The sequence below is a fragment of the Podarcis liolepis genome (genome assembly GCF_965112155.1).
Source record: "Podarcis liolepis genome assembly, chromosome: 16".
In the NCBI taxonomy this organism is placed as follows: Eukaryota; Metazoa; Chordata; class Lepidosauria; order Squamata; family Lacertidae; genus Podarcis; species Podarcis liolepis.
In genome coordinates this window covers 29434374-29659117 of record NC_139567.1, presented here as the reverse complement: position 1 = coordinate 29659117, position 224744 = coordinate 29434374, and the positions used below count along the sequence as shown (strand labels likewise).

The 224744-nt window shown below is 49.2% G+C and overlaps 8 protein-coding genes across 16 annotated transcripts; 5 read left to right on the top strand and 3 right to left on the bottom strand.

The window, feature by feature from the left end:
- Positions 1 to 2349: 2349 nt before the first annotated feature.
- Positions 2350 to 46709, bottom strand: MLXIPL (MLX interacting protein like). The gene is made up of 17 exons (XM_083479228.1): positions 45931 to 46709; positions 36027 to 36133; positions 35401 to 35483; positions 33730 to 33819; positions 32372 to 32416; positions 31990 to 32185; positions 30445 to 30525; positions 14524 to 14705; positions 12880 to 13444; positions 12001 to 12074; positions 11426 to 11591; positions 9203 to 9309; positions 7914 to 8033; positions 6846 to 6973; positions 6150 to 6273; positions 4715 to 4844; positions 2350 to 3993 (listed from the first exon to the last, which is right to left on the bottom strand). The coding sequence occupies exons 1-17, from the start codon at positions 46218 to 46220 to the stop codon at positions 3872 to 3874; spliced, it is 2610 nt and encodes an 869-aa protein (XP_083335354.1). The 5' UTR covers positions 46221 to 46709; the 3' UTR covers positions 2350 to 3871.
- A 7312-nt stretch (positions 46710 to 54021) lies between these two features.
- Positions 54022 to 93639, top strand: STX1A (syntaxin 1A). Of its 3 annotated transcripts, none has more exons than XR_014519995.1 (10): positions 54022 to 54161; positions 64266 to 64343; positions 65436 to 65535; positions 74750 to 74824; positions 75655 to 75728; positions 79607 to 79715; positions 84369 to 84442; positions 85836 to 85973; positions 87923 to 88058; positions 89167 to 89336. XR_014519995.1 is itself a non-coding variant. In XM_083479418.1 (10 exons), the coding sequence occupies exons 1-10, from the start codon at positions 54054 to 54056 to the stop codon at positions 90884 to 90886; spliced, it is 945 nt and encodes a 314-aa protein (XP_083335544.1). In that variant the 5' UTR covers positions 54024 to 54053; the 3' UTR covers positions 90887 to 93639. The 3 variants fall into 3 exon arrangements, 1 of the variants encoding a protein (XP_083335544.1); XR_014519994.1 differs by lacking the exon at positions 87923 to 88058 and adding an exon at positions 90809 to 93639 and having other exon boundaries at positions 54023 to 54161; positions 89167 to 89443; XM_083479418.1 differs by lacking the exon at positions 87923 to 88058 and adding an exon at positions 90809 to 93639 and having other exon boundaries at positions 54024 to 54161; positions 89333 to 89443.
- Positions 93640 to 94366: 727 nt separating this feature from the next.
- BUD23 (BUD23 rRNA methyltransferase and ribosome maturation factor) lies at positions 94367 to 103502 on the bottom strand. Its single transcript, XM_083479403.1, has 12 exons — positions 103387 to 103502; positions 102482 to 102519; positions 101823 to 101918; positions 100724 to 100806; positions 100041 to 100137; positions 99823 to 99919; positions 99176 to 99226; positions 98408 to 98493; positions 97513 to 97558; positions 97291 to 97349; positions 96210 to 96299; positions 94367 to 94917 (listed from the first exon to the last, which is right to left on the bottom strand). Exons 1-12 carry the CDS (start codon positions 103432 to 103434, stop codon positions 94863 to 94865), a joined length of 846 nt encoding a protein of 281 aa, XP_083335529.1. The 5' UTR covers positions 103435 to 103502; the 3' UTR covers positions 94367 to 94862.
- A 2-nt stretch (positions 103503 to 103504) lies between these two features.
- Positions 103505 to 113059, top strand: TBL2 (transducin beta like 2). Its single transcript, XM_083479345.1, has 7 exons — positions 103505 to 105035; positions 105624 to 105754; positions 106503 to 106687; positions 107701 to 107852; positions 108593 to 108719; positions 111390 to 111542; positions 112500 to 113059. Exons 1-7 carry the CDS (start codon positions 104882 to 104884, stop codon positions 112954 to 112956), a joined length of 1359 nt encoding a protein of 452 aa, XP_083335471.1. The 5' UTR covers positions 103505 to 104881; the 3' UTR covers positions 112957 to 113059.
- A 2624-nt stretch (positions 113060 to 115683) lies between these two features.
- Positions 115684 to 123258, top strand: BCL7B (BAF chromatin remodeling complex subunit BCL7B). The gene is made up of 6 exons (XM_083479475.1): positions 115684 to 115816; positions 117810 to 117885; positions 118759 to 118858; positions 120461 to 120631; positions 121167 to 121246; positions 122310 to 123258. The coding sequence occupies exons 1-6, from the start codon at positions 115725 to 115727 to the stop codon at positions 122400 to 122402; spliced, it is 612 nt and encodes a 203-aa protein (XP_083335601.1). The 5' UTR covers positions 115684 to 115724; the 3' UTR covers positions 122403 to 123258.
- A 1841-nt stretch (positions 123259 to 125099) lies between these two features.
- On the top strand, positions 125100 to 139400 carry MKS1 (MKS transition zone complex subunit 1). Its single transcript, XM_083479313.1, has 18 exons — positions 125100 to 125318; positions 126363 to 126481; positions 127113 to 127180; positions 127577 to 127732; positions 128039 to 128136; positions 128266 to 128394; positions 128745 to 128849; positions 129536 to 129644; positions 129946 to 130002; positions 130146 to 130188; positions 131425 to 131487; positions 132046 to 132116; positions 133508 to 133577; positions 134209 to 134316; positions 135316 to 135449; positions 136206 to 136288; positions 137424 to 137521; positions 138106 to 139400. Exons 1-18 carry the CDS (start codon positions 125185 to 125187, stop codon positions 138198 to 138200), a joined length of 1740 nt encoding a protein of 579 aa, XP_083335439.1. The 5' UTR covers positions 125100 to 125184; the 3' UTR covers positions 138201 to 139400.
- Positions 139401 to 139490: 90 nt separating this feature from the next.
- Positions 139491 to 182531, top strand: MROH2A (maestro heat like repeat family member 2A). Of its 6 annotated transcripts, none has more exons than XM_083479143.1 (43): positions 139491 to 139762; positions 141679 to 141776; positions 142840 to 142982; positions 143346 to 143471; positions 143938 to 144100; positions 144737 to 144835; positions 146442 to 146593; positions 147622 to 147765; positions 148674 to 148766; positions 149083 to 149167; positions 149640 to 149753; positions 151281 to 151354; positions 151541 to 151660; positions 151764 to 151874; positions 152909 to 153047; positions 154031 to 154071; positions 155223 to 155364; positions 156672 to 156724; positions 156813 to 156920; positions 157947 to 158066; positions 160070 to 160192; positions 160427 to 160597; positions 161194 to 161223; positions 162511 to 162642; positions 163069 to 163148; positions 163647 to 163755; positions 163939 to 164085; positions 165373 to 165477; positions 165978 to 166101; positions 166732 to 166847; positions 168298 to 168450; positions 170120 to 170274; positions 171184 to 171301; positions 172288 to 172475; positions 173607 to 173744; positions 176252 to 176366; positions 176484 to 176630; positions 177163 to 177345; positions 177620 to 177775; positions 178336 to 178476; positions 179267 to 179369; positions 179573 to 179638; positions 180676 to 182531. In XM_083479143.1, exons 2-43 carry the CDS (start codon positions 141746 to 141748, stop codon positions 180873 to 180875), a joined length of 5058 nt encoding a protein of 1685 aa, XP_083335269.1. In that variant the 5' UTR covers positions 139491 to 139762; positions 141679 to 141745; the 3' UTR covers positions 180876 to 182531. The 6 variants fall into 6 exon arrangements, with proteins under 6 accessions (XP_083335269.1, XP_083335268.1, XP_083335271.1 ...); XM_083479142.1 differs by having other exon boundaries at positions 143935 to 144100; XM_083479145.1 differs by lacking the exon at positions 151764 to 151874 and having other exon boundaries at positions 143935 to 144100.
- Positions 181795 to 222621, bottom strand: FSIP2 (fibrous sheath interacting protein 2). 2 transcript variants are annotated; one of them, XM_083479131.1, is made up of 25 exons: positions 222453 to 222621; positions 221754 to 221879; positions 220691 to 220852; positions 219663 to 219752; positions 218640 to 218779; positions 217964 to 218108; positions 217690 to 217800; positions 216235 to 216379; positions 215305 to 215409; positions 214986 to 215131; positions 214365 to 214422; positions 212155 to 212754; positions 211170 to 211291; positions 210473 to 210596; positions 208780 to 208861; positions 208095 to 208131; positions 200882 to 207698; positions 191306 to 199884; positions 190371 to 190625; positions 186819 to 187010; positions 185285 to 185406; positions 184532 to 184557; positions 184042 to 184097; positions 183294 to 183345; positions 181795 to 182076 (listed from the first exon to the last, which is right to left on the bottom strand). In XM_083479131.1, exons 1-25 carry the CDS (start codon positions 222558 to 222560, stop codon positions 181865 to 181867), a joined length of 18612 nt encoding a protein of 6203 aa, XP_083335257.1. In that variant the 5' UTR covers positions 222561 to 222621; the 3' UTR covers positions 181795 to 181864. The 2 variants fall into 2 exon arrangements, with proteins under 2 accessions (XP_083335257.1, XP_083335258.1); XM_083479132.1 differs by having other exon boundaries at positions 210518 to 210596.
- Positions 222622 to 224744: the final 2123 nt, after the last annotated feature.

Genomic DNA, 224744 nt, shown 5'->3' with positions numbered 1-224744 from the left:
GGCTGACCTTACCCATAGATCAAGCCCCTCCTCTGGTAGGCCTCCCTTCTCTGAGCAAGACAACGTTGGAATTGTAAGAATCCGCCACAGGATTGATTTTATATGAATTTCTAAACGTACATGCTTAGAAAAAGTCTAAAAGCTAAACTAGACACACTAATAACCAGCAGGGGTTCTCTGCAACCCCAGCTGAGCCCTTGTTAGGGGGTGCTATTGTATAAGCATATCAAAGTTGCTGTCAAAATGGACTCTTCTGATTGGTTGCCGATTTGACAGCTATTTGATCGTTCTTGATTGGCTAGGCATCTTGTGGATTGTTCTTGATTGGCTAGGCATCTTGCGGATTATTCCCCAATGAATGAGTATGGCAACTGGTCTAGCCTTATGTATGAACACACCCTGGATGTGAAGGGTAAGGAAATGAAGGGAGCAGACCAGTCAAAGTCTGGTGACCCCTGCCATGGGAACAGGTCTGTGCCTCCCCCATTCTGATTCCGGTAACATTACCATCACAAAAAAATGGCCAAGCTACCCAGGTAATGGAATCAGTGACCACCATCAGGTATCCTGGCAGACAGGATTTCTGCTGTAGACTGCCTCCTATGATGTATGTGTGATGCTTTTAGGGTGGTCTTTGGCTAAGGGGTTGGGCAATGTCAAAAGTCTTTAAAGGTTCCTGCACACTTTGTTCTGGGTCTCTCCCTCCTTGCATGGAGGGAAGAGAACTCTGTTGCAACAGAAAATAAAGATATGCCTTGATTTCCACTGGGTCCTGCCACCATCCATTCTTCTCTGACCAATCATGGACTTAGGGGACTCAGAGTCCCATGGGAGTTGGTCAGCAAAAGCCAAACCCCAATGTTTACATCAACGTATACTGCATGGCTGTCGCAAGCTACTCTCCCTCTACCTCAGTCTCACCTCCCACCCTGCACCATTAACCACAGACTGGGGGTGCTTCCAGACACCAGCTTGACACTGCAACCAAGTCATTGGAAACAACTATTTTACGTTTACTTGCTGGATTTCCCCTGGAAATGATAAATCCAGATTAAATGGGGATGCATGTGATCTATCCAGGCTGACATTTTGATGCTGATAATCTTGTGTCTGTGAGGAGCACCCATACCACTGTAAAGCCCCATCTGGAAGCACCCTACTTTGCAGGGCTGTTGTCAGTCGCCATGCACTGCCACAAAATGGCATAATAACAGCAGTCTGCACTGCAGGGATGTTGTAAATGGGTCCCTGCCAGAACACCCTGCGATATCCATATAATATAGAGCACCGGTTCCAAAAGTGGACAGTACTGCCCCCCCCGGGGGGGGGAGGGAACATAATTACCTGGGAGGGGTGCCAAGAGGAAAGAGGGAAGCTAGAAATGAAAATTACTTTGAAAAGTTGTTATCACTGGATCCAGTTCATCAATTTTGTTGAATTAATTAAACTAAATGCTTTTAATTTGATGTGCAATTAATTGTTACTCATTTGAATTTTACTGTGTTATTACCTTCCTTAGTAGGCCATGCAAACTGCTATTCTGAATAATGCTTTTTATAGGGTAGGGGGCCCTGGGAATGAGTTTTTGGAACAATGGGGGCGGTAACCCCCCCAAAAAAGTTTGGGAACCACTGATATAGAGACTGGATTAAACTGCAGGATTGATGCAGGTTACTCTCCCCCTTTAGCCTTACCTACAGAACTATCCATGGGCCACAGTACAGTGTTGTCATAGCTTGACTCTCTCACTCATGAAAAATGTGGGGACAAACCACTGACTATATTATAGGGCCATCGTAAGCCACTCCCAGAAATACACACATTCTTGCAATGCCAGGCACACAGAAGCAAAGGCTTCTTTCACTCTAAGAGGCAATCTCCAAAACTCTACAGGAGATGCAAGGCAGGGAGAGAACAAATTAGCCAGGAGTTTGGGAATGCAGCCTGCTGAAATAAAAACCTTTTAGACATGAAGCCTAAAATTTGGGGGTTTGCTTAAATGAACGTGTTGTGAGATTGTTAGTTACACTAGCCTGCAGAAGGAGTCGTCAGGGAACTGCCTTGATATATCAAGTCAGACTATTAGGCCCATCTAACTCAGTACTGCCTACACTGATTGGCAGCAGCTCCCCAGGGTTTCAGGAAGGAGTTTCTCTCAACCCTGCCTGGAGATGCTCTTGCGGATTGAAGTTGGGACCTTCTGGTTCTAAGGCAGACACTCTACCACTGAGCTATGGCTCTTTCCCTAAAGAATGCGGGAGTTCAAAGAAGCTCTTTTCAATCCCAATTGTAAAGGGGGGGGGCAATTACAGAAAATATAAGCAAATAGATCACATTACAGAATAAACGTAAGCTTTTGCAGAAGTTTTATTGCTGCACTGGGAGGCAGTGTTTCCGCTACGCAGGTGCAAACATGTCCTTGTTACAATTGAGGCTGCTTGTTTCGGATTTGGCACAGCCTGGCACAAGATGGTTCTGATGGTTTCACTTTGAAAGAAGCAGGAGCAGCTGGGATTTATTCCCCTTGGGTGGAGGGTGGAGGAAATTTTTCGCAGTTTAAACATGGGCTGGAAAAGAGATGCAGGCATGAGCTTAAGAAAAGGTCACCAGGGGAGTTTGCTGGCTAGCGGAAGGCAGTTGCTGCACTGTTTAGCAGGTGGGTTGATGCTGGGGCAACTAAATGTGACAGCTAAGTGAGACCTCCACATTCAGGGGCAGTCTACATTAGAGTTCCAGATTCTGGAGATAAAACACTGTGAGAGGGTTTGTGCCTAGTCTGCAGGTTTCTGAGAGGCATCTGAGAAAAGAGGGCCCTGAAAATACCTTTCACTCAGAAATTAGTGAATGCAAAAATGTAACAGCAGCGGTTTGGCTAAGTTTCCCCACAAATGAAGAACGAGACCATGTACCCTCTCTGAAAATGTAGGTTTTTCTTCATTCGGGAAAAGCGACCGTGTGTGTTCTACCAATATAAGTGGGGTGCCATTGGGATTCTCTTTGGAAAAAAAGTCTCCTAAAATGATTGAAATGTGGGCTAAGGCACAAGCAGGGGGTTGTCCAGTTGCAACATGGGCGCATCTCAGAGGCCTGGGTGGCACTGATGGAGGCAGGCGAGATTTGACAGAGGAAAAAGGGCATCTTCCAGAACCCACAGTGACTGGGAAAGTGGCACAGTGCCACTGCAGAAGCTGAAGAGTGTCCACTATGTGTGCAGAGAGAAAGCAGGCATCAGAAGATCAGAATAGTCCCGCTATATCAAGCCAAAGGGGGCCCATCTAGTTCAGCATCCTGTTCTCGCAGTGGCCACCCAGATGCCTCTCCTGGGAAACCCACAAGCAGGAGCAGGAGCCCTCTCCTCTCTTGCCATTTCCAGCAACTGGTATTCAACTGTGGAGGCAGAGCATAGCCATCATGGCTAGTAGCCATCAATAGCTCTCCCCTCCCAAATTAGTCTAATCCTCTTTAGAGCCGTCTAGCTTGGTGGCCATCACTGCTCCCTGCAGGAGCGAGTTCCACAGTTGAACTATGCGCTGTGTGAAGAAGTACACAGCCTACTTGAGGTCTGGTGGCAAGTCCACTTCCTACATAGGCCAGGATGTGGAGAGTGCTGCGGTTGTGGCTTGCGCCGGGTGGTTTTTGAGCTGTGGTCGCTAGTAAATTCAGGAGGAAATGGGCACAGAATAGTCTGCCAGGGTGAAGGAGGCTTCCCTTCCAGGAAAGGGGGCTGGCCAGCCTGGGGTGTGGGCAATTTCTTCCAGGCTGCTTCTCTCCTCCAAGCCGCTCTGGACAAGCAGTTCCTCAGCTGGGATGAGAGATCTTGCTGGTGCTGCTCTAGCCAGTGGCCATGCTGGAGTCTCATCATCCTCTGGGGCTACGAAGAACCATTGCTGGCTCCTGCCCTTGTCACAGCCTGGGTGGCCTGCTCAGGGATGGCTGCCGGGTTGGTCAGGATCGAGGTGGAAACGCTCAGCTGACGGAGGGAGCTCAGGACGGCTGAAGGAAGAAAAGCAAGCATTAGACCATCAGCAAAGTCATGTAGCTGGATCAAGCCATGTGAGGGTTCACCCAGTTCCTCACAGTGGCCAACCAGATGCCTCTTCTGGGAAGAGACAGTGCTTCAGAAGGCAATTAATAAATCAAGTGTAATAATAATAATAATAATAATAATAATAATAAGTGCAATGACAACAAAAACTTTGCCTCGTCCTCTTTTAAAAACATCAGTGAGCACTTAGGAAGAATGCTGTAGCTGGATCAGGTCTAGCCCAGTAGCCTGTTCTCAGAGCTGCCCACCTGATGCCCAATAGGAAACCCACAAGCACAACCGAACTCTCCCCTCCTGCGGTTTCCTGGGATTTCGGGAGCATCACTTGCTCCACTTGAGAAAGAGTCACTTCCCGACAGAAGCCATTCACACTTTTGGCCTCGCAAGGCAGCACGGAGATAGCTTTCAGAATGTACACACCATTTCCTAGTTTGCTCAACTGCTCTTTCCTGTGCAATTATTATTATTATTATTATTATTATTATTATTATTATTATTATTATTAACTTCTTTGTGTATATTTTCTACATGGTGCCTCGCTTTGTCCAAGAAGCCTTCTTATCCAGGACCCCTTTGCTGTACTAGGAAGAAGATGGCGACAGTGTTGAAAGACCCAACTGCCATCACCCTCCTGGAGGGAAGGAAGTGGGGGTCACAGAAACTACTCACTGGGCCGCAGCGCTGGGAGAGAGCAGTACTGATCCAGCCAGGCCAGGGACGTCTGGCCGAGGGTCTCCATGCTGCTTGTGGAGACCATCCCGTTGAAGGACTCAAAGAGTGGCCTCATGATGATGCTGAACTGAGAGAGGAGGTGCTGTTAAGGACCAGAAGGGAGTGTGATGAGCTGCCCCACCATCGCCACCTTCTCTTATTTGCGCTGTCTCAAAATCAGACCTGTCCACGGTCTGTTCCTGAATTTGGGGGCTCTGAGCCACATGACATTTCTACTGCCTAGGTAGCATTTTCCCTGGAGCTAAAACCCACTTTCACCTAACCAACAGCAGAACGGAATTCTAAAATGATTACATTTTACTGTCGCCTGCAACATGCATTTGACATACCATGTTTATGGGGTTATAGCAGCTCCTTGCTTTCACACCCCACCTCCTGGGTGGTGTCCACAACCATGTAAGGATATAAGAATATAGTTATACTCTGCTGGATCCGGCCAATGCCCATCTAGTCCAGCATCCTCTTCTCGCAGTGGCCCAAAGGGAAATCCGCAAGCAGGACACAACCACAAGGGCACTCTCCTCCCCTGCAGTTTCCAGGAATTAGTATTCAGAAGCATTGCTGCCTCTGAATGTGGAGGCAGAACAGAGCCACCATCGCTAGTAGCCATCGATAGCCCTCTCCTCCTCCATGAATTTGTCCAATCCTCTTTTATAGCCATCCAAGTTGTTGGCCATCACTGCCTCCGGTGGGAGGGAGTTCCACAGTTTAACGATGCATTATGTGAGAACGTACTTTCTTTTATCTGACCTGAACCTTCCAACATGCAGCTTCGTTGAAAGTCCGGCAGTTCTGGTGTTTGAGAGAGGGAGAAGAACTTTTCTCTATCCACTTTCTCCATGGATAAGAAGAGACTGGAAGAAGGTATGATAGTCAACTTCAAATATCTAAAAAGCTGTCACATGGAAGAAGGAGAAAGCTTCCCCCTCCCCCCCCCCCCCCCGCTCTGGAGCGTTGGACCCAAGCCACTGAATTCAAGTTGCAAGAAAGAAGATTCAGACTAAATCTTAGGAAGAACTTTCTGATGGTAGGAGCTGTTCAGCAGTGGAGCAGACTTCCTTGGAGGTTTTTAAGCAGAGATTGAATGACCATCTGTCACGCATGCTTTTGTTGAAATTGCTGCATTGCAGGGGGTTGGACTGGATGACCCTCAGGTCCCTTCCAACTCCACAATCCCATGATTCTATGCCATGCATCATTTTATAAATGATGCCTGCTACTCGACTTTTATCTCAATTATTGCTTGCCCCTCCACTGCTGCCTATTTCCAATTAATCCTTACCAAGTACTGTGAAAGTAGTTGTGATCACAGACACACACACACACACACACACACACACACACACTCTCTCTCTCCTCCCAAAAAGGATACAACCCAGAACTTCCAGTTCTGCAAGGTGCAAGAACGGACGTAGTCATCAAACATGTCCCGCATCTGGTCGAAGCGCTGGCGGGTGATGGGCACCCCCGTGGCAGGCAGCTGCTGCTGGCACAAGCTGCAAAAGGAACCACAAGGAGACAGTTTTACTTTCAGGGAAACGATCTCTGAGATCATCTGCAGGGGCGTCGCTAGTCTTTCCTAAATTGGCAAGGCTTGTTTAACAACAAGGAACAGAGCCTTTCTTGTCGTCAGCCCAGTCCTGTGGAACTCTCTGCCACTAGATTCAGCAGGCACCTTCTGTGCTAACTCTTGAAATGCCTGCTGTAAACTTTTCTAAGTCTGCCTGGCCTACGCAGGCAATTAAGAACACATCTTTTCACAATGGTTAACTGATGTCTGTTTTTAACTTTTCAGTGGTTTCCTTGTATGGTTTTATGCCTTTATTGCTGTAAAGGGCTTGGTTATATGTTTTTACGGCAAGCAGTATACAAGTATATAAACAAACAAATAAATCACCAGTGCTCACAAAGCGCTGTGGCTTTTCCTGCATGGTTTGATGTGAACCAGCAAACGGGGCAAAACGGGGCTCACATGAAACAGGGAAGGTCAGGAACTGGCCTGTTGGCCAGATTGAGATCCCCGCCCCTGAGATGTGCCTCCCCCCCCCAAAACCACATAGAGTCCTACTTGATGGCAGCGTTCAGCTCATCGATCTGATCCCGCAGGTGTTGTGCCTCGTCCTGCAGGGCAGCTCGCTCTTGCTGCAGCTTGCCAATGTACTCAGCCGTCTTCTGCAAGGTGGTGGCTTTGCTGACCTGCACAGCATCGTCAGGTGTGGGGAGGCAGGAGGGAGAAAGCGGGGTAGGCTTAGAGAGGCCGGGCTCATCAAGAGGCCAGAGAGAGCTTCAAGACCCCCAGCCATTCAATGTCACATCTGCTGCACCATTGCAGGTGTCACATAACACCAGTTCTGCATTTGTAAGAAATCGATCTTGTAGTGCAGCTGCACCTACACTATGGAACTCCCTGCCTCTTGACGGCAGGCAGGCACCTTCGCTGTACTCTTTTTGGTGCCCGCTAAAGACATTTTTGTTTAAGCAAGAATGTGGCTTAATCTGTTTTGAGTTTGCTGTTGGTTTTATCTCTTGAAAGTTGTCTTCCTTGATAATTTCATTGTTTTATCTGTAAACTGTAAACTGCTTTGGGATGGTTTCTCTTGCAACCAAGCGGTGTAAAAATCTCATGAAATACAGTGGTACCTCGGGTTAAGAACTTAATTCGTTCCGGAGGTCCGTTCTTAACCTGAAACTGTTCTTAACCTGAAGCACCACTTTAGCTAATGGAGCCTCCTACTGCTGCCGCTGCGCCGCCAGAGCACGATTTCTGTTCTCATCCTGAAGCAAAGTTCTTAACCCAAGGTACTATTTCTGGGTTAGCGGAGTCTGTAACCTGAAGCATATGTAACCTGAAGCATCTGTAACCCGAGGTACCACTGTAAGTAAGTAAGTAAGTAAAATACAGAGAATGACTCCATTCCAATGCTGGGCATCTGATTGGCTTGCAGAAATTCTCTGGTTCAGTGCCCGGCACTTCGAGGATAAATTCCCTGCCTGAAACCTCGGAGAGCTGCTGCCAGTCAGCCAGATGAGCCAATGGCCTGACTCTGTATAAGACAGCTTCCTGTGGTCTTGCAAGCCTCAGGGTGCCCCTCCCTGTCCTGTTTGTCTGTTCCCACCCCAACCCCTTGCCGCTCACCTTGAGGCTGGGCTGGGAGCTCAGGGTGCTGACCAAACTGTGAAGGGTGTCGAAGCCCAGCTTGATGTTGAAACGGCGCTTCTGCTCAGCCGAGATGTGGGTGATCCGGCGGCTCTCGGTCTGTGGAAGAAGGAAGGGCAGTTGCTAGACGGGGGTGGGGTGCAGAAAGCCACTCCTGTTGGACGGTCTTGGAAGGTGATGGACTGTCCCTCCTCAGATGTTTTTAAGCAGAGGTTGGATGGCCACCTGCCAGGGATGCTTTTGCTGCGATTCCTGCATTGCAGGAGCTTGTAGTAGATGGCCCATGGGGTCCCTTCCAACTCTATGGTTCAGATTTTGGTATGCCACGTAAATATCTAAGAGGAGCATTGGACAGAATGCACACCTGCATTGCCAATGTGCATTGGCAAAGGCCCCAGGTTCAATCCGTGATGGTATCTCCAGGGAGGGCTGGGAAATATTATTATTATTATTATTATTATTATTATTATTATTATTATTATTATTATTAATTTCCCTTTATGTACCACCCTTGATCACAAGATCCCAGGGCGGTGTACAACATTAGGAACAGAGCATGAAAATTAAAAGATAATAAAAAGCAGAATAATGGGCAGAGTAATAACAATAACAACTCCATTTCTTTCTCCCTCTTTTTCTTGGAGTAACTTCTGCAAGGTTTTCAGGATCACAATGCAATATGAAAAAGGAAATGGATACAAAAGAAGACACACAAAAAACAAGCAAAGGACGGCCAGAGGATTAAGTGCATATACCGAAGGCAATTGACCCACCTGGAAAATATATATATCATTGAATGAGAGGATTGGGAATGTGAATGAGGGAGCCAGGAAGTATGTCTTATAGCTCCCATACTTCCCACGAGGCTGGTGAGAGGAATTAATTCAGGTGACCAACGTTGGAACACGAAACAGAGTCCAAACTCCCACCAAAGAGTACATTTGTATTATTGTTGTTTATTTTTTGGACTTATGTCCCACCTATTTCTCCAAGAAGCTCAAGCTCTCCTCCTCCTCATTTAATCCCCACAACAACCTTGTGAGGTAGGTTAGGCTGAGAGGCAGTGGCTGGCCCCCAAAGTCACCCAGTGAATTTCACAGCCGAGTGGGGATTTGAACCCAGACCCTAGTCCAACATTGCACCACAATGACTCTCTTTTCATTGGGAGGTGACTTGTCACGTTTTCTGCTTTGATCACTACCTGTCCAACGGGATGCAAGCGCTCTTCATCAAATGCATGCACAGACCCCTCTGTTTCGCCCCCTTACCTTGCTTGGCTCCGTCTTGTTCCGACTGCACGAGTAGGGGCTGGGTGAAATCATCCCCTCCACCAGCAGCACTGGGGATCCTTGCCCCGACATCCTCCGGTTACTGCCTGAGGAGGGAGGAGAAAGAGACTCTGCTGTTCTTAATCACATCTGAGCATGCACAGAGTGTTTCCCCTTCACCACTGACCCACAGCATAATGGAGGAGGGCAGCGTAGCTCCGGGATATGGGGCTTGTGTTTCGTTTTGTTGAGAGCAGGAAGGATGGCATTGTCCCCTGAGCATCAGAGGAACTGATGAATGAGGAAGCAAGATGTGATGGTGCATAAGTGCTGCCAAGCCTTCCATCCCGTGCTCAGGTCATATATAAAGGTAAAGGGACCCCTGACCATTAGGTCCAGTCGTGGCCGACTCTGGGGTTGCAGCGCTCATCTCGCTTTACTGGCCGAGGGAGCTGACGTTTGTCTGCAGACAGTTTTTCTGGGTCATGTGGCCAGCATGACTAAGCCGCTTCTGGCGAACCAGAGCAGCGCACAGAAACGCCGTTTACCTTCCCGCCAGAGCGGTACCTATTTATCTACTTGCACTTTGACGTGCTTTCAAACTGCTAGGTTGGCAGGAGCAGGGACCGAGCAACGGGAGCTCACCCTGTCACGAGGATTCGAACCGCCAACCTTCTGATCAGTAAGTCCTAGGCTCTGTGGATTAACCTACAGCGCCACCCGTGTCCCCAGGTCATATATACGTGGTCAATAAAACCCTATGTTTTGGTCATTTCCCAAGGGAGCAATGGGATTACCTGGGGGGAGGGAGCGCTGGATCTGGGCCCCTCTGAGCCCACTGACCGCTTCTTTACGATTGACCAGGCTAGAGCCTTGAGCGAAACACCTTCCTCGCTTCATATTTAATGTTTTCCTGCTCTTCCAAAGCTATTTCCTTTGATCGTGTTTGTTTCTATTTACGAGTTGTCACAAGCCAAGTTCCACACAACACTGGGAGGTGGGGGGAGCTCATCACGTGCGCATGAAATAACACACGCGACACACACCTGTGACATCACACCTGTCGGGAAGAGGCCGCGAGGCCCAGGGAGGCCTGCCAACACCATGGATTGGCCCAATAGGGCCCCCTACTACCACAGGGAGGTCTGGTGGGACCCAGGCCCTCAAGATTGGGGGGGCTCAGCCCCGTCCCCGCATACTGGGGGGGGGGGAGACAGGGACTGAGCTGTTCTCAGTCCCACAGAGTTGGCATCTATGATCACAAGATTACTGGTAATAGCCAGGCTTTTATTCAGCTGGAACTCAGTTCCAGCAGTTCCCAGGTGGGTGCCAATGCCATTCTAAGAGAACAAGGCATTCATGGTGAGTTTGGGCACCAGTTTTTCTAGAAAAACAGCACTGGTAATAGCTATTGATTTCCTTATAAATCAGTCACTGTACATCTGCGGTAGGGAAAAGTTTGTGCATGTCTGGTAAGAGGGTAAAGGCGGATGTTTCATGCTATAAATTTCCTTCACCCTGACACATTTGTTCAGTGCTTTTTTCCTTAAAAAATGTTTAGGGGTACTCTCATTTTGACTCAAGAAAACCACCATTTTATAGTTCAAACCGGGGGAAATAAATACAGTAAATGGACAAAAGTACACAGATTCACAAAATGGTTAGGGGTATGTGTACCCCCCAGAAAAAAAGCACTGCAAGAAGGCGCAGCAATATTTCTCCTGCAATATTCTTGGCTGAATGTGATTGTGTTACTAACTTCCTCAGGGGTTGTGCAAACTGCTATTCTGCATAAAGCTGTTTATAGGGCAGGGGCCCCTGGGGGTGAGTTTATGGAACCAAGGGGGCGGTGGCTCCAGAAAGTTTGGGAACCACTTCCTAAAGACATCACAGTCTCCAGTGACTTTCATTCCAGGGAAACTGAACCCAGGGAAAACACAGGAACCCCCTGGAGGGTCTATGAGGTTGTAGGGGGGCAGGCACCAATATATGCAGGTCAACACAACTGCCTGCATTTTGGGATCCTTCTTTGGGGGCATGGCTAGGGACTCTCCACAGGCCACAGCGAGGGCCATGAGGAGTTCCCCACACACTTCAAAATTGGCCCCTTTTGCTGACTTGCTACAGAATAGCCCCTTTACACGCACAGACAGACGTATAATCAGAAGTCAATAGAGCTGGAGGGCTGTGCTGGGGGATGACTGCCAACTCTGCGCCACTCACCACAGACAGGGGTGGGGGAGAGCCGTTCCGTCTTGGGGACGAGCAGGGGTCCCGATGGCAGCGCGGCCGGGACGGACTGCGAGGGGCTGGAGGCGGGGGACAGCCGAGGGCTGAGCTGGGTCATTCTGGGCAGGAAGTTGGCCGGCTCCTCGCCAAAGGCATTTTGCTACAAAGGAGGACAGAAAGAAACGGTTAGAAGGCACTGGCTCGGTGGTGAGGGTGCCTGCGGAACTCACCACCACAGGATGTTGTGGTGGCCAGCGGCATAAACGACAGGAGCCTGTAGAGGGTGGCTCTGTCAGTTCATAGCCCTCCTGGCAGCAAGGAATGGAGCTTCCAGGTTCAGGGAGAGTATACCTCTGAATACCAAATTCCAGGATCAGTCAACGGGATGGCTATCTCCATTCCGCTTTGCATATGAGCTTCCCAGCCCCGACTGTTGGAGGCAGCAGGCAGAATTAGATGCACCCTTGGCCTGATCCAGTGGGGTCACAGACCCATCCCTTCCCACCCCAAAGCCAGTTTGGAACCCAGAAAGGAAATGCGGACCCCTGCTATCAACAGTTGACTCCTACCTGAGGTTCAGGCACCGGAGGAGCAATGGTGTGGCTAGGACCAGGCAAAGCCTCTTGAGTTGGCTCTGGTTTAGCTGCAAGAAGGAAGGAAAAATGTGTTGAAGCCAACTAGTTGGGGGACTGCGGCCATTCCTCGCTAACTTTCACCCCCTGAGACTTCTGCCTCCCTGTGCCTTAAGGTATGCAGAACAGGTATGCAGAAAGGTATGTGGAGGGGGGCTTGTACAGCCTCTTCTACCTGTCCCTCTGCAGCTCATGCCTAGACCACCTCCCACTGTTTCTCATTGTGCTGTAGTTTGCAGCGCCACCTGTCTTTGGCCAAGCAAACTGCAGCATGATGACACATTTACCTTTTTATTATATCTGTGGGTGTATCCTTGATTAACTGGAGTACCTTTTTTGGTCAATCAGAATTTAGCCTAGTGGTTCCCAAGGTGGGTGGTATTGCCTCCTGGGGAGCAGCAGGAGCTAAGGCGGTGGGAGCTAAGAGCTAGGTCGGTGCTAAGAGGCAGGTGGGCAGCCAGGGGCTGGAGGTATAAATGACTTTCAGGTCTTGAAAAGCAGGTATCACTGGATCAAGTTCATCCACTAAACAGTTTGAGCTGGATTTTGAGTAGACGTGCAATTAATTGTGACTGTGTTGAATTTGATTGTGTCATTCTCTTCCTAAGTGATTTGAGCAACCCGATATTCTGAGTAAGACTTTTTATAGGGTAGGGGGTACTGGGAAGGAGTTTACAGAATCAAGGGGGCAGTGACCCAGAAACGTGAGATAGCTGCTGCTTTAACCAACCAGTCAGTCAAACATCGCAGCCCTGAGCTCAGTGCACGTTAAAGAGCAGAAGGGACCCTGGAAAAGAAATCCCACCTTCCGCCTACCTGAGATCAGCAGCTGTGTCAGACACGGGTTGGGCATTGCCACAAGGGGAGGTGCTGGGATTCTCGAGGGCCTCTTGGTCTTGGCATTGGCCCCCTTCGCCCTGGGCCGGTCACTCCCCGACTGTGGCTGCCCCCTACCAGCAGCAAATATGGGGGGACTTTGCACACCAGTGTGTAGTTGTGGGGTGCTGAGAGGAGAGTGGTACCCTGAGGACAGGTCCATGCTGTAGCCCGGGACATTTTGGGAAAAGCAGGGAGTGGAGAGTGATGGGGATGGGGGTCCAGAGTAGAGCGGGGAGGGCGGGTAGTGGAACTTGGGGTTGGGGGCAGGAGGGCGCCCTGGCTCCTGACTCAGCAGAGGGGCGCTGGGCATTGGGGTGGGGCAGTAGGGCCCGTAGGGGTCTAGGCTGAGCCATTTGCCAGGATACGTATATGGGAACATGGACTTCTGCTTGAGGTCGGGGCCGAGGCTGCTGGGGGGCGTTGAGGAGGGCGGAGCCGACAGGAGGTCATGGTTGAGGAAGGCGCCAGGCGAACCGAGGTGAGCAGGGCACCCGCTGGCTGGCTGTGGGGAGACAGAAAAGGGAGGGAACAGAGAGGTGGGTGCAATTTGCTGACTCTCAAAAGAAACTGCAGGAGAGTCATTCAGCAGCTCTTGTCAAGCTTCTTTTTGCAATGCAGAGGACTAGAAGCTTGCAAACTGGAAAAAAACACAGCAAATTAGGGGGGCCCTGAGATATTAAGGTGCCTCAGGGAGAAAACTCAAACCATTGAAAACATTAATGTTATGAGTTTGAGGTGGGGGTCAGTCTGGATGATGCCCTGACTTCCTTCCTATTCTTGGGGTCCTGTATCTCTGGGGGACAAGGTGTGAGAGCAAGCTTGCCACACCAATATTTTTGTTTGGTCAGTAGTTGTGGCTGACTAGTTAAGCACAATGAACAGCACAACCAGAGATGTTGATGTGTGATGTGGACCAAGGTAGGAGAGCAAGAACAACAGGAGTCCGTTTGAGCTGAGCTGGAAGCTGGCTGGAAGCCAGAGACACAGAGACCAGCTTGCTCTGTGCTGGATCCAAAGCGGCAATTATTGGAAAAGCAAGATCTGTTGTGGGGTCAATGCTATGAGCCCCTGCATGCTAGGCTCAGGTTCTATATGTGTAAATAAAACTTCAATCTCTGCTGACCGTCATTCAAAGGAAACTGAACTCTGGACGAGTGCCTGGAACCCCTGAAGTCTCTCACTGCTCAGAGATTTGGGTGGCATGTAACAGTATAAATAAAGACCAAATCTTGCTGTTTCGCCATGAGGTGGGACAACTCCATCAGCCTGTTTATAGCAGGGCCAAAACTGGTTGGGTGGGACTCAGCACCATCTGACTGGACAGCAAATAGCTCAGCCTCCTGAAGAAAGCCAGACCACCTGTCCATCCCAGGAGTCCACACACACAACAACCCATGCAAATTACCAAAGTCACTCTGCACATGCACAGATAACCCATACCAGCGAGAGGCCTTCATCACCCAGGAACTTCTGCTCAAGCTACGCCTCTGACCAGGGCAGGAATTGTAGGACAAGAGAGCAAAATGAGCCTAGGGCAGAACCATCAGCTGGTAAGACTAAGGGCAAGCAGAGCTTTCGCACCTGGTGCCGAGGACTGGGCAGGACGGGAGAAGCAGCAGGGCCTGGGGAAAGTAAGGTGTCTGCAGCACTAGAGAGGAGGGTGGTGCCGGTGGTCCCGAAGAGGGTCTCTGATGCAAAACAGGGCTGGTCCTGATAGTTCAGGGACGTCTGAGCTGGCAGCGGCCGAGGGCTGGAAAAGAAATCTGGGCAGGGGATGAGAAAGAAAGGTCAGAGCAGGCCAGGCAAATGGCTGCACCAAACATGCCATATTTTGCAATGTGACGAAACCGTGCCAATTCCAACAAATGACATTTGTATTTATTTGCATGGAGAGGACCAATTCATGGAGACAAATTCATGGAGGAGAGGGCTATCAAGGGCTATTAGCCACAAGCTCTATGCATTGCCTCCACAGCTGGAGGCAGGAAATGCTTCTGAACACCAGTTGCTGGAAACCATAGGAGGGGGAAGCGCTTGTGTGCTCAGATCTTGCTCATGGGTTTCCCAAAGGCATCTATGCCATCTCCATGTCCCCTGGAAACCTTTCAGGCAGGAGGGGGACAAATATCAAGGAAGGCCATGATGTTTATTCTTAAGCCGTGATGATGATGATCAATTTTCTTTTCTTTTTCTTTTTAAAAATTTGTTAACACAAAAAAGTGCAAACATAATGAAAAGAAAGAAAACACCGAGCATCAGAAGACTAAACCATAAAGTGTCACAGCCTGGACGGACAGAAATACAGGGATTCAGCACAGCACCAAAGGGATACTAAAGGATTAACTCATACAAAGAGTCCCCCTGCAATTAATACAGATTTATAAAAATAAAAGGATTATCCACCTGTGAGTTTCACCGTTACTGAGAATAAAGATTCTATATAGTTTTAAATGAGCCCGATATTTGCATATACAAATAGTGCTGAACAATCATGTACAGTACCTCAATATTTGTATAATAGATAAAATCATGCCATATTATTTTTAAAATGTCATTTTTAGATACTTTTTATGAGATGCACAATTTTCTCTCTCTTAACTAAATGAATGGGGCGGGGGGGGGGGTGCTTCCAAAGAAAGAAAACCAAAGACTTAATTCACCCCCTCCAACCTGCCAGACTCCTTGCTGCATGTAAAGGTACAGGTGAATTTTGTGTAAATTAAGGACAACCAGGAAGTTTCCTTAGGGTACCCCAGTGTTATCCCAAAGTTTTGGGGGAGGAAACTGTGCTCCTGCTTGTGCCAGTTCTGCGAGGGGGGGGCCTCCTCCTGCTGCTGCCACCCATGCTGCCTTCATCCTCTCACCTGGCCAACTACCAGTTTGGAGCGGCTGTCGTTTCAAGCAGCAGAAGAAGCAAGAGTGTCTGCAGTTGTGAAACACGAGCATTTTTGCTGCATGGGCAGGCAAGCCCGTGTCAGGGCCGCCCACGGGTCACTCAAGCCGCACCCGACACCTTCCGGGGCCCTGACCGCAGCAGGGCGGGGGGCACAGCGTTGCCACATTTGCAAGTCGAACCACCCCAAACATGCAATGCAATTGCCCTCTGCCTTGCACGAGAGCCTGAGGCTGCAGAGGTCAGGGGTCAGCTCCAGCAAGATTCAGTGTTGGTGGATGATGGGAGTTGGAGTCCAGCTGCATCTCTAGAGGGCCACAGGTTCATCATCCCTGATCTAGCCCAATCTCACAGCATCCCTCTGGGGTGTCGGGGAGAGAAAGAACTTTCTCGTCACTTGCGGGGGGCTGGACTGCATGATCCTTTGTGCCCCTTCCAACTCTACAATTCGATCTGCTATTATGCTAGCAACGTCAGACAATTCTCCTGGGAACACAAAGAAGAGCGAAAATTGCTGCAATCTGAAAATTTGTCTGAGGTCAAGAAAAGAAACCATGCAATATTGTAAAAGCGGTGTTCACTATTGATGATTTTTTTTCCCCAGTGCACAAATGTTAAGTAAATCAGTAATGTCATTTTCTGCATTGTTCTGACAACTCCGTTCCATGGAAATTAATCACGCTGATTTTAACCCCTGCAGATAGGGAAACGAATTAATGTAGGTGTTAGCAAAAGCTGAATTGCAGTGGAATGCAAACAGTGCTGGTTGTGATTAATGTGGTATGGGACAGAAATCACTGCCTCCGGACAGCTAGACATGCTACTTGATCTTTGAAGGAGAGTTGCAGGGGATTGACATAAGAATGTATGAATATCCCTGCTGATTCAGGCCAATGGACCACCTAGTCCAGCCTCCTGTTCACACAGTGGTCCCCCAGATGCCCGAATGGGAAACCCACAAGCAGGACCGGAGCACAAGAGCCCTCTCTCTCCCCTCCTTTGGGTTCTAGCAACTGGTACTCAGAAGCATTGATGCCTCAAACTGGGCAGGCAGAGCATAGCCATCCAGGCCAGTAACCATCAATGGCCCTCACCTCCATGACTTTATCTAATCCCCTTTCAAAGCCATCTAGCTTGGGGGCTAACATCGCCTCCTGTGGCAGGGAGTTCCACAGTTTAACTCTGCTCTGCACGGAAAGGTATTTTCTTCTATCCGTCCTGATTCTTCCAACGTTCAGCTTCATCGCTTGTCCTTAAGATCTAGAGAGAAAAACTTCTCTCTCTCTGCTTTCTCCCTGACGTGAATAATTTTGTAAACTGCTATTGTGTTGTCTCTTACAGTGGTACCTTGGGTTGAGAACTTAATTTGCTCTGGAGGTCCGTTCTTAACCTGAAACTGTTCTTAACCTGAGGTACCACTTTAGCTAACGGGTCCTCCCGCTGCTGCCGCACGATTTCTGTTCTCATCCTGAAGCAAAGTTCTTAACCCGAAGTAATATTTCTGGGTTAGCGGAGTCTGTAACCTGAAGCGTCTGTAACCTGAAGCATCTGTAACCAGAAGTACCACTGTACTCACCTTTTCTCTAAGCTAAAACGTCCCAAACGCGGCAACCTTTCCTCATGATCATTCTGGAAGCCCTTTTATCAACATTTTCCAACTCTGCAGTGTGCTTTTTGAGGTGAGGCAACCAGAACTGCAGACACTATTCCAGATGTGGTCACAGGGGTCTTTTTCTGTGTGCGAAGCAGGTGCTCTGTGCCACTGAGTGATGCCTCTTCCCCATGAATTCAGGCAGGCAGCTTGGCTTCGTTGGGGCGGGGGTATGAATTGAGCTATATCCTTCTCCAGCTAGTGATGGGGAGGCCATGAGTTCAGGTCACATCCTAGCACCAAGTTACGTAATTTGTACTTTCTGAACCAGCCACCTTTTGAAATATGCAGACCTTTGAATTCCACGATGCAGTTCTCCAACCAACATTTTTTTGGGGGGGGGGGAAAGGCTTCAAAAGTGTAAATTAGGGGAAAGCATGCTCAAAAGTGCTTACATTCATTGAAGTACCGTATTTTTTGCACCATAACACTCACTTTTTTCCTCCTAGAAAGTAAGGGGAAATGTCTGTGCATGTTATGGAGCGAATGCCTGTGGGTGGTGGTAGGGATCTGCTGCAGTCGTGAGCAGAGGATCCATGGTTCCCCTTCCTTCCCTCCTCCGTGGTTACAAAGCATGGATCCACATGGATCCTCAGGATTTTTGCATTGGGCTACTCCAAACTCACTGTCAGATCACTTGTCTGTGGCCACAGAATGAACCACAAAAATCATATATCCACTATTTCGTTTAGATTTTTTTTTTCTTGTTTTCCTCCTCTAAAAACTACGTGCGTGTTATGGTTGGGTGCGTGTTATAGAGCGAAAAATACGGTAATGCATGCAAAATGCATTAGGAAAAGTTGTTTGCAAGAATGTGCCTATCTTGGAGAAATAAGAATATAATTGAAACTGCCAATATAGCGCAACTGCATTTGAAATACTGTGGATGGTTCTGTTCCCCTCCCCTCATATATATATATATATATATATATATATATATATATATATATATATATATATATATATGTTTTCGTAGATTTTCACGGGTACAGGAATGCAGGTTTTGGTGTCCTCGGGTGTCTTCCCGTGTAAAAGTTGGGGTGTCTAGGCGACGTTTCGACGAGGTCTCACTCGTCATCTTCAGGCTGGTGCTTTCGGCTTCTTGTTACTGGAACAGAGCGGGATCTCAGTGTTTGAGTTCCTATAAATACTGTAGAGGGGTGTGGTGTATGGCCTCAAAAGTTCTGGGCAGAGGGGAAGTTCCCAGGCTAGTGTTCTTTTCTTCTTTTGTTCCTTAATTACTTGAGGGATATCTTGAGTGATTTATTGAGTGATATTCTGAGTACCACTTAGGTGGGTCATTAGGTGTGGATTAGTTGCTAAAGCCTTCGTGTCTTGACCTCTTGAATTTGTGAAGAGTTTTTCTGGGAAGATGGCTGTACTGCACTTAGTTGTGCTCTGGCTTGGCTTCGTGTATAGGGGCGAGCTGTGGTTTTGTGCCCTGTGCCAGCCAGATCTGTGTAGGGATTGCAGGGGGGTGCAGCATCCGGAGGTGCCACTATGGTTTGGTTACTGGATGGTGTCTGTAATTTATCTGTGGAGAGGGTCTGGGTTTGGGTCTGGTGTGGTTGATTGGTGGTGGCGTTCTGTGTGCCTCTGGATCTGGTGTCGGTTTTTGTGGGGAGGGCTAATTTCCAGATGTCTGGCAGGCGGGACGTGTCGTCACGCTTGTTCATGTTGTGAGGGTGTTTCTCTATCTCGATGGCTTCCATGATTATTCTCTTGTGGTGATGTTCCATGTTAAAGAGCAATTTGGAATCTGCAAAATTAATTTCGTGTCCTGTTTCTTTCATGTGTTGGAAAAGAGAGGAAGATTTTTCTTCTTTTTTGACGGCATTCTTGTGTTCTGCGATACGTGCATTTATTCGTCTGTTTGTTTGTCCAATGTACGTGGCTGGGCAGACTTTGCAGGGTATTTCATAGACCCCTTGGTTTTCCAACTGGATTTTATCTTTGGGGTTTCTGAGGATATTGGCTATTTTTTGGTTGGTGCAAAAGGCTGTTTTGATATTGTGTTTATGGAGGATTTTGCTAATTTTATCTGTAGTGCCCTTGATATAAGGAAGGAGGGCCATGCCATTGTTTTCTTCTGTGTCTTGGTTTTTGGGGGGTGTTTCTTTTTGGATTAGCTTCGTAACCCTGTTTTGCTGGTATCCATTGGCGATTAACACATTTGAGAGATACCAAACCATAGTGGCACCTCCGGATGCTGCACCCCCCTGCAATCCCTACACAGATCTGGCTGGCACAGGGCACAAAACCACAGCTCGCCCCTATACACGAAGCCAAGCCAGAGCACAACTAAGTGCAGTACAGCCATCTTCCCAGAAAAACTCTTCACAAATTCAAGAGGTCAAGACACGAAGGCTTTAGCAACTAATCCACACCTAATGACCCACCTAAGTGGTACTCAGAATATCACTCAATAAATCACTCAAGATATCCCTCAAGTAATTAAGGAACAAAAGAAGAAAAGAACACTAGCCTGGGAACTTCCCCTCTGCCCAGAACTTTTGAGGCCATACACCACACCCCTCTACAGTATTTATAGGAACTCAAACACTGAGATCCCGCTCTGTTCCAGTAACAAGAAGCCGAAAGCACCAGCCTGAAGATGACGAGTGAGACCTCGTCGAAACGTCGCCTAGACACCCCAACTTTTACACGGGAAGACACCCGAGGACACCAAAACCTGCATATATATATATATATATATATATATTGTAGAGCTGGCAAAAACTTCAGGAAAGAGCCACTAAAATAGTCAAGGGACTGGAGCAGCCCCCTTGCAATATTTGAGACTTTTCAATTTAGAGAAATGGCAAGTGAGAGGTGACATGGTGGAAGTTTGTAAAATTATTCCTGGCATAGAGAAAGTGGATACAGGAGAGTTTTTCTCCCCCTCTCAAACATAAAATAATAAAAATATAATCTTTTTAAAGACATTTTTTTTTTTAAGATAGGTGTGCAAGAGCCCTGAGTCAGCTTTGAAATGTTTGAGCCCCTCAGTGGGTGGGTGCAGTTTCTCCCTTCCAGGTCTCCCTCCCTGCCCTCTTGCGCTCGCCTTGCGTGCAGCCTGTGGCTAACCACATCCCGTGGCCTTCCCGAATCCGAGCCCCGTGACCCTGCCGTGCCCCCCCTCTCCCTTCCTGCCCCTGCGCCGCAACCCTCTCGCTTCCTCAGAGTCAGACGACCCCCAAACTGCTGTGGCGGCACTTTCAGGGCTCCTGCGAAGGGACACACATCCAGCACGGGCTTGTTTTCTTCCTCATTCCGGAGTGGAAAATTTGCAAACCGCAACCCCACATCAACCCCTCTGTGGCGGTTTTTTCCACCGTCTTTGCTTGGGCTCCTTGACCCATTTCAAGTCCTGACCTTTAAACGCAAAGTCCCCCATTTGAAACCCTTTTGGGGTTTTTTAGCCACTTGCCAACAATTGATCGCGCCTGCACGAGTAAAAACTAATTGCCCATTATTTTGTCATTTATTGGTTTCGCACAATTTACGTACTGCTTGATTGTGGGGGGAAAGAGAATTTTTACATCTCAAAACAGTTTTCAAAAAGGAAAAAAACAATAATATTCTCCCTAAGAAAAATGGGCGATGGTAATTTAGAGCTTTCAAAAAGTTGAAATAACAATAGACTAAAAACTAAGGCTTTCATCAAATTTCTAAACATCTGCGTAGGCTTGTCTAGACCCCCCCCCCCCCCAGGCACCAGAACGAGTCTTGTGAAGGTACCTGCCTGATATCAATAAGCAGGGAGTTCTAAAGTGTAGGAACTTAACTGATTTACTGACACAGTCCTTTGCACAGTTCCCTGCTGGGCCTCCTAGAACAGGCCTGCAGCAAAGGTTGCAGGCCAGTGTTAGGTGGCCGACCAAAGGGAGACAAAGGGAACGAAGGACGGAATTGCTAAGCTTCCTGCATTGCAGGTGTTAAGTTGTGGGTGAACATATCAGACGACACAGCAATTCTTCAAACAGCTCTTGTTTATTCACAGGCCAGAAAAGAACTGAACTGAAGGGTTCAGCCAGCCTGCTTATATAGAGCTCCACTAGAACGCAACAGTAACCATTTTCTGTAACTATCCAATCACTGAGCATCACTTTCAATCCCTTATTTGCATATGTGGACCTGAGTGAAAACTATCTACAGAATCCCCCTGCTGGCCCAGGGCGAGAACTTCAGTACATAACACCAGGGGGTGGACTAGATGAGCCTCGAGGTCCCTTTCAACTCTACACTTCTATGATTCTATGAATATGGCAGCCGATTTGCCTTTAAGCGGGCAGTGCAGTCAGTCCCTCGTGCCCGGGTACAAAGGCAAATGCAAAGTGCTGCGGAATTGCGGCGAAGTGAACCCAAAACCAGGAAAATGAGAGAAACTGAAATTGACTGATTTGTCTGTTCCTGCTCCCAGCCCCTCCAAAAATAACTCCCCTCCATAACACACAATATGCCCTCCTAAACACACACACACACACAGGCATCCTGGGCCAAGCCATTTCCCCTTTTTGTCACCCCATCAAACAGACACCCTCCCCCCCAACACCCCTCCCCTCCAGCACATTTACTACAGCCCTCATTGCTTCATGCAAACACAACACCGCCTATGCGGTTTTCTCCTCCACGCCCCCCCTTACACCAAAATATCCACATATATAACTTCTCTCTTCCTTTCCACTGCAACTTCCCCTTTGCATGTAAACACCAGATCGTCAGCATTTGCCTTTTTTCAAAGAGCTGTAGTAGCACACATAAATAAACCGCCACGCTCTCCCGTTTCTGCCGATTGCTTCCTTGCACAACAGCCCTGCAAGGTAGGGATTCTCTGAGCCTACAGAATGTGCCTAGTTCCATGTTTGCAAGCAGAAAATGTACCTTGAGCCCTCACATGTCACCATAAGAAAACCCAGCGGGTGTGAAAATGCCTTTCATCTCGCATTCGTCCCTTAGGAACGCATTAAGCTTCCTGCATCCCCACCCCAAGTCAGACCATTGGGGGTCCATCTAGGTCAGTATTTCCTGCACTGGCTGGCAGCAGCGCTCTCGGATTTCAAGCAGGGCTCTTTGCCTGGGTGTCTGTGGGATTCTTTTCCCCCAGTGGGAATTCAAAGGGAAAGGGAAAGAACCGTGCATGGACATTTTGCCTCATCTCTCACATTCTACAAACGCTAGGGGGGGGGGGGAATTCTCTTTAAAAAATAATAATAACAGCTGGGAATCTTGGACTACGACCTGGGAGGCCGGAGGTCAAATCCCCACTCAGCAATGAAACTCACAGGGTGACCTTGGGGGCCAATCACTGCCTCTCAGCCCAACCTACCTCACAGGGTTGTTGTGGGGATTAAATGGGAGAAGAGAACTATCTATGCCACTTCCAGTTCCTTGGAGGGACAAAAGATGGGACAGAAACACAATAAAGAAGCAGTAAATACAGGCCAAGGACTTTGCTACTGATTTTAGCTCATGTGCTAAAATGCGGGATAGAATGTAAGTAATAAGCACTGGTATGGGTTTGGGGGGTCAGTCTGGATGATGCCCTGAGTCCCTCTCAATTCTTGGGGTCCTGGACCCAGTGAAGGTCAGAATCTAGCAGAGGAGATGGCTGAACTGGTCCCTCGGTAAGACAGTGACCTTGGCTGGCCTCTTCAGTGTCCCCATCAGCATCCCAAAAGAATGAGCTCAGTTGCAAGAGCGAGCACTAAGTGATGGGACCCTGCAGGCGAATGGGTGGGCCTTTCCTTCACTCCCTCACCTAGTTGCTAGGTAGGAGAGCAATAGCTAGTAAGATGTGTGTGAGCTGAGCTGAAAGCAGCCTGGAAGCTGGAGACACAGAGACCTGCTTGCTCTGTGCTGGATCTAAAGCTGTGACTAATGGAGAAGCAAGATCTGTTGGGGTGTTGATGCTGTGAGCCCCTCCATCCAGTGCTCAGGTTGTACAGATGTGCAAATAAAACCATATATCCTAAAGACACCACAGTCTCCTCTGACTTTCATTCCAACGAAACCAAGCCTATGTAAGCAGCTGGATTCTCTCAGCACTCAGAAATTGGTGTGGCCCAAAACTGGTGTACCCTGGAGCCAAAAAAACAAAACCACCAGAAATTGGTGTGGCATGCAGCAGTATTTTAAAATACTCTTATAAGTCACCACAAGACTAATTCTAATAGTAGGTGACTAAGAAATTAATGGATTGATTAAATAATAAGCCTCAACTTTAGTCCCATGCCACATACAAATAAGCAAAACGAGAGGACTTTGTCTATCATGGAAAGAGCAGAGATTTCATGGCACCGCAACTTCCAAAATGGATTGCGCCATGCCCCAAATTACAGTTCAAGCAGCCGCCTCTCAAGTTTCCATTCCGATCACGAGTTTGAATCCTCTTCTTGCATCAGCCAAGATGTTAAAAGAGAGACTAAAGCAACCTCTGGGTTTTATAAAACGTGTGCGGTGGGGGATGCACACGTTAAGATTAAGCCACAGAAGGCCCTGCCCTACCCCGTTTTGCAAAAAGCAAGAATGCAAAATCGTCACCAGGTTATATTAACACTGAGAGGGAGGCAACTGGGAACTGGCACAGAAGCAAGGCAACTCACAATCTGTGGTAGCACCCCAACTCTGGAATATGCCCCCTCCTCAAAACCACATGTGTCATTGCCAACGTTACAATCTTTTTGGCACCAGGTTAAAGCCTCCCGATTTGCCCAGCCAGGGCGAAAGTGATTTTAGCTGGAATTCTTATGTTAAGAATGTGAAGAGAGCTTGCTGGATCAGAGCAATGGCCTACCCACTATCCTGTTCTTATAGTGGCTGACCAGATGTCTCAGTGGGAAGCAGGATTCGAGCAAAAGGGAACCCTCGTGTTCAGAGGCAATGCTGCTTCTGACCACGAAGGCAGAGCATAGCCAACATGGATACTAGCTTTCAATAGCCCTCTCCTCCTCCATGAATTTGTCCAATCCTCTTTTAAAGCCGTCCAAGTTGGTGGCCATCACTGCCTCCTGTGGGAGGGAGTTCCATAGTTTAACTCTGCGCTGAATGAAGAAGGATTTTCTTTTGTCTGTCCTGAATCTCCCAATGCTCAGCTTCATTGGATATCCAGGAGGAGAGAGGAAGGAAAACTCTACTCCTCTCTCCATGACATGCATAATTTTATAAATTTCTATCGTGTCACAGTGTAGTGCAGTGGTTAGAGTGTTGGGCTAGGACCTGGGAGTTCAGGGTTAAAATCCCCAGAAATTCACTGGGTGGCCCTGCAGGGAGGGGAGGCTGTCACTGTCTTTTCTCAGCCTAACCTACCTCACAAGATTGTTGTGGGGATAAACTGAGGCTGAGAATAATGTCTACCACCTTGAACTCCTTGGAGAAAAAAGTGGGATAGAAATGCAGTAAACAAACATATGCCTTTTCTCGAAACTAAAATGTCCCCAACATGCAAGAATAAGGAATAAAATGTGATGTTAACATATTCACCAGGAAATTCTGCCAGACCCACACAGGAGATCAGGGGACTGTCAGGTACACAAAAGAGCTTGGCAAGCCTTTAGTACAGCTCTGGTTGGCACCTGTGGCCCTCTAGATTTTATGGGGAGACCCCCCCAACTCCCACCGGGGGCAGCATGGCGAGTGGTTAGAGATGATGGGTGTTGGACTCCAGTAGCATCTGGAGCGGTGACCCCCAAACCTCCTTGGACCTGGAGCATATCTGGTAATCTAAGAGGCTGTTGTGGGTACCAAACACACACATGTGCCCATTTTACAGAAGAAAAACTGACAGCGGTCAGAATTACTCCCAAATCAGACAAAACTCAACCAAAATGAAACACAGACAAGAGAAGCAGGCAACTATACCAACTTTCCAACTGCCCTCAGTTCCTGAGCCTTTCAAAGTGGCCTCCTGGGCAACAACCAGGAGAGAACGTTTTTCAAGGAGCAGAGCTGGAGCTGACTGTAGCGTTAGGTAAAATGGAGCAGGTCATTCCAGCAAGAATGCTGGGCAATGGTGGCGTGGGCAGGGCCCATCCTGCCTTTAAGCCAGCAGCAAAGTCTCTCAGGCTTTTGCCAGGAGGACCCAAACCGACAGATTCAAGTGGCCAGGAGAGTCCAGCTAAACATACGGAAGAGTTTTCTGTCAATAAGAGCTATGTAACCATGGAGCGCTCCTTCACTGGAGATTTTTAAGCAGAGGCTGGATGGCCATCGGTCAGGGATTCTTGAGCTGTGATTCTTCCAATAATTCTCCCTTCCAACTCTACCTTTCTCTGATTCCCACTGCCAGCTGCTCTGGGATTCAGTGAGGGAGGGTGTCCAGAGAGCAGGGGGCCGACTGCAAGCAAGATTAGGCAGTTCCCCACCCCCTTACCCACCCCCTGCCCCCCACCCCAGTCTCCTACCTGCAGAAGGGGTCCACCCGCGGTCGGTTACCATCCCTAGGGTGGTCTGCCACGGACCTGCCATGGGGACTTCTACATATGGCTCAGGTTCCTTCTCCAGCCTCGGTTCCTCATTCACGCTGCCCTTTGATTGACAGGCAGGAGCCCAGGAAGCCTCTGGCTGGCTGGGGACAGAGGTGGTGACCTTACCCCCAAGCCCATTGCAACAGCCCTCCGTGGGGCTGGCCCAAGTGCCTTGCTTGGACTTCCCTCCACCCACCCAAGCCACGCAAGCTCCCAGAGCATCTGGAGGCAGTATGGAGGCGTTCTCAGCCTCCCACAAGAACGTGAGAAGAGCCCTGCTGGATCAGGCCAGTGGCCCATCTAGTCCAGCATCCTGTTCTCACAGTGGCCGACCAGATGCCTGTGGGATATTAGCAAGCAGGATTCAAGCCCTTTTGCCTCCTTCTGTTTCCAGCAAATGGCATTCGGGAGCATTACAGCCTCTGACCAGTATAAACAAAAATGGCTATCGATAGCCCTCTTCTCCAATTATCTCTTAAAGCCATCCACGTTAGCAGCCATCACTGCCTCCTGCAAGAGCACATTGCATAGTTTAACTCTGATCTGCATAAAAAAAGAATTTTTTTCTTTCTGTCCTGAATTTTCCATCCTTCAGCTTCATTGCTTGTCCACAAATTCTAGTGTTAGGACAGAGGCAAAAAGAAAAATCTTTATCCATTTTCTCTATGCCATACATAATTTTATAAACTTCAGATACTCTTAGTGTCCCTGTTTTCCAGGGACAGTCTCGAATTTACAGACGGTGTCCCGGCTTTTGATTTGATAATGGAATGTCCCGCTTTTCCTTAGGACGTCCCTATTTTTATCAGAGGGTACAGAGTTATGTGACCCCAGAGCCAAGCCAGAGCAGTTTTTGAAAGTATTATGCTTTATTATGTTTTTTTTATATGTTGGAAGCCACCTAGAGTGGCAGGGGTAACCTAGTGTGATAATTATTATCATTATCGAATAGGGTGTCCTTGTTTTCATTGGAGAAATGTTGGAGGGTATGAAACTTCTATCCTGTGGCCTCTTAATTCGCCTCTTAACTCTTGTTTTCTCTAAACTGAAATGTCCCAAACACTTTTCCACACCTTTTTCAACTCTAATTTTGGAGGGGATGTGAACCGAACTCCAGGAGTTTGCAAAGGAGTCCAGCACTTCAGGTCTGGAACAAGAAAAGACCAAGAAGGAATGGATACTTGTCAAGGAGGCGGGGGCTATGATCCCTGAAATCCAAGCTGCATAGGTTTCCTGCAAAGCCCAGTGGATCACAGCACCTTGCTTTAACCAGAGGGTCTCTAAGGAAATTAAGGCAGCTGGAAAGCTGGGCGTCTTGCCAGCATTTAGAAGTGAGGGAGAAATTCAGTTTGGTTGCATTTTCCTGATAAACGACCAGAACCTCTCAAACTAGCCAGCAAACTGGATGGCAGCTATCTTTTGAAATTCACACATCTCTGAATTTTGCAGCCCATTACTGCAGATTTTTTTTAAAAAAGATTTTTTAAAGGGGGGAGCAAGGAAGCTGGTGCAAAAGACCGAGGACTCATCACACACACAATTTTTTTATTACATATTATCTTTACCATTATTTAGATTCTGCCTTTTCCCCAGACTGGGGACTCAGGGTGGCTTACTGTTAAAATAGAAACAGCTAAAAACTTTGGGGGGGGGGAGTAATTAAAAAGCAATTAAACTAGCTGATTTATTTAATAACATTTATACAACAACAACCCTCAAAGCAATTTAGAAAAAGGTGAAAGGATAAAATCAAGAAAAATTTCACAGCAATAATTTCGAGCAAACGAAAAGTTAAAATACCGAAACATTAAAATCCACACAAACTTTCTATGCATCTGGGCAGATTTCTCTCTAAACAGGTGCCGAAAAGAGTACAGCAAAGGTGCCTCCTCGATATCAATAGGCAGGGAGTTCCAAAGTGTAGTTGCTGCCAAGTGGCGGGATCAAGAGAATGGCCTCCTCCCCAGATCTCACACCCTGGGAAGGTTTGTATTCTTTCAGACAGCCTGGTATGGGGCGCGCACGCACACACACACACACACTTGGCTCATCCTAACCAAATCACGAACCTTACTGTGTGATCTTGGGCCAGCCATTTGCTCTCAGCCTAACCTACCTCACAGGGTTGTTGTGGGGATAAAAAGGAGGAGAACTATGGAGGAAAGGTGTGGTATAAATACAATAGATAAAGAAACTCAACCCTCCCCCCTTCTTCAGGTCCTCAGCCCTCTATTGCTCGACAGCCCCAGCTGCCCCTCTTTCCCCTTTCTTGGGTCAAAAGTTTCCCTTCCTCTCTCGTCTCGCCCCCAGTGTGGTTTCACATTCCTGTAACCCAAACTCTATTTTGGGAACTGCTGCAAGATGTAGGCACTCTATTCTCACTCAATATATTGACCGTCCCATTTTTGCCCCCTCTGCCAGTCTGGCTCACACACACACACACACACACACACACTCCTCAGAGCTCCTCAACGCTTCTCCATCCCTGCTTTAGTCAAACCTCTGTTTGTTGTTTAAAACCATCCTTTTAAAAACCTGGCTTTTCTTTTGCTCTCCGCCCAGACTTCATGTAAATCCAGGACTGTGACGCAGCACTACAGATCCTGCAACTGGAGCTGTGTGACGACAGCCTTACATTTCTATGTATATAGGAAGGAAAAAATCTGCCCCTCCCAATGGCCCCCAAACCAGTATCTGTTATTCTTTGGGAGTACAGAATGATGCATTTCGTAATCAAATACGGTACGGAGATCTTCTCAGTACTGGCTCTCCGTTTGTGGAATGCCCTCCACAAACAGCTAGTGCTGACCCTGGTGGGTTTTAGAAGCTACTCAATGGCATTTTTATTCCGCTAGGCTTCGGACTAAATGGGTTGAGAATTGAGCCGCGTGTCCTCGTTGGTATGTTGTATGTGATGAGGGGTTATTTGGTTTCAGGTAATCATTTTATGCTTTGTGTTTGTTTTTAGATGCCCTGAGATTATTTTAATGAAGTGTGGGCTAGAAACCATTCTAAATAAATAGCGAAATGGTGCCTGTTTCCTATAAGAAAAATTAAAAGAAAAAGAGAGAGAGGAAACCATTCGTGCCTCTACTACAACCCACCTCAGAACAGAAATGGACCCTTCTAGAATATTTGAGGGGTCACTAATGCATGGTTCATCGCTAATTCTCAGCCATTATAACATCCAAAGAGCCCCAAATTTTTCGTATAACACTATGAAGCCTTTTTTTGCCTTCTCTCTGCTAAAAATCCCTAAATGTTGTAACTTTTCCTCATAAGGAAGCTGCTCCATCCCCTTGATAATTTTGGTGCCCCTTTTCTGAACCCTTTCCAGCTCTAAAACAACCTTTTTTGAGGTGAGGCCAACACAGCAGTACGCAGGCTTTCATCGCTAAGTATTTTTGTGTAACAGCATCATGATATTGGTGTAATTGACTGACGTAAATGACTATCAAGCAGACTGATCATGCTTTTATGTTTTCAAAAACTAAAAAGAAAAGAGGACAGACCTGAAGTTTGATCCCGGTACGGTGGAACCTCGGGTTACAGATGCTTCAGGTTACAGACGCTTCAGGTTACAGACTCCGCTAACCCAGACATAGTACCTCGGGTTAAGAACTTTGCTTCAGGACGAGAACTGAAATCGTGCGGCAGAAGCAGGAGGCCCCATTAGCTAAAGTGGTACCTCAGGTTAAGAACAGTTTCAGGACCTTTGGAACAAATTAAGTTCTTAACCCGAGGTACTACTGTATTGCAGAGACTCCTAATATTGCAACCAGGGCTTTTTTTTCAAGCTGGAACTCGCCAGAACTCACTTCCAGCACCTCTCAGGTGGGTGCCATTGCCATTGTTAGAGAACAAATCACGGTGAGTTCTGGCACCTCTTTTTCTAGAAAAATAGCCCTGGTTGCAACCCACAGCTCAGCCTCAAACAACAGAGCTACGAACATAAGAAGAGCTTGCTGGATGAGGCCAATGGCATCCTCTTATCACAGTGGCCAACCGGAAGCCCCAATGGGAAACCTGCGAGCAGGATTCAAGCACAAGAGCAGCATTCTCCCCTCCTGCAGTTTCCGTCACGGCTCATAGCCACCAATAGCCCTCTCCTCCATGAATTAATCTAATCTTCTTTTAAAGCCATCCAAGATGGCGGCCATCACTGCCAAACTTTCCTCTCTCCACCTTCTCCATGTGCCAGGCGTCATTTTAAACACTTCCATTGTGTCACCTCTAATTCACCTTTTCTCGAAACTAAAAAGAAGTGTTTCAGTCTTGCACTGCTCAGGGGCCCAGTGTGCAGTGGCTCCAGAGCTGCCCTCTGTTTTAATCCCGCTTTCAAATAACCGCAGAATTGCAACCTTAGAAGTGCTCAAGGGGTCCCAGCGTGGAAGCAACCGGTTCCCCCCAAAGTCGCTCCAATTTCCCATACCTCCCTTCCACCACCACTCATTGCATTAATTTCTGACCTTAGAAACAAAGCTGGCTCCTACCAGATATCTCCATGAAATCGTCGAGGGTCGGCTGCAGCGGCGCCAGGTCTGGTTGGATCATGTCTGCATTGCCAATGTAGGCTGTAGGCAAAAGAGAAGAGAGAGGAATCAGCACATCACCAAGCTTTTCTCTTTCCTAAGAAGCGTCGGCATGGTGTTGCAGTTAGAGCGATGGACTAGGACCCAGGAGACCAGGGTTCAAATCCCCACTCGGCCATGAGCTATGAATACCATCGTGAGCTCTTTGGAGAAAAGGTGTGATAGGGATGTAATCAATAAATAAATCAACACACATTCTACATATCTGGGCAGGCTTGCCTAAACAAAAATGTTTTTAGCAGGCATCGAAAAGATTACAGTGAAGGCAGCTGCCTGATATCATGAGGCAGGGAGTTCCAAAGTGCAGGTGCTTACAGATCCAGATTGGCTGTTACATGGCACCTGTAACAGGGCCATTTCCGCAGATCGAAGCGGTCAGTAGGTGCATGTACAGACACTCCAAGTGTCCCTATTTTCCAGGGACAGTCCCAGATGTGCAGAAGCCGCCCTGGTTTCTGATTTGATCCTGGAATGTCCCGCTTTCCCATTGGGCATCCCTATTTTCATAGGAGAAATATTGGAGGGTATGAAGCTATGCAAGCCAAGGAAATAAGTAACTGTACAACCTTTAGAAGACGTCTGAAGGCAGCCCTGTACAGGGAAGTTTTTAAATATTTGATGATTTCTTATGTTTTTATATATGTTGGAAGCCTTCCAGAGTGGCTGGTGTAACCCAGTCAGATGGGCAGGATGATGATGATGATAATGATAATAATGATAATAATAATAATAATAGAATAGGATGTCCCTTTCTTCATTGGAGAAATGTTGGAGGGTATGACATATGGACTAAGGTGATCTCACTGATAAACTGGTCCCAACCTGTTAAGGGCTCTATATACTAATAGTACGGTATAGGAGTATATACTAATAGTATATACTAATATACTATAGTATATTACTAATAATATAATATAATTATATATAGTAATAGGGACACGGGTGGCACTGTGGTGTAAACCACTGAGCCTTGGGCTTGCCAATCGCAAGGTTGGTGGTTCGAATCCCCGCGACAGGGTGAGCTCCCATTGTTCAGTCCCAGCTCCTGCCAACCTAGCAGTTCGCTAGCACATCAAAGTGCAAGTAGATAAATGGGTACCGCTCTGGCGGGAAGGTAAACGGCGTTTCCGTGCGCTGCTCTGGTTTTGCCAGAAGCAGCTTAGTCGTGCTGGCCACATGACCCAGAAAAACTGTCTGCGACAAACGCTGGCTCCCTTGGCCAGTAAAGCAAGATGAGCGCCGCAACCCCAGAGTCGTTCGCGACTGGACTTAACTGTCAGGGGTCCTTTACCTTTATACTAATAGTAACACCTTGAACCCGGCCCAGTAGCAAATCAACAACCAGGGCAGGTGTCTGAGCACAGGTGTGATGTGGTGACAAGGCCTCGCTCCCACCAGCAATTGTGCTGCAGCATTCTGCGCTTGTGGGTTCCAGCACACAATTACCTTCTTCCGGTGACAACTGAGGGGGGCAGCTGGCCTGGGTCATGGTGAAGAGGGTGTCGGAGATGTCGGAGATGAAGCTGTCCAGATCGAAGAGCTGCCTCCCATCGGCCTCCTTCTCCTCGTCCCGCAGCAGCATCGGGACCACGTTGGAGAAGAGGTGGTCGCACCAGTTTTCCGGAGACTTCCAAGGTTCATCCTGAAGAGGAGAGATAAGCAAGTCTGGGAGGGATCCACCCAGGACCATTCCCCACCCCAAATGGGGACCAGGAGGACCCTCATTCCCCATCCAGCAAGCCTGACTGGTTAGGGTCCCTGCGTCGTAGGGGGTTGGACTAGATGACCCTTGGGGTCCCTTCCAATTCTGTCATGCTTCTTAACTCACTAGTTTGTGGCTGGCGGTTTCCTCTTCCCGGCTGAACCTGCGGAGCTGCAAGGGAAACACAGGCGACAAAATGATTGAAACGTTTTTAAGAAATGAATAAAACCAACGCTAATCTAAAAACCAGAATAAAACGCACATTAACGTTCTGAGTGTCTAGGCAGGTTTGTATAAACAAAAATGTTTCAGCAGGGGCCAAAAAGTGTGTAGGGAAGGTGCCGTCCTGATATCAACAGGCAGAAAGTGAGATCCATTAGAATCCTAGTCTGCAATAAAGGAATCAACATTCCCTGCACCTCAGAGAAAATGGCTGAATGCCGAAGCATTGCAGTTAATGAATTTAAAGTGGATTGGTGACCTTTTCCTTCAAAATGGTAGGATGGGCTACGTATGGCAGCACCAACATTTCCTTCATTTGGTGCAGATATTTTATTTTATTTTCGCGAACTCGACTTTTAATTGTTCTCCAAGAAATGGAGGGGAGAAAAAATGAGAACCGGGATCAAATCAGAAACTGGGGCAGTTTTTGTAATTCCGGAGGTGGAGCTACACTTGTGCTTTATAACGTTAAGAAAGGGTTAAGAAAATGCTTCAAAATGTAATGGTCATATTACTGTTTTTTTTCGTATATAATACGCCCCCGTGTATTTTGGGGACCCCAAAATAAGAAAATGGGGGGAGAATTGCCCTGGGTTGTTGAGCTTTTTAAGGGAGGATTGCTGAAAATCGCTCACCCGCCTGACCTACACTGCCACTCACATGTGCCGCAAAAGCCGCCAATCACCCACCCAATTGCCGCAGTGCCAGCCAATCAACACCAGCCCTTGCCGCAGCCACCAATAACACGCACAATAGCCCCTGACAATCTCCAGCTTGCGGCAACAACCAATCCCATGTCCCCCCTAGCCACTATCCGTGTATAAGATGACTCCCAATTTTTAACATTTTTTTAAATAAAAAAAAGCTTGTCTTATACATGGAAAAGTATGGTACGTTTCGTTTTAGAATGTTAATAATGTGTTATTAAAACTTGACAGCAGAGGGCTCTGCAGAGCTATACTACTAGCTATCTAAAACCTGGTCGACTTTGTGGAAACAAAACGAAAGAGAAACTAAATGGGACTCAGGTTTTAGAATGACATTTCTAATAATGTTTTAAAGGGGCCTATAGATCCAGCCTGGGTTTGTCCCTGGAAAATAGGGGCACTTGCAGGGCAATAGCCACTAACAGCCGTATCATGCCATCACTGGCTCTTGTGGGAGGGAGTTCCATCGTTTAACTATACGCTGCATGAAGAAGGACTTCCTTTATGTGTCCTGAATCTTCCAACCAAGTTGAGGGTGGGTGGAAGAAAGCTGACCCTTTTCTTGTAGTAGATCCGCCACTTGTGATACTCCTTCATCACCACCTCAATGCGTCGCTTCCAATAGTTCCCTTCCAGCACGACAGCCTAAGGAGGAAAAGGAGAAATGGAGGAGAGGGAGAAGGGAAGGAGGGGAGAGAAATGGTTAAGAGCTTAAGACACGGCTGATACTGAGAGGGGCCAAGTTGGGAGCTTGCCTGGGCCTCAAGTGGGTCTCTAGTGCCCTCACAGCATTCAATTGGCACAGATTGTCCAGGAAGATCAGAAATAGAGACATGGCCTGAAATAATTTTCCATGTCTGACCTCATCCAAACCCTGGAGACTTTGCCTAGGACCCCCACTCCCATACAGATATATTTGAAGTTTTATAATTATGAGAAAAGGTAACATTTATAGACAGAAAATAAGCAGGAGAAAAGATACCAAACAAAGAAACAATCAAACAAAAAAGCATTACGCAGAGGCAATGAAATATGAGTACAGCAGAATATTTTTCAGGTTTAACAAATACAGTGGTACCTTGGGTTAAGAACTTAATTCGTTCTGGAGGTCCGTTGTTAACCTGAAACTGTTCTTAACCTGAGGTACCACTTTAGCTAATGGGGCCTCCCGCTGCTGCCACGCTATTTCTGTTCTCATCCTGAAGCAAAGTTCTTAGCCCGAGGTACTATTTCTGGGTTAGCGGAGTCTGTAACCTGAAGTATCTGTAACCTGAGGTACCACAGTACTTCTACATATGCCACAATAATAACTGATGTGTTGAACACAAAGTGTATCCAACAAAAAAGTTAACCTTAATTCCCTTGATTTTTCATCATGTGTGCACCATAGGAATAGAATAATGGCAGTGAAGGCAGCAAAGAAGGCATACTTTGCTGCCTCCATTGCATCTTCCTTGTGCCGTCCGGCAGATTCCCCAGGTAGTGCAGGGCCTCTTATGGTCTGGCCCTAAGGAGGTGGCAGATTGCATCCACTGGGATCTTGACTCTGCTATTACAGTACAGTCGTACCTTGTTGACAAACGCCTTACGACTCGAACATTTTGGCTCCCAAATGCCGCAAACCCGGAAGTGAGTATTCCAGTTTGCGAATGTTCTTTGGAACCCGAACATCCGACGCGGCATCCGATTGCAGGAGCTTCCTGCAGCCGATCGGAAGCCACGCCTTGGTTTCTGAACATTTTGGAAGTCAAACTGACTTCCGGAACGGATTCCATTCGACTTCTGAGGTACAACTGTACCTGCATTACATATCTTTAGGTGGCAGGTGAAAACGTTCCTCTATAAACCAGGCCTTTGGATGTGCTTGCGGCAGGGGGGTTATTGGTTTGTTTGTTTGTTTCCATTATGTAGTTTGTGTTCTCGCTTTGCATTTTTATGTTGCGAACTGCCCTGTGATCTTTGGATGAAAGGTCTTATGCAAATTTAACAAATAATTTTTAAAAATCAATATAATCAGAATACAATATAAAATTAAAGAGCATGAATGTGTTGCATTTTATTGATTGTATTTTCATGCAACCCATTAGCTGGGGGACTATCCATTTGTATGTGTCCAATATTCGTAAAGGAAAGGAAATCAAACCACACACACACACACACACACACACACCCCTCACAAACACACAGTTTTCACCACAGAGATGGAAATGTGTTTGGGATACTCACCTCTGGCTTGCGGTGCTCATCTGCCTCTGAGCCATCCAGGGGGGTGACGAATCCACAGACGGGACTCTTCCGCCGTTCCACATCTGTGGCAGAGGGAGACTTCAGAGCAAGGGTCCCGATCCTGCTCCTCCACCACCAACCCCTCAGTGCAGGGCCTCTCCAACCCTTTCCCACCCAGCAAAGATACAGCCAGACTTCTGTCACAGCTGAAGATCCCTTCATAGAACCATAGAATTGCAGAGGTGGCAGTGACCCCAGGGAACATCTAGGCCAACCCGCTACAAGGCAGGAACCCCAGCTAAAGAATCCCTGGCAGATGGCCATCCAACCTCTGTTTAAAAACCTCCTATGAAGGAGAGCCCACCACATTCTGAGAGAGTCCATTCCACAGTCTAACCTCCTGATATTTAATCAGAATCTCTTTTCTTGTCATTTGGGCCCTTGTTTATTTAAAAGGTGGCCCATGAAGTAAATAAAGGGAAATCGTAGAAGCCCAGTTTTCAGTTCTGAGTGCAGGTTAAGCTCCTTTTAGCTTGGGTTGCAATGCAGACCCAGAAACCCCAAACTGGCCATCAGCTTTCTATGGCCGAATCCAGTCCCCACCCTTCCCCAGCCCCAGAACTTACACTGGATGTACCAGGCTCTCCAAATGGCATTGTTGAGGCGTATCTTGTCCCGGCAAAGCAGCCGCAGTCCCTTGAAATTCTTCCATTTGGGGGACACCAGTTTCTCACTAAAACGTCAAGCAGCAGAATATGAATGGGGGAGGTGGAGATACATGCAAAAAGTGAACGTAAACGGATGCTGTCAGATTTGGGGGATTTAGGGTTAAATTATAGAAATGCCTCAAATGTTTAAGGGGGCTTCTAGATGACCTGTCACATGACTTTATTCTCTTTGCAGGGAGGTTAGATGGTGCCTGCTGCTTCTTGAGCATTTGATTAAAGTTGATTAAAGTTTTCTTGAAGTGCAGTTGCTGTGTCTTCTTCCAAGGGGCTTCAACCGAGAGCTTCTCACTCCACACCCTGCCCTTGGGCCTTTGAGCTAAGCTAAGTATGAGGGGTCAGTTTGGATGATGCCCTGTGTCCCTTCTAATTCTTGGAGTCCAGTGAGGGATAATACCTAATGGAAGAGGCTGTTGAATGAGTCAGACAAGTTTCTTTGCAAGACAATGACCTTGGCTGGCCATTTCAGTGTCCCCATCAACAGCCCAAAAGAATGAGCTCAGTTGCAAGAGCTATCACTAAGTGCAGACCCTCCGTGTCCCTATTTTCCAGAAGCCGTCACAGTTTCTGATTTGATCCTGGAATGTCCTGCTTTTCCTTAGGACGTTCCTATAGAGGTCTGTTCTTAACCTGAAACCTTTCTTAACCTGAAGCACCACTTTAACTAATGGGGCCTCCTGCTGCCACCGCGCCACCAGAGCACAATTTCTGTTCTCATCCTGAAGCAAAGTTCTTAACCCGAGGTACTATTTCTGGGTTAGCGGAGTCTGTAACCTGAAGCGTATGTAACCCGAGGTGCCACTGTATTTTCATCGGAGAAATGTTGGAGGGTATGGAGTTATGCAACCCCCGAGCCAAGGAGATAAGCAACTATACAACCTTTAGAAGACATGGGTAGGAGAGCAATAGCCAGTAAGATGCATGTGAACTGAGCTGGAAGCAGGCTGGTAGCTGAAGACACAGAGACCTGCTTGCTCTGTGCTGAATCCAAAGCTGCGACGAATGCAGAAGCAAGATCTGTTGGGTTCCGATGCTGAGAGCCCCTCCATCCGATGCTCAGGTTGTATAGATGTGTAAATAAAACCATATACAGTGGTACCTTTGGTTAAGAACTTAATTCGTTCTGGAGGTCCTTTCTTAACCTGAAACTGTTCTTAACCTGAGGTACCACTTTAGCTAATGCGATTTCTTGTTCTCATCCTGAAGCAAAGTTCTTAATCCGAGGTACTATTTCTAGGTTAGCGGAGTCTGTGACCTGAAGCGTCTGTAACCCGAGGTACCACTGTATCCTAAAGACACCACCATCTCCACTGACCATTCCAGGGAAACCAAATCTTGGAAAGTGTCTGGAATCCCTGGAGTCTCCCACTGCTCAGAGACTGAGGGGTGACGGCATGTAACAACGTAATGGTAGTGTCCTAATTTAATAACGAGGAACTGAGCTGGCGCCAGGACTCAGCTTGGTCAGGCATCTGTCTGGGGCTCCCAATCCAGAAGCGGGGCCCCAGACCACAGCAAAACACACCTAGCCACACACACGGCTTGCTTTTCCACTCCAGCAGTGCAACCTGCTTGCTCATCCGCCTCTCTCCCTGGCCAAAGGAAAGGTGAGGGGGAGACTCAACAGATGCCCCTGCCTGCTGGCTCAGTGGCTCTCTGCCTAGCAAGGTGGGAGCAGTGATGACGAGGCTGACGAGCGGCAGCAGTTAGAAACCCTGGCAGTGTGGGGGTGGGGTGGGGGAATTGAAAACCTGAAGGGTGATGGCAGCTCAGATTGTTTTTTCTTTTCCTCGTATCCAAGTTCCCAGGAAGAGTCCAGATGCTGTTTGCTCTGCTGCTGAGAAGAGGGGCCTAATGGGGCCAGGCACAGATCTGTGTGCAGAGACCCACACTCAGAGCAACCCCTCCTTGTCTCCCGGATAGGAAAGCAAGTAAACAACAGGTGGGGTGGGGAATACAGAGGCCAAGAGCTGGCGGTGTGGGGGCAAAACCATGAAACTGTTTGGTGGCCCTGGTTTGGCCACTTTCTCAGCCAAAGTTGCCTTACGGGGTTGTTGCAAGGAGGAAATAGGAGTGGGTAAGGGATGCGGGTGGCGCTGTGGGTTAAACCACAGAGCCTAGGACTTGCCGCTCAGAAGGTCGGCGGTTCGAATCCCCGCGACAGGGTGAGCTCCTGTTCTCAGTCCCTGCTTCTGCAGTTTGAAAGTAGATAAATAGGTACCGCTCCGGCGGGAAGGTAAACGGCATTTCCGTGTGCTGCTCTGGCTCACCAGAAGCGGCTTAGTCATGCTGGCCACATGACCCAGAAGCTGTCTGCAGACAAATGCCGGCTCCCTCGGCCAATAAAAGCGAGAGGAGCGCTGCAACCCCAGAGTTGGTCACGACTGGACCGAATGGTTTTACCTTTTTAAGGGAGCCTTGCATGATATGCTGAGCAGCTTGGAGGAAAGGGATGAGGATTAAAAAACATGTCCTATAGAGAAAGATCAGGACAGAAGGTAGGTCTGGAGGCTTAAAGCCTAAATGAACATCTCCAGCTACGTTGTAAGCTGGTCTAACACATTGTTCGTTTTGTTTTCCAGCAGTACATAATAGGATGCCCAGGTAACCTCACACTGAAAGATGGAACCACTTTACAATAATGCATGCAATTAATATGACATGCTGAAGGAGAAGAATAGAAGTATAGAGTTGGAAGGGATCCCCAAGGAACATCAAATCAAACTCCTTGTAATGCAACGCAGGAATCACAGCTCGAGAATTCCTGACTGGTGGTCATCCAACCTCTGCTTTAAAACCCCCAAGGAAAGAGAGCCCACCACCTTCCAAGGGAGTCCGTTCCACTTTCAAACTGCTCTGACTGACAGGAATTTCTTCCTAATGTTTAGTCGGAATCTCCAAGCTGCTCAGCATATCATGCAAGGCTCCCTTAAAAAGGTAAAACCATTCGGTCCAGTCGTGACCGACTCTGGGGTTGCGGCGCTCATCTCGCTTTATTGGCCGAGGGAGCTATCCAGGTCATGTGGCCAGCATTACTAAGCCGCTTCTGGTGAACCAGAGCAGCGCACAGAAATGCTGTTTACCTTCCCGCCGAAGCAGTACCTATTTATCTACTTGCACTTTGACGTGCTTTCAAACTGCTAGGTCGGCAGTCACGTGCTTAGGTGACCTAATTTCTGTTTTTTGCTCAGATACAAATCCACAGTATGACCACATTTGGAATACTGCGTAGGGTTCTGGTCGCCTCGCCTCAAAAAGGATATTGCAGAGTTGGAAAGGGTTCTGGAAAAGGCCACCAAAATTACCCACAGGAAGCAACAACGGCCACCAACTTGGATCGCTTCCTATGGCTGTCCTAAGGATTTAGTGAGGTAACCGAAGCAATTTGCACAGCGCGGCTGTATCCATTACCCTGCCGGGCAAAAGGAAAGGAAGAAAAGCACTCTGCACATGCTCTCTCGCTTTGGAAAGGGCTGAGGCCTGACCAGCCAAGCCTGCCGTCCCAGTTTAAGGAGCCTGTCTGTACTCTGTCATGCGCTGGGAATTTGGACTCTTCCAGGGCAAACATGTTAAGCCCGTGACAAGCAGGCGAGTCAACCAATGGGGAGGCAGCAGCTCCCGGGCACCGGGCCAACCGCCCCAGGGGCCAAGGCTACCCAGCTGTTGGGAAGCCAAGGGTTGCCACAGTGCAGACTCTCCCCTTTAAAGGGGACAGCACATTGAAGCACCCTGGCTGCAGGGCCACAGCCCAGATCACAGAGCCTGGTGCTCTGGAATTGGCTCTGGAAAGGGAGACAGTCGGAAGTCTCAGCTCTGCCACAGAGAGGCAGTGTGGTGCATTGGTTAGAGCAGTGATTCCCAAGGTGGGGATGTTAAAGGGGTGGCAGGGGATCCTGGAGGTGCAAATGCCGATCGCTGGCTCAAGTTCATCCATTTTGTTAAATTCATTAAATGATATCTTTTTAACTGGATGTTGAAGAAATGTGCAATTAATTGTTCCTGTTTTGAATTTTACTGTGTTCTTATATTCCTTAGCAGGCCGTGCAAGCCACTCTTCTGAATTAGGCTTTTTATAGGGTTGAGTAGAGGGCACTGAGGAGGAGGAGTTTATGGGACCAAGCAGACAACAGCCCGAAAAAAGTTTGAGATCCACTGAGTTAAGAGTGTCAGAGTAGGATTTAGGCGACCCGGGTTCAAATCCCTGCTCAGCCACGAAGCTCATTGGGTGTGGGCCAGACAGTGTCTCTCAGCCTAACCTACCTCGCAGTGTTGCTTTGAGGATAATGTGGAGAGGAGGAGAACCTTGGAGTATAGCTCCTTGGGATGTAAACATTATAAATACATTTTTTAAAGGAGATTGCAACCAAGGCAGCTTTTCAAGATTAGTATTTGTGCACATGCAGCCCAAATCGGCTCTGATGTGCATTCACTACTTTGCATTCGCCAAAGAGAGTTATGGGAAGCGCATTGGAAGGGGGGGAAGAGTCCAAGAATTCCCAGTGGGATTTCACACTCCCTGCCAAGCGGGATGCAGAAATCCTTCTGATTCACAGACAGAGCAGAAACTTAGCACTCAGAAAACACCCTTTCCCCCACATGTCTGGGACAGCATCTGGGTGCCAAGCGACAGGGAGAAGGGAGGGTAGGGAGGCTACAGAGCTGGCCCCATTCTTGGTGGGGAGGGACACAGCAGATCTGGGCTGCCCCAGAGACACAGACACAGTGAGGGCAGAAAGGGACAACAGCATCAGCTGTACAGGGAAGAGTCATGAAAATGGGTGTGGTTGCCCTGCTCAGGATGCCGCAGTGACGTAGAATCACAGAATCACAGAACTGTAGAGTTGGGAGGGATCCTGAGGGTCATCTAGTCCAACCCCCTGCAATGCAGGAATCTTTTGCCCAATGTGGGGCTCGAACCCACAACCCTGAGAGTCAGATCTGGCCCACACATCATGGAACATTCAAGCGGAGCCATTCAGGAGATCTGAGATATCCAAACCCCATGGCTCACAGCTTCTCATGCAGAGGTTCCAAGGATGAGCCAAGAAAGGCAAATATCCTTAGCTTTGATTCCTGTATTGTGGGGGGTTGAGCTAGATGACCCCTGAGGGTCCCTTCCGCTCTACGATTCTATGAGTCTATGCAAGGGCAGGGAATGTCCCTGAAACCCCCAAAGAGCTGCTGCCAGTCAGTGTGGGCAACACTGAGCTCACTGGGTCTGACTCAGTAGAAGGCAGTTTCCTATGTTCCTAAGCAGCCCTCAATTGGGAATCATGAGGACTAGGGTCTTAGCTCAGCAGCAGAGCACCTGGTTTTCTTGCAGAAAGTCCTCTCATGAGGCCCCAAACATTGTCAGGGTTGGGCTCGGGCTGAAAGGCTCTCAACTCAGTTCACACTGAAAGGCAAAAACGACTGAATCCACTCTTTCAAAAACAAGACGCAGGAAAGCCAATTTCCTTCCAAATTCGTGCTTGGTCAAATTCTCCAACCACACAATGTGTATAAAATCACACATATTAGAGCAAAGGGTGCATAAAAACCATGCAACTATCGGGGAAACAACATATTAAAAATGCATCGTAATAAAGAGGATTGCTTTGCAAATACACCTCTCTCTCACTTGGGGGAAATTGTGTACACATATACATGCCTCAGGAGAAATTCACACAAAGACACCAGTGCACTTTCACAAGGACTTAAATTCAGATCTCCACATTTCCACAGCCGTTTGCAATATCTTGAGGTGGAGTTGGGGGAGAAATGAGAAACTGGGGGGAAGCAAAACTGATGGATTCAGCAATGCCTATTTACCATTTATAACATTTATACTGCCAAGGATCTCCACGGCCCCCCCATTTTATCCTCACAACAACCCTGTGAGGTAGGTTTGGCTGAGAGGAAGTGACTGGCCCAATGAGCTCCATGGCCGAGTGGGGATTCAAACCCTGCTCTCCCAGGTCCTAGTCCAACACTCTAACCTCTACCCCACCCTGGATCTCAGCATCACTGCATTGTTGAGTGCTACTAGCCATCATCACAACCTCTGTTGGAAATGAAGGCCATTCAGTTAAAATATTCCCTGAGTGAACCTCCGAGCACCAATCTGAGTTTTAGTGTATGGAGTGGGAGAGGTCATCTCCCTTCTGTCCCTCCCCTCTATGGCAGTTCTTAGAAAAACAAACAGCAAATGCATTTTCCCCGTGTGTGTGTGTATGCGTGTCACAGCTCAACTTTTCTGTCAAAGCAGACACCAAAAACGGCCGTTTGCAGAGTGGACGGCTGAACACCACGGGGGTCCCTTTCCCGTGTTCCTATTGACCGGATCTGCCTGCGCTTGGACTGCCCTGCTGGTCAGAGTAAACAGGACTTGAGCACAGCATGTCCAAAAGTCAATGGAAGATTTGGCATTGTCCTCCCAGCCTCCTCGTTCGACAGCAGGCGGGTCTGGGCTAGCAACAACACCCCAGTAGCATTGCTTCAGCAAGCTGGGCCCGGGAGGACTCAGAATTGCATATTTTCAGACCCCCCAAGTGTCCCTATTTTCCAGAAACGTCCCAGTTTCTGATCTGATCCCGGAATGTCCCGCTTTCCCTTAGGATGTCCCTATTCTCATTGGAGAAATGTTGGAGGGTATGGAGTTATCCGATCCCTGAGCCGTCTGAAGGCAGGCCTGTACAGGGAAGTTTTAAAAAAATGTATAATGTTTTATTATGTTTTCATAGATGTTGGAAGCTGCCCAGAGTGGTTGGGGCAACCCAGTAAGATGTGTGGGATATAAATAGTCAAATTATCATTATGGAATGTGACGTCCCTATTTTCATCGGAGAAATATTGGAGGGTATGTATTTTTGCATGGCCTGGAGAAAGTGGATGTAGTTCTTCTCCCTCTCTCCTAACACTACAACATTTCTCTGATGAAAATAGGGGTGTCCTATTCAACAACAACAACAACTTTATTATTCATATCCCGCCCATCTGACTGGGTGGATCAAATAAGAAACCGCAGGGACACTTGGAGGGTCTATAGAACTCATGGACATCCATTGAAGCCAAATGTTGTGTAATGAATATAGGGGTTGCTCGTGCGTAAGTTGCCGCCACTCCTGGCTATGTTGCCTTGTTAAACCTTTTCTGTCTGGACAGCCCTTCACTTCGTGACTGCCTCAGTCGCTAGCAGAATCCGTCAGTTGGCGTTTCTTAAACCTTTTCCAGCATAAAAGCTGTTTGACGCCAAGTCTCCTCCTACTTTCCCTGCGCGGAAGTCTTCTGCACAGGGAGGGTGTGGGTAGCGGAGGACCTGTGCTCTCCCCGCTGGTGTCCAGCGAAGAGTCCTGGAGCCCTCTCACCAATTCCCCCATCTGCCCCCCTTTATCCCTGGTGTTGCACTGATTTCCTCCCCCCGCTTAGCTACCTCTCTCCCTGCTGGGTCCCTCTCCAGCATCACTTGGGAGCCTTCCCTCCGCCTCTGGCTCCGATGTCAGTTCCCTGACATGTTGGAATACTGAGGGCAGATAAAAGAAAGTCCCTCTTCATGCAGTGCACAGTTGAACTATGGAACTCGCTCCTTCACCATCCTAGATGACATTAAAAGGCAAATCCATAGAGGAGAGCGCTATCAATGGTTACTAGCCAGGGTAGCTCTGCCCTGCCTCCACAGCTGGAGACAGCAATGCTTCTGACCGCCAGTTGCTGGAAACCACAGGAGGGGAGAGGACTTTTGCACTCAGGTCCTGCTTGGTATCCGGCTGGTCTCTGTGAGAACAGGACTCTGGACTAGATGGGCCGCTGGCCTGATCCAGCAGGCTGTTCTGATGTTCCTGTGGAGTAACAGTGCAATACCACAACAGCAACCAAGGTAGTGGCGTAGCATGGAGGGGCAGATGGCAAGACTCAGGTGGACGCACATATCCATGTCCCACTCCTGCTCCTCAGTTCCACCCAGCAGCAGCAATGCATGGAGAAGCCGGTTAGGGGGCACAATATTTGCCTTAGGGAGCACAATACCTAGGCCTGGGTGCCAGCAACCCACACTATGCCACTGAGCCATGGATCTTCCTGGCCAACCCTGACAGGTGCTAACAGGCAACAAAAATGTTTAAGAAGCACCCTCCTTTTTTAGATACAGGTCAAATGTTCCTTGGTCACATCACAAGGGCTGGAGACAGAGGATGACTAATCTAGGTGTGGGGTACCTTTGTTCCTCCCAAGTTTCCTGAGCTGTTGTAGCTCAGCGCTCTCTGGAGGGCCAAAGTCCCACCAAAACCCTAGCCGTTTTGACAAAAGCAGCAAAGGGACGAAATCTAAGGCTCACGCATTTCAGCTGGCGTTGGTGGCTAGCCTTGATATGGTCGGGGAGGCAGAGAGCTCAGCCCCTAACTCTGTGTCAGGCTTTTCAGGCGGCATGAAAGAAGAGAGGCTTTCTATCCCCAACAGCAGTCATGTGGCAGAGAGTTCCATAGGCTAATCATGCATCGTGTGAAGTAGTCCTTTGGGAGTTCCCAGAGGAATCTTACTGCCCCCTGCTGGAGACAGGCCACGGGTGGGGGTTGAAGAGAGGTGATGGGCTCCAATACAGGTTTGCTCTCAAGACCAGACATGGACTCGCTTGGAAGGTGGACTCTCCTTTGCTGGAGGTTTTCAAGAAGAGGTTGGATGGCCATTCATCAGGGATTCTTCAGCTGTGGTTCCTTCATTGCAGGGGCTTGGATTAGATGGATTTGGGGTCCCTTCCAAACCTACAGTTCTGTGATTCTACTGTTCACAACCCCACCCCACCCCATAGCTTTCAGCTCTACAAAGAAGCCCATCCATGTTATACAATCATTTAGAGCTCCGTCGTCTGTACAGCCTAAACTTTCCCCTAGTTTGGGATTTCGGGAGAGTGAGAGAGAAAAGCAAGCTTGGCTAACAGTACAAGATGTATGACAGCGAGAACATTTACCAGTGAGAGCTATTGGCAGACAGGGGCCCCAATGGTGCAATTAATCTGCGCCTGCCCTCCCAGGATGTGAAAAGCCCCATAAGAATATAAGAAGCGCCTTGCTGCATCAGGTCAGTGGCCCATCTAGTCCAGCATCCTGCTCTCACAGTGGCCAACCAGATGCCCCCAAGGGAAGGCTGCAAGCAGGACCTGAGCCCAAGAGCCCTCTCCCCTCCTGCGGTTTCCACCAACCGGCATTCAGAAGCATCGCTGCCTCCGATCATAGAGGCAGAGCATAGCCATCGTGGCCAATAGTCATTGATAGCCCCCTCCTCCTCCGTGAATTCATCTAATCCTCTTTGAAAGCCATCCAAGTTGGTGGCCTTCACTGCCTCTTGTGGGAGGGAGTTCCATAGTTTAACTAAAGTATCGCTTCTGAACAGTTCCCTCTCCCGGGCGAAGGAGAAACCCAAAAGAACACAAGAAGAGACTGCTAGGATCAGGCCAAAGGGGGCGAATCCTGCCCACCATTCTGTTCTGACAGTGGCCCACCTTTCAGAAACGCAGCAGGGGCTCAGTTGGTACAGCATGCGACTCTTAATCTCAAGGTTACAGGTTTGAGCCCCACGTCTGACAAAAGGACTCCTGCATTGCAGGAAATTGGACTAGGTGACTCTTGGGGTCCCATCTACAATTCTATGGAACTACACCTGCGAAACCCGCAAACAGCATTCGAACACAAGAGCCCTCTTTCCTGTGGTTTCCAGGAGCTTCCTCCAGCCTCAGATATTCCTGAGGACGAGCCAACGAGTAGATGGCCATCCCAGTTGCACCCCAGACCTGTCAAGAAACAGACTTGGCCACCAGTAGCCACCTGAGACTCACCTGTAGGCCAGGCTCATGCACTCAAAGAGCCGAGTGAGGGTGGGGTCGATGCTTGGAGGGGCAGGGGCTTCCTGCTCCGCCTGATGGTGGCGCCGGCGAGGCCCCACATCGCTGTGCGGAGACGACACCATGAAATGTCCACTGTGGATGACCTGGGAGCAGGTGGGGTAGCCGGCCCTGGGCCTAGTGCCGCTGGGGGCTGGGCTGTCGGAATCGGAATCCGAGTCGTCTCTGGGTCCCATCTGCGGTTCCAGGTAGAGTCCTGAAGAGCCCGGCTGGAGGGATGCCATGGGGAGGGGCAAAGGCCAGCTGGCCCAGAGGGCTCCTTGCAAGTGGCCTCTGCGATCCAAGCTGGTGCCCCACACGTGGGCACCTGCTGACGATGGCGCACCTTGGTTGGCAAAGAGCCCGACCTCTCGCTCCCTCTCCTGCTGCCACCTGCTCTCGCCTCCTGTGGCGGCTGTATTTATAGAGCAGCCTGGTTGGCTCCACCTCCTGGTGGGTGGACACAAAAAAAGTTGGGGGGAGTTAACCCCTCGTGGGCTTGGTGCATTCAGAAACGAACAACTGGGAAGAGGCAACTTTCAAAAAGACTCCAGCTAAGTTTGCCAGCTTCTGAATCGCAAAGGCGACCCTCTGGTCTTCTGCCACGATCGGGTGATATGGCATGTCGAGGAAACTGTCCCAGCCATTTTCTCGCTTCAGTTGCTGTATATGTGGGGGGCAGGGACACCCCTCTACACAGAGAGAGAGAGAGACAGCTGCTGCCAATGAGCTACTCAAACAGGGTTTGTTTGCCTTGGCTGAGAGTATGTGCAGGAGAGGGAATTATACCCAGTGTTTACCCACTGCTAATGTACTCCCCTTCCCAGAGTTCCCAGCGAGCAAACACCGATTAAAGGACAAAAATAAGCAGGAGGAGAGCGACCCGGGTGCAACGCAGCGTCAATGGACATCAAAAGCTGCTCCCCACCCACAGGAAACAACAACAGAAAGAGCGAGAAAGGGGGCTCTTGCAGTCTATGCAGGGGGAGGCCACAGATGGTGCCTATGTGTTTGAGCACCCACAGAGGAAAAAAGGCACCCAAGCAGATTCATAGGAGGAGCATAAGAACCTAAGGAGAGCATACCCTCCAACATTTCTCGGATGAAAATAGGGATGTCCCATTCCCTATTTTGATAATTTTACTATTTATGCCCCACACATCTTACTGGGTTGCCCCAGCCACTCTGGGCAGATTCCAACATATATCAAAACGCAATAAAACATTAAACATTTTTTAAAAACACTTCCCTAAACAGGATTGACGGCTCAGGGTTCAGATAACTCCATACCCTCCAGTATTTCTCCAAGGAAAATAGGGACATCCTAAGGAAAAGTGGGACATTCTGGGATCAAATCGGAAACCGGGACAGCTTCTCTAAATCAGGGACGTCCCTGGAAAATAGGGACACTTGCAGGATCTGGGAAAGCTTGCTGGATCAGGCCAAAGGGGGCCCATCTAGTCCAGCCACTGTTCTCACAGTGGCCAACGAGATGCCTCTCCCCTCCTGTGGTCTCTGGCATTCAGAAGCATTGCAGTCTCTTGACTGTGGAGGCAGAACATAGGCATCACCGCCAGTAGCCATTGATAGCCCTCTCCTCCATGAATTCATCTAATGCTCTTTTAAGGCCTTCCATGTGGATGACCACCCTGCCTCCAGTGGCAAGGAGTTCCACAGTTTGACTATGTGCTGTGTGAAGAAGTACTTTATTTTATCTGTGCTGAACCTTCCAACATTCAGCATCATTGGATCTAGTTCTAGTGTTGGGAGAGGAGGAGGAAAACTTCCCTCTATCCACTTTACCCACCATTTTACAGTGTGAACACTGGAGCACATTGTCAACAATTCACAGCTGCCTTCCCCAACCAGGTGGACTCCAGCTGTTTTGGACCATGACTCCCACCAGCCCCCTGGTCATCGCAGGGGCACCAAAGATGGGGAAGGCTGCTTGGAAAGCATATGTGAAATTGACAAATCTCCACAAAAACAAGAGGAAGTGATGGTGGATGAAAGCCAGAAAGGCATCTCTGTCAATTACCCTGGGCTTCTGGGCTCAGTACTGAGATGGAGAGATGGTTCATTTCAACTAAGGGCTTATCCACTTCTCCTGCTGCTCCACCCCCTCCCCCAAGAAAACCACTCTTTAGTGCTTAGTTGGACCAAACAGCAATTCCAGTTTCCTCCAGATTAATGTTTGCTCCAATTTAGCACTAAAGAGCAGGTTTTCCCTGGGAAAGGAGCAGGATGGGGGGGAAGGTTTGGAAAGAACGGAACAAGCAGAAGTGTCAACAGCATATCCTTTTTCAGAAGGAAGAAAACAAGGAAGGAAGCAACATGGATGTTGAAAACGTCTACAAGCACATACAGGGCAATTACATCTTATGCAGGGGTTTGGTCCCAAGCGTTCCACGTTTACACAAAAATCCCATCCAGGCAGCGACCATTTTGCACAGGTTCAACTGATGCGCAAATGCCAATGTGAGAGTCGTTTTGGACCCAGAAGAGGGCAGAATGGGGGTGGAACGAGGTGGAATAGGCTTATGCAGTGGCGTAGCGTGGGGGGTGCAGGGGGGGCGCAAATCCACGGGTTAGGGGGCGCAAATTACTTGCCTTGCCCCGGGTGCTGACAACCCACGCTACGCCACTGAGCTTATGCATACCGCACTGATGTGGGGGGGCAGGAATGCGACCCCCACACAAATCAGGGGTTGCCTGCAAACCCTTGGACCCACCTCATGGCTAGCAGGTGAGGGGGAGAGAGAGAAATAATTCCCCCATCCTCCCAGAACCAGAGGGCTCGAGAGCTCTTTTTGCATTGGGGGACCCCAAGTCAATCAGGAATATGTATAACTTTTCGGCTCTCTGCCCTGCTTGCTGGGCATGGCCCACTCAGCACGCTGGCTCTGGGATGCTCAAGTGCGATCTCAGGGAACTCGGACGGTCCCACAATATCTCGCAAGAGCATCCTAGCGCTGCTGCGCTGAGTGGAACTTGGCCCTCTTGCAAGGTAGAGAGCTTAAAAGCCATTTTTTTGACAGGTAACCCCATGCGCATCCAGCACGGAAATAGCTTTCAGGCTCTCCCCCTTGCTTGGATTTCACTTGTGTGATTTCAACCTTGGTTGAGTTTGCTCAAATTACATGTGTGCAAGGTGTGGTCGTTCCTGTACTTCTTGGCAACAGTCACAAAACTCACCCAATTGCTGGGACAACCAGGTTTAGAAATTGGGTCACCACCAATCAGGCTGTGTATCTGCAATCCAGGGCAAGAATGCCGCCCCGTCAGGCTGGCGGTGCTGACAAATATTCTGCAGTAAGGAGCAGAAGCAAGAAGACATAAATTTCCAGAAGGGCAAATGTTAAGTTGTGGGCGAACATATCAGACGACACAGTGATTCTTCCAAAGCAGCTCTTTATTTGGAAGCTGGAACAGAACTGAACTGAGGAGCTCAGTCAGCCTGCTTATATAGAGCTCCACTAGAATGCAACAGTAACCATTTTCTGTAACTAGCCAATCACTGAACGTCACTTTCGATCCTTCATTTGCATAACTATCTACAGTATCCCCCTGCTGGCCCAGGGTGAGAACTTCAGTACATAACAGCAAATGTGGTGCTGTTTAGTCTGCAAAAACAACAAGGTCTTGTGGCACCCTAAAGACCATGTCAGGGTTCATATTAGTGGCCTAAAATGCAGCGAGGTGACCCTTGTCCCCCGTTTCAAGTCACATTTGCATGAAGAGGGGTGCAAGGAGGTCTTTGCCCGATGCACATTGCCTGTTTGAGTTCCCCACACCTGCAAACACCCACACCCTGGAACTCCTGTTCACGAAAAGAAAAAGAAATCATTTGAGCATGTGCAATGGCTGTCTCAAATGGACACACCTCAGCTTAACAGGGAAGTGACAGTGCCTTACATTTTCAAATTGGATGGAAGCTGATTTGAGGGAAGACACATCAAACTGCCGCATTTCTCTAGAAAGTACAAAACAGCTAGGAATTGTGAGCACACATTTTTGAACGCCAGCAGCGGAAGGGTGTTGGAGCTGGAGGAAATGGTTAGATATACACCACCTAATGCATTTATGATGGCTTCGCCCAGGGAAAGCTAACACAGGGCCCTCCAGATGCTCCGAGACTCCAACTCCCAGCAGCCCATGTGGCCAATGGCCAGAGATAATGGGTGTTGTAGTAGTCCAACAACATCTGGAGGGCACCATGTTGTGGGACAGAATCCTGACAAAGTAGAACCTGGGGAGCTCCTCTGGTTTTGATGGCTGCTGGGAGCTGCAACAACAACTGAGGGGGCCATAGGCTTCCCACCCTTGCTCTTAGGATCCCCTACTGCAGCCAAATATTTTTGCCTCTGCAAAGAGCTCGTCAGGGTTTGAACCCAGGTTCCTTCCGCATGCAGTATGGAGTCTCCATGTTGCGATCAATGCCTGGCAATAACAAGACCTCTCCTCCCTCCTAGCAGTTGTCGTTTCAAAGCAGTTGATAGCTGTGGAACTCCCTGCCACCGGAGGCAGCGATGGCCACCAACCTAGATGGCTTTAAAAGAGGATTAGACAAATTCATGGAGGAGACAACTATCAATGGCTACTAGACATGAGGGCCATGCTCTGCCCCCACACTCAGAGGCAGCAATGCTTCTGAATACTGGAATACTGAATACTGGCTGGAAGCCAGAGAAGGGGAGAGGGCTCTGGGGCTCAGGTCCTGCTTGGCGGTTTCCCACAGGCATCTGGGATGCTGGACTGATCCAGCACACTCTTCTTCTGGACTCATGTTCAGGTGTGGGCCAGCTGTCATTGCTGCACCTCGTGGCCACGAACGCTTGAACCAATTATGAGCTAATTCCTTTCTGCCTGTCCTAAGACTCTGCTGATGTGTCACTGGGAGGATGGATCAGGGAGGGGGGCATGTGGGCCCTGGCAGAGAATGGTGACAGATGGCAAGTGGAGGCACAAAGGAGCATCTGCAGAGTGGAGGGGGCAGCCCTCTGGAGCAGCTGGAGGGGGGGCAGTGGAGAATCAAAGGGAGCCCTCTTTTGTCAAGAAAGCAGGTACAGGGACCTGTCACCCAGGTGAGGGAAAGCGCAGAAGAGGCCTCCTCCAGCAGGCTCCAGGGCTATCATCATGGGTGGTGTTGCCATGGCGCCACGTGAAAACAGACGCCCCCCCGCCCCCCCCTGCAAGGCCCCGGGGTTGCGTCAGCAGGACGCACATTGGCTGACTTGGCAAAAGACCAGGCTTGAAAATGCACCCCCTGGCACTGCCAGGCATGTGCCTCCCCCCATCACCCCTCCACTCCAGCCCCACGTCTCCTAAGCGTGGGGCTGCAGGAGGCCAGCCTGGTGGAAAATCAGAATATAAGGTTTGGAGCCAGCTGCTTTGGGAATTTCACCTGCAAATCATGGAATTGTTTAACTTTGGAAGGGACCCCAAAGGTCTTCCTAATGTTTAGCCAGAATCTCCCTCCTTGTATCTTGAATCCACTGCTTCAGGTCCTGGCCAATGGAGCAGGAGAAAACATGCTTGCTCCATCTTCCCTGGGACAGACCTTCAGATGGCCACAGATGGTTGAATAGGGCATAGCATGGATTTATAGCAGGGGTAGGGCACCTCCGCCCTGTGGGTCAAATCTGGCCTGCCAGGCAACTCCATTTGTCCCACGAGACCATTTGGGGGCAAGCCACACCCACCTGCTACACACCCCACATTGTATATGACATCAGGTGGGGGGCATGTAAAGGAAAAATCGGGCTTTTGCAGGCACTGCTGACCCTTGCAAAATGCTTGACAAATGGCTGGTTGAGCCAGCTCTTTAAGCTATCTCCCTCTCCCTACACTCTGCCAGTCAGCTTGGAAATGCATCAATCACCTGATGCCATTACGGCATCAGATGATTTGAGAGGTGGCCAGGACCACCCACCTGTCAAAGCAGGGTCCTGCCTACCTGTCCAATTTGGCCCAGGGCATTGGTGGGGGAGAGAAAGATCTGGCGCTACATAATGCCCTTTCTGCATCTGTAAGAAATCAATATTTCAGTGTGGCAGCACCTACACTTTGGAAGCTATCAAACAAACAGGGTTGTTGTGAAGACGGAAGAAATGAGGACTGCAAAACGTTAAGAACATGGGAAGAATGATAATAAACTAATAATTCGTGGAGGAGAGGGCTATCAATGGCTACTGCCTCCACAGTCAGAGGCAGCAATGCTCCTGAATACCAGCTGATGGAGACCACAGGAGGGGAGAAGGCTCTTGGGCTCAGGTCCTGCTTACATGTTTCCCACAGGCATCTGGTTGGCCACTGCGAGGACAGGATGCTGGACTAGATGGGCCACTGGCCTGATCCAGCAGGCTTTTCTTATATCCTTAAGACTAATAAATATATTATCCGCACAGATTCTGCAGGGCACGCTGCTGTACTCTCCGCGACCAGCAGGTGGCAGAACACCAGAGCACATCTTGCTAGTTGTTCCCGAGACTCCCTTCATGCTCTTGGGGGACATAGCTCAGGGAGCACCATCCCTAGGATTCTTGCACTCATGGCAACATGCATGGAAATGAGTCAGGTTATGGGTTGCCAATTTCTCGACCAGCTATTGCCGCTGTGTCTTTCAACCGTGGCTTGGTGTGGGTAAACGCCAGCCCTGGGGTGCTCTTGACCTCTGGTCAGTTGGCAGCCATGGCTAGGTAGCAACCCAGCTAGTCTCATTTTGTGTCCCCACAAACAACTCTCTGTATTTGGCCTTTGGCTATGATGACCCATACAATGCATTCAGTTTCCCATTCCAGAAATCCCAGCACTCTGCCTCTGAGCATGTGCAGAGTTGGTTTTTTTTTAATCAGAGGGGAACAGGCTTGTTTTGCAAAGGCAGCTCCTAATGGTGGGGGTGTAAACAGGCCACTGCGGCCAGCGACTGAGACTGGCCAAGGTGGTAGGGAGTGGGGAGACTTAAAGATGGAAGCTATTTGCTTCTGATCTGACCAGGCCTTGCTGAAATGGGTTTTTGGGAAGGCTGTTGGGTTATTTGTACACAGGGCTTGTGAGAAAACACAACGTAGGCAAAGGGGCCCCTGACCTTTAGGTCCAGTCGTGACCGACTCTGGGGTTGCGGTGCTCATCTCGCTTTATTGGCCGAGGGAGCCGGCGTACAGCTTCCGGGTCATGTGGCCAGCATGACTAAGCTGCTTCTGGCAAACCAGAGCAGCGCACGGAAACGCCGTTTACCTTCCCGCCAGAGCGGTACCTATTTATCTACTTGCACTTTGACGTGCTTTCGAACTGCTAGGTTGGCGGGAGCTCACCCCGTTGCGGGGATTCAAACCGCCGACCTTCTGATTGGCAAGTCCTAGGCTCTGTGGTTTAACCCACAGCGCCACCCCAGTAATAGAATTGTAGGGTTGGAAGGGACCCCAGGGGTCATCTAGTCCAGCCCCCTGCAATTCAGTTTAGGGAAGCAACAATTGCAAAGGCAAGTCACCTTCTTTAACCCCTTCTTTTCCTTCTCCTCCATGCTGACCAAGCTCACCTGCTCACAGTCAATGTACACATACATATACACATGCACACATGTACATGCACACACACACACATACATACACGCATACATACTCACACACGTGTGCTCCTGAGCTTTTAACAGCCACAGAAACTAGCCACAGCTGAAAGCTTTTCCAGGTCTAGAAATGACTGCCCCGCCACTCCCGCCGCAAGGCAGGTTCCTCTTTCAGGCTCTCTGAAGCTTAAAAAAATAAGCTGGGGTCCATTGAACCAGACGGGGCTTGCTGCAAACTAAACCTGTCGAGGATCTGAGCGTGCCTCTGAGCATGTTGGGAGTGCAGGCGCCCGCGCAGCTGGAGATCCGCCTAAGAAGGCGGGGCGGCGTTCCTTTTCTCCCAAAGAGACTGGAGAGGTAGGTGGGAGCTTCGCGCGGCTCGGGCTCCTTCTGGGGTGGCCCCGTCGCGGGTGGGTGGCGACGCGGAGGCGGCCGTAGCGGAGTGGGCGGACGGACAGACAGACAGGCGGGCGGCCGCTCCCCGCTCCCCTCCCTCCTGCTCGGGCTCCCGCGCATGTGCCGCCCCCCCCCCTCGCCGTCGCGGCTTGCTGCTCCTCCCTCGATCGCCGCCCAAGAGAGCGGAGCCGGAGCCATGAAGGATCGGACGCAGGAGCTGCGCACGGTGAGCCCCGTCGGGGAAGGGGCCGCGGGAGGGAGACGGGGTGGAGCCCCCCATCACAAGGCTAACAGGGAGGGGTCCCCTCCAACCGTGGCCCCTCCAGCCTTGCCCCCTCCGTTTGAAGCTGAGCGAACCTCCCCGTCGAAAACGGAGCCAGCGTAGAACCGGAGGGGGACGACAGCGATCCCTCCTCTCTCCATAGGGCGGTGCCGTCCATGGATGCATGCGGCGGGGGTCGTGGAACATTTTGCCCCCCTCTCAACTCTCCAGGGAACGGACGACAAGGCTGTGCCCGCTCCTCGCGCCTCCATATCGCCTTGTTGATTCGTGGGTGTAGGGTGGAGAGATAGGGGGCTGGCTGGAGGGATCGCCCCAGTTCTGATCTGCAGGAACAAGGGCGGCATCTCGGGTGCGGATCTGGTCTTCAACCCCTGGAATTGGGAATGATGAAGCACTCTGCCCCACGCCCGCCATCTCCTTTGAATTCTCTTGGGGGTGTATGTGGGGGGTTGACGAAGATTAGACCCCGTCCTCTTCCTAGGGACGTAGCAGCGCGCATCTCTGGGACGTGCGGCGTCAGAGGGGAGAGGCGGCTCCTGAGCATCTGCAGAGTGCCTGCTCTATCACCCTGAGGGCGTGGGGTGAGCCAAGCTCTGGTGATGCTGTAGGCCACCACAGCCCCAAAGGGAAAGGTTGCTAATGGGAAGTCCCATCGATGGGGCCAGCTGGGGTGACTTTTCTTCCGGGGAGGGGGGCTTTTACTCACAAATAGAGGCTCTTTCTGTCTTCACGGGGGTGGCGGCTTTGCTCCCGGGGAAGGGTGCTCAGGAGTCCAGCCTTAACATGGCTGTTCTTTACTAAGGGGGCTGCTTAAATTCCTCTAGCTTGTTTCAAGCACCTAATTGTATAATTGTTTAACTGATTTTGGTTGGAAGCCGTAACTTTTTTGAATGACGAGAAGGGAGCCGTGGTATGTTGTTTTCCCAAGCGGAATTTTCTTTCTGTGCTTTTTTTGCCTCTGGCAACCGCAGGCATCTCAGGTGGCTGCCCTCCTGGTTTTCGACTGCCTAAAAAGGAACCTGCTTGAGCCATTGCATAGCTGCCACCCTCTCAAAAACTTTGTTGTTTTTGTTGTCGTTTTTTCTATAATGTGGGGATGGGAGACTTCGGATTCTAGACTCCAACTCCCATCAACCCCAGGCAGGGAGGATGATGGGAGTTGGAGCCCAACGATGGGGGGGGGGACTACAGATGTCCCCCCACCCTTGCTGTAATGCACAGCAAATTTCTCCAGGGCAGGCAGGGGCAAAGATTGAAATGGAAACCTGTGACTCTCTGCGTGCTTGAGGGCTAGCACCTTAAAAGTCACCTGTTGAGCATGCAACACCTGTTTGCTACCGTGCAACACTCTGTGGCTTCCTTATGAGTAAGGTTGGTTGTGGATTTAAGGAAGGGGTGGTCTGGGGATGGATTCAGGACGTTGTTGCTTCTTTTGGAGAGCTAAGAAAACCCACCCACTTTCCAGTGAAACAGAAGTCCCGACATTTGTGGGTTTTGCTGCATTCTGATGGCCCCAAAGAATCGTCAGATTGTAGAGTTTGAAGGGACCCCAAGGGTCATCTCAGTCCATCCGCCTGCAATGCAGCTATCTTTTTGCCCAACGTGGGGCTCAAACCCATAACGCTGAGATGAAGAGTCTCGTGCTTTACCATCTGAGCTATCCAGGCTCAACATAGGCCAGTGGTTAGAGCGCCTGCTTTGCATGCAGAAGGTCCCAGGTTCAACCCGTGGCATCTCCAGGTAGGGACAGATGCCCAACACCCTAGTGAGATGCTGATGGTCAGTGTGGACCAAGGTTTCCTTGGATAGATCAGTTGGCAGAACATGAGACTCTTAATCCCAGGGTCTCAAGAGTTGTGGGCTCCAGCCCCACATTGGGGGAAAGATTCCTGCATGGTTGGACTAGAATCACTAGATGGTCCCTTCCAACTCTGACTTTCTATGACTGCACACCACATGGCGCCCTGTGCCCTCCAGATGTTCTTGAACTACAACTCCCATGAGCCCCCGCTTCCCCATCCGTGATGCAGACAGCGCTGACCTCCGTGGTCCAGTGGCTGCCTGACTCAGCAAGACATTCCAACAGAGGTGCATAAACTCACGAGCCATAAGGAAAGCCTGCTGGATCAGGCCAATGGCCCACCCAGTCCAGCATCCTGTTCTCATAGCAGCCAACCAAAATGAAGCCCATAAACAGGACCTGATTACATGAGCCCTCTCTCCCTTCCTGGGGCATCCAGAAACTGGTATTCAGAAGCATCAGAGCATAGTCATTGTGGCTAGTAGCCATCTATAGTCTTCTCCTTCTCCATGAATTTGTCTAATCCTCTTTTAAAGCCGCCTAGGTTGGTAGCCATCACTGGCTCCTGTGGGAGGGAGTTCCATAGTTTAACTATGTGCTGGGTGAAGAAGTCCTTTCTTTTATCTGTCTGAAATCTTCCAGCGCATTAGAGGGTTCTTGTTTTTGAGGATGGGCTAAGATTCGGGAGTCTCTGGCAGGGATCTTGGCTAGATGGGTTTGAGGGTCTTCTTTTGTACAAATCATCCTTGACTCACAGATGCTGGCTTTTGTAAAAGAGGTCATGGCTGCTTTTATTTCTCATACAAATATTGAGGCACGGGGGTCACTGAGCGCCACTGGCATATGCAAATATCTGGCTCATTTAAGACTATAGAGAACCCTTAGTCTCCATGATGGAACTCGCAGGTGGAGAACACTTTTATAAATCTTTTTTATTTGCAAAGGGAATCTTCGTGTGAGTTAATATTTTATTGACCCTTTAGAGTTGTGCAGTATCTTTGCACTTTTGTCCTTCTAAGCTGTGACGCTTTTATGGTTTATATTTTTGATTCCTTTGTTTTCTTCTCCCCATCGCTCTTATTTTAATCTTTCAGTTTGCAGCGCGCCTCCCTAGGAGAATCAGGGCCCCTCCCTGCTGCCTTCCCTTCCCAAGTGGGTTTAAACAAACCCCAGTTGCTGTCTACTCAGCGCCCCCTCTTCTGTGCTCCAGCCCTTCTATTCATCCAGAATAAATTTCTGCTGTGGAACGGAAAAGCCACAACTTGCTTCGAGCAAGGCCTGAGGGGGAGGAGACTGTGAGAGCATGTTGGTTGTGGCATGTTGATGGAGGAATGAAGCTTCGTAGTAATGAGGCATCCCAGAAAATGAGCAAGGCTTTTTCAACTCTGGGGAAGGAGGTCTCTGCTTGGCCAAAGGTGAACCAGAGGGCACCTGAGGGTCCAGCTTCAGCCTGCGTCACCTTTTGGGGCCTGCAGACTTCCCAGGAAATAACATAAGAATCTACTGGGATCAGGCCAGTGGCTCATGTAGTCCAGCACACAGTTCTCACCTTGGCTGGCCAGATGTCCTAATGAAAACCCCACAAGCAGAGTTTGAGCCCGATAGCCTTCTCCCCTCCTTTGGTTTCTAGCAACTGGTTCTCCAGAATGTCATGGAGGCAGAGCAAAGCCAGTCCTGGCCTAGTAACCCTCTATAACCCTCTCCCACACAAATCTGCCCAATCCTCCTTTAAAGCCAACCATGTTGGTGGCTATCGATGCCTCCTGTGGCAGTGAGTTCCGTAGTTCAACTAAAAAGGTACTTCAGTCTGTCCTCAGCCTCCAGCTTCCAAGGAATGTTCATGCATTCCAGTGTTATGAGAGAGGGAGAAGAGCTTTTCTCTATGCACTTTCTCCACGCCAGGCATAATTTTATAAGTGTCTTAACATATTGCCTCTTCTCTAAGCTAAAAAAACCCCCAGATGCTGCAACCTGTCATCACAGGGGAGACCCTCACTTGCCTATCAGGCATGGCCAAACTTGGCCCTCCAGCTGTTTTGGGACTACAATTCCCATCATGCCTGACCACTGGTCCTGTTAGCTAGGGATGATGGGAGTTGTAGTCCCAAAACATCTGGAGGGTGGAGTTTGGCCATGCTCTAGGTCATTGTAGCTGCTCTTCTCTTAACCCTTTCCAGCTCTACAATATCCTTTTCAAGGGGTGGCAGCCAGAGAGGTTTCCATTGTGTCACTGTGTGCCTTTAGGTAGCCTTTGGCACCTCGCAGGTGGAAAACATGGAAAGTTATGGAAAATATTCTTCCTTTGTTTGCCTGCCTGCTCTTGGCTTACAGGGGTAGACTGCCTTTGCACATGGTGGCTCTGCTCTTTGTTGCCGCCTAATGGGTCTGGAGTGGTGAGCGCCGCTTTGCACGGACACCTGCGTGATCTGGGACTCTGCTTTTGCTGCCAGCGATGAGTTCAAAACGTTCGCTGGCCGCTGGCTTCGTGACTTGCTGTGCGTCTCCTCGGGGAGAGCAGATGCTTGACCTTTGCTCCGCATCTAATGGGACCGGGTTGGCTTGTTTGAAAAAAAGCCCGTTAACTGGGCTAATTGGCCAGCTCTGCCTCCTTTCCTTTGGGGTGTGCTATTCTTAGCCCGGGCTGCTCAGCGAGGCGACTGTTCCCTTTTGGCTGCTGTGCCAAATGTCCCCCTCGAAAGCAGCGCAGCTGAAGAACCTGGAAAGCAAAGGGGAGACGTAAGGAGAGATAAATGGCCCACTCCTGGCAGCCTCCCCACCCCTTGCACGCCAGGCTGGATGCCAATGATTCCAGCAGGAATTTGTGGTTGCTTCTCGGCTGGTTTCAAAGTGAGGAGGTGCATTTTCAAAGGCTTGTTTATTATGCATCTTATAAAATGTATACACACCACTTGATTGTGTAAAAAAACCCAACAACCCACCTCAAAGTGGTTTGCAAAAAAAGATAAAAGAAAACCGAGGGGGGAAATACAGTACTTCAAAACATACAAAATGTTAAAATACTGAAACAGGTTATACAATTCATATCGGTGTTTCTAAGCATATGGGTAAGGTGAAGGTAAAGGGACGCCTGACCATTAGGTCCAGTCGTGACCGACTCTGGGGTTGCGGTGCTCATCTCGCTTTATTGGCTGAGGGAGCCGGCATACAGCTTCCAGGCCATGTGGCCAGCATGACTAAGCCACTTCTGGCGAACCAGAGCAGCGCACGGAAACGCCATTTGCCTTCCCGCCGGAGTGGTACCTATTTATCTACTTGCACTTTGACGTGCTTTCGAACTGCTAGGTTGGCACGAGCAGGGACCGAGCAATGGGAGCTCACCCCGTCGTGGGGATTCGAACCGATGACCTCCTGATCGGCAAGTCCTAGGCTCTGTGGTTTAACCAACATCGCCACTCGCGTCCCTAAGCATATGGGTAGGTTTGCCTAAACAGGAATGTTTTTAGCAGGCGCTGAACAGAATATAGTGAAGGCACTTGCGTGGTGTCAAGAGGCAGAGAGTTCTGAAGGATAGGTGCTGCCATACTAAATGATTGAATTCTTACAAATGCGGAACAGGTGTCCTGTGGCACAGGGCCATCTCTTCCAGTTTAAGCGGCCAAGAAGGCAGAAGTGGGGTAAGGCGATGTTGTAGGTAAACTGATCCCAAGTTGTTACGGGCTTTATATACTAATAGTAACACCCTGAACTTAGACTCATAGGAGATCTGCAACTGGTATAGATCTCTGAGCACAGGAGTTATCATCTTCTTCTTTGGCGATCACTCGTAGCCGAGTAAGATTGTCTTCCATAAACACGATTTTAACAGTGAGTCCGTAAGTGACTGTGGAGGCCAATTCTGAATCCACACGTCCTTCCACAGTGGGGACGTTGGTTTCCGGGCGGGAGTTGATCACAGCGTGGATTTGTCAAGCTTGCCTTCCTCATCACGTTTTTCCCTTGCGCCCTGAGTTTGAGCATCTTCAAAGCCCATGACACCTTTAGTAAAGGAACAGGAGTTATATTCTGACAAGAACTCACCCCTGTTTGTGCTGAATGCTTCAGCACAATTGCTAACAATCAAGCATGAGGGAGGCCCCACATAGAGGGTTGCATGTCTCTTTGAATTTGTGTCCAATATTCGTTCCAGATTAAAGGCCTCTTTTCTGGATTTGCTTTCTTTGCTTACTCCCCCCCACCCCCACCCCCGCCAGCACCCAGATAAGGTCATTGTCAAAGTCTTGCTGCAGTCTAGCCAGTGTTTTCTGTGATGTGGTGATTTTCTTCCCACCACTACTTTTTAAAAAAATTAATTGGAACACCAGCCTGTCTGGTAAGGGGACACACATCAAATGCCTGTGAGATTTTTTACACACACACACACACACACACACACACACACACACACACACTGTACTCCTGTGTGTTTAAGTAAACTGTTTCCAAGTGCTGGCCATTTTATTGGTTATTAATCACACTTGCGGGGGGGGGTATGTCTATGTCAGTTTCTCTTCTCACCAGGGGGTGGGGTTAATTATGGATTTCCGTATATTTTCCATTTTTAATATGGGAGAAATAGTGCTATTTAGTTATTTTTTCAAAAAAAAGAAAAAAGAACATTAATGCAGGGAAGCAAGTACTGTAATTAACTCCCCCTCCCCCACCGGTGGGAACTGAAACTGACAATAACCCGGTTTGCACATCACAGTAAACCCTAGACAATTATTGACTGTCACTGCACTAATCTGGGTTGTTTCCTCCTCCCTACTAGCACACAGATCTGCAAACCCTGGCATTGTTTTATGTTCAAACTAGGGATCAGGGTTTGTTTTGTGCCAAAGAAACCACAGTCTGTAGCCAGCCTACTTGCTGTCTCTGACAGTGGAAGCAAATTGTGGCTATTGTGGCAAGTAGCCATGGGCGACCTCATCCTCTGTGAATTTGTCTAATCGTCTTTTGAAGCTGTCCAAGTTGGTTGTCAGTCCTACATCCCAGGGCAGTGAGTTCCACCGTTTAACCATGCGCTGCCTGAAGAAGTACTTCATTTTCTCTGCCCTAAATTTTCCAGCCTTCATGCAGAGAATGTTCTCCCCATCTCCCTTCGCTATGTACCATGCATAATTTTGTATGCAAGGGGCTTCTTGGCAATGAAGTACACTCTCTCTCTCTTTTGGGGGGGGGGGTGGTCTTGTCTCCTGTGTGCCACATAGGAGGGTCTTGGCAGCTGCTCTCTGTGGAAAAAGGCCCCTGTTTGAAACAATAGCAGATAAAAATGGCATAATAGGAGAGGTGGAATTAATTGCAGGGCGGGGGGTGGAGATGCTGGGAGTGCAGGTGTGTTTTCCATAGTGGTGTCGAACGAGGGGCGGCTGCTGTTCCAGGCACGCGAGGATTGAGCCCGCCCACCCATTTGCAAACACCCACCCATCCTCTCGAAGCGTACCTAGTTCCAAGGATCCTAGCTTAGCTGATGTTCCTCTGCATTCATTCTTTTGGATGCTTTCCAGAACTTTGCTTTTAGGTGTCACACTTGTCAGATTCGTTTTATTTTTATTTACTTTCTAAGTATACACCCTGCCTTTCAGCATCCAAGCTTTCAAGGCTGGGGAGTCTGGAGGGGAGTCAGACTGGAAGAAAGGGGGTGGTCTCAGCCACACAGCATGATCTGGGAGGGTTTAGGGTTCATATATATTATGCATAGTCTTTAGGGATGCAGGTGGTGCTGTGATCTAAACCACTGTGCCTCTTGGGCTTGCTGATCCAAAGGTCAGCGGTTCTATTCCCCGCAACGGAGTGAACTCCCGTTTTTCTGTCCCAGCTCCTGCCAACCTAGCAGTTCGAAAGCACGCCAGCGCATGTAGATAAATAGCTATCACTCTGGCAGAAAGGTAAACAGCGTTTTCGTGCACTCTGGCTTACATCACGGTGTTCCGTTGCGTCAGAAGTGGTTTAGTCATGCTGGCCACATGACCTGGAAAGCTGTCTGGACAAACGCCGGCTCCCTCGGCCTGAAAGCAAGACAAGCGCCGCAACCCCATAGTCGCCTTTGACTGGACTTAGCCACCCAGGGGTCCTTTACCTTTACCTTTTTATATTATGTATAATCTTAGGGATTGTTGTTGATATGCACTCTGGCATTATGCGTTGGGAAATGACAATGGAAATTATAATCCTTGACATCTTCAGGTAAAGGCAAGTGACCTGTGCATGCCTGCTCAGTCTGCTGTACAACAGGTGCTGCTGCTACCTGTTCATAGAATTGTAGACTTGGAATGGACCCTCAAGGCTGGTGAGGGGCGGGGCCTAAGAAGAGAGGGTGTGGCTTGGAGGGTGTCCCAAGGAAACTATGGACTGTATTTGGCACTTGTGTATTATAAGCTTGGCCATTGTATAACCCCATTACTATCATTAATCTCTCTCTCTGTGTTTCTTTATTTTGAACAAAATTCTTTTCTGGCTCTACTTTTACATTTTCAAAAATGTAAATGAAAGTGTGTTACCTCTAAGGGGGCAATGCTAATTAAAAAAAAAATAAAGGGGGGGGGACATTTTGGCAACTCCCGCCCCCAATAAAGCACTAATCTATACTTTTGTTTCAGGGTTGTTGTTGTTTTTTGACATTTCATGGGTAGTAATAGGGATTTGTGTTAAAATGAACAAGTGCATAGTGCTTGATTAATTATTGTTGTTGTTTTTTTGAAACAATAAAAATAATAATCAAGAATTGCTTGCAAGTTATTCTTCCTCAAACTGGACCTTCCCCACCAACATTTATAGGTGAAATGTTTATAGGTGAAAATGGAACAGCACAGCAAGATGAACATATTGGGGGGGGGGGGAGGTATCCCATGTCCCTGATGGGGTCTATTGCAATTCTGCTTGCATCATGCAGAAGAAGAGCAATGATTTATTAGTGCTTGGGAGCTGCCTGTCTGGAAACGGCTGCTGTCTGCGCTGAGAGTAGTTGCATGAACGATGGGCACTCAGTGCAGAGGTTGATGCCCTCCCCCCACAGGAAGCGAATTGAAAAGACGAGGCAAGCCCAGAGCAGAGACTCATGCAGAGTCACAGCCGGCGACCTCTGCTGTGAATTACTAATTTGGGCCTGTGAGAGCCTTTAGCTTTTTATTTCCCCATTTGATGATGGTGCATCTAAAGTGTCGAAATGGTTAGGATACTAGTTTGCACGGTATCTTCTGATGCCTCTCTTCCTCAGGACCAGGTTGGTGCCGGGGGGGGGGGCAGGCAGAACATCTGCTTTCCATGAAGAAGGATGCAAGTTCAGACCCCAGGGCCATCTCCAAGGGCTGGGACTGGAGAGGAATCCCTGGAGAGCTACTGCCACTCAGTATGGACGATAGTGAGCAAAATAGGCCAGTGGATCAGCTCAGCATAAAGCACCTATCAATAATAATAATAATAATAATAATAATAATAATAATAATAAAAATAATAAATTTTATTTATATCCCGCCCTCCCCATCCGAAGCCGGGCTCAGAGCGGCTAACATCAAATGTATAACACATTAACATAAAACCAGACAATCAATTAAAATACATCCTCAAATCAGACCAGGATCAGAATAAATGTTCCTGTTTAAATCAGCCTTTTATTCAGCTCCATGAATTGCATTGTTTTTAATGAAAGGAGCAGAGCATTAGACTAGATCACTGGTTCCCAAAGTGGGTGGTACTGCCCCCTGTGGGGGACAGTGGGATTACTACATTGATTGCTATGTACCTGTATATGGACATTTTCAGCACAATCTCAATATGTACTTGTAGCTTAGTAAAGAACACCTTTTGTTCAGTAAACTAGATGTTTGTGACCAAAATATTGCTGCTGAGAGGCAAGGTGACAGCAGGGGGCGCTGGCGGTGTAAATGACTCTCGGACTTTGAGAAGTTGGCATCGATGGGTCAAGGTAACCAGTGTTGCTGAATTAATTAAATACCGTAGTTGGATTTTGAAGAAATGTGCAATTAATTGTTGCTGAATTTTAGTGTGGTGTTATCTTCCTTATTGGGTAGTGCAAACCGCTGTTCTGAAGGGTGCTTTTTATGGAGTGGGGTAGGGGCACTGGGGATGAGTTCTTGAAAACAAGGGCGCCGTGGCACAAAAAAGTTTGGGAACCCCTGGTCTTGGTGGTCTCCAAAGACGTCGGCAAGGTGCAAAGTCCCGAGGGTTTCTCTCCTTCAGAAGTCTGTCCAAGAGGGTTTCTTTCATTCAGGGCATTTCATGTCTTCCAGGCTAAGGACAGCGACGATGACGATGACGTCACTGTCGGAGTGGATCGGGACCGCTTCATGGACGAGTTTTTTGAGCAGGTGAGAAACCCTGTTTAGTTGCACGAATTTGTCAGGGAGTCAATTCTTTGGCCTCTTCCTGCAAATTCCTCTCCCCCACTAGTCGCCCCTTTGCTTCTTCTTTGAGCAACTAGACGCATTTTTGGCGTGGGGTGGGGGGGGGGTTTGCACCTGGCAGCTCAGAGCAAAATGACTTGAGTCCTGTGCAGATCATTGGGGAAGAGTTGTGGAGAAGTGGGAAACCTTTTCGGTTTATACCGCTGTGTATAGATATTTTGCAGCATTGAAAACATTCAAAAGTTAAAAACAGACTTCAGTTAGCTGTTACAGAAGGTTGTACTCTTAATTGCCTGCATAGGCCCAGTGGAATAGAAAAGTTTTCAGCAGGCAAAAGTTGACATGGAAGGCACCTGCTGAATCTCTAGTGGCATGGCGTTCCACAGGAATGGGCCAGTGTTGTGAACAGCCCTGAGATCTACAGTTGAAGGGCAGTACAAAGACTTTCAAATAATAATAATAATAGTAATAATAGTAATAATAGTAATAATAGTAATAATAGTAATAATAATAATAGTTTATTTATACCCCACCCATCTGGCTGGGTTTCCCTAGCCACCCTGGGCAGCTCCCAACAGAATATTATTATTAATGATAATAAAAATAAAGTGACAACATATCAAACATTAAAACATCAAACATTAAAAGGTTTAATTGTTGTCAAATAAGCCTCACCAATTCCAGGGAACAACGTTCCTGCAGAGATTCTCAGGGATTGAATTGGGATAGAAGATTTCAGGCAGTCCCTGGAGCAATTCTTAACTGAATTCAGTAGTTCTTATTCCCATACAAGCTGAGTTAAGACTGAAGGCTCAACTGGGGCCTCCTCCCTGGTTGCTGTGGGATGAAACCAGAGGCCTGCTTTTTAAAGAGAACTATGAAGTCAGGGGAGCACTAGCAGCTTGTTGAGGGCTTTCAAAATTAAAACAGGGACTTTGAAGCAGGCCTTGTGGTAAATCCTTATTTTGGCGATGCCGGGGTTTGATGTTGGAAGATGCCCTTGTCAAAAGCCAGGGCGTTCCAAGCTCTCTGCTCACTCTGGCCTCCTTCCTCCAGGTGGAAGAGATCCGGGGGTTCATCGACAAGATCGCGGAGAATGTGGAAGAGGTGAAGCGGAAGCACAGTGCCATCCTTGCGGCCCCGAACCCCGACGAGAGTGAGTAAGGCTGCCTTGCCTCTTCTTGGCTGAGGTGGGGGGGGGGGAGCTTTTGCTGGTGGATGGGGGCAGATGTCTCCGCTCAACAGTGAATATCTTTGTTTCATGAAAACAAGCCCCTTTACTACAGCTCAAGTTGCGACCATAGAATCATAAGAGTTGGACAGTACCTCCAAGGTCATTTAGCTCAACCCCCTGCAATAGCAAGACCCCCTGACAGATGGCCACCCAACCTCTGCTTAAACCTCCAATGAAGGAGAGACCACCACCTTTTGTTTTGCAGGGTGGCACTTTCCCTTTAAACCAGGCGGGGAAGGAGCTCTGTTGGTTAGCTCAGTTGGTTAGTGTCAACATGCAGAGGACCAGGAGGCCAGCTGGACCGTCTCCTTCCAACCATCCCACTGCAAAGACCATCGGCCTCTGGTCCGACGTAAATCAGCGACCCGGGCTTCAAAGCCAGGGCACACTATCAGCAGATCGAACTGCTCACACAGAATAGGCTTGAGGCTTGTGAAAGCATACTACAACTACAGATTTATTAATCATAAATCAGGACGAAAAAACATGTCTTCTCTCTCTCTCGTCTTCTCAGAGAGAACGGGGAAAAGCAAAAGCTATACACACAACGGAAGTTCCCAGCAAGCTCTGCTGGAATGTAAACAGGCATGTGACACGCAACAGTTCCACATGTCTGCTCCTTAAGGTGGAATGGAAATCTCAACAGTTAGAGCATGGTGGTGATGATACCAAGGTTGCAGGTTCGATCCCTGTACGGGACAACTGCCTATTCCTGCATTGCAGGGGGTTGGACTGGATGATCCTCAGGGTCCCTTCCAGCTCTGAAATTCAGTGGTTCTATAGTTTCCATTTTGTAGGGGGGTGGTCCACTCCCTGCAAGAAGCTCTAGTTCCTCAGGTTACCCACCACCACCACAAAAAAGACTTACCCCTCACCTCTTTGCATAAGGCATCGGCAGCGGGGGGTGTCTCTTGTCAGGTTTTGCTGCCCCGCGTGGATCTCTGTGACTTGTTTAACCCCGGCCCTCCAAACAATTGAGCGTTCTCTCCTGTGGCAGGCTGGGGCGCTGCATAAATATCAATTAACTCCCTCGCCTGTGAGCGCATTAGGGGAAAGTGCTCAGCAATTAGCTGCGCCTTAATTTAGCCAGTGGAGAGGGAGCGTGACACTCCTGTGGGTCTAGCAGGGGGCCTGCTACTGCCACCATGCCAGGCGTTACAGGTGGCGCTGGAAGGGCAGGGCAGGATCAGATTTCCTGCCTGACCCAGGATGCCAATCCAGTTGGCCCAGATGCAATCGGGACAGTTGCTTAGCAAAGGGTGGAAGGGATGAGGGAGAGGGGGTACCATTGAGGGGCACCCCAGGGTTATTTGGCATATTCATGGGCATTCGATGCAAGGAGCGGCTCCTCCCAGCGACCTGTCTATTGAGCATGCACAAAAAGTTTGTGGAGGTCAGACTGTCCCCACTCTGTACTGAGCATTTAAGAACATTATTTGAGCCTGCTGGATCAGGCCAGAGGGAGCCCATGTAGCCTAGCATCCTGTTCTCACAGTGGCCAACCAGAAACCTGCAAGCGAGATCCAGTCACAGGAGCTCTCTCCCCCTGCCCTCCCCTCCCCTCCCCTCCTATGTTTTCCAGCAACTGGTGTTCAAGAAGCAACATTGCGGAGGCAGAGTTAGCAGTCCTGGCCGATAGCCATCAATAGCCCTCTCCTCCATGAATTTGTCCAAACTTCTTTTGAGCATAGTTGAGCTATGAAAAGTCCTTTTTAAAAAATCTGTCCTGAATCTCCCACCATTCCGCTTCATTGGATGTTCAAATGTTCAAGTGTTATGAGAGAGGGAGGGAAAATTTTCTCTATCCGCCTTGTCCATGCCATGCATAATTTTATAAACTCCTATCGCATTGACTCTTAGCAAACTCTAACCTAAATCGTCCTAACGCAGCAACCTTTCCTTCATAGGGGAGTCGCTCCACCCCCTTGATCATGTTGGTTGCCCATTTCTGAACGTTTTCCAACACCGGATTAGTGATTCCACAGGGGACCTTCATCCCACATCCATCCTGATTTGCTTCCAGGGCGTTTATGCATCTTATCATTAATCCCTTGTTTGTCCCACATTTCCAGCACGTTTCCCCTGTCACTTTCCTAACTGCAAAAAGTTCAGTGTGGTTGAAGTGGATTTGTGGTGCTAAGGCGACAAAACGCTTTGTTCCATTTCTGTTTCCTGGGATGCATTTCTGCAAAATAGTGCAGGCTCTGTGAACCGGAAGAGCTTTGCATTAGGAGAAAGGATGGCTGGTGTTTGCTTCTTTGAAGCCCCCTTAATATTTTCTCCTGCCTACAAATATTTTTATATTTTTTATTTTTATTTTCACAAGCAGCAGTAGACCATATTTAACAACACCACTCCACCGCCTCCCTCGGCCAATAAAGCGAGATGAGCGCCGCAACCCCAGAGTCGGTCACGACTCTAATGGTCAGGGGTCCCTTTACCTTTACTATCATTGCACAAGTTGCCACGTGTCCTCAGGTGCCTATAACCATTTTCTGTCGATACTGCAAATTACAGTGGCAGAGCGCCTGCTTGGTGTGCAGAATGCCCCAGCTTCAACACATACACCCCTGTGGCATCTCCGGGAAGGGCTAGGAATATTCCCTACTTGAAACCCTGGGGAGCTGCTGCCAGTCTGTGCTGATAATACTAAGCTTAAAAGGTAAAGGTAAAGGGACCCCTGACCATTAGGTCCAGTTGTGACCGACTCTGGGGTGGCGGTGCTCATCTCGCTTTATTGGCCGAGGGAGCCGGTGTACAGTTTCCGGGTCATGTGGCCAGCATGACTAAGCCGCTTCTGGTGAGCCAGAGCAGCACACGGAAACACCGGTTATCTTCCCGCCAGAGCGGTACCTATTTATCTACTTGCACTTTGATGTGCTTTCGAACTGCTAGGTTGGCAGGAGCAGGGACTGAGCAACGGGAGCTCACCCCGTTGCGGGGATTCGAACCGCCGACCTTCTGATTGGCAAGTCCTAGGCCCTGTGGTTTAACCAACAGTGCCACCCGTGTCCTGCTTAGATGCTCCAATAATCTGACCTGGTGTGAGGCAGCTTTCTGTGCGTGGGATGGGAATCTCTCTGGCTTTCCTGCCTCCGGTGCAGGGTGGCTGCCCCCAGCAGCTCCTTCTAGGCATATCCCTCTTCCCGTTCCCTCCCCTCTTGCCTCCTGTATTCCCTGCGTGGGTGAGTGCCGGAGGTTTCTGTGTTGGCTGCCCCCTCTGTCGCTTCTGACTCACTGCCGCGCTTCTCTTCTCTCCCTGCTTTCTCCTCCTCCTCCGGAGATTGTTGTCATCGCCCACACAACCCATTCCTTCCTGCTTACTCCATCCATACCCCTATTAAAAGTGGTCCCTGAGTGCTCTGCTGTCCTTCATTCCAAGGAAACAGAGCCCTGGGGAAGCCCTGGAGTTTCTCACCGTTGGGGTGGCGTGGAATGCTGTTACTCCGCAAGCTTTGCTAGGTGGCTTGCCTATAGCCCTTCCTCCCTCTTCTCCCAGGATAATATTCCCTCCACATAATTGCTTTCTCCGTTCACCGCTGGGAGGGTCAGCTCCTTCCATGCGCAGTCAACATCGATCTTGAGAAATTGCAGCCGCCCTGCCCACCCGTTCGAAAGAGAGCTGGCTTCTCCGGGGACCTCGGGATGTTATTAATGAGCTTTGGGTCCAGGCAAGTCAGGCGAGAGGATGGAAACGGCCAATTTTCCAGGCTGAGTCTCATCCTCACCATCGCTGCAAACATCTCCGCTGTGGCAAGATGGAAATTGCACCCCTTCGGAGATGTTTTGTGTGTTGGAAAACCCGGAGATGGGAATGGGCTGCTTAAGGAAGGGAAGGGAAATGCCTTTGGGGAGGGGGTGCTGTTGTCAAGGTGAGTGTGGAGCTTTATTCTGGGGTGGTTGAGGGCACTGAGCCCTGCACGATGAAAAGGTGGCAATCCTCTTGTCTCTGCCAACTTACAAACGCAGACCTTTTTCCGGGCTGCCCCTTGGCAGCAGGGTTGCTCGACATTTTCCTTTCCTTTATTAGCTGTGATTCTAATTGGACTAGATGAACCCTGGAGTTCTACAATTCTATGATTCCATTCCAGTCTCTTCTCCTGTAATTTTAGTTAGCAGCCGCCTGATAGGATGGAAAGAGCAAGTCCAGGGGTCAGCAAACGTTTTCAGCAGGGGGCCAGTCCATTGTCCCTCAGACCTTGTGGGGGGCCGGACTATTTTTTTTTGGGGGGGGGGAGGAATTTGAACGAATCCCTATGCCCCACAAATAACCCAGAGATGCATTTTAAATAAAAGCACACATTCTACTCATGTAAAAACACGCTGATTCCCAGACCGTCTGTGGGCCGGATTTAGAAGGCGATTGGGCCAGATCTGGCCCCCGGGCCTTAGTTTGCCTACCCATGAGCAAGTCAGTGGATGCTGCTGTCCTCTGGAGCAGGCGGGGGAATGACGGATCTCCAGGTATTGTTGTATGAAGGCACCCTTCAGCCTTTGCTGTTGGCCTTGTTGGCCTGGGACTGATGGGAGATGGAGTTCAACAGCAACTGGGGGGGGGGGGGCAAAGGTCCCAAACTCCTGTGCTGAGGACTGAATCTCCTCGATCCAGCAGGGAAAGGGTAACAGAGCACCTGCCTCAGCCTGATCAGTATAAGCCAGTTTCCTATATTCCTGTTTAAACCAGCCATTAATTCAGAGCAATGAGGGCTAGAGTCTTGGGTTGTTTTTAGAGAAAAGGCCACAGCTCATTGGTGGAGCATCTTCCTGTCTATAGGCCCTGTCCTATTCTATTGCTTCTTGCTGACTGTGATTTTTTGAGTAATTGTAGGAATGTGATATTATATTAAGACTGCATCATCATAATAATATAAAACACCCAGGGCCGCTGCACTAACGGAAACCAGCATCTGGGATTCCTTCTCTCCAAGTGTGTGTCCCACACTGTCCCCAAATCTGTTCTGGGGGGTTGTGGGGGGACTCAGAACATATTTAGGGGCTCTTCATGGGAAGGGAGGGAGTTCTGTCATGGAAGGAAAATCCTCAGACTCAACTCTAGGCTCTTGAAGTCTTCTGAAAGCTCAACAGAAATTAAAGATAAGGCATTCTCCGCTTGCACTGAGGATTTGCCCTTTAATTATTTTCTTCTCCCTGCAGGGTGGGAGTTAATTACTGGCTTCTGTGCATTCCACCCCCTCCCCTTTTTCTTGTATAGCAAAATAGCAGAGCTGCCTGTCAGAGTAGACAATACTGGCTGCATGGGCTGACTCAGTGTGGGTGAAAACTCAAAGCTGCATGGCAATCCCCGATGGCATCTCTGGGCAGGGCTGGAGGGAGCTCTGCCTGGACCCCTGGAGTGCTGCTGCCAATGAATGAATATTATTATTTATTTGTGTAGCCAAAGCCCTTATGAGAAGCAAAATAGAGATAACAGAATATAATACGTTGTGCATTTAAAATAATTGTGCAAACCAGATCTTCTGTCAGATAAGAGTTTGTTCCCCCGAAGAATTTAACTTGGCTTCCCCACAAACTTTTCTCCTGAAAATCGCTGCTCTAAAGGCAAAACAGGCCACTTTTTCAGTAAGTGTCCCCTAATAAAAAGTTACTGTATTTTTCGTCCCATAGGACGCTCCGTCCCATAGGACGCACCTAGTTTTTTGGGGGGGAAATAAAGGGGGGGAAATTCCTTTATTTCCCCCCCCCCAAACCAGGTCGGGGAACAGCGGGATGGCGGCGCTGAGCCTCCCCGCTGTCCCCCGAGCTTGTGGGGCTGGCCGATGTCTGCCCGGCGCGAGGGGCGCTCTGCTTCAGGGTGTCTTGCGCGCCGGGCAGCAGGCTGCTATCCGCAGCCTAGGGAGCCCTGCGGGAACTCCCGCAGGCTCCCCAGGCTTGCTGATAGCTTCCTGAAGCCTGGAGAGCAAGAGGGGTCGGTGCGCACCGACCCCTCTCGCTCTCCAAGCTTCAGCGAAAGCCTGTATTCGCCCCATAGGACGCACACAGATTTCCCCTTCATTTTTGGAGGGGAAAAAGTGCGTCCTATAGGGCGAAAAATACGGTAATCAGATGCTTACACTGACTTGTGGCAGTGGGCCATACTGAGCCAAGTTGAACCAATTGATACAGTACAAGGCAGCTGCTTGTGTTGCTAAGCCCTAAGTAGCGTCAGGCGCATAAATGTATTCTTATGCAAGGGTAAATGGGCATGAGTTATTTTCTCTTTTTACGAAGCTCTGGGGAACTGAGAGAATGGGGTTTCTTTATTTTTTACCAAGGATTCTCAGGATCCCTGTCAAGCTGCAACTCCTAGATAGTTTAAGGGCACCCATGACAGTTAAACCCATTTAAAACTGCTGCAGTGTGAGGCAGGAATGAACAAATCTTACCAGTTTTATTGATTGATTGATTGAATGAATGAATGAATGAATGAATGAATGAATGAATTTATATACCGCCCTATACCCAGGAGGTACAGGAAAGTTCATAGAATAAAATCAAGATATAAAACAACAAAATACATAATAAAAATAAAAAACAACCCAATAGCCCTCCCTTCAAAAACCCCACATTTTAAAAGGACATAGGATGTAAATCAGATCAACCAAAGGCCTGGTTAAAAAGGAACGTTTTTGCCTGGCACCTAAAGGTGTATAATGAAGGCACCATGCGAACTTCCCTGGGGAGAGTATTCCACAGGCAGGGAGCCACTGCAGAGAAGGCCCGTTCTCGTGCTGCCACCCTCTGGACCTCTTGAAGAGGAGCCACACAAAGGAGGCTTTTCTCAGTTTCCCCTACTTCGGTTGGGATTCCACATCATAAGAGTTAGAAGGGACCCCGAGGGTCATCTAGTCCAACCCCTGCAATGCAGGAATCCTGCCCACAGCCATCCCTGAGTGGGCTCGAACCCACTGTGCCACAGAAGGGTTCAGTTTGCATTAAAAAAGAGGAGGGTTCTTGTGAAAATTCAGCACTATTTTCATGCAAATTAGTACAGCATCCTGTTCTCGCAGTGGCCGCCCAGATGCCCATCATGGGGAAATCCCCCAAACAGGACCCAAGCTTCTGTCATGTTCAGAAGCATCGCTGCTTCAAACTGTGCAGGGAGGACATAGCCATCATGACTAGCAGCCATCGATAGCCTTAATCCCCTATGAATTTGTCCAGCCCTCTTTTAAAGGTTGGCGGTCACGACTGCCTCCAGTGGCAGTGAGTTCCACAGTCTGCACTGCGTGAGGCAATCCTTTCTTTCATCTGCCCTGAATCCTGCATCATTCCTCTCCATTGGATGTCCCTGAGTTCTAGGTTAGGAGAGAGGGAGGGAAACTTCTCTCCTTCCACTTTGTCAGGCACAATTTTATCACCATCCATCATGTCGCTTCTTAAACGCTTCAGCCTTCCTTCATAGGGGAGTCATCCCCTCGATCATTTTGCTTGCCCTTCCCTGAACCTTTGCCAAATTCTCCCAGTTGGTAAAATGCTCAAAGGCTGGCAAGGGGGTTCTTTGTTGGACGTGTTGCAGTGTGTAAGCATGCTAATTGGAAAGGAGATGGGCTGGAAGCTCAGCGCTGAGCGTAACCTCAGCGTTTGCCCCAAGGCAGTGCTGATCCTGCTGAGGACGTCTGAGGACCGCACAGATGCTCTGAGCTCAGCGGAGAGTCTTGGCGCGAGGCTGCCAGTGCAGAGACCTCGCCTTGCCCCCGTCGCCTCCTCTGTGCCACCCAGACTTGGCTGCTCTGCCAGCGTTGCTTGGTTACGTTGGCGATGTTCAGAGTTCCAGGTGACGACAATTATCTCCTCTCTGGGCCAAGGGGGGGCGGGTTGCGGAGGGGGCAGGGAGGGAGCAGGCTTGCACCTGGCACCTCCAGTGCCAGGCAGCTTGGGGAAGCTGCAGGAAAAGGGCAAGCAGAGCAATCCAGGAGGGCTGGAGTGCACCGCCCCTGCGAGGGAGGGCTGCAGCTTTTGGGCTTAGGCAAAAGTTGATGGGCAAGATGGGAGGAAGGATAACAGAGGTTTGTGCAATGAGGTCTGGTGTGGAGAAGGAGTTGGAGGGAAGGTTTTCTCCCTCTCCCCCATTCTTTAAGTACAGTGGTACCTTGGGGTAAGAACTTAATTTGTTCCGGAGGTCTCTTCTTAAGCTGAAACTGTTCTTAACCTGAGGTACTACTTTAGCTAATGGGGCCTCCCGCTGCCACCACACAATTTCTGTTCTCGTCCTGAAGCAAAGTTCTTAACCCAAGGTACTATTTCTGGGTTAGTGGAGTCTGTAACTTGAAGCGTCTGTAACCCGAGGTACCACTGTATTTGTTATTTCTTTATTGCATTACACGGATCCCGTCCGTAACACGAGGTTCCACTGTACTATTCCCCCATTGTTTCCTCTGAGTAGCTCAAGGTGGCATAACTGGTTCATTCCCTTCCTCACTGAATCCCCATTACAGCCCTATGGGGTAGGCTAGGCCCAAGGTCCCCACCCACTGAGCTTCATGGCAAGTGGGGATTTGAACCCTGGATTCTCAGGTCCTAGTCCAACACTCTAACCACTATACTGCGCTGGCTCTCTACATATTATGCGCTCTCCCCTAACATATGCATTTTGAGTATGTCTTGTTTGGATAACTCTGTGGAAGGAGGGTGAATTTCAAAGGAGAGCCTCGTTTTGCGGATTTGGCGTCGATTTCAGGAAGTGCAAACAAGGCATGTTCATATTAAAATGTGGACCACAAATTGCATCCGATCCCAAAGGGAACTTGGCAGAAAAGATCTCTAGGGTGGCAGGATTTGGCCAGCACAAGGGTGGGGGATAAATTTAAGCAGTGCCCAACTCTCATCGCAGTTCAAGGGACAGATTCCAGCAGGGCCAAAATCCAGCTGTGAAATCAGGGTGCAATTATGGCCATCCACAAGCATTCCTAAGAACTCAAAAGAAAGTCCTCCTTCACTGGGCACATAATTAAACTATGGAACTCTCTGCCACAGGAGCGGAGAGGGCTCTTCCGCTTGGGTCCTGCTTGTGGGTTTCCCATTCAGGGAATCTGTTTGGCAACTGTAAGTACAGGATGCTGGAGTAGGTGAGGCCATTGGCCTGATCCAGCAGGCTCAGATGATGATCTTACCTTCTCCTGCCTCTTCTGCCTTCCAGAAACCAAGGAGGAGCTGGAGGAACTCATGTCTGACATCAAGAAGACAGCCAACAAAGTGCGCTCCAAGCTAAAGAGTGAGTATCTCCTTGCACACGGGGGCAGGATGAGGGTGCTACGCACAGGGGCTGGTTTGGCTTCCGACCCCCATCTCTCTTGACTTGAGGCACAGCAGAGGGAGGCAGGTGGCATGGCCAGCCTTACGTGGACATGGCAGGAGATAGAACTGCAAGGCTCTGGTGGCAAGATTAGTGCAGGGGGCCACGTTTGGAGCCTCAAGATTTATTTTCCTGGGAAACTCAGCTTTTTGGGGGTTGGGTGGGTGTGTTTCAAGTTTCTAGTCCTCATGCTCAGAGGTGTTGTGGGAAATGGCTGTTGGAGGGGTAAAAGGGGCATCTGTGCCCTACAGAGCAAGTTGTCATTCTCCAAATCAGAATGGAGGAAGCCCCTAAAAGGGGCAGTGGAAAATGATCTGCAAGTCAAGGATGTCCTGGGAACCTCTGCCTTGTTTTTTTCAAGATTTTGAGCTCTCATGGCTTCCACAATCCTTTTGGCTGTGCCTGGAGATCTCAGAACCAGGGCAGCTCCTCTCCCCTCCTGCTTGGAGATAACCAAAGGAAATGCAGATTTGCATCCTTTATTTGGGCTGCAGAGTTCACCTTTCATAGCCCAGATTTTTGCTTTTCCTTCTAAATTAAATGAGGTGTTCTGACTTTCCTGGGGCAGTTTTAGGGATGCTCCTAGATGGTCTTTTGCCTTCTGGGGAGCTATTTTTAACCTAGTCTGAAATGGGCATCAGGCAGGCGAGGAAGGAGAGAGAGAGAGAGTGAGTCCCATCTGTTTCTCAACCCCCGCCCCCTTTCTCTTCCTTCTCTGAATGTCTGATCTGCTTTTCTCTCCCCCTTAGGTATTGAGCAGAGCATAGAGCAGGAGGAAGGGCTCAACAGATCGTCAGCAGATTTGAGAATAAGAAAGACACAGGTAGGTGGCCCTGTTACCCACTCACCGCCTGGTCTGTGAGTTTCTTTTAAGCCCCCGTTAAAGCCTTATGATCCAGTGGGCACTTCTTGTGGCAGTGAGTTCCATATGTTAACATCCAATGGTGTGAACTTCGGGGCACCTGGAAATACTACATGTCACAATATGTTGTCCATAGTCATAGAATTGTAGTGTTGGAAGGTACCACCAAGGGTCATCTAGTCCAGCCCCCTACAATGCAGAAATCTCAGCTACAGAATCCCTGGCAGATGGGATCCAACCTCTGTTTAAAAAGCTCCAAGGAAAGAGAGTCAACGGCACTCAGTCCTTCCTTTCTCCTCTGGCTGATTGGTTCCATTCGAGTGACCCAAAGTCTGGCGTTGGTGTGGTTTGTGACAAATAATATTTATATTTTGAAATATAAAATGATGGAGCTGTATTCGATTTCTACCCAAAGTTAGTTGCCATTAATTTCAGTGTGTCTACTCTTGAGTACAAACTTGGGTGGCTTACACCCCTTGGATGCTTATATTTTGATCTTCGCAGTTAAAAATAATAATAATCAGTTTTGTTACATTCCTTCTGTTTTATGGTTTGTACGACTAGACACCTCCTGAAGATTTTGTCTGCAAGCCTGGCCTTTAATGCTTTAAAAATAAAATTCTCTCTTTCCACTTCCTCCACACCACGCATAATTTATTTTTAAGGAACAGTAAAACTTCTGTCACATCCTTTCATTGAAAAACACCAAATCTTGGCACTGGGTATTTTCCTACTACTGGCAGGGGCTGATGAATGTGGCCCCCCGAATCCTCTCCATCTGGCCCTTGGGACACTCAGTGGCCCAGCTACACCCTCTCCTCATGTGCCTGAGCCAGACTGGGATGTGCCATCAAATTTGTGATGCTGCTACTTGCCTCTGTGGACAGAGGAAGGGGTGTTTTTTTGCAGCTGGAACATACAATGGAAAAATTTGCATATTTTGCTCTGCCCACTTTTGCCTTGGCCCCACCCACTGCTGATTTGGGTCTTGTTGGAACTGTGAGCTGGGTGTTAACTTGGGTGTGGTTTATTCAAATTTCTCCTCAATGCTATCCTGTTAACCCAGGAATCTTTCAACTAATATTTCTGAATTCTCTTTAGGGGTTTTTTTGGGGGGGGCACATTCCATTTGTGGTTCCCATTTCAACATGTTGCTGCCTCGTTCGCACTTCCGAAACAAAGCCAAAGGCAAAATTTCATCTCCCCTTTTAATTTCCTCTACAGCCAAGCAAGGTGTACTCAAAGGGACTGCATTAGGGAAAGTGTGTACCAAATTAAAACGTGTAGAGTCAGTGTGGTGCAATGGTTAGAGTGTTGGATTAGGACCCAAGAGAGACCCGGGTTCAAATTCAGACACAAAGATCACTGGTTGCCCTTGGGGGCCCAGTCACTGCCTCTCAGCCTCACAGGGTGGTAATGGGAATTAAATGAGGAGTTTTTTTGAGTCCACATCTCCCGTAACCAACTAGATTCTTTCTGCGGCACCCCTGTGGGGCTCAGGAGCCCAGTTATGTCACCCCTTGCCTGCAGCCTCTCACCCTTTTTCAGCCTCCTCTCCCCTTTTCCTTAGGATCCCTCTGGGCAGCTACTGCTGCGGCCCTTGCTCTCTAAGCTGCTCCCCTGCCCCGAAAGAAAGGTACCTCTCAGGCAGCCCTGTTTAGGGAAGTTTATAATGACTGGTGTTTTAATGTATTTTTAATCTTTTGTTGGAAGCCGCCCAGAGTGGGTGGGGTATAAATAATGCATTATTATTATTATTATTATTATTATTATTATTATTATTATTATTAATGCAGGTGGCACTGTGGGTTAAACCACAGAGCCTAGGACTTGCCGATCAGAAGGTTGGCGGTTCAAATCCCCACAATGGGGTGAACTCCCATTGCTTGGTCCCTGCTCCTGCCAACCTAGCAGTTCGAAAGCACCTCAAAGTGCAAGTAGATAAATAGGTACCGCTCTGGCGGGAAGGTAAACAGCGTTTCCGTGCTCTGCTCTGGTTCGCCAGAAGCGGCTTAGTCATGCTGGCCACATGACCCGGAAGCTGTATGCCGGCTCCCTCGGCCAATAAAGCGAGATGAGCGCCACAACCCCAGAGTGGGTCATGACTGGACCTAATGGTCAGGGGTCCTTTTACCTTTACTATTATTATTATTATTATTATTATTATTATTATTATTATTATTTATTACTTCCAAGAGGCAACCTTTGCCTGCAGAGCTTAAGGCCTGGGCTGCTGCAATAAACAGCTGTGCAAACCTTTGGGAGGCAGAGACATGAGAGGGCAACAGAGGAAGGAGGGAAAGAAAGAGGGGCAGAGGCCAGTGTTGCCCACACACCCCTGACCATCATTCAAGGCACCCCAGGGTGCCACGGTACGCTGGTTGAAAACCACTGGCGTATGCCATCCTGGAGAAAGAAGAGGTGGGGATATAAATTCAATAAATAAATTAAATTGATGCAAAATACAAGAAGGTGTGATATTTTAGGGGAATCGCTTGCAAGAATGTGCCCGTTTGGAAAAACGGCATATGAAAAGTGCTGACAAATTCTGTTAAAAAGATGCAAAACAAGAGCTGAACTCAGGGTTGGGAAATGAGCAGCTGAAATTGAGGGATTCATCCATCTCTGCTCCAGTTTCAAAGCGGAAGGCTGGATTAAGGCTGAGGGGGCGAAGTAGCTGGTTTGGGGGGTAGCTCCTGGTGAGATGCCCCCCCTTTCCCACGGGGTTGGGGAGGAAGAGCCTGACTTTTCCCCTCTCCCCAGCCTTTGTGGATGCTGAAGGGCACCAACAGCTCGTCTTCACAACAAACAAAGCCAGTTCCAAGTCATCGGCCCCCCCCCAACCTCCCCGTCACAGGATGATGAGCAGCCAAGTCTGATCTCCAAAGAAACGGCTCTCTCTCTCTCTCTCTCTGACTCCCCGAAACGCAGCAGATGGGCGATGCGCCGGGGAGAGCAAGTGTGAAAATGTTTTGCTGTGCAGCCGCCTGTTCCTTAATCAGAGGCAAGGAACTGCGGTGCATAAGCCGAGGCGGAAAGCAGGAAGCAGCGGGTGGGTGGGATGCTCTTCCGTGCTTTAGTCTTTTATTTCTCTTCTGAATTACGCAAGGGTATCGGGAGCAGAAGAAGGTGGGGCCGTCTAGAGGAGCGAGGCGCAACCTGGTAACCTCCAGGTGTTGTGGGCGGGGGGCTGTGGCTCCCATCAGCCCCCCAACTGGCGGGGCCAAGGGGTCAGTGATGGTGCAGGGTTCTGACTTCTATGGGCAATTGTTGAGGGTCCGCGCCTCCCCCCACAAAGGGGCGTCCTGGACCTGCTCTTCCTCTGCCCCATTGCAAACACCATGAATTGCAGGATATGTTTTGTGTGAAGTAGATTTTCTTAAGGAAAACTTACTTTTCTTAAGAAAACCTACTGATGGATAGTCAGTGTGGTCTAGTGGTCAGAGTGCGGGACTAGGACCTTGGGAGATCAGGGTTCGAATCCCCACTCAGCCAAGAAATTTGCTGGGGGACCTTGGGCCAGCCATGCGCTCTCCGTCTAACCTACCTCATGGGTTTGTCACGCGGATAAAACGGGGTAGAGAACTATGTACTCCACCTTGAGCTCCTTAGAGGAAATAAATGCAATAAAATAAACAGAAGTAAATCAATTGTCACAGAATCCTCTTGGTGCCAGTGTTTTAAATTCCCGAGGCACATTTTGCGTCTGGTGTGGGTCCAGTTGTGACCATGTGGAGATCTCTGGATGCCTGGTTGTCGGTGCTGCAGCGGACAGACTAACATGCTTACCGTTCTGGAAAATGATGGCAGCCATGTTTTCTCTTCCCCCACCCGCCCAGCATTCCACCTTGTCCCGGAAGTTTGTGGAGGTGATGTCAGAGTACAACGCCACCCAGTCGGACTACCGGGAGCGCTGCAAGGGCAGGATCCAAAGGCAGCTAGAAATAAGTGAGTTGCTTCCATGCTCCCCCTTCTCTTGAGAATTGCTACCCGTTGTTCGCTCTCTCCTTACAGGGAATTCACTACTGCCAAATGTTTCATTCCCCTAATTTCTGTGCTGTTCTCCTGACTATTCAGGCCTTGTCTTTGTCTTTAGTGGCACACACACACAGGCATTATCTTATTCACTGTGTATGGGAAACGTCCTATTTTTCAGGGCTACCGTGCCTTTTATTGGAAGCTTCCTGGCCAGCATGGTGACAGTATTGGTTAGTTCCTGTTTCTGGAAGTGAGGCTCAAATTACTGATTTCTTCTCATTGTTTCTCTCAGTGCTTAGCAGAAAAAGTAGAATTTCACTATAAAAGAAAGATAATGAAACAACAACTTCATTTATTTATTTTATACACACACACCACTTGATTGTTTAAAAAACCCTCAAACTGGTTTACAAAAAGGTAAACCAATAAAATGGAGAAAAAATCACAATCATACTATTATGATGATGATTATGACCATTATAATTAATTATTATTATTCATTATTTATATCTCGCCTATCTGGCTGGGCAGCTCCCAACAGAATATTAAAACACAATAAAACATCAAACATTAAAAACTTCCCTAAACAGGGCTGCTTTTCGATGTCTTCTAAAAGTCAGATAGTTGTTTATTTCCTTGACATCTGATGGGAGGGCATTCCAGAGGGCGGGCGCCACCACCGAGAAGGCCCTCGGAGCTGGACCTCAGTGTCCGGGCTGAACGATGGGGGTGAAGATGCTGCTTCAGGTATACTGGGCCGAGGCCGTTTAAAACATACAAAAGTTAAAATATTAAAACAGATTAAAATTACCTCTAAATAAGTAGGTGCCAGGAATTTTAGAGCCCCCAGCCACGGAACCATAGCTGACCAATTAAGGGGAAGTGTATTTCAATTTCAGTAAAGCTCTTGACAAAGCCCCCCATGATATTCTTGTGTAAAAGCTGGTAAAATGTGGGCTGGGGGGGGCATGTAACTGTTAGGTAGATTGCAGAGGGTTGTGCTAGATGACACTTGTCCCTTCCAGCTCTATGATCTCCTGATCATCAGGCCGTGCTTGCTGTGACGGATGGGAGTTATGATCCTCTGATTTCCACAGGCATCTGGTTGGCTACTGTTGGAATTCCATTCCTCCCGTGCTGCAGATGTGTGGGATTGTTACATGTCACATGTCTGTGTTTACATTCCAGCACTGATTGTTGGAGTCTTGCAAGCGGAAAGTGAGGTACGCTGTTTCTATTCTGTACAGTCATACCTCGGGTTACAGGTGCTTCAGGTTGCGTTTTTTCCAGGTTACGGACGCGCTGAAACCTGGAAGTACCGGAATGGGTTACTTCTGGGTTTTGGCGGTCGTGCATGCGCAGAAGTGCTAAATCGCACTATGCGCAGAAGCGCCGAATTGCAACCCTCGCATATGCAGACGCGCCACTGTGGGTTGCGAACTTGCATCCCGCATGGATCACATTCGCAACCCGAGCATCCACTGTACAGCTATTGCTTTTTGCAATAACAAGAAAGACAGAGAGAGGAGCCATGTTTTCTTTGTTATGTTACGTTTGATTTTGTGTGTGTTAAATTAGGCTTAGATGTTACACCTCAAGACTCAGTCTGTTTGGACTCTGCTAGTCATGAGCTCATGTCCTTGGATATGGGTCACATCAGCGTGACGGGACACCGGAGTGATGAATTCCGGGCAATGCTGTGTTGTGGGGGAGGCAGCGGCCTTGGCGTTATCCACCCAACATTTGGGAACAGGATGCTAGACTAGATGGGCCATTGGTAGTTCAACTCTGTTTGGAGGGCACCACGCCCCTGTTGTAAGGAGAAAGCGTTGCAGGAGGATTTTGGCTGACTAGGACTGAATGGGATTAAACATTTTAGGGAGATCTTGGCTATAAGAAAAGGGCGGTTTTAGGTAACACTGTGCTGTGTCTGGCACACCTTTTCAAATTTTGCTTCTAATTAATTGGAAGGAACAAACACCACCTCGGCAACACTCAAAAGCTCAGCCATTTGAACCACCCTCACCCCAGACACACCTTCCTGTGTGGAAACTTTCTTAGCAAAAACGAGATCTGCACAGCAGTGTCTGGCCTAATGAGCACAGCAACTTATTTCTGGTAGATCTTGCCCCCATGAAGCAGTTGCTGAAACTGAAGGTCCCCACCTCCCCAAGTCCCCTCCTCTCCAGGCAATCTGAGACTGCACCTGCATGAAGCCACCTACTCCTCTGCCCTCTTCACGCCTCTTCTGGTTCAGGGAGACAAGAGGGAAGGGGAGCTGGTCACAGCAGGAGGGGGAGACACCTGTGACTCTTCATTGCCTAGTTATCTCCCGCTTGGACTACTGCAATGCGCTCTATGTGGGGCTACCTTTGAAGGTGACCCGGAAACTACAACTAATCCAGAATGCGGCAGCTAGACTAGTGACTGGGGGCAGCCGCCGAGACCACATAACACTGGTCTTGAAAGACCTACATTGGCTCCCAGTATGTTTCCAAGCACAATTGAAAGTGTTGGTGTTGACCTTTAAAGCCCTAAACGGCCTCGGTCCAGTATACCTGAAGGAGTGTCTCCACCCCCATCGTTCTGCCCGGACGCTGAGGTCCAGAGCCGAGGGCCTTCTGGCGGTTCCCTCATTGCGAGAAGCAAAGCTACAGGGAACCAAGCAGAGGGCCTTCTCGGTAGTGGTGCTCACCCTGTGGAGCACCCTCCCATCAGATGTCAAAGAGAGAAACAACTACCTGACATTCAGAAGACATCTGAAGGCAACCCTGTTCAGGGAAGTTTTTAATGTGTGACATTTTAGTGTGTTTTTGGTTTTTGTTGGAAGCCGCTCAGAGTGGCTGGGGAAATTCAGCCAGAAGGGATGGGGTACAAATAATAAATTATTATTATTATTGCCTGACTCCTTTCTGCCACAGACTCTCCCTGCTCACTAAGCCCGTCACCTCTTCAGCTTCTGACACCTCTTCCCAGTCTTCTCCCTCTGACCACTCATTGTTGTCCCACCGACACCCCCCTGGCTCTGAGCCTTCTCCTTTGGGGCTCCCCAGCTGGTTCCTCCCACCATTCCTCTGCGTCCAACAGGTCTGCGACTCTTGCTTTCCTTCCTGCGGGTCATGCCTTATCTGCTTGGCTTCTCAGGGCATGCTGCAGCCGGCCCCTCTGCCTGGCCTTTGGGCTTTGTGGCCAGCAAGGCATCCCTGGCGGCAGATAAGTTGTTCAGTGCCTTGAGGCGACGTGCGCGCATGTGGCTTTTTTCAGGCTGCCAGTGCGAAGGGGGTGGGCATGTGAGGAGCTGGCGGGAACAGGTAAGGGGGTGGAGGTGAGATTGGGAGAGATGAGAATAGAAGGACTGAGTGGGAGAAGTTGGGAATCAGAGGAGAGCCGGTTGCCAGGAGGGAGGGAAGGCGGGCAGCCGGCTAGAGGAGATGGAGCCAATCGGCAGCCTTAGCTGGAGATGAGCTGATGGGGGGGGGGTCTAGGGCAGAGTACAGGGAGGGGGCAGTCTGCAATCTTCACTTTTACTTGCTGAGGGTAAAAGGAAGGTTGTGAAGATGAGCAAAAGTGCCTTTTGAAGGTAGATCCTGTAGGAACTAAGCAGAAACATTGACTAAACCTCAAGGATCGCCTCTCCCCATATAAACCAACCCAGACTCTGTGATCATAATCGCAAGAGGCCCAAAGGGTGGCAACACGAGAACCGGCCTTTTTTGCAGTGGCTTCCTATTTGTGGAATGCTGTCCCCAGGGATGTTCGGCTAGCACCTTCATTATACATCGTTTGGCGCCAGGCTTTGGCTGATCGATATATTTTAAAATGTGGGACCAGGGTTGGGCGGTATTTTGTTCTAACTATTTATTTGTGGTTTTATATTTCATTTTTATATCATGAACCACCCTGAGATCTTCTGATGAAGGGCAGTATATAGACTTAATGAATAAATAAAATATTAAGAAAGAGAACCATGGCCTGTCCTCAAACCCAGTGGTGTCATGGTAAATTCAGGAGAGCAGGGTCCCTTCATGAGAGCCACAGCCATGTCCCTTCTAAGATTATACGGCCTTCTAAGGTAACAAAAATAATAATAAGTAATGGGATTGCATTGCAACAAGCAGTGTGGATCGCCATATCCTGCTTTTCAGCTAGCTACAATTTTCTGCGCACGTCCCTGGGTGCATGGAGGGCTCCAACACCTTCTTTTGGAGTGATTTTAAGTTGTGTTAAGTTCCATAACTTGCACCCCATTCTCTTGAAACCGAAACATCCTTTGTGTTTTCAGAGTTCCTAAAAAATGCTTAGCTTTGGAGCATATGGAGCAAGTCCTCCTTGTTGCTCTTCCACGCGCCTTCTCCTGAGGGACCCTGGAAGCCCCTCCTATGAAGCTGTCTCCCCTTCTTTCACTGCTTGCCAGCACAAAGGCTGAGAAGACTTATTCTCAGTGCCTAGAAAGCCTCCCTTTTGTGCTGATTGGGCAGCTCCAGGATGCCAGAGTCTGGGACCCTGCAGAGTCTTTTTGCACACACACACACACACATATACACACCATGACCCCAGACCACTGCTCAAACCACAGCATGTTGGAAAGAAAGGGATGCATTGTCTTCTCTGTGCCCTTTGCAGCTGGCAGAACCACCACCAGTGAGGAGCTGGAGGATATGTTGGAGAGTGGGAACCCTGCCATTTTCTCTTCTGGGGTATGTGTGTCATCGTCCGCCCCCGTCCCCACCCGCCCCCCAGCTTTGTGATCTTGCTAGTCTTAAGTCTCAGATTTGGGGTACCAATGAAGACTTTCTTTGTTCAGATGGGGGTTGCTTTAGAAGTGCCACCTCTTTGACCTGGCAGCGGGCAGATGGTTTTTAACGCTAAAGAAAAAGTTAAGGAATGGTCCTGAGAGCCATACAGCCGCTATTAAAATGTGACACCAGAGGGCGCTGCAGAGCAACTAGCTATCACAAACCAGGTGGTAGACTTTGTGGAAAAGAGGCGAAAACTGATGTTTTAGAACAATATTAGTGTTCTAATAACATTTAAAAGGTGAGTGTAGATCCAGCTAGTCTGTGGGCAACTATTTTGCCACAGTGGGGAGAACACCAAGGGCGTTTGCTGAGACCTTGGCCCTAATTGCCATCCGGTGCAACAGAGGCTGCTCTCTACCACTAGAGTTGCAGCCTTGCAAAACAAAACCGCAAACGTTTCTCAGGCAGAAGCTGCCAGCCCAGCCGCTGAGGCAAAGCCTTGTAAGTTTTTCTCTCTCTTGCTTTTCACATGGCACTCAAGGCCGTCTAGGCAGGCCCAGGTCTCCTGCCCAGGTATGGACTGTTCCCTAATCTACTTCGTGTCAATAAAATTACTGCACCTTCAAACCATGCTGACAGGCCGCGTTAACCATCTGTGGCATGGAAAAAAGAAAACAATAAAGCCTGCTTAAACACCTAGAGTCATTTCTCAACTTGCCCCCACATCAAGTGAGTGTCAGTCCCTGAACCCTGTAAATTTTATTCAGCACCTGCCCCCCCCCGGACTTATTCCTTGGACTTCTGCAGACATAACACAAATGCACTTCCAACCCCTAAGTGCCTAGAACCATAGAAACACAGAATGGTAGAATTGGAAGGGAACCTGAGGATCATGTAGTCCAGTGTTTCCCAAACTTGGGTCTCCTGCTGTTTTTGGACTACAACTCCCATCATCCCTAGCTAGCAAAACCAGTGGTCAGGGATGATGGGAACTGTAGTACAAAAACAGCTGCAGACCCAAGTTTGCAACGCCCCCTTTGCAATGCAGAAATATGCAGCTGTCCCATACAGGGATCGAACCTGCAACCTTGGCACCATCAGCACCACGCTCTGACCGACTGAGCTGTCCGTTCTGCCTAGGAACGCCATTTCATTTCCTTTTTCACGGAAGCCGCGATTCTCAGGGAAGCGACTTCTGCGGTCTGGCAGGATCGTGAGACTCTCTCCATCCGAGTCATGCAAGACGGGGCGAGGCAGGGGGGTAGTGGAGAGAAAGGGCCCCTTGGAGATATGGAGCCTGGGGGTCCCCGATCCCAACGGCTGCTCACGCCCTGCCTTGGTTCGTCCCCAGATCATCATGGACTCCAACATCACGAAGCAGGCGCTGAACGAGATCGAGACTCGGCACAGCGAGATCATCAAGCTCGAGAACAGCATCCGGGAGTTGCACGATATGTTCATGGACATGGCGATGCTAGTGGAGAGCCAGGTAAGGGCTGATCTGGGGGGCGGGAAGGCTGGGGGAAGGGAGGAAGGAAGGGGTGGGAAACTGCAGAGTGGAGCCCTGGGACTGGCAGGTCGAGGAACCAATGTCTGGCCCCGAGGGCTGTGTCACCTTCAGGAGCCACCTGCCAGTCATGGGCGGGGCCAGAGGGCAAAGTGGGCGGGCAGATTCTAGTTGCTGTGGAAACCCCAGGAGGGGAGAGTGATGCTCTTGCGCTCGGATCCTGCTTGCCGGTTCCCCACAGGCCACACTGAGAACTGGATGGGCCATTGGCCTGATCCAGCAGCCTCTTCCGATGTGAATTGATTCACCCTGGCCTTGGGCACCTGGTATCTGCGTGCTTCAGGACTTCTCATCCTATCCTTGTGATGTGTTTTAACTGTTTTTAACTCTGAATTTTACATTGTTTGCACCCATCCGGGGACCTGCTGGTGAAGGGAAAGAAAAGACCCTCTCCTGAAACCTTGGAGAGCTGCTGTCTGTCAGTGTAGATCAGGGTTTCCCAAACTTATTTTTTAAAAACAATTTTGGATTGGTTTTTCAACAAATACAAGAACCGTTAAACACTTATCCAGCAGTACAGTGGCCCCTTGGTTCTCAAACTTAATCCGTTCCGGAAGTCCGTTCCAAAACCAAAGCGTTCCAAAACCAAGTCGCGCTTTCCCATCAAAAGTAACGCAAAATGGATTAATCTGTCCCAGACTTTTAAAAACAACCCCTAAAGCAGCAATTTAACATGAATTTTACTATCTAACAAGACCACTGATCCATAAAATGAAAGCAATAAGCAATGTACTGCAGTCACACAATCAATCAGTAGCTGAACTGGGTTCCAAACAGTCACAAAAGCAAAACAAAAAGAGCCACAAAAACGCAAAATAAATAGCAAAAACAGACAGACCTCAGCGTAACACTTAAAATGGAGCATGTTTGGTTTCCGAAAAAAGTTCACAAACCGGAACACTTACTTTCGGGTTTGCAGTGTTTGGGTTCCAAGTTGTTTGAGTACCAAGGCGTTTGAGAACCAAGGTACCACTGTAAATCTAATGGTATTTGTTTTATCCATTGTCTCTAGGAAATTGTTAGGCTGCAAGCAGCTGCCCCCTGCGCTGCTCCCCCACCTATCTCCCCTAGATATCTTTGGCAAAACACATGGCACAGGGTTGCAAATTTCATCTGCTCCCACCTCCCGGCTGCGAAATGCAGCCAGTGAATTGGAGCAGATCCGGTTGGGTGGGGGCTAATGGGACCCCCAATTGTTTCCAGGTGGGCCAATTACTTTGGGTATGTCGGAATGGGTTTGTGTGATCTTTTACATATGTTTGTGGGAGAGGGAGTTATTTTGTTGTTTTCGTTTTAACTATTTACCTGTGTTTTTACCTTGTGTTTTTATCCTGCGAACCACCCTGAGGTCTTGTGATGAAGGGGGACGGATATATACATCAAATGAATAAAAATAAAATAAAATCTGAGTTAGTGGGTAGGATATTCATTTGGGGGATTAATTTAGAATGATCTTTTGTAGATACCACATAGGATCATAAAGCTGGAAGGAGCCCAAAGAGTCGTATACCTGTAGTCCGACCCCCTGCAATAAATGAATTCTGATGGGGGGGGCGGGAATTGAATAAATTGGAGGGGGATTTATTTACTAAGTAGATTTTTGTGGGGATCTGGCTATGGTGCAAATCAGTTGATGGCTTTGTTGGATTGGTCGGAAGGGGAGTTGCTTCCCTTCCCTTCTGTGATATTTAAAAATAAATTAGCATATGTAAATCAAGGTCCGTGGGCCCCATCAATAGCAGGCGCGTTGCAGTGCAGTACCTTGAAGAGGTTTCCTCTTTGAGGTGAGAACCAGGGTTTTCTGCAACTTTCGTCCTACTCAAGAGTAGACCCACTGAATGGCATGACTAATGTAGGCCTGTTGATTTCAGTGGGTCTTCTCTGAGCAGAGCTGAGCTGATGACAACCCTCCATTCCTGGAGCTCAGTGCCTGCCCCTCCTGACCCCTCTTTCTATCCCCCCCATGCTGCCGTGCACACCTGGAGAAGGGCACCCAGGCATTGGCAGGTAATGTCCCCTCCCCCCCCAGCTCCCTGCGCTGAGGCTGCTGCATGCCTGTGCTGTCCCTGCATGCCTGGTGATATGTGTCCCCTATGATGCCAGTGGGAAGCGAGGACTAGAACAGGTGGACAATCGGAACGAAACCGGATCTTGGAAGACTCAACCGGATCTTGGAAGATGGCTTTAAAAGAGGATTAGAGAAATTTGTGGAGGAAGAGATGGATGACTATGAGCCATGGAGGCAGTGATGCTTCTGAGAACCACAGGAGGGGAGAGGGCTGTTGTGCTGGGGTCCTCCTTGTGGGTTTCCCATTGGGGCAGGTGGCTAGCCACTGTGAGAGCAGGATGCTGGACTCGATGGGCCCCTTTGACCTGATCCACCAGAGCTTCAGTTACTTCCTGCTCTGAGTAGGCCTAGGTGTGGGATACCGCCCTCTGAAACCAGAGCCCTGCTTGACGTCTCTCTGTTTATGTGCATGTAGTGGAAGGCTCACTATGCCTCTAGTCCCTGCTGCGGACCAATTTGCTCTGCCCCCCCCCAAGGGGAAACAGGATCAGGGGGCTAGCGGAAGGGAGGATTCAGCCTCCTTCCTCAGCTGTGTCTTGGAGCAGCTTGGTCCGGGCAGTCTGTGCTCCCTTGGGAGGGCACCCGTTTCTGGTTTTGCCAGCCAAGGTAGGTCAAGAGGAGTAAGACCTGGGAATGGGTTGTGCTGCATCTGTGTTCCTTCCTGCATGCATTTGTGGTCGTTGTCGTTGCTGCCTTCCTGGTGTGCTGCTGGAACATGTGTGGTCTTTGTATCACTGACTTTGTGGAGCCTTTCCCTCCTGTCTCTTTGAATGTTTTCTGTGCAAAACCGGACTCCCTGTTGCCTGTGATTTATTCTTTTTATTTATTGCATTTGCATCCTACCTTTTTTTTTTTTTTCCTCCATGGAGCTCAAAGTGGCAGGACATGGTTCTGCCCATTTATTCCCTGGGAGGTAGACTAGGCTAAGAGGCAGTAACTGGCCCAAGGTCACCCAGTCCTAGTCCAACACTCTAACCACTATACTGCACTGGTTCTCAATTTAATCCGTTTCCTCCTCCTCCTCTCCTTCTGACTCCCTACTGGCAGGTCTGGGACTGAACGCTTGGAATGGGAAGTGGGAGAATCTGCCCTCTTGCAAACCCCCAATGAAGATGTTTGTGAGCAGGCAGGAGGGAAAAGGGGAGCAGGTGGAGACCCCTGCCAGTGGCTTTGCTAAAACAAGAGCAACGTATGTGCGTCCTCCGCTGCGTAGGGCGAGATGATTGACCGCATTGAATACAACGTGGAGCACTCGGTGGACTACGTGGAGAGGGCCGTCTCAGACACCAAGAAAGCAGTCAAGTACCAGAGCAAAGCCAGGCGGGTAAGTTAGTGCCTTGCAGATAAAGAAGCATTGCAGGCAGCAAAGGCCACCAATAGGGTTGGGCGCTATCTGCTTTTCCACATCGCGGTGTATCAGCAGCCAAACATCGCAGTCTGGCTCCATAGATGGTATTTAACTCCAAGTAGGTTGGCTAAGATTTATAAAACAGATTCAAATACGTGGTGGAAGTGTGAAGAAGCAGAGGGAATGTTTTTCCACACGTGGTGGACATGTAAAAAGTTAAAAGTGTATTGGGAAATGATTTATAATGAATTGGAAAAAAATGTTGAAAACACTTTCCCCCCAAAAAACCAGAATCCTTTTTGTTGAGGATAACTCAGACTTGTAATTCCTAGGGTGAGGAAAGGTTATTTATGTATGCAACAACTGCGGCCCATGTTTTGTTAGCCCCCAAATGGAAATTGAGCGAGGTCCAAGCTAAAGAGGACTGGCAACTTAAATTGACAGATTATGCAGAACTTGTACAGTGATGCCCCACAAGACGAATGCCTCGCAAGACGGAAAACTCGCTAGACGAAAGAGTTTTCCGTTTTGGAGGTGCTTCGCAAAACGAATATCCTATGGGCTTGCTTCGCAAGACGACAATGCCTTGCGAGTTCCTGCGGGGTTTTTTCCTCCCCCCCCTTTTCTAAGCCACTAAGCCGATAAGCCGCTAAAAGCCGCTAATAGCGCTAATCCGCTAATCCGTCAATGGGCTTGCTTCGCAAGACGAAAAAACCGCTAGACGAAGAGAATCACAGAACGGATTCTTTTCGTCTTGCGAGGCACCACTGTAGATTTAACATATAGAATAAGAGAGCAAGAAGAACATTCATTTAAAGACTATTTATTGAATATATGGAAAATAACTATACAGCTGAAAATGCTGGCAGCACTAAGACAAATTCAACAGAGTAAGTAATTTTTGACGGATGTAAAAGTGGAAAATTGTTTTGAACGGTTGTAGTAAAATATGCAGGGAGGTAGGATACAAAAAATGAACCGTGGAAGGAGAAGGAGGGAAGTCCCTGGATATTTTAAAGTTTGTTTATTTTGAAATGCAAAATCGAAAACTTAATAAAAATTATTTGGGGGGGGGAGAGAGAATTGGGCAAATTGGCTATCCACAGCTACTTGCCAGAATGCCTCTGATCTCCCTCCACAGTCGGAGGCAGCAATGCTTCTGAATGTGAGTTGCTGGAAACCACGGGACGGGGAGAGTCGTTGCTGCGCTCAGATCCTGTTTGTGGGTTTCCCTTGGGGGGGCATCTGGTTGGCCATTGTGAGAACAGGAGGCTGGACTAGATGCACAAGTGGCCTGACCCAGCCTAGAGCTTGTCTGATGTTCTCCTCCTCTCTTTGCAGAAGAAGATCATGATCGTCATTTGCTGCGTGGTGCTGGGCATTGTCATTGCCTCAACGGTTGGCGGGATTTTCGGCTAGAAGCCCAGGACTCTTTTTTTGGAGGGGGGTGCAGAGGTGGAGAGTGCCTGGGCCCAGGCAGCCAGCCAGCCGCAACCCCCAGACCCTGCAGCAGAAGCAGCAGCAGCAGCCACCCCCCCTCCCGGGGTGAACTGGCCCACCAGCACTGCTCCCATCTCTTATGCATGATTGTTTGTGTTAATGCTGCGTGTCCAGTGCAGTGGGGTGGGGGGGTGGGAGGAAGGCCACAGGCACATGCAATTTCCCCACCTGATCTCCTCAGAGGGACACCCCCTCCCTTCCACTGGCCAACGACTCACCTCCTCTGTGTTTTCTTTCCATCCCAGTGAGGTCCCTCTCTTTCTTCTCTTTCCTCTCTGCCTTCAAAGGTGAGTTTGCCAACAAAGGTGTGCAAAATTGGACCCTGCTCTCTCCCAGGGGAAGGGCCAATATTTTCTCTTTCTCTTTCCACCCCCTGTTCTCTCCAGCCACAGAATGGTCAGGCTGGTCCCTTCTGACTCTGCTCTGAGACGCTTCTTGTTCTTGCCCTACACCATCAAGGCCTGTCTACTTATTTAAAACAGGATGCCACCTTTTCACTCAAGGCAGCCGCGGGGTGGTGCGCAACTCTAGATTTAAATCAAATGCAATGGTTTTTGTTTTTTTTTATAAAGGACACTTTTAGAAGCAGGCAGCAGCCACCTGTCAATAGAAGCAGGCTGTCGATGCTACATCCCTATTATTTTTAGATGTTCTCTCAAGGTTTTCAGGCCTATGCTGAATAGCGTCTTAGTTTTTTGGGGGATGGAGAGGGTTGCAGTTTGCAGTCCATGAATCTTCCTGTCCAAATGTGCTGTGGCTTTCTCTCTCTCAAGCCCTACACAACAGCAAAGCTCGTGTTTTGAATTTCCAGGTGTGAAACGGCGCCTCCTTCCAGAATTTCCAAAATGTTCCCAGTGGCACCAATTCAACACTTCGCATGTGGGCAGCTTTACCCTCTCAGGGAAACCCTCCATGGACTTAAGATCTCTAACTGAGTTTCTCGAGCTGCTAATCTCTGGCTTCCCCAAATGTTGCTGGCCCCCCATCATCCCTGACCATTCCTGCACTGCAGGGAGTTGGAAGAGATCACCCGCTGGGGTCCCTTTCGACACTGCACTTCTGTGCCGGCTGCTAGGAGTCCGTCCACAGGTTCCCTGTCCTGTGCAAGACTGTGCCTAGCATCTCTCTGCATGAGTCTGTGGGCACCTTGCCAGACCAGTTACTCCCTTTGCCAAAAGCACACACACCCGGTTGTGCCTGCTAGCAGTAGGTGATGGTGGCAAGCTGCTCCCAGGGGTGACTGAGCAAATAGCTCACCCTGTTGGAAATGCAGACCCTGTGTTGAATCCATCTGTCCCTGGGCCACGGGGACAGGAGAGAAGCTGTGGGTTGCACATGGGTGGGAAACCAGATGTTCCTGCCTTCCCAACTCAGAACCGCAGAACTTTAAGGCACCCAAAGGCTCATCTAGGCCAACTCCCTGCAGTGCAGGACTCCCATCAGCCCCGACCAGCATGGCCCTAATGGGAGTTGCAGCCCAATATCCAGAGAGCCATAGCTGGCTCCCGTCCCTGCGACAAGGAGAGGGGTTTCTGCCCTCCCTTCCTCCCTCCCTCTCCCAGAGCCCATTAAGGGTGCTGCCAGTTACATATGCAATGCAGCAAGTGCCAACCCCCACCCCGGTCTTTTAACTCCGCTCTTCCAGCTGCTTCCCAGCACCAGCAGGTCTCTTGGAGAAAAGCAACACTGCCATTGTCTGGATGCAGAGCTCGCCCTCTCCTCGCTTCGCCATTGGAGTGCAATGAGACCTTTTTAACAAGGTGTTTGCTCTGCCTCCTGAGAGAACGTGCTCTGCTCACAAGCTGCGTCCCTGGAACGAGCAGGATGAGGCCTGCTCCGCTCCCGAGAGGACCTCAGCTGCACCTACAGCAGAACTACTCCAGGCTCTGACCTGCCAAGAGTCCCACACGGCAGTTGCATCAACAACTGTGTGGTCCTTCTGTAGTCTGAGGAGGTTGTCTCCCTCTCTCTCGCTGCAGGACCACAGACCTTCCTTCCCCCTGCATCAGCTGGGGCAGGGGCCAAAGACCCTCTTTCTGCAGAGCACGTGCAAGTTACATTTGTAGACTTTGCTCTCTGCCATTCGCTTACTTCTTCCCCACATTTCCTGGCCCAGAATCTTCTGCAAGCGGCCTGGCGTGGTGGCATTTTGCCATTGGTGGCCTCTGCTGCTTCGCTCCTCCTCCAGACCTTCCCTGCTTTCCTTGCATGTCGAAACCTGAGCCATCCGTGATGTGTCTGTGCTCTGGAAACTGTTCTGCCCTCCAGACAGCAAACCTGCCAGTTGTTGGGGTGTGTATGTATATGTGTATTTTGTTTTTTAATTCAGAGAGCCCTGAAGTGCCACCACCAGTATTCCGCCTCCTCACAGGGAAAGGACATTTATTGATCCATCTTTGCGGAGGCCTCCCCTGGAGTCTCGTAGCATCGCTGTGTTGCTGTGTGAAGCAAAGTGTCCTTCTCTCTCTCTCTGCCCTCACAAGCTGCCTCGCTCTCCTGCCTTCGTGGATGTGGAACTGTCCGTCCGTCTGTTGCCTTCTTCTGACGTTCTGGCCTGCTTAGTTTACCCTTTACGCCACAACCCCCTCTATAAAACTTCAGGTGGAAAAGCAGCTTCCTTTTCTGGATGGGATTTTATGTAGAATTTAAAAAAAAGTGTTTATATCTGTGAAGCGTTTTCTGGCTCCTCTGTGTGTGTTTGGGGGGTGGCGTGTTGTCCTCCTGTTGACTATGCAGCCACCTCGTTTTAACACTCTGTCCCTCTCTAACATACAGGAAGGCTAGTGACATGCCTTGATGCTTAGGAGTTAGGGAAGGTGAAGAGATACAGAAGTTATTCCCGAAAATCCAACTCTTACCATGCTCTGGCCCTTGAGCCCTTTCTGTGGGTGTTTTCCACACTTATTTGTTTCTTATGAAGACTAGGACCTTCAGCATGGAGAGCTCAGCTTTTCCAGCAGCTGAGAGGCCTACATGCACTCTATGCACCCAGGCAGTGTGGTTTTCTCCATGCGACTTTAAATGTTTTATGTGCCCAAAGGAGCGAGGCTGCTTTCAAAAAGTTTATAGGGCAGAAGAAGGGGTTTGGACAATAGTAAGAGCAGGATAAATGCACACATAGGCCTGTGTTTCAGGGGCAGAGAACCTGTGGCCCTCTAGACCCTCTTCTGTCTACATTTCCCAGCATCCCTCTGTCCATCAGCCATGCCACTCAGGACTGATGGAAGTGTTCCAGCAACACTTTGTGGCCCTCAGGACCCCCTGCACCCCTTACACTGCAGCTAGGCAGGGTGGCTTAATTTAAGTCTGTGAATCGAGGGCAGGGGGTGGAGTTGAGCACAGAGAACCCCGCGTACAGCCAGCCCCACTTGATCTAGCAATCCACCATCTCTGGAAAGGTATTTTTTAAATATTTTAATAGCTGCTGCCACAAAGTTCCATCTTTGGGTGGGAAATATCTGCAGCCCTCTTCCAGATATTCCTGGACTCAAACTCCCATCTGTCAGGGATGATGGTGGTTGTAGTTCAGCAACATTGGGGGGGGGGGAGCCACCCCCCCCAGCGCCTTCTACCCTATGTTTCAAAGCATTTTAGCCAGACTCTTTTCTAGCAGTGGGGAATCTCATCTCCCCACTGCCTGTGATGGAGGGCTCTGGAAAAGACGAACCGTCTTGCAGCAGAAGGACCCCCCGCAGCAAAATTGGGCAGATGCTACTTTTCTGTCTCTTCAAAGCAGTCCTTTCTGGGTCTGGTGAAAGGATGAGCCCAGTCTGGAGGGAGTCAAGTGTCCTGCGTGAAAATCCCCTGGCTGATAACACATCCCTCTTTAGAGGCCGCAGACTGGTGCCGAAATGCTCCATGCCATTAAGGAAGGGTCTGATCAACAGCGCTGCGATCAGAAGTGAGGTCGCCGCTTCCGGCCAGTGTACTTTGTGTCTGCCCGGACATCCCTGCAGGGGTAGTGTGAAAGAGAGAAGAAAGGGTAACGAGGTATGTGAGGAAGGGAGGAGGATTTGACCATCTTTATATTTACCTTGTCAGGATATTACATCTGGTTGCCCATTCGCTACCTGGCCAGGTACAAGGTGTTAGTCAAGTCTTTAACAACTTGGGAACTTTTTACTTATAGGATCACTTTACCCCATATACATCCACTTGACTGCTTCAGTCACCAGAACAGGCACTCTTACAGATGCCATGTAATACCCATTCTGCATCTGTAAGAACTCTATTCTAGTGTGGCAGCACCTGCACTTTGGAACTCCCTGCCTAGTGATATCAGACATGCACATTAGGCCTACCCAGATGTTTAGAAAGTCGATGCAAGCTTTAATCTGCTTTCAGCCTATTGTTTTAGCTTTTCAAAAAGTCTTCAATTGTTGTTGTTAATTTTATTGGGGATTCCCCCCCCCCAAAACCACTTTGAGGGCTTTTTAAAAACAATCAATCTGTGTATAAATTTTATGAAAGAAATAAACAAATGGATCTACTCTGGGAGGGGGCCACCCTCTGCCCCCGCAAGACAAAACGCTGGGTGGCTTCTAGGGGCTGCAAATTGCTCCTTTCCCAATCCATTAGATTGATTGGTTGATAAGCAGGGCAGGAGGGGAAAACCCATCATCCTCAGCTGAGGAAGGGTGTAATTTTGTGTGTGCATGCGCATGGGTGTGGGGGATAGTTTCCTGGAGAACATCTTAATAGACACACTGGTACATAGCTTAAGATGAATAGGCAGTAGAAAGGAAGGGGAGTATAGGCAGCAAAAATGGTTTTAATGTTGGTGAGGGGGGTGTTGCAAAAAAGTAGCCCAGGTCTCTGAAGATGTGTGAAGGAATTTGCTAATTATTTTTATAAGGCCTTACTGTTCCTCTCTGTAGCCTGGGATGTTACTTTTTGCTCTGCCTGACAAAGTCATTGCCTGAAACCTAATGGCAATTTCTGCCTGTTACATGGCCTTGAAATGCTGCATGTGCTCTGATGTGTTCATTTGCAAGCTTGTAAAAATTTGGCCTGCTTTTACAGGCCTTTTGAATTTACTTCCCTTGCTTAAGCTGTTAAAGCTGTGTTTCACATCCTAACTGGCCAAAAATCTACGACAATAACACAGCCGCTGAACGCATGCAGCCTACAGATTGAGGGCAAATGCAACCCTTGCTTCCTTCACGAAAATTTAACCACCCCAGACCTCCTGCCTACACCCAAGGGTGGCCCCACACACCCAGGATGGAGAGGCCAGGCTTACCTGCCCTGCCGCCGCCTCCGTTCCTTTTTTTCGAAGACCCAGTCCCGACTCTTCTTTGCAGACTTCCCTTTGATGTTCTTGAACCGTGTCCTTGGAAGAGAACAAGGGTGAAGTCAGGAACCAGCCCCTGTCTCCACCACCACCGTATTGGTCCTGCCACTGACTGGCCATGGGGCACTTTTAAAAATAAATTCATCACTATACTGCCAGTGAAAATGTTTTAGGAGTATCCCCTCCGGCAACCACCACAGGTTTTAAAAAACAAATGCCACTAAAACCATACATGACAATCTTTGGCCTGCTATTCTGGGGATTTGCTGGGCTCTCATAGGAGGGCTGTGACACTTGCAGGGCAGGCTGTATGAGGCAGGAAAACATGGCGACCAGGAGCTTCCGGGTGCCACGATGAAAAACCTCGGGCTCTTACTCTCTGTCTGTCCCCAAGCTGCAGAGGGTGGGTCTCGCCTTATGCAGCTGCAAGGGCGGAGACATTTGCTGATGGGAAGGGGGTGTGTGCAAAGCCTACACAGTCTGGAAAGGGCAGCTGAATTGCTTTAGATCAGTGGTTGCCAAAGCGGGAAGTAGAGACCCCTGGCAGGGGGTGGGGATAACCTAGAGGGGAATAGGAGGTGTCAATGACTATCAGACTTAGAAAAGCTGTTATCACAGGATCAGATTGCTCTGTCTTGAACTGGATTTTGAACAAATGTGCAATTAATTGTTAGTGATTTGAATTTTATTGTGCTATACCACTATTGTTCCTATTGCAAGGTTGAGAGACTGAGGCCAGAGGGAAGAGGGCTCTTATGCCTAAATCCTGCTTGCGGGTTTCCCAGTTGCGGCATCTGGTTGGTTACTGAGAACAGGATGCTGGACTAGATGGGCCACTGGCCTGATCCAGCAGGCTCTTCTTACGTTACGGTTATCAATAAATCCCCTACGTTAAAAAGTGGCATGATTTCGTGCAGTTAAGCTGTGACAGCAGGCTCGCCCTTCCTCCAGGTCCTCTACAGCCTCCCCAATTCAAGGTGAACAGCGCTGCCTCTGTGGCCCCAGGCCTCTCCCAACTCTGACTCAATACCTTTCATTGGTAAACTTTGCCCTCGCAGTCTCCTGATCACTGCATTCTGTGCCAAGACCCTGCCGGGGGAAAGCGGAAAAACACACACACAGCACATCAGTTTGCCTCAGGGGAGAGGAGAAAACCAAAGCGATGCAGCTGCTTTTATTGTTCAGAGCAAACCCTCTCCTGCATCTCTGGTGCACCCCATGGCCCACCCCCAATAGCCCCACAGATTGTTACCTTTGGTAATGCATCTGCTGCACCAACAAAAAGACAGAGAAAGAACCTGGGGAAAGAGACACAAAATAATGAGAATCTGAAAAAAGAGAACATGTATTTTTTAAAGGAGATACTTGTGTACCAAGTTCTCCTGGCAGCCCACAAGGAGTTACCGTATTTTTCGCTCTATAAGACGCACCAGACCACAAGACGCACCTAGTTTGTGGAGGAGGAAAACAAGAAAAAAAATATTCTGAATCTCAGAAGCCAGAACATCAAGAGGGAATGCTGTGCAGTGAAAGCAGCAATCCCTCTTGCTGTTCTGGCTTCTGGGATAGCTGTGCATCCTGCATTCGCTCCATAAGACGCACACACATTTCCCTTTACTTTTTAGGAGGGAAAAAGTGAGTCTTATAGAGCAAAAAATACGGTACTTTATTCAGAGAGGAGCTACTAGCCTGCCCACCTGCCCCCTTGACTGTCAACCCTCATCAGTAGCTGCTTTCCAGTGTTGCCAGAAGAGTTTTTTCTTAGCTCTCCACTCCAGGAGGTTGCGTTCTCCGGCTGGAGAGCAGCCGGAAGATGAAATGCCTTTCTGAGCAATTTGCCTGGGAAAGGAGAGGCCTCGATTAAAGCCTCAAGGAAGTCAGCAGTCACACAGAAGTGAGCTAGATTGCTTTGGGTGCCCCCTTCTCCTTAGAGGCCTCCAATGAGTACCAGGTTTGGTGTACACAGGATTCAAATGCGTCCCTCATGTCAGATTGCTCGCCATCACAGGCAGGGCAGCGCAGCGCAGCGCAGAGAGTCAGTTTCTGGCAACCTCCCTGCATTGCTCTGGCCCTGCAAAAGCCTCTCCAGGCAACATGGAAGGCAGAACAAGGAGCCCTCCCTGGTCTCCAAATGGAAGAGGACTCACTTCTTGGCTTTGGCGCTGTTGGGGTAGTCAACCACCATGCCGCCTGTGAAGCCGGCCTTCATGGCTTGGGAGGTGATGAGTTCCAGCTGGCAGGAGAAATAGAAGACAGTTGAGTCTGAGCAGCCGGGGCAGGGGCTCCCTCTTCTAACGGGACCTTCATAGCATGCCAACCCTGTCCATCCTTAACTCCTGATTCTTTGTCTCTCTACCTGACTGGGGTTTAGGAACCACAACTTCAGCTAAGGCCACAGGCAGTCAGGCATGAGGAAGAATCAAATGAGTTGGAAAAGACACCAAGGGTCATCTAGTCCAACCCCCTGTAGTGCAGGAATGACAGCTAAAGAATCCCTGAGAGATGTATTCTACTAGCATGGCTAGTAGCCACTGACAGCCTTCTCCTCTATGAATGAGGAAGGGGAGAACCATGTACGCCAACTTTGAGAAAAGGGTGAAGTAGAAACGCAAATAAATTCCAGTAGAGCCTCATCTGGCTTCCCTAAACACCATCAGCTTGTGGGAAAAGGCAGGCTGCATGCCAAAGGGTACCAATGACACCAGGCCCCTGAAAACCAACTCCTATATGAGCCCCCAAAGAGTCCTTGGGGGTGTCAGATATCCAGGCACAGCACAGAACCAAAAGCAGCAGGCCCTTGTGGATCTATCCAGAGCCTCGACCTCCAAAAGCCTCCTTCAGCCTGTCCCTGGCAGCTCCAGGCCTCTGGCTGCACCATGCCTACCCCCGCCCCACAGTTCCCACAAGAAACGCACCTGCTGAGAGTTTTCTGGGTACAGCTGGAGGACGGCACGGGCTCCTCGAGCCTGTATGAAGAAAGGACAATCAAAAACAGCCTATGCAGCATCCTGCTACCTGGCCAAGCATCTCTGTTGGGAGCCTCTAGATTTCTTAGGCCTGTGGGCACGTTTGGATTAGAGAGAGTGGAAGGACCCTCCCTCTTTGGTCCCTTCTCCCCCATACTCCGATGCAATCCCAGGATCAGTCCCAGATCTCACAGGACAATCTAGCTTCCCATGAGATCTAGCAAGAGCGCTCCCAACTTGCCAACATATACGGTCATATCTCGAGTTGTGTTTGCTTCACGTTGCATTTTTTCAGGTTACGACCGCGGCAAACCCAGAATTATTTACTTCCGGGTTTGCTACTTCACGCATGCACAGGAGCGATCTGCGTGCTTCGCGCATGCATAGGAGCATTCTATCACGTCACGCGCCAAAGCAGCGCTCTACTTACGGACTTTTTGGGGTGCAAACAGCACCCCGGAACAGATCACGTCCATAAGTAGAGGTACCACTGTAGCTGAAACTGCACAAGTTAAATGTACAAAAGATGCAGGAATACTGTGGTATCCTTTTCCCTTGTAGATGGTTTGGAAGAAGCAGGTTTGAGAAGCCCTTACCAAAGCAGTATATAGAGTCGAGAAAAACCGATACAGCCGCTTTGGGGGGCTGTGGGTCTTCTTGTCGGCATTGCATAGCCACTGCACTGCAGAAATACTGCAAGGAGGGAAAATGGGGAGTCTGGTCAGCAAGGAAACACCTGTCCTCAATTATTTTTCTCAGTAGAATCTCATTCTGCATTTGCTGGTGAATGAAGCTCCCAGCAGAGTTATCTTACCTGATGCAGCCATCAAAGGTTCCTGGCCGGAAGGGGATGCCCTGGCCCATGTCTGCCAGCATCAAGTCACCCTCCACTTCTCTTTCTGCAGCTACATCTGTGCAGGATTAAGAGTACGAGAGGATTTTACCATTCCTGCCAGTTTTGACCAGTCCAATGCAGGACGCCTCAAGCCAAAGGGGTATGTAAATAAGGGTGTCAATCTGAACTTTTTGCATGTTTATTATTGTAGATCATGGCATCGGTATGGTTGGTATCACTCAATATAAAGCATACTCCTAAATGAACTTTTCTCATCTACAGTAGTTCTTATTTCAAACAGGTCCTGGAAGGCATCAAGGAGACAACCTGAGCTACTAGTATTTACTATAAAGGTCAGAACAAGTAATCTAGTTACCAGCAAGATTTAATAAACAGCTCCCGTAAAAGAATGGGTTGCACACAGACAATAGTAAGTTAGCTGGCTAGGATTATACTCTTTAAACTACCAAATAAGCAGACTAAACGAAATGGAAAACAGGCAGGACTTTAGTAGGGAAGAGACAATAATTACAAGGAAATATAGGTATTATTAAAAATACACATCTCAGAGACCCCTTTCCATTAGCATATGCTGGCCAAGTGGACACACGTGTAGGATTCAAATGCATCTCTTGTAATGGATGGGGGGAAATTTTACTCACCCAACATGGCAGAGCTGATGTCCATGCCAACCCAACAGTGTCCTTCCTCAGAGATGTAATCACCACTCAGACCAGAGCCACACCTGACCAGAAGAGCAGCACAGGTTAAGAAATAATGAAACACCGACTGGTTTTCATCTCTTAGCATGAGCCAAACAGGATTCAGGCATTCAATAGCACCTGCCCAAGCCCCTTTCACAAAACTGGGGATGGGAAATCACTTTCTCTGCCCAACATCTGGACTAGACAGACCACGAGTCTGGCTCAGCATAAGGCAGCTTACTGAAAGGAGAGCCCTGTAGCTACTGCATCAGCCCAAAGGGGGCTCATCTGGTCCAGCATCCTGTTCTCACAGTGGCCAACTAGATGCCTCTACTGGGAAGCCCCCAAGCAGGACCTGAGCACAACAGAACTCTCCCCTCCTGAGGTTCCCAGCAACTGGTATTCAGAAGCATTGCTGCCCCCGACCATGGAGGTAAAGCATATCCATAATGGCCTTCAACAGCCGTATTATCCTCTGTGATTTTGTCTAATCCCCCTCTAAAGCCTCTCAAGTAGGCAAGCTTCACAACCTCCAGTGGGAAGGAGTTCCATAAGAACATGAGACTGCTGAATCAAGCCAATGTCCATGTAGCCCAGCATCCTGTGCTCAGTGGCCAACCTGATGCTCCAACTGGGAGACCCACAAGCAGAACCTAAGCACAGCAGCGCACTCCCAGCTTGTGAGTCTTCCAGCATATTGCTGGTAGAGGGAGATTGTAGCCATCAGGGCCAGTAGCCATTTGATGGCTGAATCCTCTTCCACAGCCATCCAAACTGGTGTCCACTCCTACTTCTAAAGGGAGTGAATTCTATAGCTTTAACTGAAGAATGACTTTTCTTTGTATTTATGTTCCTGTGATGGACAGGCTCCTTAACTATTCAGCACCCCAATCCAAACTTACCGTCTGGAATAAGCATAACCTCCTACATAAGAAGGACAAGACCAAAACTGACTTTTGGAAGCTGGGTGCAAAAAAGAAGCTGCCTGATCCTCCCACGCCGGCAGTTTAGAGAAAGAAACAGTGAAACACTCAAAGGTACGATGCAGCAAGCTCACCCAACATCCAGCAAGAAACAGGTCCGGTCCTCAGGGAGACCCAGCAGCTCCACAGCCCGTTCAGACATCTGCGACTGGATCTCAATCATTCGAGAGCTGGAGAATGGAAATGCCCCCAAACAAGCAGTGAACAAACCCCAGCTCCTCTTGGATGTCTGCAAGGCAGCTTGGGTGGGGTAGGGGAGTGAGAGAATATACACAGGCATTGCATCTATCCCAGATGTTTAAGTGGTAAAACAGGTGTTCCAGTGTTAAGGTGGACAGGACAAAAGCCATATCACACCAATGCCATGCAGTAGAAAAGAATTGCGTCTGTCTGTACGGATGGGGGAGATGACAACCACTGACAATTGTTGGGGACTGGATTACTAGCATCTATTTACAGACCACCGCAACTCTTCCATATATCCTGCTCCTCAAAAACCATTTAGCTACTACCTCCAAAACAGTCACATTGTCTTTCTTTTAAATCAAGGACATCCTCTGTGCATTTTTCCTCCATCCATTTTGACACCTCCAAGGACCCTGCCTCTTAGAGCACACCCAGGAGGCACCACTCACTTTAAAAACCACTGTTTTAAGACATGCTTTAAAAGCTCTTTAAACAAATAAGTTCAATAAAGAGATTAGATGCTTTCCTCAGCCCAAGGCTGCCTTACTTGTGTGTGTATTTTCGGGCTTCAGTCTCATCGTAGAACTGGGAAAAGAAAGAGAAATGGGGGGCTGCATTGAAGAGAGAATGTAAGCACCCTTATGGATCTGACTAACAAGAACGTAAGAGCCTGCTGGATCAGGCCAATGGCCCATCTAGTCAAGCATTCTGTTCCCACAGTGGCGAACCAGATGCTCCAAAGTGAAACCCACAAGCAAGACCTAAGCGCAACAGCAACTCTTCCTTCCCGTGGCTTCCAGCAACTGGTATTCAGAAGCCTCAGACTGTGCAGGCAGAGCACAGCCATCATCACTAGTGGCCTTGATGAATTTGTCCAATCCTCTTTCAAAGCCATCCAAGTTGGTGGCCATTGCTGCCTCCTGTGGGAATGAGTTCCATTGTTCGAATAGGCACTATCTGCCTTGAATCTTCCAACATTCAGCTTCATTTTCACAAGATGGACTACCTCCTGACATGGGAAGTTCTTTCTGATGATCAGAGTTAACAGCAACTGAGGAATTTCTCGGCTCATAAAAAAGAGAGATCTATTCCCCGCCACCACACAGCTCAGTCGGCAACCTGGTGCCCTCCAAGTGAACTGTGTTACAACGTCTATTAGTCCGGCTGACAGGTGCTGTACTCCAAAACCATCTGGAGGACACCAGGTCGGCATAGACCGATATAGCTGACCCCTGGTCGTCTTGTTTCCCACATTGGCCGCCCAGGGAGGATGGAAGGAAGCACCCTAGCAGCAAGGCATGGAGGCAACCTCTATAAAGTTTTACCCAAAGGTAGACTGCCTCTGTGCTTGGAGGCTCAATTCTTGGTCCTGGGGGCTTACAGGTACGAGCGCTCCACCGGCCCCTGGTAGTCCTCGCCCCCGCCTCCCTCTCCCCTCCTTGTCTCTCTTACTAGTTCTGGGGGGCCGCGATGCTCGGGCCTCTTGCCGCTGGCCGCCATGCTTGCGCGCTTGTCTCCTACGTCACACTCGTGCGACACAGAAGCGGTCGCGGCTGCAGAAATTAAGAGAGAATTGTTGGAAGGGCCATCCCACTTCCTGGATAGCCGATTTCCGGGTTCTTCCTTCGTTCCAGCTGAATTTCCCATTTGATCAGGAGGGTTGCGGGCCGAATCGAGACAAAGGCGGTGTGTTTATCACACTCGGCTCGCTTTACCCGGAGGCTACGGAGGTGTTGCATAGGCTGAAGCATGTTGTGTAATTGTATTCTTGCCGTCTTGGTTCTTTGAATGAGCCTCTGAGTGCAAGTCAAGGGTATAGAGGCTTTTTCTGCTGGGCGAGGTGGCCTTTTGCCCATCGTCCCCCACCTTGGGGGGGGGGAACAATCACACTACCTCTCAGCCTACTTTATAAGGTTGTTGTGGGGAAGGAGAACGATGCATGTCACCTTGAGCTCCTTGGAGAAAAATGGGCTACAATAAATACATGAAGTGCGGTTGCTTGATCTGCTGCCCACTGTGGGCTGCAGCAAGCCCCTTCGTGTACCATATCTGTTTTCGGAATCGCTTCTTATAAGAGATTCCAAAGGCGGTCTTCACCTTTAAACCGGGCTTGGATCGGGCAGCCTTTCACAACGGAGGCTCTACTGTCCTCTATTAACGTAGCAGGACACGTGGCGATCCGACCGCCTGCGACTCCAAGCACCTCTCCCCCCTTCCCTTCCGGGATGTTTCCCTTGGGGGTGGGGTAGCCCTTCAGATAGAGGACTATACTTCTCCGCAAAGCGACATGCAACGCCACGAGAGACCAAAAGTATGTATAAAGAAATTTAGAATCAAAGTCTCCCCAACTAATTTCAATTAAAAGAGAGCTCGCAGTTTAAATTTTTAAAACCACCCCTCCCCAATTAAAACCAATCAATCAGTAATGGCTTGTGCCGTGACTCCTAGCGTTTGCGGGCTGGGACTGACATTTTATTTGCTATATACATTTTGCATGTCTTTTTTGTACCCCGCCTGGAAATCGTAACATGATAGGCGGCATAGAGATGTGTGTGTGTATTAAAACGAATGAAGCTTTAAAATCATGGATATCGCCATTCATTCAAGTATACAAGGACAGCTGTCGCTTCTTCCCCTCGGGGGGAAAAGGACGAGGAACAAACGAAGTTTAATGGTAACCGCAATTTCTCTATCCTCCTCTACACCCGAATCCTCTTTGCGGCTCAATCAGCGCACAGTGCGTGGCCAATCCCGCGAAGGCTACTTTTGCGCGCGCGCCCCTCCGCCTCAGAACCGCTTCGGCGCATGACTGACGGCGGCTAGCGAACGCGCGCGCGGCGGAAATCGCCACCCATTGGTCGGTGGCGGTGCTACGCGCGTCCCCGTCGGCCTTGGTCCCGCGCGCTGAGGTGGCTGAGGCGAGAAGGCGGCGGCGGCGGCAGGGAAGATGGAGGCGGCGGCTGTGCCGGGTTCGGCGTGGCTGGCGGGGCTGTCGCTGGTCCTCGGCGGCCTCGTTCTCTGGCTGGTGCTGATCCTGCTGAGGCGGAGGACGGAGGAGGCGGAGCCCAGCCGGAAAGGGACGGAGCCCGTCACGATCGACGGTGAGAGCGCGAGACGAGGAGGGGCGGGGCTTAAGGCGAGCCACACCCCCTTCGGGAGTCCTCACTTTGCCCCAGCTGCAAAATGGGTCGCTAGGCTGAGTCGTGCCAAAATTTCAGGATGAAAGCAGTGCCTCGTATATCATATTCAGTTATATTGGTTGCATAATATGGTTTAGGTCAATAATGTGTTGTGATATAAAGACAGTTTAGGTGAAATTCAATATAATTACATAATTTGGGCTAAGTTTCATATAATTTAGCTCAGTATGGCGAACACTGGTGGGCAGCAGCTTTCCAGCGTTTCAGATAGGGAGCCTTTTCCTTCCTTACCTGGAGACACCAGGGATTGTACCTAAGAGCTTCTGCAGGCAAAGCAGATATGAGCCTTCTCCAGCTCTGTGGATTACTGGCTTTTTCATAGCATCGTAAGTTGTGTTTTCAAGCTCCATTATGTTTGGAAACTTAAAATCTATTTTGAAAAAATGGTCCTGCATCTGGCCTTGCTCTTCTAAATTCTGGGAGAATGCTGATTGTCCAGTCCGTCTTACCTATTTTTAAAATAAGACTTTCTTCAATTGTATTCTGTAGATCAGGATGTGAACAGTGAAGCAGCCAGCAAAACATCAGTCCCGAAGAAGCAGAAGCAGCTTCAGCGGATCCGCAAAGAGAAGCCCCAGCAACACAACTTCACCCACCCGCTCCTGGCTTCAGCACTCAAAGTGAGGCCTGGCAGGCTACAGCTTGTGTTCTGTGTTTCGCGGGAAAAGGAGTGGGCTAATCTTATGTTGGAAGTTTACCTTTATAGCAAGTCAGAGAGCTATCTGGCTCAGTATTGCCTGCATTGATTGGCAGTGCTAGTCCAGGGTTTTTAGGCCAGGAGTTGCTCCCAGCCCTGCCTGGAGATACCAGGAATTGAACCTTCTGCATGCAAAGGAGATGCCCTGCCAGTTGGTCTTTATCTAGTGATGGGGTTTGCCCCTTCAGAACCCTTCTGGGTTTTTGGAAATACTGGATCCTCCTTTCTCCTCACATACACACATGTACATTGCAGAAAAATATAAGAGCCAGTAGATTAGAAATGCAAAAACTCACAGTAGTGGGGAAGATTATGACCTGAGAGAGGCGGTGGTGGTGTAGTAGTTAGAATATCATACAAGGATTTGGGAGACAAGGGTACAAATCTGCAGTCAGCCATGAAGCTCACTTGCTGACCCTGGTTCAGTCAGCCCCTCTCAACCTAACCTACCTCACAAGGTTGTTGTGGGAATTAAATGAGGGGGAGAACCATGTACACCATTTTGAGCTCTTTGGAGAAGAGATGGGATGTAAATCAAATCAACAAACCCTTTTGCAGCATGGCAACCAGCTCTTTGCTCTTGGGCACACGCCAGGATGGAGCACCTCTGTATTCTTTTCCACTTTTAGTTTGTTGAGAGGCCAAAGGTTGATCCTCTTTGCATTCTTCAGGGCCACAGTGGGAGCATCACCTGCCTGGATTTCAGCAGCAATGGGAAGTACCTGGCGTCCTGTTCTGATGACCGCACCGTCCGCATCTGGAGCACCAAGGACTTCCTGGAGCGGGAGCACCGCTGCATGCGAGCCAACGTAGAGCTGGACCATGCCACTTTGGTCCGCTTCTACCCGGACTCCAGGTGGGGAGGCTGTGCCTGGACATGGGACAATTAGCTTTGCTCCTTCTCCTCCTCTTTACAGCTGAAATTGCAGACTAGCTGATCCTTTCCAAGAAGATGGGGAGGACGGATTAGAATTACCAGCAGCTCAGGTTGATCGGTGGAGTCATCAGCCCTTTTTAAAAAAAGGAGCTAGTAGCTAGAGCTAGTTTAAGTTCAAGTTCAGCATCCCCCAAAGCAACTAATTCCAGTTTATGTCTGTCTCCTTACAAAATGAACCAGTTCAGTTCACAGTCATTTCAGCCTTCAGAATGTTATAAGCTGCTTTGCTGAAGTATAAGATATATTTAAGAGGAGTAGGGAAACATTTTTTCAAAACCACAGTGGAATGTGACGTGTTTAGTTTGTTTTTCCCAGCAATTAATATATTTAAGCTTAAAGGTCCAAAAAGTATCAACGAGGGGAAGATACACACATAAGGACACGACTGTGAAATAAAAACTGTTCAAAATTCTACCCCACAACAAATGTAATTCACATTCTGTTCAGCCAGCAATTACAGGAGGTGTAGCTCAAAGATTTTGGAACTAACTTAGCGAACTTTGCAAACTAGCTCATTCCAAGCAGTGAGGGTGGGGAGGGAGTCAATTCCTATAAACCAGTGTTAGTAAATGCTATCCTGGAGTAGGGGGTGTCAGCACCGACCACCTGTCCAGGTCTGCTACTGCTGGTCCAAGCCACTGTCCTTCTCTGCTGTAACAGCAGCGATGGAGCAAGCCTGTTGTCAAGCTTCTTCCTCACTACTCTCGTCCCCTGCCAGCCTTATGTTAACATTGAACTGGCATTGGAGTTTGATTAGGGGAGTGCTGAAGGAGGACAGCACAGGTGCCCATACAACACCCTGCCAGCTTTACTTCCAGGAGCAACAATGGAAACACTGGCAAAGCACCTGGGGCTGGGGGATGGACTTGAGGCTGTTGGAGCAGCTTGTACTTGTGCTGCTTACAGGCACTGCCTCTCCTTTCTTCAAGCAGAGCCTTTATTGCGTGGCTGGCCAACGGAGACACCCTCAGGCTGTTCAAAATGACAAAGAAGGAAGACGGCAGCTTCACATACGCCGCACTTCCAGAAGACTTCCCAAAGCTGCACAGAGCCCCCATCATCAACATTGGAGTCGCAGACACAGGTATGGAAGAGGCGAGGGGACTCTCTTTTCTAGGGTTTGGCTTCCTAAGTACCCAGAGCTGAATTGGCCGGGGAGAGCCAATGAAACCCTAAGAAAAAACAGCTGCATCAGCCCAAGGGCCTGTCTAGTTCAGCATCCTGTCCTCACAGTGGCCAGCCAGGTGTCCCAGTAAGAAACCCACAAGCAGGTCTGGAGCACAAAAGCCCTCTCCCATCCCATGGTTTCTGACATGTGTGTGTGTGTGTTGCCAATTATTTTTTATTGATTTTCCAAATCACAACCCAATTTTCACAAATTATTACAAATGAATACAATTTTAATTAAATGATTTCCCACTCACTATTGTTGACACGACCTTGGCTTCTAATATTACTGCATAAACTATTTAAAATTATTTCCAATTACAATGCATTACCCAAAATTATCAGCTGTACTCTTAGCAATTTCCATTCATGTTGAAACATTGTTTAAAGCATTTACATACTTTTATGAAACTTCAAAGTGAGAACATAATCTTTCTTTTCATTTTATTCTGTGTATGACAGTTCTAATATATAATCTTCATTGGCCTGATCCTCTGCCCTTTATACCAAACATCTCCATATTCAAAGATGACCTTGAGTGGCATTCCTTTCTGGGTGCTTGCAGTGCTGTGGTTGTTATTCAGTGCATAGCTGGTATCTCAAGGTTAACCATGGCTAGCAGCTCTTTGCCACTGATCTCTTGTCTCTCCTGCCCAGGGAAGTACATCATGGTCGCCTTCAGTGACACCACCATCCTCATCTTGGACACAAAGGGGGACGTCCTTGCCACCATCAACACCAACCAGATGAACAACACCTTTTCAGCTGTGTCACCGTGTGGAAGGTAAGGGTTGTGTCCGCTACGCGGCTGAGCTGCTCTCTACCACCTGCTTATCCTCAGGGCAGTCAGTTGCTTGTATTCCCCCATGAGCCAAGAAAACCAAGGGCATGTCCCCAGAGTTAGCTCTGAACTAATGCCAAAGAGTTAATAGAATCATCGAGTTGGAATGGTCCTTGGAGGTCCTCTAGACCTTCATTGGTGTTGGGTCTACAAGGCAGGAGGCAACGACAGGTTTCCTGCCACATGACAACCCAGCCTCTGCTTAAATCCCTCCAGTGAAAGAGGGTCTGTGGTTTCCCAACCCATTGTGTCTCATTCTCAAGATTCCTCTTATGTTCAAGATGCGTCTCCTCACATTGAGCAGAAATCTGCTTCCCTGAAGTTTCCACCCACTGTAGACCCAGTCCTGCCCTCTGGAGCAACAGCAGACAATTTTGCTCCATTTTCTAAGCTCCTCAGATATTTGAAGACTGCTGCCCTTTTTCTTAGCGCGCGCGCTCTCTCTCTCTCTCTCTCTCTCTCTCTCACACATACACACACACACACACACACACACATACACACATACACATACACACAGAGAGAGAGAGAGAGAGTTTTCTCTTCTCCAGGCTAAACAAACTCAACTCATTCAGCTGTTACTCACAGGATTTGATTTCCAAACGCCTCACCATCCTAGTCACCTTCCTCAGGAGAACGTTTGTCAGTATCCTCCTTAAAATGTGTTGTCCAGAATTCAGATGTGGCCTAACTAGGGTGGTGTTAGCTTTCTCTCTCTCTCTCCTAGCTTTGTGTCATTGGCAGATTTGATGAGTGTCCTCTCTACTCCCTGATTCAGATTATTTATAAAAAATATTAGCACAAGGCGTAGGACAAAGCCCTGTGGCACTCCACACACAAAACACACACGCACACGCGCGCACACACACACAGTTAAGACACAGCAGCCATCAATGAGCATACGCCAGTGTACGGTTGCTTCATGTGGCTCCAACCTCAGTAGTGTCCAAACACCCCTTTTTCTAACTTATTTATTTATTTCATTTATATTCCTCCAAAGAGTTCAAGGTGGTACACATGGTTCTCTCCCTCTCCCCACAACAACCTTATGAGGTAGCTTAGGTTAAGAGGCATTGACCGGCCCAGGGTCACCCAGTGAGCTTCATGGCCAAGTGGGAATTTGAATCCTGGTCTCCCAGGACCTAGCTCAACACTCTAATCACTACACTACACTGTCAACAAGAATATAATGGGAGACTTTGACATGCTTCACCGAAGTCAAGACATTTGTTGTTGTTTAGTCGTTTAGTCGTGTCCGACTCTTCGTGACCCCATGGACCAGAGCACGCCAGGCACTCCTGTCTTCCACCGCCTCCCGCAGTTTGGTCAGGCTCATGTTTGTAGCTTCGAGAACACTGTCCAACCATCTTGTCTGTCCTCTGTCATCCCCTTCTCCTTGTGCCCTCAATTTTTCCCAACATCATGAGGTGGCCAAAGTATTGGAGCCTCAACTTCACGATCTGTCCTTCCAGTGAGCACTCAGGGCTGATTTCCTTAAGAATGGATACGTTTGATATTCTTGCAGTCCATGGGACTCTCAAGAGTCTCCTCCAGCACCATAATTCAAAAGCATCAATTCTTCGGCGATCAGCCTTCTTGATGGTCCAGCTCTCACTTCCATACATCACTACTGGGAAAACCATGGCTTTAACTATACGGACCTTTGTTGGCAAGGTGATGTCTCTGCTTTTTAAGATGCTGTCTAGGTTTGCCATCGCCTTTCTCCCAAGGAGCAGGCGTCTTTTAATTTCGTGACTGCTGTCACCATCTGCAGTGATCATGGAGCCCAAAAAAGTAAAATCTCTCACTGCCTCTATTTCTTCCCCTTCTATTTGCCAGGAGGTGATGGGACGTGGCCATGATCTTCGTTTTTTTGATGTTGAGTTTCAGACCATATTTTGCGCTCTCCTCTTTCACCCTCATTAAAAGGTTCTTTAATTCCTCCTCACTTTCTGCCATCAAGGTTGTGTCATCTGCATATCTGAGGTTGTTGATATTTCTTCCGGCGATCTTAATTCCGGCTTGGGATTCATCCAGTCCAGCCTTTCGCATGATGAATTCTGCATATAAGTTAAATAACCAGGGAGACAATATACAGCCTTGCCGTACTCCTTTCCCAATTTTGAACCAATCAGTTGTTCCATATCCAGTTCTAACTGTAGCTTCTTGTCCCACATAGAGATTTCTCAGGAGATAGATGAGGTGATCAGGCACTCCCATTTCTTTAAGAACTTGCCATAGTTTGCTGTGGTCGACACAGTCAAAGGCCTTTGCAAAGTCAATGAAGCAGACAAAGTCAAGACATACTATTGAACTTTTCTCAGGTTGCTTTCAACACATGTACAATCTGTGTGCAAAAGAGATGAGCTGTGCAGATCAACAGGTATACACTTTCACACAAACACATGAATGTGTGTAGAGAAAGCTTATACATGCATTTAGTGTAACATGTGAACAAGCCTTACATGTGCTGTTCCCAGGAATATGAGGCAAGAGTGGTCTGGAGCAACTGGGAAGAGGAAACTTTCAAGGCTGGTTGGTGCAATTGATTTGGCACAGCCTGGCTTGGGAATAACAGGGCACTTCCTCCCTTGTGGCTTCCCTTTCCTTCAGGTTTGTTGCATCTTGTGGCTTCACTCCCGACGTGAAGGTATGGGAGGTGTGTTTCAGCAAGAGTGGGGACTTCCGGGAGGTGACCAGGGCCTTTGAGCTGAAGGGGCACACGGCTGGCGTGTATTCCTTCTCTTTCTCCAATGACTCCAGGCGGTAAGTGAGGAACTCTCTTCCAGCTGCACTTCCCTCTGGTAGTTCTGTGTCCTGTTTGTCACCTGCTGACTCCTCCAAAGAGCACTCCTGGTTATCTGCTGCGCTGGGTGGGTGTGGCCAGGAGGTCCTTTGGACTGGCCTCTTCTTGCCCGCATCTCCTCCCCTATAACTAAGCAGCCAGAAGGAACCTCCTTCCAAGATTTGAAGTTACACCATAGCACTGTCCTCCATGCCCAGGGACAAGCATCCTGGTTTGGTTATTTCATGAGGCTTCTATGCTAAATGGCTTCAGACTGTTGTTGTTGTTGTTAGTTAATTTATTATCCGCCCTGCACCTTAAGGTCCTGGGACTGGTTACAGCATTGAAACACAATATTTAAAACGACTGAAAACAAGTTACAGCCATAAAAATAAGGTGGCTCCTAAAAGCATACACCTCAGATGTCAAAAGCCAGGGTAGCAAAGAGGTGCGTCTTCAGCATCCTTTGAAAGCTGTATAATGAAGGCAACAGATGTGGCAGGGAGTTCCACAGCTCAGTGGCTGCCCCTCTCCCAGGCCACCACCCTCCAAGCCTCTAAAGGCAAAGGAACTACCAAGAGGTCTCCCTCTGCTGACCCAAGAGCATCTGTAGGGAAGGAGGCAACTAGTCTTTCAGGTGTTTTGCACCTGAATCATTTAGGGCTTTAAACCACCAATGTGAGCAATATGAATTGGCAGCCAGGTGAGTAACAATTTAAACCAAAGCTGAATTTCCCAGCTTGCCTCTGACACCCCAAACCCAGGGGGAAACAGGTAGTAAAGCAGAGGTGAGGAACCTAGTCAGCCATCAGCAAGAAGCTGATGGAGACTTAGTGGGACGTCCTCTCAGCCTGAGGCGGCATTCTGCCACAGCTGCAGCTTCTACAGCTCAAGACTTCAGCCCGGAGGGTAATGTCTTCTTTCCTCCCCCAATCCAGGATGGCAACGGTTTCAAAGGATGGAACATGGAAACTATGGGACACAGATGTCGAATACAAAAAGCAACAGGACCCGTACCTGCTCCTGACAGGTCGGTGCCAGGTGGCGGAGCCCTGTCGCGTTGCCCTGTCCCCTGACGCCCGAGCCCTGGCCATCTCCAGCAGGACCAGCATCTTTGTTTACAATACCCGGAATGGCGAGGAAGAGGAGCGCTTTGAGGGCGTCCATGGCGAGCACATCACAGACTTGGCCTTCGATGTGAGCAGCCGCTTCCTGGCCTCCTGCGGAGACCGGGCTATCCGCATCTTTCACAACACGACGGGCTACCGGGCTGTGGTGGAGGAGATGAAGGCCCTGCTGAAAAAGGCCACCAATGAGTCGACAAAGCAGAGACTGCAGCAGCAGGTCACAAGTGCCCAGAACGCTCTGGACGCCATCTATGGCAAGGGCAACTGAGCCCTTCCCAGAGCAGGGGGGTGCAGGGGTGGCTTCTGCTGGGCAGACCCAGGGCTAGGATTTTCATGTCAGAGAGACAGCTAATAAAATATGTTTTGCACAACTGTCGCTCTCCCAAGTTTTGATGAAGCCTGTCACCACGAGAAAAGCAGAGGAGCATTGCTCATTTCCAGACTAGGCCTCTAATACAGGGCATGAAAAAAATTTTTTTTGAATTGTTCCCACTTGGGTCTGAGCCATCCCAAGAGTGGGTCTGTCCCTATATGTCGCAAGAGAGCAGAACTAGCTTTATTTTTTTAAGGGTGTGGGGTGTAGACCTTGCTCCAACACAGCATATATAGCCCTAAAAAGCAGGTTGAAGTGCTTTGCTCTAGGGGCAGTGGATCAGCTGGCCTCACACTGATGGTGTTTAATGCAGAGCAGAGCTTTGGGGGGGGGGTCCCTTAATTCTTTCTTGACCTACTTTTTATTTTATTGACTCATCCTAGTCCACTGATGGGTGTTTAATTTACAGAGTCAACCATACAGAGGAAGGAAGGAATTTTTAATAGTGAGAGGGCTTAAGCTGCATGCTTACCTGGGAGAAAGTCCCGTTGAACTCAGTGTGGCACTTCTGGATACACAAGTAAGGATTGCACTGAAGCTCACCATGCTAACCAGGCATACTTCTGAGTAAACATTATTAGTATTTTACTCTCTGGCTCACACCACATAATTTAAGTCTACTCTTATTTAAGAACAAAAGATATGTCTGCCTAGATTAGGCCACTGTCCTGCTATCCTGCTGTGGTCAACTTTTGGTCAATTTTGCTCTCTTGGAAGCTTTTCATACTGTGATGTTGGACACTTTAACCAAGAACAGGCAATCTATGGCCCTCTAGATGCTGTTGAGCCCACAGTTCGCATCACCTGCCCTGACCATTGCAGTGGCCATGCTGACAGGCTATGGGACCTAGGAGTCCAACAACATGTGTTCCCCATGCCAGGCCTAAACTCCCCGCCAGACTTCCACTGCAGATAGTTACAGTCCCTCCAGTCCTACCAGTGAAAACCATTTCTCCTGCTGCTGGGGTTGCTGCCTTCAGCATACGTTTCCAAAGACACCTTCTGTTAGGCAGTGGTATTGGCGTGCAGTGATCATGTCTAAATGCTGCCCAAGTTGAATGCACCTAAGGGTTGGTACCTGGCACATTTTAAAAAAATATACATCCATGCAGCTCTTTGAATCTTTTTGTGGGTTATAAATGTGAGATTGACCCACATTCATCAGCTATCACCTTTTAAAGAGAGATGGTCTGTATCTTATTTCTGCTGTGTATCTGTTGCTGTGTCCTGGGTTTCTTCCCCATTTAATTGTCACAGATACAGTGTGAGTAACCTAAGGCTCTGAACCCTTCTGCTATCAGCTGGGCTTTGTTACGATAGGGAGATTCGGCTCCAGCACATGAGCTCTTTTCTAAAATTGGTCCCTCTCTAGGTGATGGTGTTTTCACAGATTTTTTCCATGGCGAAAGGGCAAAATGTTTACTACCTGCTTTTTGTGTTCCGTGATTTTGAGATCTTCAAAAGATTCCACTGGACATGATCAATCTAAGTCCACCAGGCTTGATACCTTATTTTGATTTATTTATATTTCACTGCCCACCCCATTTGACTGAAAGAACTGTCAAGGTAGCAGCCAATTGAAAGCTACAATCCTTTGCCTGCTTACTTTGGAGTAAGGCCCATTGAACAAAGGAGGAGTTTCGTAGCATAGGATCAAGCCTCACATAAATGAACAGTTATTGGCTGGCTCTGCAGGGTAACCAATCACAGCTAAGACATCCTTCAGGGTAGGAGGGCTGCCTTGGTCTAGCCCAGGTGTAGGGAATCTTTGGCCCTCCAGATTTTGCAGAACTATAATGCCCATCATCTGTGGCCCTAGGTCACACTTGCTAGGGATGATGAGTGTTGTAGTTCAGCAACATTGTGGAGTGCCACAGTGGACCCAGCCCTGTCTTCCCCTTAAGAGGCATTAGTCAGAGCATATTTTCTCTAGGTGCTGCGAGATGGTGGGATGTGCCCAAAAGTGCAGTAGTTGGCAGTTTGGGCTCACCATGTATGCAGAAAGTTTGCATTTCTGATGTTCAAGAGCTGTACCTTATCCCTGAAAACACAGGATTCAAATTATGACACAGCTGTATTTGTGAGGAGGACATTGGTGTTCATTCAGATTGCAAACGGGTACCATGCAAAGCATGCTCCACCACTGAACTATAACTCCTCCCTTTAAAATGTTTCTAGTCCTCATGATTAACGACCAAAGAGTTGAAATAGGAAGCTGCCAAGTCAGGCCACTGGTCTATCCATTGTACACTAACCGGCAACAGCCCTCCAGGGTCTCAGATAAAAAGAAACCTTTCCCTGCTCTACCTTGCTGAGGACTGAAGTGAGCACCATCTGCATACATGCCTGTCTGTAAAGCCGCTTTTTCCCACGTCTTCATTATCACGGCTTAGGGATCAGTTTTAAAATTTCATAATAAATAAATGAACAAGACCGTTGCCGTAGGGCATGTACAGAGTGCATTAAAGCTCCGCCCTTCCGCATGCGCACGGGAGTGGAACCGGCTTGCGCATGCGCAGTGAAGTCAGATTGCTCCCTCGGGCGGGGCAAGGGCGCTGACGCGTTACGCACGGCGGGTGTGGGGGCAGTCGCGCGCATGCGCAGCGCGGCTGGGCAAAGCTGCTGCTGCTGCGGGAGCTGGCGCTGCCGGGGCCACGAGCGCCATGTCGGGTCGCTCGGTGCGGGCCGAGACCCGCAGCAGGGCCAAGGATGACATCAAAAAAGTTATGGCGGCCATCGAGCGCGTCCGCAAATGGTGAGGGGACGGGGGGAGGGGCCGTTGGTGGGAGGGGCTTGGCGGCGGGTCAGCCAATCCTCGGCGGCTGCGGCCTTGGTGACAGTGGCCCAACCAACCGACGGCAGCCGTTTGGCGCGATGGGCGGGGGCTTCCCGAATTGGCCAATGGCATTGTGCTTGTTGTAGAGGTGGGGTTGCGGGGAGAGATGTGCTTGGCGGGGCTGCCGGCCAATCGTAGTTCAGAGGCGGGTGATGCCTGGCTGCTAGGATTGGCGTGACGTTTGGCCAGTCGCTCCAAAAGGGTCCCTGGAGGGGCGGGGGACCCAGTTGTCATGGCGACTGGCTAGTCTACCTGCCGCGGACTGACACAGTTTGCTGGAGAGAGAAGCTCTTGCTTAGTTGGCGTATGCCGCTCAATTCGCACATGCGTTCCTTGCTTATTTACATATTTTACGCTTTTTTCTGAGCTCTTTGCCTGCATGGTTTCTACGAGGCAGGTCAGGGGGAGGTGGAAACAGTACTTAGGCATTTTATCCCTTGTCATTATCTCAAATGGCACCTCCAGAGAAAGGGGCAATCTACCTTCATGCTCTGCTTTTCATGGAAGGCATCGGGCTGCTACTGCTGGGAGTTCATCCTGGGAGCCTTTCCCAGCCCTACTTGGAGATGCTGCCAGGGATTTGAACCCTAAGCTAAAGGCCACTGTTGCAGCTTTATCTGCGATTATGGGGGCAGCCAAAGAAAGGGCCTCATCTGATGACCTGAGACCTTCCTAGATGGCTGCTTTCTTACCACGATGGTAGCCTGGATGGGCATACCTGGGTCTGACGCAGCAAAGCAGTTCTTACACTCCTACTTTGTGTTAAGTCGGTAGCATCAGGTTCCTTTTAGCCAAGGTATACCCTGAGTGGGGCATGGGCACTGCTGCTTATCCCATTGTCTGAGCCTGCCGGAGAGAGAGAAAGAGCTCTATAAAGCAGAGACACTGGATCCTTTTAAATTCCCCTGTGGAAAACCTTCAGGTGCCAGGGGAGACCAGAGGCAAAAGATTGGGGTGCCCTCTTGACCTTTATTGAGTAGGCTACATTCTGGCCATGCCAAAGTCAATAGGTGCCTCTCTCCATCCAAGGCAAGTGAGAGGCATCGTCATAGTTCAAGGACACATTCCAGGCAGGTAGAAGTGCTCTAGGAGAGCAAGGGGCACGACAAGGAGCAAAGAGTGAGGGGCCAGATTTAGCACACAGGCCTACCATTCCCAACCCATGCTGCACAGTTTCTTTTTTTATATATATAATAATATTTATTAGTTTCCCAACAAATTGAACACAGCACTACAAAAAACCAAAAAAGAAAAAACATACAATAATACAATACAATACAAAAAAGAAAAGAAACTGCAAAACACTAACATACAATTAACAAAACAAAACAAAAACCATTTAAAACACAGTCCAATTTCAATATCTTATCTTTCTTTCACTAATTTCCACGACCTCCTCACACCTCCCTTTTTGTATTCCACTTCTATTAATTGTTTCAGCAATTCCTTTCCATCTTCCTCTGTTTTCTATCCTATAATTGTCTTAACACATTCTAACCTTATTTTTCCCTTTAATGCTCTAATAATCTATTTATACTTAATTCCTTATAACATTTCTACTAAAGCCATATAACTTCATTCCAACATCTTTCTAACATTCATTAATTTTACAGTATTTCTGTAAATAGTCTTTAAACTTTTTCCAGTCTTCTTCTACCGACTCTTCTCCCTGGTCTCAGATTCTGCCAGTCATTTCTGCCAATTCCATGCAGTCCATCAATTCATCTGCCATTCTTCCCTGGTGGGTAAATCTTGTGTCTTCATGCTGCACAGCAGTTTCTCCCTGGCCTCATTGCAGCCTCAGAAGGCAAAGGCAATTGCCAGTGGGAAACATGTGGCAGGAGCGGGTGGTGATGTATCATCTTCTTCATCGTTGTGGTTGCACCTAATCTCTTTCATTATCCTGGCTCAGGGAGAAGAAATGGGTGACGGTGGGAGACACATCCCTGCGGATATTCAAGTGGGTGCCTGTTGCCGACAGCAAAGAGGTGAGGGGATGAGCACCAAGCCCTTCTGGGAGTGAGAGAAGGAGGGCTGTCTTCCAACACTAAACGGGCTTGGAGGAGCCCCCTCTTTCCCCCTCCCCATTGTAGGCATATCCAAATGAAGCATCAAAGGGTCACTTCTGTCTCCTGTGGATGTAGAAAGCAGACCAGGGTGACTGTCTGACGTTCGATGACTGCAATTTTGCCTAAGTGTTCATTTGATTGTCTTGCTTTGCCAAATGAAGAACACCCTGCATTTGTTTGGCTCCAGTTTTCCATTCTACAAATACCATTTTGAATTATATCCCTGCCTGCTTGGGTGCCCAGTTTTGCGTATGCCACAACATCATCATCATCATGGTTACTATTATAATTCATTATTAATATCTGCCTTTCCCCCAGACAGGGACTCAAGGTGGCTTACACAAATTAAAACAGATGAAATAAGCTTACAGCATATAAAATATAATAATTAAAAACTAATTAAACTCTAGTAGGATTAAAACAACGGGGGTGGGGCGGGCAAATGATTGAAATACAGATAATAAAAACAGCACAGCACTGTTAAAGCCCTTTCCTTTAAAAAGCAATTGGTTTTGATGACGATTCCCTCCAAGATTGGAATGGGGAACCTGCGGCATTCCAAATGTTGCCATCTCCCATCATCCTTGGCTGCTGTGACTCCTAGTTGTTGGGGTCCAGCATCTGGATGCCACCCTCTCAGCCCTGCTTTAAGCCCGAGTACTAGACCCAGGGCAGAATCTTCTTTCGCATTTGTACCCCCACAACCTCCAGGCTGATGAAGCACCACTGAGGAGCATTGGGTCCCAGTGCTGGCAGGGGAAACTCACAGCCTTATTTTTCTCTCCCTTCAAGAAAGAGAAGTCCAAAACCTGCAGCACTCCTGCTTCCCGGGAGCAGAACGGCTTCCCAGCCGAAGGGGCGGCCAACTCTTCGCTCCTTCTGGAGTTCCAGGGTGAGTAGGCTGGGGAGCAAAGGGTTGCGTTCTCTTGGGGGCAACTTTCTGGGGCCACGAGACAGTGGTGGGCAGGCCCAGAGACCAAAGTGGGTCGAGCAATTCATCTGATACTCCCCTTTGCCTGGTAGGATTTTGGCCATGCCAGAGTCAAAGGTTTCTACACACTCACACATCTCCATCCTCTCTCCAGGCAAGCCAAGAGGCCTTATCACACTTCAAGGACACACTTCCAGTCAGGCACTTGAGGAAGGCTTGTGAGGCAGGTGGCCTGGGGAATAGGCTGTGCAACCTGGGAAAGAAGTGTAGCTTAGTGAGGCTCTGGAGGGCCAGATGGAGAGGCCCAGAGTTCTGCATTTGGCCCTTATGTCCTCCTCTGCCTTTGACCTTGGCATGCCAGCCAAGCAGGAGACGTCGACCTGCTACAGTGACCTGTAAAACTTATGCCAGGAAGCAGAATTGCATCATTTCTCTGATTCTACATCATTGCGCCATCTCTCCCCCCCCCCCATTAGTTTGCATAATCTACTCTGGTTTCAGCTGGCGTTCTTGAAAGGGGCAGACACTGATTGCTCAACCAACTCAGTGCCCCTCGCTTTTCGTTTTTGAGACTTTAGCCAGACCCTTCACGTCATAAAGGTTAGAAACATTGTGCTTGCTTTTTAAAATGAAAGGCTGAGGTTCTCAGGAAACAAGATTCCACACCCAGCTTCTCGCAGAATTGCAGTTGGCCCGCTGCCCTGACCAGAAGACTTTCTCAGCTTCTGGCCGTCTGTCTGTGTGGGTGTCGTCGTCCGGTTTGAGGGTTGGACTTTCTAATTCAGAGAAAATGCGAGTAAGAAGTGACAGAATTGAAGTTTGTAAAATTTTGCATGGCCTGAAGAAAGTGGATGGAGTAAACATTTTCTCCTGCTGTCATAACGCTAGAACTCACGGACATCCAGTGAAGTAGAAGATTCAGGACAGATAAAAGGAAGGACTTCACACACCGCTGAGTTAAACTATGGAACTCCCTCCCACTCCCACCGGAGGCAGCGATAGCCACCAGTTTGAATGGCTTTAAAAGAGGATTAGGCAAATTCGTGGAGGGAAATAAGGCTTTCAGTGGCTACTAGCCATGAGGCAGCAATGCTTCTGAATCCCAGTTGCTGTGAGAAGATGCTGGATGAGATGCGCCATTGGTCTGATCCAGCATCATCATCTTATGTGTGTCCAGCTCAGTCTTCAGTGGGATCTCAGTGAGCTGCAGCATTTGCGTACCACCCAATGGCTACCAGCCATGATGACTGTTCATTCAGAAGCAGTGATGCTTCTGAATATCAGTTGCTGGAAACAGCAGGAGAGGAAAGTGCTCGGATCTTGCTTGCTGGCGTCAGACTGTCTATTGTGAGAAGAGGATGCGAGACATTGACCTGACCCAGCAGGGCTCTCCTCATTTCCTTAGGGTAGGGAAGCTTGCATCTGCCCACAGTGGGAAGCCCCAAGAGCAACCCATTCCAAACCAGGTGGCCTCTCAGGTGTGGGGAATGCAGACACAGGAGCCGGCCGTGCTGCTCCTGGCTCCAGCTCCTGAGGCGGCCTCTCCCTCCCCATGCATTTCAGATGAGAACAGCAACCAGAGCTCCCTCTCGGACACCTACCCACTCAAGGCGGACAGCAGTCTGGCCTCCAGCCCCAGCCCCCAGCAGAGTGAGTCCATGAGCCCCAGCCACGCCTCCGACTTCCGGGCTGACGACTCTCAACCACCCACGCTGGGGCAGGAGCCCTTGGAAGGTGAGTGGTTTAGCCCAAGGGGACTGCTGTGGGGCAGGGGAGGCCCATCGAGGGCGACCACTGCCCTGGAGGGGAAGGGGCAGATGGAGTGGGGCATCCCCTAACAGGCAGCTTTTACCTGGGAAAAGGAACATTTACTATCTTCATCTGGTAATTCTACAGTGGTACCTCGGGTTACAGACGTTTCAGGTTACAGACTCCGCTAACCCAGAAATAGTACCTCGGGTTAAGAACTTTGCTTAAGGATGAGAACAGAAATTGTGCCGCCGCAGGTAGCCCCGTTAGCTAAAGTTGTACCTCAGGTTAAGAACGGTTTCAGGTTAAGAATGGACCTCCAGAATGAATTAAGTTCTTAACCCGAGGTACCACTGCATAGCCATTCCTTGAGAGGAGGGTGGAGATGAGGTTCATTTCCCAAGTTTTTATTGGCATCACCTCAGTCCTGTGGAACTCCCTGCCACTAGAGATTCAGTGGGCTCCTTCTGTGCTAGCTGTTTAACACTTGCTGAAAACACTTGTCAACTCCTGTTTCCAGAGCCTGCCCTTCCGCCCTCTGAAGTAGCCGATGAGCCTCCAACTCTCACGAAGGAAGAGCCAGTTCCTCTGGAGGCTGAGGTAAGGATGGTGAGCCAGGCAGAGTTAATTGGCTCTCTCTGGGATCTAGGGCTCGGGGGCTGGAGCATTCTAGATCCATGGCCCAGAAAACTGGTGTTAGTTCAAGGAAACAACGATGTATATAAAAAGCAGAATTCCTTAAATGCCAAGATCCAAGTTTGGGGCACATACTCTTTGGTGAGTGAACCCCAACAGAAATGTAAAATCACAAACATGCAGGAAATAAAAGTGTGGAAATATAGGCTGTTAGACCTTTCTGGTATGAGTTCCAAAATTTCCTTCTTCCCCCAGCATAGGATAAAGACCACATGCCTGATAAGCTAAAAAATAGTTTGCTTACAAGCTCTCCAAAGATCAGATTCATGTGCTTTAGAAAAGGTTGCACAGGCAGTAAAACTTAGCTGTTACAAAGTGGTGAAAGTTCTTAAATTATTGGTACAGGAAATCAGGAGTGGCTTGTGAGAACCATGTGGCCTGAGCTCAGGTAGACTGAGGAGGAACAAAGGCTTAATTACCTGGTCCCTCCCAAAGACAGCTTACTCTATGGTCTTAACCCCTTCATGCATTAATTTGACTTCAGCATGAAGCTGGTTTCCCCCCATGGAGATTCTGGAAAGGGTTTCCATTTGGGGAGCACGGCTGCAGCCTTTCTACTAACTAACTGAATTTATAGCCCACTCTGACTCAAAGGCTTAGAGAAAGTGACAGCAGTATGGTAGGTTTTCTTAATGCTCATGGCTCTGAATAAACCAGAGAATCATAGAACTGTAGAGTTGGAAGAGACCCAAGGGTCATCTAGTCCAACCCTCTTCAGTGCAGGGGTCTCAGCTAAAGAATCCCTGACAGAAGGCCCCCTAACCTCTGCTTTAAAACCTCCCAGGAGAGTCCACCACCTTCCAAGGGAGTCCGTTCCGCTGTTGAATGGCCTTTACCCTCGGAAAGCTATTCCTATGGTTTATTCGGAATCTCCTCCTTTGCAATCAGTTGGCAGCCCTGTGCTAGAGAGAACATGTCAGAGCCAGGCTCAATATGTAAAGCAACTCCTTGTGTTCTTCTCCTGCAGGTACCTGGCACAGAGGAGGATTCCGGCGCGCCTCCGCTCAAGCGATTTTGCACAGACCAGAATGCCACGTGCCAGGTGGCCTCCGAGAGCTAGCCAGCTCGCCCGCTTCTGCCCCGTCCCAAGAGCCACCCCGCCCCCAGGATGCCACTCTCTCAAAGTTGGCATCCTCTTCCACCTCCGCTCCCCTCCAAGAATCAACTTGCTGTTCCCACGGCCCTTCCAGAGGCCGCCTTTCTCCCCCTACCACCCCGTGCAATATTTTCCCAATGCCCCTCGGAGCCTGCCGGCTACATCTTCCCAACCCGCACACCTAAAGGACAAGGCGTTGCCGGGGCTTCTCCTGTCCGCTTTTTAATTTGCCCTCTTTGTGGCTCCGGGGGGCAACCCCTTGGGAGGTTTCCATAGGGAAAGAGGAGTTGTCAGCACTTAACGGGCAACCCCCGAGGTCCACGCACCGCCTCTCCTCCTGCAGGGAGCGAACGACTCTCCTGCGAGGAGGGGCAGGGCCTGGCGGGGAGCCCAGCTGGGATGCTGTGCAATAGTTGTGGGGTTAAGCCATTAGCACTGGAGTAAGCCAGGTCTCTGCCCACCAAGCAGTGGGCCCTCGCTGGAGGTGGGATATGTTCGAGGAAGCCAAGGCTGCCTTGGCTGGGGTCAGGTGGCCAGAAGGCACCCTCCCTTGCCAGCGGGGCTGGCCTGGCCTTGGGGGTCAAGGAGGCCGCCCTGGGCACCAAAGGGACCCTGCAGCCCTTATGGCAGAAGCAGCTGCCACTGACCCCCACGGCCCCTCCTGCCTCTGCAGACCTGTCCCCTCCGTCGCGATCCGCATGCGGAATGGAGTTTGCGATCGAGGCCCTGCTGTGGTGCGGAGTGCCCAGCCACGCAGGGAAGCAAAGAGATATTTTAGCACTGAAGAGAATATTTTTAAAATTAAAACTATTTGAAGTAATCCCTCTGTGTGTGTGTATGTGTGTTGGGAAGCGGTGGTGAGTAGCTTGGGCTTGGAGATCCTTTGCTAGATGGACCAGGCCTTGGCAGGTGGGGGAAAGGGGCAGGAGAAGAGTCCCAGCACATCCGTGGCCGACCTTGTGCCCTCCAAATGTTTTAGACTAAAAGTCCCAGGCAGCACAACTCTCACCCAGTCCTCAGGATTGGCTGCTGTGATGATTAAGACTACTCCACACACAGCAGGGACGGGAGAACCTTTGGACCATCGAATATCACTGTGGAAAGGTTGCAGTGTTCAGGTTTTTCTTCACACAGCACACATTAAATGTGAAGCATTCTCCCTCAGGAGGCAGGGGTGGCCATCAACTTCAATGGCTTTAAAGGAGGATTAGACAGAATCATGGAGGAAGAGAGGGCTATCGGTGGTTACTAGCCACAACTGCTATGCTCCTGGGGTGCCAGTTCCTGGGGGCTGAGCCCTTTTGGGTCCCCTGAATATTTTTGGCTTGGGGGCTGGGCCCCTCAATGTCCCAAAAACACAGCGGCAAAATGTGGAGCTGAGCATAGCGCGGTGCTAGTGGCCGGCTCCTCCTCCTCCTGCCGCGGAGAGGAAGGAGAAGCCTTTTTTGGACTTATTTAAAGAAATATGAGTTTGATGAATTTGCGAGCGGGATTTGAAGTATGACCAACAGAAGGTATTAGAACTTACTGTAATATTGTTATGACATAAGAGATAGAAGACAGGGTGCGGCAAAGGAGCGGAGAAGAAAATCACCATGGAAAACGGTATGAGAAGTCGACAAAACCATAAACAAAATTATGTCTAGGAGTGTATATGTGGAATTTTTCTCTTGAAATTTAACAAAAGAATGTTTTTTTAAAAAAATACAAAAAATATGTAGAACAATCCTAGTAAGACAAGAGCAAAGAATGCTGGCAGCATAACATGTCCAGGAAAACCATAATACTGTCAAATGCCTGGGAAGAAGTTTTATACCTGGTACAGAAAATACCAGGAATTCACTTCATCTCAAGAAACAAATACTTTCTCCCCATGTACAGAGATTTAATCTAATTAGTTTATAGGATTTTCTATGATTAATTGACTTTAGGCTGCCATCTTAAACTAACACGGGGAAGGGAGTCCTATTTAACATAGTAAAGGTGCTCAGGAGTCAGAAATGTAGATTTGGAAGGGACCCCAAGGGCCATCTAATCCAACCCCCTGCAATGCATCTAGAGAATCCCTGACAAATGGCCATCCAACGTCTGTTGAAAAATCTGCTATTAAGTTAGTGTGAACATTTAGTTTTGGGGTGCTTTTGAAATGTTTCATAGTACGAACAACCAGGCTGCCTGGAAGGGTGAAGGAGCGGGCAGTTTAAGCAGATGGCTTTTTGCTGCAATCTGGGAGGCACGTTTTGTATATAGATATGTGGGTGTTTGAATGAGAAACCAAGTCAGGCTCAGCTCAACTGCTTGCCTGCAATATCAGCATTGGACTACCTCGCAGGGCTGTTGTAAGTCAATTTCTCAGCACACAGTCCCTCCCACACCCGAGTCTGAAGTAGGGGTAAACCAATGAGGTCCATCGACTACAATCCATTGCTTTTGCAAATCATTCTCAGCCTGACCCCCAACCGTAAAATGTTGACAGTCATGGACTACACTGCAGGCTTGTTGCAAAGTACTCTACTCCCTGCTAGCCTGCAAAGGTTAGCAATGGCATCTGTGCCGGCAGAGTTGATTTAAAAAAAAAAAAAACAGTTGGGGGACTCAGGGAAAAATTAAATGCTCCACACAAAAAGAATCTTAAAAACAGTAACTCCTCCTTCGGTTTCTCTAATGTGATCTCGGAAGTGTCCTATCTGGCAAAGGCAGAGGAACTCTTTACTTTCTCTGTGGCCGGCGCCATCTTGCCGTCCCCATGGAAACGCGGCCTAACGGAGATGCCGAAGCCTTTCCAAAAACCCCTCAGACCATGGCGGAGACCGTGTGGAACGAGGACCCAGGCGGGGCAGTATATCGTTCCCGGGACCCCATCAGCAACTTGCGCGTCAGGTCCGTACATTCTCGCCCCGTCTCTGCCCCACGGCGCCATTTTATCGCCCCCTCCCCCCAAAAAAAACCTCGCCCCTCCCCTTCCTCTCTCCCCAGCTAAGTTAACCCCCCATTCCCATCTATGAATCGGTATCACCCACAGTGATCATTCAGTATCACCTGTCAATCTGTTACTCAGACAATCAGAGCAAATCCATAATCCTCGATACCCATTTTAGGGGGTGGGGGAGAGAACAACACTCCCATCACTCCACTTGCAGATCTTCCTGCCCCAAAGAGTCTTCTGCAAGCTTGAAAACTAGCAAATTCATTAGAAGAAAAGCTTCCCTTAGTTTGAAGGGTTTTTTAAAAAAAATATTTATGGCCTCTTTTCTGTGGGGCAGGATCTGCTTTGATTGGTGCGGTTGTTTTAAGTTTCTATTACAGTAATTTATTGCCATTGCTCCCAGTATTTATCTGTTTGTTTGTTTATTTACTGCTTCATTAAAAAAAAGGAAGCCTCAAATCATTTGTGTGTTTGTTGATTTCTGCATTTTGCCAGGGGTTGGACTAGATGATTCTCCCATGATTCTAAGTTGCTTTGAGTAATTTTTATGAGGAAAGTGACTTATTATTTATAGGAATAATAAGGAACAATAATAAGGAACAATAGGAAACATGGGAACAAGAGAAGCTGCCTTATACCAAGTCAGACCAATGGCCCATCTAGCCCTGACTGGCAGCAGCTCTCCGAGGTTTTCAGGCTGAGAGGATTTCCTAACTGTATCTGGATATGCTGTTGGGGATTGAACGTGTGACACACAAAGCCCTTCCCATAAAGATTAAGTCCAGCCCTCAAGAGTCTGAAAAGGGGGCCTATTTCTGCCCTATACCCAAGCCAGACCAATAGTCCATGTAGTTCAGTAGGGACTACCCTGACTGGCAGCAGTGGCTCTGCAGTTGACTCCATGCTTAGGGGTTACACTCTGAACCATGATTTTCAGCCTGCCCAAACCCTTTTCTGTACTCTTCTCATGCTCCAGATATTGCTTTCTGCCTCTACAGAGTTCAGATCCAGCGCGTGACCTCCACCAGCCTCCTGCTGCAGCAGTTGCACCTTCCTTTCAGCCAGTCGGGACAGCAGCTCATCAGCTTGGCCAACCTCGGCACCCAGAACACAGCAAGTGAGTGGGCTACTGTTTCTTCAGGCTGCTCAGCTGATGGACCTTCACCGCAAGGTCTCATGCCATCGTGTTGCTTTTCTGCCTACCTTTTGTACTGCGGTTCAAGTTGGCTTTACGGTATATGCAGCACTCGCACCTTGTCTGACTGTCCTCTGTAAGGCAGTTAGAATTGCTGTGTCTGTTCAGATGCTCTAGAAGATGACAAGAGACCAAAGCAAAGGATTCTGGGAGTTAGGTCAAGCACGTTGAGCAGTTGTGTCAGCAACTATGTGTGCTCCATGTGGGGTTTCCCTTGTGCTTGTTTCGGAAGCTGCAGTTAGTGTATAATGCTGCAGCTCGACTGCTGATAGGAGTGAGGTCTTGTTGGCCTACAGCAGCTGTGCCTAGAGATCTGCATTGGTTGCCATTCTGCTACTGGTCCAAGTTCAAGGTGTTACTGTTCGTATATAAAACCCTGAACCTGTTTACCTACAAGATCGCATTACGTCATATATGCCCACTCAACTGCTTCAATCTATGGAACTGGCATTCTTATGGGTGCCACACAATACCCACTCCACATTTGTAATAAATAAATCTTTTAGTGTGGCAGAGTCTGTACCCAACTGTCCCCTGTCCTTCTGTGTTCCAGGTAACCATTGTCCTGATGAGGAGAAAGAGGAGGCCGTGATCGGCTGGCAAGAGAAACTCTTCAGTCAGGTGAATGGATGGGAGAGTCTTCCAGGTTGCAAAGAGTTGTAAATCTGCATTGCAGAAATTAGACTAGATGACGCTTTGGGTTCCTTCCAACTCTACAGCTGTATGATACTTTAGGACATCTCAGAGTCCCTTGGAATTCTTATTTCATTTATCCTCACAACAGAGACACCTGAAAAAAAGTTTATGCTTTTTCCAGGCATTTCTTGGTTCTTAATTTTTCATTTTACTATTTCATTTTTGCGTTTTGTTTCTGAATTTTTATTGACAGTGTTCATTTTAATTTTATTTGTGCCCTAAAAAGTTGAGATATTTTAAAAAGGGATAATTTGGGGGTTGGGGGAGGGTCTGCTCTCAGTGATGCACTACCACTTGAGTTTTTTTCTGTGCTTTCCCCAGTTTGAGGTCGATCTCTATCAGAACAAGTCCGCCTGCCAAAGCCCTCTTGACCAGCAGTACCACCAGGACGTGCTGAAGCTAGAAGAGTCTGGGGGTCGGAAGAACCGTCGAATCTTTACCTACACAGACCATGACCGCTTCACCAACCTGGAGGAGGTACCTGCTGGCCTTCCAGGAGGGTGGAGATGGGATAGAATAGCCCTTCGCATGGAGTATAGATTCCTCTCAGGTGTCCTGGGTGGTGGGAGGGAAAGAACTGTCCCCCTCCCGCAAATGGGAAGCAATGGGCCAGGGAATCTAGTTATAACCCACATTCAGCTTCATTGGATGTCCCCAAATTCTAGCGTTACGAGAGAGGGAGGTATCTGGTTGGCTTCTGTGGATGGGTCCCCTTTGACCAGATCCAACTACAGAGCTCTCTTGATGTTCTTAAAAGTGACTGGCTGCCTTCCTGTGTTCCAGCACAGCCAGAGGGTCACCACATCTGTCACGGAAGTCCCTTCGTACCTGGCAGAGCGGATGGCAAATGTGAGGAGGAGGAGGCAGGAGCGGAGGCCAAGGTGAGTCGGGTCAGCCACGCCTCTGGGTTTGGTGGGCCCTGATCCTGGATCCATCACGGTGCATTCAGACTAAAGCAGAAGGAGGTCTGCTTCCTCGTGGGTAACCGTCTCCTGTGTGCCTCTCGGCAGGGAAGGGAGCATCCTGAAAACCCGACTTGTCACCTGGGAACCCTCGGAAGAATTCATCAAGAACAACCACGTCATCAACACCCCCGTGCAGACCATGTACATTATGGGGGATTTGGGACCTCATGGCAAGTAAGTTGGCTTTTGTGGGTTGGAGCCCTCTTGGCCTCGCCATTGGGTCTGGTTTGGAGCTCAGCACTAAACCAGCAGCTTACCTTAGTGTGAGCCATAGATCTCAGGGCAGTTCAAAACATAAAAATACAAAATAAAAGCACAAAATACATACTAAAAACAAGAATAAACCAACAACACAAAAACCAATACACTTCCTTCCCCCACCAATAATAGAAGTGCTAACCTATTGTCCAGGGCTCGGGTTCCACAGTTCCAAAAAGGGGCTACTTCATGTCACACCATCTTTGCTGCACCATTGCGCCCTGTGCTGCCAGGCTCTGCTTTTCACCCTGACCTCTTCCCCGCAGACTTGGTTGCCGGGAGCATGAGCACGTCCTCTGTACAATCCAGGTGGACAGCAATGGAGTCATCACTGTCAAGCCAGACTTCACAGGCACGAAAGGGCCTTACAGGTGAGCAGCACAGGCCTGTCAATCAGTCAATTGTTTGTTATAGCCCCCCAACCATCATATTATAAAATATAAAGAAATACAAAATCTGATATTCTGAAAAATGATCAAGAAATAGTGTTTAACCTTATAACTGTTGCAGATATCACAATAGCTAAAAATTGGGGCTGGGGGGGAAGCATATCTCCTACTATATCCCAATGGATTCGGAAAATTTGGTCTATAGTAACTATGGCTAAGCTAGTTTATTACAAAAGAATACATATAACCCAACCTAAGATTGTTTTGGTGAAATGAATATTTTTATAATGACTTGGAACAGTAAGTTTGATGATGATGTTCAAACTTATGCTGTTTTGAGCATTACAAGTGTTTGTTTACGCTTTTCCCCCTTTGGTCTGTGTTAATTGCTACTAGTAGTAATATTTTTTTTAAAAAAACAAAATCACCTCCTTGGAAGATGGAATTATATGATTCTATGATTGATTGGAGGTTTTTAAAAAGAGGTTGGATGGTCACCTGTCAGGGTTTCTTTTGCTATGATTCCTGTATGATTTTAAGACTCATAGCCGAACCCCAACCTCTCTACCTTCTTGGTCTTTGCAGGGGCAGGGAGTAAAGGTGGGAGGGGGGCAGTTCCTCTGGGTCTTTTCTGAGCTTTGCTTGCCTTGTTTTGGGGACCCGTAAAGGATCGAGCTGGAAGGGGAGAAGCGGGAAATATGGAAGTTCACCCTGGAGAATGCCTCAGCCCCTGTCAAGCCAGAGGAGCAAGAACGAGAGCAGCGCGTCTTCAAGGATGTAAGCACCACCTTTGGCTCTGGCGGTGGGGGGTGGGGAGCATTGGCATAGGTCAGCTTTCCCCAACCTGCTGCCTCCTCCTACTTGGTGGCAACAACCCCATATAAATAAAAGATGGTGATTGACCCTGTGGCTTCAACAGAATCCACCCACTATTACCCCAAGGAAGTGTTTCCATGCTATTTAAGTTCCTGACTCCCCTTGTAAGAGTCCCAGAACGAAGGATTAGGATGGGGTTGGATGCCCCATAACTGTCCAGGTTTCCTCACCCTCCTTTCTCACTTCATGCTTCTTTCTTTAGTTGTACAGCCGGCATAAGGAGTACCTCAGTGGACTTGTGGGCTCTGACTTTGAGATGGTGAGTGACTTTTACTTGCCCTGGTGGGTCAGTCGTCTGGTCCTGTTTCCGGAGGGGCTCTGAAATGCCTTGCTGCAAGCAAGCTTTGGGAATTAAGCCCCCCTTCCAGTGAGTCCTCTCTGTTTCCCCTCCCTCCCTTGCAGACCCTCCCTGGTGCTCTCCGACTCTTCGTTAATGGTGAAATTGGTAAGGCTTTCACTTCTTCATGTTCAGAGGTGTTCCCCAGGGGTGGAGTGGGGAGGGTCCCTCCTCATGGGCCAAGGGGGATGGTGGGCTGCCCCTGAATATGCTCATCCTTCCCTTGCACCCACCCCCCAATATAGACAACGTTCCTCCTATGGGTATGATTTCTGCATTGCAGGGTGTTTGACTAGAGCTGGTCACTTCCAACTCTGCAGTTCCATGATTCCACCCCCTGCGTGTGCCCTTTAAATCTAGAGATTCCACCAAACCTCCAGAACAGACTTTGGGATAGCACAGAGTAGGGGTGGGAAATTCCAGTTACACTAGCAGAAATCTTTCATATGCTTCCAAAGCACAGTGCAAGCAACAGGCCAAGAATCAGACTAGACGTTCACATTTGCACGTATGTAACTTTGTAGAAAATATTGAACAAGGAAACATTAACCTTCACCACCACATAGTTCAGAAAAGAGGAATACAGTGATATTTATACAGTGGTACCTCGGGTTACAGTTGCTTCGGGTTTAAGACGATTCAGGTTACAGACGCCACTAACCCAGAAATAGTACCTCGGGTTAAGAACTTTGCTTCAGGATGAGAACAGAAATTGCGCAGCAGCGGTGCGGTGGCAGCGGGAGGCCCCATTAGCTAAAGTAGTGCTTCAGGTTAAGAACAGTTTCAGGTTAAGAACAGACCTCCAGAACGAATTAAGTTCTGAACCCGAGGTACCACTGTACTTCAAACTCAAACAATGCATTGACTATTCAGCTTAGTTACATTTTCACGCGGTACAGCAACACAGCATACCTAATGGCCTCTCGCCGCCATTGTTAAGCATTTCCCCACTTTTACCGTCTTGCTTAGCTACATAATTTGCTCAGTGCATGGTTAGCTTTCCCACAATCCTTCTCAACATACATTGGTTCTTTATTCCCCCCCCCCCATAACACCTTCCTAGATAATTCAACTGCCTCCCAGTGGGCAGTACTGACCACTTTAAGAACCGCTGGTCTAAGGGTCATTTGCACGCCTGTGCTGCAGCCCTCTGGCTGAGACACCATTGACTGCCAACCAGAAACAGCCTCCTCCTTTGTGCTAGGGAGAGACACACATAGCGGGATAGTTCAGCTGCTCAGCACCCCACAGCATGGCTCTTGAGGGTGGGAGGGAACTTGGCAATTAAGAGTTAGGACCCCTGGCTTGGGAGGAAGCCACAATCTGTCACCACCTTTCCTTCAGTTTCAGCTCAGGGCTATGAGTACAACAACCTCTACATTCACTTCTTCCTGGAGCTGCCCAGCTGTGAGTAAACAGGAAGTGGTTGTGGGGTGGGAGGAAGTGGGGTGGCATCATCCATGGCATGGGCCACAGCTGCCCCACCAGAGACAGCTGAAAGATGAGCGGGGGCCTGGACCCCCAGCCTTTGAGAGTACGGGGGGCACTTTTGCAGGCTGCCCAAAGCATGTTTGCCTCTCTCTACTGGCCCCAACTTCTGCTGTTTTGTTTGGCCTTCCTCAAATCTGGTGCCACATTCCACACAGATGCATGGCACCTTTTTTTGGGTGGTGGTTCTTACCCTTGTACCATAGGCTATGCAAACCACACCCACATTTGCCATCCGGGTATGCAAGGGGCATCGTCAGGGTAGAGAGATTCCAGCCAGGCAAAACGCTCCAGGCGTGAGTAAAGCAGTGCTACTGAAATCCAGGGCTCCCTGGGTCTGAGACTCCCCACCCTGACCTAAAGAGAGAATGTGGTGTACGTTTGTGCGTTTCTAATCTGCTGTGCCCAAGAGCTCATTGTGCAGCTATTCTGGAGTGAGCTGTTTTTTGCAGCGCTGACCCTCTTCCTTCCTTCTAGGCTGGTCATGCCCCCCATCCCAGCAGCTCTCTGGCGTGACACAGACCTGTGCTGCCAAGACCCTCGGCAGGGTAAGTGAATGGGGCACAGCTGGGGGGGCTGAGTCTCAACACAATCCTGGCCAGGCTTTCCCATCTGGTCCTACCCCAGAGACATCCTTTTTTCAACTCTCTGGAGTAAGCGGCCCTGCAAGACATCAGGGGACGCAGGACTTTCTGGGGAATTTGGCTTCCTGAGAATCCTGGTGTCTTGAAACGAAGGGTTGTAGACACATTGAAATCAGTGGACCCAAGTTGGCCATGCCCAACATTTCCCATGAGTCTACTCTGAGTAGGACTTGTAATGGAGATGGTGCTAATTTGATGCTGGAGAGAAAAGCACCATTGCTTTGAGCCCCCAGTTCTCAGTCAGGTTTCATATTCTTACGTGAAAAAGAGTGTGAGAAGAAGAGGGGTAGATCAGGCCCCTGGGGGCCCATCCAGTCCAGTCTCCTGTCCTCACAGTGACCAGCCATATTCCCCAAAGGGAGTGCAACAGCAATTCTCCCGTAAGGGAGAAATGTGATCCTGTGTGATTCCCCACTTGTGATTCCCAGCACCTTGCATTCAGAGGCATCCTGCTGCCGCAGGAGGCAGTGATGGCTACCAACCTAGCTGGCTTCAAAAGGATTAGGCAGATTCATGGAGGAGAGGACTTTCAATGGCTACTAACCATGACTGCTGTGCTCTGCATCCAGAGTCAAAGGTAGCAATGCTTCTGAATATCAGTGGCTTGAAGGGGGGGAGAGAGGACTCCTGTGCTCAAATCCTGCTTGTGGATTTCCCACTGGAGCATCTGGTTGGCCACAAGAGAAGACAGCTGCTTTGGGCTAAAAAAAGAACAAAGTCAGAAAGAAGAAGAAACAAGAAAAGGAGAAACCTTAATAAATAGAAAAGGAAAAACAACAGGAAAATAGAAAAGAGGAAAAGGACTTCTGGCTTGCTGTCCTGCAGCTACGTATTATATTCATCCCTTAAAACCCAACCATTCTAGCTTCTATAAACTAGGTTGTTTTTTCAGTCTTCAAACCTGCTATTACAAATTCATTTTCTCTTTCACGCAAAAAGTCCATAAGAAATTTCCAATCCTTAACAAATGTTAGTCATGATTTTTCTCTAATTAAACATGTTAACTTTGCCATCTCAGCCAGATCCAATAATTTTATCAGCCATCCTTCTATAGTGGGTAGGGCTGTATCTTTCAATCTTTGTGCATATAGCAGTCTCACCGCTGGCTGTAGTGGTCCTTTTCCAAAAGGCTCTTCTGACGTTCTTTCATTTCACTGCAGAATGTAGACAAGTCCCTTGACCCTCTTTCAGGTGTGTCAGTCTAAGAACCAACACCCATTCCACACACACCTCATCACAGATTCTTGTTTCCTTGCCACTTGCACAAGAGGTGAGTTTCCCTTCTCTCTTCCCAGGAGCAGGTGGCCTTTTTCTCCTTCCCTTTCACCCTGGAGATCTTCTTCTCCCAGGAGGACGAGTTGGAAGGTGAGTCGTTCCCTTGCATGCCAGCTCTGTGGTGCTGCCAAGCAGCGTCCAGAGGCGAAAGGTGGAGAAGAGGTGGTGCCCCTCAAGTCCTTCTCGTGGTGAAAGCCCTCTTGGAAGGAATGGGAGCACAGTTTCAGCTGGTCTTGTGCTGAAGGATGTCAGAAGGGCTTCTCAGCTATTGACACATGTGCCAAGTAGTGAGGGTGGGGGTTGCTGTTGACACCAGAATGCCTCACCACTTTGTACATTTGAGAGTGGGTCTTACCATAGACTCCTGGAGGGCATCTGCCCTTCAGCATCTGAGCACCAGCTCAGTGGTCAGGAACATCACTTGGACCAGAAATCACAGAATCATCTGCATTTCAATATATTTAGTGTTTTATATTGTTTTAGTTTTATTAATGTTTCGTTACTTTTAACCGATTGTCATTTTTCAGCCTTTTGCATTTATTCTAATTTGTGCAAGCTGCCATGAGTTCCTGTGCGGAGGTGGGAAAGCGACAATTCCTGCTTTGTAAGGGGTTGGACTAGATGATCCTTGGGTGTCATTTCCAACAAAACAATTCTATGAAAGGAGGAGGAGGAGTGGGTGGAAGGTGTCATCATACTCCTTGCCCCCCTTCTCCCACAGGCCCCCTCCCCCAGTGGCCTGTCCTCTACTTTGAGGTCCTCTCCTTGGACTACTGGCAAAGGTATCGCGTTGAAGGATACGGGTTTGTGGTCCTGCCAGATGTGCCAGGTAAGAAGGTACGGGGGGGTGAAGTGAGGGGCCTCCCAACGAGCTGTTTTTGATGCCAACTCTTTGCCATGCTCCCAACTGAAGCCAAGCTGGGGCAGATGGGAGTTGGGTATCTAAAACATCTGGAGCAGTAGTTCCCAAACTTTTTCAGGCCACTGCTCCCATGGTCCCGTAAGCTCATCCCCAGGGGTCCCTACCCTATAAAAAAAATTTCGAAAAGCAATTTACATGGCCCTCTAAAGAAGATAATAGCACAATAAGATTCAAAACAGAAGCAATTAATTGCACATTTATTCGGCATCCAATTGAAACTCTATAGTTTATTTAATTTAACTAAACTGATGAACTTGATCCAGTGATATCAGCTTTTCAAAATCTGACAGTAATTTATACCTCTCGCATTCCCCTGCCACTCCCTTGCCTCTTAGCGCTGCCCCCCCCCCATTAATCCCACCTCCCCTGTGGGTGGTACTATCCTCTTTGGGAACAAATGATCTGGAGGGCATCAGATTGCTCAAAGGCTGGCTTGAAGAAACCCAAGAGAGCTGCTGCCAGTCAGTGCAGGCGGTTCTGGGCAAAGCTGCCATTTTGCCTAACTTTGGTACCAGACGGCTTCAGCTGCCCATTGTCTTTGTGCATGACTCAATTGCTCCCATTTCTATCCCACCTTTCCTCCAAGGAGCTTCAGGTGGCATACATTGTTTTCCTCCCAACCACCCTGTGAAGTGAGAGAAGCCGTGCCTGGCCCGAGATCCCCCAGTGGGTTATATATCACTGAGCCGGAGTTTAAACCCTGGTCTCTTCCATATCATAGCCCAGCACTCTTTAACTGCTGCATCACAGTAGTGGCATGTGGCTGGGCTCCATACCCTAGTTCCTTGTGGCAATGCTCTCAGTGGTTGGTACTGCACATGTCTGCATGTGTGTGTTTGCTGACTGTCCCATGCCCTTTTGAGGGACCGAATAACCTCTTGACCACTCCCAAATCTGCTGGCGCAGGGGCTCACACCATTACAGCATCCACTTGGCGTCCCATGGAGCTGGGAACCTTCTCGGAACTGCAGAGGTTTTTCATTGGGGGGTCGCCAGAGCTGGAGGACATGACCTATGCCAGAGTGCCTGGCACCTTTACGGTGAGTACCTGCACTTGGAAAGAAGTCGGTATGTCTCCCCACCAACACAATATAGCATTTCCTGCTAGCCATGATAGGGACGTGGGTGGCGCTGTGGGTTAAACCACAGCCTAGGACTTGCCAATCAGAAGGTTGGCGGTTTGAATCCCCGCCACAGGGTGAGCTCCCGTTGCTCAGTCCCTGCTCCTGCCAACCTAGCAGTTCGAAAGCACCTCAAAGTGCAAGTAGATAAATAGGTACCGCTCTGGCGGGAAGGGAAACTGTGTTTCCGTGCGCTGCTCTGGTTCGCCAGAAGCGGCTTAGTCATGCTGGCCACATGACCCGGAAGCTGTACGCCGGCTCCCTCGGCCAATAAAGCGAGATGAGCGCCGCAACCCCAGAGTCGGCCACGACTGGACCTAATGGTCAGGGGTCCCTTTACCTTTACTAGTCATGATGACAGTGTTCATGAGAATATAAGAAGAGCCTGCCGGATCAGGCCAATGTGGGCCCATCTAGTCCAGCACCCTCTTCCCATAGTGGCCACCCAGATGCTCCAATGGGGAGCTCACATGCAGGACCAGAGCACAATAGCAGCCTGACCCAGCTGCTGACTGCTAGGCTCTTTGTATGCTCCTGTGTCATTGCCTGGGGTCATGCCACTTCGGGGTTGGCTGGATCCTTGAGGAAGGCATGAGGAGGAGGGCTCCCGGGTGGGGGGTTGGGATGGAGGGGCTACCAAGACTTGCCCTGACCTGGGGCTCGTTCTCCCTGCAGGGTGAGCGCCTGAGCCGGTTCGGCTTCCGCACCGAGACAACAGGAAGCGTCACCTTCCGGCTGAACTGCCTGCAACAGTCCAAGTAAGCCACGGGTGTGGGTGCTGCCCCAGATTCTTTAGGTATTTCATAGAATTATAGAACTGTAGAGCTGGGAGGGACCTCCAAGGGTTATCCAGCTCCACCCTCTGCAATGCAGAAATCAGAGCTCGAGAATTCCTGTTCAAAAACCTCATGTGAAGGTCCACAACCTTCCACTGTTGAACAGCTCTCAAAGTCAGAAAGTTCTCCCTGATGCTTGTTTAGTTATTGCACTTCTACCCCAGTCTTTTTCTCTGAGGAGCTCAAGGTGGCATACATGGTTCTCCTCTGCTTCCTCATTTAATCCCCCACAATAACCCTGTGGGGTAGGTTAGGCTGAGGGAGGCAGCAATTGTCTCAAGGTCACCCAGTGAGCTTCCTGGCTGAGTGGGGATTGGAACCCTGGTCTCTCCCAGACCATATTCCAACCCTCCAACTCCTACAGCGCCCTCTGGGCCTCTCTGCCTGGCCCTGCTGGATCAGACCAAGGTGAGGCCATTTGGCCCACCACGGTGGAGCCCTCTCCATCCAACCTTTGGGCTGTCTGTCAGGCAAAGAACAAGACAGAGCCTGTGTACAAAAGCTGCCCAGGCAGGCAGTTGGCTCTTACTTCAGCACTTCTGACTGCACAGCTTCAGGAGGTTGGCATTTAGAGCCAGTGTGGTGTAGCAGTTAGTGTCAGACTAGGACCAAGGAGACCAGGGTTTGAATCCCCACTTGGCCATGAAGCTCACTGGGTGACTGTGGGAGCCGGTCATTGCCCCTCAGCCTAACCTACCTTGCAAGGTTGTTGTGAGGATAAAGCTTCTTGTAGGAAATGTAGGATGCTGCTGCTGCTAATGTAGGATGCTGCTGCTGCTGTGCTGCTGCTGCTGCTAACAACAATAATAATAATAATAATAATAATAATAATAATAATAATAATAATAATAATAATAATAAAATAAAAGAATTTAGGCACGCAGAACCAACCACATGCCACCCACAACTCTTCCTCTTGGCACTCATCTCCGTTGGCATTCACCCCCTCACATCCTGCTCCAAGGCAGTTATGGTACCTCCCTTCTTAAGAACCTTCAAGATGCACAAGGTGTTGGGTGGGGTGGACATACTTGTTCTGACCCTCCTCTTCCACCAGAGCCTTCCTGGACTCCAGCTCCATGAGGAAGCGCATGCAGAGCGTCCTGGACCGGCTGGGCACCTTCGGCCAGCAAGGCTCTCTCTACAATGTCCTGGGTGAGGAGGGAGAGCTGGCGGGGCAGGGGGGCAGGTGTTGGGGTGTTTCTTTGCTCCAGGATGTTCCTTTGCACCAGTTGGGGGGGGGACCCCAGTCCAGTTTCCATGCTAAATAGCCCTATTTATAGAATCATGGAGTTGGAAGGCAGCAAAGGGGCATCTTGTCCAACCCCCTGCCACTCACCTGTGGCTCTTTCCTTCTCAGGTGGGCAACGTGCTTTTGAAGCCCTGAGGCTGCAGTCCTCTACATGCTTCTCTGGGAGTAAGTCCCATTGAACTCAGTTGGGATTTCTTCTGAGGAAAGAGAAAGAGAGGGGGCAGCAATTGCACTTCCTATTGTATCTTCAAATGATTAACTTAAAAATACCCTAAAGTAATAGAATATGTGGCTATCCGTTTTTTTTACTCGGGTTCATTTATTTTCTGATTGCACCATTTGAATTTCCTTTGTATGGAATGATGGGTCACAAAGTGTAGAGCCTGCCTAGTCTAGAGTTGCAGGCAGAGAAGGTGCTGTGGGGGACAAGCCAGCTGCCCAGACTGAACATGCTCCTTCTCTGCTTTCCATCTTCTCAATTTTGCAGAGGCTTTCCAGAGGGCCCGGCACCGGATGCAGGAGGCCCGAGAGAGCCTCCCCCAGGACCTGATCCACACTTCCGCCTCCAACCTCCAGCTGTGAAGAGAGAAGTCTCGGGTGACCCCAAACGGCAGCCCTGGCTCCTCCCACTCCCTTGTGGAAGGAGGATTCTATAAGAAGCCCCGCCCCACCTCGCCTCACCACTGGGCTTTCTTTGTGTTGAGTGAATCCTGAGCCCAGGCAGAGGCGGGGGGGGGGGCTTTGCTTGTCTGGAGGGCATGTCCTGTGGCTTCCTTGCACTCTAGGCCTGAATCCCTCCTTCGGGCATCCGCGAAATGCATCCAAGAACATCTCCTCATCCAGCAATCACCAGCAGGACTTCTCCACCCCTCCACTTAACTCGCAGGATGGGCGGGAATTCTCAGGACAGGGCACACAGTGCCCCCCCCCCAAAAGCAGAGTTGTTTCATCCATGCCTTGAAGATGAGAATCGAACTTGGCTGCAGCAGCAGCGTCAGAGGAAGCCCTGCTCACAGAATGGTAGAGTTGGAAGGGACCCAGAGGGTCATCTAGTCCAACCCGCTCAAAACCCGCCACTGTCAAGCCCAGCCGCAAAAACTTTGCAAGCCAAAATTGACAACTGCGAAAGAAACAGACTCTGTCTGAGGAGCTGGCCAAGATCAGGGTCCTTCTCCTCTTTGACGGCGATTTATGCAAGGGGCAGAGAGAGCCACTCTTTTAGGCTCCTGTCTCCACACTTTGTGGCAGCATCTCTGGTGGTCCTGCAGAAATCCCAACCCTGAAACAACCTTTTGTTATTTGAATTGGCCTTTGGTCTGATCATAAGCAAGGCCAGTTTTAGTGTTAAGGGTGAGGGGGAATATATTTTATTCTCTTCCAGTTGCCAGCCTGTGTATATAATATTTTGTTAACATTATTGTTCTGTATGTCTGGGGCAGGGGACAATTGAAAGCAGGCCTCCCCCAACCTGGCGCCCTCCAGGGGTCACTGGACTCTTAACTCCCATCAGCTGAAGCCAGGTTGGTTGGGGGTTGATGGGAGGGAGTATCACCATCACAGCAGGGGCTGATGGGAGTTGGAGTCCAAAGCATCCAGAGAGCCACCAGGTTGGTAGTGAAGCTGCTTTAAAGGAATGGTGGCAATGCAATAATATTTTATATTGTAGCAGAACCGTATGCAGAAGTGGTTTCTCTGTTTTCTAATGACAAAAGAACAGATTAAACTGCACTAAGATACTGAAACCCAGATTATTTCAATAAAACCATCTCCCTTCCATTTGGACATTTTTGCTGGTCTGCCATCCTGATCCTCTTTGCTATCCCAGATCTAGCATGAACTCTGGAGCCTCCAGTCAGCTCCAAATCCAGGATCCTGTTTCATGGGACCATGCAAATAGGAAAGGAGGGGTCTGCCCTTTTCTGGGGTGCCATACCCATTTCCCCATGCGGCCCCAGGATGCTCTTCCCAGGGATGGGTTCCTCTGAGCAGACCGTCTCAGTGATGTCACAGAGCCTCCTGGGTGTTGCTGTTCCGTGAGCCAAGGCCACCCTGAGCTTGTCACTTGAGGTCACTTTTCCTGCCGGCTCACCTTCGCTCACAGCTTCCTTCTCTCTATCAGAAGCAAGCACCCAGCCCCTTACAAAGTGAGCTGGAGGGGATCTCGAGGCCCCTTTCATGGAGAGGGAGGGAGCCTAGTTCATTCTTTTGTAATGAAGAAATCCACTAGTTTGCCATCCCTGGAACTTGACTGCTTGAGCAATCCACCAGTCAGCATTAAGATGGGCAGCATCTCCAGGCTGGAATGTGTGAATTGGTTTTGCGCATATTGACTAACTGGGGATGGCTAGATAGATAGATAACAGAATTGTAGAGTTGGAAGGGACCCCGGGGATCACCTAGTCCAAACCCCTGTAATGCAGAAATCTCAACTAGATCATATATGACAGATGACCACCCTACCTCCGCTTAAAAATCTGTCATGTGAGTCTGTTCTTCTGTCAAACAGCCCTTACTGTCAGAAAGTTATTCCTGATGCTTAGTTGGAATCTCCTTTCTTTTAATTTGAAGCCATTGATTCGGGTCCTAGCCTCCAGAGCAGGAGAAAACAAGCTTGGTCCATCCTCCATGTGACAGCCCTTTAGATTTTTGAAGATGGCTATCATATCTCCTTTCAGTCTCCTCTGTACCAGGCTAAATATACCCAGCTCCTTCAACCGTTCCTCAGAAGAGCTGGTTTCCAGATCACTGATCATCTTGGTTGTCCTCCTCTGCACACGTTCCAGCTTGTCAACATCCTTCTTAAATTGTGGTGCCCAGAACTGGACACAGTACTCCAGGTGTGCTCTGACCAAGGCAGAATAGAGTGGTACTATTACTTCTCTTGACCTGGACACTATATTTCTGTTGATGCAGCCTAGAATAGCATTAGCTTTTTGTTGCAGCTGCTGCATCAGACTATTGACTCATGTTAAGCTTTTGGTCCACTAAAACCCCTAGATCCTTTTATGTACTACTGGCAATCCAAATATCCTTCATCTTCTATTTGTGCAGCTGGGTCTTCCTGCCTAAGTGCAGAACATTACAGTTGTCCCTATTGAAATCCATTTGTTAGTTTTGGCCCAGTTCTCAAATCTGTTACAGTCATATTGAATCCTGATTCTGTCCTCAGCAGCATTGGTTACCCCTCCCAGTTTGGTGTCATCTGCAAATTTGATGAGCATCCCCTCAATACCTTTATCCAATAAATAGATAGCAATTTCAATCTTCAGCTTAAATCTTTGCAAGAAAAAGTGGCTTGATTTATTCCTCTGTCCCCCACCTCCTCCTCCACAAGAGACCTTTGCTGTGCTGTGGGACCATTTGAATGTAGACCTTTCTATTTCCAGTTTGAGTCCCGTCCCCCCAGTACACACAAGCAGGGTGTCCCCATATAAGTTGGTCTGTGCCAGTGGCCAGGGGTCAATTTCTGCCCTTAGCTTCTGTTAAGAATCTGTGAACATACTAAGAACCCTGTAGGATCAGGCCAATGGGGGCCCATCTAGTCCAGCATCCTGTTCTCACAGTAGCCAATCAGATGCCCGAGCAGAAGAGCTGGTATTATTTAGTATCTGGTGTTTGGAGGAAGAATACAACCATCATGGCTAGTAGCCATTGATAACCATGACTCCATGAATTTATCCAGTTCTCTTTTAAATCCATCCAAGTTGATGGCCATCACCGTCTCCTGTGGTAGGGAGTTCCACAGTTTAACATTGTGGAGCATGAAGAAGGACTTTCTTTTGCCTGTTCCAAATCTCCCAATATCCGACTTCACTGGATAGCCCTGAGTCCTAGATTTAGAAGAGAGGGAAAGGAAACATCTCCCTGTCACTTGGAGAACCTGGGGCTTCTTTGGAGGGGAGTGGGGTATGCCTGCCCCTTCCCAGATGCCTTGTGACTTCCAATGGGGCTGACACCAGGTGTGGCTTCTGGCTTCCATGGGGCTGCTGGTGGGGTTTTGCATGGTCTTGGAGATATGTATTGGGAGTCTCAACATCCATAACCTGTGTGTGTTTGTAAGGGCAAGTTGCAATTGTTGAGCATTCCATCTTTGGAGAGAAAACACAGAGCAGAAGGCATATAAGGGCATGACTGATGAGGGAGAATCATCCAGTGAAGGTAAGGGACTTGGGCAGTTTGTGAAAGCTCCATATAAATATAGTAATTCAGGGCCACTGCAACTTCAATCACAACTTCCAAGGGATCCAATGCAACTTTTTGCCCTTGTCTTTGCCTTTCATGGAAGTGTAGAGTTGGAACAGACCCCAGAGGGTCACCTGGTCTAACCCCCTGCAATGCAAGAATCATTTTGTTCCCTGTGCATTCTGTAGGGATGCCCCTCGCCATACCTCTCTCCCAACGATCACTGCTTTGATTGCACCTTAAAAAGATACGTTGATCTTGCACTATTTCCCAGCAACATAAATAGTACAGTGTGCAAGTTCTCCTTAAATCAGACTTTGTCAACATGGTGCACTCCGTATGGTTTGGACTACAACAACCAGCAGTCCCAACTAATAGGGCCTAATAGTGTGGTGCAGGGGCTGATGGGAGCATGGCTATGCTTGCGGGGGCTGAATAAAAACAACAGAGAAGGAAAAAAGTTTAAAACAAGTATTGATAAACCATTGCAGGAGATGTGCTCTTAATTGCTTGCATAAGCCTGACAGAATAAAAATGTTTCAGCAGGTGTTTAAAAGTTGGCACAGAATACAACCGCTGGTTCTTCCTATGTCTTTCCCTAACCCTGAGAGGGAAGTTACACTGAGAGACAGAAACTGGCCCCCAAATCACCCTAACCTCTGTTGAAAAACCTCCAATGAAGGAGAGTCCGCTCTCCGAGGTAGTCCGTTCCACTGTGAACATGTGATTGGACTCCAGCTCCCATTATCCCTGGCCGTTGGCCATGCTGGCTGTTAGACCTGAGAGGAGATGCAGCTCATCAACATCTGCATAGCCCCAGCTGTAAACAGCACTCAACTTACCCCTTGTTCCTTTAAAAGGCTGCAGAGAGTTTTCACCAGACTTTGCACACACGCTCATTGCTTGGTGGCAACGAGGTCTAGAACCTTGAAACCGCCCAGGCCTTCGGAAGTGCCACCTCCCTGCAGAACGTTGGGCAAGCTATCGTGATTCTTGTCAGCCTGGTGAGTTGCTGCAGCCTCCTCCGTCCCCTACTCAGGTCGCCTCCACTCCATCAGCCACCTCCTGCAACTCCCAGAGGCCGCATCCCAGAAGGAGGTCGTCCTCTGCATTGTGAAGGCTGCTCGCAGCCAGCCAGCTGCCGTGATACCGGTTCTTGTAGTGATGCTCCAGCAGGACGAGGTAGGAAAAACTGCTTCTCTAACTTAGACCGTTTTCCAAGACTGGTTCCCCCCACCTCAAGTGCCCTTCAGAGATTTAGGACCACAAATTCCATTGGCCCCAGCCTGAGAATTGTAGACCAAATCCTCTCAAGAGCACCAGTTGTCAAAGAGTTAAACAACTACTGTATATAAGTTTATGCAGGCATCTGAATGTAACCCCACTTCAGGAAGCTTTTAATGTTTGATGCTGTATTTTTGTTGGAAGCCGCCCAGAGTGGCTGGGACAACCCACTCAGATGGGCAGGGTAAAATAATAGAGCTTAAATGGACAGGTCCTTCCCTCCATGCTCAGAAACTCTCTCTCCCCCCCTCCTTCCTGCAGGCTTCTGCCTGGCAGAAGGTGGCCATCTATCGCAGTCTGCAGGCCATGATGGAGCACGGCCTGGAGGTGGAGCCCGCCGGCCAATTCATCCTTGCAGCCTCCAAGCACCTGAGGGCATCTCCAGATGTAAGTATACTGCAGATGACTCCCAGAGGCATCTCCCTGCTTGGTGGTTAATTCTGGGTGGTGGTGGTTGCTTTTAAGACATCCTGAGGCCAAACCCTGCTTTGCAAGCTCCCAGCCATGTGGTAGGTGGGCGGGCTGGGATTTTCATCCTGCCTCCTTATTTTATCAATTGCATTTATCTCCCGCCATTCTCCATCCCGTCCCCCGCACCAAGGAGCTCAAATGTACAAACATGGTTCTCCCTCCTCCTCATTTAAACCCCATAACAACCCTGTGACTTAGGATAGGCTGAGAGGCAGTGACTGGCCCAAGGCCACCCAAGGAGCTTCATGGCCGAGCGAGGATTCGAACCCTGGTCTCCCGGTGTTCCTAGTCAGACGCTCTAACCACGATGGCACACCGGCTCCCTTTGCTGCCAGGTTGCTGGACTTTGTGCTTCCTAATCTCATTTCCGCCCTCTCAGCAGGAAGTGCCCCGAGAGCTTCAGGCAGCAGCAAGCAGCACCCTGGCCACCTTTGCCTGCCATCACTTCCATCCCATAATGATGGAGCTCCAGCACCAGCTCAAGCCGTTTGCCCCGCCTGATGAGTTCACTCTTCTGACCCTGGGGAAGATCGCAGCCAACAATGGTACAAGGGCAGGTTCCTGTTAGAATTCCTGTTGTCAGGAACTCATCCTACACTTGAGTAGGACCCTGGTAGAGACTCATGCCCGACTGGCATCTTCTTTCCCTCCTGGTCGTTCGGGAGCTTCAAAAGCTTTCTTCTGCCCGAACATCACAGCGACCGATGCCAACAGACACCGGCACACTTAGGGAACCGCAGAGTCTTCCCAGCTTGCGTAACAGACCTCAACAACTCAGCATTTTGGTTAATCTACTTTATTTACATATAAACACACATGGAGCACTGCAACATGGCTCCCTCTCTCTCTAGCATGAGACAGCAAAGAGAAAGAGCAAAAGACAATAGTCCCACTTCACGGAACATAGTAACACAAACATCCTGTCTCTGTCACTTCCCACTCTGTGGAGTCAAAACATATACTGTCATGTGACAGACAACAATCCCATGACTGCAATCATGGAGCAGGAATTCTCCTGACAGTTCCGTCTTCACCCCTGTCCTGATCCAAATTGCCAAGAGTCCAATATGGCTTGTGATCTGTCCTGGGAATCTCCTTGATAAAACCCAGGGGTGGTTTCATTCCCGAACCCAGGGTATGATCAAGCGCACTTCCTGATTTCTCTGCCCATCTCTTCTCAGTGTACAGCTGCGTCCCTTTCCTGGGCATCACCCTAACCACCCTCCAGACCGCCATGCGCCGGATCGAGGATGGACGGAGGCGCAGGGCTCTCTGCACAGGTGGGTCCCGCAGGGCCTCCTTAAGTGATGCTTTGCAAACTTGGGACACCTTACTCTATGGTCTTAACCCCTTCGTGCATTAACCAGAGTTAAAAGCATGTTGGTTATACGAGGCTGAGTTATCCCCACCGTTCTCACAGTGGCCAACCAGATGCCCATTAAGGGAAGCCTGCTAGCGGGACCTGAGCACAGGAGCACCCTCCTCACTTGTGGTCTCCAGCAACTAGCTTTCAGAAGCATTGATGCCTGCATCTGTGGCAGCAGAATATACCCATTCTGGCTAGGAGCCATCCATAGCCTTCTCTTCCTCCATGAATTTGTCCTTTCCTCTTTTAAAGTTAGCAAAACAACACCACCACCACAAACTGGCTTATAAGTATAAAACCAAATTTACTAGAATAATAACTTTCTTTATCCTGAGCAAACCATTTTGTATGACTGGGTAAGGTATAGTATGAGACTGATATTTTCTAATTTTTATGGTTTACCACACATTGGAGTGCTATTTTGTAGCAAGCAGCTTTTTAGACTGAAGAAGCGTGTAGCGAAACCTGTAATATATCCTGAGAACAGGACTCCTTTTGCCCACTTGCGTTATTCTCACCAGGGTGGTGGCTTTGATTTGCCTTCCTGTGACTGATCCATGCATACAGCTTTGTGTTTCCAACTCAAGACCCATTGAAGAACATCTCATCCAGTTCAATCTTTGGAAAACAGCTTTGAAAAACTTTTTCATATTCTCCAGTGTGCTCCCCTTGCCATTGTGGCGGCACGGGGTTGCTGTTCTGTGATTGGACTTACGCTACTTGTTGAACGGTCCATTCATCCAGTCTGTATAACGTTTATTGCACATGTAACTTGTTAAGATAGAGTTGTACAATTATCCACTCCATGTTTACAGTATCTCCCGGCTTTGTTTTGCACATGGCACATTAGTATGATTGTTGCTTGAATGGTTACAAGTCTATCTCTATTCCAGTTATTATTCTAGTAAATTTGGTTTTATACTTATAAGCCAGTTTGTGGTGTTGTTGTTTTGTTGTACAGTGGTCCCCCGCAAGACGAATGCCTCGCAAGACAAAAAACTCGCTAGACGAAAGGGTTTTGCGGTTTTTGAGCTGCTTCGCAAGACGAATTTTCCTATGGGCTTGCTTCGCAAGACGAAAACGTCTTGCGTTTTTTGCAAGTTTGTTTCCTTTTTCTTAACACCCTTAATACAGTTGCGACTTGACTTCGAGGAGCAACTCATAGAACGTGGTGTGGTAGCCTTTTTTTTGAAGTTTTTGGCGATTTTTGAAGCTTTTCCAAAACTTCCGACACCGTGCTTCGCAAGACGAAAAATTCGCTAGACGAAAAAACTCGCGGAACGAATTAATTTCGTCTTGTGAGGCACCACTGTATTATTATTACTGTCACCACATTTGATACTTTGTGTATATACTCTTTTAAAGTCATCCAAGTTGGTGCCCATCAAAGCCTCCTGCAGGAGTGAGTTCCACAGTTTAACTATGGAAGCAGAACTTCCACCTTGGTTAACATGCTCTGCCTTTCATTTCTCTCTCCCCACCCCCTTCTCTGTTCTCTGTCTCTTATTCACATTCCCAAGCTCTGGAGCAGATGTGTGGGGCAATCCGGATATACCTGCGGACCTGGGAGCGAAGCTCTTACCCCCGCATCAGCGTCCAGCAGTTCTCTGCCTACCTGCTGCCTCTCTACTCCTGCATGACCCGAACTTGGCTCCCTGGATGCGATGCACAGGTGAGGGGCAAGGGGCGATCAGTCAGCCCCCCCCCATAACCTTCAGGGTGCCTTCGATCAACCCTTTCCTGGGACTCTCTCCATCTGGGGAGGGGTTCTGGGTGACTTTGCTGTCTCCCCAAGGATCGTGCTGCAGGTTCCTTGGATGGAAGAGGGACACTTTCTACAGTGGCAAGATTTTGCAACCTAGAGTAGAGGTGACTGGTCTTTTTCAGACCGAGGGCCACATGATCCACCTTGCAGGGGCTGCATGTCAAAGCCATTGGACATTAAAAAAATAATTAAAAGGGTTTCATAGGGCAAAGGACTTGGGAGACCAGAAAAACTTTTTAGCACCATAATATCACAACACAGGAACCACAGGGCTAGTCAGTAAAAAAAATAAAATAATAAAATTAATATAGTGGAACCCTGGTTCTCGAACGCCTTGGTACTCAAACATTTCAGCTCCAAAACACCAAAAGCCTGGAAGTAAGTGTTCCAGTTTTTCGGAAGCCGAAGGTCCAATTCAGCTATCGGCTATTGTTTCTGGGGCACCTGCGCCAATCGGAAGCCGTGCCTTGATTTTTTGAACGTTTCAGAAGTTGAACGGACTTCCAGAATGGATTACGTTCAAGAACCAAGGTATTACTGTAGTTAAAAAATGGACAGATTTTGGAGGGCCTTGAGAAGGGGCACAAAAACATCTTGGCATCACAGGATCACAGCAGGTGACCTCTTAAATTTAGAACTTAGTTTTGTTTTTTAAAAAAACTCACCCTCACCCCTCTGCTGTGCCCACTCACCAGCAGTCAAATAGCACCTCACACTTCAATCAGCACCAACCCTTTTTCTGCAGGCAGATATCTCACAGGGCAAGCAAACTGACCCAGGCCAAAAACATGTGTGGTTTCCTGCTGGCCCCCCTAAACTAGCTCTCTGCCCTTAGTGACTGGGGGAGGACCCTGCCCTGTCACCAGTGTGGAAGGTGGGTTTCCCATCTTGCCTCCAAATGTCTTGTGACGGCTGCTGCCTCCCCACCCACAAAGGTCCAGCTGGCAGTCTTGAAGACTCTGAGCCCCATCCTGAGACTCCTGCTGCCCAGGACAGACTTCCAAGCTCAGATCTACAGCGACATCTCTCTGCTCCTAGCCCAGTATGACAGCAGCACGGAGACCTTGCTCGTTACCAAGGTGAGCATTGCGGATTGCTGCTCCCCGCTGGCACCCAGGACTTGAGCAAGCCATCCCAAGCTCGGCTGCTGTATCAATTTCTATTTAGGTGTATATACATTTTATCTGTTTAAAAATATATATATTGCCATGATAGGCAGCTGCGGGGATCCAGGGACCCTTCATCTCAGCAACTGCTTTCAGGGAATGAGCTGTTGTGCTCATTATTATGTACTGAAGTTCTCACCCTGGGCCAGCAGGGGGATACTGTAGATAGTTCAGGTCCACATATGCAAATAAGGGATCGAAAGTGACGTTCAGTGATTGGATAGTTGCAGAAAATGATTACTGTTGCGTTCTAGGGGAGCTCTATATAAGCAGGCTGGCTGAACCCTTCAGTTCAGTTCTGTTCGGGCCTGTGAATAAACAGGAGCTGTTGAAGAATCGCTGTGTCGTTCGATATATTCACCCACAACTTAACAGTATTTGCTAAAAACAATACTAATAATTTATTGTTAATATGCCACCCGTCTGACTGGGTTGCCCCAGCCGCTCTGGGCGGCTTTCAGCACATTAAAACATTCACAGCAAAAGATCAAACATTAAAAACTTACTCATACAGGGATGCCTTCAGATGTCTTCTAAAAGTCAGGTTGCTTTTTTATTTCCTTGACATCTGAAGGGAGGGTGTTCCACAGGGCGGGCACCACTACCGAGAAGGCCCTTTGCCTCACTTCTTGCAGGAAGGGAACTGCCAGAAGGCCCTCAGAGCTGGACCTCAGTGTCCAGGCTGAATGATGGGGGTGGAGACGCTCCTTCAGGTATACAGGGCCGAAGCCTTTTAAGGCTTTAAAGGTCAGTACCAACACTTTGAACTGTGCTCAGAAACGTACTGGGAACCAATGTCGTTTTTCTTATGCCTGTTGCAGATCCTGGGCCAGATCCTGGAAGCGTCCCTTGTGAACAACAACCCAATCCCAAGGGAGCATGTGGGGCCCCTCACCTGCGCTCTGGTTCGCCAGGTGAGAGGGGAGGAATTTTGGAGCTGGTGGGTGAGCCAACCCAGGAGGCAGGTGGCAATGGTGCTGTAAAAACATAATTTGAGGCTGCTGGATCAGACCAATGGTCCACCTAGTTCAGCATCCTGCTCTCACAGTGGCCAAGCATATGCTCCGATGGGAAACCCCAAAGCAGGACCCGAGCACACGATTTGTCTACTCTTTTAAGGCTATCTAGGCCGGTAGCCGTCACTTCCTCCTTTTGGAGTTCCGTAGCTGAACTACATACTGAAGGAGCAACAAATCACTGATAAAATGCCAACATCCTTCCTCCCCCTAGATCTGCATCAGGGGACAGAAATGGCCGCCTCACCCACAATGTGAGGAGAACTTCAAAGAGATCGCTCGCATCTTCCTGCGCCTGGGTATGGACAGAAAGAGGGGAGGCTCCCCATCCCAGCTCGAACCAAGGGGAAGAGGGTGAAAAATGGTGGACATCCACCCCATGGGCCCCTACACTTACTGGGAGCATGGGAAGTCTAGCTCAATATTCCCTACACTGACTAACAGCAGCAGCTCTTTGTGGGTTTCAGGCTGTAGACATTCCCAGCCCTGGCTGGTGATGCCATCGGGGACTGAACCTGGAGCAGGCAAAGCAGGTCCTCTAGCACTTAAGTTTCTAGTCCTCATGGTTCCAGATCAAGAGCTGATTTGAATAGGAACAGAGGAAGCTGCCTTATTACCAAGTCAGCATTATCCACACTGACTGGCAGCAGCTCTCTGGGGTTTTCCAGATAAGGAGTCTCTCCCAGCCCAACTGGGGACTGAACATGGGACCTTCTACCTGCAAGTCAGATGCCCTGGCACTGAGCTACGGCCCCTTCTGCTCCCCCACAGCCCGTCTGCACCCCTCTGGGCTGATGGGGGTCTTCCAGGGGAAGGTGGAAGAGCGCCAAGAAGACGTCTGTGCGGTGCTCCTGGCGTTGTTCTCTGAAATTGTCAGTGCCCAGCGTAAGTATCTGGAGAGGAAGGGGGTCTAGGCTCATATAGCTGCCCCCCTGCACCTTAGACCCCCAACTTCCGTCCCACAGAAAGAGCATCCTAAGAGTGTTAAGTGAGGAAGAGAGTTTCTGGCCCAAATTTGCCCTCAGCCCTGACCTTGCGAAGGAGGCCAAGGCCAGCCCCTCTTCTCATCTGCAACAGGAGGAAGCTGATAGTTCTGATCAACCTTGCAGGGCTGTTGTGAAGATTACTGAAGTGATGTAAGGAACGCCCCTTGACTGGTTTGAAAGAGCTGTCTGCAGTAGAACAGCCTTATATGAAGAATTGGTTAGAGCCATTGCTTAAAACCTATTATTATTATTATTATTATTATTATTAATAATAATAATAATAATAATAATACAGTGGTACCTCGGGTTACAGATGCTTTAGGTTACAGACTCCGCTAACCCAGAAATAGTACCTTGGGTTAAGAACTTTGCTTCAGGATAAGAACAGAAATCACACGGCGGCGGCAGCAGGAGGCCCCATTAGCTAAAGTGGTGCTTCAGGTTAAGAACAGAATTAAGTTCAGAACGAATTAAGTTCTTAACCCAAGGTACCACTGTATTCTTTTTTCCAGCCCGGGACTCAAAGTAGCTTACATAATTAAAACAACACAGATAATACACAGATAAAAGACTAAAAACATATAAAAGATAACATTTAAAAATGAATTAAATTTTAATAGAATTAAAACAATATAAGAAAAATGTATTAAAATGCAGGTAGTGAAAATAAAGTGACCACTCTGATGAATTGGGGAGTGTGCCTGTTTTTTAATGTCAGTTATGCTTAACTTAAAAAAATGATAAGAATACCATAATATTATGATGATGGATAATAACAAATTGATGTGAACTGATGGCTGCCTCTTGTTCTTGTTAATACGTAATGTCATTTGTATGCTGCCTTTCCTCAGCTCAAACCATGCTCAAGGCGGCTTCCAACATGGAAAAAAAATATATCAATGCGATGTAATAAAAGTACAGTAGTCATAAGCTATAACTGCAACATTTAAAAACACACAAGCAAACTGAGCAATTTCCACATAAAGCACAAGAGCTAAAATAAATATAACAACAACAAAAAAAACCCAATAACTCCCCAAGCAACATTATTTTTCCTCCAGATATTTATTTGTTTGCTGCATTTATGGCCCATCTTTTTCTCCAATGATCTCAGAGGGACTTACATGGTTCTTCCCCCTCCTCTTTCGATCCCCACAGCAACCCTGTGAGGTAGGCAAGGCTGAGAGGCAGGGCCTGGCCCAAGGTCACACCCAGTGAGTTTCATGGCCGAGCAGAGATTTGAACCCTGGTCTCCCTAGTCCTAGTCCAATGCTTTAAACCACTACACCATGCACTCCCTCGCTCTCTCATTGGAGTCTAGCTACCGAAGTCCCACTATGGCCAATGGTCAGGGAGGATGATGAAGGGGGCTGGGCTCCCTCAACGCCAGGAGAGAGGCTAAGCCTTACCCGCCTTTCTCTTCCAGTACCTGAGCTCTGGAGCAGGAGGCAGCTGTGCGTGAGGGTAGTCAAGGCCGCTCTGGGTGACGACAGCACCAGGGTGAGAAGGAGAAGGGATTTGGGACTGCCAGCAGCAGGCCCAGGGACTTAGTCCTCCAGGTTGCTGTTGAGTCGTGTGCCGTGGGTGGGACAGGGCCCCCAAACACATTTAAGTGCCTCGTGGTACACCTCTGCCCCTCTCGGGTGGCATGGGACATTGTCTTTCCCCGCCCGCTCTGGCTCTCAGGTCCGCCTGGCCACGCTCCGGGCCATTGGGAGGCTGCTGCGCACCAGCTACTTGGAGAGAATCGAAGGCTGGCCTCTGAACTACGTCTCCCTGCAGATGGCTGTGTCTGCCCACCAGCTGGTGAGAGCACCCAGGGGCCCTGCCCTGCCCTTAAGTGGCCTGGAGACTTCAGGTCAGTGGGGAGGGGGTTGGGGGCCATCTCAGGAGCCTGTTCCTCTTTCAGACGCACCCCACACTGAGCCTCCCCTTGGGCGGTTTGGAGGAGAAGGCCATCGGAATTGCCAGTGCAGAGGTCCTCCACATCGCTGTGGCTTCGGGAAGGGGCACCAGCCAGGTCAGGGACCCCTTGAATTCGGGAATCGAACGATGGCAGGGGAGATGGGGTTTCTAGTTCATTCTCTCTCACACGTTTTATTGCGTTCAAGATCATAATCATTGGGGGAAGTAAATTAAACCGTTCACATTCCACAGTGTATGTGTTCCAAATCTATAGTGTTAATACGAGCCACTGGGGGTTTGCATAATACACTATTGTTGGTAATGAAAGTTATAAAAGGGAACCACACTATGCCAGAACAATCTTGTTTGGCCAAACCCGGACAGTCCTGCTGTGGTGAATTAGATATTCCAAAAATGCCATTCTTCCAGAGAAGAATGGCAGATCAAGTTGATGGATTATGCCAAAATGTGTAAAATGACCTGAAGAATTGGAAATCAAGAAGACCAAAATTTTAATACGGAATGGGGGAAAATTATAACTTATCTTAAAGACCATTGTCAACAGTTAAAATCGTTAGTAGGATTGGAATATCACTTGTAGTTTAATGGTGAATTTTGGACACAATGGAGAGGTAAAAGATTTGGATTATCATAAAAGATTCAGGAGTAAATGATTAACAATAGGACCCACAAAGGGGAGGAGGTCCAAGAGATTCCTTGGAATCTTGTTTTTATGTTATATGTTGGATATGTGACTGTAAAATTTAATCCGAGAAACCAAATAAATAAACTTTATATAAAATTTTATACTCCCCCTCCCCACATATATATTCCAAAAGTGAAATTTCCCGTACAGTACCTTCTCTAACCATCTGGTTAAAGTCCAACATCTGGAAGGTACCACATTGGCTACCCCTGGCCAAGAGATCTGATCCAGAACGTTTTGTCCACTTAGCCTTGCAACTTGTGAAGCAAAAGGGTGCCTCTGAGCATGTACTGACTGAGGAACTTGCCCCTTACATGTGCAGGGCAGGAAAGTGATGTTGAGGTATGGAGGTGAATGACTGGGGCTTTAAGGAGAAATGGGCTCTGTAAGGCCAGGGAGGCAACTGACTCCAAGCGCTGAACCCTCCCTCCTCTTCCTGGCAGGAATTGTGGACCAAGTTGCTGAGCTACCTCATGCAGCCCCCCTACATGGCTTTAGTCACCCCCCTCTGCCACGCCTTGAGACTGCTGGCAGAGCAGCGACTACGTCGGGTGGGGCACCAGCAGAATGGCCTGGGGACAGGTGGGTGCCACCATGCCCGATACTCGCCCCTCCAAGGCAGGCAGCACAGAAGTGGGGGAGCAGAAGATACATTGGGAGGCTTAGTTTGGTCAGAATCAAGTATACAATTCCAGAGTTAACACTAAATACAAAACGTCTGGTAAACGAGCCGCCATAGCTGCTAGAGGACCTTGACAATTTGTGCCCCAGGCTTTTTAGACTCGTCTACTCATGTACCAGGGATGCAGGTGGCGCTGTGGGTTAAACCACAGAGCCTAGGACTTGCCGATCAGAAGGTTGGCGGTTCGAATCCCCGCGACGGGGTGAGCTCCCGTTGCTCGGTTCCTGCTCCTGCCAACCTAGTAGTTCGAAAGCACGTCAAAGTGCAAGTAGATAAATAGGTACTGCTCTGGCGGGAAGGTAAACGGCGTTTCCGTGCGCTGCTCTGGTTTGCCAGAAGCGGCTTAGTCATGCTGGCCACATGACCCGGCTCCCTCGGCCAATAAAGCAAGATGAGCGCCGCAACCCCAGAGTCGGTCACGACTGGACCTAATGGTCAGGGGTCCCTTTACCTTTACCTTACCCATGTACCACCTGAAGCCAACAGGGCACAATTGTTGCCAGATGTGGAATATTTTGGCATTATTTGGCATTATTTTCAACTCTCCTACCCCACTGCAGGCAGCCCCCAAATGCCTCTCCAATTCCATTGATTTAGGGATGCAGATGAAGTTGTCTCAGGGTCCTCTGCCAGTCTGCAGGAGATTTTGGGGTACACAGGATGGGAAGGGCCACAGCTCAGTGCTGAGAAGCTGCTTGACAGGCAGAAGGCCCAAGCTTCAGTCCCAAGTGTCCCCTGGCTGAGTTGGGAAAGGCTCATGCCTGAAACCCACTGCCCGATGGGCCAACTCTCTATCTCCCTAAGGGCAGCTTCTTACTATGTTCCTATTTACTCCAGCCCCCACTTCCCTCTCCCTTGTTCTCTTCCTCTCTCCACTTTCCAGGGGGTTTACCAACTCCACAAGAATTGATGGCGCGGCTCCTGGTAAGTGATGTGGGTAACTGGGGAGGGGTGGGGAGTGGTTCAGGCGTCTAGCGCTTTCTGAAAGGGGGCTGCGTCATTGCTACACTCTTGGAGGAAACAGGACCCGAACTCACATATGCTTCCTAAGAAACAAGGTTGGGGGAGGGCAAGTTTAGTGGCAGAGCACCTGCCCTGCATGCAGAAGGGCCCCGTTGCAATCCCCACTGGCATTTCCAGCTAGGGCTGCGAGAGACCCCCTTTCCCTGCCTAAAACCCTTCAGAGACATTGCTGCAAGTTGGTGTGTAGTGTTGTAAACAAAATCTGCCCTTTTTCCCTTAAGGGGTATACAAGAGCCTGTATAGAGTCCTTACGTGGGTTCCCTATCGGTAGGAGAAAATAACAGAGGCCAACCAGAGAATATTGAGAAGCAAAACAGCTAGTAAGCCTGATCTTTATTAAAGCTGTTGCAACAGGGTGCTCCCCTCACACGCAGGAGGACGGAGGAGGACCCAGAACAAAGGTGTGCCCGCCCTTATAGAGACATTTTAAATTGCCCGCCCTGGAGTCCAAGACCACCCCCAGAAACATCATACATACATCATTGAAGAGGCTGTCTACAACAGAAATCTGAGTGCATTGTTTATCTCCTGTCTGGCAGGTTACCAGTTAATGGTCACTTGAATAGATTACCTGGGGAGCCTGGCCAGTCTTTCGTAATGATAAATACTTAGTTCCTGAGCCAGGCTACAGGCTCACCCTATTCATACACAGGCATACCCTTAAGACAGGATTTGTGAACAAAACGACAATGGGGAGGCTTTTCCATTTTCCTTCAACCTTGCAGAGAAATATTTGAGGTCAATTTGGGAGGGACAAAATAGTTTCAGGACTTTTTCTGTGGGTTTTCAGACATGTGGTTTATATATGCAGTTATGAACATTTATCATATAATTCTTATAACAGTAGAAAATAGAGAGTTAGCTGAAACAGGTGACTTGTTTAAAAATAAGTAAATAAAGCCTCCCTACCAGTTTGTGTTGGGTGTGGATTTAGGCTGGTGAGGATGGGACCCCAGCGGCCTCCAGACTCCAGAAGGCCACAGAGGTGGGAGCAGCCTGACCTGGGTGAACCACCTTCCTGACCTAGAGACCCTTGCTCTCCTCCTCTGCAGGCCCTCGCTGTCTCCCCCTTGGAAGGGACCGGCCGAGGAGCTGCCGTGCTGCTCCTGATGAACGCCCTACGCCCAGAGGCCTACAGGGATGTGGGGGAGCACTGGTGGGTGGAGATACCTGCCCTGGTCCGCTACCTGGAAGGTGAGATGAGAGGAAAAACCAATCCTGCCCTGCCCTGCCGAGCTCAGCTGACACACCTGTGTGTGCAGAGGGTCAATTTTTGCCAAGAGTTGCTGGTGGACGACCTCTCCTCTAGGATGTTGTCCGACCAAGCCAGCACCTCCACTTCTGCCACCTGACTCTTCCCCTAAAAAAGAAGAAAACAAAACAAAAAAAGCCTTTTTTGGGGGAATATATAAATCATTTCTTTGCTTATATATATTTATTTACTGCATTTATGGGTTGCATTTATTGGTTTATATATTTTTATTTTATCTGCAGACGCAATAAACATAAAAACAAACAAAACATCAAGCTAAAAATAACAATCAGAACACTCATAAGAACAAGAGGAATAAAAACACAAGATAGCAGAACCAGAAAACAATAATAGGAAGCTTTAAAAAAGGAATGAGTAGCATTTGGCAACCTTCACATATATTTGGCGTGTTTTGAATAAATATGAGCCTTGTATTCCACTATGGAATGCATTTTATGCAATTTGTTGCATTTATATCCCACTTTTTTCTCCAAGGAACTCAAGGTGGCACATGTGGGTTCTGCCCCACTCCTCATGCAATCCCCACAACAAGCCTGTGAGTTAGGTTAAGGTGAGAGGCAGTAGCTGGCCCCTGAGGCCCCCAGTGAGTTTCATGGCCAAGTAAGGATTCGAATCCTGGTCTATCCCAGATCCTAATCCAACACTCTAAACATGACACCATGCCAGCTCTCTCCCCAGAACAGTGCTGGGGAGGCCCCACCCACCCACCCACCACCTAGATCTGCTCAATTGCAGATGAATCCTTAGAGGCCTAATCTGGCAATAAGCAGCATCAAAATTCACGCGCAATAATAACAACAGTAATTAATTCACTTGGCCAGGGAAATACTGTTAGTGAGTCAGAGTAACCCCTGACAGCAAGAGTCCTACAGAGTTCTTCCCCCCTCTGAAAGTCTGCCTAAATTGGCACAGTTGGTGCAGATCTGCGGCATGGCCCTATCGCAAGAGTGGTTCAGGTGCCAGCCGCAACCCCAGTCTGGCAGTGGTTTCTATATGTTACTGGGTGGCACCTTATTTTTATGATTGCAGGTTATCTATGGGTGTGACTCTGGCTGATCTCCAGCCTATGCCAGAATCACCCAGCCCTCCTTGGCTCCCCCAAAACGAGCACTGATTCCACTCCCCAGTGGCACCCCCTGCCTCAAGCCCTGGAGAGCTGCTGCCAGCCTGGATAGGGAGCACTGAGCTGGCTGGTCTGACTCTGTCTAATACTGCTCCTCTCCCAAAGGCCACAGCAAGTACACGCTCGAGCCCGCAGCCTGGGAAGCCAAACTCTTGGAGGTAACACCAGTGGGGTGAGCAAACCAGCTGTTCCTGTGGCATTGCTGATCCTCCTCGGTGACCCCTGTTTCAACCGGTGCCTCCTCAGTTCCTGCAGAAGTCCTTACGGAGGAGCGAAGCGGGAGGCTGGAACCTGGTGCTGGGGAAGGAACTCGCCAAGCAGCTGAACACCTACCACAACTCCTCTGTGGAGAAAGTCAGTGCTTTCCCTCTGCCCCCCCCAAATATCGGGTATCTCCCCATTCAGCTGTGCACAATGAATGCCCAGCCCCTCACCTTCCTATGAAGAGCTGGACTGGAGCATTCGCCAAAGGGGCAGGGGGTGAATTTGATCTGGTTCACCTGCAAAGCCAAAGCACTTTGTGAAGCAATTCACAAATCGAAACGCATGCCCCTCCTTCGAAATTTGCGCTTCTCTGAATTTTTTGACAGCCCTTTCCTCTGTGCATTTCTCCAGTCTAACCTAGTAAAGGTAAAGGGACCCCTGACCATTAGGTCCAGTCGTGGCTGACTCTGGGGTTGCGGCGCTCATCTCACTTTATTGGCCGAGGGAGCCGGCGTACATCTTCCAGGTCACGTGGCCAGCATGACTAAGCTGCTTCTGGCGAACCAGAGCAGCGCACGGAAACACCGTTTACCTTCCCGCCGGAGTGGTACCTATTTATCTACTTGCACTTTGAGGTGCTTTAGAACTGCTAGGTTGGCAGGAGCAGGGACCGAGCAACGGGAGCTCACCCCATCGCGGGGATTTGAACCGCCAACCTTCTGATCAGCAAGTCCTAGACTCTGTGGTTTAACCCACAGTGCCATCTGCGTCTAACCTAGTCTAACCTAGATGGCTTTAAAAGAGGATTAGGCAAATGCTTGAAGGAGATGGCTATTGGTACTTCTTAGCCTTGATAGCTATGGTCTGCATCCACGGTTGGAGGCAGCGATGCTTCTGAATGCCAGTAGAGGAGAGGGTTGCTGTTGCACTCAGGTCCTGCTTGCAAGTTTCCCACTGGTGTGTCTGGGTGGCCACGATGTGAAGAAGTTGCTAGTCTAAGATGGGCCCCCTTTGGCCCAGCTGCAGGTCCTTCTAATATACTAGAGGTAAATTGTGCCTAAGGTCTTGGCCGCGGTGGGTGAGACACCTTGGTTGTGGATGTGTGTGTCTGCTGTGTCGTTGGCTGGCTGGGGTCTGTGCTGCTCAGCTTGCCACCACCCTCCCTCTCCCCTCTAGGGCTTCCTCTACAAGGCCTTGGGGATGGCGCTGTCAGCTGCAGGGGACGTGGATGGGGTGGCACAGACACTTCTGGATCTGCTGCTGCACACAGATTACACGGAGGAAGCCCAGCGAAAGGCAAGCCCTGCTACTTGGGGGCGGGAGGGGGGCAGTGTATGCCCTCCATTAACCTGCTCCCTACCCCCACCAAATGTACCCAAATTTGGCACAACGGTTCCAGAGATCAAGCTGTGACTCCTGCCTTGCAGGGGTTTGGACTTGACGATCCTCGGGGTGTCAGGAGCTCAGTCTACACTCGAGTAGGACCCTGGTAGAGACACATGCCCGACTGGCATGTTCCGTCCCTCCTGGTCAATCGTTTGGGAGCTTCAAAAGCTTTCTTCAGCCCAAACATCACAGCGACCGATGCCAACAGACACCCGCACACTTAGGGAACCACAGAGTCTTCCCAGCTTGTGTAACAGACCTCAGCAACTCAGCATTTTGGCTAATCTACTTTATTTACATATAAACACACATGGAGCACTGCAACATGGCTCCCTCTCTCTCTAGCATCAGACAGCAAAGAGAAAAAGAACAAAGGACAATAGTCCCACTTCACGGAACACAGTAACACAAACATACTGTCTCCGTCACTTCCCACTCTGTGGAGTCAAAACATACACCATCATGTGAAAGACAAAAATCCCATAACTGCAATCATGGAGCAGGAATTCTAACACGGGGATCCCTTCCAACTCTACAATTCTATGGTTCCGGGAACTTGGCGGATAGTCGACTCTCCTTCACTGGAGGCTGGATGTCTGTGAGTCATGTATTCTTCCTGAAATGCAGGAATCGAAACTAAATAAAACTCCACAGGTGAGTATCTGAGCTCTGTTGAAAAGCCTCCAATGAAGGATAGCTCACCACCTTAGAGGGAGTCCGTTCCATAGTTGAACAGCTCTTACCCTCAGAAAGTTCTTGCCGATGTTTAGTCAGAATCTCCCTCCTTGCCATTTGAATCCATTGGTTCAGGGCCTCCCCTCTGGAGCAGCAGAAGCTGGCTCCATCTTCCACGGGACAGCCCTTCAGGTATTTTGAGACTGGCTCTCATATTACCCATTGGTCTTCTCTTCTCCACGCAAAACATACCCCGAGATCATGGAGCAGGTTTTTGTTTGTATTCTGAGACAATTGGATGCTGCTCTGAATCAAGACGGTAGACTGAACCTTTCAAAATTACACTGATTTTAACCAAATTTGATAGGAATGTATATTCTGCTTTACCTGACAACCTGAACATGAAACTGCATAGTTTGTTTTTTCACCAAGGGACTAAAAAATTAAGTCATCCCTCTATGTATCTTTTTGGTTTCTTCGTATTCCAGAGAAATGCCGGGTGCATAATGTTAGGGGACATTTCTAAAAATGTGAATCTTATGCAAAATTGTACATCAGGAGAATTGTGCGATGCATCTTCATGAGGACTTAAAAGCAATCACAAAGTTATGCAGAAATATGGAGAATGGAACCTTAAGATTGGAAAAATGAGCAACTGAGAAATACAAAAATTGACTGATTCACCCATCCCTATTTAAGGCTACGTAGGGGCTGCACCCCTGCTTGCTCCTCTCGCCAAACCCCCTACTTCCCTTGGCCTCACCAACCCGTCTTACAGCTCACCTACCAACTAGCATCATCAGTGTGAGGTGGGCAGCAGCAGCAGCAGAGCAGAATAGTTCCTGGGAAGCTCCCCTATCCTGTCCTGACTGGTCCTCTGAGCTGCCAGCCTGTCCACTCACTTGTCTGCCTGGGGCACATGTCTGATAACACACCGAAGATGCCCAGCCACTTGCCTGCCAGCCTCCATCTCCACTTTCCTCCTCCTTGCTCTCTGACCATTGTCACTATGGCCCAACTTGTTGTCATGCTGTAGTTTGTACTGCCACCTGTTAGCCAGCATGAGAACTGCAGCATGATGGCACTCTTTAATTCTATTATATTTAAGAGATAAACTTGAAGTGTAGATAGACCCAGAGGAAGAAGATGGAAAAGCAGGGGGACTGGATCCTGTGGGAGGGAGTCCGGATTTTTCTGGAAGGTGGTTACAGCCTAGGGTCATTCCTTCTCTCCCACAGGGGGTTTGCTGGTGTGTGGTCTATTGCGCTGAGGGACAGCTGACGGCTGTGCTCCAGACCCTGAGTCGCTTTGAGGAGGTGATCTCTGAGGGGGAGGATTCAGCTTACCATCACTTTGGCCAGGTTCAGACTTCCCTGCTTCCCCCCTTTTCTTTCTTCCCTCTCTCCCCCAGCGGCTGTGGAGTTGGGGAGGCATGAGAGCAGAATTTACCATTTCCAGGGCCATAGCTCAGTTTCAGAGCGAGTGACTGAGACTCTCATCAGAAGAGTCTTCTGCTCCTGCTCATGGAGGCAAACGGGAGCCCTGGGAGACATGACTGCTTTGCCACGAATGCGAATCTTCCTCCTCAACCATAGAGCTTGCCGGAGCCAGGGAGAAGCAGCGTGAAGAGCGCCCTCCTCCTGCTGTATGGCAGCATGGCGGTCCGTGCCCCCCGGGAACAGCTTCTGCCTCTGCTGGCGAGCGAGATTGTGCCACGGATCCTGCGCCATTACACATCTAGCGGCCCAGAGTTGACTTACTTTGCGGTAAGTCTTCTCCACCACAAATGGAGGGGAGCAGGCATAAGGATTGGGACCAGAGTGTGGGCAGGAGGAGTAGAGAGGCAGCTGGGAGGGAGCTAACTAGAAAGAGGGCAGGGGCCACTGCAGAGGGGGTGCCCGTGGGGAGCTTAGCATAGCTTGTGGCTCACATGTGGGTCAGCAGGTTGTAATCCCACCCAGCCACTCAACAGGGTGACCCTGGGCAAAGTACTTTTTCTCTGTGCTTAATCTATCTCGCAGGGTTGTTGTGGAAGCAAAAGCGGGTGGCCACCACTTTCGAGGCTGCAGTCATGGAGGTAGTCTAGATGCAACATGTCGGCTTTCCCCAACCTGGTGCCCACTGGTTGCAGTAGGGGCCTGGTGGGAATTGTGTTCCCAAACACCTGAAGGGTGCAACGTTGGAGAAGGTGGCAGTGGGTGCTAATAAATGAAAAAGGAGGAGGTGGGAAGCAGGTGCTCACTGGATCTCTCAACTTCCTGTCATTGGCCAGGAATTGTCAGTGGAGGGACAGAGGGACATAGCCCAAGAGGAAGGAGACAGAATGGGGGCCATTCTGACAGCTGTCCTTTCTGTCTTGCAGGAACTGGGCTGCCCCACTGGGAGAAAAAAGGTACCTACTTGATACGCACAGGTTGTGGGGCTGGCTGGGAGTTTTTTAACTAGCTTTCCTTTTTCAGGGAAAGGACCATCGTATCTCAGAGTCAGAGCACCTGCCCTGCATGCAGAAGGTCCCAGGTTCAGTCCCTGTCAGCATCTCCAGGCAGGTCTGAGATTCTCCCCTGCCTGAAACCCTGGAGAGCTGCTGCCAGTCAGTGCAGACGGCACAGACCTTGATGGTTGTCAGGAGCGGCTGTCAGGAGTAGGTCAGCAATAACTCCCATGGTGTCCGTGAAGTTAACTATTCAAAGCAACAAGGCAGCTCAGGCCTATTGAGCACATCAACTTTTCCTGGTAGAGCTTGCCCCAAGGAGGCAGTTGTGAGGACTGAAGGTCCTCGCCTTCCAACAGCTGCCTAAGTTCTTTCCAAGGAATCTGAGGCTTTGTTGTCTTGCCTGTATTTCCTCCACCCTCTTCATACCTCTTCTGGTTCTGGGAGACCAGCAGGAAGGGGAGCTGTTCGCAGCAGGAGGGGGAGAGTCCCTGGCTTCTTCAGCAGTCTGCCTCATCTCTGCCTCTTGGTCCCCACCTCTGCTTCTGCCTCTGAGTCTGGACTGCTCTCTGCCACAGCCTCTTCCTGCTCACTAAACCCTGTTACCTCCTCCGCTCCTGACACCTCCTCCTCCTCCTAGTCTGCTCCCTCTGACCACTCATTGCTGTCTCACCACCAATCCTCTGGCTCTGAGCCTTCTTCCCCTGGGGGTTCCCCAGCCGGCGCCTCCCACCACTCCTCCTCCACATCCAACCAGCCCACGACAATGCTTCTGACTCGGTATGAGTCAGTTTCCCATGTACTACAGCTCAGTCATAAAGAATCTGCAGGAGGTCCCAGGTTCAATCCCCAACGGTGTATGCTGGCAGGGCTGTCACCTGTCTAAAACCCTGGATAGTTGCTGCCAATCAGGGTTCAGCAATACTGAGCCAGATGGGCTCCAATATCCCATGTTCCTTTTCTGAGATGGGAGCGGTGGGTTTAGAAGCCAGGAGAGAAAGCATAAATCCAGTATATGTTCCTTTTGATCGCTGTTCTGGGAGTACATGATGACAAGGGTGTGATGGATGGAATGAGACACTCCACGGGACAAAGGAGTCTTTATTAGCAAGGCTATGAGACTCTGCCCTCCATTCAGAGCTTCCCCATGACCTCATCAAGGAAAGGTATGTATGTATATATGTATGTATGTATGTCTTTTTCCTTGTGGAGCCAGCCTCCTTCCTCCTCTTTCCTGTCCCTCCCCAGGGAGCCACAGATGCTGAGCTGGCCCTGAGCTTCGCCCAGTGTGTGTCTGAGATCAGCCTTTCGATCCTGAGCAAAGGCGATGCCCCGACCTTCTGTCTGCCCCAAAAACGCCTCCTGCTTGACCTCCTCGTAGTGAGTTGCTTTGGTCTGCGCTTAGGCGAAGCCATTGGGAAGAGTTAATAAAGTGTGGTTTTTTAATTCTGGTTGGGTGGGGTGGTCAGTAGCTCATGCCCTGAAGAGCTGCTGGTGGGGAGAATCATAGAATTGTGGACTTGGAAGGGACCCTCAGGGTCATCCAGTCCAACCCCCGGCAATGCAGGAATTTCAGCTAAAGCACCCCTGACAGATGACCGTGAATGACGTCAAATTTTCACTTGCCTTGGTCACCCACCAGGTCTGCCCTGGAAGGTGAGTGACGGCCTAATGTGTGCTACCCAAAGGATAGTGACCCTTTGGGGAGGATCCTTTGGAAGCATTCAAGCCAAGGTCTTGACTTTCTTCCTGACCAAGGGTCCATTGCCCATGCCATGAACTTCCCTTGCACGGCATTTGTTCCAGGACATTATCAAAGCAGAGCCCCTCGACGCCCTTGTATCCCCCGTCCGCCAGCAAGTGATGGTTGCCCTCCGGCACCTGAGGTGAGTACCCCATTTCCAGCACCCCTTCTTTTTATGGGGTGTGCATCCATCTGAGCCACTTTCAAGCTCTGATTTCAAAGCCCAAGTTTAGTTCTGGAACCCCAAGCGCCTCTGAACATACACAGAGTGCCATATTACCGCAGACAGCCCTCATTCATCTTAAAAGAATATTTTGTTTTTCCAGGACAGGGTGTGACCCAGCCTCTTTCCACTGTTTAGTTTCTCTGCCGTTAATGGCCTGCCGGCCTCTGGGATGGGTTGCTCACAAATGCAGCCCCCCACTGGCTGCTGCAGGCATCAGCTGGCAAACTTTTTGCGTGGGAATCTACCCTTGGGTCACCCAGATATGGAGCCCTCAGCCACTTTGGCTCCGGAACGCATAGAATTCTCAAGTTGGAAGGAAACCCCAAGGGTCATCTAGTCCAACCCGCTGCAATACAGACTCAGGGATGGTCAAGAAAGATGTTAACCCTGACAACCTTCCTCTTCTCCCTTCAGCCATGTGCCAGAGCAGCTGAGCCGGGAGGAGAACCAGGCGCTGGCAGAGGCAGCCCTGAGCAGTGTCTTCACTCTTCCTCCTTTGGGGCTGGCAGAGGATGCAGGCCAGGTGTGCATGTGTGTTGGGACGGGGCTGGCTGCTTGGGTGCTGATTGCCTGCTGAAAGAGGAGCACTCCAGGGGCTGCAAAATGTTCCTCATAAATCTTTTTGAGGATTTAGTACCCTCAAGTGGTACACTGATTTTGTTAAATAAAAAACAACAACAGCATTCTGCTCCTTCTGCACCACTAGGCACCGCTGCCTTCCAGCGTTCAAGCGCTGCATACGGGTGCCCTGACATCCCTGTCGGAACTGGTGGAGACTCTGCTGGAGGAAGAGGTGGTGAGGGTGGAGCAAAGGGAGAGTGCAAATTTGCGGTGGTTCCAACAGGCCTTCCAGGTGAGCAGGGCGGGAGGTAGCCTCTGTGTCAAGTTTCTAACCCTCATTGCTAAATCTGTCTTCTCCCGGCTGCTCTCCTTTTCCTCTCCTCCCACATTTTGCTCCCAGGCCAGAGGGAGGGCAAAGTAGATGTTACAGGAGCGTACAGGCCAGTAATAACACAGTTCAAAGTTGGAGATAATTCTTTATTAGCAAAAACGTGATCTCCACAGACTTGGTGGAGTGTCAGGCCTAATGAGCAGAGCAGTTCATTCCCAGCAGTCTTACTCGATGAAAATCAGTCGCCAGGACTGAAAATCCCCACCTCTTCCCTACCATCTAAGTCCCCTCCTCTTCAGGATTTCCCCCAAGCAATCTGAGACTACGCCTGCATGAAGCTAACTTCTCCTCTGCCCTCTTCATGCCTCTTATGGTTCTAGGAGACAGAAGGGAATGGGAGCTGGTCACAGCAGGAGGGGGAGACACTTGTGACTCCTCTCTGCCTCCTGGCCTCCCTCCTCTCTCGCTTCAGCTTCTGCCTCTGAGTCTGGACTTCTCTCTGCCACAGACTCTCCCTGCTCACTAAACCCTGTTACCTCTTCAGCTTCTGACACCTTCACTTCCCAGTCTTCTCCCTCTGACCACTCATTGTTGTCTCACCACCACTCCCCTGACTCTGGGCCTTCTTCCCTTGGGGGTTCCCCAGCTGCTTTCTCCCACTACTCTTCTGTTTCCAACCAGTCCATGACAGTGGGGCTCTTGAGAAGCCAGAGCTGTGTGTATTTACCCATTTATTTGCATCACCCCAGTTCTCCATTAAGCTTCCGTTCAGAGCAAAGCAACGTACAACAAAAGATCAAAAATGACAGAGGCTCAGGCAGAATACAACACATTCTGAGTGGAGATAGAGAGACTCAGTTGGATTAGATCAGCTAAAGCTCTTTTGAGAAGGGGAAAGATCACTTTGGGGGGCTTTCTTGACCTCTGGAAGCAAAGGCATTGAGTGAATGCTTGCTGGAAGTAGGTTTCACAAATAGTGGGGCCAACACCAAGCAGGCCCCACCTGGAATGATGAACTACTACACCCTGCAAGGGCCAAGAGGACTGCCCCCTCCAATCTTGAATCCAGCTCTGCTAGCAGGACATTCTCTAGAAATGCACCACCCTCCAACTCGCTCTATGGGGTTTCTGGGAGGGAGAGCCTTGCCCGCAGTTAACCAGCATTACTTTTGTGTTGCCAGGGCAAAGACGGGCTGGTTCAGACCAGGGGCTGATTGTCCCTCCCCCTCTCCTCCATTTTCCCCGCAGCTCCTGGGGTACTGGATGGTGTCGGAGCGGGAATGGGAGCGTGCCCGGGCTTTGCAGCTTGGGGTGCACTTGCTTCGGGCCCATTGCCAGAAGACCAGCGCTTCCGTGAGTAAGGCCATACTCAGATGGATCAATGGTCTCACTTGATATAAGGCAGCTTCTGATGCTCCTACTTAACAGTCCTTGATTCCAAACCATGAGGACTAGAATCTTATTTTGGGGAAGGGCCATAGCTGAGTGGTGGAAGATTTGCCTTGCATGCACAAGGTCCCAGGTTCAATCCCTGGCGTCTCCAGGTAAGGCAGGAAACATCCCCAGCCTGAAACTCTGGGCAGACACTGCTGCCAGTCAGTGGAGACAGCATTGAGCAAGATCAGTCAATGGTTTGACTCATCATAAGGCAGCTTCCTGTGTTCCTAAAAAAATTACCAGTGCAAAAGTTGCTTCTTCTTAAAAGCCTGACCTGGGTTCCTAGTTAATTCAGAATATTGAGGACCAGAATCTTGCTTTATTCCTGGGGGCAGAGTCTTAGGTGCCAGTCAGTGTGGACAATGCAGACAAATGGCCTGAATTGGTATATGGCAGCTTCCTTTCTTTTTGCACAGCCACGGATCCCCCCGGAGCAATTCAGCCGCCTGGCTGGGGCGCTGGGGCCTTTCACCTGTGACGTGCTGGGCAGCATCCGGCAGGGTGCCGTCGACTGCATCAGGGTCTTGCTAAGCACCCAAGGTGAGCTTGTCTAGCCCCTTTCGCAATGTAGGTCTTCCTTACTTGGGAGGAACTCCCATCTCCATCCTCATCTGGAGAGCTGCTGCCAGTTGGTGCCGGCAATATTGGGCTGCTAATTCACTTTATTTATTTAATCGATCAATTAATTAAGATACCACCTTTATCTTCCAAAGATCTCAAGGTGGCGTACATGGTTCTCCTCCTCCCCATTTCACCCTCACAACAACCCTGTGAGGTAGACTAGGCTAAGAGTTGGTGACTGGCCCCCAAGGTCACACCCAAGTGAGCTTCACGACTGAGCGAGGATGCTGTTGTGCCCAGATCCCATTTGCGGGCTTCCCATTAGGGAACCTAGTTGATCACTGTGAGAACAGGATGCCGGATGGTACAGGAGGCATAGAATTATAGTGTTGGAAGGGGTTCTCCAAGGGTCATCAACTTCCTGCAAGGCGGGAATCACAGCTCAAGAATCCCCTGACAGAGGACCACCCAACCTCTGCTTCAAAACCTCCAAGGAAGGAGAGTCCGTCAGCTTCCGAGGGCGTCCATCCCATGGTCAAGCGGCTCTTGTCATCAGAGAGTTCTTTCTGATGTTGAGTCAAAATCTCCCTTCTTGGGTATCTCCTGCAGGCACCCAAAGGCCAAGGGGCCGCTTGGTGGCCTGGCAGCTCCACTGCATCCAGCGCAAACTCCGGAGTGAGAGCAGCCCCCGGGAGGTGCGCACGGCCTCTCTCCAGCTGGCGAAGGTATTGTAGGGAGGGGACCTCAGGAGGCAGGTGCTTGGGAGAAGGTTTCGACCCGGAGAATAGCACCCCTAGGCAGGATTCATCCTCCTGGGGCGGTAGATCATGTGGCAAGGGACATGTGCCTTGGCCCTGGGTGATGCCTGTGACAGCTAAGGGTTGCCACCTTTTAGGCAAGGTGCAACAGGTGCAGCAAAGAGGTTCAGTAATGAGAAAAGCACCCGCCTTTCCCATGTCTACCCGTTGTGGTGTCCTTAAATCAATGGGGAAAGCCAGATAGGTGGCAATCCTTTTGAAGAGCTGGGTCGACCCACCAGCATCCTGGTGTGATAAGCACTGGGAGCTGGGACTGGGAGCAGGAGTCCCAAATCCAAGCCCTAACCCTTAACCACAAGGCCTAGGGGAGGTCTCTTTACCTTCCTGCAAGCTCCGAGTATCAGGCAAAATGTGCATACCAAAAAGGGAAATATCTGCACTAACAAGCTGGCAGATTTTTCTTTATTGCATGTACAGTGGTACCTCGGGTTACATACGCTTCAGGTTACAGACGCTTCAGTTTACAGACTCCACTAACCCAGAAATATTACCTTGGGTTAAGAACTTTGCTTCAGGATGAGAACAGAAATTGTGCTCCGGCGGCGCGGCCCCATTAGCTAAAGTGGTGCTTCAGGTTAAGAACAGTTTCAGGTTAAGTACGGACCTCTGGAACGAATTAAGTACTTAACCTGAGGTACCACTGTATATCCCACCTTTTTCTCCAAGGAGCTCAAAGTGGCATCCATGTTTCGCCCCCTCCTCATTTAATCCCCACAATAACCCTGTGAGGAAGGTTAGGCTGAGAGGCAGGGACTGCCCCCCCCCCCCCCGATGTGAACTTTGTGGCCAAATGGGGGATTTGAACCCTAGTCTTCCAGGTCCTAGTCTGACACTCTAACCACTACAGCACACTGGATATCCCTGAGGATGAAAAAGGAAAATCGCAAATTGCTGCAAACTTGGAGAAGTCCATTTAAGATTAGGGGGGGGAATGAGAAACAGAGAGAAGGGCAATGGGCAGATTGATCCATCTCTCCCCATGCTCTGGCTTCATCTTCTGCCAGGCAACCATCCCAGTGAAACCCAGAGAAGGGCAGGTAGGCAGGCAAGACTCTGGCAGGGGGCTTTTGGGAGTTGGGGGGTGGAGAGATCCTTTTTTTAACCTTGCTCTCACCTCCATGTAGGATCCCAAGAGATCCACTTGCAGGCACCCTGCTTGGTAAATATAGTAACAAAACTATTTCAACCCTGTCATACACCTATCCCTGCCTCCCACCCTCCAAAATACCCCAGAACCTCCATGACCCTAAGTTAGGTCACAGCACCTGCCCAAGGATGGGAGAGGGTGTGGAGATGGCAACCAAAGGTGGGGCACGTCTAATCACTTTATCCCCACTACTTTCCTGCCCCGGCTCAGGTTGTCAGCCGCGCTCTGCCCCCGCAAGAGATCCTGGCCTTCCTTCGCACCTTGCTGGAGCAGCTGAGAGTCGTGAGCCCCACCTGCGACCAGGCCGTCCTCCTGTGGTTTGAGGTGGTCGTGAAGGAGCAGAGGGCAGCCTTGAAGGACAAGGTAAGGGCCGGGTGAGGGAGGGACTTGACCAGCGGTTCCCAAAGTGGGAGATAGCGCCCCCTGGGGGGGGCAGTGGGATTACCTAGGGAGGCGCTAAGAGGCAAGTGGGTGGCAGGGGGCTGCTAGAGGTGTAAACAGCTATCAGGCTATCGCTGGGTCGTTCATCAGTTTTGTTGAATTAATTCAACAAAACAGCTTGAAATGGATTTTGAATAAATGTGCAATTAATACCGTTTTGGATTTAATTGTGTTATTATCTTCCACAGTGGGTGGTGCAAAATGATTTCCGTAGGGTAGGATAGTAGGGTGCTGGGGTACTGAGTTTATAGAATCAACCAAAAAAGTTTGGGAAACGCTGGGTTAGACCTAAAGGGCTTTCAGATTTTGTTGCACGAAAATGTATAAAATAAATGTATAAAATAAAGCCTGTATTTGGTCCTGCACTTCCTAGAATCCTACAATTGTAGAGTTGGAAGGGACCCCAAGGGTCATCTAGTCCAACACCTTGCAATGTAGGAATCACAGTGAAAGAATCCTGACAGATGGCCATCCAACCTCTGTTTCAAAAGTTCCAGTGAAGGAGAATCCACCACTTTCCAGGGGCGTCTGTATCACTTCATTATCATTTTTCTCCCTATGACAGCTATTGAGGCCAGTTTGAGAGCTGGATTACCAAAGAGGTGAATGAGACCCCACTTTAGGAGGGGGCTCTTGTGATTAGTTCCAGCTTCTGGGCTTCCCAGAAGCCCAGTGAGAAAAGGATGCTGGGTCTAGCAGACCCTTCTGATGTTCTTGTGAGATAATCAGCCTCATATAACCAACATACCAAAGTCTAATTAACACATGGAGGGGTTAATGTCATAGAATAAGCTGTCCTGCCAGGCTTATCTGTGTCCATTTACTTTACATTGGGAGGAAATCGGTAAGCTAGCCTATTGTTGCACCTTCAGTCTACCTGAGAAGCCCAGCCTGCGAAGAGGTTTTGAGCTGGTTGCTCCAGCTCAAACTACATGGCTCTCAGCAGCCATTTTTGAGCTCCTATACCCATAATTTAGGAACTTCCACCGCTTTGGAAGTAAACAAAGTTTTACTGCCTGTGCAACCTGCCTGACTGATGTATGGGAAAGCACATGAACCTGACCTTTGGAGAGTTTGTAAATAAACCATTTTTAACTTACTAAATGTGTGACATTTTCCTATGCTGGGGGAAGAGGGGACTATTTTGGAACTCACTTGGAAATACGTATTTTTAAAGATCTAACAGCCTATATTTCCATGCTTTGCTTTGCTGCATGTTTTGTGATTTTAGATCAGGCAGAGGCAAAGTCCGGCCCGCTAGATGTTTGGGACTACAATTCCCATCATCCTTAGCTAACAGGACCAGTGCTCAGGGGTGATGGGATTTGTAGTCCCAAACATCTGGAGGGCCGGACTTTGCCTATGCCTGTTTTAGATCTCTTCTGGGGTTCTCTCACCAAAGAGTACTTGCCGCAATCCTGGATTTGGCATCCAGGGAATCCTCCTTTCTATATATCTATTCCTGCTCCCACCTGAACCAACATTTATTATGATGCTGGACATAGGAAGGCTTCTCTTATGCTCTTAGAAATGGCACCCGAAATATATGAGGGTTACAGAGATTCTCCCCCCGCAACCTTGTCCTTTCTAGATCCCCGACCTAGTGGCTGCCATTTGCTCCTATGTGCAGCAATCAGAGGATGCAACTCAGCGCCATTGCCTGGCCCAGGCCGTCTGTGTGCTGACGGAGCGCCACTGCAGGGCGGTCTGTGCCACCCTCCTTCAGCAGGCCCTCCTCCCAGACAGGTGAGTGCAAGACTCCCAGGGCTCAGAAGCAGTCGTCGGGAGTTTGCTCTGCTCTTTGAACTGGAACCCAAGCCCCCCATGCCATCCCCACCCAAGAAAAGCCCTCCTCCTAAAACAACAGGGGGCAATGGACTTCTGGTTAGAAGATGGCGCCTGAAGCAAGTCTCCTGTGAGCCTCAGCAGAGTGAGTAAAGGTAAAGGTAAGGGGACCCCTGACCATTAGGTCCAGTCGTGGCCGACTCTGGGGTTGCGGCACTCATCTCGCTTTATTGGCCAGCATGACTAAGCTGCTTCTGGCGAACCAGAGCAGCGCACGGAAACGCCATTTACCTTCCCGCCAGAGCAGTACCTATTTATCTACTTGCACTTTGACGTGCTTTCGAATTGCTAGGTTGGCAGGAGCAGGGACCGAGCAACGGGAGCTCACCCCGTCGCAGGGATTCAAACCGCCGACCTTCTGATCGGCAAGTCCTAGGCTCTGTGGTTTGACCCACAGCGCCACAGCTTTTAAAAATAATAAGGGGGAAAGACACACTCCCGGAAAACAAGCTCATATCTCAGCCAGATAAGGATTCCGGGAGTCACTGGACGGCACTTTAAACATCCTCCCTTCCTTTGAGGCTCTTCTAAAGCACCTTTGAAATCCCGCTGAAGCCATCCAAAACTCCTTGAGGTTACCTAAAACTATCTGAGGCTAATTACAACGCTCCGAGTTTCTTTCAAACAAAGCCCTCAAATATACGGATGGGACAAAGTACCCCAAATCTAGTCCAGGGATGGTACTCACAACAGGGGGCACCTCTACACAGTATTTTGTGGGCATCTGTACTGGAAACCCAACCCTTGGCGCCGTTCCTGCAGAGCGGCGCTCTTTCTCCGAGTCTGCTGACCATCTGTGCCATTCCCCAGGGCAAGGATGGAGCTCTTGGTGGCTGTAGCAACGTACAAGGATAACAGCGAACCTGTCCTGAGGCATCTGCTCAACGTGGTGAGAGGGGAAGGAAGGGGCACCCCCAGCTACGTCATGGTGAGGGCTCTGCTAAGCATAATTGTTGAATGTGCATTGAAATGGAAATTCTTTTGTTTTTTAAATTTAAAAAAGTTTTTATTGTTAAAATAATTCAGCATTAATACACACATATTGCGAACATACAATCATACATTTCATACAATCCTTAAAAATGTTCAAACATACCTACACTCAATCCCACAGATAATTCCTTTTCCCATCACCATCCACCACTCCTCACCCCACCTTTGTGTTAGACTTCCAATCTACTCAATTGCAATTTCTTTCCACTTTTATTGCTTTCTTTCACACACCTTTAACCTAATTTCATGCTTCTTTTTCTATTACACATTGTTATCCATCTTATTTAGTATTCCAGTATTTAAAATGGAACTTGTTTATTCTAATAGGAGTTCTGATTTTTCAGTATGGTTTTGCAAATATCCTTTAAAATGGAAATTCTAATGGGCCTGTATTGAATACAGGCAACTCTCTGTGGGCTCGGGGGTTGGGCTCCGGGTCATGGCATGAAATTGCGTCAGTCATCAATCCACCCATTGACGTTGGAGAGAGATTGAGTTGAGAAATGATACCAAGGGTACATATTGATATAGGAATGTACTAGATAAAATGTAAAGAAATATACAATAATAAGAGTACATTCATTTGTGGAAAAGGAATATATAACAGGATAGACAGGAAGTCCAAAGTGTTGGAATAGTTTTTTGTCCATGTTTCTTTTCTTTAGGTATATAAACTTGGTATATAAACTTTGTATATAAACTTTGTATACATGCTGAAAATTATATTATAATAAGCCTTGTGATGTAATATGATAATGTTTACCGATGTAACATAAGAACGTTAATAAATAAATAAAACTCAAAAAAGAAGGAAAAAAGAAAGAAAGAAATTGTGTGAAATCAGAAATAAAAAAAGAAAGTTTTATTTAAAAAGTTTTCGCATTACTTAAATAAATAAATAAATAAATAACCCTGTCCCAGGCTCTTGTGTCCCTCCGGGAGGGAGTCCTGGCTCTGGAGGACTGCACCAGCCAGCTCCCGCTGCTCTCAAAGCTGTGCCACGCTCTCTTGTGCCAACTCAGCAGCACGGACCTGAAATCAGAGACGCCCGACCCTTCTTCTCTGAAAAGGATGGCATGCAGCAGAATGGTGCCGCTGGAGCCCCGCAGGTAATGCCCATCTTCCGTCAGTCCCAGGTGGCGTCTCTTTCCGCTGCCCTTCCCCACAAGTGCACTCTTTGTGGGACTTCCTGTGTATTTCCCCCAGAAGCTGCTGTAAGTTAAGAATGCTGCAGCGCGATTGCTGACAGGAACAGAGCCTTGCTGAAATGCAACACCTCTGCTCAAAGAGCTGCACTGGTTGCCAGTCTGCCGCTGAGCCAAGTTGAAGGTGTTCCTAGAAGCATAGAAAGCCCTTAACCACTTGGGAGCAGTTTACCTGCAACATCGCCTTACCCCACTTCTGCCCAATCAAACGCTTCAGTCTGTGGAACTGGCACTGCAACGGGTGCCACATAGCCCCTCTTCTGTGTTTGTAAGAACTCCGTCTTTTAGTGTGGCAGCACTTACACTTTGGAACTTCCTGCCTCTTGACACCAGGCAGGTGCCTTCTTCAGTGTAATCTTTTCAAACCACTCTTGTTCAGACAAGCCTAACTAGACGTTCAGAAAGTCAATGCGAGTTTTATTCTCTTTTTAGTCCGTTTTAACTTTTCAAAACGGGACGCGGGTGGCGCTGTGGGTAAAACCTCAGCGCCTAGGACTTGCCGATCGCATGGTCGGCGGTTCGAATCCCCGCGGCGGGGTGCGCTCCCGTCGCTCGGTCCCAGTGCCTGCCAACCTAGCAGTTCGAAAGCACCCCCGGGTGCAAGTAGATAAATAGGGACCGCTTACTAGCGGGAAGGTAAACGGCACTTCCGTGTGCTGCGCTGGCTCGCCAGATGCAGCTTGTCACGCTGGCCACGTGACCCGGAAGTGTCTGCAGACAGCACTGGCTCCCGGCCTCTAGAGTGAGATGAGCGCACAACCCTACAGTCTGTCAAGACTGGCCCGTACGGGCAGGGGTACCTTTACCTTTACCTAACTTTTCAAAAGCCTTAAATAGTTCTTGTGATTTCTTCTTAATGATAATTTTGTTGTTTTATCTTTTTTGCAAAACGCTTTGAGGTTTCTTTTTTTTTTCTTTTTAACAATCAAGTGGCATGTAAATTTTATGAAATTAAATAAACAAATAAGGGGGGGACAGGGGCTCTGCCTGGCTCCGAACTGACTGGGGAAAGGAGTCTTTGGTTTTGTCTCCCAGGCAGGCTGTGCTGGTGCTGCAGGCTGTCCTCAGCAGAGCTCTCCCGGAATCGGCTGGGGAGATGGATGTCTCAGGAGACACCTGGAGCTTCCTGATGCAGCCAGGCAGTTACCTGAAGGGTGTCGCCCTCTTAGCCAGGTGATTCTTGTGCTCAGGTCCTACCTGTGGGTTCCAGTAGGCCTCTGGCTGACTACGGGGTCAGGGGTGCAACTTGAATAAAATATATATTTTATTTTAGAAATTTTTTAGCATACAATATTATTTGCATTCATCCATAACAAATTACATATCTTTACAGGGGTTCTTCCGACCCCCAGACTTCCCCCACTCCTCTCCCCGGTTTCCAATATTTAGCTCTTCTCTTTTCTGCGACTAAATACCGTATTTTTTGCACCATAACACTCACTTTTTTCCTCCTAGAAAGTAAGGGGAAATGTCTGTGCGTGTTATGGAGCGAATGCCTACGGGTGGCGGGGGGGATCTGCTGCAGTCGTGAGCAGAGCATCCATGGTTCCCCTTCCTTCCCTCCTCCGTGGCTCGCTTTGAAACAGCAAAGCGGGAGAAGAGCCACTGAGTGGGGAGGAGAGAGGGACAGAGAGCCTGCTTGCTTTAAGGGAGCAAAGCGGGAGAGGAGAGGAGCCTTCTCCCCTTATACCCCTCTTCTTCATTATTAGCAGCATCCTTCTCCACCCACCCCACGCGTGCTTCTTCTCCCCTTAAACCCCTCTTTTGCATTATTAGCAGCATCCTTCTCTACCCACTCCACGCATGCTCCTTGTCCCTTGAGTGCTTTTCCTTCCCTCTCCACTTAAAACATGGTTACAAAGCACGGATCCACATGGATCCTCAGGATTTTGCATTGAGTCACCCCAAATTCACCATCAGATCACATAGCATGTCCATGGCTATAGCCTGCACCAAAAAAATCACGCACCCACTGTTGCCTGGGGCCGCAGTGGTACAAAAACGTGGTTACAAAGCATGGATCCACATGGATCCTCAGGATTTTGCATTGGGCTACTCCAAACTCACTGTTAGATCACATGTCTGTGGCCACAGCATGAACCACAAAAATCATACATCCACTGTTTCGTTTAGAATATATTTTTTCTTGTTTTCCTCCTCTAAAAACTACGTGCGTGTTATGATCTGGTGCGTGTTATAGAGCGAAAAATACGGTACTTTTATCCAATCTATTAAGTCTCCTTTTTCAATACTTCTTTATCAAATACCCTGGGCATATAACATTCTTGCTGCTGTTGTCGAATACATAAATAGGATCTTTTTCTCCTTCAGAATCTCTTCTCCTATTATGCCTAATAGGTTTTTTAACAAACTTTAAAAAAAAATAGCTCATTGTAAATCATTTCCCAGAAGGCTTTTACTGACTTATAGGTCCACCTCATTCTCTTTACATTTCCAGCATAAATTTGACATTTTTAATACATTTTTACAAGTCTTGTAGGAGTTAGGTACCATTGGTACATCATTTTCATATAGTTCTCTTTTAACGAACAGCAAGCGGTAAATAGTAAATCCACTTTCTATAACTATTCCCATGAATCAAACTGTATATTATGACCCACATCTTTTGCCCAATGTATCATTACTGATTTTACTTCTGTCTTTTGTCTCCCATTCCAGCAACATTTTGTATACTTTTGACAGAACCTTTGCATTATTTTCCAACAGATCTTTATGTAATCTTGATAATTCATTCCTAAATCCCACTCCTTTATCCATTTTAAAAATATCAGTTAGTTGGTGGTATTGGAGCCAATCAGAAAGTAAATGTCTTATATTCTCATATTTCTTCAATTTCAACTGATTTCCCTCCTCCACCAACAACTCTCTATATGTTATCCATTCTTTTTCCATATTTAATTTTTTTCACTGAGGATGCTTCTAGTGGTGATATCCACCACAGGGTCTTATTTTCTAATAGATTCCTATACTTTTTCCATATAGAATATAATGATTTTCTAACAATATGAATAATGAAACCCTTATGTTCCTTCGTTTTTCCATGCCACAAATATGCATGCCACCCAAATCTGTTATCATAACCTTCCAGATCTAAGATATCTGGGTTCTTTAAACTCATCCATTCTTTAAGCCAACAGATACAGGACGCTTCATAATATAATTTTAAGTCTTCTAGGGCAAATCTACCTCTTTTGTTTGCCTCTGTTAACAATTTATATTTAACCCTAGGTTTCTTTCCCTGCCAGACAAACTTAAATATATCTTTTTGCCATTGTTTGAAGTGTCCTGTTCCGTTAACTATCGGTATCAACTTGATTACAATATTGGGGGGGGGGGCAGGTAAGCCCCGCCCTGCATAATCAATCACATGACATGTCATTTATGCCGCTGGGCTTTGTTGAAAATGGCTTCTCCATGCAAACCAGGAAGTGACCTCTCTAGACAACGGAACAACTCTTCTTATCACTGTGATCTCCTGGGTGACACGGACACCATTAGACAGTTGAATATTCATGCATACTCTGTCCATTTCCTGCCTTCCCTACAGTGCTCCACACGGCCCCAGGAGCTGGCAACCCACGTTACGCCACTGGGCCATTGTCCTGATCCAGCAGGCTCTTCTATGTTCTGATCGTTCCTTTTCTCCCCCTGCCCCTCAGGTCCATGGCGTGCTCACAGAATCCCCTCATCGATGACCTCCTGCGTCACCTCCTGCCCCATCTCAGTTCCTCCAGAACAGCCTACAGAGACCTCAGCCTGGTCTTCTGCATGGAGGTATTGTATTTACTGCTATTGTATAAGCATCTCCCTAAGGACTTTCCACGTTTTCATGTTGTGGGTGTTGGGAAGATTAGTGCAGGAGTTTACTGATGGTTCCTTTGCTTGGCTCAGATCCCAGGCCACTCTTTGCTTCACACGCCAGAGATGCTCAACCTCCTTCTGCAAGAGATGCTGGCCAGGTCCCAGGATGGCAGCACCACCCTGCGAGCCCTGGCGCTCCGAGGCCTGGGGAACGTGGCAACAGAAGCCCCCCATGAGGTAGTTCAAGGGGTTCCAAACGGGACCTTGGCAGGTGATGAAGAGCAGGGCTGTGTGTGTGTGTGTGTGTGTGTGTGTGTGTGTGAGAGAGAGAGAGAGAGAGAGAGAGAGAGAGAGAGAGAGAGAGAGAGAAATCCAAAACTTTAGCTGCGCAGCAGCTCAAATCAGCTTATCATAGCTCAGGAAGCAACTGATGTCTTGCAAGGAGTTTTTAGGGTGGGTGGAAAATGAACCCTGGTCTCTCTCAGGTCCTAGTCCAACACTCTAACCGCTACACCACACTGCTGTGGGTGTGACCGGTGTGACTGAAGGAAAGAGGAGGCAATGGAGAGGGGGAAAGGAAAAGAAGTGAGAAGTGCAGCTGGGTGGGGTGGGAGCTCTGCATATTGTCCTGAAGCCCCCTGGCAAACAGTTTGCTGCCAGCCACTAGATCAGGCCCCTCTATCCAATCCAGGCTGGTTTCCTGGGCGGGGGAGACTCTGTAGGCGTAGGGGAATCCCAGCCACTGAGGGCTGTGGGATTTTCTCCGTAGGCGAAGAAGCACCAGGAGTCTTTGCTGGTGACTCTGCTCCAGGCTGCAGCCAACGACGCCAGGCCCGAAGTGGCCTGTGAGAGCCTGTGTGCCCTGGGCAAGCTGTGGGGATGTATCGGGAGACGGCACAGAGTTCGTGCTCTCCAGGCCATAGCCGGCCAGGCCCGTGGGCACCTCTGGCACGTGAGTTGACCCTTTCTTCCTGATCAAAGTCAAAGCAAAGGCTCTCCTAGCCCAGACTCCTGTTTCTGACCTTCTGGAAACCCAGGAAGGGGAGGGTCCGTTTTCCTTGCCGAGTGCTTCCCAGCGACTGGTAATTCTGAGACTGTCCCTGGAAAATTGGGACACTTGGAGAGTATGGGTGCTTCCCTGTGTCCCGCTGGGTCCTAGCAAGTGGTGACCTTTCCCTCTTTCATCAGATCTTCTCATTCCCCACTCCTATCCCTTCCTGCTGTAGGTGGATGATTCCCTCCGCGAAGCAGCCTTTGAGCTCTTGGGCCAGCTGGCCAGAGCAACTCAGCCGGAGGAGGCCAAGTCCTTTGCCAAAGAGGTGGGGAGGTCTTTGACTGCCCTCCTGCTGCACTTCAGGGAACCCAGCCCTACTGTGGCCAAGGTACGGCATCATACCCACACCCCTCTCCTTGAGTCTCCTGCTCCCAGACACTCTACCTGTGCACCATGAAGCCAGTCAGCTGTCAAGAGACCAGGGGTCAACATAACTACATCAGTAGATCCCTGCTGGGTCAGACCAATGCCCCATCTTGTCCAGCATCCTGTTCTCATAGTGGCTGGCCAGATGCAAGCAATTCTCCCCTTCTGCCATTTCCAGAAACTGGTATTCAGAAGTGTCACTGCCTCTGAGAAATGACAGACGAGCTGCTATTGTGGTTTATGTTGTTTTAAATTACATTTATGACCCTGTTCCAACTAAACATTAGGGAGGACTTCCAGACGTTTAAGAGCCATTCGGCAGTGGTTATTTAGCTGCGATTCCTGCATTGTGGGATGTTGGGGCTAGATGGCCTTTGGGGGTCTCTTCCAACTTTACAGTTCTATGAAATTGTAATTCTGCACCCAATCAGCTAGAATTACCAAGTCCTCCCCACCCCTCCTTCCCCAGTCTATGCCAGGTGGGGCTGGACAGAGTGTGACCCTCCCCGTCTCTTCCACCAGGCCTGTTCCATTGCCTTCACATCATGTGCCCCCTTTGTGGGCCTGCAAGATCTCACAGGGGACATGGAGGCTGGGCAGCTGCTGGCGGATGTCTCTGGTGCACGTCACATCCACCTGATGGGCAAAGTGTGCCGACAGCTGGTGAGTGAGCCTATAAGCTGGGACTGGGCCACCATTGCCAGGAAACCTTCTCTCAGCTGCCTCCGGGCAACCAGGAATGCCTTTCTCTCTGGGGCCTTCCTCTCGTGCTGGTCTTCCTCTCCTGCTCTTCTCTCTGTTCACCCTAAACCATGAGAACCAGAAACTTAGAGCGCCTTTGGGATGCTGTCCCCAGGGAGACCCAACTGGGCATCCTTGACCCTAATATTTAGGTGTCAGGTGAAAACATTTTTTCATTTATTTAATCTTGTTGCCTTCCTACAAGCGTTAGAGCAGGCACCCCCAAACTCAGCCCTCCAGATGTTTTGGGACTACAATTCCCATCATCCCTGACCATTCCCATTTGCAGCCCTGTCACACTTCTCCAACAGTTCAGACCTTTTTTGTGATAAGGAGAGTTATGGGGAAATGCACCTGCAGAAGTCTAACCTTCCAAGAAACAAATGGGGGCAGATATTCCTGATTGCTGCATTGCAAGGGTCTGTTAACCGTGATCCCTTCACTGCAGGGGGTTGGACTCTTAACCCTTGGGGTCCCTGCCAATTCTACACTTCCATGACCTTGGAAAGTGGTGGACTCTCCTTCATTGGAGGTTTCCAAACAAGAGTTTGGATGGCCCATCTGCCAGGGATTCTTGAGCTTTGATTCCTGCATTGCAGGGGATTGGAATAGATGGCCCTTAGGATACCTTCCAACTCTACAGTTCTGTTATTCTTTGACAATGGACCTGCTGGGCAGTGACCTGATGTGGCCTCCCTCCGATTTCTCCTAGGCTAAGACGAATCCAGCGCTCTTGGGGGCCATCCTGGCTGATGTGCCCCAGTACCTGTGCTGTACCTGGGAAGGAGTTCAGATCGCAGCCTGCAAGCTGGCCGGTGTGTGTCTGCACGTGAGGAAGGAGGAGACCAATGGCCCCCTCCCTCTTTGGAGGAGAGGCTAGAGGCAGTGGGGGCGGGGTGGGTTATCCTTCCCCCACCCCTAGCACCAGGGATGGCAGGAGGAGGTCCATGAGAGGGAGGCCTTGAGTTGGCAACCCTGCCCCGGATTGAGACCCAGACATCCCCTTTATTCCTGCAAGGAATCCTTGTGAAGACAGTGGACACTCAGCGCCTCCAACAGCTGGATCTGAACCGGCTCCTGGTAGGTGAGTGTTGCCACCGGATGTATCCCATGGGTGGGAGTGGCAAATTGAAGCCTATCTCTCGATGCAACTCTGGAACATCCAGCCTTCAGCATACAGAGTGAAAAATGACTGGGAGAGTTTGAGGATGCTGAGGCTGTGATACGCGAGGAACCTAGCATCCTTTCACAAATTGCCTCAGAGGTAAGGGGTCTTGGTGCTAAGTGGACCCCTGTTTTCTGACAACAATTGCCAGCACCAAAGCTAGGAGAAGTGGAGGTGTTTTTTTGTTTTGTTTTGTTTTTGCAAGCTGCAGAGTATGGAGGGAGAGAAAGCCAATGATGGATGCTAGCCACAATGGCGGCATAACCATGGAGATGTCTCTGGAGGGAACCAGCTTCTGGGAATCACAAGAGGGCTTGTGGGCTTCCCTTTGGGGCATCTAGTTGGCTGCCCAGGCTCTTTGGCCTGACCCAGCAGCCAGGTTCTCCTGATAATTCTCATGGATCCTCTATACCAAGAGAGACCCTACCTAGGTTCCTTGGTTCTTAGGCACATTTGGCCCCTGTGAGAAGAGGATGCTGGACTAGATGGGCCCTTCGCCTCACTCAGCAGAATCTTCTCGTGTTCCTGTGGAACTCCCTCCCACTGGAGCCAGGGATGGCCACCAACTTGGACAGCTTGAAAAGGGGTTAGACAGATTCATGGAGGAAGAGAGGGCTATCAAGCTATGCTCTGCCTCCACGGTCAGAAGCAGCAGTTCTTCCAAATGTTGGTTGCTGGAAACCACAGGAGGGGAGAGTGCTGCTCTTGTCCCAGGGTCCTGAGTGCTGGTTTCGCACAGGCTGCTGTTAGGACAAGATTCTGGGTCACCATTGGAGGTCCTTCCTATCCATTTCAGGTCTTAAAAGGAACAAAGCGGGGCAGTGGCGTTAGTGAAACAGGACTGTGAAGGAGGGGTCTGTCGAGGGGTCAAAAGCAGGCCCTGAAGATCCCCTCCCCACCCCAGGAGGGAGACTGTGGCCCTACCCCACTGCCCTGCCTCTTCTGTCTCCCCACAGCCCTCCGCCCTCTCTGCCGTGACCCCAACACTGCTGTTGAGATTGCTGCCTCAGAAGCCCTCCATGCCATCCAGCAGAAATGCCAGCAGAGCCAGGCTGGCTCAGCCCGGAGCCGCAGAAGGCCTCTGCTGCCCGGCTGGTTGTTTGGCCGGCAACGTAAAGGTCCCAGGCCTGAGAGCCGGGGGGCTGGGCCTACCTGAGGGGGAAGCCTTGGAAAGCAGAAATATATATCTATCTCCCCTTTTACGACTGTTGTCTCCTTTGGGCCGAGGGTGACGTGGCAACCTCTTGCTGGCTTAATCCTCCTATCTAGAGACTTAGAACGGCAGAGTGAGTTATGGGGGCCCCATGGCGAGCTCTGAAGTGGGAATCCCACAAGGAGGTCTCAGCTCAGGAAGAGAACAGAACATGCCAAAAGGAGGGCTACCCTCCCACCAGCACCTCCAATACCTGTTGACTGCAGCTTCCCTGGCCCCTATTTGTCACAAGCACAGAATGGGGGAGCTCAGGAAGGGGCACCCTCTGGGATTCCAAGGGCAAGCTGGGGAATGGGGAGAATGGCACAGGAAAACCTGGATTGGGGCCAGGAATCAGAGGGCTGCCAGCTGTTCAGATCAACCTTTGTCTCCTACTTTCCCTGTGAGACCCCCTTTTGTTCAGCATTTTCTTTGGCACACACCCCACTTTGGCCCGGCTTGCCCCAAACAGATGGATAAGCGTCGGCCTTGTCCACAGAATTCATAGAATCCTAGATCTATAGGGTTGGAAGGGCTCTGGGGGGTCATCTAATCCAGCCCCCTACAATGTAGGAATTGCAGCTTGCCTGGCACCTACTAGTGGCTTGTCATCCTATTTTTATTATTCTCCTCCTCCTCCATGTGGGACAACTTTCCTTCCCAGAGGTTGTGCCTGCTTCAAAACAGGCGCGGAAGCTCTGGCTGTGGGTCAGATGCAACAGATAGGGCTTCCCCTATCTGCAACCCACCAACTTCTCCTCTGGCCCCCATTTTCTCTGCATGTAGCACAGAAGCCAGATGAGCTCCCCCTCCCTTCAAGAAGGGGTCGGGCGGCTCCATTTCTCTACTGTGCCCCCTGCAAGTAAAGTCAGGGGCTACTCCGTTTCTGAAGAAAATATTTATTCTCTCAGCTGTATAAAGGTAGAGGAGGAGTAGGCGTAGGAGTTTGGTCATCAGGCCTGGTCGCCAGGGACTTTCTCTTGGGATGTACTGGGTTCGGTCATGGCCTGGTTGCTGGGGACTTTCTCTTGGGACGTACTGGGGTGGGTCAGGCTGCTAGCGGACGTTCGGGAGAAAACTCTGGACAAGGCGTTGGAGACTTTCTCGAAGACGGAGGGCTTCTGCTGGAGTGGCGGTTGCTGCTCGGTGGCAGTTCCCTCTTGATCTGAGAAGCCAAAACAGAGGTTGGTCATGGAGTCATGGAGTCAACCTGCCGCTCACAGCCCCTGTGAGTGCATCAAGTGGGCGCAAGGGTGTACTCCAACTCCCATAATCCACAGCGGTCAGTCACACTGGCCCCATGAGCTAATGGGATTTGGAGTCCAGCAATATCCCGTTAGATGGAGAGCAACACAGGCAACAAATTCCGGGCAGCCGAGACCCTCACTTGTCTTCCATCAGACAAGCATTTGGCTGCTTGAGTGTCTGGGTTTTGTTTCATTTTTACACCGCCAAAATGTACGCAAATTTTGACCTATTCTTGTTTCCTCCGCCCCCTCAATTGTTCAGGTTTTTAATGTTTGTTTTTTAATTCTAAAATGGTGTAAGCTGCCTTGGATTGTTTAAAATAGAAAGGCATGGAGTGTGTCTATCAATGTTTTAAATAAACTTAATCTCCTATATATTTTGGAAATTTGTTTGCTTATCTGCTATGCATTTGCACACTTCTTAAGACAGTGGTTCGCAAACTCTTTTGGCCACCACCCCCTGCATAAACACATCCCTGATTCTCCCTACCTTATACAAAGCATTATTCAGAATAGTGGTTCGCATGACCCACTAAGGAAGCTAATAACAAAATAATTCAAAACAGTAACAATTAATTGCACCTTTATTCTAAATCCAATAAAAGGGTTTAGTTTTATTAATTCAACAAAAAAACTGATGAATTTGATGTAGTGATATCAGCTTCTCAAAGACTGATAATCATTTGTGCCACCTGCCACCCCCTTGCCTTTTAGGACCCCCCGAAAGGATGGTACACCCCCCCCCAGATGGTGGTATTGCCCACTTTGGAAACTACTTTGGTTTCTGAGATTAAGGAGCCATTTGCGGGGGGGGGGGGTCTTGGTTGCCATTTTGACTCAAGATGGTGGATGGAACCTTCAAAAAAACACAGCAATTTAAACCACCGGTTTCAAAACTCCACTGATTTTGGGGTTGTTGTTGTTGTTGTTTTCAAATTCCTGAGCAAGGCTAGGTATGTGGGTGGGACTACTGAACATAAACCCACTTTGTGGTTCCCTGATGTGGACATGTCCATGTCATGCTGGAAGCCTCCCTGATCCACATCCCTAAGGAGGGAGGTGGCCTGCCCCCCAACCACTGTTCAAGGGACAAAAGTGACGTCCACACCCCGAAACTGGCAGCAAGAAAACTTACGTGTTTCGTACTCTATGACATACTCTGGAACGTCCTGGTAAACAGACATGATCTGTGAAAGGAGGAAGAGGTCAGGAGGGAATAGGAGAGAGGGGCACATAAAATGTCCTTGTCCTAAGTCAGGATAATCAAGTCCATTGCAGGATGAGAGAAAGAGAGCTTATCCACGCTTATCTTTTGCTCTGCTCTTTCCAGGCACAGCTCCACACTTTAATGCTCTGTGTCTAAGAATGGTTTTTTGTTTCTTGCCTTGGAGTTTTCACTGCAAAAACCCACTCTTTAGCACTCAATCAGGGCAAACATCAATTCAGATTTTAAGCAGGTTGCCGTTTGCTCCTATTGAGCTTTAAAGAGCAAGTTTTCACAAGGGGAAAGCTCTAGAGCAGCGTTTCCCAAACTTGGGTCTCCCAAGTTTTTGCACTACAGCTCCCATTATCCCTAGCTAGCAGGACCAATGGTCAGGAATGGTGGGAATCGTAGTCCAAAAACAGCTGGAAACCCAAGTTTGGGAAACACTGCTTCAGAGCAGGGGGGTGAAGCACTCGGACACAGAGCTTCTAAGTTCAGACCGTACCTGAAAAGAGTGTGGATAAGCCCAGAGAGACCCTTTTCCAGCCCAGTCATGAGTTCTTAAGGGCTTTATATATGCGTCCCTTTAGCAAATTTCAACCAGTACCGATCTCTGAGCTTGGGTGATCTACAGGGACAGGGTCTCATTCCTCTCCATAAACATGCTATGGCAATTTACCTCGAAGGGTCCTGAGACTGCTTCGGTGTCCCGGGAGAGGTGCATCTCGACTGCAGCTGGAAGAAAACAGGTGAGAAACGGCTGTGTTACAATCCAAGCCGAGGATGTGGTTGTGCTGCAAGCGACCTCAACAGGGTGAGGTCGCTCTGGCCCCATAGACAGGCGCTCCCTGCCAGCCCATGTCCTCCCCCCATGAAAACTGTACCCACAACTCACTGGGTCCTGATTCACTTTGGGGGCATCCATCTCACAGTTGTGTGCCTAGAGGAGGCCTGGGGGTCACATCTAGGGGCCTGAGACCCCCTTTGGCACCCCAGCTCCCATGTGGGGCTCTGCACAGGGCAGCTTCTAAGGAGCAGCCATTCTAGAACCATAGAATGGTAAAGTTGGAAGGGAGCCCAAGGGTCATCTAGTCAACCCCCTGCAATGCAGGATTTAAACACACAAGTGCAATTGTATCAAACCCCAAAGCGACAGAATGAATAGTCACCTTTATCCAGAATCTTCTCTCTATCACTGAAACAGATACAGAAAGGGCTTGGTTAAAATGCTGCGCTTGTAATGTGTCCTCTCCCCATTTGCACAGTGGCCTGGAGTTTCCCCTCTGCCAAAGCCTGTTTGGATCGTGGCCACAATAGGTGCAAAGCCCAAGCATGAGGCAGGCATCTGGGTGGTTGTTCCCACAAGTGGGATCTTACCACGGCACACATAGAAACCACTGGGCAAGTTGGTGGCCTGTGCCTCCCAACTGGAGAGACTTTCACCATTTGCGTGTATGGATTTTGGCCCGGATGCGGGAGCGTGGATTGAACCGTAGAGTTGGAAGGGATGACCCAATGGTCATCTAGTCCAACCCCCTGCAGTACAGGAATCTCAACACGTGGTGCCCCATCCAATTTGAAACCATCCCGGACCCTGCTTAGCTTTGCAAATGCGCTAGTGGTTTTGTTGCTGTGCCACGCTAAAAGACCAGCTTGCCAAGTGGTTACAAAGCCACCGCTTTGTCGAGGGAGGCCTGCTTCCACATTCTGCTGCTGACAGCAGTCTCCCCACCTTCAGTTCCCAGCAGCTGGCATTGAGAGCTTCACTGCCTCCAACAGTGCAAGTGAAAAAAACCAACCAACCCTGAAGTTCAGTGGGGAACCAGGATGGGCTTTGCCTGTGTGTGAAGAAACACATGCAACTTCTGAAAAGTGCCCCTGCTCTCCAAAGCCCAGCCCACCAACAAATGTTGCCCTCGCACCTGTCAGAGGTCGATGAAGGCCCCACGCTGGTTGTGCGGGGAGTGCTGCTGGAAAAGGTAACAGGGCTGCTCTCCTCTGTTTCGGTGATGGGCGGGCTCTGCATATTGGTGGTTTGGGCATCCTGCGGAAAGGAAAAGGTAAGGACTTTGTTTTAAGCTCTCAAAGTCAACACATAATTCAGGAAAGTCAGGGGTGGGGCATGAATGGAGGACAAATCCCCATTTTATGCATCTTGTTTTGCAGTTTGTTTGTTTTTTAAGTATAAGCCACTCCCTCAAAAGCCATGTGCCCAGTAATCATTTTCACTGCTGTTTTTATTATGAAAACATACTATTTATTTTGGAAAGTTGTCTTTCTGTTCACATTTGGACAGCTCTTAAGATATCACAACCAAATTTTGCACAAATTTTCCTGAGATCAATCAGACGCCATTTGAGGATGACAGACATTTTAAATGATGCTGTCTTTTTTAGCCACTGGTTTCAAAACAGCACTGATTTTAGGGATTTCTTGGAATGTTTGGGAAATAGTAGGTATGAGGCTTCTAGTATTGAAATCAAGTAGGAAACAAGTAAGATTGGACCCAGACATTCTACAGGTCTTAGAATAATAGAATTGCAGAGTTGGAAGGGGCCACAAAGGTCATCTATCCCAACCCCGGGGGTCAAACCCACAATCCTGAGATAACGTGTCTCATGCTCTACAGACTGAACTATCCCAGCATGGTCCACTCCCAATGTTTCTTTTTTTTTTAAAGATATTTATTAAAAGTTTAATAGTTACAGAAAAAAGAAGAAAACAGTAAAAAGTTCACAATACATCAAAAATAAAGAGAAAAAAACAAAAAAAATAAAACAAAACAACAAGAAAAGTAAAAACATTCAAAAAACACATCACTCCCAATGTTTCAATTTGCATTTGGAGCAGTGGACAAGAAGTGTAGGGCAGGATACCATCTCTAAATTTTGTTGCTCTGACAATTCATAAATAAAATCCACCTTTCAGTATATTCATTTTCATGAATCTCCCTTCCGGGATATTCTTGCACAATAGGTCAATTTAAATAGCAAGGCTGCTGTTTAAAAATAACAGAACGGAAACACAATAAAGATTTCACCGAGCAGCCACACACAAGACCTTCCAGCTCTGAAAACAGTTGAAGAGACAAGTAGCCCATCTCCAGAACTGAGCACCTTTTCCCAGGTGAAACCACCTGAGTTTTCAAGTCCTGAAGGGTCAGACCTCTAATTACACCTGTTACTAAATATTATCTCACATTAAAGAAAAGATTTCCCAGTTCCTGTATTCCAAATGGATGCCTACGGTACAACGGATCTTTTTAAAATGTCCGCCGTGTGTCAACGGCTTATCTGACCTGATTTCTCTATCGCCCTCCTGCTGGGGGGCTTGGGGTGGGCCACAAACTGGGTAATGAAGGGATAAAGGGGTCCCCTCCCTCTTTCCTAGGGGACCCTCCCGCTCCCGGGGAACACACCCGTCTCTCTCAAGAGGTGAGGGGCCATATGGACTCACCATCTGCACCTGGCTGGTTGTGGACTGGGCCGTGACCTCAATCTGTGGGATAGGGGGGCCTTCCTTCTTCTCTTTGGCCTCACCGCTGCTGCTGGACAGGGTCAAAGGGGGGCAGCATTTGCTCAGGGACAAACTCTTCTTCCGGCTCGCACTGCTGGGGGTCTTCGTCAGGAGAGGATCGCTTGGGATGCGCTAGTTGAGGGCGAGAAGGGGGGAGGGGAACCTCAGAACAGTTGGAAGTTTGGTTGCATCGCAGCTTGCTGTGATAGGACTAGAGAGGATTGCCATACAGTTCGTACTACCTTGGATCCTGAACGCCTTGCAAGTGTTGTAAACAAAAATTGTCCTTTTCCCTTATGGGGTATCCAAGACCCCCTATAGAGTCCTTACATAGGTTCCCTATTGGTAGGAAAGAATAACAGAGGCCAACCAGAGAATATTGAGAAGCAAAGCAGCTAGTAAGCTTGATCTTTATTGATCTGTTGCAACAGGGTGCTCCCCTCACCCGGAAAAATGACGCACAAAACATTATAAAGACTTTTGAAATTGCCACCCTGTAGATCAAGACCACCCCCAGAAACATCATACATACATCACAGAAATGGCGGTCTTAAAACAGAAATTTGAATGTTGTTTACCTCCTGTCTGGCAGGTTACTTGATTGGATTGCCTGGGGAGCCTGGCCATTCTTTTGTAATGATAAATACTTAGTTCCTGGGCCATGTCACAGGCTCACACCCTATTCATATCTTAAATGTGCCCTTAAGAGAGGATTTGTGAGGAAAGACAATGGGGAGGTTTCCCACTTTGACCTTGCAGAGAAAACATTTGGTCAGTTTAGAAATCAAAATGATTCCAGGTCGATCTTCCTGGGCTGATCTATGTACGTGCTTGGTTGGTACACTTATGAACATTACCATATGTCTAAGACCTCAAAATTCCTATCACACAAGTCAAACATTTTGGCTCCTGAACGCTGCAAACCCGGAAGCGATTGTTCCAGTTTGCGAACGTTCGCTGGAACCTGAATGTCTGACGGGGCTTCTGATTGGCTGTAGGAGCTTCCGAACTTTGGTTTCCGAACGTTTTGGAAGCCGAACGGACTTCTGGAATGGATTCCGTTCAGCTTCCAAGGTATGACTGCATTTCAAAAAGTGAATTGGGGGGAGGGGCGGAGGGAAGTTGCTGAGCTAAACAAAATCTAGACTTCCAACATGGGTTTCAGCGATTTCCGCCCAGACACTGTTTCCGACTGCCATATTCCGGCTATATCCAGGAAAATCCAGGTGTATGGCAGCCCTAGGCTAGAGCAGTGTTTTTCAACCACTGTTCCGCGGCAGAGATGTTGCCTGGTGTGCCGCGAGATGTTGCCTGGAGGGAGGCGGGCAAGTCGGGCGGCGAGAGGCGGGGTGGCAGCGGCGAGGAGAGGCCGCCCAGCGCGGGGCTCTCGCCGTTTGCCTGCCTGGCTGCCTGCGAGCTCGGCGGGCAGCGCCTCCGTCCGCAGCGCCCGCCTCGCGGCTCTCATTCCCTGCCCCTGCCAAAGCTCAGCCAAGCCGCGCTCTCCTTCCTGACTCGCTTTGCTGCCTCCTCCCCCCCCACCCCCATAGCTTGGAGGTTCCCCGGCAAGGGGGAGGGAAAAAAATTGAAACTTAGACTTTCGTGCGTCCCTCCCGGCATGACGCTGCGCGCTGACGTCACGGGGCTGTAATGGTGGTGTGCCTCGAGATTTTTTTCATCAAACAAGTGTGCCTTTGCCCAAAAAAGGTTGGGAAACACTGGGCTAGAGCATATGAGGTTAGAACACATCCCAGCAAGGGACCCTGAGAGTCCCTTTGACCTCTCTGCCAACTTCACTATCTCCTTAAAGCTTAGACTCTTAGGTTGCATCCTAAGGGGAAAGAGACTGTGCTGACCATCAAGTAGTAGTAGTAGTAGTAGTAGTAGTAGTAGTAGTAATAATAATTTTTATTTATACCCCGCCCTCAACTGGCCAGAGCCAGGCTCAGGGCAGCTAACACCAGTAAAATTATAATAAAAACATAATGGGGGAAACCAATTTAAAATACAGGTTAAAATGCTATTTAAAATGGCTTTTCCCACCTGACTTGCCCCACCCTCCAGCCCTTGGAGCCTTCAAAGCTCTTTCCAGAGGGAGTTGCTGCCACAGTCATTATGTGTGTGTGTGTCTTCTGATGAACTGAGTAGAATCCAATTATGAGTCCTGGGAGTTGGGAGAGCATTTTTGCAGATTCAACAGTACTTAAATTGTTGTTTTTTGGTTGTTGTTAATGTTGCACACCCTTCAACGTTTCTCCAATGAAAATATTCTGTTGTTTTATTTATACCCCGCCCATCCAGCTGGGCGTCCCAACCACTCTGGGCGGCTTCCAATATATATAAAACATAATAAAACATTAAACATTTTTTAAAAATTTCCCTATACAAGGCTGCCTTCAGATGTCATCTAAAGATCGTATAGTTACTTATATCCTTGGCTTGGGGGGTGTCACAAAACTCCATACCCTCCAACATTTCCTGTTTTCCTGCTGTGATATCCGTTTTCTGCTAATTTCTTGCCTGGGCAGCACACAGTTTAATAGCTATGCAGAGAGAATGCCCCCCCCCCCCGCTGCATCTAACCCTCCTCTTCAGCCTTGGACACCAACTTGGACAGCTTTAAAATAAGATTGGACAAATTCGTGGAGGAGAGGGCTATCAACGGCCACTAGTCATGTGTGCTATGCTCTGCCTCCGTGGCTGGAGGCAGCAATGCTGCTAAGTATTGGTTGCTAGAAGCCACAGAAGGGGAGAAGTGCTCTTGTGTTTGAATCCTGCTTGCGGGTTTCCCCACAGGTATCTGGTCGGCCACTGTGACAACAGGATGCGGGATTAGATGAGTCCCCTTTGGCCTGATTCAGTAGTCTCTTCTTGCGTCCTCATGTCCTTGGTCCTACCAGTGTCCCTCCCATTTCCCCCAGACTTCCAAGGATCCTGACCTCAGTCCAGACCAGAGCCATGTTTCCCATAGGGCTTAGTGGTGCGCTGTGCTGCGCCACAGCGCCAGCCTCTCAGGGGCGCCCCAGCAAGTGGAGGAGCTGCGTGGCTTTGCAGGCGGCCTCCCCTTTCCCTGCAAGCCCACCAGCTGCACCCCGCCAACCATAAGGCTGGTGGACGTGCAGCTTCCCTCCCAAGCCTCTGCAGGGACGCTCTCCTACCGAGGAGGCTTGGGAGGGAAGCTGCGCTCTCCTCTCGCGGAGGCTTGGGAGGGGTGCAACTTTACTCCCAAGCCTCTGTGAGGATCGCTCTCCTGCAGCGGCATGGGGGAGAGTTGTGCCCCCCCATGGTTGGCAGTGCACAGCTATGGCCACCCCAACACTATCCATCGTAATTTGGGGGTGCTGGGTGGATATTTGCACCCCGGCGCCACATCTGCTGAAGACGGCCCTGGTCCAGACCTTCCCTGAGCCCCTGTGGATCAAGAGGCGACTCTTCCTCAGCTAGGAGGACACAGCTGTGGGCTGCATTCCTTCCTTCCCTGAGCCATTTGCTTACCGTGGAATGTGAGCTTTCACGCCGCTTGGGCGCAGGCGGGACGTCAAAGTAAAAGGATCTGTGCTCCTTCAAGACTTGCTCCTCCCCGTCGCTCTCCAGATCACCGAGGTGAGGGGCCCTGCCAGGTTGGTTGTCCTCGATGTCGTGAGCCACGAGGCGCAGGATCAGGTCCTGCTTGCTTTCCACATCCTTCAGGAGCTCGACCTTCGTGATGTCTGGCCTCACCAGGCTTTGGAAGGAGTTTCTGCAGACCGCCTGGAAGTGCAAGAGCAGGATGGGGGTTGGGGTAGGGGTAGGAGGGCAGTACCTTTTACCTGCGAGGAGAGGCACACCCAGGAGGCTCTGCAGAGACAGGTTCAAGTGAGCCAAGCCTCAGATCGCAACTTAACAATGAACAATTTATGAGCTTCGGAACGCGACTCAAGTTACAAAAAAAACGCACATGATATTGAAAGTGTTTTCCTATCGACAGTCTATATGAGCAATGCCATCATATAAATCTATGTTGTGACCACATTTGGAATAGTATACAAAGTTCTGGGACTTCCAGGGAGGATCATGGCGGACTGACCGTCTTCTGTCGGCAGCTTGCTGACAGAGATAATTATGTAGTGATTGATGATAGCCAAGGCATAAATCTTGGCTACTGAAATTCACTCTAAATATGAGAGTGAATGGGGGCTTAATGTGAAGACTTGATTTTTCTTCCACTCGGGGCAGGATGCCTTAAACCAGGCATGGCCAAACTTGGCCCTCCAGCTGTTTTGGGACTACAGTTCCCATCATCCCTGACCACTGGTCCTGTTAGCTAGGGATGATGGGAGTTGTAGTCCCAAAACAGCTGGAGGGCCAAGTTTGGCCATGCCTGCTTAAACCAAATCTATTTCTGCACATGCAAAGAAGCCTCCCACCCCACCCTGCCCTGCCTTGCCTACCTCCTTCGGCCTCACCCCAAGGCGCCCAGCCATATCCAAAGAGGGCCTCCGTTCTTTCTTCTTGTTGGGATCCTGAATGCCGAGGTTACTAGAGAGACTCTTCCCTGACATCGAGGCTCTCCTCAGCTCCGTGAGGCTCATGCCCGTCTTTGACATGCACGTCTTTTTCAGCTTCTCTAGGGGCTCTGTCTTGATGGACAGGACGGCTAAGTGCTCCGCGATGATCTCCGGGTCGACCTTCAGCGCCTTGTGCCCGATGCAGGGGATGATTTTCACAGGCATATCACTCTTCTGCAGCAGGGTTTCCGCATCTTCGGGCACAGTGGGCAGATCTGCCAAATCCAACTCGTCCTCATCCTCTTCTTCAATGGAGCTGACCCGAGCATAGACTTTGTTGACAATGCGGTCCAGTTCCAGGGCACTGACGGTCTCGTTCTCTAAGTTTTCGTCACAAGGGTTGCCGCTGATGGTGCAGCTGGAGACCTCATTGATGATGATGCTGGCCACCTGCTCAGGGAAGAGGACCTTGTTGGTCGTCACGTCGTCGTACAGCTCTTGCTGGGACCTGGATTTCTCCAGGACGTTGCTGAAGACGCTGTGGACAACGTGGTCGACCTTCTCCTCGTATTGGGGGTCCAGCTCTGGCTGGTTGCTATAGGTCACCAGGTCCATTTTGTTCTTTGACATCTTTTTCTCCACGGACGTCTTCAGCTGGCAAACGATTTCGTTGACATCTGTCTTGGACAAAGCCTTCTTCTCTTGGACGCCCAAGTCATTCTGGGCAAGTAGGATTTTCGTGAGCAACCTGCTTAGGATCTCCTCCAGGAAAGCCACTGGCACTTGTGTGACCAGGGGCACCTCTGTGGGTTCCATTGCCCCAATATTGCCAAGGAATTTCTCGATGATCTTGTCTGTTTCCAGCTTTATTTCCGCACTGGAGCGGGGCAACTCGTCCTCCATGTTCGTGGTCGACTGGAAATCGCGCCCGGAGATTTCACTCACCATGAAGCAGGCAACCCGGTTGACAAAGTCCTCATTCTTGTTGGTTAAGTCATCGTACATAGAGGCTTCAGAGCTGGAATGTCTGAGGATGTCAGTGTAGACGGAATCCACAACCTCCCCAACTGCCCGGCTGTCTTCTGAGCCCAAGTCCTCCAATTCGTCGTGCTGCCAGACTCTCATATTCTTCTTTGAAAGAAGACTTTGCAAGGAGTTAATCATCTTTCTGCCCACCTCCTTCATTAAGGCAACACTCCTTGTATCCAAGTCGTCCACAGGGAGGGCATTGAACAGTTTTGATAGGAATTTAGCAGCCACCTCCTCTATGATGATGGACGACAACCCCTTGAGGTGGGATCGCAGTGGTGTCTCACGCTCTGCACCCTCAGGACCACCCCCATATTGTTCCTCCAGGTTTCTTTCCGCTTCCATGGCCTCCTGCTGTCGGCCAAGCTCCTCCGAAAAGTACGCCTGCATCGGGTTCCCATAAATCTCTTTCATCACCAAGTCAGTGATCCTTTCCATAAGGATCGTGCAGCCTGTCCTGATGCATTTCTCAATGGCCGATGCAGTTCCAAACTCCGGCAAAATCTGGTGGTAGACGGTATTGGCCACCGTTTGGCTCACGACACGGTTGGGCTGCACCCTATCAAGGTACTGGACCTCAGCGTTCTTGTCCTTGGAGATCTCTGACATCACATTGCTCAGGAGCTTCATGTGAATGAAATCAAACTCTGCGCACTGTTCCTCGGCGTCATCGGACGACGTCGTGGGGAGGGGGAAAATTTTGGACAAGAGGATTGCGAGAACCTCGTGTATGAACCTCTGAGACACCAGGACCGGGTTTGGTCTGTCACTGCTGACTGGGGACGGAGTGCTGCTCTTCTTCACCTCCATCAACACTTTCTTTGCCATCTCTCCCATTTCAAAAGGTTTTGAGGCCTGGCTCTGGGGTACCCTTGGCAGCCCCTGGATCTGGTATCCTAGAATCTCTTTCTTTATTGCACTGGCCACTCTCTCCACTAATATCTGGTCGCTTTCCTTGCCTGCCCAGATAGGGGCTCCAGGAGCCCGATCTTGCAAGATGCCGCACAGAGAAGCATGGATGATTTTAGCCACATCCGTCTTCCCCACAGATGGGAAACCCTGCCCTTTGGTGGGGAGCTGCAGGACCTTAACCGGGGACTTGGCAAACTCCTTTAAAATGGATTCCACTAGATTTCTGACGGAGGACTCCTCCTCCACAGACACTGCCTCTTTCTTCTCCACCGGGCACACACTGGTTGTTGACGAGAGCAGCTTGCTTATCAGCCCGCTAAAAATGTCCTTCAAGAAAGTGGAGGAATAAGCACCTCCTCCATCCTCAAACTGCATCGCCTGCACCTCCCCTTCCCCAAGTTTCATGTGGTGGATCGTCCAGCCAGCTGTTTTTGCAGAAAAGCTGGGGGAAGGGGCCGGCCGAAGTTGACTGGGAGGTGAGTATGGCTTTTTGTGCTGGAGTGTCCAGTCATCTGCTTCTGCAGGAAAGGCAGGAGGAGGGTGAGATCCGCAGGGAGGCGAGGGCATCTTATCCTCGTAGATTGTCCAGCAGTCTGGTTTTGCGGACGTGGTGGGAGGAGGAGACAAAAGTTGGCTGGGAGGAGAGTGTGGCTTAACGTAGTGGATCGTCCAGCGATCTGTTTGTGTAGAATAGGTGGGAAGGGGAGACTTTCCAGGAGGTGAGTGTGACTTGGGAAGTGGATAGTCTGGCCTTGATTGACAGAGAAACGCTGCACTCTCTTCCTCCGTGGATTCGTAGTTTTGGTTTAGAGACCCGGGTTTGACGCAGACGGCCTTGCAGATATTGTCCATGAGGCTCTGGATACTTTTGCCTGCCTCGGGCGATGGTTTTCTTCTTGCTTTCTTCCTGGGAGGACTTCTCTTCCCTACACTGCCCAAAGGAGAATCTGGCGAACTTCCAGGGACCCATGAAGGAAACATTTTGTGCATTATCTTAAGGAACATCTCTCCAAACATGGAGCCAGAGGGTGTGGTGTCCGGGAGGATGGTCTCCACTCGGTCAAGGATTGTCTCAGCTTCCAGAAACAAGAACAGGTACGGGGAAGTATCCCCAGTAAACAAAGGCATCAGCTGGTATGCACAGATTTCTCTGATTATTAGTGGAGCTAGCTTTTCTGCTAATGAATGTCCTTCGTTTTGGAAAGCTTTAAAAATCTCACACTCCGATCCAAGCTGCTCCACCAACTTCTCATAGATGCAGTTGCTTATCTGAATCACTTCTTCAGGAACAATCTTTGGGAGAGGGAGGTCTCCCTCCACACCATGAATGACCTTGACTTCTGATCTTTTGAACTCGCACACTAAAGCATTGACTAGCCTGGTAACTAGATCCCTCATCTCAGACTCTGATAAACAGCAGTCTTTGGAATATGCCAAAAAGTTTGGGGAGGACAAGATTTTGCAAAAGAAAGCCACAACAACATCCTCTAAAAAGGCTGCAGAGTAGATCCGCTGAGAAACTGGCTTCTTTTCCTTCTGCAACTTAGCACATTCGCGGGTGGCAGAATCACTGCTGTCTAAAAATGGGTGGAGGTGGAAATTCAAAATCTCCCTTATGAGCAAATTGGCAACTTCACGGAGGGTACTGTTCCCTCGGACCTTGAGAGTACTCTGAAGCTCGCTTTGGGAGTTAGACTTCTGCAAAATCTGGTTGTAAACTGAACAGGCGATGTCCTCTTTGGTTTCTTCGTCCATCTCTGGAGTTTGCCCCGAGGTGTTTCCCAGCAGGATTTGATGTGCCAGAATCTCTGCAATGACATAATGTTTCAGGTTGGCGACCATCTCGGCGAAATCTGTCTCTGAGAAGTCAACGTGGTTGCCAACGCAAGCGCTGATGCTCTCTGGAGTGGGGAATATTCTCTCCAAGAGCTGGTTGAGCATGTCCTCCAGGAGAATGAAAGGGAAGACCGTCATGCAGGAGCTTAGGGAGTCTCTGGCAGAAGGGTCCACATAAGAGGGCGCCTCGTGAGATGTGGTAGACTGGAGGTGATACTTAAACATTTCGTTGATAATGAAGCAAGCTATCTGAGTGACGTACAAGTTCCGCAGGCTCTCTTTGTCTTGTGGGAAAGGCTGCTGCAACATCACTTCGTGCAAGACGTCACAGTAGATAGAGTCCACCATGCACGCGATGGCTTCTTCTGAAATGCCAGCTTCTCCCCTGTTGCCGTAAGTGCTGATCCAGATGGCCTGCTTCAGAACAATGTCTAGGATGTCTTTCTTCAGCTGCGCAATTGTGCTGTTCATTTCAGAGCCAAAGCCACCTTCGCCCTGACCTAGGCATGCAGTGCTACTAGAAGGAGATGGGAAGATCTGCAAGAGCAGCCTGTCAACGATGGCCTCCAGGACCGGGTAGCAGAGCACGGTGGAGTAGGGTGGTGAAGTATTGGCTCCAGGGACACCCTGGTCCACCACCAGAATCTCATGGATGAGGCACTTTGCTTCTTCCACAGGAGGCGGAGCTGCTGTTGACCCCAGCATGCGATCGATGGCACCTTCAAATATCATGGTGGCTGTCTGGCGGGACAACACATGCCTCTCTTCATCAGTATCTTCCTCAGGCTCCAGGTCTTGTGTGCTGTCCTTGTAGGTTCTGCCTTCTGTCACAGAGCCCAGGGGCGGCTCCTCGGGACCCTCTTGGATGTGCAGCTGAGCTTTCGTTAGCTCCTTCGTAAGTGACTTCACCAGCTTCACAGCTGTGTCTCCAATGAAGTCCCCGGGACCACTTAGAGGGGTGTCCGAGAAAGAGTTGGAGATCCTTGATATCAGCTGAGAAATGACTTCTCCTAGAAATGAAGAAGGACTCGACGGGCCTCTCTTCCCCGCCAGGCTTGCCTGCCGCAGGTCCAAGGGCTTTACGGTGGTTTTGTACACTTCGAACCTCGACATGGAGTCTCCTGCGGCTGCTCTGTCCCAGGTAGGAGACTCCTGCCTGGCTACAAAAGGCTGGACATGCTGCTGCAGGATGTCACCCACAAGGAACCCGGCAATTCGGTCAATCAGGCTTTTGCTCTTATTCTTCACATCTCTCTGGACGGCTTCGAGGGAGCCAGATTTCTGTATGATCTTGCTGCACAGGGAATCGGTCATGTTCTGGACATCTTCCTCCGAATACTCACATTGTTCTGGGTCTTTTGTAACCTTGATTTGATGCTTCAAAAGCTTCATCTGGACATCGTTGAGCAGCTGGGTGGAGAGCTTGCTGAAGTCTGACTCTGACAGGTGCCTTTTGTCCATGGATGTGGAAGGGAAGATTTTTGACAACAGTCCAGTGATTAAATCTTTCAGGAATCCTGAAGACAGGAAGGTGCTGAATGGAGACCGGCTCTCGGTTTCCTCCTGGGTTTCAGAAACGTACTCGTGGAACGGAGTTGAAGGTGTAGCCTTGGGCAAGTCTCCAGAAAACAGTGGATGGAGAAGATAATCAGAGATGCCTTTTTCGACCAATCTCTTAATCTTGTCAAAGAGGGCACTCTGTCTCCCGCTGCTGAGGTCATCTGGCGAAGCAACATCTCTTTCTTTCATCAAACTGTTGCACACAGAGTCAACAACATTCTGGACAACAATGTCCATCAAGGGGCCCATTAAACTCGGCTCATCTTCTTTCGGGACTCCGGTAACTGCAGCCTTACCAAAATGCAAGTTGATTGAACAGGCCAATTGCTTTGCAATTCTTTCCAACTCAGCTTCATGCCACCCTTTGCTTGATTCTTTCTTGTCCCTGGAAACAGGCAGAACGTTGGCTAAAACTCTGGAAACAATTTCTTCTAAGAAACGAGCTGGGAAAACTCCTCCACAGGGACCCAAGGGTTCCCCAAGGCTATCCAGAACGGTCCTGACAATGTCCTCAGACAGAGCTTCAGGGTCGGGGCATCCTGAAGAGGACTCCTCTTTAGAGACAAATCTCTGAAGATGATGGTTCGTGATTTCCTGAATTATGAAGCTGGTCATGCAGTCTATAAAATCCATATCCCGACGCTTGATGTCTTTCTGCATAGACTCTTGTGAGCCAGCCTTCTCCAGCATATACCTGTAAACAGAATTGACCATGGTCTGAATCTCCGTCTCCGAATGGGAACGGCAGGGGGCGTCCTTTTTGGCCACCCAGATTTTGTGTTTGGAAATGGACGCCATCACTTGTTTGATCATGTAGGAGCAGAGCTCATCAAAATCTGTTCCCAACACCTCCCTCTTCCCTGGCTTTCGCTTCGCACCCTCGCAGGGCGGGAAGAGTTGATTCACCATCTGGTTGACAACCCTTTCCAAATACTTCTGAGACAAGACAGTAATGTACGCCGGGGTTGGCTGCTGCCGCTTTTGGAATTTGGGGAGGCAGATGCAACATTCAACCTTCTGGATGATCTGTTCGGCCTTGATGTTTCGAAAGGCATTCCGCGGCAGCCTCCGGCAAACCACCGGCGGCAGTTGGTAATCCAGAATCTCCGTCAGAATAATTTCAGATGCCCTCTCAGCCAACGACTCAATGTCCCTGCCTACGTCTCGGTCGGCAGCCAGCTGGAACCCAAACTCCCTTAAGATGGAGTCAACTATTTTGCTGACCGTTCGGCTGTCCACCCGTGGGAAGTATGCTTTTTCATCGGCCCTCGTCAAAACCCCCACACCAGCCTTGGTAAACTCTTCCACCAGGGCACTGACAAACAGGGTGTTCATCTCCTGGAGATCGATGCAGGTGTCCCGGTTGTATTTGCTGTGCAGCGAAGAGAAGATCTTGAACAACAGCTGGCAAATGACTTCCTCCAGGAACGACGCCGAGTAAATGGTAGTGAAATCCGGGTGGAACTGCCTGTGATCCCCACGTCCTGACATGGTCACCACTTCTCTCCGGTAAGTCCTCACATTGCAAGTGGCAGAGTGAGGCTTCCTTCTCGCATGCTTGCCGCTCGGAGCCCGGGAACTGTATGTCCTGTGCTGCATGGCCGTTTCCAGCACTGTCTTGTCCCTGTCCCGCAAGCTCTTGCGGGCCTGATGCCTCCCCGAAACGGGCGCTTTCCACTCCGGCCGCCTGCCTCTGGGCAATGAGTGGTACATGTCACTTTTCCCACTTCGTGGGTGCTTTTTGCCAAAGCTCTGCCCCCGTCCCTTTTTGCAGGGCCCCTGTGAGAACCCCACGGCCTTCTTCGAGTAAGGTTTCCCATGCCCTGGATGATCAATGCAGTGGGAAAGCTCTGTGATCACCGGTTTCACCAGGGTATGTGCCAACATGTCGAGCGCTGACTCGTAGGAGGGCACCCCTGCCTCAGGCTCCACCCAGGGCTCCTCGCTGTACTGGATGTCGTACGTCAAAATGGTGGAGGCAGAGTCCGTCTTGTGGGCTTCCACCTCCCTGCTTGAATATTGGAAGAGCTCGCCGTCGCTGGCACTCTTCCAGATGTCACAGAACTGCTCGTCCTCTGGGAACTCGTCAAAAGCAAAGGTGCCGGTGAAATGGTCCGTCGTGATGCATTTGTCCAACAGGGTCCGGATCAGCTTTTCGCTCACGACGTCCAGCAGGACGAGAGATTTGGGCGAGAGTCCCAGGTTGCCGCTGAAGATCTCATTGCCCAGCCTGTAGGCATGCGGGCACACAGACGAATAAAGGTTCTGCCTCTTAGGCATCAGGTCTGTGTCGTGATATCGCGACATGTTCTGAGCTCGGGCATCCGGGAAGTGCCCCGCGAAACCGCCGTGAGGCTGACCAGGCCACATCGAGTCCAAAATGATGTGCAGGACTTTGTTGACGACCTGCTTTGCTTCGGTGGACTTCAAGCTGCGGATGAAGCTGTCAAGGTTGGAAGCAACGCAGCTGAGCCGCTGGTTCTTGTGGGCAATTTGGTCCATTGCCGACAAGCAAGCCACCCCTTTGATGTCGCTGGGGCCTCGGCAGTCTCCCCTGGAAGCTCCGCAGACACAACGAGAGGAGAAGTAGGGCTGCTGCTGGGGCAGTGCGTCCCGAGCTTTCCTTTCGCTCATGGATTTGCACCTGATTTCGATTTCCAGGCACAGAAGGTGGGCAACCTCCTTCACGAGAGGGTGGTAAACCTCGTCAAAGTCTGCCAGGCAGAGAGGTGGCAGGCAGATGTACCTTGACTTCCTCGTCAGGAAGCCTTTCCTGCTGACTGTCTCCTGCAAGATGTTCCTCTCACACAAGATGCTCAGGATCCTCTCGGATATGTGGAACGCCAGCTCTTTGATGTTGACAGGAGCCGATTTGGGGCCCCTGATTCCATGCTCAGGGCAGCAAGAGTCCACCGAGCAGAACATGGAGAGGCTGGTCTCAATGCCATCGCTTCTCTCTCTGGCGCCTTGCCGGGCACAGGGGTTCAGGATGCTCCGGATGACATTGGAGACCACCGCCTGGGTCAAGGGCTCCCAAAACACATCGAGGCAGGAGGATTGCCTCTTGCAGTGGGGCAGGTAGGTGCTCCTCCAGATCCGTTCCTGGAGCCACCTTGATTCGGACTGGATCATCTCCTGTTTCCACGCTGGGCAAGAGGCCCTGTAACCCTTCTCATCCAAAGCATCTGGGGGAGGAAACACAGACAGGTTTACTATCACACACCTCAGGGAGCTTTTGAAGCCCTGGAAATACCACGAACCAATTCTGGAAGTCCCATCTTGGGTGGTTTGGGGCAAAAACTGTTACTGTTAACTATTAATGGGGTTGTGTGCCCAACTAAGTTCCATACAGTTAGACCCATTGAAATTAACAGCTCACCATAGCCATGGCAATCAATTCAATGAGTCTACTCTGAGTAGAATTGGGTTGGGTGAACGGGTTCTTTCTGCCTCTGGGTGGGACTTTCCTCCCTGGGAACCCGTCTCACGTAGCAGGAATGCTGCTCATCAGACGCTTATGCACATTCTCAAACACACTGGCCACAATGTCCCTGGCAATGGAGCTGATCTCTGCCTGGGAATCACTATGGAAAAGCCCCAGAACCTGCGATCTCTTGAAGCTGCAGCAGAAGAGCCTCTCGTTCAGCTCGCCCTGTGCCTTCTCCAGGGTGCAAACAAGCGACTCAAGATCCCGGGACTCCATTAGAACCTCGCTGACGATGCTCTCTGCCACTTGCAGCATTTTGAGGGCTTCGTTGATGTTCGTGTCAGTGAGCAGCTGCTGCTCAAATATCTCTTTCAAGATGCCCCCAACAATAATAAATTATGTATTTAATTATTTTTTTAATTCTGCACCCTGTATAAAACAGGCAAATCAGCCCAATTTACATCTCAATAAGTAATGTTAAGCTTTTTACTAACTTTAAACAGTATTTCCAGCCTGCAAGGGATCCTTTCGCTGGGATTTCCACCTGGCAGGGGGTTGGGATAGAGGACCCTTGAGGGTCCCTTCCAACTCTACAACTGTATGATTATATGCTGCAGAAATGTGAAGAACTGGATTTAAGACAAGAAACCGAAAGGAACCCAAACGAACCGTTGTCTCCATCCCTGTTTTCGGCTGCCACAGAGCATAAGTCAGCTCCTTGAAAGGGGCCGCCACAACGTAGCCCCGAGACTTACCTTTTGGCCGGAAGGCGATCAGCTCCTTGATGACACTCAGGACAATATGGTTGGCCAGCGTCTGGATCTCGCAGAGGTCTGGAACGTGGAAGCAGGCGAGGAGTTCCAGGTCTTTATGCCTGTCCGGACTCTTGCTTTTGAAGATGTACTGATTGCTCTCCCACTTGGAAAGCAAATTGCTCCCTTCCTGCATGAAGAAGCAGCTTTCCTCCGTCGTTGCCCTTTCGCTGGAATCACTTTGCCTCTTATCCCACCGGCTGAGCAAGCCGTGCGCCCCGGGCTTGGAGCCCTCCCTCAGCGGGAAAAGGGGCATGTTCTTCTCGTAGCACAAGGACTCACTCTCCACGCCAAACTCACAGAGAAGGGTGTTGACAATTTCCTCGGCGGCGTGGCCCAGCTTCAGAGGGCAGATGGCGGAACAGCAGCCGCTCTCTGGTGCAGGGCCTCTGGCAAAGGGCTCATGCTGGTGCATGGTGCCAACCTTGCTCCGGTGCCCTGTTTTAGTGTGTCTTGGGACAGCCTCACAGTCCCCTGTTTTCTTAAACAGCTTTTCCAAAATGGTCCCCTCAGGAATGGAGCTTTGCCTGGGGAGCCAGTCGTCCTCCGGGAAATCTAGCCGGAATCTGTTGGAGACCCTGTCCTGCCTCCGTCTTCCAGAAGGCCGCACCCTGGGAGCCGACAGGCAACCTGGCAAGCACTGGTGCCTCTCTGGCCCCACGTGAGCATCCCACTCCGAGTACCTGAAGACGGAAGGGAATTTGGAGGGTGTCTCCTCCTGCACCTCGGCCTCTTCTTCTGAATAGATCACCATCCCTGGGACGTTGATTGGGGGGAAGCTATCCCTCATGTCTACCCTCCTGATTTTCTTGGACGTAGTTTTCACACTGCCTGGCGAAGCGGCGAGATCCTGAAAGAGGGTTTTGTCCTTGGCAAAGGCTCGGCCCGACATCTCCAGCTGCAGGTTTTCCACCATCAGCTCGGACGTGATCTCGGTCAGGCTCTCGTTGCAGCGGTCCAGCATGACGCTGATGGTCTCGCTCAGGACAAGGCTCTCCGAGGAGCTGCAGAACAGGGTGGCTTCCTTATGAGTGAGCTCCCGGTCCAGGGTGTGCTTGATAATTTCCAGGACACTGCTGACGGCATTGTTGGCATAAACGTTCAATTCAGCATGGAGCATCTGCACCTGCCGGATGGCTGTCTCAATGCACTCCTTGGTGACGGCACTGCCCAGCCTGGAGAAGTCCAGGAAGTTATGGGTCGAGCCCAAAGTTGGCAGCCCTCCTTTCTCTTTCTCCCCCTGCAACTTATTCCGAAAGCCGTCCATTGTGGTTTCTGCCACATTCCCGACCTGGGCCGAGAGAGAATCCAAAGAGCGGGTCAACTGTGCAAACGAGAGGCTCTCCAGCGGGAATTTCACAATTTCCAAAAAGTTGCACCGGAAGTCCCGCCTGAAATGCCGGGCGACAAAGGTCTCCAGCATGAGGACGGTGCACTCCACTGTCTCCTTGGCTATCTTGTCGATTGTATCCATGGCCCCCTTCAGTGAAACATTATAGAAAGGGAAATCGGGTTGGGTGAACCGGTTCTTTCGGCCTTTGGGTGGGACTTTCCTCCCCGGGAACCCATCTGACGTAGCAGGAATGCTGCTCATCAGACACTTATGCACATTCTCAAACACACTGGCCACAATGTCCCTGGCAACTGAGCCGATCTCAGCCTGGGAATCACTGTGGAAAAGCCCCGGTGCCTCCGATCTCTTGAAACTGCAGCAGAAGAGCCTCTCGTTCAGCTCTCCCTGCATCTTCTTCAGGATGCAAACAGATGACTCAAGATCTCGGGTCCTCATTAGAACCTCGCTGACGATGCTCTCTGCCACTTGCAGCATTTTGAGGGTTTCGTTGATGTTTGCGTCGGTCAGCGGCTGCTGCTCAAATATGTCTTTCAAGATGCCTTCCTTGGGGAGCACTTGCTTGAGGTAAGTCAGAAAGTCCTCATAGAAAAGGCACTTGGGTTTACCCCGGATGTCCTTTGTGGTTGACTCAATCTGGAGATACATCTGCCCATTGTCCATCCTGAAAGACTTTGCGGTGGTGTGTTGGTGCACGTGAGAATGTGGGCCGTCAATGTGCAGGTCTTGCACAATGGAATGCACCAGATCACTCGCAAGGGAGATCTGCTCCGACGATAAGGTGTTGACCCGTAGTATTGTCCGATGGTAATCTTCGGTTTTGAAGTCGTCAATGATGGTTCCAAGGACTTTGCCAACGACATCCTTTGCGTACACTGTCAAGTCTGACTTGCACAAGCTTGCTCTCATCAGGGAGGTTTCAGAGTCATCGGAGAAGGCTTGGGGCCTCCCTGCCATGCCGTCACCACCATGCATTTCATACTGGAAGCCGGAGTGCCTCCTCCGCTTCTGCTGCATAGACTGTGGGAGGACCTCTTCCAAATTGGATGTGGCAAAGCAGGCAATTTTGTTTAGCACATTCTGGACCAGTTCTTCCCCAATGGTCTGTGGTGTAGGGTGGAGTTGGGAAAGGGCCAGAGTCATCTTCTGGATCTCTGATTTCCCTGTAGGGGAAGATGCCTCCACAGATGGGTCTTTTTCTCTCCCTGAGTTGTCCCCATCCCTTGAGCCAAACAGCATTTCCATGACAATGGAGTAGATCTTCGTGAACACGCTGTCTACAATTTCACCAGCTACACTCCCGGCATTTGCCTGGGAGATGGCATCTATCATCCCATTATAGGCAGGAGACTTTGATTCGGAACCAAAGCATAAGGAGTCTGTGCGAAAAGACGGTAGGTGGCCCAACTCACCCACAACCTTTTGGGTCACCTGGTTGAGGACATCTTCGACTCCTGTCACCAGTGGAAAACCTCCTTTCTGCCCCGATGGCTGCTGCCTAAAAATCCTTTTCAGAACCCTTTTCTGAACCTCGTTTTCCGTCAGAGCTATTTGGACAGACAAAATCTTGAGCAGGTCATTCATGAGCTCATTGGCAGAGGCGTTTTCTTCATACGGGATGATGTTCTGGCAAGAAAGCATCTCCCGTTCCAGGTCCGCCTGGATGACTTTCAGGATGGTACTGGTCAGTTTCTCAGCACAGAGTCTCAAGTTGGACAGGGACTCTTGGACGACAACTTTGGCTTTTTTGCGGTGGCTGCCCGCCTTGCCCTCTCCGGCTCTCGGCTGACCATCTGTGGCCAACTCAGATTCCAGTTTCTCCTCGGCGAACAGCTCCAGCCTGTGGGAAATGTTGTCGACTAAGTATTTTGCCATCCTTTCTGGGGAACAGTCCTTCAACTCCGATAGCTGCTTGGTTCCAAACTCTGCTGCCTTTCTGCCTTTTGTCAGGCCTGGAACTTTGTGGCGATCTGCTTTGTGATCCAGAAAATGGCTCCTGAGTCCACCCTTGGCTTCTCGTCCAGCCAGCTGAGTGAGAGGCTCAACAGTCCTCTGAATAAGGTCAAAGAGGAGGCACTGGAGTCGGTCAGAAAGGGCTCCCCTCGTATTCAGAACAGTTGCAAGGCCAGAGCTTAGATCTTCAAGGACAATGTCCACCACGTCATTGGAAACCAGCGAGACGTCGGGTTTCCCCACCAAAGGAGCAGAGGGGACTTTCTTGGCGCTGAGCGTTCCTGCCTTAGAAGTCCCAGGTGTGTGAAGTTTCTCGGTGGCCAAGGGAGAAGGTGAAGCGCTTCCCACATCCAACATGACAGTCTGGTAGATTTCATTTAAAAACATCTCAACTGTGTTCTGGATTTGGGCCTGGATATCTCTTTTGTAGTCAGGGTTCTTCCTGAAAAGCTTCTCCAAAATGCTATCTTGCCGGGGTAAGGAGCACTGCACTTCCGAAGGGGCAAAGACCATCAAAACCAGGCTGACGATCTGGCTGGCGGCGATGCTTTCGGAGAATATAACGGGGGGCATGGAAATCTTCTCCACTTCCCTGTCCAGCCCATGCTTCAGGCTCTTCAGCACCATCTTGGCCACTTCCTGGGCATATGGTTTTAAGTTCGCGTGAGACGACCGCAGCGTCTTTTCCTTCCCACCTAAAACAGAACTGTTCAAAATGCCTTCTAAGCAGCTGGGCAAACCCCCACACTGATTCGCCAGCATCCGCCTGAGTTCCTGCTGGATGGCAGAGGAGAAGTCTGAACTGATGCACGTTTTGAGGTTTTTCATGTCTGAGCAAAGCTGGGATTCCACTTTGCAGGTGACAAAGGTTTCCAGCTTTGAGATAAATGTTTGCACCAGGTCGTTAGCCAGGTCTGATTTGGATGGAAGGCGATGCTCAGGCTGGCTAGCCCTGGCTGAATCTTCTGCAGTGCTTGTGGGGCTGCTCTGTGTTTGCTCCTGGGCAGGTCTTGACTGACAAGCTGCCTCTGGTTCTCTGAAATGCACCGTCGGTGGACTTTTGCTGGCGTCTCCAGGTGCATTAAGAGGGAAGATATCGGTGATAATCAGACTCGAGTGCCTGCTTCGGATGCCCTCCGCCTCAGTTTGAGTGGCGCGCGAGATCTTCTCGAACGCCGTCTTCACCAGATCGCAGGCAAAAGTGCTGACGTCTGCGTCTGGGATCACGGCCTGAGCCCTGAGCTTGGCAGTGTGCCCTTTGGAGGCTGGCTGCTCTTCAGGCGGGCACCGACTGATGTCCATGTGGGCAAGAGACGGAGGAGGAGGGCCAGGGGGCCAAACCGGTTGTTCAGCCCAAATATGCTGGAACATTTCATTCAAGAGATTCCACACGGTCCGGATTATCGGAGATTGCTCTTCCTCCTTGAAGTCCTCTTCCATTTTCTGCAAGGCCTGCTCCAAGGACCACTCACCAGCTGTGGCCCATTGTCCTTTCTGCTGACCTCCGAGAGACGAGAAAATGGCATCTTGGACAAAATGCTCCATGTCCTTTTCTGCACCTTTTGCATCAGTCCTGCCCTCTTTTTCCGCTTCAGCCGATTTGGGGCTGAGTCTGTTCCACTGCCGGGATGCCAGCCCAAAGCTTTCATACCTTACTTTATCCGGGGCCTCTTCTGTCAGCAGCACTTGCCGCTCCTTGTTCACCGATGACAAAGTCCCATCGGGTTCCCTTTTCTCTTTTTCCTCCGCTTCCATCTCAGAATAAATGACCATGCCGGGGACATTAACGGGAGAGAACGGCTTCCTCGGCGATTTCTCACCTGACACATGTGTGGCTCCCGTCACTGTCACGGCCTTGGGATCAGGAGAAGCTCCGCGGCTGGGAAGCTCCCCCTGCACTCTGAGGCAAGGTCTTGGTTTTGCCGCTGGATAAATACCCTGGAGTTTTTCTGTACTCAAGCTGTTGAACACGTCATTGATGAGCTGAAGCACAATCGAGCTCTCCCTGGTAGGTAGCATCCCTTCCGGGCACATTTGCCTCTGGATGAAGTTTAAGATGCTGGCAACCATCTCTTCCACATACTGGAGGAGGTTTGTCTCTGAGGAAGCAACCGTTTTGGAAACTATCTTGCGGATTGTGTCCTTCACTAGGGCGTTGGCTGCCTCAGACTCTACCGTGTGCGGTGGGACTGATGCACAAAGCTGATTCAGAGGCATCCCGATGGCTTTAATCTTGGCACACAGTTCAAATTGGGACACTTTTGTTTGGCTCGAGGTGGCGAACACTTTCAGCTTCTCAATGATAATCTGGACAATCTCCTCCGCAATCTCATATGTCGACTCGAGGGACAGGGGCATCCGAGACCGCCAGAAGGACGGGTCAGGTGCAGAATGCTTCCCAGACGCCATGACACACATGACTTTGCACTCGGCCATGAAGCCGTCCTTGGAGATGGTCTCGAAATACTTCTTCTGAGTGATGGAGTGCAGCTTGCTGAGCACGCTTTCCACAATGTCAGCAGCCACGAAGCTGGCAATCCTAGAGACTGACCCGGCGACTGGCTGGCCTGAGGGCGGGCTGCCTAAAAGGCTTTCGGAGATGGATTCCAGGAGGTCCTCCACGGAAATGCTGATGGAGCAGCCCTGGTCCACCAGTATCATTTTGAAAACGTCGTCGAGGATAATGGCCGTGATTTTGGTGAGGGGAAGTTTCAGCTCGGCAAAAATGCTCTTGAGGTCCTTCAAGCAGATGCCCTCTCTCTGGTCTATAGGGCCATGAGGAGGTGGCTTTTGTTCTCCTTCCACAAAGGAAAGCCCTTCTGTGTCCGTGGTGGTGGTGCCAGTCGTGGTAGTAGTTGTCGCATCTTTGCCAAAGAGACCCCTCGACATCATGCACTTGCGCTTGCCGTGATACAAAGCGCCCGGCTTCTCAGGGCCGTCGACAGGACCTTTCTGCATCTGGGTGATCTGGCTGTCCGACTTGGAGCTGCGCATGCTGGCGGTGGTGGACAGCAGCCCACAGTGCTTGGTCGGGGACAGAAATATGGCCGTCTTCCCTCTCTTCAGCTTCCCTTTGATGAGGTCAGTGTCCAGCGAGACCTGGGTGCTCTTGGTAAAAGAGGTGTAGGAGGACTTGGAGGAGAGCAGGGAAGCAGGCTTCCCGCTGATGGTCCGCAGGTCGCTCGAGGTGGCGGGCTTGATGCTGGTGTCCGTGAAGCTGACCTTCCTGGCGGACATGGTGGGGAGGGTCCTGTAGGTTTCGTAGAGGTCCTCGTTGCAGCTGCTGCAGCTGCTGGAGTTGTCCGATGACAGCACAGACTCTTCAGAGATGGTGTACACTCTGGTCCTGACCCGCTCTTCGAACTTGGTGAGGGCCGGGTAGAGGATGCTGGTGACGGCCGACACGACCCAGGTCATTATATTCTGGATGATGTTGTTAAGCTCCGGAGCAGAGATCTATTATGGAAAGGGAGAGGGAGTGGGAGAAGGAGAAAAGGGGTTATTGACTTCACATGCACTGGCTCAGGTATGATGTTTAGGGAGGGTCCCTGAACAGAGCACCTAACATTTTGATTTTCATCCAAAAGTAGTCAGATAGGTGGGAGGCTCTGAATTCGATTGGGTGGCAAAACTGTGGGGGCATAACCCCTCCCCGTGCAATGTTTTCCCAATCAAAACCCAAGGAGTTTGTAACCAAATTTTCCATCCACATCCTGAGTTTGATGAGTGTTTCAGCTGTGCTTAGATATGCAACTGGACACCATTTCAAATCAAGATGGCGGAATGAACCTTTTAAAACTGCTCAGTTCATCCGCTATGAAACGTATCAGCACAATTCATGGAGCAACCTACTTTTCCTCTTAGGCTTTCCCGGATTCCCGACTGGTCTCTGAAAGAAAAGGGGGGAGGGGGGAGTAAAGAAAAGAAAAAGAAGAGGAAGTCAAAATGTTGGAGTGAAGTTGTATTTACATGTGCCTAGGATTGGGCCACTTCTTTCAGGGGTGATCTGGCCAACTTGCGCACCAGTAGTATCACAGCAACAGCTTCCTGGCCCAAGCAATAATTGAGACAACTCTGTTGTGGCCAGTTCTGGTATAGAAGGGGAAGGGAACTCTTGGGATTTTTTTTTCCAGAGCAGGATCAATCACATCCATCAACCAGAGCCCAAGCCATAGCTCTGGCAAGTGAACAAGGCAACAACAAGGCTTTCAAGTTTGCATGTGGCGGATTAGCATAAGGAAAGCAGAGGATGGGGGGGGGGGGGAATAACCAAGCAGAGGCTAGACACATCTCGCCTTTTCTTGAACGGGGTCCCTACTTCTCACTAGCAGTTTGAACAACAGCACTTTCTTGAAAGATGGTCTGCATTTCTAATTAAAATCTAATTGCTGTATTTCACTTGGCTGGCAGGGCTGATGTGAGCTGCAGCTGGGGGACATCTGGGAGGCAGTTACATTGGCTACCCATTCTCTAGAGTAGAGGAGAACTGTGCAAATTCCTTATCATGCTTCATTCCAATTCTCTCTGGGGCACTTACGAAGTAGAAAGCAGTTGGTGGATATAAGCTGAGTAAGAGGACTCAGAATCCTCATTTTCCTGAGATGTTGAGGCCATACGCTCTGCAAGAGGAGATAGACCTTGGGGTTAATAATCCTGTCAGGGTTGCAATTACAATCCAAGCTAGTGGGGAAACAGTGAGGGAGGGGGCACGTGGGGCAATGCCTCTCCCCCTTTAGCCCACTGTATGTGCCCTGCCCAGGGCTTTATGCGTGAACTGAAATAAACTTGAGGCCTAGCCTCTCTAATTTCAAAAATCAAGCCTGGGCAGGGCATATCCAATCTGCTTCCAGACCACAAACTTGCAGGTATAATTTGAACAGAGGAGGCCTCCAATGTGTTTAGCTCTGTGAGTTGCATTGCCAAATCCATGATGGGAAAGCTACATTCAGTGGAGACCTCCATTTCTCAGCTCAGTCCTGGGTCAAGACATGGGCTGGCCACACCCTCCGCCAGGGCTTGACTTGTGAAATTAAAGCTCCTGGGACTCAAATCTGCCAGGAACCCATGTTCTCTCCCACTTCTTCTTCCCCACCTCCAATCCCATGGGAAGCTAGTGGTAATACGATGGTTACAAGGGAAGTCACCAGAGCATGTGGAGTACAGTGGTCAAGTCACCTCTGTCCAAAAGAGGCTGGCCCTAGCGAACCAGCTGGAGCATGAAAAAGGCGCTCTGAGTGACTGAGGCCACCTGAGCCTCCGTGGACAGGGCTGAAATGCATTTCCCGCTTCACAAGAATTCAAGCAGACCCTTTTTCCATTTAAAAGAAAGTTGGGGAGCAGAGAACAGGCTCAAATCAGTGGGTGTTTATATATATACACACACATTCTAGAATCATAGAACTGTGGAGTTGGTAAAGGTAAAGGTAAAGGGGACCCCTGAACGTTAGGCCGTTAGGCCGACTCTGGGGTTGCGGGGCTCATCTCGCCTTATTGGCCGAGGGAGCCAGCATACAGCTTCCGGGTCATGTGGCCAGCATGACTAAGCCGCTTCTGGCGAACCAGAGCAGCGCATGGAAATGCCGTTTACCTTCCCGCCGGAGCAGTACCTATTTATCTACTTGCACTCTGACGTGCTTTCGAACTGCTAGGTTGGCAGGAGCAGGGACTGAGCAACGGGAGCTCACCCCATCGCGGGGATTCAAACCGCTGACCTTCTGATCGGCAAGTCCTAGGCTCTGTGGTTTAACCCACAGCGCCACCTGCGTCCCCCCCTGTAGAGTTGGAAGGGACCCCAAATGTCATAAAGTCTAACCCCCCACCAAGGATCATCTGGTAGTTCAATCTCACTTAAAATATCCATGACAGATGGCCATCCAACCTCTGCTTAAAAACCTCCAAGGAAGGAGAGTCCACAACCACTGGCAGAGGAAGCGGGGGTGCGGTCAGCCCCAGGTGTCATCCCTGAGGGGGAGTGACATTGCTGCCCCGCCCTCCTGGGATGCTGACCCCGCCCCCACAGGCAGCTAGCCCCGCCCCCGGGTGCACAGCATGTGCGCCACTCTGGGCGGGAGCAACTAGCTCTGCCTCTGTCCACAACCTCCCAAGGGAGACAGTTCCACTGTCAAACAGCATATGTCAAAGACACACACAAACAGCAAACACCACACCATAAAGTATGAGATGCTTAGGATACTAAATGGCCACTTCCGGAAGCCTGGAAGGCAACCAACCTGCCTCTCTCGCCATGTGGGGCCTGTGTTCAGTATGCTCTGTACCTATTTTGCTCTTCTCCACTCTCCTCTTCTTGCTTGAGCTCCTCTCCTTGGGCTGACTTTCCTTCTCACTCTGGGCAAACTAAAGCAGACATTTAAAAGCAGAAGTATTTGTTAGCATCTGTTGAGAGTCTCCTGCGACTTTGCCAGATGAATTTTAAGCCACCCCAAGGTTTGAGGAATCCCTTTATAACTTACTCTTTTCCTCCAGGGAGCCCAAAGTGGTGTACATGTTCCCCCTCCTCTAACAACAACCCTATAAGGTAGACTAGGCTGGGAAGCAGCGACTGGATCCCAAGGTAACAACACCCTGTGGGCTTTGTGGCTGGCTGAGGGATTTGAATCCTGGGCTCTCCCAAGTCCTAGTCCAGCATTCAAACCACTATGCCTCACTGGCTCTGAAAAATAAGCTGTGGGCCCTTTAAGGATTGTAGACGGGCTTCCAGGTGGGGCAGAGCCACTGGAAAGAAAGGTCTTGAACCTTCAGATGTCTTTGGTCCTTGGCTGAGACAACATCTCCCATAGGTCAGCCAGCAGATGATCTGTTCCACTCTCCCCCACACAAGCCCTAGCAACTCCCAACCCATTTTGAGCCTGATGCTACTTCCTCTGGGCAGCTTTGAACTTTTTGCTGTTGAGCATTTCAACCATGTACCATTAACGTTGCTCGCTTCTTCTGCTTCCCTTTGCTAGAGCCCTCGTTAACAGTATGATGGGGGGTGGCTGAAGAGATGTTGGCTTTGTTGGAAGGCTTCGAGGATGATCGATTGGACACTCCTAGAACAAAAGAGGGAGGCATAACTGGCATTTGAGGCACAGAGATCTGGAAAACCTTGACCTTGGCTCCTTGCCCACCCAGGCGCTCCACTGGCACCCTGCTACTGACGCTGCAATTCTAGGGTTGCTTACCAAGATCAATATCTCCCCGTGCCCAAGATCCATCTTTCATATTCACTGTAAAGACCTGCTCAGCAATGGTCCTCATCAATGTTAATTAAAAGATTCCTGTTTGCAGAACTTAATGGTTTTGTTGCTTTCTGTTCAGCACAGCTGGAAGATCAGTAGTGAGTTTAGCCTGTGAATTATCCCTTATCAGCCCCTTCAGCATCTCCTTCTGACCTCTCCTTGGTGTCCCACCAACAATCCCTGGGGTCTGAGCTTTCCTCCCCTGGGGCTTCACTGGCTTGTGTCTCCCACTACTCCTCTTTGTCTAGCCAGTCCCTGACAGTTGCAGTGATTTAAAAGCAGAGAGTGCTGTTGTTGCACTCAGGTATTGCTCAAGGGCTTCCCACTTTAGCATCCAGCTGACCACTGTGAGGGCAGGATGCTGGGCTAGATGGGACATTGGCCTGATCAGCAGGTTCTCCTTACGTTCTGCATGTGCATAAGGTGTATGCGTCACATAAAGCTGTGTGGCAGCAATGGGCTAACTCTGTCCCCTGTTTCTGCGCCAGTGCCAGTCTGTGGGTAAGAGCTTGGCAGGGAGACTTCCACGCTCAGGGAAGCTCCCTGGGTGTTTAAAAACCTGGAAAACAGAAACTTTTGCAAGCATACAGAATCTGATCTGCAACTTTCCTCCCTGCCCTGTATATTTCAGGTCAAGCTTTGATCCTGCCACTCCTCCAAGCCATTAAACTTACCATCAACGGGGACCTTGCCGCTGCCGCCGCTGCCTCCGTGCTTGCTGCTGCTGCCACCACTGGAATCGTAGCCACCGGTCACTTTCCCACTATGCCTGTACAACCGGCCTGAGCCAAAGCCAGACTTGTTGCTGCAACATCCGCCGGAACCACAGCAGGACCCCTTGCTTCCACAACCGGCCGATCCGCAGCAGGACCCCTTGCTTCCGCAACCGCGTGAACCGCAACAGGACCCCTTGCTTCCGCAACCGCCTGATCCGCAACAGGACCCCTTGCTTCCGCAACCGCCTGATCCGCAACAGGACCCCTTGCTTCCGCAACCGCCTGATCCGCAACAGGACCCCTTGCTTCCGCAACCGGCCGATCCGCAACAGGACCCCTTGCTTCCGCAACCGGCCGATCCACAGCCTGACATGCCACCCTCGTTGCTGATGACTCCGCCAGAGGCAGAGGGTGTGATTTTCTCATTCATGCTTTCTGCAACACTGGAGGCAATCTCTGTCGGTGGGTTGGTGTTACTGGTCAGCGACGCGAGGTCTTTGGCGGAGCTGAAGGAAACTTTGCTGCTGCCGCCGCCTGGACCAGTGATGGCCTCGCCCACTGCACAGGATAAAAGGTGACATCTAAGATGGGTGAGTTTTAATGTTGGAAGCTGCCCTGGGACGGTAGGGTGAAGGGCAGGCAATAAATAAATGACAGCTCAAGATTTTGGTGACTTGTTTTTAAGTACTGAACCTGAAAATGTAAACAAACTGCACAAGCCAAGCCTTTGGTGTCATCGGCCTTGCCCTGTGGAACCCTCTGCCACTAGAGATCCAGCAGGCAGCTTCTGTTCCAACCTTTTAAATGCCTGATGACAACTTTTCCATTTCACCAGGCCAATTAAGCATACATCTCCCACAATGGTCTACTGGTGTTTGATTTTAATTATTTTGCTTTTAACGTGTTTTTAATTTCTTATGATTTTACTGTATGGTTTCATATTATTTTCTGCTAGGGGGAGTGGGAACTTTGGAAGGAATTTAAAAGGGCATATTATAAAGTTCTAACAGCCTATATTTCCGCACTTTGCTTTGCTGCATATTCAGTGATTTTAAATCTTGGCTGGGGTTCTCTCACCAAAGTACTTGCCCCAAACCTGGAACTTGGCATCCAGGGAATTCTGTTTTTATACCTAATTTTTCTTTCCCAATGAATATTCCCTGACTCATTTAATCTCCACAATGACCCTGTGATGGAGGCTAGGCTGAGAGGGGCAGTGACTGGCCCCCAGTATCACCCTAGGGAGTTTCGTGGCTGAGTGGGGATTTGAATCCTGGTCACACCCAGGTCTTAGCCCTGTAGGATAGATAATCAGCCTCATATAACCAACATGCTTATGTCTAATTAATGCATGAAGGGGTTAATGTCATAGAGTAAGCTATCCTGTCAGGTTTAGCTAGATCACTCCCCATCACATTGGGAGGAAGGTAATCAAGCCTATTGTACTCCAGTCAACCAGAGAAGCTCAGCACGTGAAGCGGTTTTGATCTGGTTGCTCGTGCTTAACCACATGGCTCTAACAAGCCTTTCTTGTGTTCATATACCCATAATTTAGGAACTTTCACCACTGTGTAACTAAGCCAAGTTTTATTGCCTCTGGTTTTTTACTGCTGTGTGAAAAAGCACATGAACCTGACATTTGGAGAATTTGTAAGTAAACAATTTTTAACATACCAAATGTATGGTCTTTTACTATGCTGGGGGAAGAGAGGGCTATTTGGAGGGCATATTTTAAAGGTATAACAGCCTATATTTCCATGTTTTAGCTTGCAGCATGTTTTGTAATTTTAAATTTGGGCTGGGCTTCTCTCACCAAAGAGTACTCGCCCCAAATTTGGATCTTAGCACCCAGGAATTCTCCTTTTGTATAGCTACATTTTGCTTGCCAGCCAACAAGTCCAATACCCTAAGCCATCACACCACACTGGCTTTTGCCCAATGGGCACCAGGCGAGGCTTTTGGGGGTACATCTGTACTCAGAGATGCTGTGCTGGCAACCCCTGAATCAATCAGTTCAAGAATATCCCAGTTATTTAAGCCCTTGTCCCTGCCACCCCGAAATAAAACCAAGTTCTCCCAGTGTTTCAGCAAAAGACACTGAAAACCCCACACTCCATACCCTGCACCCTCATCCACCTTGCGGGATGAGACCAGGAAGAGCCTCTCACCTGGCTCCAATTCAAGAATCTCCTTCTGTAGGTCTCTCTCGCTAACAGCACCTTCATGCTACGAAGAAAAAGCAGTACAAAAGGCAGGCATTTTAACAGACTCATTTGGGTTGGAACTAGGCTGCAACAGGCCGAAATGGGAACACAGAAAGAGCCATGCTGGATGAGTCTCAAGAAACCTCCAGCCCAGCACATTTTTTCCCTGGGAGGGGCCCTGCTGAATGGCCTGATGGAACAATTCCTGCATTGCATGCAAAAGGGGACCAGTACAACCCCCAATAGCATCCAGGTAGCACTGGGAAGGAGAGCATATTTTCCCCACTATTTATTTAGCAAGATTTATACACCACATATTAATATATATAAGCAGTTTGTAGTTCCCCAGAGACTGGTAATTTGAATTTATTCTGGAGGCAGAACAAAACCTCCATGTCATTATTTTGTCCAATCCTCTTTCATAAGCCCTCTAAACTAGTGACCATCACTGCATGCACTGTAAATGTTTGTTGACTGTTTCCGACATATAGATCCCTCATACAGCCAGGCCAGCTGCCCTCTTCCTGGGTCAGTGGCCTTGAGAGCACAACTCGGCCACTGGATTCTGACCCCAGGTCAACTCACCTCCAGGGATGCGGCAGACTTGCTTGCGGCTTCCTCTGCATTGGGCAGGGCTAAGAGGGTTGCCACGGACTGCTTAGTCCCATTCTTCCCTTTGGCAGCGGACAATTGGCTCCCCAGCCTGGTCGCACTGGTGCTTCCTCCCGGAACTGGGATAGGTCAGAGAAGGAGAAGAGGCGGGAGTGAACGGCTTTGCAAGATGGGCAGCGGGCAGGGGGCTTTAGACAAGTGTGAAGCACACCATTTGCCTTTCTCTGGGGGGCCCCTAGCTTTGACTCCGCTCCCAGTTTCTCCCCCCCCCCCCAAAAAAAGCAGAATGTACCTTTTCGAAGCTCTGGTCCTTTCTTGTCCAGGAGGCTGGTGGACTTCCTCTCAACTGTTGAGGTCTTACTGGCCTCCTCGGTGCTTGTCTTGGGCAAGGAGGAGTCTTTAATCATAACCATAATCATAATCATAGTCAGCCTCTAAAATAGCTGAGATATCTATGGCGGAGCAGAAAAGCCCCTGCATTTAGCCTCTGCATTTGACATGCAGGAAATGTATTTAATTTTAGTCATGGTCAGTGCTTTTTTTCTTAAAAAATGTTTAGATGTACTCTCATTTTCCTACTCATACTGCCCCTCAATGAGGACAAACAGATTCACAAAATATTTAGGAGCATGCGTACCCCCCAGGAAAAAAGCACTGGGTTTCATATTTCAATGGAACTCTCTCAGCAGTTTATCAATCCCAACAAAGGCACACAGCTTAAATTCTACATGTTGCTAATTTCTCTTGTTGAAAATATCACCGTTTCACCTTTTTTGCAAACTGCTTTGAGGGAGTTGTTGTTTTTTTACAATCAAGTGGTGTATAAATTTTATGAAATGAATAATAAGGCAAGAAAAGGAAAAGGAAAAGGAAACTTATACGGTGTATCATCTAAAACAGGCGGAAACCAGCAACAGGGAACGGCTGCAAAAGTTCTTAAAAGCAGCGCAACAAATCTACTTAAAGACAACAACAGCGGATTCTTTGCAGCTAGGAAAGTGAGGAAGGAAACAAACCGGAATGGATAAAGAGAGGACATAGCTTAACCTACGCATAAGCCTTGAGAGAGAAAATCAGGATTGGGGCTCAAAAAATGGTTTGTCCAGGGGAGCCTTAGGGAGACTTGAAAGCATCCCAGGAGAAGAGTAGGAGAGAGAGAGAGAGAGAGAGAGAGAGAGAGCAGCAAGAGGTCATTCCATGAAAGCCATTCCTGGCCATGTACCTTGTTTTTTAGCTGGGGGTCCCCGATCTCCAACATCCATCGTGTGGACCATCTTGTCAGGAGGGAGCAAGAAGCCTTCTCTCTGGAAGCGTTCCTGCAGCTTCCTCAAGTGGTGAGCCATCTTCTTCTCAAGCATGTTCTGTTTCTGCAGGGTGCACAAGGGGCAGAGCCTCGTCACCGTTTCGGGATTCATTCCAGGGTCCTTTGTAACCTCTCATCATGCTGGATCCAAGGGGAGACATTGCCCCCCCCCCAAGCTGGCAAAGGCACCGCCCTTTTCATCTTGCACCACAGACACTCAGAAGCAGCATGAGAGAATTCTTAGTTTGCATGCCTCACCTCTTTTCAGGCTGGGGGTGGGGGGCTCACTAAGCATGCCCAGCTGGAACACACACACAAAAAAAACCCAACAGCAAGCACTGGGTGCAATTCACAGACCAAGTTATTTGGCAACTGCCCAATGATGATCAGCTGGATAGCTCAGTTGGTTAGAGCATGGTGCCAATAACTCCAAGGTTGCAGGTTCAATCCCCTGCTGCATATTCCTGCATTGCAGGGGTTTGGACTAGAGACGATCTAACAATTCTATGATTTGCCAGATTTTGCCCCTATGAACTGGGCATTGGCACCTTCTGTTTTCTGTGATGAATTGCTCATTTCTCCAGTCTAAACAGAGCAATTTTGCTATACCAAAGGGGAGCAAGTAAAAGGAAGCCAGTAATTAAATCACTCCCTACATAATGAACAGGAACTGACTGATTGAAGGACGCTTAAGGGACAACTCTGTACTCCATGCTTGATAGGAAGTACAAGGAATAAAAAAAAATTCCCGCAAAAGAAGAATGGATACAAAAACTTATGGCAAAACTTACTGGAAGAATAATAAATCAGGATAACAAGCTTTTTATGAAGGAATGGAAATGGTATATTGAATATTTACAAACAAATTGCAAACAGATAAAAACATTGGCAGGACTATTGTAATAAGCTGCAGTTTTTAAAATATAGATATATGAAAATAGATGAATAATAGAACAATTTAATATAACTTTCAATACACAGGGAATGATGATATAAAACTTAACGAATCACAGAAAAAGGAGGAAGGAAGTCGATATTTGAAATGTCTGAATTATTATTAAATTGCTACTGAAATGTATATAAATGAAAATCATATTGTTTTTGAAAAAAGGAATAAACTTTTAACTAACATTGCAGGGGGGACTTTGCTAAATAAAGGCTGCTGTTGAGTAAACATTAGGGAAGGGTCTTGGCTAGGAGGATGGGAACTTCTGGATAATATAGAAGGATGGGAACTTCTGGATAATATAGATGTAGATGGAATGCTGGGCAGAATCTCCTTCCAGCTGATTGTGGCACCCTACCATGACCGCTCAGATGCCAGCCAAGACCCACACAGATGCCAGCCGCCTTCCCTGCCCCTCTTCCACTTACCCTTTTCAGCTTGTCTTCCTTGCTCTTCCTCCTCTGCTCTTCGATCCTTGCTTCTCGTTTAACGTCATCACCGATTTTCATCAGGAGCAGCATTTCCTTCTTCCTCCATTCCTGGGAAACAAAGACTCATCAGCCATTGGTCACCTGTTTCTGTGCTGTGCCTCTTTTTAGCTGGGTGTAAAACAGCAAAGGGGACCCAACTCCAAGCAGCCCCAGTGGCCAGGGCGAATGAGGATGGGCGCCATCTCCTGTTCCAGCTTCCCTTTGTGGTTACCTCTTCCATTTTCTTCCGTAGGAGGAGCTGCTTGCGTTTTTCCAAGCCTTGCTTCTTTTTGTCGTCCTGAGCCAAAGCGAGTTGTCGGTTCTCTTCTGCCAGCTGCTCCAGTTTTTCCAGCTCCTGGTTAATCAACTCTAAATATCTTTTTGAAGAAAAAAGGCAAAGGATTGATTAGAATGGCTTGGCTGGACCTCACCCCATTTCCTCTTCTTTGTTCAAGTTTCTCGGCTAATCTGGGGACTTCAGGTGAGCCCTGGAGGTCTGGCAACTTGATGTAAAGCTGAAAGTTCATTCCCCCCTCCTTGCATGCCCTCTGGTGGCCCCAAACCAATTTGTGGAAGGGTAAGAGATTGATTGGTTGTAGGTTTGAGCCCCACTTTGAGCTAAAGATTCCTGCATCACAGGAGGTTGGTCTAGATGACTCTTGTGGCCCCTTCCAACTCTTACAACCTGCAGTTCATTGTTTCGGCCCATTTCTCCTGCTTTTAATTCCTGTTTTTTCTTGCTGTTTATGCAGAAGAGGATCGCAAGAGAGGCTTCAAAGGAGCACCAGACCCAAGCGGGGCAGGCTGGCTTTGTGGTGTCACTCTGCAAACCGCACAAAGGTCCGCTTTAGACCTCATGTGCAAAAATGCCCTCTAGACTCCTCCCCCTACCCATCTCCTTCCGGCACCTGTTCCTCATCACGGTCTCCTGCTCCTGTATTGTGGGCCTCTCCTCTTTCAGCATCCAGTCCCGATATTTCGATGTGTCGGCGGCCTCTGGAAGATGCTGAGTGTCTTGGAGCTTGGTGATCTGCTTCTCAAGCATTTTCTGGAATTCAGAAGATTAGAGGGATGTGGGCATCAGGGCTTTTGCTTGGGACATTGCTGCCAGCAAGTTGTCACTTGGGGTCGGGTGAGCAGAGGAACGCATCAGACCAATTTAGTGGGGTAGGAGAGCTTAAAAGAATGCCAATATTTTTCACATCTGGCAACCAATAGGCCCCTTGGGTTTCCGATAGTAGTACATGGGGTAAGGTAAAGGTAAAGGGACCCCTGAACATTAGGTCCAGTCGTGGCCGACTCTGGGGTTGCGGCGCTCATCTCGCTTTATTGGCCAAGGGAGCTGACGTACAGCTTCCGGGTCATGTGGCCAGCATGACTAAGCCGCTTCTGGCGAACCAGAGCAGCACACGGAAACGCCATTTACCTTCCCGCCGGAGCAGTACCTATTTATCTACTTGCACTCTGACATGCTTTCAAACTGCTAGGCTGGCAGGAGCAGGGACCGAACAATGGGAGCTCACCCCGTCACGGGGATTCGAACCACCGAACTTCTGATTGGAAAGCCCTAGGCTCTGTGATTTAACCCACAGCGCCACCCGCGTCCCTTTAGTACATGGGGTAGATGGATCTAAAAAGCCTGGGACACAAATTTTCACGGCCATCCAGCAGCTACGGTGGCTCATTTACCAGAGGTAATGTATTTGGTGTTAACTCTGGAAGCGTATACTCAATTCTGACCAAAGAACAATATACATCAGGAGCCCAAGATGGTGCATGTAGTTCTCCCATCCACATTTTATCCTCACAACAACCCTGTGAGGTAGGTTAGGCAGGAAGTCATGCCTCTTATCAAGTTTGCAATATGCTCTTTGTTTGTAGCAGTTGGGCAGAGGCAGAAGGAGATCTCAAAAAATGGTCCCAAGACTTGCCTGTTCTCTGATGTAGTGTTTCTCAAACTCCAGCTTGAGGGAGGTCAGGTACTGCCTGTATTCGTTGAATTCCTTCAGGGTGCACACCACCTAGGAGGCAAAAAGGAGTTAAGCGTCCATGGGAAAGGTTCTTTTTAAAAAAAATATTTATTTGGTTTTTCAGATTAAAGTTTTACAATCACATATCCAACATATAACATAAAAACAAGATTCCAAGGAATCTCTTGGACCTCCTCCCCTTTGTGGGTCCTTTTGTTAATTATTTCCTCCTGCATCTTTTATGATAATCCAGATCTTTTACATCTCCATTATGTCCAAAATTCACCATTAAAGTATGTTATTCCAATCCTACTAAGTTAGCTGTTTAAGATGGTTTTTAAGATAAATTCTAAATTTCCCCTATTCCTTATTAAAATTTTGGTCTTCCTGATTTCTGACTCTTCTGGTCATTTTAGCCATTTCTGCATAATCCATTAACTTAATCTGCTATTCTTCTCTGGTGGGGACTTTATCTTCTTTCCATCTCTCAGCCACCATGGGAAAAGGTTCAAGAGCCCTCTGTGCATTTCCATGTTCTCCTGCAACAGTGCCGACATCCTAAGCCCCTGTCTGAAATCTGTTTACTCAGAAGCTACAGTTCTTCCCCTAAGATTCTAGTCTTAATGGCTCTGGAGAGAAGACAGATATAAATATAAACACAGGAAGCTGCCTATCAATCCACCTAGCTCACAGTGGCTGGCAGCAGCTCTGTGGGGTTACAAGCACAGAGTCTCTCACAGCCCTACCTGGATATGCTACAGCCCTACTCCTTTAAGATGTTTTGGTTTTTTTTAATAGGATTTGCAGCTTTTAATATGACTTCTAGGCTGTTTTGAGGTGACATCAATGGTGTTGTTTGTTGATTGCCTTCTAAAAAAATGTTTCTGGCATGGTGTTTTTTTTTATGCCTGTCATTTTGTAGTCCTGATTGTCTCGCTAGAAAAGCACAGGGATGTAGGGGCATCAGTGCCTGAAGCAGCTCAACTTGCCTTGTTCTTGTCGGTGATGTGGCCTGCCTTTTTGAGCCTCCGCAGGTTGTCTTTCCGCTTGTAGTAGGCACGCAGGTGTGGGTCGTGGAGGCTCTTATAGCTGGGTGCCATGAGTTTGCAGTATGGGTCATTCAGGTCAAAAGTGGCAGATGGCTGGTAAAGCTGGGGATTGTTGTTGTTGTTATTATTATTATTAATATTATTATTATTAATCCTATACCACCCTTCATCCAAAGATCTTAGGTTCACGGCATAAAAACACAAGATAAAAACATACAAAATGCACAATAAAAACAATAACAAAGCAAAACAATAGCCCCTCCTGTGCAGAGACACAGCGTTACATCAAAAAGGGTCAGGGAACGAGACAGGACATTCCATTCAAGTATCAGGAAGAACTTTCTGACAGCAAGGTCTGTTTGACAGTGGAATGGACTCCTTTGGGAGGTTGTGGACTCTCCTCCCTTGGAAGCTTTTAAGCAGAGGTGGGATGGCCATCTGTCAGGGATGCTTTAGTGGAGATTCCTGCATTGCAGGGGGTTGGACTACATGACCCTTGGGGTCCCTTCCGACTCTACAATTCTATGATTCTAACAAAGGATCTCTCAGACTCCAAGGTAGCCTTCTTCCCCAAGCTGTTGGGTCTCCAGATGCTTGTGGACTACAACTCCCACCAGCCGCAGCTGGCATGGATGTCAGGAGTTGTATTCCAAGAGGGCGACTGATTGGGGAACCTTACTTTGAAGCGGGGGGTCAACACAGTTCCAGGTGCATTGCTGGTTCCACAGAACTAACTGCAATCCCTATTTGGAATGCTTTATTGTCTAGGACTGGAGCATGGCCTTTTCAGCAGTGGCTCCCCTTTTGCGGAACACTTTCCCCAGGGAACTTCACCTGAAGCCACCATTAAATATCTTTAGGTACTGGGCCATTCCCCGCCCCCTCAGTCAGGCTTTGGGATTTAAATTATCTGTGGTCTCGTCGGGGTGTGTGTGTGAGTGGGTGGGATATTTTAGTCCCGCCTTTTAAAAATGTGGCTGTGTGTGTGCGCATAGATATCCACCTTTTCACCCAAATTGGTCCTGTAGAACATAGTGTTTGAGCCTGGCAGGAAAGGGATTTTGGTAAAGAGTGGCATGTCCAGGATCTGGTTGGGTCCCACGGCTGGCATCTGCTTCCCAGGCCCCACCTGGAAGAGTCAAAACATCCACGTGTCAGCAGGGAGAGGAGACCAGTTGCTGCAGTTGCCCATTCACTTCAGGGTTTCTTTAGAAAGGTCTCTTGAGGATGCAACAAAAAACTCACGCCTCGCCAGCGTGTGTGTGGTACTGCCAATTGCTTCACACAACTGCAGCTCCAGAAGCACACCGCAAAGTTCCGGTAACTTATTTTCAAGCACATGTTTTCAAGCTACATAGCTCCTCTGCTGCTTGCCCAGTGTATTGGGCATGGGATAGGCCAAACAGCTTTGTGCTCGGAGTGTCAGTGGCCCTTAGCCTGGCATCCTTCAGACCTTTTGGACTCTGATTCCCATCAGCCCCAGGCATTAGGTTGGGGGATTCTGGGTGGGTTAGTGGGACACAGAGCAAACCTCCCCCAGAAGCAGATTGATCTTCGGTCCCAGAATGTGGACAGGTGGACCACTAACTGTCCATTGCCTAGCCTAGGAACACGAGTCAGAGATTTCCCCTCCCCGGCTTGCATTTCTCTCTGGTTCCCCCTCCCTGACTCCAGCTCCAAAAGAAGATGCCTCAGCACTCACGTCTACAACGTCTTCGTCCGGTTCCATAGCTTCAAGCGCCGTCCTGGCGCTCTCGGTCAGGTAATGCCCCATAGCTGCCTTCAGCAGCCCTCGGTTGGGGTACGTCATCTTGAGGTTCAGTCTGGCTTGTTGCCCTCAGAGGACATGGCCTCCAACTGCCACCTCCACACAGGCCTTCTAGAACTCTCCGAGACATTGTTAGCAACAGGGGAGTTCCACCAGCAGTTCTTTGTGGAGCTCTCAAGATCTTTGATGTTCCGTTCCGAGGGGGGAAATCCGGTGATGGAATCCACCGTTGCTGTCCGGATTCTTAATGACTCCAAAGCTCACTCACCTCTGCACCACAGAGGGTGCTAGCAGGCTTGCTTTGCTAAACACGGGGGTTATTATTATTATTTTGCAAATATATTTGTTTCATTTTATAGTGTACACCAGAACAGAGAGAACAGTTATAACAACAGATTAAAAAGTTGAGAAACAAAACTATAAAACAGGCACGCAGAATGAATGCAGTTGCACATGGGTTAAAAAAAACCAAGTCCAAGTAAATGCACTAATATTAGCATCATCTGATGATCAACACTAAAGTCACAGATCTGCCAAGCTTTCAACAAGAGTTGTCTTGAAATCCTCCTTTCTGGGCCTATTTAGTTTTCTGTGTGTTGTATATATGTGTAAATAAGAGCATATAGCCTAAGGACACCCCAGTCTCTGCTGACCTTTTTGTCCCAAGGAAACCAAACCCTGGGTAAGTACAGTCGTACCTTGGTTTTCAAACAGCTTAGTTCTCGAATGTTTTGGCTCCCGAACACTGCAAACCTGGAAGTGAGTGTTCCAGTTTGTGAACTATTTTTGGAAGCCGAACATCCAACGGGTCTTCTGTGGCTTCCGATTGGCTGCAGGAGGTTCCTGCAGCCAATCAGAAGCTGCGCTTTGGTTTCCAAACGTTTTGGAAGTCGAACGGACTTCCAGAATGGATTCCGTTTGGCTTCCAAGGTACAACTGTACCTGGAACCGCTGGGTTTTCTTACCGCCCAGAGATTGGGTTGGTGTGTAACACTACTTTATCCTGAGGACTCACCTATAACAGTCAGGATACCTCTGTGGACATTGTGCCTCTTGCAGATTGGGCACTGCATGCTGAAAGTCTCCTACACGTATTGATCACGGAAAGGAAGAGATGGCTCTTCCCATGCTACGCAGTGAGCAGGAGGAATTGAATGTCCCAGTATGTGATGATGATCACTGGTCTCAGAATACCTTTAGAAAGGGGGGGGGGGTGGAACAAATGGACAGAGGGCCAAGCCTGATGTGCTTGTTCGCTTGTTCCATAAAATTTATACACCACCTGATTGTAAAAAAAAACCCAACCACCTCAAAGCGGTTTATGAAGAAAATGAAACCATAAAATTATCAGTTAAAACAACTCCTTAAAACCAGCAACAAATTGCAGAGCGCATCTTAAGGGCACAATAGTGGCAGCTTTTCAAAGGATGATGACTTTGCAAAGATCTCATAAAAATACACACACATCATATGAGGGTTCAGTCTGTGGAATCTGTGGATGGTTTTGTACCACGGTCTTGCTGCAATGCACCAGATCCCTGATTTACATGGTTTTGTTAACAGAGATAGATGTGATCTGTGATCTGGTGGTGGTTGGGGGAGTGGGCAAAATATATGAAAAATTATGCCATTTTGCCATTTCCCGGTATTTGATACGTGTGCCTATTCTCCCTTTTTCAAATTGTTGAAAATTTGAAATACAGTACATGCAGTTTCACACTTTTTTCTCCCTTGCCTCCCTCCAGGACATTCTACTTTCCTCCTCCCTCTCAAATGGTTCCCTTTCCACCCCCACCTTCTGAGTTGCCCCACTTTTTGTCTGTGGGGCTGCATCCCCTGTCTCTCAGGAAGATCGTCACAGCAAGGGGGAAACCAGTGTAGGAGCAGCTCCTCCGGTGTTTGATTTCCTCTACCCTCCCCATTCCTTTTTCCTTTTATGCTGCATCCGTTTCATTGTGAGCTTGCAGCTAAGGGTTGTCTTATCCTTTAATGCATGGGCGGCAGTTAGCAAAGTGTTAAGTGCCTTGCAGGTGTTAAGATACATAATGCCAATTACATGGAAATGAGTACTAAACATGTGCCATTTTCCATTGTGTGAAAGCTCCAATATAATGTGGAAATTAAGAGTTAGGGGAAAGTCGGGGAAATGGAATCGACGACCATGTGAATGCAGCCTCTTTCTGCCCTCTCCAGCCCTGCTTGGCTGGGATGTGTCATTGACCTGTG

What these genes read in the sequence shown, in the direction of transcription:
- MROH2A (XM_083479142.1), top strand. Translation starts at nt 141,746, where the DNA reads ATGACTGATGAGGGAGAATCATCCAGTGAAG. An exon ending in CTGTGTCTGCCCACCAGCTG is followed by an intron (nt 151,661 to 151,763) that starts GTGAGAGCACCC and finishes TTCCTCTTTCAG; the next exon opens with ACGCACCCCACACTGAGCCT. An exon ending in TCCTGCTTGACCTCCTCGTA is followed by an intron (nt 162,643 to 163,068) that starts GTGAGTTGCTTT and finishes CATTTGTTCCAG; the next exon opens with GACATTATCAAAGCAGAGCC.
- BUD23 (XM_083479403.1), bottom strand. Translation starts at nt 103,434, where the DNA reads ATGGCGGCCAGCGGCAAGAGGCCCGAGCATCGCGGCCCCCCAGAACTA. An exon ending in CATCAGCTCTGCCATGTTGG is followed by an intron (nt 100,138 to 100,723) that starts GTGAGTAAAATT and finishes AATCCTGCACAG; the next exon opens with ATGTAGCTGCAGAAAGAGAA. An exon ending in ACCCAGAAAACTCTCAGCAG is followed by an intron (nt 98,494 to 99,175) that starts GTGCGTTTCTTG and finishes TTCTCCTGCCAG; the next exon opens with CTGGAACTCATCACCTCCCA.
- MKS1 (XM_083479313.1), top strand. Translation starts at nt 125,185, where the DNA reads ATGGAAACGCGGCCTAACGGAGATGCCGAAGCCTTTCCAAAAACCCCT. An exon ending in CTTCCTGGAGCTGCCCAGCT is followed by an intron (nt 131,488 to 132,045) that starts GTGAGTAAACAG and finishes CCTTCCTTCTAG; the next exon opens with GCTGGTCATGCCCCCCATCC. An exon ending in AACTGCCTGCAACAGTCCAA is followed by an intron (nt 136,289 to 137,423) that starts GTAAGCCACGGG and finishes CTCTTCCACCAG; the next exon opens with AGCCTTCCTGGACTCCAGCT.
- STX1A (XM_083479418.1), top strand. Translation starts at nt 54,054, where the DNA reads ATGTGCCGCCCCCCCCCCTCGCCGTCGCGGCTTGCTGCTCCTCCCTCG. An exon ending in TGAGAATAAGAAAGACACAG is followed by an intron (nt 75,729 to 79,606) that starts GTAGGTGGCCCT and finishes CCACCCGCCCAG; the next exon opens with CATTCCACCTTGTCCCGGAA. An exon ending in ACCAGAGCAAAGCCAGGCGG is followed by an intron (nt 89,444 to 90,808) that starts GTAAGTTAGTGC and finishes CTCTCTTTGCAG; the next exon opens with AAGAAGATCATGATCGTCAT.
- TBL2 (XM_083479345.1), top strand. Translation starts at nt 104,882, where the DNA reads ATGGAGGCGGCGGCTGTGCCGGGTTCGGCGTGGCTGGCGGGGCTGTCG. An exon ending in CGCTTCTACCCGGACTCCAG is followed by an intron (nt 106,688 to 107,700) that starts GTGGGGAGGCTG and finishes TTCTTCAAGCAG; the next exon opens with AGCCTTTATTGCGTGGCTGG. An exon ending in CATTGGAGTCGCAGACACAG is followed by an intron (nt 107,853 to 108,592) that starts GTATGGAAGAGG and finishes TCTCCTGCCCAG; the next exon opens with GGAAGTACATCATGGTCGCC.
- BCL7B (XM_083479475.1), top strand. Translation starts at nt 115,725, where the DNA reads ATGTCGGGTCGCTCGGTGCGGGCCGAGACCCGCAGCAGGGCCAAGGAT. An exon ending in GCTCCTTCTGGAGTTCCAGG is followed by an intron (nt 118,859 to 120,460) that starts GTGAGTAGGCTG and finishes CATGCATTTCAG; the next exon opens with ATGAGAACAGCAACCAGAGC. An exon ending in CAGTTCCTCTGGAGGCTGAG is followed by an intron (nt 121,247 to 122,309) that starts GTAAGGATGGTG and finishes CTTCTCCTGCAG; the next exon opens with GTACCTGGCACAGAGGAGGA.
- MLXIPL (XM_083479228.1), bottom strand. Translation starts at nt 46,220, where the DNA reads ATGGCATCCCTCCAGCCGGGCTCTTCAGGACTCTACCTGGAACCGCAG. An exon ending in ATGAGCACCGCAAGCCAGAG is followed by an intron (nt 33,820 to 35,400) that starts GTGAGTATCCCA and finishes TTTCCTCCTTAG; the next exon opens with GCTGTCGTGCTGGAAGGGAA. An exon ending in GGATCTACTACAAGAAAAGG is followed by an intron (nt 32,417 to 33,729) that starts GTCAGCTTTCTT and finishes TTTCCCTTGCAG; the next exon opens with CTCCGCAGGTTCAGCCGGGA.
- FSIP2 (XM_083479131.1), bottom strand. Translation starts at nt 222,560, where the DNA reads ATGACGTACCCCAACCGAGGGCTGCTGAAGGCAGCTATGGGGCATTAC. An exon ending in GATTCTTGAATTGGAGCCAG is followed by an intron (nt 212,755 to 214,364) that starts GTGAGAGGCTCT and finishes TATCCTGTGCAG; the next exon opens with TGGGCGAGGCCATCACTGGT. An exon ending in AGAGAAGATTCTGGATAAAG is followed by an intron (nt 184,098 to 184,531) that starts GTGACTATTCAT and finishes GTTTTCTTCCAG; the next exon opens with CTGCAGTCGAGATGCACCTC.